At 43.1% G+C, this 250,136-nt stretch overlaps 1 protein-coding gene across 2 annotated transcripts; it reads right to left on the bottom strand.

The window, feature by feature from the left end:
• Positions 1 to 20,979: 20,979 nt before the first annotated feature.
• fbxo38 (F-box protein 38) lies at positions 20,980 to 237,060 on the bottom strand. Of its 2 annotated transcripts, XM_034181007.1 has the most exons (21): positions 236,930 to 237,060; positions 228,068 to 228,269; positions 205,240 to 205,373; positions 193,788 to 193,951; positions 193,492 to 193,657; positions 186,765 to 187,040; positions 179,383 to 179,476; positions 175,817 to 175,947; positions 171,548 to 171,718; positions 159,132 to 159,274; positions 136,491 to 136,674; positions 130,495 to 130,674; positions 124,248 to 124,403; positions 117,641 to 118,375; positions 91,129 to 91,229; positions 83,192 to 83,294; positions 79,160 to 79,326; positions 68,093 to 68,238; positions 60,073 to 60,176; positions 48,646 to 48,759; positions 20,980 to 21,617 (listed from the first exon to the last, which is right to left on the bottom strand). In XM_034181007.1, exons 2-21 carry the CDS (start codon positions 228,256 to 228,258, stop codon positions 21,439 to 21,441), a joined length of 3,639 nt encoding a protein of 1,212 aa, XP_034036898.1. In that variant the 5' UTR covers positions 228,259 to 228,269; positions 236,930 to 237,060; the 3' UTR covers positions 20,980 to 21,438. The 2 variants fall into 2 exon arrangements, with proteins under 2 accessions (XP_034036898.1, XP_034036899.1); XM_034181008.1 differs by lacking the exons at positions 205,240 to 205,373; positions 228,068 to 228,269; positions 236,930 to 237,060 and having other exon boundaries at positions 21,439 to 21,617; positions 193,496 to 193,657; positions 193,788 to 193,929.
• Between the last annotated feature and the right edge of the window lie 13,076 nt (positions 237,061 to 250,136).

A 250,136-nucleotide genomic window follows, 5' to 3' on the forward strand; every position in this document is an offset into this window, starting at 1 on the left:
AGTCCACAAACACACATTGTAACTCTTTCTGTCCTTCTCTGTACTTTTCCAACAGTATTCTCAGAGCAAACATTGCATCTGTAGTGCTGCTCCTCGGCATGAAACCATATTGCTGCTCACAGATCTTCACCTGTTTTCTAAGCCTAGCTTCTACTACTCTTTCCCATAACTTCATGCTGTGGCTGATCAGCTTTATGCCTCTGTAGTTACTGCAGCTCTGCACATCACCCTTGTTCTTGAAAATAGGAACCAGCACACTTCGTCTCCACTCCTCAGGCATCCTCTCACTTTCCAAGATTTTATTAAACAATCTGGTTAGAAACTCTACTGCCATCTCTCCTAGACATTCCATGCCTCCACTGGAATGTCATCTGGACCAACTGCCTTTCCACTCTTCATCCTCTTCATAGCAGCCCTCACTTCTTCCTTGCTAATCTCTTTTACTTCCTGATTTACTCTCACCACATCATCCAGCCTTTTCTCTCACTCATTTTCTTTATTCATCAACTCTTCAAAATATTCCCTCCACCTTCTCAGCACACACTCCTCACTTGTCAGCACATTACCATGTGCATCTTTTACCACCCTAACCTGCTGCACATCCTTTCCAGCTCTGTCCCTTTGTCTGGCCAATCGGTACAAGTCCTTTTCTCCTTCCTTACTATTCAACTTCTTGTACAGCTCGCAACATGCCTTTTCCTTTGCTTTTGCCACTTCTCTTCTCGCCTTACGCCGCATCTCCTTGTACTCCTGTCTACTTTCTTCATCTCTCCGACTATCCCAAAACTTTTTCGCCAACCTCTTTCTCTTTATGCTTTCCTGGACCTCTTCATTCCACCACCAAGTCTCCTTGTCTTCCTTCCACTGTCCAGATGTCATACCCAGTACTGCCCTAGCTGTGTCCCTCACCACATCTGCAGTACTTTTCCAGTTGTCCAAAATTGCTTCCCCTCCAACTAGTGCTTCTCTCACCTGCTCGCTAAATTTCACACAACAGTCTTCCTCCTTCAGCTTCCACCATCTGATCCTTTGTCTCACTCTCTTCTTCTTCTTTACCTCTAAAGTCATCCTACAACCATCCTATGCTGTCTAGTGACACTCTCTCCTGCTACCACCTTACAGTCTCTGATTTCTTTTAGCTTGTATCTCTTATAAAGAATGTAGTCCACCTGTGTGCACCTTCCTCCACTCTTATATGTTACCCTGTGCTCCTCCCTTTTATTAAAGTAGGTATTCACCACAGCCATTTCCATCCTTTTTGCAAAATCAACTACCATCTGTCCTTCCCCATTCCTATCCTTGATACCATATCTACCCATTACTTCCTCATCACCTCTGTTCCCTTCACCAACATGCCCATTGAAGTCTGCTCCTATCACCACTCTTTCATGCTTGGGCACACTCTCCACCACCTCATCTAACAGACTCCAGAAATCTTCTTTCTCCTTCATCTCACAACCTACCTGCGGGGCATATGCACTGATGATATTCATCATCACCCCTTCAATTTCCAACTTCACACTCATCACCCTGTCAGACACTCGCTTAACCTCCAACACACTTTTAACATACTCTTCCTTTAAAATGACCCCAACACCATTTCTCTTCCTGTCCTCACCATGGTACAACAACTTGTATCCACCGCCGATGCTCCTGCTCTTACTTCCCTTCCACTTGGTCTCTTGCACACACAATATGTCTACCTTTCTCCTCTCCATCATATCAGCCAGCTCTCTCCCTTTACCAGTCATACTACCAACATTCAAAGTCCCCACTCTCATTTCCACCCTTTAGTTTTCTTCTTCTCCGCTGTTCGTGGCAACGTTTTCCTCCTCTTCTTCAGTCGTCTTCGCAAGCAGTAGCCCAATTTCCACCGGCACCCTGTTGGGCAATAGCACCGGTGGTGGACGTTGTTAACCCGGGCCGCGACACGATCGGTATGGGAATTCGATTCTGAGTCTGCATAGTTGGGTTGGCTTGTTTTACGCCGGATGCCCTTCCTGACGCAACCCTCTTCATTTATCCGGGCTTGGGACCGGCGCTCAGAATGTACTGGCTGCACACCCCATGTGGCTGAGTTATATTAAGCATGTATCCAAGCCATTGTTAGTAAGTGTCTTCTACCAAAGCTGCAGGACCGGACGGCCTGTCAGCTTTTTTACTGAAAAACTGTGCACAGGAACTTTCAGAGGCATGGTGCCCTATTTTCCAAATGTCAGCTTTGAGCTGTTCTGTTCCTCTATGCTGGAAGCGGTCGACCATTATACCCATACCAAAAATTTCAGCCCCGGCCACTAATAAAGATTACAGGCCCGTGCTTTAACCAGCATTGTTATGAAATGCTTTGAGAAGGTAATGGTCAATAGACTCAAGTTGGAAGTGTCCAAGTCTCTTGACCCGATGCAATTTGCATATAAGCAGGGACTTGGCACTACAGATGCCATTGTGTGTATGTCACACATGATTTATAAGCACTTAGAGAATGCTGATTGTTACGCACGTGTGTTATTGCTGATTTCTCGTCGGCCTTTCACACAGTTCGCCCTCATCTTTAGTCCAAAAACTGAGAGATCTTAATGTTAGCTCCTCCCTTGTTAGGTGGTTTTACTCTTTTTTAACTAATAGGTCACAGCAAGTTAGAGTAAACAACTCCTTGTTCTAAAGCACAATCCTGCAGTACAGGAGTGCCTCAAGGGGCTGTAAGCTCTCCTATTCTTTTCACCCTATACACCAATGGCTGTAGGAGCATAAATCCAAGTAATAAAATCTTGAAATTCTCGATGACACAATTATTGTGAAGCTACTTTCAGCTGGTGAATTCCGTCAGTTATTTGAATGAAATCGACTCCTTTCAGTCTTGGTGTGAGGAGCACCACTTGACTCTAAATGGGGTTAAAACCAAAGAAATGGTATTTGATCCAAAAAGACTCCTGTCCCAGGAGACAGGGTGATAGAACAGGTGGAGTCAGTGAAATATCTGGGCGTCTATGTGGATAATCTTCTGAGGTGGAATGTGCATGTGGATTTCTTATGTAAGAAATTTCCCCAAAGACTCCACTTCCTCAGAAGACTGAGATTGTTTGGTGTGAGCACCCGAATCATGGTTTGTTTTATAATGCGGTGCTGGAGAGCCTCATTAGATATTGGAATAGTGGCCTGGTTTGGCTCACTCACAGTGCAGGGTGAAACCAAAATAGGACAGCTTGTAAAAAATGCAATGAAAATCATAGGACAGAAGGAGTTTCCTCTCTCCAGACAATTTTTGAAACCTCTGTCCTGGCACAAGCCAAAGCCATAATCAGAGAACCCTCCCATCCACTGCACAGTGAATACACTCTGCTACCTTCTGGGAGGTGCTATCGAGCGATAAAGCACCGCAGTAACAGGTTTAAACTCTCTTTTGTTCCCATGTCAGTGGTTTTGTTAAATAAGACAAGACAGTAGGAATGTGTTTTTTTTTAATTGTTGAATTGTAATTATGTTATTTATTGGGCAGGTGCAATATACTGAAGTCACTTTATTTGCAAATGCACTTTACTTGGGATTGTGCAATATCATGACATGGTCATATTCCTTTTGTTGAAATTGTGCAGACCAGACTGTTGTAATGTTGTCTGTGTGTTCGGATGTTAAATGTTGTGAATGTTGTTTATGTATTAAACAACATTGTGAGCCCAAGACAAATTTCCCCTGTGGGGACAATAAAGTTTAACCTAACCTAACTCAAAGTCACATGCACAGACTGTCAGTCACACACATACTTTAACTCAGTCTCACACACACAGACTTTAACTCAGTCACAGTCACTGACTCACTTCGAGTCTCACACACGGGCTTTAACCCAGTCACAGACACAGACTCACTCAGTCACGCATGGACATAAATTCAGAGTCACAAGCACAGACTAACTCTGTCATAGTCACACAGACAGAGTCACACGCACAGACTAACTCAGTCAGTGACTCACACACGGACTTTAACCCAGTCACAGACACACACAGACTCACTCAGTCACACGCACAGACACTAACTGTCAGAGTCTCACACACATACTTTAACTCACTCAATCATGCATATACTTTAACTCAGTCAAAGTCACATGCACAGACTCAGTCACACGCACAGACTTTAACTCAGAGTCTCACAAACCCAGACTAACTCAGTCACAGTCACACACAGACTTTACCTCAGAGTCTCACAAACCCAGACTAACTCAGTCACAGTCACACACACACTTTACCTCAGTCAGTCACGGACTCACTCAGTCTCACACACGGACTTTAAATCCAGTCACAGTCACACGCATATACTTTAACTCAGTCACAGTCACACATGGATTTTAACTCAGTCTCACAAACACAGACTAACTCAGTCAGTCCACACACAGACTTTAACTCAGTCACAGACTCACTCTGTCACACATGGACTTTAACTCAGTCAGAGTCACACACACACACACACACACACACACACACACACACACACACACACACACACACACACACACAGACTTTCACCCAGAAACACAAGCAAAGACAAACTCTGTCACAGTAACACACGGACTCACTCAGAGTCAAACGCACAGACTTTAACTATGTCACAGTCACACACACAGACTTTAACTCAGTCAGAGTCACACGCACAGACTTTAACTCAGTCAGAGTCACACGCACAGAATTTAACTGTCACACGCACAGAATTTAACTGTCACACACGCACAGAATTTAACTGTCACACACGCACAGTTTAACTGTCACATACGCACAGAATTTAACTGTCACACACGCACAAAATTTAACTGTCACACACGCACAGAATTTAACTCAGTCTCACACACACACACACAGAATTTAACTCAGTCACACACACACACACACACAGAATTTAACTCAAGTCAGTCACACACATAGACCAACTCAGTCAGAGACACACACAGACTTTAACTCTGTCAGAGTCACACGCACACACTTTAATGCTGTCAGTCACAGGCACTTTAACTCAGTCACACACAGACCAACTCAGTCAGAGTGACATGCACAGACTTTAACTCTGTCACAGACGGACTTTAACTCAGTCTCACAAACAGACTAACTCAGTCACAGACGGACTTTAACTCAGTCTCACAAACAGACTAACTCAGTCACAACACACACAGACTTTAACTCACAGTCGGGGACTCACTCACAGAGTCACACACACAGACTTTAACTCTGTCAGTCACCCGCACATGATTTAACTCTGTCAGAGTCACACGCATATACTTTACCTCATTCACAGTCACACATGGACTTTAACTCAGAGTCTCACAAACACAGACTAACTCAGTCACACACACAGACTTTAACGCAGTCACAATCACACGCAGGGACTCACTCAGTCACAGTCACACACACAGACTTTAACTCAGTCACAGTCACACATACAGACAAACTCAGTCAGAGTGACGTGCACAGACTTTAACTCTGCCAGAGTCACACATATATACTTTAATTCAGTCAGTGTCAGACGTACAGACAAACTCAGTCACACGCACTGACTTTAACTCAGAGTCACATGCACAGACTAAGTCACGCACAGACTTTAACTCCGAGTCACACACAGACTTTAACCCAGTCAGAGAGACAAGCACACACAAACTCCATCACAGTAACATATGGACTCAATCAGAGTCACACGCACAGACTTTAACTCTGTCACAGTCACACACACAGAGTCTCACACACAGACTGTAACTCAGTCACACACACAGACTAACTCAGAGTCACACGCACAGACTAACTCAGTCAAAGTCACACGCACGGACTTTAACTAAGAGTCACACGCACAGACTAACTCAGTCACAGTCACACACACAGACTTTTACTCAGTCACAGTCACGGACTCAGTCACGCATGGACTTTAACTCAGTCAGAGTCTCACACAAAGACTAACTCAGAGACGCAAGCAGATAACTCTGTCACAGTCAGACCCTAAGCACACAGCCAAGATATCAAAGGAGTGGCTTCAGGACAACTCTGTGAATGTCCTTGAGTGGCCCAGCCAGAGCCCAGACCTGAATCCGACTGAACATCCCTGTAGAGACCTGAAAATCCCCATCCAACTGATGGAGCCTGAGGGGTGCTGCAAAGAGGAATGGGCCAAACCGCCCAAAGATAGGTGCACCAAGCTTGTGGCATCATATTCAAGAAGACTTGAGGCTGTAATTGTTGCCAAATGTGCATCAACAAAGTACTGAGCAAAGACTGTGAATACTTATGGACATGTGATTTATTTGTTTTTTATTTTTAATAAATTTGGGAAAGAATTCAAAAAAAACTTTTTTCATGTTGTCATTATGGGTTATTGTGTGTAGGTTTTTTTGGGGGGAAAAATAATTTCATCCATTTTGGAATACGGCTGTAACATTCAGCACACAGAATGAATGAATGAATTTTTAACAATTTGTAACATAACACAATGTGGAAAAAGTGAAGCTGTGTGAATACTTTCTGGATGTATTGTATGTTTCGTTTGTCCAATGAGTTTTGGGCTCTGAAAATGGAGAAGACGTATTCAAATGGCTGTAATTCCCAAATGGACATTTTTGTGAAACATCTAGCATTAAAGCTGAACGTTCACAAATGTGCACATCTTCAGGGTTTCATTTCAACTCTCCTGTGGTGATGTAGAAATACAAAAAAACTTGAGTGACTTATGAGCCTGATGGTGTGGACATGTTCAGGGGACATTTACTGAAATAAGAACATCAGCAGCAAACAGCTTTTTAAATTCATGTATTTGATCTGGACGTGGAGTCAATAAATGTTTTCAACATGATTCTAAAGAGCAGATCACAGACTTGACGTCACAATAAGAGACACCCCTCAACCCAGGCGGTCTGGGCACTTGTTTTTGATAACGCCGCCATCACTGTCTCATAGTGTCTGTCAGACATCAGGTGCGTGTCACTGGAACAGAAGTGAACTTTGACCTGCAGCCCTGTTGTGGAAGCACGCTGTGGCAGTGCGGTGGTCTCTGACGTTCTTCGCTGTCCAGAGGAGGCTGTGCACACTGAAGGAGCTCAGATGTAGTCGTCGTCCACAGGTTCTCCTGGTGTGTCGCAGTGATGGAGGAAGACCACCACCCTCTGGAACACTCTTTTGCTCTGCCGCCGCTCTGAGATTTCTTCCCCGATGGTCTCCATGCAGATGTCAGCAGACAGCTGTCCTTTCCGCCGCGGAGCATAAATGGTGGCTGAGACACAAAGAGAACAGAGACATTATCTCACGGACATCATCTTATTTAGTTTTACTAGTGCAGTGGCTGGAAGAAGTTTGTATTCCTGTGGAGAACTGGGAGCTGAAGTAGATATTTCCTGGCTGGTTGTATGAGGCTGTGTTTGAAGGTGGGATGTACAGAGAGGTGTATTTACTTAGTTTTAACAGACAAAGTGGACGTTTGTTAAGACGTGGCTGAGATACAAAGAGACACGTAAATACAGTTATTTTAAGAAAAAGACTGACATCCATCCAACATGGTCAGACACATATAAACACACAGAGACAAAGGAACAAACAGTTAGTGTTCATGGAGCTCAAACATGTGGATGTGAACACAGCAGTTATTATTGATAATATCACTCAGGGACATTTAGGTTTGATTGATAATTATTGTGTTTTCATGCATTTTGACTTTTTATGAAGGATCCTGTAGGGAGATGAACCCGTTCCTCTAATGTGAAAGTACCACAACCGCTGCCTTTTGCTTTTTTGGCCATTGGTGAAAAGCAAAAACAGGAATGCAACAGCATGATTTTTAAAAGTGTTCTGAAGGCTCAGCCTGACCTGAACTGTCCCTCTGATATGTTCATTCCTAATCTTGTCCATTCTTGTCACTCCCAAAGAGAATCTCAACATCTTCAGCTCTGCCTCCTGTCTTTTTGTTAGTGCCAATGTCTCTAAACCATACAACATAGCTGGTCTCACTACTGTTTTGTAAACTTTCCCCTTCACTCTTGCTGATATTCTTCGGTCACAAATCACTCCTGCCACCTTTCTCCACCCACTCCACCCTGCCTGCACTCTCTTCTTCACCTCTCTACCACACTCTCCATTACTTTGAACAGTTGACACCAAATATTTAAACTCATCTACTTTCACCACTTCTACTCCTTGTAACTGTGGTGTGGGCCGCTGAAGAGGAGGTACTGCTGGCCCACAACCACCAGAGGGCACCCTGTGGAGTGCGGGCTCCAGGCACAAGAGGGCGCCGCCGCCTCACAGGAGCAGCCGGGGTGACAGCTGTCACTTATTACCTGTGACAGCTGTCACCAATCATCTGATCTTCAATCGTATATCAGCAGGACGACATCTCCACTTCTTTGCCGAGATATCGCTATGCTTAGGAGGTAACGAGCTCAGCCAATCAAGTTGTCTTTTCAACAGAAGAATATTGTTGCTTTGTGTTTTTTGACAGCAGACTTTTCGACGAGAGGTGGAGGTGGATTTCCCACCATACGTGTTGCTGGGTATAAACACACCTACATCTAACTGTTTTTGTTCCTCGCCAGCAGTACCAGATCCGACAAGCGGAGGCAGTGGCCACCTGGGAGTTCGGGACTTGGCGGCTCCAGTATTCCCGGGGTTCGGTGGCGGAGGAAATCATGTGGTTCCGGTTCTGCTTTGGACAAACGTCTCTTATCTTCGAGCCTGCCCACATGACACGTTCTGTAAATTGACTTCATTGCATACTATTGTGACCTGCCGTGTTTGTTGTGCTCATTCACAACAGTAAAGTGTTGTTATTTGACTTCCTCCATTGTCCGTTCATTTGCGCTCCCTGTTGTGGGTCCGTGTTCCTACACTTTCACAACAGGATATCTCGGCCAACGTCATGGACCCCGAGGGGCGTCAACCGGCTGTTGAACAGCCAATGGAAGAGCAGGGCGCACAGGCGTCTGCAGGAGGCATGATCGGTGAGTTGCAGCGAATCCTCACCGCTTTTACGGCTCGGTTGGATCTAATAACCGAGCAGAACGTTCTCCTTAACCACAGGGTGGAGGCTCTCGCCGTGCAGGTGGAAGCGTGCCTCAGGGCGCTGCTGCAGCTCCCCTCCTGCCGATCCTGTGCGCAACAGTGACGTTCCACAGGTCGTTCAACGACCCCTCCCACCTTCCCCTGAAGCATACATAAGCCCTCCAGAGCCGTACGGGGGTTGTGTGGAGACGTGCGCGGACTTTCTTATGCAGTGTTCGCTCGTCTTCGCACAACGTCCCGTCATGTACGCGACTGATGCCAGTAAGATAGCTTATGTGATTGCTCTGCTTCGGGGTTAAGCACGCGCCTGGGCTACGGCGCTCTGGGAACAGAACTCACGGTTGTTATCAGCATACACTGGGTTTGTGGGGGAGTTCAGAACAGTGTTTGATCACCCTAACAGAGGAGAGACCGCTTCAACAGTGCTGCTGTCAATGAGACAGGGACGCGAGAGCGCAGCCGCTTATGCAGTCAACTTCCGCATCGCGGCTGCGAGGTCCGGCTGGAATAACGTTGCGCTCCGCGCCGCCTTCATAAACGGACTGTCGTTGGTTCTGAAGGAGCAGCTGGTAGCTAAGAGGAACCGCGGATTTAGATGGGCTTATCGATCTCGTTATACGGTTAGACAATCGCGGTTTGGAGGAACGCCGTCGGGAGTGAGGCGAAGGACGTGACCGGATACGCGCCGCCCCTCTCCCTTCCGGGTTCGAAAAGGGGCCACCCTCCCCACGCTCCACACCGCAGCGCTTTGTGGGGCAACAGCTCCCCCTGCTGCCGTTTTAGGGAAATGCACAGGGCCAAAATGGGGAGGCTGATCCGTGGAGAGTGTTTTCTCTGCAGCTCAACTGAGCACACACAGAGAAACTGCCCAAACGGCCAAAACGACAACACTTCCCTAGAGACTGGTCTAAGGGGGTGTCCAAACATTCAGTAAGACACACACAATTGCACACGACTCCCAGTCACAATCCTGAGCGGGGATTTAACCCTTCAGCCCGAGCACTGGTGGACACGGGGTCAGAAGGGATCTGCTAGACAGCAGATGGGCAAGGGAGGTAGGGCTCCCTCTGGTGCGCTTCCTTCGCCATTGCAGGTGCGGGCACTAATGGCACCCCCTCCCTTTAACTCACACACAAGACACAACCATAACTCTGGTGTGTCTGGAAACCATCGGAGGAGATTGAGTTTTTTGTAACTCCTTCTACCTCCCGCATGATTTGGGCATCCCATGGATGTTGAAGCACAATCCCCGATTGATTGGCCGTCTGGGGTGGTGGTTCAGTGGAGCGAAACCTGCCATCGGGGGTTTTTAGGATCCTCGGGTTCGCTCCCGGTTCACAGGCGAGGAGGTCAAAGTCCCTCCCAATCTGACGCAGTGCCGGTTGAGTACCACGATCTTGCTGAGTCTCTTCAGTAAGGTCTGGCACTCACCCTTCCCCGCACCGTCCGGACGATTGTGCCATTGATTTGGTTCCAGGCGCTGAGTTCCCGTCCACAGGCTGTACAACCTCTCACGACCTGAGCGCGAATCAATGGAGACCTACAATCCGGGACTCATTAGCTGCCGGGCTGATCCGAACTCCACCTCCCGAGGGGGCAGGTTCTTTTTTGTGGGGCAAGAAATGGCGGACTCCGTCCATGCATTGATTACAGGGGCTGATAGATTACGGTTCGCAACCGATACCCGTTGCCATTGTTGGATTCCGTGTTCACCCCCCTGCATGGAGCCAAAATCTTTACTAAGCTGGATCTTAGAAATGGTATCACCTGTTCGGATCCGGAAGGGAGGCGAATGGAGACGGCATTTAACACCCCGTTAGGTCACTTTGAGTACCTGGTCATGCCGTTCGGCCTCACCAACGCCCCCGCGACATTCCAATCCTTGGTAACGACGTCTTGCGGGACTTCCTGCACCGATTCGTCTTTCGTATACTGACGATATTCCTCATCTTTTCTCTGGATCCTGAGACCCATGTCCAGCATGTACGTCAGTCCTGCAGCGGTTGTTAGAGAACCGACTGTTTGTGAAGGGCGAGAAGTGCGAGTTTCACCCACGTCTTTGTCCTTCCTGGGGTTTATAATCTCCTCCAACAAAGTCCCCTGATCCGGCCAAGGTTGCGGCGGTGAGAGATTGGCCCCAACCAACAAGCCGTAGGAAGCTGCAACAGTTCCTCGGCTTCGCTAATTTCTATAGGAGGTTCATTAAGGGCTACAGTCAGGTAGTTAGCCCCCTGACAGCCCTGACCTCTCCAAAAGTCCCCTTCACCTGGTCGGATCGGTGCGAAGCCGCGTTCAAGGAGTTGAAACGAAGGTTCTCTACTGCGCCAGTTTTGGTGCAGCCCGACCCTAGCCGCCAGTTCATGGTTGAAGTGGACGCCTCTGACTCAGGGATAGGAGCCGTGCTATCCCAGAGCAGAGAGACCGATAAGGTCCTTCACCCGTGTGCCTATTTTTCCCGCAGGTTGACCCCGGCTTGAACGGAACTATGACGTCGGCAATCGAGAACTCCTTGCGGTGAAAGAGGCTCTTGAAGAGTGGAGACATCTGTTGGAGGGAACGTCCGTGCCATTCACGGTTTTCACTGACCACCGGAACCTGGAGTATATCAGGACCGCCAAGCGGCTGAACCCCAGGCAAGCACGCTGGTCGCTGTTCTTCGGCCGTTTTGACTTCCGGATCACCTACCGCCCCGGGACCAAGAACCAGAGATCGGATGCCTTGTCCCGGGGTGCATGAGACGAAGTCAAAACTGAGTTGTCGGATCCACCGGAACCTATCATCCCGGAGTCTGCTATAATGGCCATCCTCACCTGGGACGTGGAGAAAGACCGTCCGGGAGGCCCCTGGCACGGAGCCCGGACCCCGGAACCGGGCCGAAGAGAAGAACAAACTTCTACGTACCCACCAGAGGCCAGGGCTGCAGTCTTGGACTTCTGTCACGGCTCCAAGTCTCCCTGTCATCCGGGGGTGCGAAGAACCGTGGCAGTTGTCTGGCAGCGCTTCTGGTGGGCGTCCCTAGAGGCCGACGTTCGGGATTATATTCCAGGCCTGCACACCTGTGCCAGGGGCAAGGCTGACCACCGCAGGGCACCGGGACTGCTCCAGCCGCTGCCTGTGCCTCATCGCCCCTGGTCCCACATCGGCCTGGATTTTGTCACGGGCCTCCCGCGCCCCAAGGGCAACACCACCATCCTCACGATAGTGGACCGATTCTCCCAAGGCGGCCCACTTCGTGGCCCTCCCGAAGCTCCCGACTGCCCAGGAGACAGCAGACCTCCTGGTCCACCACGTCGTCCGGCTGCATGGGATTCCAAAAGACATCGGTCTCCGATTGCGGTCCCCAGTTCTCCTCGCAAGTCTGGAGGAGCTTCTGCCGGGAACTGGGGGCCACGGTGAGTCTCTCGTCCGGGTATCATCCTCAGACCAACGGGCAGGCAGAGAACGGGCCAATTAGGAGGTGGAACAGGCCCTGCGCTGCGTGACGGCCGCGCACCCGGCGGTCTGGAGTACCCATTTGGCCTGGATCGACTATGCCCATAACAGCCAGGTGTCTTCTGCCACCGGCCTCTCCCCTTTTGAGGTGTGTCTGGGGTACCAGCCCCAGTTGTTTCCGGTGGTCGAGGGACGAGGTCGGTGTGCCCTCGGTCCAGGCCCACCTGCGGAAGTGCCGTCGGGTGTGGCGCGCCGCCGTTCTGCTTTGCTGAAGGCCCGGACGAGGGCAAAAAGCCCATGCAGGACCGCCGGTCGGACCCCGGCCCTGCATATCGGCAGGGCAGGAGGTTGTGGTTGTCGACTAGACATTCCCCTCAAAGTGGACTCCCCAAAACTGCAGGATCGTTACATCGGTCCCTTCAAGATACTCAAGGTCATCAGTCCAGCCGCAGTGCGGCTTCAGCTTCCGGCCTCACTGCGGATCCATCCTGTTTTCCATGTGTCCCGGATAAAACCGCATCACACCTCACCCCTCTGTGCTCCGGGTCCGGCAACGCCTCCTGCCCGGGTCATCGATGGTGGGCCGGCTTGGTCTGTGCGCAGGCTCTTGGATGTCCGTAGGATGGGCCGGGGCTTCCAGTATTTGGTGGACTGGGAGGGGTACGGACCCGAAGAACGCTCCTGGGTGAAGAGGAGCTTCATCCTAGACCCGGCCCTCCTGGCCGATTTCTACCGCCGCCACCACGGACAAGCCTGGTCGGGCGCCAGGAGGCGCCCATTGAGGGGGGGGTCCTGTTGTGTGGGCCGCTGAAGAGGAGGTACTGCTGGCCCACAACCACCAGAGGGCACCCTGCCTGGAGTGCGGGCTCCAGGCACAAGAGGGCGCCGCCGCCTCACAGGAGCAGCCGGGGTGACAGCTGTCACTTATTACCTGTGACAGCTGTCACCAATCATCTGATCTTCAATCGTATATCAGCAGACGACATCTCCACTTCTTTGCCGAGATATCGCTATGCTTAGGAGGGTAACGAGCTTCAGCCAATCAAGTTGTCCTTTTTCCGACAGAAGAATATTGTTGCTTTGTGTTTTTGACAGCAGACTTTTCGACGAGAGGTGGAGGTGGATTTCCCACCATACGTGTTGCTGGGTAATAAAACACCTACATCTAACTGTTTTTGTTCCTCGTCAGCAGTACCAGATCCGACAGGCGAGGCAGTGGCCACCTGGGAGTTTGGGACTTGGCGGCTTCCAGTATTCCCGGGGTTCGGTGGCGGAGGAAATCGTGTGGTTCCGGTCTCTTATCTTCGAGCCTGCCCACATGACAACGTTCTGTAAATTGACTTCATTGCATACTATTGTGACCTGCCGTGTTTGTTGTGCTCATTCACAACAGTAAAGTGTTGTTATTTGACTTCCTCCATTGTCCGTTCATTTGCGCCCCCTGTTGTGGGTCCATATTCCTACACTTTCACAACAGTAACTGCACTATTCCACTGGGCTCCCTCTCATTCACACACATGTACTCAGTCTTGCTTCTACTGACTTTCATTCCCCTTCTCTCCAAGCAGATCTCCACTTCTCCAGACTAGACTCAACTTGCTCTCTACTCTCACTACAGATCACAATGTCCATCTGCAAACATCATAGTCCATGGGGACTCCTGTCTGATCTCATCTGTCAACCTGTCCCATCACCACTGCGACAAGAAAGGACTCAGAGCTGATCCTTGGTGTAATCCCACCTCCACCTTGAATGAGTCTGTCATTCCGACTGCGCATCTCACCGCTGTCACACTATTCTTGTACATGTCCTGCACTACCCTAACATACTTCTCTGCCACTCAGACTTCCTCATACAATGCCACAACTCTTCTCTTGGACACCCTATCATAAGCTTTTTCAAGTCCACAAACACACATTGTAACTCTTTCTGTCCTTCTCTGTACTTTTCCAACAGTATTCTCAGAGCAAACATTGCATCTGTAGTGCTGCTCCTCGGCATGAAACCATATTGCTGCTCACGATCTTCACCTGTTTCTAAGCCTAGCTTCTACTACTCTTTCCCATAACTTCATGCTGTGGCTGATCAGCTTTATGCCTCTGTAGTTACTGCAGCTCTGCACATCACCCTTGTTCTTGAAAATAGGAACCAGCACACTTCGTCTCCACTCCTCAGGCATCCTCTCACTTTCCAAGATTTTATTAAACAATCTGGTTAGAAACTCTACTGCCATCTCTCCTAGACATTTCATGCCTCCACTGGAATGTCATCTGGACCAACTGCCTTTCCACTCTTCATCCTCTTCATAGCAGCCCTCATTTCTTCCTTGCTAATCTCTTGTACTTCCTGATTTACTCTCACCACATCATCCAGCCTTTTCTCTCACTCATTTTCTTTATTCATCAACTCTTCAAATATTCCCTCCACCTTCTCAGCACACACTCCTCACTTGTCAGCACATTACCATGTGCATCTTTTACCACCTAACCTGCTGCACATCCTTTCCAGCTCTGTCCCTTTGTCTGGCCAATCGGTACAAGTCCTTTCTCCTTCCTTACTATTCAACTTCTTGTACAGCTCGCAACATTCCTTTTCCTTGCTTTTGCCACTTCTCTTCTCGCCTTACGCCGCATCTCCTTGTACTCCTGTCTACTTTCTTCATCTCTCCGACTATCCCAAAACTTTTTCGCCAACCTCTTCTCTTTATGCTTTCCTGGACCTCTTCATTCCACCACCAAGTCTCCTTGTCTTCCTTCCACTGTCCAGATGTCATACCAGTACATGCCCATAGCTGTGTCCCTCACCACATCTGCAGTACTTTTCCAGTTGTCCAAAATTGCTTCCCCTCCAACTAGTGCTTCTCTCACCGGCTCGCTAAATTTCACACAACAGTCTTCCTCCTTCAGCTTCCACCATCTGATCCTTTGTCTCACTCTCTTCTTCTTCTTTACCTCTAAAGTCATCCTACAACCATCCTATGCTGTCTAGTGACACTCTCCTCCTGCTACCACCTTACAGTCTCTGATGTCTTTAGCTTGTATCTCTTATAAAGAATGTAGTCCACCTGTGTGCACCTTCCTCCACTCTTATATGTTACCCTGTGCTCCTCCCTTTTATTAAAGTAGGTATTCCCACAGCCATTTCCATCCTTTTGCAAAATCAACTACCATCTGTCCTTCCCATTCCTATCCTTGAGACCATATCATAACCCATTACTTCCTCATCACCTCTGTTCCCTTCACCAACATGCCCAATGAAGTCTGCTCCTATCACCACTCTTCATGCTGGGCACACTCTCCACCACCTCATCTAACAGACTCCAGAAATCTTCTTTCTCCTTCATCTCACAACCTACCTGCGGGGCATATGCACTGATGATATTCATCATCACCCTTCAATTTCCAACTTCACACTCATCACCCTGTCAGACACTCGCTTAACCTCCAACACACTTTTAACATACTCTTCCTTTAAAATGACCCCAACACCATTTCTCTTCCTGTCCTCACCATGGTACAACAACTTGTATCCACCGCCGATGCTCCTGCTCTTACTTCCCTTCCACTTGGTCTCTTGCACACACAATATGTCTACCTTTCTCCTCTCCATCATATCAGCCAGCTCTCTCCCTTTACCAGTCATACTACCAACATTCAAAGTCCCCACTCTCATTTCCACCCTTCTAGTTTTCTTCTTCTCCCGCTGTTCGTGGCAACGTTTTCCTCCTCTTCTTCGTCGTCTTCGCCCAGCAGTAGCCCAATTTCCACCGGCACCCTGTTGGGCAATAGCACCGGTGGTGGACGTTGTTAACCCGGGCCGCGACCGATCGGTATGGGAATTCGATTCTGAGTCTGCATAGTTGGGTTGGCTTGTTTTACGCCGGATGCCCTTCCTGACGCAACCCTCTTCATTTATCCGGGCTTGGGACCGGCGCTCAGAATGTACTGGCTGCACACCCCATGTGGCTGAGTTATATTAAGCAATGTATCCAAGCCATTTTTAGTAAAGTGTCTTCTACCAAAGCTGCAGGACCGGACGGCCTGTCAGCTTTTTTACTGAAAAACTGTGCACAGGAACTTTCAGAGGCATGGTGCCCTATTTTCCAAATGTCAGCTTTGAGCTGTTCTGTTCCTCTATGCTGGAAGCGGTCGACCATTATACCCATACCAAAAATTTCAGCCCCGGCCACTAATAAAGATTACAGGCCCGTGGCTTTAACCAGCATTGTTATGAAATGCTTTGAGAAGGTAATGGTCAATAGACTCAAGTTGGAAGTGTCCAAGTCTCTTGACCCGATGCAATTTGCATATAAGCAGGGACTTGGCACTACAGATGCCATTGTGTGTATGTCACACATGATTTATAAGCACTTAGAGAATGCTGATTGTTACGCACGTGTGTTATTTGCTGATTTCTCGTCGGCCTTTCACACAGTTCGCCCTCATCTTTTAGTCCAAAAACTGAGAGATCTTAATGTTAGCTCCTCCCTTGTTAGGTGGTTTTACTCTTTTTTAACTAATAGGTCACAGCAAGTTAGAGTAAACAACTCCTTGTCTAAAGCACAATCCTGCAGTACAGGAGTGCCTCAAGGGGCTGTAAGCTCTCCTATTCTTTTCACCCTATACACCAATGGCTGTAGGAGCATAAATCCAAGTAATAAAATCTTGAAATTCTCAGATGACACAATTATTGTGAGCTTACTTTCAGCTGGTGAAATTCCGTCAGTTTATTTGAATGAAATCGACTCCTTTCAGTCTTGGTGTGAGGAGCACCACTTGACTCTAAATGGGGTTAAAACCAAAGAAATGGTATTTGATCCAAAAAGACTCCTGTCCCAGGAGACAGGGTGATAGAACAGGTGGAGTCAGTGAAATATCTGGGCATCTATGTGGATAATCTTCTGAGGTGGAATGTGCATGTGGATTTCTTATGTAAGAAATTTCCCCAAAGACTCCACTTCCTCAGAAGACTGAGATTGTTTGGTGTGAGCACCCGAATCATGGTTTGTTTTTATAATGCGGTGCTGGAGAGCCTCATTAGATATTGGAATAGTGGCCTGGTTTGGCTCACTCACAGTGCAGGGTGAAACCAAAATAGGACAGCTTGTAAAAAATGCAATGAAAATCATAGGACAGAAGGAGTTTCCTTCTCTCCAGACAATTTTTGAAACCTCTGTCCTGGCACAAGCCAAAGCCATAATCAGAGAACCCTCCCATCCACTGCACAGTGAATACACTCTGCTACCTTCTGGGAGGTGCTATCGAGCGATAAAGCACCGCAGTAACAGGTTTAAACTCTCTTTTGTTCCCATGTCAGTGGTTTTGTTAAATAAGACAAGACAGTAGGAATGTGTTTTTTTTTTAATTGTTGAATTGTAATTATGTTATTTATTGGGCAGGTGCAATATACTGAAGTCACTTTATTTGCAAATGCACTTTACTTGGGATTGTGCAATATCATGACATGGTCATATTCCTTTTGTTGAAATTGTGCAGACCAGCTGACTGTTGTAATGTTGTCTGTGTGTTCGGATGTTAAATGTTGTGAATGTTGTTTATGTATTAAACAACATTGTGAGCCCAAGACAAATTTCCCCTGTGGGGACAATAAAGTTTAACCTAACCTAACTCAAAGTCACATGCACAGACTGTCAGTCACACACATACTTTAACTCAGTCTCACACACACAGACTTTAACTCAGTCACAGTCACTGACTCACTTCGAGTCTCACACACGGGCTTTAACCCAGTCACAGACACAGACTCACTCAGTCACGCATGGACATAAATTCAGAGTCACAAGCACAGACTAACTCTGTCATAGTCACACAGACAGAGTCACACGCACAGACTAACTCAGTCAGTGACTCACACACGGACTTTAACCCAGTCACAGACACACACAGACTCACTCAGTCACACGCACAGACACTAACTGTCAGAGTCTCACACACATACTTTAACTCACTCAATCATGCATATACTTTAACTCAGTCAAAGTCACATGCACAGACTCAGTCACACGCACAGACTTTAACTCAGAGTCTCACAAACCCAGACTAACTCAGTCACAGTCACACACACAGACTTTACCTCAGAGTCTCACAAACCCAGACTAACTCAGTCACAGTCACACACACACACTTTACCTCAGTCAGTCACGGACTCACTCAGTCTCACACACGGACTTTAAATCCAGTCACAGTCACACGCATATACTTTAACTCAGTCACAGTCACACATGGATTTTAACTCAGTCTCACAAACACAGACTAACTCAGTCAGTCACACACACAGACTTTAACTCAGTCACAGACTCACTCTGTCACACATGGACTTTAACTCAGTCAGAGTCACACACACACACACACACACACACACACACACACACACACACACACACACACAGACTTTCACCCAGAAACACAAGCAAAGACAAACTCTGTCACAGTAACACACGGACTCACTCAGAGTCAAACGCACAGACTTTAACTATGTCACAGTCACACACACAGACTTTAACAGTTACAGTCACATGCACAGACTTTAACTCAGTCAGAGTCACACGCACAGACTTTAACTCAGTCAGAGTCACACGCACAGAATTTAACTGTCACACGCACAGAATTTAACTGTCACACACGCACAGAATTTAACTGTCACACACGCACAGAATTTAACTGTCACATACGCACAGAATTTAACTGTCACACACGCACAAAATTTAACTGTCACACACGCACAGAATTTAACTCAGTCTCACACACACACACACAGAATTTAACTCAGTCACACACACACACACACACAGAATTTAACTCAAGTCAGTCACACACATAGACCAACTCAGTCAGAGACACACACAGACTTTAACTCTGTCAGAGTCACACGCACACACTTTAATGCTGTCAGTCACAGGCACTTTAACTCAGTCACACACAGACCAACTCAGTCAGAGTGACATGCACAGACTTTAACTCTGTCACAGACGGACTTTAACTCAGTCTCACAAACAGACTAACTCAGTCACAGACGGACTTTAACTCAGTCTCACAAACAGACTAACTCAGTCACAGTCACACACACAGACTTTAACTCACAGTCGGGGACTCACTCACAGAGTCACACACACAGACTTTAACTCTGTCAGTCACCCGCACATGATTTAACTCTGTCAGAGTCACACGCATATACTTTACCTCATTCACAGTCACACATGGACTTTAACTCAGAGTCTCACAAACACAGACTAACTCAGTCACACACACAGACTTTAACGCAGTCACATCACACGCAGGGACTCACTCAGTCACAGTCACACACACAGACTTTAACTCAGTCACAGTCACACATACAGACAAACTCAGTCAGAGTGACGTGCACAGACTTTAACTCTGCCAGAGTCACACATATATACTTTAATTCAGTCAGTGTCAGACGTACAGACAAACTCAGTCACACGCACTGACTTTAACTCAGAGTCACATGCACAGACTAAGTCACGCACAGACTTTAACTCCGAGTCACACACAGACTTTAACCCAGTCAGAGAGACAAGCACACACAAACTCCATCACAGTAACATATGGACTCAATCAGAGTCACACGCACAGACTTTAACTCTGTCACAGTCACACACACAGAGTCTCACACACACAGACTGTAACTCAGTCACACACACAGACTAACTCAGAGTCACACGCACAGACTAACTCAGTCAAAGTCACACGCACGGACTTTAACTCAGAGTCACACGCACAGACTAACTCAGTCACAGTCACACACACAGACTTTTACTCAGTCACAGTCACGGACTCAGTCACGCATGGACTTTAACTCAGTCAGAGTCTCACACAAAGACTAACTCAGAGACGCAAGCAGATAACTCTGTCACAGTCAGACCCTAAGCACACAGCCAAGATATCAAAGGAGTGGCTTCAGGACAACTCTGTGAATGTCCTTGAGTGGCCCAGCCAGAGCCCAGACCTGAATCCGACTGAACATCCCTGTAGAGACCTGAAAATCCCCATCCAACCTGATGGAGCCTGAGGGGTGCTGCAAAGAGGAATGGGCCAAACCGCCCAAAGATAGGTGCACCAAGCTTGTGGCATCATATTCAAGAAGACTTGAGGCTGTAATTGTTGCCAAATGTGCATCAACAAAGTACTGAGCAAAGACTGTGAATACTTATGGACATGTGATTTATTTGTTTTTATTTTTAATAAATTGGGAAAGAATTCAAAAAAACTTTTTTCATGTTGTCATTATGGGTTATTGTGTGTAGGTTTTTTTGGGGGGAAAAATAATTTCATCCATTTGGAATACGGCTGTAACATTCAGCACACAGAATGAATGAATGAATTTTTAACAATTTGTAACATAACACAATGTGGAAAAAGTGAAGCTGTGTGAATACTTTCTGGATGTATTGTATGTTTCGTTTGTCCAATGAGTTTTGGGCTCTGAAAATGGAGAAAACGTATTCAAATGGCTGTAATTCCCAAATGGACATTTTTGTGAAACATCTAGCATTAAAGCTGAACGTTCACAAATGTGCACATCTTCAGGGTTTCATTTCAACTCTCCTGTGGTGATGTAGAAATACAAAAAAACTTGAGTGACTTATGAGCCTGATGGTGTGGACATGTTCAGGGGACATTTACTGAAATAAGAACATCAGCAGCAAACAGCTTTTTAAATTCATGTATTTGATCTGGACGTGGAGTCAATAAATGTTTTCAACATGATTCTAAAGAGCAGATCACAGACTTGACGTCACAATAAGAGACACACCCTCAACCCAGGCGGTCTGGGCACTTGTTTTTGATAACGCCGCCATCACTGTCTCATAGTGTCTGTCAGACATCAGGTGCGTGTCACTGGAACAGAAGTGAACTTTGACCTGCAGCCCTGTTGTGGAAGCACGCTGTGGCAGTGCGGTGGTCTCTGACGTTCTTCGCTGTCCAGAGGAGGCTGTGCACACTGAAGGAGCTCAGATGTAGTCGTCGTCCACAGGTTCTCCTGGTGTGTCGCAGTGATGGAGGAAGACCACCACCACCCTCTGGAACACTCCTCTTTTGCTCTGCCGCCGCTCTGAGATTTCTTCCCCGATGGTCTCCATGCAGATGTCAGCAGACAGCTGTCCTTTCCGCCGCGGAGCATAAATGGTGGCTGAGACACAAAGAGAACAGAGACATTATCTCACGGACATCATCTTATTTAGTTTTACTAGTGCAGTGGCTGGAAGAAGTTTGTATTCCTGTGGAGAACTGGGAGCTGAAGTAGATATTTCCTGGCTGGTTGTATGAGGCTGTGTTTGAAGGTGGGATGTACAGAGAGGTGTATTTACTTAGTTTTAACAGACAAAGTGGACGTTTGTTAAGACGTGGCTGAGATACAAAGAGACACGTAAATACAGTTATTTTAAGAAAAAGACTGACATCCATCCAACATGGTCAGACACATATAAACACACAGACAGACAAAGGAACAAACAGTTAGTGTTCATGGAGCTCAAACATGTGGATGTGAACACAGCAGTTATTATTGATAATATCACTCAGGGACATTTAGGTTTGATTGATAATTATTGTGTTTTCATGCATTTTGACTTTTTATGAAGGATCCTGTAGGGAGATGAACCCTGTTCCTCTAATGTGAAAGTACCACAACCGCTGCCTTTTGCTTTTTTGGCCATTGGTGAAAAGCAAAAACAGGAATGCAACAGCATGATTTTTAAAAGTGTTCTGAAGGCTCAGCCTGGTTAGATTTCTTTTTTAAGGTGAAGGTCAAATGTGAGGGGGAAGTGTTGGCTTTTTAAATACTTTAAAGACACTGGACTCATGGACAGGATTTAGTGCTGCTATAACAGGCTGATGCAGCAGGTGGCAGCAGTGCAACAATAAGGATGCCGGCTGCCAGTATACACTACAGAAGAAGAGAAGTGTGCTTGATTTGTTCTCAGGGGTATGTTTTGACGACAGAGCACATTTCCACATTTACAAAATGCCACAAAAAACAAACAAATCTCAACCAATATTTATTCAATATATCAATTTTTTAACGACTTAATTTACTCATGTTTGCGGTCAGTCTTGGTAAATAGTGGAACTCAGTGATTGTGCAGCTATAGCTAAGATAACGTTAGCCGATTAAACTGGTGCACTATACACCACAGGAGAAGAGAGAGTGCGCTTGATTTTATTCAGTTACGTTTCCAGAGAAAATGCGTTTCCCGAGTGGGCCAACCCTGTAATAAAAATAAAGGTTTCAAAATTAAAGTTTTGAAACTTGAAACTTTGAAATTTTCATAATAGTGAAACATCACTGTGCCACGCACAAGCCAAATCTGAAAGCTGAGGCCAATCTGACAAACAGAGATATATGCGAGACACACACGCATGCACGCTTCTTGCTTTATAGGTAGATTTTGTTCTCAGCACTGTTTGACTAAATCGTTGCAGTTCTTCATCTCCAAAGATTGAGTGGTCATTACAGATTAACAGAATGCTCCCATTATTTAAAGCCTTTAGAGTTATTAAAGACACGGTTATTAAATCTGTGTCAGCCGGTACATTCAGTTTTGATACCTTTGTCAAAAGAGTCAGGTCGACAATTCTAATTTTGCCTCTGTCGACTTTCACCTTTAATTCAAGGGTCTTAAAATATATTGTACACTTAGGTATGACAGCATTTTTACACGCTTATGAATTTTAGAGTTCATAAGTAACTGGACAAAGTAAACATCACTTTTACAGCCTATTTTCTTTGTTCCTTTATAACACCTTTGAATTAAACATCAAAGTTGACACCACAAGCACATCCAGATGGTTTAATTTCGTTGTGCTCGGGCCTCATGTCCAAAGGCTGCATACGCACAAAAACGTGGCATACGTCCGTCTCCATGCTCACGTTCAGATGCACTTCAGATGCTTTAATCACCCCCACCCCGGTCAAAATGGATAGAACACTGCCATCTACTAGATGAGAATGTGAATAGACCAACATATTTGTCAAACATAAATGCAGTTTTACACTCAGAGTGTCTCACTGATCACATGCATTGTAAAAACCAACACACAAGTTACAGTAAGTGTACAGGGGATGTCAGACATAATGACATAAGTTTACAGGGGTGTCAGACATGACATAAGTGTAAAGTCAAAGTCAAAGTTAACTTTATTATCCCAGAAGGGAAATTCAGATGGTCAAGGTGCGTATAGTACAGACAACGTCCGACGAGGTAGACAAAACTTAAAAACAGATAAATAAATAAATAAAAGACAGATAAATACACCCCCCTCTCCCATGCCCCTCTGGCTCCCCTCCACACAGCTAGACTGCTGCACACGCACACGCACACGCACACGCACACACACACACACACACAGTACTACAGTGTCAAGTCCCCTGCTGAGAACTGTGTCTTTCATTAACAATTCTGATTGCAGAGGGAACAAATGACTTGCTGAACCCGGTTGTTCTTATTTTCCTTTGTAGTAGTCACGTTGACTTAACTGAAATCTGTTATGTAAAGGGTGGGTAATGTCTGCAAGAATACTTTCAGCCTTGTGTAGTATGATGTCTTGAAACAGCTGACTAGCTGATGTTTGTCCTGAATTTATCCTGATCTTGTTTCCGCATACTACCAAAGACACAGACCAGACCAAAGGACAAGACACTCTGAAGTACAGACTTATAAAATAACTCTAAAATGTAGGTGTCAACACTAAAACTACGCAATTTTCTTAAGAAAAACATTCTTTGTTGAAGCTTCTTCACCTTAAAAGCGGCACATTTGTCAAATCTCAACTGATCATCAATTTCAACCCCTAAATATTTGTAGGTGTTAACTCTATCAATGTGTTGTTGACGACAGTGTTTGATACGTCTTCTGCACTACGTCTAAAATCGATAACCATTTCTTTTGTTTTGCTTGCGTTAACATTAAGCAAATTGTCAGAGCACCATTTTATGAAGCTCCCCACTTCCTCTTCAAAGCTGGTCATTGACAGCTCCCCTGCTTTCAAGAACCCCACCAAGGCAGTGTCATCTGCATACTTGAAGTAGGAGTAGGAGTGTGTAGTCGCAAGAGCATGACACTCGTTGGTGTAAAGTGTATAGAGTATGGGAGACAGCACACATCCTTGGGGAGCAGCCGTGTTAATGACCTTAGTGGATGAGATGGCCTGATTAAATCTAACCTGCTGAGTACGATTTAACAGGAAGTTATTAATCCATGTAATGAGTCTTGGGTTAACACCTAACTTAACCAGTTTGTCTACCAGTAGGTGGGGTTGGATGGTGTTGAATGCGCTGCTGAAATCAATGAAAACAAAGCTGTGAGGCTCCTCTAGATGTTCAAATATGCTGTTTGTCATGGTCAGCAGTGCATCCTCCACTCCCTGCCTTGGCTGGTATGCAAACTGGAAAGGATCCAAAGATGGTGCTACCTCACTAAGCAGATGTTTCAATATAATTTTCTCTAAGCATTTCATAGGCACTAAGGTTAATGCAACAGGTCTCAGATCATTCATTTCTTTGGGCCTGATTTTCTTTGGTACCAGTACAATCAGAGACTGTTTCCACTGAGCTGGGAATAATCCTGTTTCTACTGACTGCTGAAACACCATTTGAAATGGAAAAGCAAGTGAATCGGCACATGTGCGCAGCACTTTACAACTGATACCGTCTGGACCTTGAGATTTATTAATATTAACACGTAAAAACTGCTCTTTAACCTCCTCAGTGCTGATTTGTATGTCACGAACTTGCATAGTTCTGACTGCATCCATTGCCAGTTTCTGCTGAGTTGTATAATCAGTACTGTCAAACCTACAATAAAAAGTGTTCAGTTCATCTGAAAAGACATTGTCATCTGAGACAGTCAAGTTCTGCATTTTAGGTTTATATCCAGTCATAATTTATAATCCCTGCCAGGCCCTTTTAGCATCATGGTTGAATAATGACTGAATCTTATTCCTATAAGCAGTCTTGCAGTCCAGTATTTTCTTTTTAATATTTTTTCGTACAGATCTAATGTCCTCCTTTGAGCCTCCAGATTTAAACAGCCTCTTTTTACAGTTTAGTAGTTCTTTAAGTTCAGGAGTGATCCATGGTTTATTATTTGGGTAAAGTTTCACAATCTTTTTTGGAACGATAATGTCCTTGCAAAAATGAATGTATCCTGAAACTGCAAGCGCAGCGTCACTGATGTTTGATGACGAGTTTATCAGACGTTCCCAATCAGTGCAGTCTAGGCAGTCTCTTAAAGTATTAGATGCATCAGTGGTCCAACATTCCACCTCTTTTTTCTTTACTTTCTCTTGGCGCAGCAGAGGTTGGTACGTTGGTGTTAGGCGGATCATGTTGTGATCCAATTTTCCGAGTCCTGGCAGGGCCGTCGCATAGTAGGCTTTCTCCAAGTTGCCGTAACACAGGTCTAGGCACGCCCCCTCCCGCGTGGGACATGATACATATTGGTGATACGCAGGTAGAGTCTCTGCCAAAGAACAAAGATTAAAATCCCCAAGTATCAATTTTGCCGCGTCAGGTGCTTTCGCTTCAGTCATTGTCACAAGTTCATGTATAGTGTTAGCAGCTTCCGTAACGTCCACCGAAGGTGCAATGTATACAATAAAAAGGCAAATCTGGTGTATTTCACGGGGCATATAATAAGGTCTTAAACTGACCGATAGCAGTTCAATGTCTTTCGTGCAAAGTTTATGTTTCACTGTGATGTGTGCTGGGTTGCAGTACCTGTTGTTTATGAACACGCACACACCTCCACCTTTTCTCTTCCCGGAGTTGGAATCATGGTCTGCCCTTACCAGTGTGAAGCCTTCTAATTCAACCGATGAATCTGGGTCAGACTCCGTCAACCAGGTTTCCGATAGACAAATCAGGCAGGATTGCCGATAGTCAGCCAGGTGTTGCGCACAGGCACGGAGTTCATCGGTTTTATTCCGAATGCTTTGTACGTTCCCAAACATAATAGTTGGTAGAGGTGGCCTGAATGGCCTCCTTTTCAGTCGAGCTCGCACTCCCCCTTTCCTTCCACACCTTCGCTTTGGTTTATCACCTGGGAAAGGTGGTGTAGGTAATCCAATAAGTTCATCTCGGGGGAGAGAGGGAACCGCTTCCCTGATGTTCAGCAGAGCCTCTCAGCTGTAGGTGATTTTAAGTTGAAGACCCTCGGAAAGCCCTGTCGCCAGCACCGTGTAGTCCAAGAGGCAAAATATTAAAACTACAAGAAGAAACACTTCGATGTTTCATCCCATCTTGCGTTACTGCGAATATTTACACTTAATTTGTGATATTTAAGACACAAACTTTGATCAAACAAAACGAACAAACATAGCTACAGACAAGACGTGCACCTGACCGTGTCGCCGCAACGATCATGTGCACCGTTTCACAGTACAGGGGCGTCAGACATAATGACATAAGTTTACAGGGGTCGTCAGACATAATGACATACGTTTACAGGGGTCGTCAGACATAATGACATACGTTTACAGGGGTCGTCAGACATAATGACATACGTTTACAGGGGTGTCCGACATAATGACATAAGTTTACAGGGGTGTCCGACATAATGACATAAGTTTACAGGGGTGTCCGACATAATGACATACGTTTACAGGGGTGTCCGACATAACGACATATGTTTACAGGGGTGTAAGACATAATGACATACGTTTACAGGGGTGTCACACATAATAACATATGTTTACAGGGGTGTCAGACATAATGACATACGTTTACAGGGGTGTCAGACATAATGACATAAGTTTACAGGGGTGTCAGACATAATGACATAAGTTTACAGGGGTGTCAGACATAATGACATAATTTCCAGGGGGTGTCAGACATGACATAATTTACAGGGGGTGTCAGACATAATGACATAATTTACAAGAGGCGTCAGTCATAATGACATAAGTGTACAGAGGGCGTCAGTCATAACGACATAAGTGTACAGAGGGCGTCAGTCATAACGACATAATTTACAGGAGGTGTCTGACATAATGACATAATTTAAACGAGGTGCCAGACATGACGACATAATTTACAGGGGGTGCCAGACATGACGACATAAATTATAGGGGGTGCCAGACATGACGACATAATTTACAGGGGGTGCCAGACATGACGACATAAATCACAGGGGGTGCCAGACATGACGACATAATTTACAGGGGGTGCCAGACATGACGACATAATTTACAGGGGGTGCCAGACAAGATGACATAATTTACAGGGGGTGTCAGACATAATGACATACAGTGGGGGAAAAAAGTATTTGGTCAGTCCCTGATTGTGCAAGTTCTCCTACTTAGAAAGATGAGAGAGGTCTGTAATTTTCAACATAGGTACCCTTCAACCATGAGAGACAAAATGAGAAAAAAAAAAAATCCAGGAAATCACATTGTAGGATTTTTAAAGAATTTATTTGTAAATTTTGGTGGAAAATGAGTATCTGGTAAATAAAAAAAGTTCAACTCAATACTTTATAACATAATCTTTGTTGGTAATGACAGAGGTCAAATATTTCCTGTAAGTCTTCACCAGGTTTGCACACACTGTAGCTGGTATTTTGGTCCATTCCTCCATGCAGATCTCCTCTAGAGCAGTGATGTTTTGGGGCTGTCGCTGGGCAACATGGACTTTCAACTTCCTCAACAAATTTTCTATGAGGTTGACGTCTGGAGACTGGCTTGGCCATTCCAGGACCTTGAAATGCTTTTTACAGAGCCACTCCTTTGTTGCCCGAGCGGTGTGTTTGGGATCATTGTCATGCTGGAAGACCCAGCCACGTTGCATCTTCAATGCTCTCACTGAAGGAAGGTGGTTTTGTCTTAAAATCTCATGATAGATGGCCACGTTCATTTTTCCCTAAACATGGATCAGTCGTCCTGTCCCCTTTGCAGAAAAACAGCCCCAAAGCATGATGTTTCCACCCCAATGCTTCACAGTAGATATGATGTTCTTCAAACACGAGTTGAGTTTTTACTATTCATCTATTTTGGTTTCATCTGACCACATGATATTCTCCCAATCCTCTTCTGGATCATCCATATGCTCTCTGGCAAACTTCAGACAGGCCTGGACATGTACTGTCTTAAGCAGGGGGACACGCCTGGCACTGCAGGATTTGAGTCCCTCTCTGTGTAGTGTGTAGCCTTTGTTACTTTGGTCCCAACTCTCTGCAGGTCATTCATCAGGTCCCTCCGTGTAGTTCTGGGATTTTTGTTCACCGTTCTCATGATTTTTTTGACCCCACGCGATGACATCTTGCATGGAGCCCCAGACCGAGGGAGATAATCAATGGTCTTGTATGTCTTCCATTTTCTTACAATTGCTCCCACAGTTGATTTATTCAAACCAACCTGCTTGACTATTGTAGATTCACTCTTCCCAGCCTGGTGCACATCTACAGTTTTCTTCCTGGGGTCCTTCAACAGCTCTTTGGTATTGGCCATGTTTGAGTTTGGAGTCTTGACTGTTTTGAGGCTGTGGACAGGTGTCTTTTATACAGATAACGAGTTCCAACAGGTGCTATTAACACCGGTAACAGGTGGAGGACAGAAGAGCTTCTTAAAAAAGAAGTTACAGGTCTGTGAGAGCCAGAAATCTTGCTTGTTTGTGGGTGACCAAATACTTATTTTCCACCATAATTTACAAATAAATTCTTTAAAAATCCTACAATGTGATTTCAATTCAATTTATTTTCATTTATATAGCGCCAAATCACAACAGAGTTGCCTCAAAGCGCTTCACACAGGTAAGGTCTAACCTTACCAACCCCCAGAGCAACAGTGGTAAGAAAAAAACTCCCTCTGAGGAAGAAACCTCAAGCAGACAGACTCAAAGGGGTGACCCTCTGCTTGGGCCATGATACAGACATAAATTACAGAACAATTCACAGAACAATTCACGGACGAATATACAAGAAATGCTATTGGCACACAGGACAGGAGGATCGCCAACATGAATACAACTCCCATCTCTGGATGGAGCTGCACCTTAAACAGAGAAAAAACAGAATCAGGCATCAGAAAGACAAAAAATACTGCATAATTTGTCAGCATTAAACAACAAGAAAAACAGAGAAATACTAAGGTGATCGCCGGCCACTAGCCCTAAACTTCACTAAAAGACCCAGAATTTAGGTAAAGTTGAGGCCGCAGCCCGCTCCAATTGCTAATAAATGAATTAAAAGAGTAAAAAACAACTGTACCAGTATGCTAGCCATATGAAAGGTAAAATAAGTGCGTCTTAAGTCTGGACTTGAAAATCTCCACAGAATCTGACTGTTTTATTGACGCAGGGAGATCATTCTACAGAACAGGGGCATGATAAGAGAAAGCTCTGTGACCCGTAGACTCCTTATTCACCTTAGGGACACAAAGTAGTCCTGCACCCTGAGAACGTAAAGCCCGGGCCGGTACGTAAGGTTTAATTAGGTCAGCTAGGTAGGGAGTTGCCAGTCCGTGAATAATTTTATAGGTTAGTAGCAGAACCTTAAAATCTGATCTCACTGGGACAGGAAGCCAGTGAAGAGACGCCAAAATGTGTGTAATGTGGTCGAACTTTCTGCTTCGTGTCAAAAGTCTGGCTGCAGCATTTTGAACCAACTGGAGACCCCTAATGCTAGACTGCAGTAAACCAGAAAATAGAACATTGCAGTAGTCCAATCGAGAGGAGATAAATGCATGGATCAGGGTCTCAGCATCAGCCATAGACAGGATGGGACGAATCTTCGCTATATTTCGCAGGTGGAAGAAAGCAGTCCTAGTAATATTTCTAATGTGGAGGCCAAAGGATCAAAAATTACACCAAGGTTCCTCACTTTGTCAGTGTGATGTATGACACACGAGCCGAGGCTGAGCGTTAACTGGTCAAATTGATGCTGATGTCTCAGTGGACCAAGAACCATCATTTCAGTCTTATCAGAGTTTAAAAGTAGGAGGTTTCTAGACATCCAGCTTCTCACTGCTGCAAGGCAATCTTCTAAGGATTTTATGTGAACGAGATTACCAGCAGTTATCGGCATATACAACTGAGTATCATCTTCATAGCAGTGAAAGATAATCCCAAAACGCCGGAATATGTGCCCAAGGGGTGCTATATAAAGGGAGAAAAGCAGGGGGCCTAAGACATACCCCTGTGGAACCCCAAATTTCATGTCACTAAGGTTAGTGTTACTGTACAAAACACAGTGAGAACGACTGGTCAAGCATGACGTCAGCCATGCAAGGGCACTCCCGGTAATCCCAAAATGATTTTCCAGCCTATCAAGTAGAATATGATGATCCACGGTATCAAATGCAGCATTGAGAGCTAACAGCAACAGAACCGTAGTGGTGTCCGAATCCATTGTAAGCAGAAGATCATTCACCACTTTAGTGAGAGCCGTCTCTGTGGAATGATATTTTCTAAAAGCAGACTGCAGTGGCTCAAAGAGATAATTCTCAGTAAGATAGTCTACGAGCTGCCGTGACACCACTTTTTCCAGAATTTTAGAGAAAAATGATAGATTTGATAATCGGCCGATAGTTTGTCAATACACTAGGGTCAAGATTAGGTTTCTTAAGTAATGGTTTAATCACTGCAGATTTGAAACATTTAGGAACAGATCCAGAAGTTAAACAAAGATTAATAATTTCCAGCACAGTCGGCCCAAGAGTGGACCACAGGTCCTTTATATACAACCCCTGGCAATAATTATGGAATCACCGGCCTCGGAGGATGTTCATTCAGTTGTTTAATTTTGTAGAAAAAAAGCAGATCACAGACATGACACAAAACTAAAGTCATTTCAAATGGCAACTTTCTGGCTTTAAGAAACACTATAAGAAATCAGGAAAAAAAACTGTGGCAGTCAGTAAGGGTTACTTTTTTAGACCAAGCAGAGGGAAAAAAAATATGGACTCATGAAAATTATGGAATCATGAAAAACAAAAGAATGCTCCAACAGCTTGCAGTCTCTGAGGCATGGACTTAATGAGTGACAAACAGTACTCTTCATCAATCTGGCTCCAACTTTCTCTGATTGCTGTTGCCAGATCAGCTTTGCAGGTTGGAGCCTTGTCATGGACCATTTTCTTCAACTTCCACCAAAGATTTTCAATTGGATTAAAATCCGGACTATTTGCAGGCCATGACATTGACCCTATGTGTCTTTTTGCAAGGAATGTTTTCGCAGTTTTTGCTCTATGGCAAGATGCATTATCATCTTGAAAAATGATTTCATCATCCCCAAACATCCTTTCAATTGATGGGATAAGAAAAGTGTCCAAAATATCAATGTAAACTTGTGCATTTATTGATGATGTAATGACAGCCATCTCCCCAGTGCCTTTACCTGACATGCAGCCCCATATCATCAATGAATGTGGAAATTTACATGTTCTCTTCAGGCAGTCATCTTTATAAATCTCATTGGAACGGCACCAAACAAAAGTTCCAGCATCATCACCTTGCCCAATGCAGATTCGAGATTCATCACTGAATATGACTTTCATCCAGTCATCCACAGTCCACGATTGCTTTTTCTTAGCCCATTGTAACCTTGTTTTTTCTGTTTAGGTGTTAATGATGGCTTTCTTTTAGCTTTTCTGTATGTAAATCCCATTTCCTTTAGGCGGTTTCTTACAGTTCGGTCACAGACGTTGACTCCAGTTTCGTCCCATTTGTTCCTCGTTTTGTTGTGCATTTTCGATTTTTGAGACATATTGCTTTAAGGTTTCTGTCTTGACGCTTTGATGTCTTCCTTGGTCTACCAGTATGTTTGCCTTTAACAACCTTCCCATGTTGTTTGTATTTGGTCCAGAGTTTAGACACAGCTGACTGTGAACAACCAACATCTTTTGCAACATTGTATGATGATTTACCCTCTTAAGAGTTTGATAATCCTCTCCTTTGTTTCAATTGACATCTCTTGTGTTGGAGCCATGATTCATGTCAGTCCACTTGGTGCAACAGCTCTCCAAGGTGTGTTCACTCCTTTTTAGATGCAGACTAATGAGCAGATCTGATTTGATGCAGGTGTTAGTTTTGGGGATAAAAATTTACAGGGTGATTCCATAATTTATTCCTCAGAATTGAGTGATGCCATATTTTTTTTTCCCTCTGCTTGGTCTAAAAAAGTAACCGTTACTGACTGCCACAATTATTTTTCCTGATTTCTTATAGTGTTTCTTAAAGCCAGAAAGTTGCCATTTGAAATGACTTTAGTTCTGTGTCATGTCTGTGATCTGCTTTTTTTTCTACAAAATTAAACAACTGAATGAACATCCTCCGAGGCCGGTGATTCCATAATTATTGCCAGGGGTTGTAGGATCAAATAAACAGGGTGTGCTTTTTGTTGACGTTACAAGTTTCGTCATCATGCCTAGTGAGATACTATAAAATTCTGCAAATCTAGGTAATACCTCAGTAGTGGCGCCCACATCAATAGCAGGGTGTAGTGGCTGGATTAAGGCATGCCGGGATATGTTTAACCTGATGTCTTCTATTGTCTTCCCAAAGTAATTCAGGAAATCTTGCGCTGTAAAAGGAGAGCGAACTACAGGTGGTTGTCTATGCATAAGTGCTGCCACCGTGTCAAACAAGAACTTTGAGTTATGCTTGTTTTTGTTGATCAAATCAGAGTAGTAGGTTCACTTTGTAGCCAATAATGCATGCTTATAGTCTAAGATAGCATCACGCCACGCAAGGTGAAATACTTCTAATTCTGAACGATGACATTTCCGTTCTAGACCTCTTGCTTTATGCTTGAGGTCACGCAGATAATCACTGAACCAAGGTGACTGTGATTTGGGGGAGCGCGGTTTAAACACAGGTGGTGCAATCATGTCGAGTGTAGTTTTGAGCACTGAGTTTAAACTATCCACAAGTCTGTCTACTGACTGGGTATTTGTCAAATGTGAAGCTAAGACATCAGGCAGTTTAGCTTCGAGTTCAGTCTTAGTTGAGGAGTTGATGCATCGCCGTAATGATATATAAGGTTGCTGTTCCACTAAACACGGCAGTGAAACTGTAAACTTAATAAGTAAGTGATCAGACACCACTGATGTAAGAGGCATGATGTCAATATTCGTGACAGCAATACCATGTGCGAGAACCAGATCCAGGGTATTTCCACTAATGTGCATCGAATCCCGAATGCGTTGCCGAAATCCTAATGCATCCACAATTTCCATAAATGATTTGCAGAGGGGATCAGAAGGCTTATTTATATGAATGTTAAAGTCACCAATGATCACAATGTTATCTACACTAGTTGACAAGTTAGAGATGAATGCACCAAATTCATCTAAGAATTCAGAATATGGGCCACGAGGCCTACATACAGTGACAAAGTAATATGACTGATTTTTATTCTTCTGACCTTGGCAATGTGTAATATCCTGAGCAGAGTGGAGAATCAGATGCTCAACCGAGTGATATTTGTAACCCCCAACAGCTAATAAGCTAAACTTAATAAGCTAAACCTAGATTTATAAATAAGAGCAACACCCCCGCCTTGCTTTGCATCACGAGGGACGTGACCAAATGTATATGCTGGTGGGCAGGCCTCATTTAAGGGGAGGACAGCTGTAGGTTTAAGCCAGGTTTCACATAACCCAATCATATCTAAGTGATGATCAATAATTAGATCATTGATCAACAATGATTTTGAGGACAGTGATCTTATGTTAATGAGACCCAGTCTAAGGACCTCAGTGGGGTTGACAGTTGAACTGTTTGGGTTTAGGGATGGTTCCAGAGTAGCATATATAAGATGCCTAGAAGTAGGTTTAGGTTTAAGACATTCCACGCGTGTTGTAGGTAGCAGACACGAAATCTTTGCAATTGCTGGAACAACCACTGGGCCATCCTCAATTTCAACATGATCCAATATAGTAATGGGTATTAAGTTTGGAAAGCATATCCCTCTATGATTTTTATGGACACGACTACAGAAGCAGGCCACAGTCTCAACTTGTTGAAATTCCCTCCCTGGCAAATAAACTGCACTATCACCATAGTGGATTTTCTGCACTAAATTCCCCGCTAAGCTAATGGATTCCACACCCACATTTGCCATAAGCCTTGTAGGGTCTCTAATCACCTGCTCCGTGGCTAATGTTACCCTCCCTGCAGAGCTCTATCTATGTTCGCAGAAAAGATGGCGGCGCCTTCCCCAGTAGGGTGGAGGCCGTCCAGCATCAGCAAGCCATGGCGGACCCAGAACGAAGGCCAGTTATCAATAAAACTAATGCCTTGCTGTCTACAAAACTGCGCCAGCCACCTATTTAACGATGTCAGCCTGCTAAACGCCTCATCAGTACCCCGGGAGGGGAGGGGACCAGAGACTATTAATCGATGCTGACACATCTTTCTGGCAAGGTCACAAGTCCTCTCTATGTCCATTTTTGTGACCTCTGAGTGCTTCATCCTGATATCATTGGTGCCAACGTGAATAACTATGTGACTATATCTCATGTCATGTTCCTTCGTCTGTCTTCCCTTCTGCAGCGTCAGCGTCTGGCCCCAGGAATACATTTAACTTCAGCCTGCATCTGTAACCTGACTTTGCGGGTGATAGAATCCCCTATCACTAAAGTCCGGTGTTTCGGCCTGGAGACAGGAGTGGAAGTCACTTGTGGGCTCAGAGAATTCACATCTGGCAAATCCAAGGGGGAGAACCGATTCACAGTTTGCACTGGCGAGTGTGATTGGGGTGCCACAACCGGGCACCAAGCCCTATGGGGCTTCCTCCGCCTAGCCACAGTCCAAAAGCCGTCCTCCACAGCCGGTATTTCTAAGCTGATGCTAATGGGCTCACTCGCCGGCCCAACACTAACCTCATCTGGAGTGCCCGTAACATCTAACTGCACTGACCTAAGAAGCTGCTCTAACTTATGGACACAGCTCTCTAAGAGAGCCACCCTATCTTCCAACATCAGGCAGGATTTACAGAGGGTGTAAAGTAGAATTAGTAGTGTACTTTGTGCACTAAGAAATTCAAGAATGTAGCCAAGCAAACACGAGCTAACCAATAATGGATAAGCTAACCACTCCTAAGGCTCACACAGATGCAAATAAATAAATTAAAATTCACAGCAGTTACACTGAAAAACTAACAGAAGAATTAAACAGGTAAAAAAGCAGCAGCTATAAAATACACTAAACAGTTAATTAACTAACAGGAGTGTAAAAAATTAAATGAAAAAATGATGACGGGGGTCCAAAATAGATAACGCAAGCTAACCGCTAGTGAAAATGCTAGCCGCTCAAAAGATTTTAAGTAATTACTTAAAATTCACAGCAATTCGACTGAAAACAAACAGAAATATTAAACAGGTAAAAAAGAAACAGGTATAAAAAGCAACGACGGAGAGAGGAGGGGTCGCCGTAGCTAGTGAGAGCTAACCGCTTGCGAATGCTAACTGCTAGTGAATGCTAACCGCTAGCAATTCACAACAGGACTGTTGTTAAATAACGTTCAGAGCAGATACAATTAATAACCAGAAGAGTGCTAAACAGAAATAAAAGAAATGTATACAACCATGTGAAGTTCAGAATGGCGTCACAGCACCCAAAACATCACTGCTCTAGAGGAGATCTGCATGGAGGAATGGACCGAAATACCAGCTACAGTGTGTGATTTCCTGGATTTTTTTTCTCAGTTTGTCTCTCATACTTGAAGTGTGCGTATGATGAAAATTACAGACCTCTCTCATCTTTCTAAGTAGGAGAACCTGCACAATCAGGGACGGACTAAATACTTTTTGGCCCCACTGTAATTTACAGGAGGTGTCAGACATGATGACATCATTTACAGGGGCTGTCAGACATGACAACATAATTTACAGGGGGGTGTCAGACATGACAACATAATTTACAGGGGGTTTCAGACATAATGATATAATTTACAGGAGGTGTCAGACATAATGATATAATTTACAGGAGGTGTCAGACATGACGACATAATTTACAGGAGGTGTCAGACATAGTGACATCATTTACAGGGGCTGTCAGACATGACAACATAATTTACAGGGGGGTGTCAGACATGACAACATAATTTACAGGGGGTGTCAGACATAATGACATAATTTACAGGGGGTGTCAGACATAATGACATAATTTACAGGGGGTGTCAGACATGACGACATAATTTACAGGGGGTTTCAGACATAATGATATAATTTACAGGAGGTGTCACATGATGACATAATTTACAGGGGGTGTCAGACATAACAACATAATTTACAGGGGGTGTCAGACATAATGACAATTTACAGGGGGTGTCAGACATGACGACATAATTTACAGGGGGTGTCAGACAATGACAATTTACAGGGGGTGTCAGACATGACGACATAATTTACAGGGGGTGTCAGACAATGACAATTTACAGGGGGTGTCAGACATGACGACATAATTTACAGGGGGTGTCAGACATAATGACATTTACAGGAGGTGTCAGACATGACGACATAAGTTACAGGGGGTGTCAGACATGACGACATAATTTACAGGGGGTGTCAGACATAATGATATCATTTACAGGAGGTGTCAGACATAATGACAATTTACAGGGGGTGTCAGACATGACGACATAATTTACAGGAGGTGTCAGACATGACGACATAATTTGGGCTACTGCTGGGCGAAGACGACAAAGAAGAGGAGGAAAACATTGCCACGAACAGCGGGAGAAGAAGAAACTGGAAGGGTGGAAATGAGAGTGGGGACTTTGAATGTTGGTAGTATGACTGGTAAAGGGAGAGAGCTGGCTGATATGATGGAGAGGAGAAAGGTAGACATATTGTGTGTGCAAGAGACCAAGTGGAAGGGAAGTAAGACCAGGAGCATTGGCGGTGGGTACAAGTTGTTGTACCATGGTGAGGACAGGAAGAGAAATGGTGTTGGGGTCATTTTAAAGGAAGAGTATGTTAAAAGTGTGTTGGAGGTTAAGCGGGTGTCTGACAGGGTGATGAGTGTGAAGTTGGAAATTGAAGGGGTGATGATGAATATCATCAGTGCATATGCCCCACAGGTAGGTTGTGAGATGAAGGAGAAAGAAGATTTCTGGAGTCTGTTAGATGAGGTGGTGGAGAGTGTGCCCAAGCATGAAAGAGTGGTGATAGGAGCAGACTTCAATGGGCATGTTGGTGAAGGGAACAGAGGTGATGAGGAAGTAATGGGTAGATATGATATAGGATGTGGTAAGGATAGGAATGGGGAAGGACAGATGGTAGTTGATTTTGCAAAAAGGATGGAAATGGCTGTGGTGAATACCTACTTTAAGAAAAGGGAGGCGCACAGAGTAACATAAGAGTGGAGGAAGGTGCACACAGGTGGACTACATTCTTTATAGGAGATGCAAGCTAAAAGAAATCACAGACTGTAAGGTGGTAGCAGGAGAGAGTGTCACTAGACAGCATAGGATGGTTGTTTGTAGGATGACTTTAGAGGTAAAGAAGAAGAAGAGAGTGAGAGCTCAACAAAGGATGAGATGGTGGAAGCTGAAGGAGGAAGACTTGTGTGAAATTTAGCGAGCAGGTGAGAGAAGCACTAGTTGGAGGGGAAGCAATTTTGGACAACTGGAAAAGTACTGCAGATGTGGTGAGGGAGACAGCTAGGGCAGTACTGGGTATGACATCTGGACAGTGGAAGGAAGACAAGGAGACTTGGTGGTGGAATGAAGAGGTCCAGGAAAGCATAAGGAGAAAGAGGTTAGCGAAAAAGTTTTGGGATAGTCGGAGAGATGAAGAAAGTAGACAGGAGTACTTGGAGATGCGGCGTAAGGCGAGAAGAGAAGTGGCAAAAGCAAAGGAAAAGGCATATTGCGAGCTGTACAAGAAGTTGAATAGTAAGGAAGGAGAAAAGGACTTGTACCGATTGGCCAGACAAAGGGACAGAGCTGGAAAGGATGTGCAGCAGGTTAGGGTGGTAAAAGATGCACATGGTAATGTGCTGACAAGTGAGGAGTGTGTGCTGAGAAGGTGGAGGGAATATTTTGAAGAGTTGATGAATAAAGAAAATGAGCGAGAGAAAAGGCTGGATGATGTGGTGAGAGTAAATCAGGAAGTAAAAGAGATTAGCAAGGAAGAAGTGAGGGCTGCTATGAAGAGGTTGAAGAGTGTAAAGGCAGTTGGTCCAGATGACATTCCAATGGAGGCATGGAAATGTCTAGGAGAGATAGCAGTAGAGTTTCTAACCAGATTGTTTAATAAAATCTTGGAAAGTGAGAGGATGCCTGAGGAGTGGAGACGAAGTGTGCTGGTTCCTATTTTCAAGAACAAGGGTGATGTGCAGAGCTGCAGTAACTACAGAGGCATAAAGCTGATCAGCCACAGCATGAAGTTATGGGAAAGAGTAGTAGAAGCTAGGCTTAGAAAACAGGTGAAGATCTGTGAACAGCAATATGGTTTCATGCCGAGAAAGAGCACTACAGATGCAATGTTTGCTCTGAGAATACTGTTGGAAAAGTACAGAGAAGGACAGAAAGAGTTACATTGTGTGTTTGTGGACTTAGAAAAAGCTTATGATAGGGTGCCAAGAGAAGAGTTGTGGCATTGTATGAGGAAGTCTGGAGTGCCAGAGGTGGAGGTGGGATTACACCAAGGATCAGCTCTGAGTCCTTTCTTGTTTGCAGTGGTGATGGACAGGTTGACAGATGAGATCAGACAGAAGTCCCCATGGACTATGATGTTTGCAGATGACATTGTGAGCTGCAGTGAGAGTAGAGAGCAAGTTGAGTCTAGTCTGGAGAAGTGGAGATATGCTTTGGAGAGAAGGGGAATGAAAGTCAGTAGAAGCAAGACTGAGTACATGTGTGTGAATGAGAGGGAGCCCAGTGGAATAGTGCAGTTACAAGGAGTAGAAGTGGTGAAAGAAGATGAGTTTAAATATTTGGGGTCAACTGTTCAAAGTAATGGAGAGTGTAGAGAGGTGAAGAAGAGAGTGCAGGCAGGGTGGAGTGGGTGGAGAAAGGTGGCAGGAGTGATTTGTGACCAAAGAATATCAGCAAGAGTGAAGGAGAAAGTTTACAAGACCAGCTATGTTGTACAGTTTAGAGACGGTGGCACTAACAAAACGACAGGAGGCGAAGCTGGAGGTGGCAAAGCTAAAGATGTTGAGATCCTCTTTGGGAGTGACGAGAATGGACAAGATTAGGAATGAACATATCAGAGGGACAGCTCAGGTGGGACGGTTTGGAGACAAAGTCAGAGAGACGTGATTGAGATGGTTTGGACGTGCAGAGGAGGGACCCAGGGTATATAGGGAGAAGGATGCTGAGGATGGAGCCACCAGGCAGGAGGAGAAGAGGGAGGACAAAGAGGAGGTTCATGGATGTGCTGAGAGAGGACATGCAGGTGGTTGGTGTGACAGAGGAAGATACAGAGAACAGGGTGAGATGGAAACTATGATCTGCTGTGGCGACCCCTAACGGGAACAGCCGAAAGACGAAGTCAGACATGACGACATAATTTACAGGGGGTGTCAGACATGACGACATAATTTACAGGGGGTGTCAGACATAATGATATCATTTACAGGAGGTGTCAGACATAATGACATAATTTACAGGGGGTGTCAGACATGACGACAATTTACAGAGGGTGTCAGACATGATGAAATAATTTACAGGGGGTGTCATACATGACAACATAATTTACAGGGGGTGTCAGACATGACAACATAATTTACAGGAGGTGTCAGACATAACGACATCATTTACAGGAGGTGTCAGACATAATGACATCATTTACAGGGGGTGTCAGACATAATGATATCATTTACAGGAGGTGTCAGACATAATGACATAATTTACAGGGGGTGTCAGACATGACAACATAATTTACAGGAGGTGTCAGACATAATGACATCATTTACAGGAGGTGTCAGACATGACAACATAATTTACAGGAGGTGTCAGACATAATGACATCATTTACAGGAGGTGTCAGACATGACAACATAACTTGCAGGAGGTGTCAGACATAATGACATAATTTACAGGGGGTGTCAGACATAATGACATAATTTACAGGGAGTGTCAGACATGACAACATAATTTACAGGAGGTGTCAGACATAATGACATAATTTACAGGGGGCGTCAGACATAATGACATCATTTACAGGGGGTGTCAGACATGACGACAATTTACAGAGGGTGTCAGACATGATGACATTTACAGGAGGTGTCAGACATAATGACATTTACAGGAGGTGTCAGACATAATGACATCATTTACAGGAGGTGTCAGACATGATGAAATAATTTACAGGGGGTGTCAGACATGACAACATAATTTACAGGAGGTGTCAGACATGACAACATAATTTACAGGAGGTGTCAGACATAACAACATCATTTACAGGAGGTGTCAGACATAATGACATCATTTACAGGGGGTGTCAGACATAATGATATTATTTACAGGAGGTGTCAGACATAATGACATCATTTACAGGGGGTGTCAGACATAATGATATTATTTACAGGAGGTGTCAGACATGACGACATAATTTACAGGGGGTGTCAGACATGACAACATAACTTGCAGGAGGTGTCAGACATAATGACGTAATTTACAGGGGGTGTCAGACATAATGACATAATTTACAGGGAGTGTCAGACATGACAACATAATTTACAGGAGGTGTCAGACATAATGACATAATTTACAGGGGGCGTCAGACATAATGACATAATTTACAGGGGGTGTCAAACATGACAACATAACTTGCAGGAGGTGTCAGACATAATGACATAATTTACAGGGGGTGTCAGACATGACAACATAATTTACAGGAGGTGTCAGACATGACAACATAATTTACAGGAGGTGTCAGGGTGGGTGGAGAAAGGTGGCAGGAGTGATTTGTGACCAAAGAATATCAGCAAGAGTGAAGGAGAAAGTTTACAAGACCAGCTATGTTGTACAGTTTAGAGACGGTGGCACTAACAAAACGACAGGAGGCGAAGCTGGAGATGGCAAAGCTAAAGATGTTGAGATCCTCTTTGGGAGTGACGAGAATGGACAAGATTAGGAATGAACATATCAGAGGGACAGCTCAGGTGGGACGGTTTGGAGACAAAGTCAGAGAGACGTGATTGAGATGGTTTGGACGTGCAGAGGAGGGACCCAGGGTATATAGGGAGAAGGATGCTGAGGATGGAGCCACCAGGCAGGAGGAGAAGAGGGAGGACAAAGAGGAGGTTCATGGATGTGCTGAGAGAGGACATGCAGGTGGTTGGTGTGACAGAGGAAGATACAGAGAACAGGGTGAGATGGAAACTATGATCTGCTGTGGCGACCCCTAACGGGAACAGCCGAAAGACGAAGTCAGACATGACGACATAATTTACAGGGGGTGTCAGACATGACGACATAATTTACAGGGGGTGTCAGACATAATGATATCATTTACAGGAGGTGTCAGACATAATGACATAATTTACAGGAGGTGTCAGACATAATGACATAATTTACAGGAGGTGTCAGACATAATGACATCATTTACAGGAGGTGTCAGACATGATGAAATAATTTACAGGGGGTGTCAGACATGACAACATAATTTACAGGAGGTGTCAGACATGACAACATAATTTACAGGAGGTGTCAGACATAACATCATTTACAGGAGGTGTCAGACATAATGACATCATTTACAGGGGGTGTCAGACATAATGATATTATTTACAGGAGGTGTCAGACATGACGACATAATTTACAGGGGGTGTCAGACATGACAACATAACTTGCAGGAGGTGTCAGACATAATGACGTAATTTACAGGGGGTGTCAGACATAATGACATAATTTACAGGGAGTGTCAGACATGACAACATAATTTACAGGAGGTGTCAGACATAATGACATAATTTACAGGGGGCGTCAGACATAATGACATAATTTACAGGGGGTGTCAAACATGACAACATAACTTGCAGGAGGTGTCAGACATAATGACATAATTTACAGGGGGTGTCAGACATGACAACATAATTTACAGGAGGTGTCAGACATGACAACATAATTTACAGGAGGTGTCAGGGTGGGTGGAGAAAGGTGGCAGGAGTGATTTGTGACCAAAGAATATCAGCAAGAGTGAAGGAGAAAGTTTACAAGACCAGCTATGTTGTACAGTTTAGAGACGGTGGCACTAACAAAACGACAGGAGGCGAAGCTGGAGGTGGCAAAGCTAAAGATGTTGAGATCCTCTTTGGGAGTGACGAGAATGGACAAGATTAGGAATGAACATATCAGAGGGACAGCTCAGGTGGGACGGTTTGGAGACAAAGTCAGAGAGACGTGATTGAGATGGTTTGGACGTGCAGAGGAGGGACCCAGGGTATATAGGGAGAAGGATGCTGAGGATGGAGCCACCAGGCAGGAGGAGAAGAGGGAGGACAAAGAGGAGGTTCATGGATGTGCTGAGAGAGGACATGCAGGTGGTTGGTGTGACAGAGGAAGATACAGAGAACAGGGTGAGATGGAAACTATGATCTGCTGTGGCGACCCCTAACGGGAACAGCCGAAAGACGAAGTCAGACATGACGACATAATTTACAGGGGGTGTCAGACATGACGACATAATTTACAGGGGGTGTCAGACATAATGATATCATTTACAGGAGGTGTCAGACATAATGACATAATTTACAGGGGGTGTCAGACATGACGACAATTTACAGAGGGTGTCAGACATGATGAAATAATTTACAGGGGGTGTCATACATGACAACATAATTTACAGGGGGTGTCAGACATGATGAAATAATTTACAGGGGGTGTCATACATGACAACATAATTTACAGGGGGTGTCAGACATGACAACATAATTTACAGGAGGTGTCAGACATAACGACATCATTTACAGGAGGTGTCAGACATAATGACATAATTTACAGGGGGTGTCAGACATAATGATATCATTTACAGGAGGTGTCAGACATGACGACATAATTTACAGGGGGTGTCAGACATGACAACATAATTTACAGGAGGTGTCAGACATAATGACATCATTTACAGGAGGTGTCAGACATGACAACATAATTTACAGGAGGTGTCAGACATAATGACATCATTTACAGGAGGTGTCAGACATGACAACATAACTTGCAGGAGGTGTCAGACATAATGACATAATTTACAGGGGGTGTCAGACATAATGACATAATTTACAGGGAGTGTCAGACATGACAACATAATTTACAGGAGGCGTCAGACATAATGACATAATTTACAGGGGGCGTCAGACATAATGACATCATTTACAGGGGGTGTCAGACATGACGACAATTTACAGAGGGTGTCAGACATGATGACATTTACAGGAGGTGTCAGACATAATGACATTTACAGGAGGTGTCAGACATAATGACATCATTTACAGGAGGTGTCAGACATGATGAAATAATTTACAGGGGGTGTCAGACATGACAACATAATTTACAGGAGGTGTCAGACATGACAACATAATTTACAGGAGGTGTCAGACATAACATCATTTACAGGAGGTGTCAGACATAATGACATCATTTACAGGGGGTGTCAGACATAATGATATTATTTACAGGAGGTGTCAGACATGACGACATAATTTACAGGGGGTGTCAGACATGACAACATAACTTGCAGGAGGTGTCAGACATAATGACGTAATTTACAGGGGGTGTCAGACATAATGACATAATTTACAGGGAGTGTCAGACATGACAACATAATTTACAGGAGGTGTCAGACATAATGACATAATTTACAGGGGGCGTCAGACATAATGACATAATTTACAGGGGGTGTCAAACATGACAACATAACTTGCAGGAGGTGTCAGACAATGACATAATTTACAGGGGTGTCAGACATGACAACATAATTTACAGGTGGTGTCAGACATGACAACATAATTTACAGGAGGTGTCAGACATGACAACATAATTTACAGGGGGTGTCACACATGACAACATAATTTACAGGGGGTGTCAGTGAGTAGATCATTTGAATTTCCCATAATACCTTTTGGTTCGTCCATCCATCCATCCATCCATCCATCCATTTTCTTCCGCTTTATCCGGAGTCGGGTCGCGGGGGCAGCAGCTCAAGCAAAGCCGCCCAGACCTCCCGATCCACACACACATCCCCCAGCTCCTCCGGGGCAACCCCAAGGCGTTCCCAAGACAGCCGAGAGATGTAGTCCCTCCAGCATGTCCTGGGTCTTCCCCGGGGCCTCCTCCCAATGGGATGTGCCCGGAACACCTCTCCAGCGAGGCGTCCAGGGGGCATCCGGAAAAGATGCCTGAGCCACCTCAACTGACTCCTTTCGATGTGAAGGAGCAGCGGCTCGACTCCGAGCTCCTCCCGAGTGACCGAGCTCCTCACCCTATCTGTAAGGGAACGCCCAGCCACCCTGCGGAGGAAACTCATCTCGGCCGCTTGTACTCACGATCTCGTTCTTTCTGTCATGAGCTAAATCTCATGACCATAGGTGAGGATCGGAACGTAGATCGATCGGTAAATCGAGAGCTTTGCCCCCCTACTCAGCTCTCTCTTCAACATGATGGCCTGATACAGCGACCGCATCACTGCAGATGCTGCACCGATCCGTCTATCGATCTCACGCTCCATCCGTCCGTCACTCGTGAACAAGACCCCGAGATACTTAAACTCCTCCACTTGAGGCAAGGACACTCCACCGACCTGAAGAGGGCAAAGCACCTTTTCCAGTCGAGAACCATGGCCTAGGATTTGGAGGTGGTGATTTTCATCCCGGATGCTTCACACTCGGCTGCAAACCGCCCCAGTGCACGCCGAAGGTCCTGATTTGACGAAGCCAACAGAACCACATCGTCTGCAAACAGCAGAGACGAGATTCTGTGGTTCCCAAACCAGACCCCCTCTACACCCTGGCTGTGCCTAGACATTCTGTCCATAAAAATAATGAACAGAACCAGTGACAAAGGGCAGCGCTGGCGGAGGCCAATGTGCACTGGAAACAGGTTTGACTTACTACCGGCAATGCGAACCAAGCTCCTGCTGCGGTCGTACAGGGACCGGATAGCCCTTAGCAAGGGACTCCGGACCCCATACTCCCGGAGCACTCCCCACAGGGTGCCCCGAGGGACACGGTCAAACGCCTCCTCCAGATCCACAAAACACATGTGGACTGGTTGGACAAACTCCCATGAACCCTCGAACACCCGATGGAGCGTGTAGAGCTGGTCCAGTGTGCCGCGACCAGGATGAAAACCACACTGCTCCTCCTGAATCCGAGGTTCGACCATCGGTTGAATTCTCCTCTCCACTAATCTGGAATAGACCGTACCAGGGAGGCTGAGGAGTGTGATCCCCCCTATAGTTGGAACACACCCTCCGGTCCCCCTTCTTAAACAGAGGGACCACCACCCCGGTCTGCCAATCCAGAGGCACTGTCCCCGATCGCCATGCAACGTTGCAGAGGCGTGTCAGCCAAGACAGTCCCACAACATCCAGAGACTTAAGGTACTCAGGACGGATTTCATCCACCCCAGGAGCCTTGCCACTAAGGAGCTTTCTAACCACCTCGGTGACTTCGGCCTGGGTAATGGATGAGTCCACCTCTGAGTCCCCAGTCTCTGCTTCCTCTTCAGAAGACATGACGATGGGATTGAGGAGATCCTCGAAGTACTCCTTCCACGGCCCGACAACATCCCCAGTCAGGGTCAACAGCTCCCCACCCGCACCGTAAACAGTGCTGATGGAGAGCTGCTTCCGCCTCCTGAGGCGTCAGACGGTTTGCCAGAATCTCTTCGAGGCCGACCGATAGTCCTCCTCCATAGCCTCCCCAAACTCCTCCCAGACCCGAGTTTTTGCCTCTGCGACCACACGGGCTGAGGCACGCTTGGCCTGCCGGTACCTGTCAGCTGCCTCTGGGGTCCCACCTACCAACAAAGATAAGCTGGACTCCTTCTTCAGCTTGACGGCATCCCTTACCTCCGGTGTCCACCACCGGGTTTGGGGATTGCCGCCGCGACAGGCACCAGAGACCTTGCGACCACAGCTACGAGCGGCCGCATCGACAATGGAGGTGGAGAACATGGTCCACTCGGACTCCATGTCTCCAACCTCCCCCGGAATCTGGGAGAAGCTCTCCCAGAGGTGGGAGTTGAAGACCTCGCTGACAGAGGGTTCTGCCAGTCGTTCCCAGCAGACCCTCATGATACGTTTAGGCCTGCCAGGTCTGACCGGCTTCCTCCTAGCGGATCCAACTCACCACCAGGTGGTGATCGGTCGACAGCTCTGCCCCTCTCTTCACTCGAGTGTCCGAGACACGTGGCCGAAGGTCAGATGATACGACTACAAAGTCGATCATCGACCTCCGGCTCAGGGTGTCCTGGTGCCACGTGCACTTATGGACACCCTTGTGCTCGAACATGGTGTTCGTGATGGACAAACTGTAACTACCACAGAAGTCCAACAACTGAACACCACTCGGGTTCAGATCGGGGAGGCCGTGCTTCCCGATCACCCCCCTCCAGGTCTCACTGTTGCCGCCCACGTGGGCATTGAAAACCCCCAGGAGAAGAATGGAGTCCCCAGTCGGAGCGCTATCTAGTACCCCTCCCAGGGACTCCAGGAAGGTCGGGTACTCTACACTGCTGCTCGGCCTGTAGGCCGAGACAATGGTGAGAGACCTGTCCCCGACCTGAAGGCATAGGGACGCGACCCTCTCGTTCACCGGAGTGAACTCCAACACATGGCGACTGAGCTGGGGAGCAATAAGCAATGCGACCCCAGCTCTCCGCCTCTCCCCGTGCACAACACCAGAAAAATGAAGCGTCCAGCCCCTCTCCAGGAGTTAGGTACCAGAGTCCAAGCTGTGCGTGGAGGTGAGCCCGACTATCTCTAGTCGGTATCTCTCAACCTCCCACACAAGTTCAGGCTCCTTCCCCCCTAGCGACCTACCTTTTGGTTCGTATATCTGTTAATGCTAAATCCTTCAGAATTAGCGCATTACTTTAAAAGATATGTGTGCTATTTTCACTTTGTAAAAATGACAGTTGCCGCTACTATTGATAATCCATCCAGAATTAGTTGTTTTTAAGTGAAACCACGAGGGAAAAGTGCTTTGCGTTTCATGTCTCCTGCCCACTGTCTGATTCGACGCATGTTGAACGTAAATGATGCCTTTTTTTGTAGTAGCGGGCCAGGTGCGTAAAGACAGAAGCTCTGGCTCATTGTTTGTTTTTGGTTTGTTGAACACCTTTGAATTTACCAAGCAGCACGTGCGGTGCTTAAACTCGAAACTGGCTTATCAGTAGCTGACAGTGTACCAAGTCAATACTAAAAGTTAGCGGTTAGTTTTAACGTCCGCTATTTTCTTTTACCAGTATATCGGTTTAGCGTTATAAAAGCTAAGTTTTCAGTTAGTGGATTAACGGTTATCGAAGCTAACTTTTTGTTTAGCTATGCCCACCACTGCCCAATTGTCTCCCTGTGTTCAGTATTTGTCAATAAATGTGTATGTAAAGTTGTGAGTGTCACACACTGTCAACCGCGGCGCACCTCATCATTTTTTACTTCAGTGTGTGAGTGCTGCTCTGAGCCTACAGCGTTTACAGCCACACACACACACACACACACACACACACACACACACACACACACACACACACACACACACACACACACACACACACACACACACACACACACACACACACACACACACTTTTCCTGTTTTATGTTTATTTCATTTGACAGGGTACCAAATAAACTATTCTTGCGTGTCTCCACGTGATCACCTGTAGCTCACACACAGTATAATTTCTTTTCTGTGTTCATGTTGACTAATCTGAAGGAGGGGGATTCCCAGCTCCCAGGGCCTATTTACATGAATTTGCATATTTAAATAGGAGCTTGGAGAGGGAGGAGCTTGGTATGTGTGCATGTGCCCTCGGTTCCATGTTGATTGGGATGTACAAATAGAACTTGGTTGGATCCATGCGTACGCACACTTTAATACATCTGGATATTTTTGTGCGTGTGTCAGTTTTTGGGTTTTGGCATGTTTCAGTAGGAAAACCACACAGGTCTTTGTACATGAGGCACCAGGTCTACAGGTACAAAACCACAAAGACTGTCCTTGTCCAGGTACGTCTGGACCTGACTGCAGGCTTAGTGTTTTCCTCACTTACTGCTTTCGTCATCCTCAAAGTCGTAGCGGGCGTAGGTGTTCGGATCAGCTGCCCTCAGAGTCCTCAGCCACGGGAAATCTGTTGTCATGCTGTAGGGGGCACCATCCACCACTCCTAAAATACATTTTCATTATCATCATTATTAATCATTTTTAAAGAAATATTTTGTACAAAACACTTTATTAATACACGGCGGACTCTTTAGCTCATTACGCCGGAGCAGTTTGATACCTTCACTAACTTTAACCCGTTTATGCTGTTGGGAAAGTGTAGTGACACGGACCCACAACAGGGGGCGCAAATGAACGGTCAATAGATGAGCCAAAAAGTAACAATTTAATGTTGTGAATGTGCACAACGAACATACAGACAATCACAGAATATCATAACAGTCAATACACAGAGGTGACGTGTGGGCAGGCTCGAGGATAGAAGACGTCTGTCCTGAGAAGAGCCGGAACCACACGATTTCCGCCGCCCCAGAACCTGGTGAATACTGGAGCCGCCAAGTCCCGAATTCCCAGGTGATCACCGTCCCCGACTGTCGGATCTGGTACTGCTGACGAAGAACAAAGACAGTCAAGTGTGGGTGTGTGTACACCCAGTAACAACAACGGTGGGAATGCCACCTCCACCTCTCATTCAATATGTTGCAGCGGTCTCAGCTGCAAAGGAGCGCCGTCTTGCACAGCCTCCTCACAAACGACCGGTTCTCCTGCAAATTCTCACAATAACAGAGTTACAAATCTCACAAAAAGGCTGAGAGTATTACCTCCTATGAAGTATGATATCTCGGCAACGAGGTGGAGATGACACCTGGTCTTTATGGAGTGAGATGATGTTGAGTAGATGGGTGACAGCTGTCAAGAGGTAATGAGCGACAGCTGTCACCCCCGGCTGTGTCCATGGCGGCAGCGCCCTCTCGTGCCTGAAGCCCGCACTTCAGGCAGGGCGCCCTCTGGTGGTGGGCCAGCAGTACCTCCTCTTCTGGTGGCCCACACAACATATGCCCAGATTTTGTTTTGTTATAAGTGGAAAAAGTTGCATTAGTACCTTTGAGAGTTTTTATTGTGAGTAGAAAATGACAGAGATACACTCTGGCAACAATTGTTGCCAGTGGGGCATAACGGGTTAAAGACGAAGATGGTTAAAGAATTCTGATCTTTGGATTTAAGTGAACTTCAAGACTTTCACTTCATTTAAACGTGCAAAAATAATGTTCTTTCATCAAACAACTCCAATCCATGAGACACAAGTGACTTGGACGATCGGGAAGACGAGTGGCTGTAACGGTGTTGAAGTCGAGGTCTGCTCGAGGCTACGTGTGCTGAGCTAACAGCAGTGAGGCCTCCCCGCCACTAGAACATCCTGAGGAGGTGAGAGAAATCCTTTTTTCAGCAAAGTTAAACTGAGCTCGAAAGAAGATGATCAAAGCTTCATGTCAAGAATTCCAGGAACAATGTCACATCAAGCACAACATCCAGTCCAACACCCCAGAGAACAAAACACGACAGCAGCAAATAAGAACCACCACCAAAAAACAAACAGAGAGACTATCCTGGATGTGCAAACAGAGAAAATCTACTGTTTTCAAGAACGAAGGACAATATATCAGGACAAAACGTTGTGAAGGAGTCCAAATACCAGAAGACAATGCAAGGGACAGAAGACTCCGCCATCACCAATTTAAACACAACAAGGACCAAGTTATGGTACAAGTCCAGGGCAGAGTGCCGAAGGGGACAAAGTCTGGAACAAAAGACCAGTTCCCAGATGAAAACCTGGATAAATACAGGAAACAATCCAATCCACTTTATTTATATAGCACATTTAACAACAAAAACGTTCCAAAGTGCTGCACATAGAATCACAACAGATAACAGTTTTTTCTTAAATCCTCCAAACCGTGAATATCCAGGGTTGGGACCAGGAAGCAGAGTTGTAGTCTTACACACCTCTCTGCAGCTTCTCTCCCCCTGCCATCCCCTCATTACCCCATCCCCGTAGAGACGGTGCCTGCTCCCAGACTACCAATAACCAGCAAAAATCTATTTAAGCATAAAAATTCAAAAAGAAAAAATAATATAGCACCTTCAACTGCACCACAGACTAAAACCGTTAAATGTGGTCTATTAAACATTAGGTCTCTCTCTTCTAAGTCCCTGTTAGTAAATGATATAATAATTGATCAACATATTGATTTATTCTGCCTTACAGAAACCTGGTTACAGCAGGATGAATATGTTAGTTTAAATGAGTCAACACCCCCGAGTCACACTAACTGTCAGAATGCTCGTAGCACAGGCCGAGGTGGAGGATTAGCAACAATCTTCCATTCCAGCTTATTAATTAATCAAAAACCCAGACAGAGCTTTAATTCATTTGAAAGCTTGTCTCTTAGTCTTGTCCATCCAAATTGGAAGTCCCAAAAACCAGTTTTATTTGTTATTATCTATCGTCCACCTGGTCGTTACTGTGAGTTTCTCTGTGAATTTTCAGACCTTTTGTCTGACTTAGTGCTTAGCTCAGATAAGATAATTATAGTGGGCGATTTTAACATCCACACAGATGCTGAGAATGACAGCCTCAACACTGCATTTAATCTATTATTAGACTCAATTGGCTTTGCTCAAAATGTAAATGAGTCCACCCACCACTTTAATCATATCTTAGATCTTGTTCTGACTTATGGTATGGAAATTGAAGACTTAACAGTATTCCCTGAAAACTCCCTTCTGTCTGATCATTTCTTAATAACATTTACATTTACTCTGACGGACTACCCAGCAGTGGGGAATAAGTTTCATTACACTATAAGTCTTTCACAAAGCGCTGTAACTAGGTTTAAGGATATGATTCCTTCTTTATGTTCTCTAATGCCATATACCAACACAGTGCAGAGTAGCTACCTAAACTCTGTGAGTGAGATAGAGTATCTTGTCAATAGTTTTACATCCTCATTGAAGACAACTTTGGATGCTGTAGCTCCTCTGAAAAAGAGAGCCTTAAATCAGAAGTGCCTGACTCCGTGGTATAACTCACTAATTTAGAAGATCTTCACTTAGCCTGGAAAAAGAGTATGTTGCTCTATAAAAAAGCCATCCGTAAAGCTAGGACATCTTACTACTCATCACTAATTGAAGAAAATAAGAACAACCCCAGGTTTCTTTTCAGCACTGTAGCCAGGCTGACAGAGTCAGAGCTCTATTGAGCCGAGTATTCCTTTAACTTTAACTAGTAATGACTTCATGACTTTCTTTGCTAACAAAATGTTTAACTATTAGATTAAAAATTACTCATAACCATCCCAAAGACATATCGTTATCTTTGGCTGCTTTCAGTGATGCCGGTATTTGGTTAGACTCTTTCTCTCCGATTGTTCTGTCTGAGTTACTTACTCCAAACTATCAACATCTCTATTAGACCCCATTCCTACCAGGCTGCTCAAGGAAGCCCTACCATTAATTAATGCTTCAATCTTAAATATGATCAATCTATCTTTATTAGTTGGCTATGTACGACAGGCTTTTAAGGTGGCAGTAATTAAACCATTACTTAAAAAGCCATCACTTGACCCAGCTATCTTAGCTAATTATAGGCCAATCTCCAACCTTCCTTTTCTCTCAAAAATTCTTGAAAGGGTAGTTGTAAAACAGCTAACTGATCATCTGCAGAGGAATGGTCTATTTGAAGAGTTTCAGTCAGGTTTTAGAATTCATCATAGTACAGAAACAGCATTAGTGAAGGTTACAAATGATCTTATGGCCTCAGACAGTGGACTCATCTCTGTGCTTGTTCTGTTAGACCTCATTGCTGCTTTTGATACTGTTGACCATAAAATTTTATTACAGAGATTAGAGCATGCCATAGGTATTAAAGGCACTGCGCTGCAGTGGTTTGAATCATATTTATCTAATAGATTACAATTTGTTCATGTAAATGGGGAGTCTTCTTCACAGACTAAGGTTAATTATGGAGTTCCACAAGGTTCTGTGCTAGGACCAATTTTATTCACTTTATACATGCTTCCCTTAGGCAGTATTATTAGAAAGCATTGCTTAAATTTTCATTGTTATGCAGATGATACCCAGCTTTATCTATCCATGAAGCCAGAGGACACACACCAATTAGTTAAACTGCAGGATTGTCTTACAGACATAAAGACATGGATGACCTCTAATTTCCTGCTTTTAAATTCAGATAAAACTGAAGTTATTGTACTTGGCCCCACAAATCTTAGAAACATGGTGTCTAACCAGATCCTTACTCTGGATGGCAATACCCTGACCTCTAGTAATACTGTGAGAAATCTTGGAGTCATTTTTGATCAGGATAAGTCCTTCAATGCGCGTATTAAGCAAATATGAAGGACTGCTTTTTTGCATTTGTGCAATATCTCTAAAATTAGAAAGGTCTTGTCTCAGAGTGATGCTGAAAAACTAATTCATGCATTTATTTCCTCTAGGCTGGACTATTGTAATTCATTATTATCAGGTTGTCCTAAAAGTTCCCTGAAAAGCCTTCAGTTAATTCAAAATGCTGCAGCTAGAGTATTGATGGGGACTAGAAGGAGAGAGCATATCTCACCCATATTGGCCTCTCTTCATTGGCTTCCTGTTAATTCTAGAATAGAATTTAAAATTCTTCTTCTTACTTATAAGGTTTTGAATAATCAGGTCCCATCTTATCTTAGGGACCTCATAGTACCATATCACCCCAATAGAGCGCTTCGCTCTCAGACTGCAGGCTTACTTGTAGTTCCTAGGGTTTGTAAGAGTAGAATGGGAGGCAGAGCCTTCAGCTTTCAGGCTCCTCTCCTGTGGAACCAGCTCCCAATTCGGATCAGGGAGACAGACACCCTCTCTACTTTTAAGATTAGGCTTAAAACTTTCCTTTTTGCTAAAGCTTATAGTTAGGGCTGGATCAGCTGACCCTGAACCATCCCTTAGTTATGCTGCTATAGACTTAGACTGCTGGGGGGTTCCCATGATGCACTGTTTCTTTCTCTTTTTGCTCTGTATGCACCACTCTGCATTTAATCATTAGTGATTGATCTCTGCTCCCCTCCACAGCATGTCTTTTTCCTGGTTCTCTCCCTCAGCCCCAACCAGTCCCAGCAGAAGACTGCCCCTCCCTGAGCCTGGTTCTGCTGGAGGTTTCTTCCTGTTAAAAGGGAGTTTTTCCTTCCCACTGTTGCCAAGTGCTTGCTCACAGGGGGTCGTTTTGACAGTTGGGGTTTTTCTGTAATTATTGTATGGCTTTTGCCTTACAATATAAAGCGCCTTGGGGCAACTGTTTGCTGTGATTTGGCGCTATATAAATAAAATTTGATTTGATTTGTCTGTCTCTCTGCCTGTCTGTCTCTCTGCCTGTCTGCCAGTCTCTTTGTCTGTCTCTCTGTCTGAGGAGGTGCACGGATGTGATGTCCTCAAGCATGAACAGTGGAAATATGATGTCATGCGTTTAGCAAATTTCACTCAGCTCCTAAGTATCTGTCTATAAACCACATAGATCAAGAAATGAGCTCTTGAGAACGCTGAAGGAACACAGGGGGACGCTGAAGCACATGTGAGCATCCTGACAAACTGTGAGTGATAACCGCTTCTCCACATGTACAAATGTAAAAGAACAAAATAAGTCAGATTCATAGTTTACATGCACCCAAGAAATAATAACTGGACTGCATTCATATAGCGCTTTTCCATCCGCATCAGACACTCAAGGCGCTTTTCAATGATGTCTCACATTCACACAAACACATTCACACCCCAATGCCAGGGTGCTGCCAAGCAAGATGCCCACCAGGGGATTAAGGACCTTGCCCAAGGGCCCTTAGTGATTTTCTGGTCTGGCTGGGTTTTGAACAGAGGATCCTTTGGTCTCAAGCCCAACGCTTAGGGCCCCTTCACACATAGTGCAAATACATACAACTCCGGGCAACTCACAGCGGTAGAGTTCAAATTAGCACACTATGAAACATCGCACCGATGGGCAGGCATGCACGATCCCGGTGTGATGGTTCGTGCACAAGACGGTGTCTTTCAAGCAGGAACACACCGTGTTCCATGGGACAAGGTGCACCACCATCATGCTGTTGATGTGGAGGAAAATAAAACAAAAAACAGCTGTATAATTAGTGAGTATCACTGGGGTGATATGCAGTGGCTTACAAAAGTATTCAGCCCCTTGGTATTTCACACATTTTAATTTGTTTCTGGCATTTCAAATACTAAAAGTAAACCAGGCTTCTCAATATAAAAAATTATAAAATTATCTTCCTTAGACTCAAACTGAAAACAAATCTCTATAACTTGATATGAATTAATTCAATATATAAAAGCCAAGATGATGGGTTCCATAAGTAATCGGCCCCTTTGGTATAACACCTGTAAATAATCAGTTTAATTGCCAATTTTCTCTAATTTCTCCAATCACAGCCACAGAAGCCTGTAACTTCTTCTGGGTTGTCTGGGTGTTGTAGCAGAATCAGGAAGAATATAATATGTGTTTTAGGATATTTGAAATGATCACTTGTGGATAATTTTACCTTGAAGAAGGGCACCACCTATTTGAAGCATAGGTACTTTAATTTAAACATTCCTTAATTAATTCATCTCAATTTAATTAGACTCAGTCTTTCAGTCATGCTTTTTTCAGGTCAGATCCGACACCCTCTGTAAAACCATACAAAATCACAGACAACTTCACACGTTTAAGATATTTATTTAACTCAGGCAGGAGTTAAATAACAGGACATATCACAGTAAGCAATTTGATGATGACGAAATTCAATGAGCAATGATTATTGATGTTTAGATAATTTGGTTTAGTAGTGGGAGTTTAGGACTAAAATTCGTCCTAATCAGCAGGGAATTTACTTTGGTATTTATTAACGTGAAAGAAGATAAGTACTGTTGGATAGAGTTAAATAAAGCCACTCTGTTTTTTATTTTATCTGACATCGTAGCCCGGTCTTACTTTGGAAGCGCTGTGCAGATCGGTCTCCGTTGGTCAGGTGCTGGAATCATCTCCTTTTCAGTCGATGCTCCGTCTGTCACACAGCTGCTTCAGGGACCTTGACAAAGAGACTCTGCCAGTCAACCTGCCCGGTTTCATTGGTTAACGAGGGACGCTTTCAGTTGTTACGCTGTGACTTGTGGCAGCGGTTCAAATCGCTGTTGATGTCTCAGCTGACCCGGGTGTTTTATCTCTGCAGCGCATGTAGTCTGGGCTCGTCAGAATAAAGGTTTGAGCGTCTTTATTCTCTATCAAAAAAAAAAAAAAAAAAAAATCAAAAATTCATCTTTTGTCGTTGTCTGTGAGAGCCGGGTCAAATCAAAAACTCAATACAAAAATATTGTATAAAATGTTCACGAGAGGAATTTGGAGTTTAAGAAGAAAAAGGTTTTAAATTGAAAAATCGAAAAAGGAAGTTAAATGCGCCTGCGCGTTTAAGTTTACAAAAGTTGAGCAAAAGTTATCTGTGGGAAAAAAAAAAGAAAAAAGTAATTTCTTGTTGGCGCGCACAAACAAGAAATAAGTTTAAGCCACGTGGTGGTGGACAAAGGGTCGTAAAATCTGGATGGCGAGGCAGCGTTTCAAGACCCAGGAAAAGAGAGCGTAAGAGGAAGCGCGAAGAGGAAGCAAGAGAAAGAGGGCAATTCCGCGGGGGCACAGGCTTTTTCTGGGTACTGTAGTTTTTTCTGTGTTTCTTTGGTCTTATATATAAATCACTGTACAAAGATTCCCGCTTTAAAACCAAGCAAGTCCTGTATTGCAAAACTCTAGTAAACAAGGGTTTCCGTGGAGATACCACACAACATAATTATATGAAAAACACACTTGATAAACTTCCTACAGTCTATAATCCAAGTACAAAATACCAGATATATATAAATCTCACGTGTAAGTTTAAATGGTCACATGTTGTTTCTTTTCTTTTTTTCTGTTACAACAATACAATGCACTTTTTAAAATGTGGTTACAATTTAACACTCCACAAGTTGGTCACATGCCCTTCCCCAATTCGTCCAACAGGGGTCAATCTTGTTCCATGGACTGGAAGGGACTGGGTTTTTGATTACATCACTAAATGTGAACTCGGTCAATACTGGGTCGATTTTGATCAGAAAAACTGGACTGTGAACAACAAGTTGATGGCAATTCTTCAGTGAGATGTTTTTACTTGAATTTTGTTGTAAAGATATATTTCTAGGACTTTGGGGGAGAAAGTATGTTCTTCTGGTGTCTGTGTTTTTTTTTTAGATGAGAAAGGAATTAGCCCATCTGGTTTCGGGCTGATAAGGGAATTCGCAGCTCCGTGAGGAATGCACTTTGGGGAGTCTTAAATCTTGGAAAAGGTGGGGGTTTATGACACCGAGCCATCCTGTGTTGGCTTGGAGGGTCTCCCTTTGACACCTGGAGATATACCAGGCCTTGCTGTGTTGAGTTTCACCTTTTGAAGAAATTTCATGACCTCTGCTTGATGCAAACTTAGGACGCTGAAGGTTGGCACAGCTTTCCACTACAGTGTCTTGGTGGCTTTCCTCACTCTTCTCCTTCTTGCACAGTCACTCAGTTTTTGAGAACTGTCTACTCCACACAGATTTACCACAGAGTGTCATACTGTTTGTATATCTTCATAACTGATGTAAATAAAGTCCAAGACATATTCAGTGACTTGGAAATGTTCATGTATCCATCCCCTGACTCATCTGAAGAAAATTGTCAATTAAACTGATTATTTACAGGTATTACACCAAAGGGGCTGATTACTTATGCAACCCATCATCTTGGCTTTTATAGTTTCAATAAATTTATATCAGGTTGTAGAGATTTGTTTTCAGTTTGAATTTAAGGAAGATCATTTAAAAAAAAATATATATTGAGAAGCCTGGTTTACTTTTTATATTTGAAATGCCATAAAACAAATGAAAATATGTGAAATACCAAGGGGCTGAATACTTTTGCAAGCTACTGTAAATAATACATAAAGGGGGCGCAATACAGAACCCTGCGGTTAAATAACCCTGGTTAAAATAAAAAAATGACACTCATGGGATTTTAACCCACATGCTCTGATTACCAGACGGAAACTTTACCACTGTACTACAATCACTGTCTTATAACAGGAGCGTGAAATGGCTAAAATCAACAAGCAGATAAACATATTTTCTAAAGAAAGAGAAAAGCACTGTGATAACTGACCAAACGGTGTTTGGTACAGCGTATTTCTGCTGATACGTGACTCAAAGTAGCGTATTTATCATACTGTTGGCTTGTCCTGGTCCTGGGGTGTGCTGCTCACAGCCTGACATGGGTGTCCTGTCAGATGTGACATTTGGATCGTCTGCTGCGTGTCCAAACGGACTGACGGTCCGTTTTTATGTACACTCAACAAAAATATAAACGCAACACTTTTGGTTTTGCTCCCATTTTGTATGAGATGAACTCAAAGATCTAAAACTTTTTCCACATACACAATATCACCATTTCCCTCAAATATTGTTCACAAACCAGTCGAAATCTGTGATAGTGAGCACTTCTCCTTTGCTAAGATAATCCATCCCACCTCACAGGTGTGTCATACCAAGATGCTGATTAGACACCATGATTAGTGCACAGGTGTGCCTTAGACTGCCCACAATAAAAGGCCACTCTGAAAGGTGCGGTTTTTTCACACAGCACAATGCCACAGATGTCGCAAGATTTGAGGGAGCGTGCAGTTGGCATGCTGACAGCAGCAATGTCAACCAGAGCTGTTGCTCGTGTATTGAATGTTCATTTCTCTACCATAAGCCGTCTGCAAAGGCGTTTCAGAGAATTTGGCAGTACATCCAACCAGCCTCACAACCGCAGACCACGTGTAACCACACCAGCCCAGGACCTCCACATCCAGCATGTTCACTTCCAAGATCGTCGGAGACCAGCCACTCGGACAGCTGCTGAAACAATCGGTTTGCATAACCAAAGAATTTCTGCACAGACTGTCAGAAATCGTCTCAGGAAAGCTCATCTGCATGCTCGTCGTCCTCATCGGGGTCTCGACCTGACTCCAGTTCGTCGTTGCAACTTCGCACAGCCATTGAAGAGGAGTGGACCAACATTCCACAGGCCACAATTGACAACCTGATCAACTCTATGCGAAGGAGATGTGTTGCACTGCATGAGGCAAATGGTGGTCACACCAGAAACTGACTGGTATCCCCCCCCCCAATAAAACAAAACTGCACCTTTCAGAGTGGCCTTTTATTGTGGACAGTCTAAGGCACACCTGTGCACTAATCATGGTGTCTAATCAGTATCTTGATATGGCACACCTGTGAGGTGGGATGGATTATCTCAGCAAAGGAGAAGTGCTCACTATCACAGATTTAGACTGGTTTGTGAACAATATTTGAGGGAAATGGTGATATTGTGTATGTGGAAAAAGTTTTAGATCTTTGAGTTCATCTCATACAAAATGGGAGCAAAACCAAAAGTGTTGCGTTTATATTTTTGTTGAGTATATTTCCACACAAGCACACACACGTGTGTCCATCAAAACATGGGACGTGTACTGCAGCTGTGATGTCCAGGACCAGATCGTCTCAACAGCTGTGTGGCAGCCAGCCACGCCCCCTGTCCTATCAGTGCACAGACCAAGATGTCACCCTGTGATCAGATGACAGGTACCTCGCGAAGCAGGGGAGAGCACGCAAAACACACGCACATGTGTTGTGGGGGAGCCAACATTCTGGCACGCCACATGTGCACTTGGCATCTTCACACTCGTGGGGGCACTTACACAAATTTCACATGCAGCGCAACAGTGATTGTCTGCAGACTGTTTTTGTGTTACCAGTGTGAACGTCCACACATTTTCTAAGTGCCATGTGAGCGGTGTTAGGCGTTCGTGTGTGTCAGCTGGAATTTGGCCGACAACTGCCACGAGAAGATTCGATGGGCTCTTACAGTGCACACTCCGTCTTTCAGCCGCTGGTGTGCGCAAATAGTTGTAGCAACAGGTGTACGAGGTGTTTGAGACAGCTCTGATTTTACACGTTTTGCACACGATTCCTGCTTCATACACACTTTATGCGCAAATTGACCAAATTCGCACTACATGTGAAGGGGCCCTTAACCACGAAACCATCACCTCCCCAAGAAATCAGAGTATTTGGGAGAAATCCAGGTCTGTTAATGTGATTGATCACGGCCGTTATCAGATTTGCCACTTAATAACCAGAGTGTGCATGCAGACGGGGTCATTGACTCCTCACTCCACAGCACCGTCTGCACATACAGAGAAACAAGCTTTCTGAGGAGCCGTAAACACTTGGAAAATAAACTCAACTAATAAGTATAACGCTGTGAGTCAGGTGTTGCCTGTGGCAGGAAAAAAGAAAGAAATAAAAGAAAATGTGTCTGAAGTCGACATGTACAAACCCTCCAGCGTGTAGATGTCCCGGCCCCACGGATATCTGTGATACTTCTTGACATCGCCTTCTGTCCTCGTAGCCTCGGGAAAGAACTCGTATTTGATCAACTCCCTAAAAGACAGAAAAATAAACATTCGATGACTTCAGGATGTCACAGACCTGCAATGTTTGATTTAGTAGCTCAATATTCATTACTCAATATCCACACACACACACACACACACACACACACACACACACACACACACACACACACACACACACACACACACACACTCAGCAGCCCACATGCCGATCTGATGTTTCATTAAAAAATGTATTTTAAAGAGTGTGCATGGAGTGTGTTTGCAAAGACCTAATAAAATCTTTCACCCTCATCAGAAACAGAGTCCGTCCAATCTGCTCTCATAAATGAGCTTCACTGTGGCAGATCTTGTGTCCATCTGTCCAGATCTGACTCCATGGTATAACTCTCAAACTCGTAGCTTAAAGCAGATAACCCGTAAGTTGGAGAGGAAATGGCGTCTCACTAATTTAGAAGATCTTCACTTAGCCTGGAAAAAGAGTCTGTTGCTCTATAAAAAAGCCCTCCGTAAAGCTAGGACATCTTTCTACTCATCACTAATTGAAGAAAATAAGAACAACCCCAGGTTTCTTTTCAGCACTGTAGCCAGGCTGACAAAGAGTCAGAGCTCTATTGAGCTGAGTATTCCATTAACTTTAACTAGTAATGAGTTCATGACTTTCTTTGCTAACAAAATTTTAACTATTAGAGAAAAAATTACTCATAACCATCCCAAAGACGTATCGTTATCTTTGGCTGCTTTCAGTGATGCCGGTATTTGGTTAGACTCTTTCTCTCCGATTGTTCTGTCTGAGTTATTTTCATTAGTTACTTCATCCAAACCATCAACATGTTTATTAGACCCCATTCCTACCAGGCTGCTCAAGGAAGCCCTACCATTATTTAATGCTTCGATCTTAAATATGATCAATCTATCTTTGTTAGTTGGCTATGTACCACAGGCTTTTAAGGTGGCAGTAATTAAACCATTACTTAAAAAGCCATCACTTGACCCAGTTATCTTAGCTAATTATAGGCCAATCTCCAACCTTCCTTTTCTCTCAAAAATTCTTGAAAGGGTAGTTGTAAAACAGCTAACTGATCATCTGCAGAGGAATGGTCTATTTGAAGAGTTTCAGTCAGGTTTTAGAATTCATCATAGTACAGAAACAGCATTAGTGAAGGTTACAAATGATCTTCTTATGGCCTCGGACAGTGGACTCATCTCTGTGCTTGTTCTGTTAGACCTCAGTGCTGCTTTTGATACTGTTGACCATAAAATTTTATTACAGAGATTAGAGCATGCCATAGGTATTAAAGGCACTGCGCTGCGGTGGTTTGAATCATATTTGTCTAATAGATTACAATTTGTTCATGTAAATGGGGAATCTTCTTCACAGACTAAAGTTAATTATGGAGTTCCACAAGGTTCTGTGCTAGGACCAATTTTATTCACTTTATATATGCTTCCCTTAGGCAGTATTATTAGACGGTATTGCTTAAATTTTCATTGTTACGCAGATGATACCCAGCTTTATCTATCCATGAAGCCAGACAACACACACCAATTAGCTAAACTGCAGGATTGTCTTACAGACATAAAGACATGGATGACCTCTAATTTCCTGCTTTTAAACTCAGATAAAACTGAAGTTATTGTACTTGGCCCCACAAATCTTAGAAACATGGTGTCTAACCAGATCCTTACTGTGGATGGCATTACCCTGACCTCTAGTAATACTGTGAGAAATCTTGGAGTCATTTTTGATCAGGATATGTCATTCAAAGCGCATATTAAACAAATATGTAGGACTGCTTTTTTGCATTTACGCAATATCTCTAAAATCAGAAAGGTCTTGTCTCAGAGTGATGCTGAAAAACTAATTCATGCATTTATTTCCTCTAGGCTGGACTATTGTAATTCATTATTATCAGGTTGTCCTAAAAGTTCCCTAAAAAGCCTTCAGTTAATTCAAAATGCTGCAGCTAGAGTACTGACGGGGACTAGAAGGAGAGAGCATATCTCACCCATATTGGCCTCTCTTCATTGGCTTCCTGTTAATTCTAGAATAGAATTTAAAATTCTTCTTCTTACTTATAAGGTTTTGAATAATCAGGTCCCATCTTATCTTAGGGACCTCGTAGTACCATATCACCCCAATAGAGCGCTTCGCTCTCAGACTGCAGGCTTACTTGTAGTTCCTAGGGTTTGTAAGAGTAGAATGGGAGGCAGAGCCTTCAGCTTTCAGGCTCCTCTCCTGTGGAACCAGCTCCCAATTCAGATCAGGGAGACAGACACCCTCTCTACTTTTAAGATTAGGCTTAAAACTTTCCTTTTTGCTAAAGCTTATAGTTAGGGCTGGATCAGGTGACCCTGAACCATCCCTTAGTTATGCTGCTATAGACGTAGACTGCTGGGGGGTTCCCATGATGCACTGTTTCTTTCTCTTTTTGCTCTGTATGCACCACTCTGCATTTAATCATTAGTGATCGATCTCTGCTCCCCTCCACAGCATGTCTTTTTCCTGGTTCTCTCCCTCAGCCCCAACCAGTCCCAGCAGAAGACTGCCCCTCCCTGAGCCTGGTTCTGCTGGAGGTTTCTTCCTGTTAAAAGGGAGTTTTTCCTTCCCACTGTAGCCAAGTGCTTGCTCACAGGGGGTCGTTTTGACCGTTGGGGTTTTACATAATTATTGTATGGCCTTGCCTTACAATATAAAGCGCCTTGGGGCAACTGTTTGTTGTGATTTGGCGCTATATAAAAAAAATTGATTGATTGATTGATTGATGTCAGGAAATACAAGCAGCTTCTTCCATTTTCTTGGTTGTCAGGGTGATGTAATGACCTTTTACCCCACAATTCTGTGTTACATCGTACAGTCCAGAAAGATCAAACGTGGAGTCTTACCTACGGTAAATAGAGCCGCGTCACACAGTGGTGCCTAACAGTGAGCTTTGGTGTGACGGTCTTGGGTGAGGTTTCAGCCGCCTGTTTATCTGAGTGTTCTAGGTCGTGACAGAAGCGTGTCTGCTCCAACTCCAGCTGGTGGTGGCGTCAGATGGGAGTATTTTAGTACTTTTAGTATTTTAGTAAGATAAGACTTTATTGATCTCACAGTGGAGAAATTCACGTTACGCCAGCTCTTAAAAAACACACAAGATGGGTGCGAGTGGAGGAAAATGTGCATCAAACAGCATGTGCAAGGATAAGCAATAATAATAATACTACTACTTGTAACAGTACAATGTAAGTCCCTTCAGCTGCTCTCTTGTTTGCACTCGGGGTCGCCACAGCAAATCCAAGGTGGATCTGCTTGTTGAATTGGCACAGGTTTTACACCGGATGCCCTTCCTGACGCAACTCCACATTACATGGAGAAATGTGGCAGGGGTGGGGTTTGAACCTGGAACCTTCGGCACTGAAACCAAGCGCAATAACCACTTGGCTAAAATAAGAAAATTAGGTAGAAATAGAATATGTATATACACACATACATATATATATACATACATCCACACACATACACACAAGAAGAAAAGTATCTGACCTTTTTATTTTTTTCAAAAACCATATGGATTTGAATCACGTGTGATTGCATCAGCCAAGCGTGCGCATGCGTGAGTTTTTTCATGCCTGTCGGTTGCGTCATTCCCCTGTGAGCAGGCTTTGTGTGAGCAGTGGTCCACCCCTCTCGTCGGATTTTTATTGCGAATAAATGTCTGAACGATTTGGAGCTTTGCTGCATCAAATTTTTTCCAGAAACTGTGAGAGACCTTCAGGTGGACACCATTCGTAAAATTCAGATGGCTTTCAGGGACGATTTTATGGGGATTACACAGATTAAGGAGTGATCCATCGGGTTTAAAGACCACCCACAGCGTCTGAGAGCGTGCCACGCTCTGAGCGCTGATCGACAGGCTCAAACCCCGCTGAAACAACCAGATCATTTCCAATGTGAAGGCTTTGTTGATCCGCGACGTCGTCTTACACAAAAATGGCAGGAGAGGTGGACATCAGTACTTTTTCAGCACATTCCACTGTTACAGGAGTTTTTTTCATGGAAAGAAAAGTGGAGGGATGCCCCACTGTGCCGTTCATGGCGCGGCACAAAACCACCTCCGTGTTGGTCTCACAGGATGGCTTTCAGATGGCTGTCAGTGGGTTCCAAATCCATATGGTTTTTGGAAAAAATAAAAAGGTCGGATACTTTTCTAACAGACCTCGTATGTGTGTGTGTGTGTGTCATATATATATATATATATAAAAACATGATTGGGATTGAAAAAGAGATAGAAGCATCTTATTTACAATATGTGAAATGGAGTTTAGATGTGATAAGGTGACATTAGTGCTGGGATTTGTAAACGAGTTGTTATTGCACGTGATATGTGGACATAATAATAATATTGCACGTGATATGTGGACATAATAATATTGCACATGATATAGACATATTAATAATATTGCACGTGATATGTGGACATAATAATAATATTGCACGTGATATGTGGACATAATAATATTGCACGTGATGCGTGGACATAATAATAATATTGCACGTGATGCGTGGACATAATAATAATATTGCACGTGATGCGTGGACATAATAATATTGCACGTGATTTGTGGACATAATAATATTGCACGTGATTTGTGGACATAATATTGCACGTGATTTGTGGACATAATATTGCACGTGATTTGTGGACATAATATTGCACGTGATTTGTGGACATATTAATATTGCACGTGATTTGTGGACATATTAATATTGCACGTGATTTGTGGACATAATATTGCACGTGATTTGTGGACATAACAATATTGCACGTGATTTGTGGACATAACAATATTGCACGTGATTTGTGGACATATTAATATTGCACGTGATTTGTGGACATATTAATATTGCACGTGATTTGTGGACATAATAATATTGCACGTGATTTGTGGACATATTATTGCATGTGGTTATTTCACAGTGTTATTGTACAGTCTGACAGCAGCGGTATCGTTCCTTAATGCACTGAAGGTGCCTCAGTCTGTCACTGAACGAGCTGCTCAGCTCCACTACAGTCCGGTGCAGAGGGTGAGAGGAGTTGTCCATGATGGATTTGAACTTGGTTAACACCCTCCTCTCAGCCACCTCCTCCAGAGAGTCCAGAGGACAGCCCAGGACAGAGCTGGACTTCCTGACCAGCTTGTTCAGTCTCTTTCTCTCCCGCTCTGTGCTGCCCGGGGCCCAACAAATGACATCACAGAGGAGAGCAGAGACTACAACAGAGTCATAGCAGGTCTTAAGCAGAGGCCTGCTCACTCCAAAGGACCTCAGTCTCCTCAGGAGGTGGAGGCGACTCTGGCCTTTTTTCTACAGGGTGTCAACACCCAGGTATTTGAAACTGTCCACAGTCTCTATGTTCTCCCCCTGGATGTTCACCGGTGGGTGAGGTGGTGGTTTCCTCCTGAAGTCGATCACCATCTCCTTCGTCTTACTGGTGTTAAGACACAAGTGGTTGTGCTCACACCAGTCCACGAAGTCTGTGATGACCGACCGGTACTCCAGCTCGTTCCCCTCAGACACACAACCCACAATGACGGAGTCATCAGAGAACTTCTGGAGGTGGCAGCTGTCTGTGTTGTAGGTGAAGTCCGAGGTGTAGAGGGTGAAGAGGAAAGGTGAGAGGACGGGGCCCGCTGCACCTTACCACCTCAGACTGACAGCCGCACAGCCGCACGTACTGCAGACGGTCAGTGAGGTAGTCGATGGGTCCTTTTGTACTGTTGTCTTCTGTAAAAATGAGAGCTCGTGACCTCATGTTACACTCATCCTACGTGAACACAAAGATCTGTGGACAATGAGTCTGTCTGTTGTTTCTGTCAAGCATGGAGGTGTTTAAAGACACATTTAGAAAACACACCGTCTCTCTCTGGATCACCTACTCTGAAACAGACAGAAAACTTTAAGCTACTCAAGAGAAAGTGACTGTGGAGACACAGAAAAACGATGGATAGATTTTACAAAGATAAGATTCTGAGGTTTTGTTTTTTATCGTCTGTCTTGAACAAACAGCAGAAGTAAAGCTCAGCACAGAGTGAGAACGGTCTTCAAAACACCCAAATTACATCTGGAGACAAAAACAGCCCAGACTGACTGTGTGTCCTGGAGTAGAGATTCTTCATCTGGATTCTCTTCTTTTTTGTGAGAGATAGTGCTGATTGCAGTGAGATATGACCTTTAACCTTCTACATCTTATGGTTTTTACTGCTGCCGGTGGTGTCATCTTTCTCATGCTCTTTCCTTCAGATGTCATTTCAAACGGCAACCGCCACCTTTGTTTTTAAAACCATCCCTCTATGTGGTGAGCCTGCACCCAGGGCAGCACAGGAACAAGCCCTAAGAACCAGATCCATAGAGGCAGAAGTCCACCACAGCCTACAGGACCCAAGCTGCAGGCTGTGCAGATGTGTCCCAGAGACAGTTCAGCACATAGTAGCAGGATGCAAGCTGGGACTGCGCACACTGAGAGACACATCCAAGTGTCAGGAATTATGTACAGGAACATCTGTGCTGCATATGGATTACAAGTCCCGATGGGAGACACCGCAGAAAGTGGTTGAGAACGACGGGGCTCAGGTCCTGTGGGACTTCAAATCCCAGACAGACAAGCAGCTGTTGGACAACCAACCAGACATAGTGGTGGTTGACAAGGGAAAGAAAACCGGAGTTGTGATCGATGTGTCAATTCCAGCTTGACATCAACATCAAAAAGAAGGAGCATGAGAAAATCAAGAAGAACCAAGGGCTGAAGGAGCAACTGGAACAGAAGTAGAAGGTAAAGTCCAAAGTGGTCCCAGTGGTAACAAGAGCATGAGGAGCTGTAACCCCAAACTGGAAGAGTGGCACCAGCAGGTTCCAGGAACAACATCACAGGTCTCTGTCCAGTGCAGTCCTAGGAACAGTTAAGAACCTGAGCCGAACCCTCAAACTCCCAGACCTCTGGTGGAGGAGCCGAGCCTCCCTATAGATTAGAGACACACAATATTAGATTTGGTATCTGTTCCAGAAACCGTCCTGTGCACCGGCAAAATTTCCTGTATATTTGTTTTGTATATTGTTCTGTAATTTGTGTTTGTAGCATGGCCCAAGCAGAGGGTCGCCCCTTTGAGTCTGGTCTGCTTGAGGCTTCTTCCTTAGAGGTAGTTTTTTGCTCTGGGGGTTAGTAAGGTTAGACCTTACTTGTGTGAAGCACCTTGAGGCAACTCTGTTGTGATTTGGTACTACAAGGGTAGGCTGAAAAGTTCTAAGGCTCACTATAATGCAGTTAATGCATTACTCCTTCATGGGGAGCCTTAGAACTTTTCAGCCTACCCTCGTATATCAATGAGTGAAAATGTAAATTTGGGGCTGGAACCCATCAGCTGTTTCTGGCAACAATGACGACACTCCTGACTCTGTGCTGCTCGCACAACACGGACAAAATTGTGAGAGAAAAAATAAGATGAATAAGATGCAGGTTACATTTCACAACTCCACTGTGATGTGATGATGTCTCTTGCATGGATTTTTTCAGTGGATTTTGGGTAATTTGGTTGAGGTTGAAGCTGAATCTGAAGCACCATAAACGATATGACGGCTCTTTTCTGGTGAACCTGGTGTAAAAACGATGCTTTTGAAGCTGCTTGTGTGTGATTAGTGGCATCAAACTTGAGTAAATGAGCAACTTTTGCGTCATTCATCAATATGGAACATGCACATGGCAAAAAAACATGATGTGACGGAGGAAATCTGAGCTCACAGTCACATTCCGTGGCCCAACATGAGACCAAATAAGTTCTTAAAGTCCATGCAAGAAGACATTGTTATTTTTGACCAGTGTTATGTACGGGAGGGTGTGTCACTACATTAGTAATGGCTTCACAGAGAGATAAAAGTAGAAGAGAAGCGTAACGAAGGTGAGGACTCACTGGCTGATGTTTGCGATGGTGTCCATCCAGCTGCGAATGCGAACCTTATTGCGCATATTTGGAGGGTTGCTGAACTCGTGCACCAAAGCGATGTGATACGGATAAGGACCCTGGAAAAGCTGGCGCTCCAAGGACACAGAGTCAACCTAAGGACAAAAGCACAGAGAGGACAGAGGGATGGAGAGGGACCACGTGTCCACCGTCAATAGATCGTCAACACTCAAGAGCTGACACAGAAACTTCATCACAGGCAGCTGCTGTGCACGAGTGAGTTCCCCTGGAAAGAAAAGATCTGAAAAACCAACGGAGACAAAGAGCCCCACCAGATGTCAATTGAAACAAAGGAGAGGATTATCAAACTCTTAAAAGAGGGTAAATCATCACGCAATGTTGCAAAAGATGGTGGTTGTTCACAGTCAGTTGTGTCTAAACTCTGGACCAAATACAAACAACATGGGAAGGTTGTTAAAGGCAAACATACTGGTAGACCAAGGAAGACATCAAAGCGTCAAGACAGAAAACGTAAAGCAATATGTCTCAAAAATCGAAAATGCACAACAAAACAAATGAGGAACGAATGGGAGGAAACTGGAGTCAACGTCTGTGACCGAACTGTAAGAAACCGCCTAAAAGAAATGGGATTTACATACAGAAAAGCTAAACGAAAGCCATCATTAACACCTAAACAGAAAAAAACAAGGTTACAATGGGCTAAGGAAAAGCAATCGTGGACTGCGGATGACTGGATGAAAGTCATATTCAGTGATGAATCTCGAATCTGCATTGGGCAAGGTGATGATGCTGGAACTTTTGTTTGGTGCCGTTCCAATGAGATTTATAAAGATGACTGCCTGAAGAGAACATGTAAATTTCCACAGTCATTGATGATATGGGGCTGCATGTCAGGTAAAGGCACTGGGAAGATGGCTGTCATTACATCATCAATAAATGCACAAGTTTACGTTGATATTTTGGACACTTTTCTTATCCCATCAATTGAAAGGATGTTTGGGGATGATGAAATCATTTTTCAAACAACTGAATGAACATCCTCCGAGGACGGTGATTCCATAATTTTTGCCAGGGGTTGTATACACACACACACACACACACATATATACACACACACACACACACACACACACACACACACACACACACACACACACACACACACACACACACACACACACACACACACACACATATATATACACACACACATATATATATACATATATATCAATCAATCAATCAATTTTATTTATATAGCGCCAAATCACAACAAACAGTTGCCCCAAGGCGCTTTATATTGTAAGGCAAGGCCATACAATAATTACAGAAAAACCCCAACGGTCAAAACGACCCCCTGTGAGCAAGCACTTGGCGACAGTGGGAAGGAAAAACTCCCTTTTAACAGGAAGAAGCCTCCAGCAGAACCAGGCTCAGGGAGGGGCAGTCTTCTGCTGGGACTGGTTGGGGCTGAGGGAGAGAACCAGGAAAAAGACATGCTGTGGAGGGGAGCAGAGATCGATTACTAATGATTAAATGCAGAGTGGTGCATACAGAGCAAAAAGAGAAAGAAACACTCAGTGCATCATGGGAACCCCCCAGCAGTCTACGTCTATAGCAGCATAACTAAGGGATGGTTCAGGGTCACCTGATCCAGCCCTAACTATAAGCTTTAGCAAAAAGGAAAGTTTTAAGCCTAATCTTAAAAGTAGAGAGGGTGTCTGTCTCCCTGATCTGAATTGGGAGCTGGTTCCACAGGAGAGGAGCCTGAAAGCTGAAGGCTCTGCCTCCCATTCTACTCTTACAAACCCTAGGAACTACAAGTAAGCCTGCAGTCTGAGAGCGAAGCGCTCTATTGGGGTGATATGGTACTATGAGGTCCCTAAGATAAGATGGGACCTGATTATTCAAAACCTTATAAGTAAGAAGAAGAATTTTAAATTCTATTCTAGAATTAACAGGAAGGATAACAGGACATACACACACACACACACACACACACATACATTATATATATATATATATATATATATATATATATATATATATATATATATACACGAGGGCTGTCAAAGTAATGGTCCTTTTTATTTTTATCAAAAACTATATGGATTTCATTCATATGTTTTTACGTCAGACATGCTTGAACCCTCGTGCGCATGCGTGAGTTTTTCCACGCCTGTCGGTGACGTCATTCGCCTGTGAGCACTCCTTGTGGGAGGAGTCATCCAGCCCCTCGTCGGAATTCCTTTGTCTGAGAAGTTGCTGAAAGACTGGCACTTTTGATCAAAATTTTTTCTAAACCTGTGAGACACATCGAAGTGGACACGGTTCGAAAAATTAAGCTGGTTTTCAGTGAAAATTTTAACGTCTGATGAGAGATTTTGCGGTGATTCTGTCGCTTTAAGGACTTTTCACGGTGCGAGACGTCGCTCAGCGCTCTCAGGCAGCGTCATCAGCCTGTTCAAGCTGAAAACCTCCACATTTCAGGCTCTATTGATCCAGGACGTCGTGAGAGAACAGAGAAGTTTCAGAAGAAGCCGGTTTCAGCATTTTATCCGGATATTCCACTGTTAAAGGAGATTTTTTTAATGAAAGACGTGTGGACGGATCCGCGCGTCGGGACGCAGCCGACGCGGTGCGGCGGCACAGGAAAAACACCTCCGTGTTGATAACCATTTGTAAAATCCTGGCGGCTTTTGATGGCTTTCAGTGGAGTGAGTATATAAGAAATTGTTTAACAGGCAGGACATGTTCCAACTTGTCCTTAAGGCTTTCAACAGAGGTGTTTTTCCTGTGGCGGAGCGTCGCGGCGGCTGCGAGCCGACGCGCGGACCCGTCCGCACGTCTTTCATTAAAAAAATCTCCTTTAACAGTGGAATATCCAGATAAAATGCTGAAACCGACTTCTTCTGAAACTTCTCTGTTCTCTCACGACGTCCTGGATCAATAGAGCCTAAAATGTGGAGGTTTTCAGCTTGAACAGGCTGATGACGCCGCCTGAGAGCGCTGCACGACGTCTCGCACCGTGGGAAGTCCTTAAAGCGACAGTATCACCTCAAAATCTCTCATCAGCTGTTAAAATTTTCACTGAAAACCAGCTTAATTTTTCGAACCGTGTCCACTTCGATGTGTCTCACAGGTTTAGAAAAAATTTTGATCAAACAAAGCGCCAGTCTCTCAGCAACTTCTCAGACAAAGGAATTCCGACGAGGGGCTGGACGACTCCTCCCACAAGGAGTGCTCACAGGCGAATGACGTCACCGACAGGCGTGGAAAAACTCACGCATGCGCACGAGGGTTCAAGCATGTCTGACGTAAAAACATATGAATGAAATCCATATAGTTTTTGAAAAAAATAAAAAGGACCTATACTTTATTGACAGACCTCGTATATATATATATATATATATATATATATATATATATATATATATATATACACACACACACACACACACATTTATATATTAGGGCTGGGCAACGTTAATGCGCTAACGTTGCGTTAATTATTGAGGTCGTTATCGCCGACAATTTTGTTCCTCCCCTTAACGCTGCGGTTTTCTTTTTTTTTTTAGCCTTTTATGACTGTTGCTTGTTGCCTTTTATTTTGAAAGCGTCAGTCGGGGGTGAGCTTATGCTGCTGCTTCCTGCTGATAGCTGAGTTCACACAGAAAACGACACGAGGATCGAGAACAGTACAAGCTATGCAATGCACAACAAAACAAAATGCAGAAAGACGCCGAACTTTTGAATGGACATTTTCAGTACAAAGTTCTACAGGATCAGGCCCGGATCCAGACCGGTTTCGACAGATGCAGCTGCATCGGTCAAATTTTTTTTTTACGCATCGTTCGTCATCGGTAAAAAAAAAAAAAAAAAAAATCTTGAATAATATCGAATAGCCGAACGTGTCCCCGCGGTGAACACAGCTTTTCGGTGGGTTTCATGTCAACCTATAGTCCGTAAATGATACAGATTTTTCCGAGTTTCAGAGACATACGGACGTACAAATAAAGTCGGATATTCAGGGTTTGGTCTGTAATAAACTATTTCTGCAGCGCGGCTCCACTTTGAAACCATGAACCATTGAAGCAATGCTTCGATCCAGTAGCTCGTTGGTTCTTTGATTCACTGCTCTTCAGAAACGGCAAGCCGCTTCTTAACCCCTCGCAAAGCCATTCAAATATCGTCAGGCACTTTTGTGTGGATTAAAGTCACTAACTGGGACTCTTGTCTTGTTGCTGTAAAGAAACGAGAATCGTCCTTCATTCCGTTCACACAGCTCGAAACGCTGCACGGCTGAGACAGTGTCCGGTCGGAATTAATAACTTCAAAATGAATCGCCGCTTTAAATAAAATGACACCTCTTTCCAAATGTAATACAGACAAGAAACTACAATCGACTAAAACGTTTTTTTTTCATCCCAAAATGAAACGTGCTGTGTTTTCTTTTCAAATTCCATCCTGAAGTGAAGCACAGCAGCTGTAAGCTCAGCTCAGATATATGGAAACACATTCATGCCAATAATGTCTGAAAGGAAATGCTTTTGACAAAAACTACAGATTTTGTTTATTCCTATTTATGTCCAGAGATCAAGGATTCACCATGTAGAGTTCATTATGTAGAAAGTTTAAGGATCCAGTGACCAAATTCATATTTATTTACTTTAAGACTCAATAAAATGTTCAATTTCAATTCAATTTAATCGGCTTATAAAGTGCCAAATCACAACAAAATGTAAATATACTAAAACAAATACATCACAATTGTACACATATCAAATTGTGGTATGTGTACAATTGTGACGTATTTCTTTTAGTACATTTAGTCATGGACATGAATATTGTTATTTTGATATGAAACAGGATAACAAATGACCTACAAGTGATTTTATATTTGATTTCATTAGTGTGTTTCAGCTGAAATTTACATTTTCAAATTTATGCAATGTTCATTTACATTTTCAAATAAAACTGTGCTTTTAAGCGGCTTTTGAATTCATTTTTGGGTTTCACATATACCATGCGATTAATCATGATTAATCACAGAAAGTCATTGAGTTAATGCGATTAAGATTTTTTATGTTTGCCCACCCCTAAATATATATATATATATATATATACATATATATATATATATATATATATGTATATGTGTGTGTGTTTATATATATATAAAAAACAAGTGAACGCCTGAATATCGTAGTCAGAGCACAAATGAAGCTGTTTGCTTCAGCAGCGGAGGGGAAGTTAATATCCACAAAAAAAAAAAAAAAGAAAAAAAAGAACGGGTTCACCTCCTCTGCTCACTTCAGAGCTCTGCAGTGGAGCTGAGCAGCGGCTCTCCTCCGAGCTGACCAACTTGCTAACAGATGCTCCGTTCATTAGCTGGTTAGCTTTCAATCTGTGTGTTTTTTCAGATGCTGTTCAGATATTTATGGAGTACATTCATCTGGCCTCCCCCCAGGGCAGGCCAGTGCAAAGTTAGAATTTTATTTATTCATTTGTTTTTAACAGTTTTTGAGAGACTCTGTCAAATGTGTGATAACATTGTGATCTGTAGCATTCTGGGGGTGGGGGGGGGGGGGGGGGGGGTCTGGCGTGATTCAAGGCCTATGACATTTTTTCGTGTGTGTATCTAAACAGGTTTTAAGAAATATTCATCACAGTGAAGAAACAGCAGTTTGTCAGTATGCAGGCAGCCTTTTAATAAATCTTACACTAGAGAAAAAAAAAATTTCCACCCGTTCTTCTGCAATAAACTGATGAGAAATGCTAATTTGATGTTTTGGGGGGCCGGGGCCAGTGATGGGGTGGCAGTGTTTAGAATTATTCAATTGCAATGTCATTCCTTGCATTTATCTAACATCTTCATATTGATTCAAATACAGAATATTTTATCAGACAGATGTTTTGAAGTAAATTGGATGGTGTGAAAATGGCCCGCCTCTACTGCGGTATTGTATCACTTCCTGTTCCAGAGCACAGCGGTGTTTTTCTGTATCTGTTAGCTGTTTAATCTGCGCAGTTAGATTGATCTAGTTATCTAGATTACGATTTGTTTCCCAGTGTAATCTTTACGTGCCTTAACTAAAGCACTCCCTCTGCTGAATCACCTCTAAATTATTTACACATTATTCACTTTGTGTGTTTTTAGGAATCCGCTAGCTTAGCGCAGCTACTAGCTCTTAGCCGGTTTAGCATGGCGGCTTCTCCTGTCTCTCCCGCACTTTTCTGCTCTGGGTGTGAAATGTTTAGTTATTCCTCGGCCTCCTTTAGCAGTAATGGTACTTGTAATAAGTGTAGCTTATTCGTAGCTTTGGAGGCCAGGCTGGGCGAATTGGAGACTCGGCTCCGCACCGTGGAAAATTCTACAGCTAGCCAGGCCCCTGTAGTCGGTGCGGACCAAGGTAGCTTAGCCGCCGTTAGTTCACCTCCGGCAGATCCCGAGCTGCCGGGAAAGCAGGCCGACTGGGTGACTGAGAGGAGGAAGTGTAGTCCTAAACAGAAGCCCCCTGTACACCACCAACCCATTCACATCTCTAACCGTTCCCCACTCGGCGACACACCCGCCGAGGATCAAACTCTGGTTATTGGCGACTCTGTTTTGAGAAATGTGAAGTTAGCGACACCAGCAACCATAGTCAATTGTCTTCCGGGGGCCAGAGCAGGCGACATTGAAGGAAATTTGAAACTGCTGGCTAAGGCTAAGCGTAAATTTGGTAAGATTGTAATTCACGTCGGCAGTAATGACACCCGGTTACGCCAATCGGAGGTCACTAAAATTAACATTGAATCGGTGTATAACTTTGCAAAAACAATGTCGGACTCTGTAGTTTTCTCTGGGCCCCTCCCCAATCGGACCGGGAGTGACATGTTTAGCCGCATGTTCTCCTTGAATTGCTGGCTGTCTGAGTGGTGTCCAAAAAATGAGGTGGGCTTCATAGATAATTGGCAAAGCTTCTGCGGAAAACCTGGTCTTGTTAGGAGAGACGGCATCCATCCCACTTTGGATGGAGCAGCTCTCATTTCTAGAAATCTGGCCAATTTTCTTAAATCCTCCAAACCGTGACTATCCAGGGTTGGGACCAGGAAGCAGAGTTGTAGTCTTACACACCTCTCTGCAGCTTCTCTCCCCCTGCCATCCCCTCATTACCCCATACCCGTAGAGACGGTGCCTGCTCCCAGACCACCAATAACCAGTAAAAATCTATTTAAGCATAAAAATTCAAAAAGAAAAAATAATATAGCACCTTCAACTGCACCACAGACTAAAACAGTTAAATGTGGTCTATTAAACATTAGGTCTCTCTCTTCTAAGTCCCTGTTAGTAAATGAGATAATAATTGATCAACATATTGATTTATTCTGCCTTACAGAAACCTGGTTACAGCAGGATGAATATGTTAGTTTAAATGAGTCAACACCCCCGAGTCACACTAACTGCCAGAATGCTCATAGCACGGGCCGAGGCGGAGGATTAGCAGCAATCTTCCACTCCAGCTTATTAATTAATCAAAAACCCAGACAGAGCTTTAATTCATTTGAAAGCTTGACTCTTAGTCTTGTCCATCCAAATTGGAAGTCCCAAAAACCAGTTTTATTTGTTGTTATCTATCGTCCACCTGGTTGTTACTGTGAGTTTCTCTGTGAATTTTCAGACCTTTTGTCTGACTTAGTGCTTAGCTCAGATAAGATAATTATAGTGGGCGATTTTAACATCCACACAGATGCTGAGAATGACAGCCTCAACACTGCATTTAATCTATTATTAGACTCAGTTGGCTTCGCTCAAAATGTAAATGAGTCCACCCACCACTTTAATCATATCTTAGATCTTGTTCTGACTTATGGTATGGAAATTGAAGACTTAACAGTATTCCCTGAAAACTCCCTTCTGTCTGATCATTTCTTAATAACATTTACATTTACTCTGATGGACTACGCAGCAGTGGGGAATAAGTTTCATTACACTAGAAGTCTTTCAGAAAGCGCTGTAACTAGGTTTAAGGATATGATTCCTTCTTTATGTTCTCTAATGCCATATACCAACACAGTGCAGAGTAGCTACCTAAACTCTGTGAGTGAGATAGAGTATCTCGTCAATAGTTTTATATCCTCATTGAAGACAACTTTGGATGCTGTAGCTCCTCTGAAAAAGAGAGCTTTAAATCAGAAGTGCCTGACTCCGTGGTATAACTCACAAACTCGCAGCTTAAAGCAGATAACCCGTATGTTGGAGAGGAAATGGCGTCTCACTAATTTAGAAGATCTTCACTTAGCCTGGAAAAAGAGTCTGTTGCTCTATAAAAAAGCCCTCCGTAAAGCTACGACATCTTACTACTCATCACTAATTGAAGAAAATAAGAACAACCCCAGGTTTCTTTTCAGCACTGTAGCCAGGCTGACAAAGAGTCAGAGCTCTATTGAGCCGAGTATTCCTTTAACTAGTGATGACTTCATGACTTTCTTTGCTAATAAAATTTTAACTATTTGAGAAAATATTACTCATAACCATCCCAAAGACATATCGTTCTCTTTGGCTGGTTTCAGTAATGCTGGTATTTGGTTAGACTCTTTCTCTCCGATTGTTCTGTCTGAGTTATTTTCATTAGTCACTTCCTCCAAACCATCAACATGTCTATTAGATCCCATTCCTACCAGGCTGCTCAAGGAAGCCGTACCATTAATTAATGCTTCGATCTTAAATATGATCAATCTATCTTTATTAGTTGGCTATGTACCACAGGCCTTTAAGGTGGCAGTAATTAAACCATTACTTAAAAAGCCATCACTTGACCCAGCTATCTTAGCTAATTATAGGCCAATCTCCAACCTTCCTTTTCTCTCAAAAATTCTTGAAAGGATAGTTGTAAAACAGCTAACTGATCATCTGCAGAGGAATGGTCTATTTGAAGAGTTTCAGTCAGGTTTTAGAATTCATAATAGTACAGAAACAGCATTAGTGAAGGTTACAAATGATCTTCTTATGGCCTCAGACAGTGGACTCATCTCTGTGCTTGTTCTGTTAGACCTCAGTGCTGCTTTTGATACTGTTGACCATAAAATTTTATTACAGAGATTAGAGCATGCCATAGGTATTAAAGGCACTGCGCTGCGGTGGTTTGAATCATATTTATCTAATAGATTACAATTTGTTCATGTAAATGGGGAATCTTCTTCACAGACTAAGGTTAATTATGGAGTTCCACAAGGTTCTGTGCTAGGACCAATTTTATTCACTTTATACATGCTTCCCTTAGGCAGTATTATTAGACTGCATTGCTTAAATTTTCATTGTTACGCAGATGATACCCAGCTTTATCTATCCATGAAACCAGAGGACACACACCAATTAGTTAAACTGCAGGATTGTCTTACAGACATAAAGACATGGATGACCTCTAATTTCCTGCTTTTAAACTCAGAATAAACTGAAGTTATTGTACTTGGCCCCACAAATCTTAGAAACATGGTGTCTAACCAGGTCCTTACTCTAGATGGCATTACCCTGACCTCTAGTAATACTGTGAGAAATCTTGGAGTCATTTTTGACCAGGATATGTCATTCAATGCGCATATTAAGCAAATATGTAGGACTGCTTTTTTGCATTTGCGCAATATCTCTAAAATTAGAAAGGTCTTGTCTCAGAGTGATGCTGAAAAACTAATTCATGCATTTATTTCCTCTAGGCTGGACTATTGTAATTCATTATTATCAGGTTGTCCTAAAAGTTCCCTGAAAAGCCTTCAGTTAATTCAAAATGCTGCAGCTAGAGTACTGACGGGGACTAGAAGGAGAGAGCATATCTCACCCATATTGGCCTCTCTTCAATGGCTTCCTGTTAATTCTAGAATAGAATTTAAAATTCTTCTTCTTACTTATAAGGTTTTGAATAATCAGGTCCCATCTTATCTTAGGGACCTCATAGTACCATATCACCCCAATAGAGCGCTTCGCTCTGACTGCAGGCTTACTTGTAGTTCCTAGGGTTTGTAAGAGTAGAATGGGAGGCAGAGCCTTCAGCTTTCAGGCTCCTCTCCTGTGGAACCAGCTCCCAATTCAGATCAGGGAGACAGACACCCTCTCTACTTTTAAGATTAGGCTTAAAACTTTCCTTTTTGCTAAAGCTTATAGTTAGGGCTGGATCAGGTGACCCTGAACCATCCCTTAGTTATGCTGCTATAGACTTAGACTGCTGGGGGGTTCCCATGATGCACTGTTTCTTTCTCTTTTTGCTCTGTATGTACCACTCTGCATTTAATCATTAGTGATCGATCTCTGCTCCCCTCCACAGCATGTCTTTTTCCTGGTTCTCTCCCTCAGCCCCAACCAGTCCCAGCAGAAGACTGCCCCTCCCTGAGCCTGGTTCTGCTGGAGGTTTCTTCCTGTTAAAAGGGAGTTTTTCCTTCCCACTGTCGCCAAGTGCTTGCTCACAGGGGGTCGTTTTGACCGTTGGGGTTTTTCTGTAATTATTGTATGGCCTTGTCTTACAATATAAAGCGCCTTGGGGCAACTGTTTGTTGTGATTTGGCGCTATATAAATAAAATTGATTGATTGAAAATACCATTTCTGAGATGGGGGGCTCAGGATGACTGCAGGGACAGGAGATTATTTTTCTACATGTCATGTCAAGAGTTGATCAGGGCAGCCTGGAGGGCCCTCAGGATGATCCAAGGGCAGTGAGACGTGTGTCAAAGACTTTCAGTCAGAGGTGGATTAGAGAAAAATGATCAGACTGTTTTTACAAGCAATAAATGTCCACTTTGGTCCTTCTGGGGGGGCCGAGGGGGATTCAACTCACTTCTATGACCAGACAGACCCCCAAGGAATGTCTTTGAGAAACCTCAGAAAAATTCACAAACAGTTTTGTAGAAAATGTCTGGACAGTGCGGCATGTCAGTGAGGAGGAGAGCTGTGCAGTCACGCATGCACAATGTGACCCTGCTGGACACCACGCACATTACCGCGGTGTGCAGACGGCGTCCGGGCTCACGCACAGTCTGCCCTACATACTGCCCTGTGTGAGGAAACAGAGGAGAGGACTCGCCTGGTGCATAGGACGCATGTAGATGATGCGGTTCCTCTCAGCTGGAATTCGCAAAATCTGATCCAGGACCTGATGCATGTCCAACTTCTTACACTGGGCGTAGTCGAACCTGTTGACGATGGGGGCACTTTCTATCTGGAGCTGCTTCAGCACTCGGCATCGAGTGGCTGCAGACAGAGAGAGAGGGAGAGAAATGAAGAGGAACAACCACACACACACACACACACACACACACACACACACACACACACACACACACACACACACACACACACACACACACACTCTAAAGCATGACATGTGTTTCTAAAACACAAAGACACAACATTGTTACGTCCACTCGTTTACTGACTGGACGGTGATGACTGCTGGGGGCAGGGTTTGGACCTGACTGACATCAGACTGTTTTCAGTCACCCGCCTTTAACCGCTGCCTCCGATGAAAGCAGACAGCGTTTTCAGTTACCCGTTAGAGTAAAACATGCTCAGCACGTGACCTTAAACACCCCACCATGACAAAAAGAGTTGGTTTATATCTTCTGTGAGGTAAAAGTGCACAATGGTCCAGACTTTGATGTGGACACCACAAAACTGTTAGTCTGAACCAGACAGAGAACACCAAAGACCGCCAGGAGCCCAGAGTGCCAGAGACTAATGGAACCAGAAGGTCAGACCAGCCAGCATCTAACATACTTTTGTTTGACTATGGAATTTTTTTTAATGCTACTGTGACAACGTCCCTAAAATCAGCCTGGTACAGGACACACTCCAGGACACAGAGGTCCTTCAGCTGGGGCATTGTGAGTGGGTAATGGTGATTTGTTCCTTAAATTAACCTGTTAAATTTACACCAAAGGTCTTATGCCTTTAGATTTTTCTCTAAAGGGTTTAGAGCACCCAAGACCAAACCCGTGTTAGTCTCAGGACTCGTCAGCCCACCTAGTCACCGGTCCACAGATGACAAAATCAGATACACCTTTACTGTGATGGATTTGGACACCCTGTGATACTCTGATTGTATAAGAGAGACCTAAGGGAGGGCAGCACACCGGCGTCATACGGGTGACAATACCATCAACACCGTGACAAACAGGCCAACAATCCACCAGGCCAGACATATTTACTTCATTTAACTGACAAAATCCTGACCTGAGATTTGTATTTTCCTGCCAACAGTCTAAATCAAAGACATTTGGTCTTTTTTCTGGTAAACTGCATTTGTTAATATTCATTTGTTCTTGGATGTCAGGACCACGACACATTCCAAAACAAAGTGGGAGCTCTGAAGCATTCATCACTTTGTGATGCTGCCATTCCTTCTGTCCACACTGAAGACCTTTTGGCACTGAAGCCATGACGTGTTTCAGGTGGTATTTTGTCCTATTTGTCCTGTAAACACGTCTGAAGGTAAGCAAATTAGTTGTTACTAATTTGTTGCTGTTCTACTCAATAATAATCTGAAAGGATCCCCAAAGCCATCACATACTGTAAATAATAACACATTTTACTGACAGTGCCCTCTTCATCAGTGATCTCAAAGGGCTACAGCTTAAAAAGATCAAATAAGAGCACAAAACAAGACAAGCAGTCATATTTTAAATGGAACATCTAAAAGTAGGGACCATAGGTTTTGTTAAAAAGAAATGTCTTTAGACTCCTTTTATTGATTGATTGTGGTGCCCTCGGCGTGTCAGGGAGGGCGTTCCACAGGCGCGGGGCAGCAGCACACAAGGCCCCATCAAAATGAGCAAATATTTGCACAAAAACAAAGTTTATCAGTTTGAACATTAAATATCTTGTCTTTGTGGTGTATTCAATTGAATATAGGTTGAAGAGGATTTGAAAATCATTGTATTCTGTTTTTATTTACAGTTCACACAACGTCCCAACTTCAATGGAATTGGGGTTGTAGTTTTTGTTTCTTCTTGTGCAGCGCTGCAGGTGTGCGCTCTGAATTCTGTTAAAGTTTATCATTCTTCCTGTGACTGTGGAGCTGTAGCTGGTGTCCATGAGATGGACGTGGACTGGAGGCACGCTGCAGTAACTGTGACCTTTGACCACAAACCTGTCTGGAGTGCGTATAGCCGGCACACATGTAGAGCAGGTTTGTGACACGTCAGAGTTTCTGAGAGAAAACTCTTTTTCCAGAGAATATTCCAGACATCCTCATCCCCACAGGACTAAGAGAACTGAACCGTCTGGATAATTTTAGAGATGGCAAAAAAAAAGAAACAAAAAAATACCGGCCTCTTTACAGACAAGTGAACCCATGTTGAGAAAAAAGGACTGATGTGGTGCATTCAGACGGCACAAAAATCACTGAAGAGCTCCATGATAATGACAGGCCTTAAAGAGTTCAGGTGATCGCAGCACTCTGCAGAACAGCACCGGACGTGGCGCACTCTGCTCTGACCAAACAACCTAAAGGCCTGGTCACACCGTGAACATTAGCCAGCGTACGCGACGGCCCCGTTTCCACCCAGTGGTTCGGTCGGCATTGCACGGTGTGGTGTGGGTCAGAAACAGAGTAATTTAACATTATTTTATTTTGTCTTGGTGGATCATTTTCCTTGCGAGCGGAGTGCTGATAAGTCGACTGATGGCTGTGGTAAACGCCGCTGTGAATGAATCAATCAGAGCGCGACAGCAGCATCCTCTGAGAAACGCACCTGGTGCAGAAAAAACACAGAGGGACTTGCTTTAAAATGCTACGTTTCAGACACAATAAGGAACTAAAGTATTTTCAGACGTCATTTTCCAAAATCAGGAGCTTTATGTGGATACGTGTTCATCAGAGTGTGATGGTGAATCAGACTGAAATGAACAGGTCAGACTTTATATTTACTCCGTGTGTGAATGAAACAGTCCGTCCTCATGAGGACACAGCTTTCAGCCAATCAGTGGACAGCATGGACGGACGTATTTACAGTTATGAGTAAATTACAAGAAACGTGTGTCAGCAATCACATAACTTACCTAAAACTTATGTCCAGCATATGCGGGACGTACGGGTCACACACTGGCAACTGTTGAATATTTTCAGTATGTCCAAAATTTTTCAAGGAGCTCAGTGTATCAGGACAAACATCAGCGAGCTTCAACGTGCTCTTAACTTATACAAAACTTACCCATAAGTTGTTAGATGTTTTTAATACGGTGTGCATACCAAAGGCCAAGGTGTGACCGGGCCTTCAGGCTAACAGGCTAACCTTGTTGGGGACTTTGATGGAAGCATATTATTGTTTTTATGACAGGAGGCTTCAGTGAGAGTATTAAAACTTCTGGCTCAGTAGCTGTGGAGTAACAGTGGAAGTAACGTCACCACAGATGCAGATACCTGCTAACGTACAAATTAAAGAACCCAAAAACGCCACTGGACAGAAACATTGGACGGACAGACGTCTGAGGCGGTCACTCAGGATAATTAATTCCTTAACCCCACAGAAAGCCACACTATCGCAGGTATTTGTAAGAAAATGCTGATAAAGGACAGACGTGGGTGTCCCTCAAGAGCTTGCGGCCTCTGCCAGCGGCGCACCGGGCACCGCTCACAGGCCACCGATGCCTGCTGTGGGGACAGAATACGGTGCTGTGATTGGCTGAACTCCTCCCTCACTGGCACAGATGGAGCTGGTTCATAATTTGAGCTTCTTTTTTTTTTTTTTTAACATACTAGCAGCGTACTTTGATGTCAAAATGTGTGCGTGGTACAAACAACATGTTCAAGCTAGCAGGTCTGCTCAGAAAGCGTAAGGGGAGTCTAAACGGGTTTGGGTCAATACGCTGCTCCTGACACACACACTGGAGTGACTTAATTCCACACACAGAGTGTGGAACTGCTTTGGGAACGAGCGTTTGCCAGTCAACTGGCGCAGAGAATTCCAGTCAGTCTGTTGTGGAATGTTGAGGTCCCAACAGAGTAACCTCAGATGTTGCACTGAACTCTAAATTAGTCATTTGCTGAGAGGCTAAAGATCATCACAGGAAGCAGAAAACATCACCACTGAGCACAGAAGACACGTTAGTGCGTTACCGTGAATAAACATCATCTTGGGGCAGTCTCTGAGCACCAGGTCAGTGATCCCACAGTTGGTCAAAGTGATCCCCACCAAGTTCTTACTCTTCAGAGACAGAACCTGCGCACACACACACACACACACACACACACACACACACACACACACACACACACACACACACACACACACACACACACACACACACACACACATCAATAAAACCAACAAACGATTAACACAAGCAACTACAGGATTTTCTGGAGTACAAGTCGCATTTTCTTTACTAGCTCGGGAGGTCCTGAAACTTACAAATCAGAGGCGACTTATACTAATAAAATCATGCCATTTGTTATTTCTAATGATAATTACAGTACATATTTATACAGGGCTTCCACATGAACCAAGGACTACATGAAATAATAAAAGCCAAGAAGAAGAACTGGGCCTGTGTCCGTGAAGCCTCTCAAAGAGCTCCTAACAGAGCCTAAAAATTCCTGACAAGGAATCTCAGCCTGAGAGTGATCCAGTAGGTGTCTGAGAGCAAGTCTGAGCAAGGAGGGGACAGAAACTCCTGTCTCTGTGAGGAGGCGGGGTTTACCCCGTTGCTAGTTATGACACAGTCCTCTAAGAGCTGTGATTGGTTGTCATGGAAAGGTGAGGAGAAATAAAAAACAAACGCGCTCCGCCCTCCTCGTCGTGAATGGACAGTGAAATAAACCAATTATATAACCTGAACTGCATTACAACGAGTAATCGTGAGGATAACTTTGTTATGATGATGGAACCCAGTAAAATTAAATGAATTAATACACAGCTTGAAAATGTTTGAACAAACCTCATTCACATGCAGATTATCTACATATTTAAAGAATTTATTTAGTAAGTTCTTGGCAGTACATAATATAATTGTAACTATGTTAAAAAATACATGCATGACACAAGAAAGTGAAAACACTTATTTCCAATGTGGTCCATTTAAAAATCAAATGACAAAATAAGAGTAAAAATAAAAGAAAATAACTATTAACAATACCACTAATAATAATGTTAAAAATAATGATAATATTAATAGTGTGTCTATGATAACAAGAACCTAAACTATTTTTAAATATATTAATAAATTACATAATTACATAAATAAATTAAGTTAAAATAATTTCGTAGATGAAGTGGGTAGTGTGTTACTGACTCTCTGTCATCCTACATACAGAGAATGTCTCTGCTTCCTCTCTGTCTTTTCTGAGACAGGCTTCTTAAAAGTCCTCCTCCCTCCTCTTACCAGTTTGGCACCTGAGGAGCTCTCTTAAGGTCTAAGGTACTTTGTGGACAACTTTCATCTTACCAAGGGAAAAGAATTTGAGGAATTCTAAGATTTTTCTTAGAATAATGTCACTAGGAGCTATTTTTGCCCATAGGCTGCTTCATGGATACAGGCCCAGGTACACAACAAAAAGCCTAAATTAATGAGTAAATACAGAAAAAAAGGTGCAACTTTTCAGGACTGCACAGACTGCCCCAAATTAAGCTCACAAAAAAAAAAAACAAAGAAAGAAAGAATGTCAGAGAGAGCTTAGGAGGGAAACAGTTCCTCCTCCGGAGAAGATGACCTGTGCCAATCCCAAGCACACTGACATGCTGCTTATACATAATTCCACATGTGACTTCCACTGTCAATAAGAGAAAAATCACATTCCACGAGTCACTTCTGTAAGGTTAATGCTTTCTCTCGACAGCAGTTGAGCATAAAAGGCCCCTATGCTGTGGTGTGGGCCCCCTATGCCGTGATGTGGACCCCCTATGCCGTGATGTGCATCCCTATGCCGTGATGTGCATCCCTATGCTGTGATGTGGGCTCCTATGTTGCGATTTGGGCCTCTACTTGGGACTTTTATGTTGGTCCCCCCCCTTTTCCCAGTTCACTCGCCTGGCATAAATGTTTTATTATCACTATTAAAAGCTCACCCTGCATCCCACAATCAAGTAGTATGTCTCTTTTTTCAGGACAACCTGTACTTTCAGAATATATATGCTATAGTGATGTTTTATAAGTACAATAAAGGTTTTACAATCAGAAATAAGAAAGGAAAAAATAAAGCACAAAATAATTTTCACACACATGTATTCAAAACACACACCAAACTATAATAACTATTTTGACACTTTATAAAGGTAGTTTGGGATCTTGTACAAAAGAATGTACAAATAAATGTTCCAACAATAAACACAAATGCACATTTTGAACTATATATACAAAATGGTCTATGCATTTTATTTGTCTTCATGCCACACCTCAAAGCAATTTCTGTCTGCTATTACACAAAGGCCCACATTACAAACTTTGCACTTCCATGGAGCTGACTGTTCTTTTTGGAATGCGTTCCTGCACTGAACATAACCTCTTCTCACACTTTGAGGGACCCCCCCCCTTCCATTCATATGCGTAAATGTGCTTTACGTGTCAACTGCTGGAGCGAGAGACCTTGCCATAGGCTTATTCAATAAAGCTTGGGTCCCACCGAATAATAAGCCATGAATAATGAGCCACGCATGGGTGTGTCAGTGATTATTCGAAGAATGACCCACGTTTTCATCTATCACGTATTTGCTATGAAGGTGCCTCTATGTGCCTCTCTGTACCCTGCATGTGTCACGTAGCAGCCTCTAATGAACCACGACCGACCGGTCATTAGAGCCTCGAATGGCTCGCATCAGCCACACTAAGCCATGTAGTGCCATGATAATGCAATGTTGGCGCACGTTTAGGCATGATAGGTTTGGTCCAAACCTCCAGCCCTCCCACACCTGGTCCCTTTAAAGTGTGAGTTTTCAATTCACAGATTCACAGCAGCATTTAAAGATGTCACATTTTTTAAATGCAGTCCAAAACTAGATGCTCCAGTACAGACCCACAGTTGTGCACTGTGCACCAGGGTGTTGTCCACCTGTAATGCACCAGACCAGCTAGAACCGAACCACGGGTTCCTGGACAGTCGCCTCTGTGCTCGCTGGCTCCGCGGCTTGCTGGCTTTATTTTTTCCCTGGCTTTAAACACACACCGTGATCTCACTTTTAACTTTATGTTTGTCCATTTATTTCTGCAAAATCACTCTGTTGCGTGCGTGCTGCTGTTCTCCATTCCTGGAAAGCCTCTGTGCTCCTTCTCACTGGCTTCCTTTCCATCCGTGGCTTGTTGGCTTTATTTTTTTCCCTGGTTTTAAACACAGTCATTTTCACATCGTGATCCCACTTTTAACTTTGTGTTCGTCCATTTATTTCTGCAAAAGCACTCTTTTGCGCGCAGTGCCGTTCTGCATACACAATGAGGTGGCTGCTTTAATTACATACTATATATATATATATTTCTTCCGCATCTTACAAGTCAGCGTGATAGAACTTGAACTTTGTGTTATGGCTTCAAAATCGGTCTTTTGCGTGCTCTCCTGTGTTGCTACACAGCTCTGCGCTGCTTTTAGCGGCTTCACTGGAGTTATTTCTTCCACTGCTTTAAACACACATCCACTTTCACGCAGTCATCCAAATTTTAACTTTGCGTTCATTCATTACTGACGGAAAAATCACTCTTTTGTGAGCTGGCATTCTGCCTAAATGCTCTGTTGAAGTGTGATGATGAGTCTGGTCTCCTAACAAACCTGGTCTTGTTAGGAGAGACGGCATCCATCCCACTTTGGATGGAGCAGCTCTCATTTCTAGAAATCTGGACAATTTTCTTAAATCCTCCAAACCGTGACTATCCAGGGTTGGGACCAGGAAGCAGAGTTGTAGTCTTACACACCTCTCTGCAGCTTCTCTCCCCCTGCCATCGCCTCATTACCCCATCCCCGTAGAGACGGTGCCTGCTCCCAGACCACCACCAACCAGTAAAAATCTATTTAAGCATAAAAATTCAAAAAGAAAAATAATATAGCACCTTCAACTGCACCACAGACTAAAACAGTTAAATGTGGTCTATCAAACATTAGGTCTCTCTCTTCTAAGTCCCTGTTAGTAAATGATATAATAACTGATCAACATATTGATTTATTCTGCCTTACAGAAACCTGGTTACAGCAGGATGAATATGTTAGTTTAAATGAGTCAACACCCCCGAGTCACACTAACTGCCAGAATGCTCGTAGCACGGGCCGAGGCAGAGGATTAGCAGCAATCTTCCACTCCAGCTTATTAATTATTCAAAAACCCAGACAGAGCTTTAATTCATTTGAAAGCTTGTCTCTTAGTCTTGTCCATCCAAATTGGAAGTCCCAAAAACCAGTTTTATTTGTTGTTATCTATCGTCCTCCTGGTCGTTACTGTGAGTTTCTCTGTGAATTTTCGGACCTTTTGTCTGACTTAGTGCTTAGCTCAGATAAGATAATTATAGTGGGCGATTTTAACATCCATACAGATGCTGAGAATAACAGCCTCAACACTGCATTTAATCTATTGTTAGACTCGATTGGCTTTGCTCAAAATGTAAATGAGTCCACCCACCACTTTAATCATACCTTAGATCTTGTTCTGACTTATGGTATGGAAATTGAAGACTTAACAGTATTCCTTGAAAACCCCCTTCTGTCTGATCATTTCTTAATAACATTTACATTTACTCTGATGGACTACCCAGTAGTGGGGAATAAGTTTCATTACAGTAGAAGTCTTTCAGAAAGCGCTGTAACTAGGTTTAAGGATATGATTCCTTCTTTATGTTCTCCAATGCCATATACCAACACAGGGCAGAGTAGCTACCTAAACTCTGTGAGTGAGATAGATTATCTCGTCAATAGTTTTATATCCTCATTGAGGACAACTTTGGATGCTGTAGCTCCTCTGAAAAAGAGAGCCTTAAATCATAAGTGCCTGACTCCGTGGTATAACTCACAATCTCGCAGCTTAAAGCAGATAACCCGTATGTTGGAGAGGAAATGGCATCTCACTAATTTAGAAGATCTTCACTTAGCCTGGAAAAAGAGTCTGTTGCTCTATAAAAAAGCCCTCTGTAAAGCTAGGACATCTTACTACTCATCACTAATTGAAAAAAATAAGAACAACCCCAGGTTTTTTTTCAGCACTGTAGCCAGGCTGACAAAGAGTCAGAGCTCTATTGAGCCGAGTATTCCTTTAACTTTAACTAGTAATGACTTCATGACTTTCATTGCTAATAAAATTTTAACTATTAGAGAAAAAATTACTCATAACCATCCCAAAGACATATCGTTCTCTTTGGCTGCTTTCAGTGATGCCGGTATTTGGTTAGACTCTTTCTCTCCGATTGTTCTGTCTGAGTTATTTTCATTAGTTACTTCCTCCAAACCATCAACATGTCTATTAGACCCCATTCCTACCAGGCTGCTCAAGGAAGCCCTACCATTAATTAATGCTTCGATCTTAAATATGATCAATCTGTCTTTATTAGTTTGAAAGTCCATGGAGTGTACTTTTCAGCAAAAAAGTAGGTTTCTATCTGATATCATTAAAACGCTGTGTATCATTAAATAAAACTTGTATTCCGCCATCGTATACAACAGGGTTGACCCTAGAGGGTTAAAGGACATGTCACACATTATTTAATGTCCCAATTAGCAACAAAAAGTGGCCCTCAAAATGCAGGAAATGGTGCATTTTTCTGGGGGGGGGGGGGGGGGGGTGTTGGTGGTGGTGAGGAGAATGCCCCTGGATCCTCCTACAATACTCATGCCTGCAACACTCGTTGCGTAGCTATGACCCGCTAAGTTCCCCCTTATGCTGTGAAAAATATCCTGGTGAGAATCCTGATACACCAATTTATTTTATTTATACAGCACCAGATCACCACATGGCTGTGTCAAGGCGCTTCACAGGAGTGAGGTCTACAGGTCTAACCTCACCAAGCCCCGGAACAGGAACACAGGAGACTGCGGGGAGGACGAACAACGTCTAAAAACAGTCTGATATAACAGGTGACGGCATGTTCAACAACCAGAAGAAGGCTTAGAATTTAGTAAGAATCCTTTATTACTTGTCTCAACAGAAACACCTCCAATAGCCCAGCCCACGGGCCGCCATCTGGTGGTGAGAAAATCAAGCCCATCCTCTTCACAGGGGCACTTTCAAATAGCACACGTCAGTCACGTCCTGACAGAAAATGTCTGAGCTTCGGTCTGTGACGCTGGAATAAGAATACACAATCCTGTGCAAGAGTCGGACAGTTTATTTATCAGCAGACGTCCTCCTGGTTCAACTGTCACGGTGAACAACAGTGAGCAGTTAACCTCCGACATGTCTCGAGGACACTTCAGATGGACTATCCAGGACGACCAATAAACATCCCGTGAGGAGGACGTGTTTCAGATGACTTACTGTCAGCAGACGGGTTCATGCTCAAACTCTCTCTCTCCCTCCATTAATGTCAGCGGTTCCTCAGGCAGACCCGGTTGAACAGAACTAACACAGTCACATGGCACATGTTCCTGAGCACAGGCACCTTGGCATTTAAGCCCGTCATGACTGGACACGGTTAAAGAGGTCCTCACATGGAACAGGTTTTAGGAGCTCAGGATACACAGCCATCTGTCTGAGTGGCTAACCATCTGGACCACAAGCACATCATCTGAAGCCCACACTTACTTTAATCATAGGTTTTTATCTTCCTGGTAGAAAAGCACATTGATGCCACTGAGAAGCACATCATCCCAGGACCTCATTTCAGCACTTTCTTAAAAATAAACACAGTCCTCGTGGGATCTGATTGCATGGCAATCAACAGCTAGTGATTACTTTATAATGTATGGTGATAAAAAGCACTCACCCTCAGTAGGAACACAATGTCAGTCCAATCTGCTGTCACAGATAAGGATTTTTGTCTCTATTGTGTGGCATATCAGCTGACGATAGACAGAAGCAAAAGCTCCATCTGATTGGTTGTCTGAAAAGGCGTTGCAGTGATGTCACAGCTCTTTTCTGAAATGTTCTGAGATTTTCAACTTTAAGTGCTAAGAGCGGCCACACAAAAAGGTTGCGCTCTGATAAAAGATGCTGGGTGCAGTGCTTTGTGTCTGGGAGGCCACATACGAGGTCTGTCAATAAAGTATCGTACCTTTTTATTTTTTTCAAAAACTATGTGGATTTCATGCATATGTTTTTACGTCAGACAAGCTTGAACCCTCGTGCGCATGCGTGAGTTTTTCCACACCTGTCGGTGACGTCATTCGCCTGTGAGCACACCTTGTGGAAGGACTGGTCCCGCCTCCTTGTCGGATTTTCATTGTCTGGAAATAGCGGAATGATTTGGACTTTTTTTCCATCAGAAGTTTTTCAGAAGTTGTTAGAGACTGGCAGCTGGAAACCATTAGAAAAATTTATCTGGCTTTCGGTGAAAATTTTATGGGCTTCCCAGAGAATAAGGACTGTTACTACTAAATTTTCACCGAAAAACAACCGAATCTTCGAAATGGTTTCCAGCTGGTTGTCTGGCAGAGCTCCTGAAAAAAATTTCATGGAACAAAGCGGTAGTAGCTCAGCTGTTTGCTGAGAATGAAAATCCGACGAGGGGGCGGGACCACTCCTTCCACAAGGTGTGCTCACAGGCGAATGACGTCACCGACAGGCGTGGAAAAACTCACACATGTGCACGAGGGTTCAAGCTTGTCTGAAGTAAAAACATAAGAATCAAATCCATATAGTTAAAAAAAATAAAATAAAAAGGACCGTTACTTTATTGACAGACCTCGTACACTCCATTCTCATTCAATGCAACTGAAGAAAAATAAAGAAACAAAAAAGAGACACTCACATTCAAAGGAAAAAGTGATATGGCCCCTGGGGCCTTATAAGTGATCACGTGTCATCAAACCAGGGTGGATAACACACTGGACTGACTCATTGTGACCGAGCACGATGATGTACAAAGCTCTCTGAGCAGGAGCTAAGGAGATGTTCTTCAGTCGGGTGCTGCTGTGTGTGTTTGTGTGCCCACCTGTACGTGGTCGTCCTCTGTGACGGGGTCTGACGTGCTGGTTGATTTGTCAGCTGTTCGTTTCCTCTTGACTGCCGGTCGAGGCCTGGTTCTGGAAAGGTCTTCATAAAATAGCAGCAGTGTCTTATTAATTTTACACACCAGGTAAATTAGCACATACACTTACGACAAAATAATAAATAATCATTCAAATAAATGCAGACTGCATCGTGCAAAAATATTACCACATCATTAATCTAAATAACACCTACAGAGTCAGCACAATTACAATGTTTTCCACTTCTTATTGATTGAACTGAACTCTGTGGGATGTAGCCACTGACATGAAATCACAGCTGTGAGATTTGTATAAAGTACTCTGAATTTTTAAATTTTGATGTTCTTTTGGAGAGTCTAGAAAAGTGCTGAGCTTCAGGATGTCGGCGTTCCTTTGTGACGACACCCTGACAGCTGCCACAGTAGTGACAAGAGGAGGTGACCTCTGCTGGCACTGACAGCAGTTCTAACACAGAGCACGTGGGACGCTCCAGACTACTGTGAGCAGAGGTCGAGCCTCCTGACAGGATGTCTGATATCTCTAGTACCAGGAACCTCAGTGAGATTTCAGAGGTGGTGAAAGCAATGAGGGTAGGGCAAGCTGAAGGGACTTGTGGTATCAGGACAGAACTCCTTCAGGAGGGTGCACATGCTGGAATCTTTGCTTCCACTTAAGAAATGGGGAACTGCTGTTCCTCTCTAGTAAGGAAAGGGTAACTGTCTGGACTGAAACAACTGCAGGAGTGTTACACTGCTCTCTGTGCCAGGGGAGGCACCTGCAAGCATCACTTTCAACAAGACTCAGTCCCCAGAATTCAACCATCACCCTCATCCTAGATGCGAATATCGACAGTGTTTCTTTGTGTTCTAGTTGTAGGCAGAGAGCTTAATCATAAAACTGCTCCACAAGAAAGTTATTCTGTTCAGGGTCAGATACTTTCATAAGCTACCAATACTTCAAGACAGCCAAGCTTAGTTCCATCTGTAGCAGCTACTTTGAGCAAATCTACCATGGCCGCTGGTATTTAAGACCATAAAATGCATCTTCTTGGAAAAACATCAGAAGGATGCATGAGCACTGGATGGAGATAAAGCAAAGACAGACTAAGATTAACTTGAGAGAGCCCCATGCATCCTCTGTCGCCACCATACAAGTTTGGTCGAAGACGGGGTCCCTCTTGGAACAGTCAGGCACCTTCTCTGTGCCGAGCCTGAAGGCGTCCTCAGTCCGGTATCACAGACCGACCACACCGCACAATCTGTCACAGCTTCCTCACACACATACAGTTCTATGTAAAAGTTTGGGCACCCCTGATAATTTTCATGATTTTCCTTTATAAATTATTGGAACACAAAATTGCTTTGGTAAGCTCACTGACCCTTGACCTCCTTACACAGGTGAATCCAATCAGGAGAAAGGGTATTTAAGGTGGCCATTTGCAAATGTTTCTCTTCTTTGCATCTTGCATCTCCAAAGACCTACAACATGATCTTGCTGCAGATAGTGTGTCTGTGCATCGTTCAACTATACAGCGCATTTTGCACAAAGAGATGCTGTATGATGCCTTAATGCAGAGGAAGCCTTTTCTGCGTACACGCCACAAACAGAGTCACTTGAGGTATGCTAAAGCACATTTGGACAAGCCAGCTTCATTTTGGAATAAGGTGCTGTGGACTGATAAAACTAAAATTGAGTTATTTGGACATAACAAGGGGCGGTATGCATGGCTGAAAAAGAACACAGCATACCAAGAAAAACACTTGCTACCTACAGTAAAATTTGGAGGTGGTTCCATCATGCTGTGGGGCTGTGTGGCCAGTGCAGGTACTGGGAATCTTGTTAAAGTTGAGGGTCACATGGATTCCAGTCAATATCAGCAGATTCTTGAGAACAATGTTCATGATTCATTGAAAAAAGTTGAAGTTGCGTCGGGGCTGGATCTTTCAACAAGACAGCGACCCTAAAAATCAAAATCTACCAAGGCATTCATGCAGAGGAACAAGTACAACGTTCTGGAATGGCCATCTCAGTCCCCAGACCCGAATATTATTGAAAATCTGTGGTGTGATTTTAAGTGGGCAGAAGAAGTCCCACCCCTATTGTGCATAATTTTAAAACATTCACAACACTAGAATCTTGAAATTCATATTTTAGTAATTACTCTGTCCTGATTCCAACATTAAAATCAATCACCTAGTCAATGAGTGTGTAATTAAATGCTGAAATGACTCAATTAAAGACACTTTGACAGAACGAGGTAGAGGACATGTGACCCGGCCCGGAGGAAGCCCAGGGCCCTTATCTGGAGCCAGGCCTGGATGTAGTTAAGCACAAAGCTTATTGATGTCGGTGGATCGAATCATTTCTTAACAATACCCGAAAAGAACCGGTTCTCGATACCCATCCCTATACATTACACTGACAAAGTGAGGAACCCTGGGGTAATTTATGATCCTGTGTTGTCCTTTGACCTCCACAGAGACATTACTAGGACTGCTTTCTTCCACCTGCAAAATACAGCGAAGATTCGTCCAATCCTGTCTATGGCTGATGCTGAGATGCTGAGCCATGTGTTTATCTCTTCTAGACTGGACTACTGCAATGTTCTATTTTCTGGTTTACTGCAATCCAGCATTAGGGCTCTCCAATTGGTTCAAAATGTTGCTGCCAGAGTTTTGACACAAAGCAGAAAGACTGACCACATTACACCTCCTTACCTAGCTGACGTAATTAACCCCTTAAGCCCTAGAGCCTATTTCACCAAAATCACATATCCATACATTATGATCTCAGCTTGTACAAGGTCAAAAATACAAAAGACTGGCTCAGCTAAAAGACTGGTCCTAGGGGATGTTGTGGATGCAAAAAAACTGAAAGTAAATAATACTTAGTAGGAGTACATGAGGTTTTTTTTCCCCAAAAAATGAATTCCGTTTGTCTATTTGCTTGGCGTTTCAGCTGTGGTTAGTTGATATGTGATTGAAGTAGATACTTAGCTTGACATTTTAATGTATAATAAGTGTATGTTGGTGTCAGCATTGGTTAGTTATGAGTGTTCAAATGTTCCAAAACAGGGCAAGTCCCCAAATTTGGGGACTCTAGGGTTTAAGAGGTTAAACCTTACGTACGGCTTTGTGTTATCAGGGTACAGGACTACTTTGTGTCCCTAGGGTGAATTATTAAAATAAATTGAAATTGAAATTCCGGGATATGTTATCTCAGAGGACTCCAGAGGCAGTTGCAAGGTACCGACAGGCCCGAAAGACAGCAGCCTCTGCTCTGAGGGAGGAAAAGCAGCGGGTGTGGGAGGAGTTCGGAGCAACCATGGAAAAGGACTTTCAGTTGACACCAAGGTGCTTCTGGCAGACTGTGAGGCAACTCAGGAGGGGAAAATGGAGAACCATCCAAGCTGTCTTCAGTAAGGATGGGACTCTGTTGACCTCAACTGAGGATGTAATCAGGCGTTGGAAGGAACACTTTGAGGAACTCCTGCATCAGACCAGCACGCCCTCTATAGTAGGGGCAGAGCTGGATGCTGATGGAGGATTTTCCTCAATTTCTCTGGTGGAAGCCACTGAGGTAGTTAAACAACTCTACAGTGGTAAGGGTTAATGAGATCAGTCCAGAAATGCTGAAGGCTTTGGGTGTGGAGGGACTGTCTGGGATGAGATGTCTCTTCAACACTGTGTTGAGGTCTGCAACAGTGCCTAAGGAATGGCAAACTGGGGTGGTGGTCCCCATATTTATAAAGGGGGACCAGAGAGTGTGTGCCAACTACAGGGGCCTCACAGTACTCAACCTCCCTGGTAAAGTCTACTCCAGGGTGCTGGAAAGAGGGTTCGGCTGATAGTCGAACCTCTGATTGAAGAGGAACAATGCGGGTTCCGTCCTGGTCGTGGGACAACCGACCAGTTCTTTACTCTCACAAGGATCCTGGAGGGTGCCTGGGAGTATGCCCATCCAGTCTACATGTGTTTTGTGGACTTGAAGAAGGCATATGATCAGGTACCACGGGAGATACTGTGGGAGGTGCTGTGGGAGTATGGAGTGAGGGGGTCCTTTCTCAGGGCCATCCAATCTCTGTACTCGCAAAGCGAAAGCTGTGTTCGGGTGCTCAACAGTAAGTTGGACTTGTTTCCGGTGGAGGATGGCCTCCGCCAGGGGTGCGCCTTGTCACCAATCCTGTTTGTGATATTCATGGACAGGATATCGAGGCGTCGTCGGGGGGAGGAGGGTTTCCGGTTTGGTGGGCTCAGGGTCTCATCGCTTTCTGCAGATGACGGGGTTCTGTTGGCTTCATTGGCCAGTGACCTCCAACACTCACTGGATTGGTGCCAACTGAGATAGTAAGAATGCTTCCTGGGCGCCTCCCTAGGGAGGTGTTCCAGGCATGTCCATCTCGGAGGAGACCCCGGGGAAGACCCAGGACTAAGTGGAGAGATTACATCTCCACATTGGCCTGGGAACGCCTTGGGATCCCCCAGTCAGATGTGGTCAATGTGGCACGGGAAAGGGAAGTCTGGGGTCTCCTGCTGGAGCTGATGCCCCGTGACCCGAACCCGGAAAAGCAGTTGAATATGAATGATTGAATGACTCAATTAAATAATGATTTCATCATGAGGTTTATGTCACATTGAGAAATGCTAATGAACAGACACACTGCAGTCATTGTTACATCAACTCCTGTTGTGTTTACAATAAATATTTATATTTATTTCTGGTGTCTTTTTCCTGGTTGAAATGCAGATATGAATGAATGAACCTACCATACTTAAAAATGTACACATTACTTTTTATGCTATGTTGTCTAAAAGTAAATGCCCAAGGTTCATTATGTTAATCAAGAAATCATCTAATCTGAAACAACAGATATGTTGTGGTTTTAATTTACAGACACAAATACTTCTAAAGAATCTTTTTACATATACTTAAAACTATTTTAATTACAAGCTATTTAATGTAAGAAACATTTTTTACTTCAAAATGTACAGTAATTAGAAATTAATCTGAAAGTAAAAAGAAAAAAAGATTTTCTTGAATAAACTGCTGTGTATAACTTAGCAGTTCTGATGTTCGTGACATGTCTACAATGTTTTGTGTTTTGGCCTGATGCATCGTTTCTTTTGGGTTTAAAGTAAGGCTGTAACAAAAAAAAAAAAAAAAAAAAAAAAAAAAACTATGGCTTTACGTCACAAAATTTGGTGCTCAAAATGCAGGCAATGGTGTTTCACAGGGTTAAAATTTTAAAAGGCTTCCGGGGTAAGCTGGCCCCGGCCCCGTTACCTGCAGCGCTCGGCTCGCTGCAAGGAGAACTTTAGCGGCTGTAAGAGAACTTTTTTTCCACACCAGAGAACCACTGGGTGCTGTCCCATGGAAAAGACACGTTTATTTTTCCCAACATTATCTTTATATTTTAACAACAGCAGCAAAACCACATATACTATACAACTGCACAATTAAAGATCTGGTACTGGTATACACACAGCAGCTTTAACACTCTCTCATCAGAATCCGAACCAGAAGCTTTAACATTCACTTATGAGAACCAGAACCAGAAGCAGATTTATCACTCACTCATCAGAATCAGAACCAGAAGCTTTAACATTCACTTATGAGAATCAGAATCAGAACCAGATTTATCACTCACTCATCAGAATCAGAACCAGAAGCAGATTTAACACTCACTCATCAGAATCAGAACCAGAAGCAGATTTATCACCACTCATCAGAACCAGAATCAGAACCAGAAGCTTTAACTTTCACTTATGAGAATCAGAACCAGAAGCAGATTTAACACTCACTCATCAGAACCAGAATCAGAAGCAGATTTAACACTCACTCATCAGAATCAGAAGCAGAACCAGATTTAACACTCACTCATCAGAATCAGATTCATCACTCACTCATCAGAACCAGAACCAGATTTAACACTCACTCATCAGAATCAGATTCATCACTCGCTCATCAGAATCAGAACCAGAAGCAGATTTAACACTCACTCATCAGAATCAGAACCAGAAGCAGATTTATCACTCACTCATCAGAATCAGAAGCAGATTCATCACTTACTCATCAGAACCAGAATCAGAACCAGATTTAACACTCACTCATCAGAATCAGATTCATCACTCACTCACTCATCAGAATCAGAACCAGAACCAGATTTAACACTCACTCATCAGAATCAGATTCATCACTCACTCATCAGAATCAGAACCAGATTTAACACTCACTCATCAGAATCAGATTCATCACTCACTCATCAGAACCAGAACCAGATTTAACACTCACTCATCAGAACCAGAACCAGATTTAACACTCACTCATCAGAACCAGAACCAGAAGCAGATTTAACACTCACTCATCAGAACCAGAAGCAGATTTAACACTCACTCATCAGAACCAGAACCAGAAGCAGATTTATCACTCACTCATCAGAACCAGAACCAGAAGCAGATTTAACACTCACTTATCAGAATCAGAACCAGCAAAACACATATACTATACAACTGCACAATTAAAGATCTGGTACTGGTATACACACAGCAGATTTAACACTCACTCATCAGAATCCGAACCAGAAGCTTTAACATTCACTTATGAGAAACAGAATCAGAACCAGAAGCAGATTTATCACTCACTCATTAGAATCAGAACGAGAAGCAGATTTAACACTCGCTCATCAGAATCAGAATGAGAACCAGAAGCACATTTAACACTCACTCATCAAAATCAGAATGAGAACCAGAAGCAGATTTAACACTCACTCATCAGAATCAGAATCAGAACCAGAAGCACATTTATCAGTCACTCATCAGAATCAGAACCAGAAGCACATTTATCAGTCACTCATCAGAATCAGAACCAGAAGCAGATTTAACACTCACTCATCAGAATCAGAACCAGAAGCACATTTATCACTCACTCATCAGAATCAGAACCAGAAGCAGATTTATCACTCACTCATCAGAATCAGAACCAGATTTATCACTCACTCATCAGAATCAGAACCAGAAGCAGATTTATCACTCACTCATCAGAATCAGAACCAGAAGCAGATTTAACACTCACTCATCAGAATCAGAATCAGAACCAGAAGCACATTTATCACTCACTCATCAGAATCAGAAGCAGATTTAACACTCACTCATCAGAATGAGAACCAGAAGCAGATTTAACACTCACTTATCAGAATCAGAACCAGCAAAACACATATACTATACAACTGCACAATTAAAGATCTGGTACTGGTATACACACAGCAGATTTAACACTCACTCATCAAAATCCGAACCAGAAGCTTTAACACTCACTCATCAGAATCAGAACCAGAAGCACATTTATCAGTCACTCATCAGAATCAGAACCAGAAGCACATTTAACACTCACTCATCAGAAGCAGATTTAACACTCACTCATCAGAATCAGAAACAGAAGCAGATTTATCACTCACTCATCAGAATCAGAACCAGATTTAACACTCACTCATCAGAATCAGAACAAGAAGCTTTAACATTCACTTATGAGAATCAGAACCAGAACCACAAGCAGATTTAACACTCACTCATCAGAATCAGAACCAGAAGCTTTAACACTCAGTCATCAAAATCAGAACCAGAAGCAGATTTATCACTCACTCATCAGAATCAGAACCAGAAGCAGATTTATCACTCACTCATCAGAATCAGAACCAGAAGCAGATTTAACACTCACTCATCAGAACCAGAAGCAGATTTAACACTCACTCATCAGAACCAGAACCAGAAGCAGATTTAACACTCACTCATCAGAACCAGAATCAGAAGCAGATTTAACACTCACTCATCAGAACCAGAACCAGAAGCAGATTTAACACTCACTCATCAGAACCAGAAGCAGATTTATCACTCACTCATCAGAACCAGAAGCAGATTTAACACTCACTCATCAGAACCAGAACCAGAAGCAGATTTAACACTCACTCATCAGAACCAGAACCAGAAGCAGATTTAACACTCACTCATCAGAATCAGAAGCAGATTTATCACTCACTCATCAGAACCAGAACCAGAACCAGAAGCAGATTTAACACTCACTTATCAGAATCAGAAACAGCAAAACACATATACTATACAACTGCACAATTAAAGATCTGGTACTGGTATACACACAGCAGATTTAACACTCACTCATCAGAATCCGAACCAGAAGCTTTAACATTCACTTATCAATCAATCAATCAATCAATTATTTTATATAGCGCCAAATCACAACAAACAGTTGCCCCAAGGCGCTTTATATTGTAAGGCAAGGCCATACAATAATTATGTAAAACCCCAACGGTCAAAACGACCCCCTGTGAGCAAGCACTTGGCTACAGTGGGAAGGAAAAACTCCCTTTTAACAGGAAGAAACCTCCAGCAGAACCAGGCTCAGGGAGGGGCAGTCTTCTGCTGGGACTGGTTGGGGCTGGGACTGGTTGGGGCTGAGAACCAGGAAAAAGACATGCTGTGGAGGGGAGCAGAGATCGATCACTAATGATTAAATGCAGAGTGGTGCATACAGAGCAAAAAGAGAAAGAAACACTCAGTGCATCATGGGAACCCCCCAGCAGTCTACGTCTATAGCAGCATAACTAAGGGATGGTTCAGGGTCACCTGATCCAGCCCTAACTATAAGCTTTAGCAAAAAGGAAAGTTTTAAGCCTAATCTTAAAAGTAGAGAGGGTGTCTGTCTCCCTGATCTGAATTGGGAGCTGGTTCCACAGGAGAGGAGCCTGAAAGCTGAAGGCTCTGCCTCCCATTCTACTCTTACAAACCCTAGGAACTACAAGTAAGCCTGCAGTCTGAGAGCGAAGCGCTCTATTGGGGTGATATGGTACTACGAGGTCCCTAAGATAAGATGGGACCTGATTATTCAAAACCTTATAAGTAAGAAGAAGAATTTTAAATTCTATTCTAGAATTAACAGGAAGCCAATGAAGAGAGGCCAATATGGGTGAGATATGCTCTCTCCTTCTAGTCCCCGTCAGTACTCTAACTGCAGCATTTTGAATTAACTGAAGGCTTTTTAGGGAACTTTTAGGACAACCTGATAATAATGAATTACAATAGTCCAGTCTAGAGGAAATAAATGCATGAATTAGTTTTTCAGCATCACTCTGAGACAAGACCTTTCTGATTTTAGAGATATTGCGTAAATGCAAAAAAGCAGTCCTACATATTTGTTTAATATGCGCTTTGAATGACATATCCTGATCAAAAATGACTCCAAGATTTCTCACAGTATTACTAGAGGTCAGGGTAATGCCATCCAGAGTAAGGATCTGGTTAGACACCATGTTTCTAAGAATTGTGGGACCAAGTACAATAACTTCAGTTTTATCTGAGTTTAAAAGCAGGAAATTAGAGGTCATCCATGTCTTTATGTCTGTAAGACAATCCTGCAGTTTAGCTAATTGGTGTGTGTCCTCTGGCTTCATGGATAGATAAAGCTGGGTATCATCTGCGTAACAATGAAAATTTAAGCAATACCGTCTAATAATACTGCCTAAGGGAAGCATGTATAAAGTGAATAAAATTGGTCCTAGTACAGAACCTTGTGGAACTCCATAATTAACTTTAGTCTGTGAAGAAGATTCCCCATTTACATGAACAAATTGTAATCTATTAGACAAATATGATTCAAACCACCGCAGCGCAGTGCCTTTAATACCTATGGCATGCTCTAATCTCTGTAATAAAATTTTATGGTCAACAGTATCAAAAGCAGCACTGAGGTCTAACAGAACAAGCACAGAGATGAGTCCACTGTCCGAGGCCATAAGAAGATCATTTGTAACCTTCACTAATGCTGTTTCTGTACTATGATGAATTCTAAAACCTGACTGAAACTCTTCAAATAGACCATTCCTCTGCAGATGATCAGTTAGCTGTTTTACAACTACCCTTTCAAGAATTTTTGAGAGAAAAGGAAGGTTGGAGATTGGCCTATAATTAGCTAAGATAGCTGGGTCAAGTGATGGCTTTTTAAGTAATGGTTTAATTACTGCCACCTTAAAAGCCTGTGGTACATGGCCAACTAACAAAGATAGATTGATCATATTTAAGATCGAAGCATTAAATAATGGTAGGGCTTCCTTGAGCAGCCTGGTAGGAATGGGGTCTAATAAACATGTTGATGGTTTGGATGAAGTAACTAATGAAAATAACTCAGACAGAACAATCGGAGAGAAAGAGTCTAACCAAATACCGGCATCACTGAAAGCAGCCAAAGATAACGATACGTCTTTGGGATGGTTATGAGTAATTTTTTCTCTAATAGTTAAAATTTTGTTAGCAAAGAAAGTCATGAAGTCATTACTAGTTAAAGTTAATGGAATACTCAGCTCAATAGAGCTCTGACTCTTTGTCAGCCTGGCTACAGTGCTGAAAAGAAACCTGGGGTTGTTCTTATTTTCTTCAATTAGTGATGAGTAGAAAGATGTCCTAGCTTTACGGAGGGCTTCTTTATAGAGCAACAGACTCTTTTTCCAGGCTAAGTGAAGATCTTCTAAATTAGTGAGACGCCATTTCCTCTCCAACTTACGGGTTATCTGCTTTAAGCTACGAGTTTGTGAGTTATACCACGGAGTCAGGCACTTCTGATTTAAAGCTCTCTTTTTTAGAGGAGCTACGGCATCCAAAGTTGTCTTCAATGAGGATGTAAAACTATTGACGAGATACTCTATCTCCCTTACAGAGTTTAGGTAGCTACTCTGTACTGTGTTGGTATATGGCATTAGAGAACATAAAGAAGGAATCATATCCTTAAACCTAGTTACAGCGCTTTCTGAAAGACTTCTAGTGTAATGAAACTTATTCCCCACTGCTGGGTAGTCCATCAGAGTAAATGTAAATGTTATTAAGAAATGATCAGACAGAAGGGAGTTTTCAGGGAATACTGTTAAGTCTTCTATTTCCATACCATAAGTCAGAACAAGATCTAAGATATGATTAAAGTGGTGGGTGGACTCATTTACTTTTTGAGCAAAGCCAATAGAGTCTAATAATAGATTAAATGCAGTGTTGAGGCTGTCATTCTCAGCATCTGTGTGGATGTTAAAATCGCCCACTATAATTATCTTATCTGAGCTAAGCACTAAGTCAGACAAAAGGTCTGAAAATTCACAGAGAAACTCACAGTAACGACCAGGTGGACGATAGATAACAACAAATAAAACTGGTTTTTGGGACTTCCAATTTGGAAGGACAAGACTAAGAGTCAAGCTTTCAAATTAATTAATTAATTAATTAATAAGCTGGAATGGAAGATTGCTGCTAATCCTCCGCCCCGGCCCGTGCTACGAGCATTCTGACAGTTAGTGTGACTCGGGGGTGTTGACTCATTTAAACTAACATATTCATCCTGCTGTAACCAGGTTTCTGTTAGGCAGAATAAATCAATACGTTGATCAATTATTATATCATTTACCAACAGGGACTTAGAAGAGAGAGACCTAATGTTTAATAGACCACATTTAACTGTTTTAGTCTGTGGTGCAGTTGAAGGTGCTATATTATTTTTCTTTTTGAATTTATATGCTTAAATAGATTTGAGAAACAGAATCAGAACCAGAAGCAGATTTATCACTCACTCATCAGAATCAGAACAAGAAGCAGATTTAACACTCACTCATCAGAATCAGAATCAGAACCAGAAGCACATTTATCACTCACTCATCAGAATCAGAAACAGAAGCAGATTTAACACTCACTCATCAAAATCAGAATGAGAACCAGAAGCAGATTTAACACTCACTTATCAGAATCAGAACCAGCAAAACACATATACTATACAACTGCACAATTAAAGATCTGGTACTGGTATACACACAGCAGATTTAACACTCACTCATCAGAATCAGAACCAGAAGCACATTTATCAGTCACTCATCAGAATCCGAACCAGAAGCTTTAACATTCACTTATGAGAATCAAAATCAGAACCAGATTTATCACTCACTCATCAGAATCAGAACCAGAAGCAGATTTAACACTCACTCATCAGAATCAGAACCAGAAGCACATTTATCACTCACTCATCAGAATCAGAACGAGAAGCAGATTTAACACTCACTCATCAGAATCAGAATCAGAACCAGAAGCACATTTATCAGTCAGTCATCAGAATCAGAAACAGAAGCAGATTTAACACTCACTCATCAAAATCAGAATGAGAACCAGAAGCAGATTTAACACTCACTTATCAGAATCAGAACCAGCAAAACACATATACTATACAACTGCACAATTAAATATCTGGTACTGGTATACACACAGCAGATTTAACACTCACTCATCAGAATCAGAATCAGAACCAGAAGCACATTTATCAGTCAGTCATCAGAATCCGAACCAGAAGCTTTAACATTCACTTATGAGAATCAGAATCAGAACCAGATTTATCACTCACTCATCAGAATCAGAACCAGAAGCAGATTTAACACTCACTCATCAGAATCAGAACCAGAAGCACATTTATCACTCACTCATCAGAATCAGAACCAGAAGCAGATTTAACACTCACTCATCAGAATCAGAACCAGAAGCAGATTTATCACTCACTCATCAGAACCAGAAGCAGATTTAACACTCACTCATCAGAACCAGAAGCAGATTTAACACTCACTCATCAGAATCAGAACCAGATTTAACACTCACTCATCAGAACCAGAACCACAAGCAGATTTAACACTCACTCATCAGAAGCAGATTTATCACTCACTCATCTGAACCAGAACCAGAAGCAGATTTAACACTCACTTATCAAAATCAGAACCAGAAGCAGATTTAACACTCACTCATCAGAATCAGAACCAGCAAAACACATATACTATACAACTGCACAATTAAAGATCTGGTACTGGTATACACACAGCAGATTTAACACTCACTCATCAGAATCAGAATCAGAACCAGCAAAACACATACACTATACAACTGCACAATTAAAGATCTGGTACTGGTATACACACAGCAGATTTAACACTCACTCATCAGAATCAGAACCAGAAGCAGATTTAACACTCACTCATCAGAACCAGAACCAGAAGCAGATTTAACACTCACTTATCAGAATCAGAACCAGAAGCTTTAACATTCACTTATGAGAATCAGAACCAGAACCAGAAGCAGATTTAACACTCACTCATCAGAATCAGAACCAGAACCAGAAGCTTTAGCAGCAGCTTTAACACTGACTCATAGAACAGCCTCCCACCACCACATTAACTTGGTTGAGGTTTATACTTATTATATTCCAGTCTTTACATATTCCTGATGTTCAAGAATTATACGAGTGAAGCTCACTCTTATGGTTGACGAAGGCACAAACCGGAAACGGCACAAAAAATCTCCCCAGTGGAGAAAAAGCCACAAACCGGACAACATTGTCATAAAAAGCCAAATAAAAAGCCACAAACCGATGGTAAACAAAGCCACAAACCGGAAACGACACAAAATGATTCGATCCACCGGCATTAATAGCCTTTTTGCTTAACGATTCCCTTATCGGTCCTTCAGAGCGACCGTTGTTTTTGAGGGTGTTTTATCAGGAAAATGATCATTTCCTTACATTGATTACAGACCCTGCAGCGGGTCTGTAATCAACCGTCCTGCAGTGGCTGTTCTTGAAGCTTGAACCAACAAATTAGTGCTCCAATCCACTGCTTCACTGGTTCATTGCTTCGCTGTTTTTCAGAAGCAGCAAGTCTGCTTCTTAACCCCTCTCAAAGCCATTTAAAAATGTCAATCGTGAGTCACTTTTGTCCTGATTAAAGTCACTAACTGGGACTCTTGTCTTGTTGCAGGCAAGAAACGAGAATCGTCCTCTGTTTCACGTTAGAGTCCGGACGGAATTAATAACTTCAAAGTGAATCACTGTTTAAATCAAATGACACCTCTTTCCAAATGCAGTAACACAGACAACAAAATGCAACAAAACAAAAGTTTTTTTTCCCACCTAAAATTAGATGTCCTGCGTTCTTTCTATCAAAGCAAATTCCTAGTCTGTGAATCCTGTTCATTGGCAATGGCAATAAACTTCTTCTGATTCTGATTCTGAATGACACTGATGTTGACGTGCAGCAGCCAGCTGAGCTCAGCTCAGAGGTACGGAGTGACATTCATGTCATTAATGTCTGAAAGGAAATGCTTTTGACAAAAACTACAGATTTTGTTTATTTTTATTTATGTCCAGAGATCAAGGATCCAGTGACCAATTTTATTTTTATTTACTTTAACACTCAATAAAATATTGTTGACATAGAAAACCTGTAAAGCCGACTTTAAGTACACAGAAAATTCACAAGATGTATCGATAAGGGAATCGGATTGATAAGTGGAATTGATAATGGCACCGATATCAATAAAATTTTATCAATACCCATTCCTTAGACCTAAATCACATGGTGAGATGCTGAAGAGCTTCACTCATTCATGTCCGCGACATATTAAATGGAAGGAGGGAGAGAGAGAGACCTTGACAATTTGTGGCACTGCAGAGGGCCACTGATGGATCCCCAGATGCTTCCAGCAAAATAATTGATCTGTCCTTTCTAGATAACGTAAAAAGTGACCCCAGACATCCTCAAAGAGGGATTGTTTACCCCTGAGAGAAGAAGTCTTTTTTTTTTTTTTAAGGGCAGACTTATTGCTTATTCTGAAATCCATTTACCTACACTCGGCCCAGTCACATTTTTCCACAACAATGCAATCACGCTTTTAGCTAGGAAGAAGCCTAGAACTAAAAACAAAAAGTGTCGTCCGCTTGTGATCTTACAGGTGATTGGCTCTAATCCCAGTGTGCAGAATGTTGGCTCTAAAGGAAGTTGAATGTGTTTTATATCCTGAATACACTTTCTCACTGCTTCCCAGAACTTCCTTTTTTCAGAACTCTACCATGTACAGTGAAAACGTCTGTGCCACATTTAATACATGTATCGGGTTTGGCGCTGCTGTATTTATGGAGTTTTTCTGGAGTGATATACGTACATATAAGACAGTTATATTCTAGTAGTTTAAGACGCATGTTGATTGTTAATGTCCTCTTGTAAATCTCCACCTCCCTTACAGACGACTCGGAGGACTCAGCAGGTCATATAAATGAGATATTAACTCCCCAAATCACTGCAGTCATCACTCTTTCTACTGCAGGCACGGGTTGTGTTCTAATGAAATTTCTCAGTTGTAAATACCTGTAGAAATGGTTATGTGGTATACAAGGTCTATTAAATAATAAACCGACCCTTTTATTTATTTTTTTTAACTATATGGATTTGAATGACGTGCGATTACACCAATCATGCTTGAACCCTCGTGTGCATGCGTGAGTTTCTGAGCCATTCCTAAACAATGAAAAAACGACGAGGGGGTGGGCGACTCCTCACTCAAAGACTGCCCACAGGCGAATGACGTAACCGACAGGCGTGAAAAAACTCTTGCATGCCCACGAGGGTTCAAGCATGTCTGATGTAATCACACGTGATTCAAATCCATATGGATTTTGAAAAAAATAATAAGGTCGGATACTTTTCTAAGAGACCTCGTATTATCTTCAAATGATATCAAGTGTTGACTGTCAAAATGATACAAGTCCCCAGTTTTCTGCAATCTTTTTGCAACACACATTTTAAACCCTCTGTCAAGTTTCCCAGGGAGAAACAAGTCATTTCCTCATGTCGGGATGAAAACGGAGAGCGCTGTTTTGTCCTTCAGCTATTTTTTTAACTTGATGCCACACATTTATCATATTTCTAACAATAGGATTTTTTTGTATTCTTTTTAAGTTTTTTTTAATTGTAGTTGAGTACAGGTAACCGGGAAGAGGTAGATTTAATAGGTTATCTTCCATTTCCCTCCATAAGGGGACGATCTTCTTTGTGAAATAGAACATCATCAACATTTGAACCGAGGATCTCTGGTCTCAAGCACAACGCTTTAACCACTAGACAATCACCTACCCGAAACTTTCCTCCATTCCAAAATGGAGGAAATTCATTTTCCCCTCAAAATTCTACTCACAATACCCCATAATGACAACATGAAAAAAGTATTTTTTAATTTTTTTAAAACTGATTAGAAAAATTTTAAAAACTAAGAAAATGCATGTCCATTAGTATTCACATTCTTTGCTCAATACTTTTTTTATCCACCTTTGGCAGTAATTACAGCCTCAAATCTTATTGAATATGATGCCACAAGCTCGGTGCACCTATCTTTGGGCAGTTTGGTCCATTCCTCTTTGCAGCACCTCTCAAGCTCCATCAGGTTGGATGGGGAGTGTCGGTGCACAGACAGTCGGATTCAGGTCTGGGCTCTGGCTGGACCACTCAAGCACATTCACAGAGTTGTCCTGAAGCCACTCCTTTGATATCTTGGCTGTGTGCTTAGAGTCATTGCCCTGCTGAAAGATGAACCGTCGCCCCAGTGTGAGGTCAAGAGCGCTCTGGAGCAGGTTTTCATCCAGGATGTTTCAGTACATTGCTGCATTCATCTTTCCCTCAATCCTGACTAGTCTCCCAGTTCCTACTGCTGAAAAATGTCCCCACAGCATGATGCTGCCACCACCATGCTTCATTGTAGGGATGGTGCCTGGTTTCCTCCAAACATGATGCCAAAGAGTTCAATCTTTGTCTCATCAGACCAGTGAATTTTGTTTCTCCTGGTCTGAGAGTCCTTCAGGTGCCTTTTGTCAAACTCCAGGTGGGCTGCCATGTGTCTTTTACTAAGGAGTGGCTTGCGTATGGCCACTCTACCATACAGGCCTGATTGGTAGATTGCTGCAGAGATGGTTGTCCTTCTGAAAGGCTCTCCTCTTTCCACAGAGGAATGCTGGTGCTCTGAAAGAGTGACCATGGGGTTCTTGGTCATCTCCCTGACCAAGGCCCTTCTCCCCGATCATTCTGTTTAGACGGGCGGCCAGCTCTAGGAAGAGTCCTGGTGGATCTGAACATCAATGCCCAATGATTTAGCATATCTGAGATGTTGTCAACCTGTAGTTGGTTACAACAACATTTTCAAGACTTGGTACATTTTTAATTCCCAAATAAGTAAAGCAATCAGCAACTTTCAACTGTGCAACTTCCTTGGGTGAGTTTTTCCTTTCATTGTGGTTTAAACACATAATAGCAGTTTTGAGTTATTTACCTTATAACCTGAGATATTTCCAAAGGTCTTTATTTGATCCAACAGAGCTGGGATAGACGTTTTAATATCTTTAAGAAAGATGATGACATTATCCGCATACATAGCCAAACGGTGTTCTTGATGATTCTTTATTGCAAGTGCTAGAGGTTCAAATGGCATAATAAATAGCAACGGAGACAGAGGGTCACCTCGTCTACAACCTTGTTTAATCTGGACAGTTTTTGAAGTATTACTGTTAGTCATTATTTCAGCATAAGGTTCTGTATAGAGCAGTCTTATCCATTTACAAAAATGTTCCACTAAGCCAAAGCGTGTAAGGATTCGAAATACAGTGAGGAAAATAAGTATTTGAACACCCTGCAATTTTGCAAGTTCTCCCACTTAGAAATCATGGAGGGGTCTGAAATTTTCATCTTAGGTGCATGTCCACTGTGAGAGACATAATCTAAAAAAAAAAAAATCTGGAAATCACAATGTATGATTTTTTAATAATTTATTTGTATGTTACTGCTGCAAATAAGTATTTGAACACCTGTGAAAATCAATGTTAATATTTGGTACAGTAGCCTTCGTTTGCAATTACAGAGGTCAAACGTTTCCTGTAGTTTTTCACCAGGTTTGCACACACTGCAGCAAGGATTTTGGTCCACTCCTCCATACAGATCTCCTTTAGATCTTTCAGGTTTGGAGTTTCAGGTCCCTCCAAAGATTTTCTATTGAGTTCAGGTCTGGAGACTGGCCAGGCCACTCCAGGACCTTGAAATGCTTCTTACGGAGCCCCTCCTTCGTTCCCCTGGCTGTGTGTTTGGGGTCATTGTCATGCTGGAAGACCCAGCCATGACCCATCTTCAATGCTCTTACTGAGGGAAGGAGGTTGTTTGCCAAAATCTCGCAATATATGATCCCATCCATCCTCCCTTCAATACAGTGCAGTCGTCCTGTCCCCTTTGCAGAGTTGATTCCAAAAAGCTCTATTCTGGTCTCATCTGACCACATGACCTTCTCCCATGCCTCCTCTGGATCATCCAGATGGTCACTGATGAACTTCACACGGGCCTGGACATGTGCTGGCTTGAGCAGGGGGACCTTGCTGCCCTGCAGGATTTTAAACCATGACAGCATCATGTGTTACTAATGTAATCTTTGTGACTGTGGTCCCAGCTCTCTTCAGGTCATTGACCAGGTCCTCCTGTGTAGTTCTGAGCTTTCTCAGAACCATCCTTACCCCACAAAGTGAGATCTTGCATGGAATCCCAGACCGAGGGAGATTGACAGTCATCTTGTGTTTCTTCCACTGTCTAATAAATAATCATAACAGTTGCTGTCTTCTACCAAGTTGCTTGCCTGTTGTCCTGTAGTCCATCCCAGCCTTGTGCAGGTCTACAGTTTTGTCCCTGGTGTCCTTAGACAGCTCTTTGGTCTTGGCTATGGTGGACAGGTTGGAGTGTGATTGATTGTGTGAACAGGTGTCTTTTATACAGGTAACAAGTTCAAACAGGTGCAATTAATACAGGTAAAGAGTGCAGAATAAGAGGGCTTCTTAAAGAAGAACTAACAGGTTTATGAGAGCCAGAATTCTTACTGGTTTGTAGGGGCTCAAATACTTATTTGCAGCAGCAACATACAAATAAATTATTAAACAAAATCATACATTTTGATTTCCGGATTCTTTTTTTTTATTATTATTATTATGTCTCTCACAGTGGACATGCACCTAAGATGAAAATTTCAGACCCCTCCATGATTTCTAAGTGGGAGAACTTGCAAAACTGCAGGGTGTAAAAATACTTATTTTCCTCACTGGAGGTAGGGCAATTCCACTCTATCGAAAGCCTTTTCAGCATTCAATGACTTAACATTTGTATTGGGAGCCCCCTTTTGATTGTGGAGTATATTTAAAAGGCTCCTAACATTGTGGAAACCCTGCCTGCCCCTAATTAAGCTGTTCTGTTCCCTTCCAATTATCTCTGGTATAATTCCTTCAAACCTTCTTGCACAACACATTTAAATATGCATTTAGCAGACTAACTGCTCTCAGGTTTTCACATTCAGTATTTGGTTTACCAGCATTAGGGAGCAGGGTGATCAATGCTCCTCTCAAAGAGAGCAGCGATGTACCATGGTCAAAGGATTCCCTAGACATTTCCAAAAGTGGTGTCAGTAAGCTACCTTTACATTTATATTGGTAAACCCTCTGGGCCGGATGTTTTTCCTGCTTTCAGACTATCAATAGCTGCAGATATTTCCTTTAAAGTTATGACTTTGTTTGGGTCAGTTCTAAACTCTCCTGGGACTACGGGTATATGAATTCCATCTAAATAAAACATCTACTTCTGCTGCATCACTATTTATCTCGAACTGTAAAGCATTTCATAGAAATCTTTAAATGTTTCATTTATTTGAGTTGACTCTGTAACGGTCTCTCCTTGGTTATTCTTTAGTGAAGTGATCAGTGATCAGCCCCTCTCTCTCTGTAACTGCTTAATGTGCCGCGCCACCACCTTCCCTGGAACAAACAAAAACGCTGTATAGCTTTATTTGGTAAAAATAAAAATAGCCTGAACCATTTACAAATTAAAGCATTCACTCAGCTCAACTGTGCTAAAAGGCTAAGCAAACATTAGCTGAGCATTAAACCTTCAGCAATGCAGCAACGTCATGTTTTATTGTTAAATTATTCTTACCTCACACTAAGCTGCAGAACTAAGCTCTGTTGGTCAAACTGGGTGTTTGTATATATCCAAAGGTGAGGAGTTTTGGATTGAGTCCCGGCTGCGTGTCTTCCTCCGGAATGAAGCCTGACCTGCAGCTCCTCCATGCGGCTTTGCACACTGTCACGGTTTGATCGATCCCACCAAGTCATCAGTTCTCCCTCAGCTCCAAAAAGCAGCTGAAAATAAGAGCTTCTCCCAGTAGGATGATGGGAGACGCATTCTACTGCTCTTTCTTTACACTTTTTTTGTGGTTCTACAGATGCAAATCCAAGATGGCAATTGCTCAGCTATTTTGGGGTTTGGAAAAATTGAGTGTGTAACGTAGAAACTGCCACCCCCACTGCCACATCCAACGTGACATAACTGACCTGTTGGGGGGTGTTGTCTGCGGCGTCTGATGCATTCACTCTGAAAGGCCAATTGCACTTGCATAAACCTTACTTTTGTTTTACTGTTTAATGGACTGTGCAATTGTTGTCATATGGGAGATTTATTTCTCTCACCCTGCCTTGCAAAGAAAGATGTTGGAGACCAGGGAATATTCATGAATTGGATTTCAATGGTCAGAGGAGCCACAAATGGAATTTCTGTATCTCTCTGCCTAACCCAAAACATGGCAGCCTTATCAGCTACCAAAGGTCAAAACACTTCGCTTGTTTTCCTCCAGAAGGATTTCAATGGCCTTGGTGAAGCATTCGGCTCCCTCCTTATTTGCTCTCCCTTACAGCCTGCTGTTGTCAAGGAAACTCCAGATTTTATGCACACACAGACAGCACACATCCATGATTTCTAAAAACAATTAGAAATGTGGACTAATCAGACCACAGCACATTTTTCCACTTTGCATCTGTCCATTTCAAATGAGCTCGGGCCCAGAGAAGGCGGCAGTGTTTCTGGATGTTGATGTTTGGCTTTCACTTTGCATGGTAGAGTTTTAACTTGCACTTGTAGATGTAGTGACAAACTGTTTTAACTGACAATGGTTTTCTGAAGTGTTCCTGACCCACGCGGTAAGATCCTTTACACATTGATGTCAGTTTTAATGCAGTGCCACTTGAGGGATCGAAGGTTATGGACATTCAACGCTGGTTTTCGGCCTTGCTGCTTACATGTAGAAAGTTCTCCAGATTCTCTGAATCTTCTGACTATATTATGGACTGTAGATGATGGAATCCCTAAATTCCTTGCAACTGAACATTGAGAAACATTGTTCTTAAACTGTTGGACTATTTTTTCACGCAGTTGTTCACAAAGTGGTGATCCTCACCCCATCTTTGCTTGTGAACGGCTGAGCCTTTTGGGGATGCTCCTTTTATACCCAATCATGACACTCACCTGTTTCCAATTAACCTGTTCACCTGTGGAATGTTCCAAACAGGTGTTCTTTGAGCATTCATCAACTTTCCCAGTCTTTTGTTGCCACTGTCCCAGCTTTTTTGAAACATGTTGCAGGCATCCATTTCAAAATGAGCAAATATTTGCACAAAAACAATAAAGTTTATCAGTTTGAACATTAAATATCTCGTCTTTGTGGTGTATTCAACTGAATATCGGTTGAAGAGGATTTGCAAATCATTGTATTCTGTATTTTACACAACGTCCCAACTTCAATGGAATTGGGGTTGTACAATGTAGACTGACAGGACATAGTTTTGACTGTAGTGAATGTTTGGTGTTCAAAGTAAAGGTGACACAATGTCGACGTCCACTCGATTCTATGACATATCCTACCTTTAATGCCATAACCAAGTTAGAAATGTAACCTCTCTCCCATTCTTCAAATCCAAACTCAAACCCTTCTGTTTCAGACGGCTTTATCTGACAAACTGCACTGCCTGATTTGAATCAGTTTCTTATATCTTATCGGTGGTAATTTGTTTTTATTGTTGTTTTATTTGTTGTTAATCATGTGTGAGTGCTGAGAAAGGTGCCAATAAATAAAATGTATTATGTGGAAAGTGATACCTGATTGGCAGGTAAAAGGGTGATTTTTTTTTTCTCAAGACATCCTTAGAAATACAACTGTATGTACTGTTATATGCAAAAAAGTAGCCGCTGTGGGCTCCACACCAGCACAACCAGATGACGTGCACTGACTTTGACAGAAAACAAAGTGTAAAGATGTTAACTTCGCTGCTGATGTGCTGCTGATGTTCACTCAGACACAGCGAGATGACGACACAAACTGTTTGTTCAACTCTGAGCTGCTGCACAAACAGCAGACTACAAGGCTCGCCTCATCCAGCGCCGATACATCAACAACACGGGGACGGACTACGGCTCGCCGCTTCCAGCGCCGATACATCGACAACACAGGGACGGACTACTGGCTCGCCATGTCCAGTGGTAATACACCAACAACATCAATCAATCAATCAATTTCATTTATATAGCGCCAAATCACAACAAACAGTTGCCCCAAGGCGCTTTATATTGTAAGGCAAGGCCATACAATAATTATGTAAAAACCCCAATGGTCAAAATGACCCCCTGTGAGCAAGCACTTGCGACAGTGGGAAGGAAAAACTCCCTTTAAACAGGAAGAAACCTCCAGCAGAACCAGGCTCAGGGAGGGGCAGTCTTCTGCTAGGACTGGTTGGGGCTGAGAGAGAGAACAAGGAAAAAGACATGCTGTGGAGGGGAGCAGAGATCAATCACTAATGATTAAATGCAGAGTGGTGCATACAGAGCAAAAAGAGAAAGAAACAGTGTATCATGGGAACCCCCCAGCAGTCTAAGTCTATAGCAGCATAACTAAGGGATGGTTCAGGGTCACCTGATCCAGCCCTAACTATAAGCTTTAGCAAAAAGGAAAGTTTTAAGCCTAATTTTAAAAGTAGAGAGGGTGTCTGTCTCCCTGATCTGAATTGGGAGCTGGTTCCACAGGAGAGGAGCCTGAAAGCTGAAGGCTCTGCTTCCCATTCTACTCTTATAAACCCTAGGAACTACAAGTAAGCCTGCAGTCTGAGAGCGAAGCGCTCTATTGGGGTGGTATGGTACTATGAGGTCCCTAAGATAAGATGGGACCTGATTATTCAAAACCTTATAAGTAAGAAGAAGAATTTTAAATTCTATTCTAGAATTAACAGGAAGCCAATGAAGAGAGGCCAATATGGGTAAGATATGCTCTCTCCTAGTCCCCGTTAGTACTCTAGATGTAGCATTTTGAATTAACTCAAGGCTTTTCAGGGAACTTTTAGGACAACCTGATAATAATGAATTACAATAGTCCAGCCTAGAGGAAATAAATGCATGAATTAGTTTTTCAGTATCACTCTGAGACAAGACCTTTCTAATTTTAGAGATATTGCGTAAATGGAAAAAAGCAGTCGTACATATTTGTTTAATATGTGCATTGAATGACATATCCTGATCAAAAATGACTCCAAGATTTCTCACAGTATTACTAGAGGTCAGGGTAATGCCATCCAGAGTAAGGATCTGGTTAGACACCATGTTTCTAAGATTTGTGGGGCCAAGTACAATAACTTCAGTTTTATCTGAGTTTAAAAGCAGGAAATTAGAGGTCATCCATGTCTTTATGTCTGTAAGACAATCCTGCAGTTTAGCTAATTGTGTGTCCTCTGGCTTCATGGATAGATAAAGCTGGGTATCATCTGCGTAACAATGAAAATGTAAGCAATGCCGTCTAATAATACTGCCTAAGGGAAGCATGTATAAAGTGAATAAAATTGGTCCTAGCACAGAACCTTGTGGAACTCCATAATTAACCTTAGTCTGTGAAGAAGATTCCCCATTTACATGAACAAATTGTAATCTATTAGATAAATATGATTCAAACCACCGCAGTGCAGTGCCTTTAATACCTATGGCATGCTCTAATCTCTGTAATAAACTTTTATGGTCAACAGTATCAAAAGCAGCACTGAGGTCTAACAGAACAAGCACAGAGATGAGTCCACTGTCTGAGGCCATAAGAAGATCATTTGTAACCTTCACTAATGCTGTTTCTGTACTATGATGAATTCTAAAACCTGACTGAAACTCTTCAAATAGACCATTCCTCTGCAGATGATCAGATAGCTGTTTTACAACTACCCTTTCAAGAATTTTTGAGAGAAAAGGAAGGTTGGAGATTGGCCTATAATTAGCTAAGATAGCTGGGTCAAGTGATGGCTTTTTAAGTAATGGTTTAATTACTGCCACCTTAAAAGCCTGTGGTACATAGCCAACTAACAAAGATAGATTGATCATATTTAAGATCGAAGCATTAAATAATGGTAGGGCTTCCTTGAGCAGCCTGGTAGGAATGGGGTCTAATAGACATGTTGATGGTTTGGATGAAGTAACTAATGAAAATAACTCAGACAGAACAATCGGAGAGAAAGAGTCTAACCAAATACCGGCATCACTGAAAGCAGCAAAGGATAACGATACGTCTTTGGGATGGTTATGAGTAATATTTTCTCTAATAGTTAAAATTTTATTAGCAAAGAGAGCTCAATAGAGCTCTGACTCTGTCAGCCTGGCTACAGTGCTGAAAAGAAACCTGGGGTTGTTCTTATTTTCTTTAATTAGTGATGAGTAGAAAGATGTCCTAGCTTTACGGAGGGCTTCTTTATAGAGCAACAGACTCTTTTTCCAGGCTAAGTGAAGATCTTCTAAATTAGTGAGATGCCATTTCCTCTCCAACTTACGGGTTATCTGCTTTAAGCTGCGAGTTTGTGAGTTATACCACAGAGTCAGGCACTTCTGATTTAAAGCTCTCTTTTTCAGAGGAGCTACAGCATCCAAAGTTGTCTTCAATGAGGATGTAAAACTTTTGACGAGATACTCTATCTCACTTACAGAGTTTAGGTAGCTACTCTGCACTGTGTTGGTATATGGCATTAGAGAACATAAAGAAGGAATCATATCCTTAAACCTAGTTACAGTGCTTTCTGAAAGACTTCTAGTGTAATGAAACTTATTCCCCACTGCTGGGTAGTCCATCAGAGTAAATGTAAATGTTATTAAGAAATGATCAGACAGAAGGGAGTTTTCAGGGAATACTGTTAAGTCTTCAATTTCCATACCATAAGTCAGAACAAGATCTAAGATATGATTAAAGTGGTGGGTGGACTCATTTACATTTTGAGCAAAGCCAATTGAGTCTAATAATAGATTAAATGCAGTGTTGAGGCTGTCATTCTCAGCATCTGTGTGGATGTTAAAATCGCCCACTATAATGATCTTATCTGAGCTAAGCACTAAGTCAGACAAAAGGTCTGAAAATTCACAGAGAAACTCACAGTAACGACCAGGAGGACGATAGATAATAAATAAAACTGTTTTTTGGGACTTCCAATTTGGATGGACAAGACTAAGAGTCAAGCTTTCAAATGAATTAAAGCTCTGTCTGGGTTTTTGATTAATTAATAAGCTGAAATGGAAGATTGCTGCTAATCCTCCGCCTCGGCCCGTGCTATGAGCGTTCTGACAGTTAGTGTGACTTGGGGGTGTTGACTCATTTAAACTAACATATTCATCCTGCTGTAACCAGGTTTCTGTAAGGCAGAATAAATCAATATGTTGATCAATTATTATATCATTTACTAACAGGGACTTCGAAGAGAGAGACCTAATGTTTAATAGACCACATTTAACTGTTTTAGTCTGTGGTGCAGTTGAAGGTGCTATATTATTTTTTCTTTTTGAATTTTTATGCTTAAATAGATTTTTGCTGGTTATTGGTAGTCTGGGAGCAGGCACCGTCTCTACGGGGATGGGGTAATGAGGGGATGTCAGGGGGAGAGAAGCTGCAGAGAGGTGTGTAAGACTACAACTCTGCTTCCTGGTCCCAACCCTGGATAGTCACGGTTTGGAGGATTTAAGAAAATTGGCCAGATTTCTAGAAATGAGAGCTGCTCCATCCAAAGTGGGATGGATGCCGTATCTCCTAACAAGACCAGGTTTCCCCCAGAAGCTTTGCCAATTATCTATGAAGCCCACCCAAGCCCAACATGGGGATGGATGACCGGCTCCTGGCTTCCCAGGGCCTCCTCCCAGTTGGATGTGCCTGAAAGACCTCCCTACATAGACCACCAGGTGGCCTCCTCACCAGACGCCTGGACCAAATGAGCTGGATCCTTTGGATGAGAAGCAGCAACATCTCTGCTCCCCAAGCTTCTCACCCTGTCTGAGTGTAAGTCCAGATACTTGATGGAGGAATGTCATGTCCGCTGCGATAGCGGCAGAAATGACATTGATGACATGAGCTTCAAGCAGCTTGATGACATCAGTTTGACACTCTTCAAGAAATACAGTAAACTGGTCCATGACCTGCAGAAGCTGCATCAGGATGTTTCCAGGAACACTGGACACGATAAAAATATCTACTGTATGATTATCAGAGCTTGTCGTTACGTGAAAATATAACTGCCAGTTTTTTTAGCTTTTGTTGTCCAACCCTTCCCTTTTGACTAAATTAAATTTGATTTGTTGCCTTCATTATGAACCTGTAACTTACTGGGGGCCAGCTCACTAATGTAAGTATATCAGATTTGGGTAAGTTCAGCCGTTTTTAAGACTTGATTGGTTCATATAATGAGTAAGAGTGAATCTCACCCGGAAATCAGTCATTCACACAGTCTTACCTGTCTCAGGTAACAGGGACACTGAGGAGATACGGGTGCAAGATCGGGTTAAAGGTCGCCTGGGAACAAAGTCATCCTCCCTGCCCCGGCAGAGCTGTAAACTGGAGCCCACAGCCCCGTGGTGAGATCCAGGTGGGGGACGCCGTTTCCCCAACTGTCCACCCAGCAGCTCTGTTCTTGTAGAAGGCTGGGTTTCAGCAGCTCCTCTGAGCTCCACACGTTCCACTCCACTACCAACACTTTGACTCACGCCAACTCCACTCGTACAATTTCCTCCGTTGCTGACTCCAGAAAGGCCCTCTGTGTCTTCACTGGGACCAGCTCTGGCTGCCCTCTCAGTGGTTGTGCTTGGTATCTGGGCTGTTCCTGGAAACACCCTCCCACATCCATCCACTTGCTGTGATGTGGCCTGTCCCGCACCAATTTGACCCAGACTTCCAGGTCCTTGCACTGTTCTGGTCTGTGCAGCAGTTCCAGCAGTCCCAGTTCCACAGGTTAGTCCCCGGTCAGCCCCCTGCCTTGCTGCATGTTCCCCGCTCTCAGTAGAAGTTCCTTTATTTGTAGTCCTCCGGCTGTACTCGGACGCGGTCTTCATGTCTGCCTTGATCTGTTCACTGCTGACCTGACAGCTTTTCTCACAACTACTTTCGGGCATCCAGGTCTCTGAGTTGTCCAACGGTACCGTCACTTCAGCAGCCATATTGTTAGCCCGCCGCAATGGCGTCTTTCCTTTACCTGCAGACATACCGACAGTAATGTCAACATATACTTCAACACTGAAAAGAAGTTGGTTGGTTATACATTACTACCTACCACGTCATGCTGAAGTAGAAAGCAAACTAGAGATCTGTAATGCAGTGTGTGATGGTTAGCAGGGTTCTGCCCAGACAATGGAATAATGGCGTTGTGCCATTATACAGCCATCCAGCACTGCTATACGGTGGTGTCATCTCATGATGTTTTAGCGTGAGACTTGGTGGGAATCTGACGGTGCATAAACCCATTTTTGTGGGGAAATTTTCTATGGGCTGTCCGTTATCTACCAACTGACTAAAGTGTGCTCGCTCCATACTCCTCCTCCAGAGACATTGTTCGTGTCTGCACTACTTCAGCAATACCCACCAAAAGCAAGTGTGTTTCTGCTACACATTAACCCTCCACTGTTTGGCAGAACATATTCTACTGAAACGTCAATAAAAAGCACAACCTGTTTATTTGATCCTACAACCCCTGGCAAAAATTATGGAATCACCGGCCTCGGAGGATGTTCATTTAGTTGTTTAATTTTGTAGAAAGAAAGCAGATCACAGACATGACACAAAACTAAAGTCATTTCAAATGGCAACTTTCTGGCTTTAAGAAACACTGTAAGAAATCAGGAAAAATAATTGTGGCAGTCAGTAACGGTTACTTTTTTAGACCAAGCAGAGGGAAAAAACTATGGACTCACTCAATTCTGAGGAAAAAATTATGGAATCATGAAAAACAAAAGAACGCTCCAACACATCACTAGTATTTTGTTGCACCACCTCTGGCTTTTATAACAGCTTGCAGTCTCTGAGGCATGGACTTAATGAGTGACAAACAGTACTCTTCATCAATCTGGCTCCAACTTTCTCCGATTGCTGTTGCCAGATCAGCTTTGCAGGTTGGAGCCTTGTCATGGACCATTTTCTTCAACTTCCACCAAAGATTTTCAATTGGATTAAGATCCGGACTATTTGCAGGCCATGACATTGACCCTATGTGTCTTTTTGCAAGGAATGTTTTTGCAGTTTTTGCTCTATGGCAAGATGCATTATCATCTTGAAAAATGATTTCATCATCCCCAAACATCATTTCAATTGATGGGATAAGAAAAGTGTCCAAAATATCAACGTAAACTTGTGCATTTATTGATGATGTAATGACAGCCATCTCCCCAGTGCCTTTACCTGACATGCAGCCCCATATCATCAATGACTGTGGAAATTTACATGTTCTCTTCAGGCAGTCATCTTTATAAATCTCATTGGAACAGCACCAAACAAAAGTTCCAGCATCATCACCTTGCCCAATGCAGATTTGAGATTCATCACTGAATATGACTTTCATCCAGTCATCCACAGTCCACGATTGCTTTTCCTTAGCCCATTGTAACCTTGTTTTTTTCTGTTTAGGTGTTAATGATGGCTTTCGTTTAGCTTTTCTGTATGTAAATCCCATTTCCTTTAGGCGGTTTCTTACAGTTCGGTCACAGACGTTGACTCCAGTTTCCTCCCATTCGTTCCTCATTTGTTTTGTTGTGCATTTTCGATTTTTGGGACATATTGCTTTAAGTTTTCTGTCTTGACGCTTTGATGTCTTCCTTGGTCTACCAGTATGTTTGCCTTTAACAACCTTCCCATGTTGTTTGTATATGGTCCAGAGTTTAGACACAGCTGACTGTCAACAACCAACATCTTCTGCAACATTGCATGATGATTTACCCTCTTTCAAGAGTTTGATAATCCTCTCCTTTGTTTTAATTGACATCTCTCGTGTTGGAGCCATGATTCATGTCAGTCCACTTGGTGCAACAGCTCTCCAAGGTGTGTTCACTCCTTTTTAGATGCAGACTAACGAGCAGATCTGATTTGATGCAGGTGTTAGTTTTGGGGATGAAAATGTACAGGGTGATTCCATAATTTATTCCTCAGAATTGAGTGAGTCCATATTTTTTTCCCCTCTGCTTGGTCTAAAAAAGTAACCATTACTGACTGCCACAAATTTTTTTCCTGATTTCTTATAGTGTTTCTTAAAGCCAGAAAGCTGCCATTTGAAATTACTATTTTGTGTCATGTCTGTGATCTGCTTTTTTTCTACAAAATTAAACAACTGAATGAACATCCTCTGAGGTCGGTGATTCCATAATTATTGCCAGGGGTTGTATACAAACAAAACTGTTTAAGGACCTGTGGCCCACTCTTGGGCCGACTGTGCTGGAAATTATTAATCTTTCTTTAACTTCTGGATCTGTTCCTAAATGTTTCAAATCTGCAGTGATTAATCCACTACTTAAGAAACCTAATCTTAACCCTAGTGTACTGAAAAACTATCAGCCAATATCAAATCTATCATGTTGCTCTAAAATTCTGGAAAAAGTGGTTTCACGGCAGCTCGTGGACTATCTTACTGAGAATAATCTTTTTGAGCCACTGCAGTCTGCTTTAAAAAAATATCATTCCACAGAGACGGCTCTCACGAAAGTGGTGAATGATCTTCTGCTTGCAATGGATTCGGACACCACTACGGTTCTGGTGCTGTTTGATCTCAGTGCTGCATTTGATACAGTGGATCATCATATTCTACTTGATAGGCTGGAAAATCATTTTGGGATTACTGGGAGTGCCCTTGCATGGCTGACGTCATACTTGACCAGTCGTTCTCACTGTGTTTTGCACAATAACACTACCTCTAACCTTAGTGACATGAAATTTTGGGTTCCACAGGGGTCTGTCTTAGGCCCCCTGCTTTTCTCCCTTTATATAGCACCCCTTGGGCACATACTGTGGCGTTTTGGGATTACCTTTAACTGCTATGCTGATGATACTCAGTTATACAGTAGTGTTCAGAATAATAGTAGTGCTATGTGACTAAAAAGATTAATCCAGGTTTTGAGTATATTTCTTATTGTTACATGGGAAACAAGGTACCAGTAGATTCAGTAGATTCTCACAAATCCAACAAGACCAAGCATTCATGATATGCCCACTCTTAAGGCTATGAAATTGGGCTATTAGTAAAAAAAAAAGTAGAAAAGGGGGTGTTCACAATAATAGTAGTGTGGCATTCAGTCAGTGAGTTCGTCAATTTTGTGGAACAAACAGGTGTGAATCAGGTGTTCCCTATTTAAGGATGAAGCCAGCACCTGTTGAACATGCTTTTCTCTTTGAAAGCCTGAGGAAAATGGGACGTTCAAGACATTGTTCAGAAGAACAGCATAGTTTGATTAAAAAGTTGATTGGAGAGGGGGAAAACTTATACGCAGGTGCAAAAAATTATAGGCTGTTCATCTACAATGATCTCCAATGCTTTAAAATGGACAAAAAAAAACAGAGACGCGTGAAAGAAAATGGAAAACAACCATCAAAATGGATAGAAGAATAACCAGAATGGCAAAGGCTCACCCATTGATCAGCTCCAGGATGATCAAAGACAGTCTGGAGTTACCTGTAAGTGCTGTGACAGTTAGAAGACGCTTGTGTGAAGCTAATTTATTTGCAAGAATCCCCCGCAAAGTCCCTCTGTTAAATAAAAGACATGTGCAGAAGAGGTTACAATTTGCCAAAGAACACATCAACTGGCCTAAAGAGAAATGGAGGAATATTTTGTGGACTGATGAGAGTAAAATTGTTCTTTTTGGGTCCAAGGGCAGCAGACAGTTTGTGAGACGACCCCCAAAGTCTGAATTCAAGCCACAGTTCACAGTGAAGACAGTAAAGCATGGTGGTGCAAGCATCATGATATGGGCATGTTTCTCCTACTATGGTGTTGGGACTATATATCGCATACCAGGTATCATGGATCAGTTTGGATATGTCAAAATACTTGAAGAGGTCATGTTGCCTTATGCTGAAGAGGACATGCCCTTGAAATGGGTGTTTCAACAAGACAATGACCCCAAGCACACTAGTAAACCAGCAAAATCTTGGTTCCAAACCAACAAAATTAATGCCTCGCAGATGTGAAGAAATCATGAAAAACTGTGGTTATACAACTAAATACTAGTTTAGTGATTCACAGGATTGATAAAAAAGCAGTTTGAACATAATAGTTTTGAGTTTGTAGCGTCAACAGCAGACAGCCAACTATTATTGTGAACACCCCCTTTTCTACTTTTTGTTTTTTACTAATAGCCCAATTTCATAGCCTTAAGAGTGTGCATATCATGAATGCTGGGTCTTGTTGGATTTGTGAGAATCTACTGAATCTACTGGTACCTTGTTTCCCATGTAACAATAAGAAATATACTCAAAACCTGGATTAATCTTTTTAGTCACATAGCACTACTATTATTCTGAACACTATTGTACATGCTGATAACTGCTGGTAATCTCGTTCACATAAAATCCTTAGAAGATTGCCTTGCATCAGTGAAAAGTCCAGTGAGACATCGGCATCAATTTGACCAGTTAATGCTCAGCCTAGGCTCGTGTGTCATACATCACACTGACAAAGTGAGGAACCTTGGGGTAATTTTTGATCCTGCATTGTGCTTTGATCTCCACATTAGAAATATTACTAGGACTGCTTTCTTCCACCTGCGAAATATAGTGAAGATTCGTCCCATCCTGTCTATGGCTGATGCTGAGACCTTGATCCATGTGTTCATCTCTTCGAGATTGGACGACTGCAATGTTCTGTTTTCTGGTTTACCGCAGCCTAGCATTAGGGCTTTTGACACAAAGCAGAAAGTTTAACCACATTACACCCATTTTGGCATCCCTTCACTGGCTTCCTGTCCCAGTGAGATCAGATTTTAAGGTTCTGCTACTAACCTATAAAATTATTCATGGACTGACACCTCCCTACCTAGCTGACCTAATTAAACCTTACGTACCAGCCCGGGCTTTATGTTCTCAGGGTGCAGGACTACTTTGTGTCCCTAGGGTGAATAAGAAGTCTGCAGGTCACAGAGCTTTCTCTTATCGTGCCCCTGTTCTGTGGAATGATCTCTCTGCGTCAATAAAACAATCAGATTTTGTGGAGACTTTCAAGTCCAGACTTAAGACACACTTATTTTCCCTTTCATATGGCTAGCATACTGGTACAGTTTTGTTTTACACTTTTTACTCAATTCATTTCATTAGTAAACGGAGCGTGTCGCGGCCTCAACTTAATCTAAACCCTTAACCTAAATTCTGGGTCTTTTAGTGAAGTTTAGGGCTAGCGGCCGGCGATCACCTTAGTATTTCTGTTTTTCTTGTTGTTTAATGCTGACAAATTATACAGTATTTTTTGTCTTTCTGATGCCTGATTCTGTTTCTTCTCTCTGTTTAAGGTGCAGCTCCATCCAGAGATGGGAGTTGTGTTCGTGTTGGCGATCCTCCTGTCCTGTGCGCCAATAGCATTTCTTGTATATTCATCCTTGAATTGTTCTGTGAATTATGTCTGTATCATGGCCCAAGCAGAGGGTCACCCCTTTGAGTCTGGTCTGCTTGAGGTTTCTTCCTCAGAAGGAGTTTTTCCTTACCACTGTTGCTCTGGGGGTTGGTAAGGTTAGACTTTACCTGTGTGAAGCGCCTTGAGGCAACTCTGTTGTGATTTGGCGCTATATAAATTGAAATTGGCTTTGACACCAACAGACAACTTTGACAGATGTGACGTGTTGCCTCAACTCTACTGGAGGGAAAAGCAAATTAATATGAGCAAATGTTCTTCTTTATATTGAAGACTGGTATTATTTCCAACACAGTTGACAGTGTAGGAGTGAAAGTATTTCATACATGTGGTTGGCAAAGTAAATGTACACATTAATATAATCAAAGTGAAGTTGTAATCTTAACGACTGGCTGTGAACACTTTGCAATGTGTAGAAACGACTACCTTTTGAGGACATTAAGAACTGAAGGGTTTAAGCTGATACCTTCAATACAGGAGGTTGTTTGCTGGGAATGTGAAGCTGGCACGTGCCGCGGAACCATGCCCTCCTCTTCGTCACTCTCAGAGTCTGACATCACCACCAGAGGCTTGGGGACGGCCACGTCGGCTGGCCGGCACTGCTGCACCAAACCACTGGGACCTGGACAACAGCAAGGATGTGAAGGACAACATGAGCGGACGATTCCAGCATTTTTACTAATAAATACACATTTTAAACTAGAGCGCTTGCAGAGCGCAAACCTCCGACAACACTAGTTTCCATTTCCGTAAAAAAAGTTTACTTTGGAAAAAATTTAGAAGTCTTTTCATAAACTTAATTAGACGTGATCACATGTCAGGAGGACGTATTTAGTTCATGTATTTGAATCAAAGTGGGCTGTTTTTGTGGTGTTGTCAGTTTTTGTTTTTTTTTCTTTTCAGTTTCTGAATTGTTTTTCAGGTCATTTTCATAGAACAATGGTTCTCTCTGCTATGGACAATCTGCCGTTGCTTTTTGGCACTTTCTGACTGATACCTGGAAGACAAACAGGCATAAAAGTGGAACCTCCATCCCTTTTTGGTGGTGTAGGTAAATCCATAACAGGAAAATGAGAGTGACTGAGGCACTTTTGATTGCGATATCATGCAAAATGTGCTTTTCAATATTAAATTCAAATGTCCACAAAATCCACAATCCGGATCAGATCCGGACCAACTTTGTCAGGTGAGCGTGAGTGCCAGTCTGTACCTCACTTTCAAATATGAGCGTGTTTGCGGCACGTTTGATTAAGATATAAGGTAAAATATACACTAATGGGGTTTTCAGTGCTACATTTAAATGGCTACAAAATCTATAACATGGATCAAACTTTGTCAGTCGGCAGAGGACACCATCCTACATAAAACTCTTTTTTTATTTGTTCAATATTAAAGATAAGGATTTTTCCAATTTTACAACATTTTTCCTGACTTTCACCTTTGACCTTGAAAATTGAACCAGTTCTTGCCTATCAGGATATAAATCTTCAGTAAAAATTTCCTAATGATATTTGAAAAATTGTGGGCTCCAGACTGTTCACAAAGACGAACAAACAGGGGCGATAACATAACCTCTGTTTTTGCCCATGTGACAGACAGCAGAAGTGCAGCACTGATTGCATGTGGACTCAATTATTCAATTGCCAACCATCACAGTGGGCACAGATCTGCACCGCTACAATACTTTACCCATGATATCGATGTTACAGTCAGGCACCGACAGGTTAGGAGAAAATTATCAGTGCCCCTATGAAATTTAACATTTACCCAGCTGCTTTTTGAGCAGAGCAAGGAATTTTCACCACAGCATTTGTAAAGATTGTAGTTGTATTTGGGCTGTTCACAAAGACCAAAAACTACCCGGCTCTAAGTTATTAGGCGCTTAAGAGGTGATGTTGTTGTTGAAGCACAGCACAAACCACTACTGGGCAATTCTACGGTAATGGAATTACAATCTGAGCTAATCTGTCATGGTTAGATGCCATATGTCCAGATTTTGCTGCTGTTGTAATTCCGTTACCACAGAATTGCCCGCCTGTGTAATGATGAGCTCTAACTATCAAGTCCAAAGTGACCACACCTTCCAGTGTGAACACAGAAGAAAAAGCTCAGTCAAGGTTTGAGCCGTCACTGGGAAAGAATCCTGACAAAAACGACAGAAGTCAGAGAGTGAAAAAGTGAGGAGTGTTTTGTTTAGCTTTTCCTAGTTTGGGAGGTCCGGTGTGACTTAGACATACACAAAATAATTTTCTACATCTTGTTCCTGAACATCTCCAAGACCAAGGTGTAGCGCATGGCCTTGATTGGCCCTAATTAAATAAATACATTAATGCTGTCTCAACAAAAACCTGAGTTCTGAACTGCAGACAAAGACTGTGTTTTCCCTCTCAGTTGAGAAATTTCTAAGTCATCTGGAGATCTTAAGATAAGCTTGGAGACATCCCCCATGGGCCAACACTGGGATTCACAGCAAAACAAAACTAATTCAAAGTTCTTCAAAGGGAAGCTCTTGCCTTTTTATCAGTGAATTTTTGGTCATTATGAATTACATGACATTATAATGGGTTCACATCAGGATCCGAGTTTCTCCAGGCCGGGAGAACCCAAATTTTATGACCTCACGCCAAGGCCAGACCCTCCCAAGACTGTGAGACGATATCCCTTCCACAACACAGGCCCATAAAACTTTGTCTTGATAACAGCTATTATTTTTAGGTCTAAGCAAAGAAAGACATTCTTTTAAAATAAAAAAATTGCATCAGTACTCTTTGATTCACATATATGAAGACTTCTAATGGTGTTTGTATTGATTAATCAAACAAAATGCTTTGCATATAATTATTCCATTTTATTGACATGTGTTCCTGTAACTGATGTGTGTTTTTATCTTTCTGCTTTATCAATATGTTGATGGTGAAGTATTCTGTTTATCCCCCTTAAAAAGTAAGAACAGAGTGCTGTTCCGCGCTCTCTCGCCCCTTCTTCGCTCCTCTCGTTTGTCTCTCTTCTTTTCTTAAATGCTTAATTATTTCTGGGTCAACAAGGCCCCATGCTAAGCTAACCTAGCTGAAGCTACCACGTGGCATTCATTATTGTTTTATTCTTGTCTCAATTTTTGAGAATTTTAACATGACACTCTAAGGTGCATCAAGTCTTTCAAAGTTTTAAGAGAACTTCCGAGCTGAACTCTTTAAAATAGTGAATTTACAGAAAAGTGACTTTTCCTTTTTTGTAATTTTCCAACGCTCTTAAAGTTTTACTTTTTCTAAATTCACAAAGACTTTTAATCTGGCTCCAACAAACTTTTTAGAAGCTACCAGAAAGCATTTTCAACAAACGCCTTCCACCTCTGGGGTCCAGCAGTTGATGACGGAGCTGATTTCAAACCTGACTGCAAGCAGCCATCCTGTCGGTAAAGCAGGCCAACACAAGCCTTTGGGATTACTCGGGGAGACCACTGAGTTAACCCCTGACCCAAGTGAGCTCACGCTGCAGAGCCTACATTAACGACGGCCATCCGAACCACCTTTTCAGTGGACCAGCTAAGTGACCCAGTTAAAGGTTCCAGAAAAAGGGTTTGTTGTTAATGGATAAAGTGGCTCCTTCTCATTATTATTCTTATTTTTAAACGTATTCATATGTTTGTTTAATAATTTTCTTAAAAATAACTGGCTTACAATTTCATCACTAAATTCTAATCAGATTTATTCACTTAAAGTCTTTAAGCTTCATCTCTCTCTTTCACGTCTCATGAGTGAGTAAGAATTGTGTAAATAAATGAACTTATTTAATCACTGTCCACAAAAATGCCAGTAAACTGTTCATTCCTTGTATACTTGTAAATAAATTGTAAATATTTCTGCTGTAGCTCATTTTGTGTTCAGAAGGAAACCTTTGGACAATCATATTGTGAATTCAGACTTTCAGATTAGAGACTGATTAATTAAATTGAGACTGATTAATTAAATTAAGACTGATAATGAATGTCTAAATTAAAGTACCTATGCTATAAATAGGTGGTGCCCCAAGTAATAATTAAATTGTTGTTGTCCATTCAGCTGCTCCCTTTTTGTTCAGGGTCGCCACAGTGGATAGAGCCAGATCCGCACTGGTATTTGACAAAGGTTTTATGCCGGATGCCCTTCCTGATGCAACTCCAGTTTTACCTGGAGAAACACACAACCGCTGGTGTTCCAGAGAGGTCTCCCATCCAAGAACTAACCAGATGCTGCACTGCTTAGCTTCTGAGATCTGATGGGATCAGGCTTAGACAGAGCAGACGGCTGCTCCAAGTAATAATTAAATAATAAGTATTAACACTGGGAGGTCCAAGCTTTTCTCTTCTACCTGTAAAGCCCACGGAGAGTCAAATGACCCCAAGATACAGGACATGTTCACATCCTCAAACTCCAGACATCTCCACGTCACTACATATTCAGTCCCTGATTGGTCATCGCGGCGCGATGAGAACTGCGGCACTACAGGAAGCGGCAGGATGAAACGGCGATTATAAAGTATCACACGCCGTTGTTCGTCATCATGGAAGGTCTCCAGAAGCGCTCCTGGAATTATTCGACATGTTGATTAATTCCGGGAGCAATTCCTGGTAAAGCCGGAACTAAACCACGCCCCCTAGTGCCGGCGTTAACAACAGCGTGTGATTCTTAAGATGGCCAAAAACTCTTCCGGGACACTTCCGGGAGCTCTTACCGTCTGTGTGTAAACGGGGCTTTAGAGGTACATTGGTCATTTGACCAGTCCTTGGCCTTGTGTGTGTTAAACCCTAAATTGTTAATTATTTTGGTGACTCATCAGATGGGGCCTAGTCCAATCTAATTAAATTTGGGAGTGTAATTACTTATTCACTACATTCTTATGGTGCTCCGGTGTGAGCTGATGTAGAATTGACCAATGTTGTAGATGATAAGTTACTTTAGTGGACATGTCCCCACTGACCCTCAGCGGGGCCTGTGTGGAGATGGGGGGGGGCTGACTCCTGCCTCCTGTGTAGAGACGGGGGGGGGCTGACTCCTGCCTCCTGCGTGGAGAAGGGGGGGCTGACTCCTGCCTCCTGCGTGGTGACGGGAGGGGCTGACTCCTGCCTCCTGCGTGGTGACGGGAGGGGCTGACTCCTGCCTCCTGCGTGGAGACGGGAGGGGCTGCCTCCTGCGTGGAGACGGGAGGGGCTGCCTCCTGCCTCCTGCGTGGAGACGGGAGGGGCTGACTCCTGCCTCCTGCGTGGAGACGGGAGGGGCTGCCTCCTGCGTGGAGACGGGAGGGGCTGCCTCCTGCGTGGAGACGGGAGGGGCTGCCTCCTGCGTGGAGACGGGAGGGGCTGCCTCCTGCCTCCTTTGTAGAGACGGGAGGCTGACTCCTGCCTCCTTTGTAGAGACGGGAGGCTGACTCCTGCCTCCTTTGTAGAGACGGGGGGCTGACTCCTGCCTCCTTTGTAGAGACGGGAGGCTGACTCCTGCCTCCTTTGTAGAGACGGGAGGCTGACTCCTGCCTCCTTTGTAGAGACGGGGGGCTGACTCCTGCCTCCTTTGTAGAGACGGGAGGCTGACTCCTGCCTCCTTTGTAGAGACGGGAGGCTGACTCCTGCCTCCTTTGTAGAGACGGGGGGCTGACTCCTGCCTCCTTTGTAGAGACGGGAGGCTGACTCCTGCATCCTGTGTGGAGACGGGGGGCTGACTTCACCCCGTCACGGTCTGTGTGAACTGTCAGCGTCAGGCAGACGCTGCAAACCCGTTAAAGCAAAGACCAGCAGACCTGAGACGAGCTGGAATCCCTCAGCAGCTAATGTCCACACGGGACGGTGCAGTCGGTATGGACGTACATGTGCACGTGGGTTTGTGCTCATATCAAATGGATTTTATTTTTCCATTTTATTGTTTGCTTGTTTATTTATACTTTTATGCACTGACCAGATGGCTTTTCCAGTTTCATTCTACTTGTGACAATGACAATAAGGGATATAAAATCCACACCTGTTTGTTATTAAGACTCACTACTTATACTGGGTTTTTTGCACAAATCAATTTGTAAAAGTACACAACAACAACACACAAACATCCTGATTTACAGAGGCAAAGAGTGAAAAACCTTGACTCACATTTCTTTGTCACAAGCTTTTCATATCAAAACGTTAGGAATCATTGACTTTTATTTATTTTAAACATCAGCAGACATATCGGTACTGTAAATTTTTTACATTGCGATCACCCCCAAATAAATCTATGTTGGTTGGGCTGAATACAGAACCTTCTTCAATCACGTCGCTGCAGGCACAATATAAGACATGTTGCAAGAAGACTTGAATAAACATGGACACGCACAGTACGTCAGAGCAGACCGAGGCGCCCGCAGAAAGCACTTTACAGATGGCAGCAGCCCATCCGACACGCAGCGCGCCAGGAGCGGCACAGCCTGCTAACATCAGGAGAGTTTTTTTTTTTTTACTAACGCAGAGCAGCGTGGTGCCCAAGAACTCAGCGGACAGGGTTCAGAAACAGAAGCCTGACAGTTCCACACCACCCTGGGTGCCCATTCTCTGTGTACCTCCACACTGCACAGAGAATGGGCACCCAGGGGTCAAACGACCTCCAAATCAACACGCAGCGCCATATCAGACCTCCTGCAGTGAAACAGAGAGGAAAAAAGAACAACTCGTTTCCTTCATCCCACCAGGCTGCCTCTGACACGGCGACTCGAACCTGCTTGTTCTTCATCAGGCTGTTGTGGTGTTTCAGGAGGATGGCTTGGCCCCACAGCCACATCACGCTCTTCCACTTTAACATCCTGCTCTTCTTCCGGCTCCAGCTGGGGCTCAGCGTCCATGTGGTCCAACATCACCTCCTCCTCCTCCTCGTCCTCCTCCATCCCATTTACTTCCACTGGCACAGTCAAAGAAAAACACAAAACACAATGTTTTCTCACCTTTCAGCTCAACAGTATCACAATATTCTTCTCCTGCACCCATCAAATGAGCATATTTGTGAGCGCAGTATGTATATGTGTGTATTCCTGAAAGTGTCGCGCTCCTCCATGATGGCAGACTTTGAGCTCAGAAATGTGAATGTTTAAGTAAACAAACTCTAAAATAAAATAAAAATAAAACTAAATAAATCACATTAGCCAGGCGTGGCTGAGTGAAAATCGCCGTTGTTCTAATGCCACAGGAAGTGTTTGTGCCTGTAAAAAATACAGCAGATGTCAACAAGGCAATGCGTTCTGGGTGAATTTTTCCTACATGTGGTAGGGAGATTTGAATGGAGAATCAACTACAAGAAACCCAGTGCCAGAAATGTCTAACATTCCAGCAGGAGATCAGCCTGAAACAAGAGCTTAAAGCAAAAGGGCCGATGTCAGAGGACAGCAGAGGCTTCCGTCAGGACTGAACCATCTTCCACTGTGACTGCAGGGGGACGAGGTGCAGGTCTGGAGGAACACAGATATTAGCGAGGTGCCTGAAGTAATGTGCCATTTTCTCCATACGATGGGCCCTTCTCACACATCAGTCGGTCGACATGAAGAGAAACAAGATTAAATAAACACTTTAAGACTTGCAGTCTTTTTAAATCTATGTGCATGGGTGTCACATGTGGTTGTTAAATGGGGCAGTTTTAACAATTGGAGGCAAAATTGAAGAATTTTGGGGATATTTTTTGTCACATATGTCACAGGGGTCTTAACCAAGCTGTCTCGAGGTTAGATGGTGTTTATTACAGCAGGTGAATTTCTGTGAAAACAGAACTGCTGGACTCTGGATAAGATTAAACCTCAAACACATGGATGGGCAAAAGGAAGATTAAAAATTGGTTTGTTCTGCACCACTCAAATGTTCAAATCTGCTCCTTGCAACTTTAAATCAGAAGAAAATCCAAAAGAATCAATCATTCTTTCTTTTGTTTTCTTTTTTTTACAGGTTTAGGTACATGTTTTCACATAAACATGAGTGTTTAATGAACCCTGTGGTTCAAACAGAATCACAATTTAGATTTTATTTAAATCACACTTAACTCTAGGGCTGAGAGGGGGCAGGTTTTCTTCACAGCCACTGACTCCAGCAGGTGGTTTCACTGATTAACATCACTTTGAACAGGTGGGATGAGTTCACCAGTGAAACCACTTGCTGGAGTCAGTGGCTGTGAAGAAAGCCTGCCCCCTCTTGGTCCTTTCTGGAATAGTTTGGACACCACTGGACTAGATGATCCTCCCGTCACCTGACAGATATGCAGTAGTAATGACACACTTACTGCTTTCTAATAAATTATTCATACCCCTTGGCAGTGGTGGGCACATTTCCGATAACAGATAATTATCGAAGATAACGTTTTCATCATCGGATTATCTTTTCAGATAAATTTTAAAACCATTATCGGACCAATTATCTTCCGATACATTAAGTTCCGATAACGTTCAGTCCAATAACTTTTTTTGGTGGTGAAGTGAGTAAGGTTTAACAGTCAAAAAGGTTTGTAAACAGCTAAAATCGTTCCTGGCTCCTCCAGACTGTGTGCAACAGTCAGGCTGCTGTCGGAGCTCAGAAGGGGGAGGGCACGCTCACTGTGCCTTCACTGCACGTGGGTCTTTTCAGTTCTTCAGCAACAAGGTTATTGCCTCGTTTCTGCTTAAAACTGCGCTCCAGTCATCATCTATCTCAGCGACAGTTATCTGAAGCTTTTCTACAACAATCACTTCCCCATAAATTCATAATAACAGACGTGAGCACTCTCAGAGGCTGAGAGTTATAAATTTTACCATTCACATTGAATGCAACATGGGTGACGTTATACAGAGATAAACTGTGACTCCTGTGATTTACTGTTTTTTTATAGAAATGGTCTTTAAGTTACATATATATTATATCGATAGATTAAAAACAAAATTACAAAATAAAAACTTCACTGCGCTCTGCGCATGCTCTGACTGGCTGTTGCTGGCTGATGATGTCGACAGCCTCGTGTTTAGTAGTTAGTCTTCGTGCGTTTCGAACGTGACTAGCAGCGAGTGAGCGAGCCAGCATTATTATTTTTTTTCTGAGCTTATGGTGGTTTTTTTGGGGGGCAAAATGAGTGAGGAAAACATTGTGTTCCACGGCCTGAGGATGACGTCCAAGAGGAGCCTGGATCGAGTGGGGAGGTGTCTGGAGCAGCTCAGGCTGAGGCCCAGGCCTGACACGAGGTCCAGAACCCGTGGCCTCACCTGGAGGATTTCTTTGTTTTCCAGTCGGTGGACAAGAAGAACGCTAGCATCCTTTTTTTCCAGTGTGTCCTGTGTCACCCAAAGGAGACAACAATTAAAGGGCACACAACCAGCCTTTGTAATTTAAAGTCCCATGAGAAGAGGAACCACCCAGGCCATGCAATCCAATTTGAAGAAAGGATCAAGGCCGGTTCTTCACGTGGGAAACACAGGCGTTCGTCAGCTAGCAGCAGCAGTCTTCATTTGGTGGGCAGCCACCCGCAAAAAAAAGTCAGCTATCCCAGCCTACTATTCGGGGGGCCTTTGCACAGTCGGCTGCTGGCACTGGCGTCTGTGGTGGACTCGAAGATCGTGGACCTCTTCGTATGCAACATGCTGCCGCTGCATGTTGTGGAGTCCCCCACATTCATCAGTTTGGTCAAGACCTTGAACCCCAGCAAAACGTCGATGTCCCGCCGCACCCTGGGGAGGAAGATCTTGACCAGCCACAAACAGCTGGAGGAGTCTTATAAGGTATTTTTTGCAAAACAAAGTGCATTGTATTTTGAAATTCAAGTAGAAGCTTGCTTAACAGTACAGGATGATGAAATTTAAATTGTAAAAGATACCAAATTTCTTGGGAGTTATTGATGTTAAATTAATTTTGAAAACACACAAATTATGTTAAATCTAAAATGTAAAAGTCCATTGCAATTGTGTACAAAGCGAGATGTGCACTACTTATTGTTGTTAAGATGAGACATTTAAGTTTATTAATATCTTCAAATGTTTTTGTTTTGCTTGTTCTGCTCTCTTTTTGCTTCTGTTGTGAGGGGTAAAATGCAAAATGGGGACTGAAAAGTGAAAATCACAAAATGGGATAAAATGTAATGAAACTGAGCAGACTGAGTCCAAATAAGCACTTTTATTCAATTGTTTGGTCTTTGTTTTGTGCCCACTATAAATTGGGCCAGATACTGGTCTCTCTCTCTGTGTGTGTCTCTCTCCCTCTCTCCCCCCTAGCCTGTGATTGGTTGGTGGTTGAGACGCTGACGTCAGCGTTAGTGGGCCTCACTTTGGGCAAGTATGTGGCCCGTTGTCAGTCTAATGTATTCGAGGTATTCTGGTGTTCAACAGATAAAACTTCAGCCACTGGGTCAGTCTGCTCCATTTCGTGATGAGCCCCCGTTTTGCTCCATTGGATACTATTATTTTAGTGTAGCTGGTAAAATTTACTGAGGTAAAATGGGTAGTATAAGTGTGTATAAGCTTTTGCTGCCCATTCGGTTAATTAGGTCAACTGAGAAACCAGTTTTGTGTATTAATTTATTATTTATTTTTTAATATTATCATGTTTTCCTAATCTTCCTTTTTATCCAGATTTTCCGCATTTAGAAATGCAATTTCATTACACTTAGGTTGATTTGCACACTTTATTTGCATAGTAAAGGTACTACAATAATAATCCCAAAATAATTTTGTATGATTGTTTTATTATTGCTATTCACCTTATTGATGTTTCAAATCCTGCAAAACCTCGGAGCGGTCGCCGCACTGTGAGATCTCAGTAACATTGAGAACTGCATTGAGACGCTCTGATCACGCTGCACTGTAACTGCTGCACACAGACAACACCATTAACATCGCAATATAAAACTATTTTTATATTGTGTCTAAAACTCTCATGAATAGATTCTTTGCGTTTATAGACGTTGTTATTGTTTGCTTTATGTAAACATGTGAGAATCACAGTCTGTCTCTCTGTTATTTTCAATGGGAGCTGCTGTGAGCTACAATCGCTTCCTGATCATGTCGTTCTGGGGGAAAGTGAAGTTTGCTCTTTGTCTTGATTATTGTTCTTTACAACACTGTTTGTCCTCTTTGTTCCAGACTAATATATATAATATGTCTGAAATTCAGTTTGCGTTTATTAAATTCCGCGCAGATTAAACGTAACAGACACCGATTATTTGTTATAATTGTTTTAGCAAGTTTTCAGGGTAGCATGCAGCAGTCTCTTATTGACGTGATGAAAACAAAAGCATAAAAAAAATAAATTTTTGTAGTATAATATTATTTACAACTGTCATCGTGTTGATTCTCTATATTTGACTGCAGCGACTCTCTGGCACGCAAGGGATTATGGGATATGTCAATAGGGCAAATTCATTGTAATGTTGTCTAATGCTAAATTTCTTGTTTCAATTATTAAAAATAATTGATACAGATAGTCATTATTACATTTTAAATTTTACAATTTGTTTATTTATGATTTATAATTTTTAATTACAGATTGTTTGAGGATGTCCCCTGGGTGGCGACCACTACGGACTGTTGGTCAGCCCACAACAGGTCCTACATGGGGATGACTGCACACTGGCTGGACCCCAAGACCCGCACCAGACAGCACGCGGTCCTGGCCTGCTCTCGGCTCAAAGGGCACCACACCTTTGATGTTCTCGCCGAGGCCATGGTGGACACCCACTATAAATTCCACCTGCAGGAAAAGGTGACCAGGACCATGACCGACAATGGCAGCAACTTTGTCAAGGCATTTGTTCAGTTTGGCACAGTTTGAAGGGGATCCTGAGGCTAGTTACATACATACTAGTTACATACAAGTAATTTGATCTGGTGTCATTGGTGCATAATAAAAAAATACTTCTGTAAGAAGTAAATCTGATCTTTTAAAGATGAAACCCTGGATGAAAAACTTTCTGAATCAGTTTTTCACACTTTCCTGTTTCTCTCTCTCCCTCAGAGAGAGAGAGGAGGAGTCTCTGCGGGTGAACAAGAGACTTGTCACTAAGTCTCACACCGTCTTTATGGCTTATTTGAGCAAACTTTGGAAACAAGAGCCATGAGCTACGCAGGCAGAAGGAGCTGTTTTTATTGGAAGACTTTGATGGAGTTTGGTTCTTTCACTGAGAGATGTTGTGCTCTGCTCGGCTTGGGGCAAACAGAGCAGCACAAACAGCTTGGCTGGATTAAAAAAATATCTGAGAGCAGGGCACAGTATAACGGCGCTGCGCTAACAGTAAATGGTGCTACACTGTCGTTCCATTGTCTGGGGAGAACTCTGGATGTTTGCTGGGATACCAAACCAAAAGGGGCAGTGGGTGGTTGTCTTTAGGACAGTGGGTGGTTGTCTTTAGGACAGCGAGTGGGTGTCTTTAGGACAGTGTGTGGTTGTCTATAGGACAGTGAGTGGTTGTCTTTAGGACAGTGTGCGGATGTCTATAGGACAGTGTGTGGTTGTCTTTAGGACAGTGAGTGGTTGTCTTTAGGACAGTGAGTGGTTGTCTATAGGACAGTGTGTGGGTGTCTTTAGGACAGTGAGTGGGTGTCTTTAGGACAGTGAGTGGGTGTCTTTAGGACAGTGTGTGGTTGTCTGTAGGACAGTGGGTGGATATCTTTAGGACAGTGAGTGGGTGTGTGAGTGGAACACGTCCTGTTGAAGTTGTTAAAAATGACCATGAGGAGGACACGAGGAGCCCACTGAGAGTGTTTCTGTGCTGCTACTTGCCGTTTTCCTGCGGCTGCTGCTGCGGTTGCCTCTGGTTGATATTGACAGCCGGAGGAGGCAGGTTGCCATCGTCATTGTTGGGATGATGGTTGTGTTCATTGTCATTGTTGGGGTTCTGGTTGCTGACCAGAGCCGAGGACACGCCAATCCCAGTTCCTGCACTGAGGCCCACTCTGGCACAGCCCTGACACAGTCAGAAAGACACCCAGGTTAACACGGTGATTCACCTCCAACAGTCAGGCTGCAGCTCCGTTGCCGTTCATCTGCCCATCAGTTAACCGATTCCTCAACAAGATACAGATTTTGCTGACATTCTGAGAAGTGCAACTGCAGAAATAAGCACCGGCACACCTCAGCTGAAACATTCCAACTCACAGTTTACCCTGCTGGCATGGAGACCTACAACAGAGTAGAAGAAGAGTGAGGAGTGGGGGCTCACAGCTGAAGAAGAATTCATGGCTCAGGGGCTCCACCCAGCACCTGGACAGAGGCGCTCAACACTCCCCACCTTAGAAAAGACTTTGGGATGTCACGTACTTTACACTACTTTCGCATGTCAGAAATGCCTTTGAAGTAGTGAAAAACATTTTTAAAAAAAGCAGAAAATGATACAAGTTACACTGGAGTGTAAGTTGTAGTTTCATTGTTTGTATGTGGAACTCACTTCCCACATGGCATTTCTCTGAGAGGGAATTGAACAACACGCGCTCATTGGTGCACCTGCGTGCTCATCTCAATAATATAGTTTGTTTTGATGCTATTCTGGTTTTCCTATTTTCTGTTTCTTCAGCTCTGTAAAACTTTGTAAAAACCCTGTAACTGTTAGAATGGTCTAAGCAGCGGGTCACCCCTCTGAGTCTGGTCTGCTTGAGGTTTCTTCCTCATTATTATTATTCTCATCCATCATCCAGTCTGTCCTGTGCATCTCCATGTCTGTTTGGTTTCCCTCTGCCTCCAAACAGGACAGGCACAGAAAAATAATGATAATAATAAAAATAATCATCAGAGCCAGCCTGCCCTCCACCCAGGACTCATACTGGTCCAGGACCAGGAAGCCAGCTGGTACCATCTCTGCAGACCCCTCCCACCCTGGACACACCCTGTTTAAACTCCTCCCCTCTGGTCAACGTTACAGAGCTCTGTACGTCAGAACAACCAGACACAGGAACAGTTTCTGTCCACAGGCTGTCACACTGATGAACAACTTAACCTGACAAAAAAACTCACTCATTCATGTACAACTTAACTTCAATCTGTTGTCTGTTTCAGACATCCTTTTCTTTTTTATTTTCTCTTATTGCACATTTTATTTTCTTTCACATTTCATTTCATTTTATTACCGTGAATTATTCCGTGTTTAGTGTACAGATTCTACATGCTGTACAGAGAGTGCAGCTCAAACAGAAGTCACATTCCTTGTTTCCTTTGAAGATATTTGGTGAATAAAAGCCATTCTGATTCTGATTATCATCAAATAGTACAGAAACAAACCAACACATCCAACTGCTTATAGACCAATTTCTGAAACAACAACAACAACAAAAAAAACGTGAACAGTGAAGGTGGAAACAAGGCAGCAGAAAACCTCAATAATATATTTGACCTTTCAGCATCCCGAGCAAACCTAAAAGTCCCAAAGAAAAAGGCCAAAAACAACCACAACCAGGACAAATGGTTTGACGAGAAATGTAAAAATCTCAGAAAGAAATTAAGAAACATATGAAACCTAAAACACAGAGATCCAGATGACCAGAACACACACCTTCACAAAAGGAAAACATAAAAAACAGGATAAAAAAAACACAAGAGCAACATGGTAGAAACCAGCTACACACTATGGAAGAGTCCATAAAAACAAAGAGATTCTAGAAAAATTAGAACAGTGTAAATAACCAAAAACATGAAGAAACTGGAGCTGTGTGGGTAAACCACTTCACCAAGACATTTGGTCCAACAGAGGAAAACAAAGAGAACAAATGACAAAGCTGAGAGTCAGACATCAAAGATGACCAGGACCCACGAGATAACCCCATGAGCCTAAAAGAATTGTAGAACAAAATCAATTCCACCAAGAAGGTCTGTGGTGTCGACAACAACCTAAATGAAACAATCAAATCCACAGATCCCAAATTCCAGCTGGCCACATTAAAGCTCTTTAATATTGTCCTGAGCTGTGGGGTCTTCCCCAGTATTTGGACCCAAGGACTGATAACAAACTTGAGCCTAATTACTTCAGTGAAGTCTGTGTCAACAGCAACCTCAGGAACATCTTCTGTCTGAACATCAACCACAGACTCCAACACGTCCTGACTGAAAACACACCCTGATCCACAGAGACTGTAGAGAGACGCCCCCTCAGCCAGCTGGTTCTGGGACTCTCTACACAAACACAAGCAGACACAGCAAACACAAACCCTGTTAGACTAAACCAAATAAGAAAACCAAAAGATGTGACACACTGGGAAAAAAATCCACCAAAAACCAGAGTAAACTGGAATGCTGTTTGTCCTTAAACAGACAGAACTCGGTGGCAGAATACCTGAGCACTGTGACCAACCCAAAGCTCAGGAAGTCCTTGACCACATACAGACTCAGTGAGCACAGCCTGGCCGTGGAGAAAGGCCGCCACAGACAGACCTGGCTCCCCAGAGAAGACAGACTGCTCACAACACCAGGTGGACAGCGAGCTGCACTTTCTGACCACCTGCCCGCTGCACCAAAGAGACACGAACAGAGACACAGATCACAAACACCCAAACAGACTCTGAGAGCAACATCGACAAACTTCACTATCTGCTGGCTGAAGGACAACAAACACAGCAGCAAGGTTTGAGACACGAAAAGAAGCAACAACAGACACAAACCACCGTAAACCCAAAACAGGACATTAAACTGCTACGTCACTTTATCTACGTATAACACATTTTATAGGAGAGTATAGTTTTACACTGAATTTTTACTGTTATTTGAATCCAACATCTCCTGTTGACTTATTTATTTACTGTAGAATACTGTTAAGTGTATGTACATCTTTATTTTTATTTGTTTCTCTGTGTAGCACTTGGTTTGACAATGCAAACGTATGTTTCTCCTGTCAATAAAACTCCGCTGAAATTGATACTGACAGAGTGAGAGACAGAATGGCTGAAATGATTCCTTCAGAGCAGGTGGACAAAATGGTTTTATGTTGTGATTAGATGGTGTGATGGTTCTTGGTCCAGTGAGACTTCGGCATCAATTTTACCAGTTAACGCTCAACATAGGCTCGTGTGTTATACATCACACTGACAAAAGTGATGCTGAGACCCTGATTCATGCGTTTGTCTCTTCTAGATTGAACTACTGCAATGTTTTTGTTACTTAGATTTTATTTCCTTTTTGAACAAAAGCATGAATTTCAAGACAGTCCAATAACAATGCCGCTGAACATCTCAGGTCAAAGTAGAAAATATATTATCTTAGCAATTGGAACAGAGTTGTTTTTTTTTGTTTGTTTTTTTTTTATACAATCCCAGAGAAAAGGTAGAATGGGGAGGCGAACTCATCAGTCACATCACATCCCTTATTCCTTCCAGAACAGGACTGAAACGATTACTCAAATAATTTGAATAATTCGATTACAAAAAATGATTGAGGCAAATTCTGTGCCTCGAAGCTTCGTTTAACGTCGTAGTACATATGCCAGTCCTGTGTGTGGTGCTGTAACATCCCCAGAAAAACAACAGAAGACGACTAGAGCATGCGCTCAGGCTGTGTACCAGCTAATAATTTAGCCTTTAAAGCTACTGCTTTCCAATGCAACACAGAGTAAAATAAAGCCTTTTAAGAGAAAGAGGCTCCACACGGATCATCTGAAATATACTGACTGCACATTTAAAGTGAAGCAGTGTGTTTGTCTCTTTTTAAAAAACACACGGTCTGCTCCCCGTGGTGAGTGACGGCCGGGTACCCACAGTCGAAGCCAGTGTTCTGTCGAGATAAGGTGAGTCGTCAAGATGAGGATCCTCACGTAACTGCACATATGTGCACTGAAAAAATTACTTGACAAAGTTCGCTTATTTTGATGGGCAAGTAAATGTATAAATTGTTTATCCGAACATAGTAATGTATAAAATCTACTCACTATAAAACGATAAGTATTTTTAACCTGGAGTTAGCTTATTTCGACAGGCAAAATATACATATACATACATTTATGCTTCTAACGTAAAATACAGAAAATGTTTTACTTACTAGGCTATAAATACACTGAATACAATTAATAATAATAAAAAAAAATGATGTAAAAAAACAACAAAAAAATGTGCATGCGCAGTTGCATGTTGAGCGAGTTACATCATCTCCACATGTGTAGTTGCGCGAGGCACCTCATCTCGACGGGTGATGTCTTCAAGTCCGGGGTAGAGCGATGTGCGCATGCACAGTAGCACGATGCACCTCATCTTGACGGGACACCAGCTGCTGTCTGTTTTGTTCAGACCCACGCTGACTGTTTTGTTTTTTAATTTTCACTTTTTTTGGGCAACACACAATGCTTGGTTTCAGTGCAGAAGGTTCCTGGTTCAAATCCCACCCCTGCCACATTTCTCCATGTAATGTGGAGTTGCGTCAGGAAGGGCATCCGGCGTAAAACCTGTGCCAATTCAACATGCAGATCCACCTTGGATTTGCTGTGGTGACCCCGAGTGCAAACAAGAGAGCAGCTGAAGGGACTTACTTACACAACGCTTCACAAACACAGTAACTAAAAAACAAAACAAACAAAAAAAAACCAAAACAGTAAATGTGAGGCTGCATGTTCAACCTCCAGCTGAAATGCATCTGCTGAATCGCAGAGAAACAGGGATTAAAAAAAAAAAAAAAAATCACGTAGGGACCCAGTCCACCAACCTTTAAAAATAATAATAATAAAAAAAAAAACTTAAAATGGTTAAATTTTACAAGTTGGGGAAAAAAAAACAAAACAGAAAGCCACATCCCATCACCATTTCAGCACAATGTCAAGACTTTGGCACAGGGACATTGTGCCATTGCTCAGGAAGAGCCCTGGACTATTGATGTTTAAAAACGCAGAGGTACTTTTTATCTGATTACTCGATTAATCGCCAGAATAATCAATAGAACACTCGATTACTAAAATAATCGTTTGCTGCAGCCCTATTCCAGAATGAATTCCATTTTGCCCATTTGGCAATATATACATCTTTTTTCAGTCTCAGGTGGAAGGTCAGTCTGTCTAACTCATGAATCTCTGACTATTTTTAGCCAATTTTCGACTGTAGGTGGGTTGATTTCTAACCACTTGTGAGTGATTGCTTTTTTATTGCTCCAGTCAATATTTTAAGAAGATATCTATCATTTCCTTTTATTTCTTCTGGTAGGTCCCCCAAATATAGAGGGTTTTCAATCAGGTGACCGACCTGCTACAGGACAGGTGCCGTCTCCATTCTGGATTACAAGGAGGCTGGTGTGTGATAGAAAAATGGAGAGAATGTACGGTTATTACGATGCTCTAAACCAGGGGTGTCCAAACTACGGCCCGCGGGCCTGGCCCACAGCAAATTCTGAAAATATAATTAAATATGGCCCGCACAAGAAGCTTGAGGTCAACTTTGTTGCACTTCTCAGTTTCAACACTAGATGGAGCCAGCGGCTGGCTCCATCTAGCCAGCCACAGAAACGAAATTAAGCGAAGAAAACTTTTACAGCACTGAAGAAGAAGAAATGGCAGCACCGAAGAAACGCAAAATATTAAGTGAATGTAGAAGATTTCAAACACGGTGGGAAAATGAGTATTTTTTCAAAGAAATCAACGGAAAGTGTGTCTGTTTGATTTGTAATGAAGATGTTGCTGTGATGAAAGAGTATAATGTCCGTCGGCACTATGAGACCAAACATCAGGTTTTTTTTTCGTGCTAACAAAATACAGGAAAACGCCACAACAGCAAGTTATGAAGTCGCTAAACTTATTGCCCAGCACGGCAAACCGTTTTCAGACGGTGATTTCATAAAGCAGTGCCTCATCAAAGTCACAGAAATAATGTGCCCAGAAAAAGTGCCGGATTTCAACAATGTGAGCTTATCCAGAAATACAGTGGTGCGGAGAATCGAGGACTTGTCCGCTAACTTGAAACTTCAGCTGAGAGATAAAGCTTGTGCTTTTGATTTTTACTCGATAGCATGCGATGAGAGCACAGATGCCACAGACACCGCGCAACTGTTAATTTTTTTGCGGGGAGTAGATGATCATTTTTGCTTTACGGAGGAGCTGCTTGATATGATGAGCCTAAAAGGCACAACGACAGGAAAAGATATTTTTGAAGCTGTGTCAGAGGCAGTTGAAAAGATGGGGCTTAAATGGGACAAGCTCTGTGGAGTAACAACTGATGGAGCTCCGGCCATGGCGGGTGAGCGCAAAGGAATGGCATCGTTAGTGTGCGCCAAGGTAAAAGAGAGCGGAGGTGAGGCTGTTAGGATGCACTGTATAATCCACCAAGAAGCACTGTGTGCCAAGACTGTCCAGCTGGGTGATGTGATGAACACTGTTGTAAAAACTGTCAACATAATTCAAGCTAGAGGACTGTACCACAGAGAATTTCAGGCTTTCCTATCTGATGTGGATGCTGAATACGGGGATGTACTCTAACACTCTGATGTGCGCTGGCTCAGCCGCGGCTCTGTGCTGCACCGGTTTTATTCGCTGAGATCAGAAATCGACCAGTTTTTAAAAGAGAAGGGCCAACCTCTTCATGAACTAAGTGACCCTCTGTGGCTGGCAGACCTGGCATTTTTAGTTGATCTTACACATCATCTGAATTCACTGAACAAGAACCTACAAGGCAGAGAACAGCTGGTGCCACACCTGTATGCGCACATGAAAGCCTTCTGCGTAAAGCTCCGCCTGTTTGCGACACAACTACGAGGCTTTAATGCTGCACACTTCCCTGTGCTGTCTGAAATCAAGTCTGCTTTTCCAAAGGCCGACCTTTCTGCTAAAAAGGAGAAATATGTGTCTGTGATTGCATCTCTCATGACAGAATTCAACCAGCGTTTCCAAGATTTTTCTGTCATTGAAAAACAAATCAAGCTGTTCTCGACCCCCTTCCTGGTGGAAGCAGAAGTGGAAGAGAGTCTGCAGTTAGAACTGATTGAAATGCAATGTGATGATTCTCTGAAGAGTCAACATCAGCTTCTCTCCCTCCCTGAATTCTATCAGAGTTTGGATAATGCCAAGTTTCCTCTGATGAGACGCCATGCAAAAAGAATGATGAGCCTGTTCGGCTCAACATACATATGTGAACAAACATTTTCTCTGTTAAATCAGAACAAAAGCAGACTGAGAACCAGAATGACTGATAGCCATCTCTGTGAAGTCCTTCGTGTCTCAACCACCAAACTTTCTCCTGACATGTCAGCCATCCTTCAATCCAAAGGACAGCATCACTGCTCCCACTGAGTGCAATGTTCTTCACGTTATAGGTGAGTTAGAAATACACACAGTATTCATGTGTCAATATGTCACCTAGTGTGTGGCCCGGCCCTTTGTTTATTTTTCTGTATTTGGCCCTCACTAAAAAAAAGTTTGGACACCCCTGCTCTAAACCCTCGAGATAAAACTGTTTATTGTTTTATCATTTTGAAATATGAGAAAGTCCATTCTTGAATACACCCCATGTGGGGCAGAGTAAAAAGTGCAACACTTATTCTGAGGATGAAAATCTCTCCACACATCCAGCAAGCCCATCTCATCCAAACCCCTTCTCAATAATTTAGTAAGGGGAGACATAACTCTGTTATTATTAGATGTGTCCCATTTGTTATTTGAAGTCTCCAGTGCACATCAATGTGCCTTGTGATTCTGAGGTAATCAGATCAAGAAACTTTTTCATAACACTTTCCTTACTTTGGGGAGGTAGATACACGTTAAAAAGAGTGGTCAACTTATTTTCTATTTTACCTTGCACCAGGATATATCTGCCCTCATTATCCCTGATCTGCCTGACTAATTCAAAATTAACCGAATTGTGTCATAATATTGCAACTCCTCTTTTGTGACCAGATTTAAATGTACTATGAAAAATGTTCCTATATCCAAATCTTTTTAATTTTTCATGTTCAGATTAAGAAAGGTGAGTTTCCTGTAAAAATATATATGTGTGTTTTTTCATCTTTGCCTTCATGCTTCTCCTTTTAACAGGGTTATTCAAGCCATTCACATTTCAAGAGGTCACTTTAAAATGATTGTATCCATAACAGCAGTTCAACATATATGTAAGAGCAGCTCTAACTAATGGACTGTAATAAGAATAAAACCATTAACAACAAAATTAACAAAGACGTCCACACTCAGGGTCTGACGCTGCCCCGCTATCCTCACTAAACCATCCCTCTGCTGGTGGAGAGGCGTCCCTACGTAATGTGGGGACTCCGTCTTTGCAGAACCATTCAGACCTTTGTCCTCTTCCCAGTCACATGTTTTATGTTTATCCATTAGGAGATTCAGAGGTGAACAAGACCAGGAAGGAGATAATATGTGGGCAGAGTGTAATATCAGTCTGCCAATATTTCAAGACTCTTCAGGGGGACTTAAGGCGGGGGGTAAAGTGTATGTTTAAACCTGCTTGTTAGAAATAGCAGCTTGAAGCTTCAAGTCCATCGTTATTATTAATCTGGGGAACTCTCCTCATAGAATGTTCATACTTCTTGTCTCTGGAAGTTCCTGAGCCTCTCTAGGACACGTTCAGTGTGTTCTCCCTCTTTCCTGCTCCAATGTGTGCCTTGAGTGAGGCTCCGTTCCCCGTCGATGTCGGTGGTTTGTGTGAAGCCCCTCCTTTTCATGTCCTCGTGCACCTGTCTTGTAAAGGTGAGGGCCGTTTTCCCGGTGAATCCTCAGCTGAGCAGGGTAGGGTGTCTGGAAGCATATCCGTTTCTCCTTGAGAATTTTCTTCATGTCTTTATATTCTCTGAGTTTATTATTCACTTAGGTAGGTAGACCATGTGAAAATGTGACCACTTTCCCCTCAAAGCTGATCTTCTTCGCCCAGGCTGCTTTCAGTATCTCTGAAAGTTGATCCGTAGGGATCTTGAGACAGTTTCATCGTGCAGCTTTGGACCAACTGATTGATTGGTGGTGCTGCTGTCGAGTGATAGCTCCGCCTTCAAAAGGTTGTGAATAAAAGTTAGCATTGAGCTTCCCTCTGAACCCTCGTTAACGCGTATATACGCGGACATTATGACAATGCAACGTTCCCTCTAGGTCAGATACTTTGGCTTGCAGGGCTCTCTGTTGTTTGTGAGAATAAAGCAGAGCGTCTCTCAGCGCGGTGGTCGCTGTCTCTCCCACTTGCTGCTCTGCTTCGGTTAGCCCGGCGCCATGATTACACACGTCCCCGGAGATACTTTGTAACTTTTGATTTCCGTCCTGAAGCTGGTGAGTTCTCGTTTCACGTTGTTCCTCAAGTCATTTTTAAAGTCCTGTTCAAGCTCCATTCTCATGTTTTGTATGTCTCGAGCTGTCCCCCCTCCTCGTTGCCTTTGTTGGTAGTCGCTGAATTCTTTTCCTTTACCTTGTCGTTGCTCTTGCCTCTTCCCAAAACTTTCCTGTTTTTAATCCCACTCATTTTGAGTTATTTTAAATTTCTTTTAAGAACGGTTTCTGAGTTTTGGTGGGATTTAACAACAAACTGACTGGGAGCGCCACTTTGCCAGGCTCACTGGAAGTCCTGTTTTCCCAGTCTTATCGTTAGCATGCGCATGTGTTTGTTTTAATTCTTTTTACTCTTATGTTTTTACTCTTATTGCAATTTAAATCTTTTAATTCATTTTGTTCTGTTACTGAATTGTGTTGTGTGAAGCGCCTTGAGGCGACGTTTTTGTGAGTTAGTGCAATACAAATTAATAAATTTGATGGTGTGATTTGATATGATGGAAACCTGGACAACGTGGTATGTTTTGAAGAACTGAGGAATATCTCTTATCATATTAGCAAAAAGCTAGTGATGCCATCATGTGTTTTCCTCGCACTCACGTGGCCTGACAGACCATGTTCTAATTCCAAAACCACAGCCTCAAATTTTGTGGCACCACAACTTGACATGCAGGCGCAGCAGCACCAATGTCCCCGTGATGAAGGCACACAGCAGAATCCCTGTCAGCCAACATGAAGACACCAAGCCTTTAGAAAGGACTCACAGGAGACCCAGAGTGGAACATCTGCTGTTGACAACAACGACATTCGACACAAACCCACACGGCACCAAAACAGAGGACCAGCTCCTCACGCTCCTTGTCGGGACCTGCTGACAGTGGCACATGACCAGCACCCGTCAAAGGGTGACTGCCTGGAGTGCAAGAACTTTAGGGTGTCACGCTGCTCTTGCAAAGGGCTTTCTGAGCAACATTCAGTGCCGCTACTTAGTGTTCAGTCTAAACTCTGAGCACGAGTGTCAACATCAGCAGGACACGTCTGTTTTTGAAAAGTAATTCTGTTGACTGGACAACTTTGTCCGATGCGTGATGACTTGTCGAAGGTCGATGCCAGACACTGAGTGCTATGTGACGCGGGGGCACAACCTCTGACCTCTTTCTGGTGTATTCTGGTATCTGTCAGGCACAGAGGTTCCTGGGTGTGTGGAGCACAGCTTTAATGCACCGTTTTCATGAAATGACGCACTGAACTCCAGCACTGTGCTGCTGCCTGACACGACGCTACTTTAGAGCATTATGAACGTAAAATTAAGATTTAATCTGAAGGTATAAAGCCACAAATGCAGACTCCCACCCTGAGCTTGTGAGCAGTAGATGTGCAAACTGTGCAAATTTAACAAGGTGGTGCAAGTGGAGGAAATGGGAAATGTTTATCAGTACATTATTCTTGAATTTGTTCCCCTTTTTTTGGCACATACCTGCCCCTCCCCCAGAACCTTTGGTTGGCCTTCTAATGGAATCACCTTCTGCTCCCATTTGCCAGAATTCTGAATGCCTTAAAGGACATGTCACATGTTATGTAACGTCTCAGTTAGCAACACATCAACAAAGTATTCATGACTGTAAGTCTCTCTGCACACATGCAGTAGTACTGGTGGTCGCGGATGTATTTTATTGCTAATTATTTCTCTCACTCAGAGTTAACAGGTGCATTTCCAGAAAACATCTTACTCAGCATTTCTTGGCGTGTGATGCACATTTTAGGAAAAGCAGAAGCATCCCAATGGCCAACAGACAGAGTGAAGCAAACGCTGCTATGTCCGATAACAAAACTTCTGAGCTTTCATTCGAAAGTGATGGTTCAGATTTACAGAGGCTATTCAAACAGGAGATGACACACTTCAACCTGAAACTCTTAACTTCTTCAAAGCCTGTCAGATTTTGGATCCCAACGTGTGGTGACGCTGCTGTCTGTCACAGGATGCCCTTTTACTGCAGCTGTGTACATGGACGCAGAATGTTTCCACAACGCTGTTTTTACAGGCTGCCTGGACACGCACAAGTATTTCTGACATTGGAAAAAGTCAGAAGATGTTATTTTCAGGACATAATGGACTTTCTATCCAATGTGCCAGAATAAGCGAAGTGCACATCTTGGGCCGTGCAGTGCATTATGGGTACGCTAAATTTTTCGGCTACCAATCCACATGCTATGACGGAGAAAAGCAGTGAGAGTGCTATGATGTGGATCATTTCAACCGCTGGAAAGTTGACGATTTAAAGCATTTTTGTAAGCTCTGCAGATTGCCTGTTACAACCAGGACTACATACGGCAGTGGACAGAAACAGAAAGAAGAGCTTGCTGTGCTTGCGTGTGCTGCATCATTACAGAAACTACCGTTGGTGCCAACGAAGGAGGAAGAGAGAGCTGCTGTCGAAAATGACCAGTCCTTGTTGATAGTTGGAGACAAACAAATTTCTGACCCCTTGAAGGCAACTGACAGATGGTTAGACGAAGTCCAGAGTCTGAAACTGTGGATACCGCAGAACATCTGCTAAGCAGGGATGAGAAATCGCTACTCTGCCGGCTTCAGAATGAGTACAATGAAAGTGGGTCTCACATATAACCTCTTTGGTCTCACGTTTGTTTTGATAAGTTGACAGACATACAGTGATATGTGCATGCATGCAGGTCGTTTATAGAACATGTCAATATTACAATATTACGCACCACGTCATTCATGGCGCGACATTACATTCATAAGCTGATGCACGAAAACGGCGTCATCAGCCACATTATAATTCGGCACAGTTTCAGGATATTGACAAAATAAATATGTGCAAGAAACTTACAATTTTAGTCCGTCTGGATCTTTCTTTTCTGTGGGGAAATTGTGTAGAATGAACGGAGGTTTACAACCACATTTCTTCTTCTTTCCGTCTTTGGGTGGACTCAGAGGAGCTTTGCAATCATGTGTTTTCAGCCAACTTTCAAGCCTATGAATTCCGTTCCAGCATTTGAAAACAGCACAATGCGCACCTGTCATTATTGTATGTGTCGCTTAAGGCTTTAAGCCTTTGAAACAATCCTTGTAAGCCTTAAATTTCACAGTCCGCTAATGCTACTGTATACGAAATTCAATGGGAGTGGTGTGAGTTTGGTAGCTGGAATTTTTGCCCCCGTTTGACCCACGCATGCGCAGATGCGTTGTGCACTTCGCTAATTGTGAGAGAACTTGAGGACCTGACAGCAGAGCTGCAGTCATACATTATTCACCAGCTGGCATTATTCACTGTGCAGTGTGGACTTGTAGCAGACCTGGACATTGTTTTCTGGCTGGCGATTGTGCATGATCTGTGCATGGGGACTTATTTAATGGTGTGGACTTTACATATTTAATCTGGGAAATTATTCTGCAAGTGGGTGAGTGCTGTGTTCAGTTTTCTCCCTTTTGTATTTTGGTCTCCTCAGTGGAGCTGGTAGCCTTAATTTTATTATGCTTTCAGAGAGTCTGTCGGATTTTGGATTTTGATGTGTGCAGAGCAGCACGTCATTTTAACGACCATGTGCACCTCTCCACTGTTTTCAGGCTGTCTGATCACATGGATGTATTTCTTAGATTCTTCAGGGTTGTATCAATGACAACACTTACAAGCGTGCACAAAGCCGAGCCTCTACCAGAGACTTATTATCAGGCTGCGTTCATGACAAATGGACATGCATGTGGACTAACTCTTCTCACAGTGGAGAGCAGCTCCTGCTTTTACTGTGACTGCATCAAAATGAACAGTTATCACTTAAAAATGAGCAGCCAGAACATGACATCACACTTATGGAAACTTTGGAATTAATCTGTGGCTCTGTTCTTAATGTTAAGAGCTACATTCTATTCAAGCACGCGCTGGGACATTTCCTCAAAGGTGCTTAAAAACTTGGAAGACGAGTACTCACAAGCACTGTTTTGGGAGTCTCCATAGCCGTTTGTTGTGAATGGCGCACACTTCAAGCCCAGTCACGGGAGTGTAAAAAGTAAGCACAGTATATCATCGGCTGGTCACTAACAGCTTAAATCTAAGTTGTTATGATTTTGGTGAGATATGTCCTTTAAGGCAGGCTCCACAGCCCCACTCCTGGAGGGCAATAGTCCTGCATATTTTCCATGCCTTTCTGCTCTAGTCACACCTGGGGCCTCATGTACAAAGGTTGCATATGCACAAAAACATGGCATATGTCCTTCTCCATGCTAATGTTTAGATATATCTAAAGGTGAAATGACCATGGATATGTGCTGTATGCCACGCCAAGTTCATGTCTGGCATCTACAGATTTCTACAGCTGTTGGTCCACTGGTGACACACAGAGGTGATGCTGGGAAACTGTTAATAATAGAAAAACAAGAAGTCATCATAGTGACGTGCACATCAGAGAAACACTGATTAACAATTAACACACCCACGTCTTTGCAATTGTGTCGGGGGATATAAAAGCATGCATAAAGTGATGAGGAAAATGGCGCTAACAATGGCTGCGCTAGTTAGAGGTCTTTGCAAATGGTGCAATCTGATGTGAGCCTGTATTCAGGCAATCAATCAATCAATCAATTTTTTTATATAGCGCCAAATCACAACAAACAGTTGCCCCAAGGCGCTTTATATTGTAAGGCAAGGCCATACAATAATTATGTAAAACCCCAACGGTCAAAACGACCCCCTGTGAGCAAGCACTTGGCTACAGTGGGAAGGAAAAACTCCCTTTTAACAGGAAGAAACCTCCAGCAGAACCAGGCTCAGGGAGGGGCAGTCTTCTGCTGGGACTGGTTGGGGCTGAGGGAGAGAACCAGGAAAAAGACATGCTGTGGAGGGGAGCAGAGATCTATCACTAATGATTAAATGCAGAGTGGTGCATACAGAGTAAAAAGAGAAAGAAACACTCAGTGCATCATGGGAACCCCCCAGCAGTCTACGTCTATAGCAGCATAACTAAGGGATGGTTCAGGGTCACCTGATCCAGCCCTAACTATAAGCTTTAGCAAAAAGGAAAGTTTTAAGCCTAATCTTAAAAGTAGAGAGGGTGTCTGTCTCCCTGATCTGAATTGGGAGCTGGTTCCACAGGAGAGGAGCCTGAAAGCTGAAGGCTCTGCCTCCCATTCTACTCTTACAAACCATAGGAACTACAAGTAAGCCTGCAGTCTGAGAGCGAAGCGCTCTATTGGGGTGATATGGTACTACGAGGTCCCTAAGATAAGATGGGACCTGATTATTCAAAACCTTATAAGTAAGAAGAAGAATTTTAAATTCTATTCTAGAATTAACAGGAAGCCAATGAAGAGAGGCCAATATGGGTGAGATATGCTCTCTCCTTCTAGTCCCCGTCAGTACTCTAGCTGCAGCATTTTGAATTAACTGAAGGCTTTTTAGGGAACTTTTAGGACAACCTGATAATAATGAATTACAATAGTCCAGCCTAGAGGAAATAAATGCATGAATTAGTTTTTCAGCATCACTCTGAGACAAGACCTTTCTGATTTTAGAGATATTGCGTAAATGCAAAAAAGCAGTCCTACATATTGTTTAATATGCGCTTTGAATGACATATCCTGATCAAAATGACTCCAAGATTTCTCACAGTATTACTAGAGCTCAGGGTAATGCCATCCAGAGTAAGGATCTGGTTAGACACCATGTTTCTAAGATTTGTGGGGCCAAGTACAATAACTTCAGTTTTATCTGAGTTTAAAAGCAGGAAATTAGAGGTCATCCATGTCTTTATGTCTGTAAGACAATCCTGCAGTTTAGCTAATTGGTGTGTGTCCTCTGGCTTCATGGATAGATAAAGCTGGGTATCATCTGCGTAACAATGAAAATTTAAGCAATACCGTCTAATAATACTGCCTAAGGGAAGCATGTATAAAGTGAATAAAATTGGTCCTAGCACAGAACCCTGTGGAACTCCATAATTAACTTTAGTCTGTGAAGAAGATTCCCCATTTACATGAACAAATTGTAATCTATTAGACAAATATGATTCAAACCACCGCAGCGCAGTGCCTTTAATACCTATGGCATGCTCTAATCTCTGTAATAAAATTTTATGGTCAACAGTATCAAAAGCAGCACTGAGGTCTAACAGAACAAGCACAGAGATGAGTCCACTGTCCGAGGCCATAAGATCATTTGTAACCTTCACTAATGCTGTTTCTGTACTATGATGAATTCTAAAACCTGACTGAAACTCTTCAAATAGACCATTCCTCTGCAGATGATCAGTTAGCTGTTTTACAACTACCCTTTCAAGAATTTTTGAGAGAAAAGGAAGGTTGGAGATTGGCCTATAATTAGCTAAGATAGCTGGGTCAAGTGATGGCTTTTTAAGTAATGGTTTAATTACTGCCACCTTAAAAGCCTGTGGTACATAGCCAACTAACAAAGATAGATTGATCATATTTAAGATCGAAGCATTAAATAATGGTAGGGCTTCCTTGAGCAGCCTGGTAGGAATGGGGTCTAATAAACATGTTGATGGTTTGGATGAAGTAACTAATGAAAATAACTCAGACAGAACAATCGGAGAGAAAGAGTCTAACCAAATACCGGCATCACTGAAAGCAGCCAAAGATAACGATACGTCTTTGGGATGGTTATGAGTAATTTTTTCTCTAATAGTTAAAATTTTGTTAGCAAAGAAAGTCATGAAGTCATTACTAGTTAAAGTTAATGGAATACTCAGCTCAATAGAGCTCTGACTCTTTGTCAGCCTGGCTACAGTGCTGAAAAGAAACCTGGGGTTGTTCTTATTTATATTATATTCAATTTATATATTCAATTAGTGATGAGTAGAAAGATGTCCTAGCTTTATGGAGGGCTTTTTTATAGAGCAACAGACTCTTTTTCCAGGCTAAGTGAAGATCTTCTAAATTAGTGAGACGCCATTTCCTCTCCAACTTACGGGTTATCTGCTTTAAGCTACGAGTTTGTGAGTTATACCACAGAGTCAGACACTTCTGATTTAAAGCTCTCTTTTTCAGAGGAGCTACAGCATCCAAAGTTGTCTTCAATGAGGATGTAAAACTATTGACGAGATACTCTATCTCCCTTACAGAGTTTAGGTAGCTACTCTGCACTGTGTTGGTATATGGCATTAGAGAACATAAGAAGGAATCATATTCTTAAACCTAGTTACAGCGCTTTCTGAAAGACTTCTAGTGTAATGAAACTTATTCCCCACTGCTGGGTAGTCCATCAGAGTAAATGTAAATGTTATTAAGAAATGATCAGACAGAAGGGAGTTTTCAGGGAATACTGTTAAGTCTTCTATTTCCATACCATAAGTCAGAACAAGATCTAAGATATGATTAAAGTGGTGGGTGGACTCATTTACTTTTTGAGCAAAGCCAATAGAGTCTAATAATAGATTAAATGCAGTGTTGAGGCTGTCATTCTCAGCATTTGTGTGGATGTTAAAATCGCCCACTATAATTATCTTATCTGAGCTAAGCACTAAGTCAGACAAAAGGTCTGAAAATTCACAGAGAAACTCACAGTAACGACCAGGTGGACGATAGATAATAACAAATAAAACTGGTTTTTGGGACTTCCAATTTGGATGGACAAGACTAAGAGACAAGCTTTCAAATGAATTAAAGCTCTGTCTGGGTTTTTGATTAATTAATAAGCTGGGATGGAAGATTGCTGCTAATCCTCCGCCCCGGCCCGTGCTACGAGCATTCTGACAGTTAGTGTGACTCGGGGGTGTTGACTCATTTAAACTAACATATTCATCCTGCTGTAACCAGGTTTCTGTTAGGCAGAATAAATCAATATGTTGATCAATTATTATATAATTTACCAACAGGGACTTAGAAGAGAGAGACCTAATGTTTAATAGACCACATTTAACTGTTTTAGTCTGTGGTGCAGTTGAAGGTGCTATATTATTTTTTCTTTTTGAATTTTTATGCTTAAATAGATTTTTGCTGGTTATTGGTGGTCTGGGAGCAGGCACCGTCTCTACAGGGATGGGGTAATGAGGCGATGGCAGGGGGAGAGAAGCTGCAGAGAGGTGTGTAAGACTACAACTCTGCTTCCTGGTCCCAACCCTGGATAGTCACGGTTTGGAGGATTTAAGAAAATTGGCCAGATTTCTAGAAATGAGAGCTGCTCCATCCGAAGTGGTATGGATGCCGTCTCTCCTAACAAGACCAGGTTTTCCCCAGAAGCTTTGCCAATTATCTATGAAGCCCACCTCATTTTTTGGACACCACTCAGACAGCCAGCAATTCAAGGAGAACATGCGGCTAAACATGTCACTCCCGGTCTGATTGGGGAGGGGCCCAGAGAAAACTACAGAGTCCGACATTGTTTTTGCAAAGTTACACACCGATTTAATGTTAATTTTAGTGACCTCCGATTGGCGAAACCGGGTGTCATTCCTGCCGACGTGAATTACAATCTTACCAAATTTACGCTTAGCCTTAGCCAGCAGTTTCAAATTTCCTTCAATGTCGCCTGCTCTGGCCCCCGGAAGACAATTGACTATGGTTGCTGGTGTCGCTAACTTCACATTTCTCAAAACAGAGTCGCCAATAACCAGAGTTGATCCTCGGCGGGTGTGTCGTCGAGTGGGGGAAAAACGGTTAGAGATGTGAACGGGTTGGCGGTGTACACGGGGCTTCTGTTTAGGGCTACGCTTCCTCCTCACAGTCACCCAGTCGGCCTGCTTTCCCGGCTGCTCGGGATCTGCCAGGGGGTAACTAACGGCGGCTAAGCTACCTTGGTCCGCACCGACTACAGGGGCCTGGCTAGCTGTAGAATTTTCCACGGTGCGGAGCCGAGTCTCCAATTCGCCCAGCCTGGCCTCCAAAGCTACGAATAAGCTACACTTATTACAAGTACCATTACTGCTAAAGGAGGCCGAGGAATAACTAAACATTTCACACCCAGAGCAGAAAAGTGCGGGAGAGACAGGAGAAGCCGCCATGCTAAATCGGCTAAGAGCTAGTAGCTACGCTAAGCTAGCAGATTTCTAAAAACACGCAAAGTGAATAATGTGTAAATAATTTAGAGGTGATTCAGCAGAAGGAGTGCTTTAGTTAAGGCACGTAAAGATTACACTGGGAAACAAATCGTAATCTAGATAACTAGATCAATCTAACTGCGCAGATTAAACAGCTAACAGATACAGAAAAACACAGCTGTGCTCCGGAACAGGAAGTGATACAATACCGCAGTGAGAGCCAACCACCAGTAGAGGCCCCAGCCACCAGGCTGGTTAAGCTTTATTTCTTTCTTCCAACGTCTCATGAGTGAGTAAGAAAAGTGTTTCCATGAATGAACTTATTTTAATCACTGTCCATAAATTCCAGTAAAATGTTCATTTCTTGTATAAATTGTAAATATTCCTGCTGTGGTTTATTTTGTGTACAGAAGGAAACTCTTGGTCAAACCTATCGTGAGAATTCAGACTTCAGATCAGAGACTGATTAAATTAAATCGAGACGGATTAATTCATTTGAGACTGATAAATTAATGTTTAAATTATAGTACCTATGCTATAAAAAAGAATAATAGGTGGTGCCCTGAGTAATAATTAAATAATATGTATTAAACCCTAAATTATTTTGGTGACCTGTTATATTGGGCCTAGTCCAAACTAATTCAATTTGGGAGTTTAACTACTCATTCACTATAAATTGCTACATATTAATGGTTCCCCGTGTGTGAGCGATTCAGTAATAAAATATTTTATTAAATAAATGTTACATCTTATGGTGCGCCTGTGTGGAGGCATAAAGATTATTACATAAATAAATGTTACATCTAATGGTTCCCCGTTGCGAGGCCTGAATATCTGTAAAGCCAAGTGTCTCCAATAAATAAATAAATACATTACATAATCATGATGATAATGTGAGAGATGCATACAGAGTCACACCCCTCCACCAACTAGGGAAGTCTGACCACAACCTGGTCCACCTACAGCCACAGTACACCCTCCTGATCCAAAGGCAGCTGATAACCATGGGCTCAGTCAGGAGGTGGTCCCCTGAAATACAAAGTGCCCTGAGAGACTGCTACAACACCACGGTTTTGGATTAGCTCATCAACCCGCACGGTCCAGATACAGAGGGGCTGACACACTGTCTGATGGATCATCTTAACTTCTGGGCAGTCGTGGTCTGCCCAACCAAGACTGTCCCCTGTTACTCCAATAGCAAACCATGGGTAACGTGGGAAGTGAAAACTGTCCTCAACAGGAAGAAGCCTTTAGAAGCAGAGACATGGAGGCGATGAAGGCAGCACAGTGGGAGGTGAAACTCTGCATGAGGGAAGCAAAGCACAGCTACAGAAGAAAGATGGAGAACAAACTGAAATAACATCAGGGAGGTCTGGGAAAGTGTGACAACCATCACAGGCCATAAAACAAAGACCAGAGACACAAGGGGGACAACGGAGAGGGCGAACAAATTTAACAACTTCTTCAACTAGTTCAACCAGTCCATGCCCCCACCCCCCCACTGCAGACATTTCTCCTCCTTCCCTCAGCACACCTCCCCCCAGACATCACTGTAGGCCAGGTCAGAGGACAGCTGAGGAAGTTTCATCACAGGAAAGCTGCAGGCTCGACTACTGAAGATTGAACTGGAAGAACCACTACAACGCATCTTCAACCTTAGCCTGCAGCTGGGGAGAGTGGCCACCCTCTGGAATACTTCATGCATCGTTCCAGTTCCTAAGAAGAACCGGCCCAGTGAGCTGAATGACCTCTGACCAGTGGCACTCACTTCACACCTGATGAAGATGTTGGAGTGGTTCTTGCAACACACCCACGACTGTCTGCAGTTTGCATATTGGACAGGTGTTGGTATGAAGGATGCTATCCTCTACCTGCTACACAGAGTCCACTCACACCTGGATAAGGGAAATGGCACAGTGAGGATTCTCTTCCTGGACTTCTTGAGTGCCTTCAACACCATCCGGCCCCTTGTGCTTCTGGACAAACTGAACAGGATGCGAGTGGACCCTGCCTGGTCACCTGGCTCTCCAGCTACCTCACCGACAGGCCACAGTATGTCAGGCTGAGGGATACTACATCTGACACTGTATCAGCAGCACCGGAGCACCCCAGGACATGGTGCTGGCCCCTCTTCTCTTCACCCAGTACACCTCTGACTTCTGCTACAACTCTGAGCTGTGTCACATCCAGACATTCACAGATGACACAGCCATTGTTGGATGCATCAGGGATGACAGAGACAGGAGCCTAGTGAGGGACTTTGAACCACCTCAGCTGGCTCCTTTCAATGCAAAGGAGCAGCAGCTCTACTCTGAACTCCCCCGGATGACCACACTTCTCACCCTATATAAAAGGGAGACACCAGCCATCCTCCTGAGGAAGCCCATTTCGGCCGCTTGTACCTGTGATCTAGTTCTTTCAGTCATGACTCAACCCTCATGACCATCCGTGAGAGTAGGAATGAAGACTGACCAGTAGATCAAGAGCTTTGCCTTTTGACTCAGCTCCTTTTTCATCACAACAGTACCATAGCATGAATGTAACACCAACCCTGCTGCACCAATTCTCTGGCTAATCTCACGCTCCATTGTCCCCTCACTCGTGAACAAGACCCTGAGGTACCTGAACTCCTTCACTTGGGGCAAGACCTCATTCCCTACCCGGAGCAGGCAATCCATCAGTTTCCTGCTTAGAACCATGGCCTCACATTTAGAGGTGCTGATCCTCATCCCAGCTGCTTCACACTCGGCTGCGAACTGATCCAGTGAATGTGGGGGGCCACAGGCTGATGAAGCCAACAGGACCACATCATCTGCAAAAAGCAGTAATGAGACCCTGAGCCAACCCAACTGGAAGCCCTCCTCCCCCGACTACCCCTCGATATCCTGTCCATGAATATCATAAACAGGATTGGTGACAAGGCACAGCCCTGGCGGAGGCCAACCCCCACTGGAAATGACAGACTTACTGCCGAGCACCTGAACACAGGTGATGCTTTGTGGGTACAGAGATTGGATGGCCCTGAGAAGGGACCCTCTCACTCCATACTCCCTCAGCACCTCCCACAGTATCTCCCAGGGTACCCGATCATAAGCCTTCTCCAAATCCACAAAACACATGCAGACTTGATGAGGATACTCCCAGGCACCTTCCAGGATCCTTGTGAGAGTGAAGAGCTGGTCGGTTGTTCCACGACCAGGATGGAACCCACATTGTTCCTCTTTAGTTAGAGGTTCAACAATCAGCTGTACCCTCCTTTCCAGCACCCTGGAGTAGACTTTACCAAGCAGGCTGAGTAGTGTGAAGCCCTTGTTGTTGGCACACACTCTCTGACCCCCTTTTTTAAATATGGGGACCAACCACCCCAGTTTGCCACTGCTTAGGCATTGTCCCAGACCTCAATGTAATGTTGAAGAGATGTCTCATCGAAGACAGTCCCTCCACACCCCGAGCCTTCAAACCCCTATCAAGGAGAGTGGTTCCAGACCTGAGGCTGTGCGTGGAGGTGAAGACCACCAGATCTAACTGGTACTGCTCCACCTTGAGCACAAGCGCCGGCTCCGTCCCCCACAGTGAGGTGACGTTCCACACCCCCAGAGCTAGCCCCTGCAACCCAGGTCTGGTCCGCTGAGGCCCTCGACTTTCACTGCCACCCATGGGACAGCGCACCCGACACCAGCAGTTTACCCTGTGGGTGGTGAGCTCACAGGGTGGAGAGGGAAGGTCCATGTTGCCTTTTTGGACTGTGCCCGAATGGGCTCAGTGGCAAGCCCAGCCACCAGGCGCTTGCTGACGGGCCCTACATCCAGGCCTGGCTCTAGATGGGGGCACCTGGCTTCCTCCGAGCCGGGTCACATTTCCTCTACCTCGTTCTGTCATGGTGTCTTATGAACAATTCTTAGTCTGGCATCTCGTCTGAGACCAATTTGCCATGGGAGACCCTATCAGGAGTACAAAGGCTCCAGACAACACAGCTCTCAGGTTCATAGCGACGCACAAACCTCTCCACCACGATAAGGTGATGGTTCCTGGAGAGGACAAATACATATTTATTTGTAAATTTGCAACTTGTGCGTTGGTTTTTAAAATTAAATAAATCAACCAACCAGTAATTGAGAGGAGATTAATTTCCCATAATGCCCACCACTGTCTGTCTGTGTGCGTGTGTGTATATAAACATATCACAAATAAACTACAGTTACCTTGGGTGGTTCTCTAAACATCTGATCCAGACAAATGAACTCCAGACTCGGCAGTAACTCTATGAACTGTGAGAATGAATCCAGTTTGACAGCATGACAGCGAACCAGAGTGAGATCCACCAGACGGCTCCACCTGGACTGATCTGACAACACAAAAGAAACAACCACAACAACATACGTCTTATTCATCAGTGTCTTGAGAAAAACACTATGAAGTACACACACACACAGTGTCAAAATAATGCATTCATTTAGATTAATTAGTTACAGCAGCTATAACACGTCACTTTTTAAAATCTAAACAGGATCTGTTCTGACGTCATTGAGTTGGTCAGTAAATAAAGAGAGTTTGTCGGCGTGCAGACACTTCCTGCTTTTCTTCATTTCCTCTCCAGCACAGAGCCTTTATGTGGTGTCCCCACCGTGAGACACAGACATGAGGCAGCCCTGAAACACCACTAGGTGGAGCTCACTGCTGACCGCTCAAACAATGTGCACAAAAGATGGAAAAACACGGGCACTATTTGTGAAAGAAGAGCCAAGCACCATTATTACAATGGAGGGAACAGGAAAGAGATGAATCAAACATCACAAAGCAGTGTCGAGATGAAGAAGCTGAAGCATCTGAAACACAACAGTAAGAGACAACCGGAGCACTAAACTGACAACAGTTTGGCACATACACATTCACAGACAGGGAACAGAAGAGACACCGCTTCTGGCTCGGATGGGGAACTGTGCTGTCATTTTTTACCAAAGGCAGGTGAAGTGCTTAGACCAAACATATTATGACGACGTGCAAACCCCAGAAGATGATTATGTTGTGTATTAGTGATAACATTTAACAGATGTTGCAACACATGTGGCTTGCATGTGTTGCACGCCCCCATCCCCTAAGACATGTGGTAGGGGTGCACACTTGCATCAAATGCTGATATGTATGTACAGATGGGGAGCAGCCAGCCATGTCTGAGCGCACACAGCAGGGCAAGTTGCCACTCAGCTGATGGGCAGCCAGAGACTCAGTGAAGCAGGAAATGACAGCACACGACGTGTCACGTTAAAAACACAGAGACCACAGCCAGGACAGGTATATAAATTAGTACTACAATAACCTCATCCACAGTTACATAACAAACAACTAAAATGACTGATCCCAGAACACAGAAACACAGAGTGACACTTTGGTCCGTGCACCGAACGGACAGGGGGGCGTGTCTGGCTGCCAACAGCAGCAGCTGTTGAGATCTCTGGTGCTGGATGTCACAGCTGGAGAACACGTTCTGTGTCTTGAAGGACATGACCTTACAACTGTCCACTGTGACGTGTGTGTCTGCTTGCTGTCCTCATGTGAAAATACATAAAAACACATATTGCTGTTGCAAACAGGCTGCAGCAAGTGAGCGCACAGTGCGCACACTGATAGTCTGTCCCAGGTGAAACAGACCATCAGACCGTGTGAACACGCAGCGGACAATCTGAACGTCAAGTCACCCACGTGAGCTCTGTTCCACATGATGCGGTGTGTGTCTTGCGGCGCGCCGTCCACAGGACACACAAGTCTGGCTAGATACAGGGACCAGCAGATGAGGACATGATAAGAGCGCACTGTTTCTTTCATGTCAAAGCTGTACGTCTGTGACCATGGGTCATCTACAGAGGAAGAGACAGATCATACTTGTATTGTTCGCTCGATAAGCGCTCCATGAACATTAACTGTGTTTGTTCCTTCCTCTGTCTCTCTGTGTGTATATATGTGTCTGACCATGTTGGATGGATGTCAATCTTTTTCTTCAAATAACTGCATTTGCGTGTCTCAGCCACATCTTAACAAACATCCACTTTGTTAAAACTAAGTAAGTACACCTCTCTGTACGTCCCACCTTCAAACACAGCCATGGAAAATCTACTTCAGCTCCCAGTTGGTGACCCCTGCTTTGTGACTTCATCCTCAATCACAAATCCTGACCATTATGAGCTGTTGTTCAAATCTGTATCTCAAGGGTCACCAACCCTGTTCCTGGAGAGCCCCCGCACTGCATGTGTCTTCCAGCTGTTGATTGGCTGAGCACACCTGAGAGTTAATTCCCTGAGAGTGGATCAGGAAGAGTTAGAAAACATGCAGGGCAGGTGTCCTCCAGGAACAGGGTTGGTAACCTCTGTTCTACAGGAATACAAACTTCCTATGGGCACTGCATGTGTGTATGCAAAAACATACGTTGCGTGAAAAATGTATGCTGTTTTATAAAAATGCCAAGGGACAATAAATCGAAATTAAGGGTTAAAATTTAAGTAAAGAACTTAATTTTTTTTTAAAAGGAAAATTGGAGAGGTGATGGTCTAGTGGTTAAGGCGTTGGGCTTGAGACCAGAAGATTATTATTCTGAATCATTATTATTATTAATCATTATTCAAGTTTTACTGGGTCTAGCAACAAAACTTAAAATACGGAATATAGGTTGAAGTCTGCACTTCTGACAAACATTCAAACTGAAACTGAAAGTGTGGGCAATTTGGTGGGAGGGTAAATGGACTGCATTTATATAGCGCTTTCCATCTGTGTCAGACGCTCAAAGCGCTTTACAATTATGCCTCACATTCACCCCGATGTGAGGGTGCTGCCATACAAGGCGCTCACTACAGACCGGGAGCAATAGGGGATTAAAGACCTTTTCCAAGGACCCTTAGTGATTTTCCAGTCAGGCTGGTATTTGAACCGAGGATCTTCTGGAGGGCTGCTTAATATGGTCATGTGACTGACATGTATCTGTGTTGAACAACTCCAGAGGGTTAAGAAGACCTTTTTGAATAACTTTGCACAGCTAAAACACTGAAGCCACCTTGACACTTGCACAAATTTGATACCCGCAATGGCACACAATCTTGCCAATGACTGAACTTGTGGTAAACTGTGCGTGAACTGTTTGTGGCTGTGTGCCAGTGTGCAAAGAAAATTTTGAAATGTTCAAAATTCTAGTCTAGTTGTGAACATTGTACTACCTATTCGAAAACACTGTCACTGCGTGCATCTGAACCTGAAATTTAATTATGACGAGATGTTACATCTATAATAAACATAACTTTACAGATACATTATCTAACTCATGAGAAGGAATGAAAATGCACCTATTTTACCATCAATTACAATATATTATAAATAATTACCTTTGAGACAAAATTCCAAATGCATTATCCATTGCACGACGCACACGAGACAAGCTGCAGCTGTAGATAATTTCTCTGTGATTCTGGGAGCGATGCGAGACGGTTTCATCAGCCAAGTTCTGAGAGTAAATGTGCCTATGAAATAACTATTTTCTATAGTGTGCCATCAGCGGGACAAAGGATGATGCATTGGCATGACGAATTGCGTGGCAGTGCGGGGATCAAATTCATGTGTCAAGGTGCCTTTAGACTCTCGTCTGGTGTCAAGGCCTCTGTCCGAAGTCTCTATAACAGAACGTTGCAGTTGATAAATCCAGAGACAGATAAACAATTAATTAAACACAGATGTTTAAGTTCTTATGATCCTGTACCCATGCGGGAAGACCCACCCAAAAAGAAAAGGAAGCATAAATTACTCCTGCATTTGCCTTAGGAACAGCATGATACCCTTGGATTCAGGCTAGGCAAGATAGGGCCATAAGTCCTTGCTCTGTATCTTCAGACTGAATGGCAATGCACAATATTATATCAGTATTTTATAAGAAATCTTAAATATTCAGTTTTAACTCAATGCCACATGGATGATGCTACAAGCACTGAAAGATGAATCAAACAGTCAACCTTATAGTGTTTCCTTTATTGCTCAATGAAGCACAGCTGTGCAAATACAACAAGAGGGGGGCTATTTTTTGACAGCTTTTTAAAGTCTTGTTCCACTGTTGTAACACAGACCACATCATTAGTGACGTGGAAGGCCACAGTGTGTGCTGCAGCCAGTCTCATTGTTTTAAAGTGTAGGTGACACCAAAAAATATGCACAAATAATCACTAAAAATGATGAAATGTTGATATTTTAAAAAAATCCTGAACAATAAAAGTCAATGATGTGTGCAGGTGAAGGATAAACTCCAGCTGTCTGAAGCCTGCGCACTATTTCAGCCCTCAGCCGCAGCAACTGTTGCTACGTCACCTGATGACCGGACCTGCTGATTCAAATCCAAATCAACTGGAAACACAGCGGAGCTTGAGCTGTTTTTGGACAATTTTTTTTTTCTAGTGTGGAAGTTTTTGTCTGAAGGTGATTCTGAAGAAGCTGTGGAGGACACAGACTGACGGTTTAGAGCCTAATTTAGACCACAATGAGGGAGACGAAACCTTGGAGGAAAACCTTCAGTCTGACAACGGTGACAATACTGGAAGAGTTCAGAATACAGAATGGCGATTATAAAATAAAAAAATTAATAAATAATGCAGGCGATTTCAGTATGCAGGTGGAGATGATGAACCCCCCCCCGGCTCTGAGGTCATAATCGACTGATTAAAAAAAAATTTGACAGGTCCGTTGATTTTGGTGTCTGCGGGCGCTGGGTCGAGTCTCTGCTGTATCAATCCCGTGACAGGTCCGTTGATTTTGGTGTCTGCGGGCGCTGGGTCGAGTCTCTGCTGTATCAATCCCGTGACAGGTCCGTTGATTTTGGTGTCTGCGGGCGCTGGGTCGAGTCTCTGCTGTATCAATCCCGTGACAGGTCCGTTGATTTTGGTGTCTGCGGGCGCTGGGTCGAGTCTCTGCTGTATCAATCCCGTGACAGGTCCGTTGATTTTGGTGTCTGCGGGCGCTGGGTCGAGTCTCTGCTGTATCAATCCCGTGACAGGTCCGTTGATTTTGGTGTCTGCGGGCGCTGGGTCGAGTCTCTGCTGTATCAATCCCGTGACAGGTCTGTTGATTTTGGTGTCTGCGGGCACTGGGTCGAGTCTCTGTTGCTGTGAGCGGAGACTGGTCTTCCTCCATCGGGCTGCTTTGCACCACAAGTTGAAAGACAACAGCGCCTCATTCATTAGCATCAGTGGAATTCTGTCAGCATGTGACTAAATTATCCCATGATCCCCAAACAAAAAAAATACTGTGAAAATACTCAGTTTTGCCTCAGTGTGGAGTGGAGAAGCTGCACGACAGCGTGCCACCCAGAATTAACCGTTCTGACACGTGTAACACCGTGCAGCACTGACCTGAACACTCGGTGGAAACGGGGCTGTCAGTAGTCTGTAACAACCCAGAAATGAATGGGACTATTAAGATAACAGTTCTCGTGCTGATGTCACTTCCTCCTCCTTGTCCAATGTCAGAAGTCGCTGGGAAGTTCCTGGTTTTTAGTGGTGCGCAATTCAAAATATGAATATTTATCTCTTCAGTAACTGTGCACCAGGAAATCATAAATTTCAAACTGCGGTTTAATTTTCACTTAGAGAAACATTACATGTCGTGTCACCTCCATGACCCACTCAGCCAGATCCTCGTCCACTCCTGGTGATTGCAGGAGCGGACGAGGATCTGGCTGAGTGGGTCCTGGACTACCTCACAAACGGGCCCCAGTTTGTGAGGATCAAGAACTGCGTGTCTGACCTCCTGACCTGCAGTGTGGGGGCCCCCCAGGGAACGGTCCTCGCACCCTTCCTCTTCACTCTTTACACTGCAGACTTCACACACAACACGGACAGCTGTGTCCTGCAAAAATTCTCCGATGACTCCGCCCTCATTGGACTCATTATGGCCGATGATGACGCGGGGTACAGAGGACTAACACAGGACTTTGTGGACTGGTGTCAGAGGAACCACCTCCTCATCAACGCGGGGAAGACCAAGGAGATGGTGGTGGACTTCAGACGCTGCCCCACTACACTCCCCCCAGTGAACATCCAGGGAAGGGACATTGAGAGAGTGGACTCATAAGTACCTGGGTGTTCATCTGAACAACAAACTGGACTGGACTCACAACACGGACGCACTTTACAGGAAGGGTCAGAGCTGCCTCTACCTCCTGAGGAGGCTGAGGTCTTTTGGAGTGAGGGGGCCACTCCTGAGGACCTTCTATGACTCTGTGGTGGCTTCAGCCATCCTGTACGGTGTGGTCTGCTGGAGCAGCAGCATCACAGACAGGGACAGGAAAAGACAGGATAAGATCATCAGGAAATCCTGCTCTGTCCTGGGCTGTCCTCTGGACTCTGTGCAGGAGGTGGGGGACAGGAGGGTCCTGGCTAAACTTACATCTATGCTGGACCACGAGTGTCACCCCCTGCTGGACGTTCTGTCTACTCTGGAGAGCAGTTTCAGCGACAGACTCATCCACCCTCGCTGTGTGAGGGAGAGATTCCGCAGATCGTTTCTACCGGCTGCTGTCAGACTGTACAATGATCAATGCTAGTACTGTGGTAACCATAGCAACCAGGACAATAATCATGTTATTACCTGCTGTATTTATTAGGTGCAATAATTTAACTTATGGTGCAAACTGAAGTCACTTTACATATATTACATTACATATTACGTATTACATATGTATTACTTATATTTTAACCTGTCCATATTGTAGATATCAGAGTAACTTGTTGTACATTTCATGCTGAAGTCATTTTATCTGATCACTCTCACATCATGACAGCGTACATCATCCTGGCAGTGCAGCACTGAACTGAACAATGGTAGCCTCAGCTTTACCCGGCACTCAGTGCTTTTTTTAGTTCTTGTTTTTTTAAGAGATGCTTGTTTGTTTTATCGCATGCCCTTCTATTCCTACTGTTCTATGCTGCGATGTGACACTGAAATTTCCCCATTGAGGGATGAATAAAGGCTTTTCTTATCTTACCTCCACTGTAACAATGGTACATCTTCTGTTTTTTCACTGTGAGCCAGGGGGCTTTCCACTGCAGTGGAGTCACAGAGGGCTGAGAAGAACAACCAAGGGTTCTGGCCTGTAGGCTAAATTCCAGAAAACAGACTTGAAGCTTACTACAACCACCTCTGGTACATTCCTTCAGCAGATCCTCCTGCCTTCCATCCACAAGCAGTCACAGGTGACTTTGGTGTATTTTAGTCACTCGACTGCACTGTTGCCACAGACCACAAACCACAGTTTGCAGGTGAGCTGTCTGGTTGAAGGGGCAGTCCACAGGTTTGCAGAGAACATTAATCTTCGATTATAATAACTTTACTGGGGAGGTGATGGTCTGGTGGTTAAGCGTTGGGCTTCAGAACCAGGGGGCCCTCAGTTCAAACCCCAGCCAGTCCAGACGATCACTAAGGTAAAGTGTTAATCCATGAGTTGCTCCTGCTGTGTAGTGAGCACTTTGCATGGCAGCACCCTGACATCAGGGTGTTTGTCTGAGGCATCATTGTAAAGTGCTCTGAGCTTCTGATTCAGATGGAAAAGTGCTATATAAATGCAGTCCATTTACCATTAATTGAAGGTAGCAATGCTATAATATTTCTTGGTTTGTAATTTTACTGCATAGCTGCCCTAAAATCAACAGGACTAATAAGGTGGACCTGAAGCGCCTGCTGTGGACGGACCAAGACTATGCTAGTCTGTGGTGCCCAATTTGCTCTCTAGAGGGCCGTGTTGGTGGTCTGATGTCTCATGTAACGTCTCAACTGTCTCACTTGTGTAGTGTAAATTTCATTTACCTGTTGCGGGACTAAGAAAAGAGTATTTTGGTTTATTGTATTTCAAATGAATGATATTAAGTTCACAACAAATTAAGTATGAGAGACTGGACAGGAAGGGGACAGGAGGGGGAGTGGCTTCACTCACAGCCACATGAAAACAGAACATTGGAACATTGATAAACTGTACAAGCTGTGTGATGTTTACAGACAATCACATGATAATTTGTAAACAGCAGACTTTAGCACAAAACGCTCATTAAAGTAGCTACCAATCTTAAATGATCATCTTCCGCACACAGCATCAGAGTGTAAGAGGAATGTGTGAAAAACTGATTCAGAAAGTTTTTCATCAAGGTTTTATCCTTAAAAGTGCAGGTTTTGGCACAATGGAAAGATATTGAGTGCAGTCTAATACCTGATTTACATATACAGGCCATACTACCGGATAAAAATCTACAACAGCACACAGACTCGAGAATCCATGAGTGAAATCCTCTCACGATTTGGAGATCACCAATTAGAAAATATAAACTGGACGTGGAGGTTAGAATTCTAAGTTGGTGTGCTTATGATTCAGATTTTATACCACACAAATTTGATGATAGATTCAAAGCTTGGATCGAAAAAGGCATCACATCAATGTGCAGCATTATACAAAAGGATACTCTTATGAGCTTTCAAAGTCTAAAGGATAATTTTTCATGACAAAGACAAGATTTCTACAGATACCTCCAGCTACGACATTATTATAATCAGAAAATAAAAACAGGTACAGTAGAGAAGCCAGTAAACCCTTTGGTCAATTATTTATTGATGCATACAAATCAAACATTGAGAGAGGGATTATCTCCCGACTGTATAAGAGTCTGCAGAATTAAGAAAGTAATTCACCAAAATATATACAAGTTAAATGGAAAAGGGAAGGAAACATGACAATAACAGATAAAGAATGGGAAGACATCTGCATATTTCAATGGAAAATTACAAAATCTCATGCATGGAAGGAATTTTGCTGGAAAAATGTAGCCTGAAATTCCATCACTCCACTTATGACGGTGCACCAAAACAATGGTAACGCTCACTGCTGGCAAGGCTGTGGGTGTCAGACTGCAAATCATTATCATGTCTTTTGGAATTGTCCAAAAATGCAAAATTATTGGAAAGACATGCATAACATAATACAGGAAGTTCTCAATACACGTATATCATTTGACTTCAAAATCATGTACTTAGGACTCATCCCACCAAAACTGATGGCTAAAGATAAGTAAAGAAAAAGCCTTAACTAAGAGATGGATGTTGCAAACCGGACCTACAATTAAAAAGTGGATAGATGTGACAATGGAAATATAACCCCAATTCCAGTGAAATTGGGACGTTGTGTAAAATGTAAATAAAAACAGAATACAATGATTTACAAATCCTCTTCAACCTATATTCAATTGAATACACCACAAAGACAAGATATTTAATGTTCAAACTTATAAACTTTATTGTTTTTGTGCAAATATTTGCTCATTTTGAAATGGATGTCTGCAACATGTTTCAAAAAAGCTGGGACAGTGGTATGTTTCCCACTGTGTTACATCACCTTTCCTTCTAACACTCAATAAGCATTTGGGAACTGAGGACACTAATTGTTGAAGCTTTGTAGGTGGAATTCTTTCCCATTCTTGCTTGATGTATGACTTCAGTTGTTCAACAGTCCGGGGTCTCCGTTGTCGTATTTTGTGCTTCACACATTTTCAATGGGTGACAGGTCTGGCCTGCAGGCAGGCCAGTCTAGTACCCGCACTCTTTTACTACGAAGCCACGCTGTTGTAACAGGTGCAGAATGTGGCTTGGCATTGTCTTGCTGAAATAAGCAGGAACGTCCCTGAAAAAGTCGTTTCTTGGATGGCAGCATGTGTTGCTCCAAAACCTGGATGAACCTTTCAGCATTGATGGTGCCATCACAGATGTATAAGTTGTCCATGCCATGGGCACTAACACACCCCCATACCATCACAGATGCTGGCTTTTGAACTTTGCGCTGGTAACAATCTGGATGGTCTTTTTCCTCTTTTGTCCAGAGGACACAATGTCCATGATTTCCAAAAACAATTTGAAATGTGGACTCATCAGACAACAGCACACTTTTCCACTTTGCGTCTGTCCATTTCAAATGAGCTCGGGCCCAGAGAAGGCGGCGGCGTTTCTGGATGTTGTTGATGTTTGGCTTTCACTTTGCATGGTAGAGTTTTAACTTGCACTTGTAGATGTAGCGACGAACTGTGTTAACTGACAATGGTTTTCTGAAGTGTTCCTGAGCCCACGCAGTAAGATCCTTTACACAGTGCCGCCTGAGGGATCGAAGGTCACAGGCATTCAATGTTGGTTTTTGGCCTTGCTGCTTATATGTAGAAAGTTCTCCAGATTCTCTGAATTTTATGATTATATTATGCGCTGTAGATGATGGAATCCCTAAATTCTTTGCCACTGAACATTGAGAAACATTGTTCTTAAACTGTTGGACTATTTTTTCACGCAGTTGTTCACAAAGTGGTGATCCTCATCCCATCTTTGCTTCTGAACAGCTGAGCCCTTTGGGGATGCTCCTTTTATACCCAATCATGAGACTCAACTGTTTCCAATTAACCTGTTCACCTGTGGAATGTTCCAAACAGGTGTTCTTTGAGCATTCATCAACTTTCCCAGTCTTTTGTTGCCACTGTCCCAGCTTTTTTTCATGCAGTTGTTCACAAAGTGGTGATCCTCACCCCATCTTTGCTTGTGAACGGCTGAGCCTTTTGGGGATGCTCCTTTTATACCCAATCATGACACTCACCTGTTTCCAATTAGGTGTTCTTTGAGCATTCATCAACTTTCCCAGTCCTTTGTTATCCCGTCCCAGCTTTTTTCTTCAACATACAGTATATTCAATTGAATATAGGTTGAAGAGGATTTGCAAATCATTGTATTCTGTTTTTATTTACATTTTACACAACGTCCCAACTTCATTGGAATTGGGGTTGTATACACTTTGGACATATTTATGAAACTCTGGAAAAGATGGGTCCAGTTTATTAGACCTCAAAGACCAGATTTTGTCAAGATAATAAATTAAAGGGAACAGCTACCACTCATCTCCTGCACAGGATCTCAATGATTAACACAACTGAATTAAACTAGACTGCTGCAGATACTCTTTAAAAAGTATTTTGTGTTTTTGACTGTTGTTTCCTAACCCCTCTGGATGTAAAAAGTTCAACTGCATATGTTCTGTTTTTGTTTTCTTTTTCCTGCCTTCTTTCTTTCTCTCACCCTCTTGTACCAGCCGTGTGGGCCACTACAAAAGCTTTGGAACAAGAAATTCCATTGCAACTACAAGAAACTCGGATCTGTATAACATAATAGTTAAAAAGTGTGGTTGTAGTTGTACTTGGGTGTAAAGTAACATGTATTTCCAAATAACAAGATAATTTTAAAAAACAAGTGCAGGTTTCATCATGAAATTAGTCCAGGTTTCAGCTCTCGTTCAAATAAGATAATTATTAAAGGGGTTAGACTGCTTAAAAAAAAAAAAAAAAAAAAAAGAAAAAGTAATGCAATCCCACTCAAAATTGTAGAAAGAAAAAAGGCAGTCAAGATGACAGAAAACACTACCTGACACAACTGGATTAAAGCTACTGAGTGTAAATTTACAGTCTGACACAGCAGCTTTTATCCAGTGAGGCAGAGACCTCCATCAGACAATTTTACACCGTGAGACAGTTTTGATGAAGGGAACAAATTTTATATCTATCAAATAATGTTTTTAACATTTTAACCGTTACTTATGACCTACACATAACATACAATGACATGAAACAACAGAAACATTAAATTTGCATCATTTATGTTAAACTGCCTCAACTTGTGGCTCTTGCAGTAAATTACAAAACATTTTCCATCTTACTTTGTTATTCTGCTCCACATAGACCAATGGATGTCTGAGTACCAAACATATGGAGCAAAAGGCCCCTTACATCAGGCACTGAGGGGCAGTTAGCCCATACCACTCTTTAATATATCAATCTCTGGTGTCTGGTTTGTAACAACACTACTGGATTTGTTAGAAAAGTTCAGCCTGTCGGTGATGCAGGCTGCTGTCCCCCAGACTGACACAGAAGAAGATGTATCAGCTATGTTTATTTATTTGTTCAACTTCATAATAATATTATTTATAGGTCCTTGCACTTTTTTATGAAGGTCATGTTGAAAGGTTCTGTGAATCAAACATATGCTGCAAAAAACATGTAAAGAAAGATTTGTATTAAGAGTGCGTTATACTAAAGTCTGACACCTTTTCAACACTTTTTACTGCAAGTAAATATCAGCCCCAAACATGTGTTATCAGCCTCCAAACCTTGCCAATAATCGGTTGACCTGTCCTCCATATTGCTGTGGGCAAACAATCTGCCTCCATCAAACAATGCATTTCATCCAAACGGTGTCAAACAACATCTAATATGTTATCCAACATACATTTATTTGTCCACCTTGCGACTTTTGAGAATTTAAGTCTATGTTAAGTCATGCACAGGCTGTGGTGTGCACATGTGCTACACTGACTTTCTCTCCATTGTTAAGCTCACCTTCAGGTGTTACAAAGCAAGTTCAACATACAGGAAAACAGTGTGACTTCTATTCCACAAAACACAGCAAACCACTGGTCTGCAACTCAAATGGCACAAATCTGCTTCAAACAAGGTTTCCACCACTGCCCAGTGTCAAACAGATGCACATCACACAGATACGAGCACGAGGAGAACATTAAAACTGGGTTTACCTGTGATCCAGTGATGAGGGTTATGGAGATGAGGACAGTTGTAGATCAGCAGATGTTTAATGTGCGTGAAGACTTCATTCACCACCTTCACACCAATATCTGTAATAATGCCTGGGTTCTCCATCACATCTGCCAGGCCGTACTTCACCAGCTCAGAATGACTCATCTTACCTGCGCACACACACACACACACACACACACACCTGTTAATCGACTCCCAATTGACTAACTTAATGCACGCACCATCAATTCAATTTATTTCATTTATATAGCGCCAAATCACAACAAGGCCGCCACAAGTAAGGTCTAACCTTACCAACCCTTAGAGCAAGAACACAGGTGACAGTGGAAAGGAAAAACTCCCTCTGATGAGTTGAGAAAGAAACCTCAAGCAGACCAGACTCAAAGGGGTGACCCTCTGCTTGGGCCATGATACACAATTTACAAAACAAATATACAGGAAATTCTGGGAGTCCATGCTGGTGGTCCAGGACGGAAGGCCTGCAGAAGACACCCAATCACATCTCTGGATAGAGCTGCACCTCAGAGAGAAAAACAGAATCAGGCATCAGAAAGCTCTGATGTGCTAAACTCTGATGAGACTGAAATGATGGTTCTTGGTCCAGCGAGACATCAGCATCAATCTGATCAGCTGGCGCTCAGCCTGGGTTCGTGTGTCATACATCATACGGACAAAGTGAGGAACCTTGGGGTGATTTTTGTTCCCACGCTGTCCTTTGACCTCCACATCAGGGATGTTACTAGGACTGCTTTTTTCCATCTGTGAAATATAGCGAGGATCCGCCCCATCCTGTCCCTGGCTGATGCTGAGACTCTGATTCACACTTTTGTTTCTTCTAGACTAGATTATTGTAATGTTCTATTTTCAGGGTTACCTCAAACGAACATTAAGGGTCTTCAGCTGGTTCCGAACGCTCCTGCTAGACGTTTGACACAAAGCAGGTTTGAACATATCACACCCATTTTGGCATTGTTACACTGGCTTCCTGTCTCTGTGAGAGCAGATTTTAAGGTTTTATTATTGACTTATAAGGTTGTTCATGGACTGGCGCTGTCTTATCTGGCCATTCTGGTGGAACCCTACGTGCCGGCTCAGGCTTTGCGGTCGCAGGACTTCTTTGCATTCCCAGAGTGAAGAAGTCAAAGAGTTTTTTGTTTTTTTTAATCGTGCACCGGCTCTGTAGAACGGTCTTCCTGTGACTGTGAGGCAGTCAGAGTCCGTGGACATTTTTAAGTCGACTTAAAACCTATTTTTATTCTCTTTCTTATGAGTAGTTTTTATTTTTTATCTGTTTTATTCTTTTACTTGTTTTTAATTAGGTACTTGATTTTGTAATTTTTTTTTATCTATTAATTTAAATTTTTATGTTGAACTGTTCTGTGTGAGGTGCCTTGTTATGATTTGGCGCTTTATAAGGTGATTAAATTGAATTGTATAGAAAGACAACAAATACAGTATAATTTGTCAGCATTAAGCAACAAGAAAAACAGAAGATATATAAGAAGGATTTTATGTGAACGAGATTACCAGCAGTTATCAGCATATATAATTGAGTATCATCAGCATAGCAGTGAAAGGTAATCCCAAAATGCCGTAATGTGTCCAAGGGGTGCTATATAAAGAGAGAAAAGCTGGGGGCCTAAGACACCATAATTTTCCACTGTTAATGTTCTGTTTGTTTATGACTTCATTTTTCACCATAGTCTGCAACCAGCTTCCTGGAATTCTAAGGAAGAAGTTCTATTCAGACAGTGTCTGTTCCAACAAGCTCGCCCAACTCACTGTACTGGATCTGCAGTTCAGTTCAAACACTTTCTTTATGGGCCTTCTGATAGTACTCTACATACCCTTTGCACAACACCTGTAATACAAGCAAAACACCCTCGAGCGTTCACATTCAGAGTAGACAGTCCTCAAAACCTGGGTGAAGCCACCAACACACCTACGACAACTCCGAAGGAGATAGAGGCTTCTGTGCTGTTACTGGAGAAACTGGGATTGGTGCAACATTCACCTGTTGCATCACCTGTCACAGTTTTCTAATGTTGGAGAGAAGACTCTTAAGATGAAACACTAAATCTGAGGGAAATTATATAGCTGCATGGACAGGTAATTTCACTTTACAAAAGGTCTTGAATTAAGATTGTTAAATCTAGAAATAAGCATGTCGAGGACTTAAAATAAGAAATTAAAACAGTGTATCGAGATTTAAAAAAAAAAAAAACACCTTTGCCATTAAATGCCATAGAAGAGAGGGGTACGCTTGACTTACTGCACAGGGACACATTTTGAGGAGCATGTTTCATGTCAAAATAAAGCCATAAAATGTGTGTGTGTACATACACACACACACACATATATATATATATATATATATATATATATATATATATATATATATACATACACACACACACACATACATACATACAGTAGTGTTCAGAATAATAGTAGTACTATGTGACTAAAAAGATTAATCCAGGTTTTGAGTATATTTCTTATTGTTACATGGGAAACAAGGTAGCAGTAGATTCAGTAGATTCTCACAAATCCAACAAGACCAAGCATTCATGATATGCACACTCTTAAGGCTATGAAATTGGGCTATTAGTAAAAAAAAAAAAAGTAGAAAAGGGTGTTCACAATAATAGTAGTGTGGCATTCAGTCAGTGAGTTTGTCAGTTTTGTGGAACAAACAGGTGTGAATCAGGTGTCCCCTATTTAAGGATGAAGCCAGCACCTGTTGAACATGCTTTTCTCTTTGAAAGCCTGAGGAAAATGGGACGTTCAAGACATTGTTCAGAAGAACAGCGTAGTTTGATTAAAAGTTGATTGGAGAGGGGAAAACTTATACGCAGGTGCAAAAAATTAGGCTGTTCATCTACAATGATCTCCAATGCTTTAAAATGGACAAAAAAACCAGAGACGCGTGGAAGAAAACGGAAAACACCCATCAAAATGGATAGAAGAATAACCAGAATGGCAAAGGCTCACCCATTGATCAGCTCCAGGATGATCAAAGACAGTCTGGAGTTACCTGTAAGTGCTGTGACAGTTAGAAGACGCCTGTGTTAAGTTAATTTATTTGCAAGAATCCCCCGCAAAGTCCCTCTGTTAAATAAAAGACGTGCAGAAGAGGTTCCAATTTGCCAAAGAACACATCAACTGGCCTAAAGAGAAATGAAGGAATATTTTGTGGATTGATGAGAGTAAAATTGTTCTTTTTGGGTCCAAGGGCCACAGATAGTTTGTGAGACGACCCCCAAACTCTGAATTCAAGCCACAGTTCACAGTGAAGACAGTGAAGCATGGTGGTGCAAGCATCATGATATGGGCATGTTTCTCCTACTATGGTGTTGGGCCTATATATCACATACCAGGTATCATGGATCAGTTTGGATATGTCAAAATACTTGAAGAGGTCATGTTGCCTTATGCTGAAGAGGACATGCCCTTGAAATGGGTGTTTCAACAAGACAATGACCCCAAGCACACTAGTAAACCAGCCAAATCTTGGTTCCAAACCAACAAAATGAATGCCTCACAGATGTGAAGAAATCATGAAAAACTGTGGTTATACAACTAAATACTAGTTTAGTGATTCACAGGATTGAAAAAAAAAAAAAGCAGTTTTAACATAATAGTTTTGAGTTTGTAGCATTAACAGCAGATGCTACTATTATTGTGAACACCCCCTTTTCTACTTTTTTTTTTTTACTAATAGCCCAATTTCATAGCCTTAAGAGTGTGCATATCATGAATGCTTGGTCTTGTTGGATTTGTGAGAATCTACTGAATCTACTGGTACCTTGTTTCTCATGTAACAATAAGAAATATACTCAAAACCTGGATTAATCTTTTTAGTCACATAGCACTACTATTATTCTCAACACTACTGTAGATTATATATATATATATATATATATATATACATATATATTATATATATATATACACATATATATACACACACACATACACATACATACACACACATATATATGTTTGCAGTTTTATATGACGATATAAATAGAACATGGAAACAAATGAACAGAATTCTGTATACAAACGGATGTTTTGCACCCATGTCTTTGCACTTCTTAATGAGTAGTGGAAAAGAAGCCTCAGACATTCACTGACTTGGAAATGTTTATATATCCATCCTCTGACTTGTCTGTCAACATTTAAATACATATGGAGCTGACTGTATTGGAACACGTGAATAAACACTGACACCAGCAACTAACATTGAAGCAGGAACTCGTCCACATATCCCAGATGAAGTGTCTCAAACTGTGGGAACTCAAGTTCGGCCATCTTGAGGGCTGAGAAGACACCATCTTTAGTCAATGAAGGCTGAATTCGCAGCTCATGAAGCCTGTTATGAAGACAACAACAACAAAAAAATGCTGTTAATTTTGGCAACATTTGTCACTTTGGATATTTACCACAGGATATTTTCCCCCTTTTTCCAAACTCTGTCTGTATATGTGTGTCCAGCATGAATATGAACTTTATGAGTATGAACTTTACTTATGTCTGTGAGGACTAAAAGCCTTTTTTGAAAACGTGAGGGCAGAGGCTTCTCTGTGTTATCAGCTGTGAGCCCGTTTCTGTTTTTAGCTACACTGTGTGACACTGAGATAACGGTCTTTAACAGTCTATTTTGATGCTTTTGATACTGTTGACCATAAAATTTTATTACAGAGATTAGAGCATGCCATAGGAATTAAAGGCACTGCGCTGCAGTGGTTTGAATCATATTTATCTAATAGATTACAATTTGTTCATGTAAATGGGGAGTCTTCTTCACAGACTAAGGTTAATTATGGAGTTCCACAAGGTTCTGTGCTAGGACCAATTTTATTCACTTTATACATGCTTCCCTTAGGCAGTATTATTAGAAAGCATTGCTTAAATTTTCATTGTTACGCAGATGATACCCAGCTTTATCTATCCATGAAGCCAGAGGACACACACCAATTAGTTAAACTGCAGGAATGTCTTACAGACATAAAGACATGGATGACCTCTAATTTCCTGCTTTTAAATTCAGATAAAACTGAAGTTAGGAGGCAAAACGGAGTCATTTTATCATTGTTTTATTTTATTTTTTTTTGTGGATCATGGGATAATTTCCTCACGTTCAGACAGAATGGCCTGAAGCCTGTGGTAACTGAGACATGAACGAGTGACACTTTCAACTACTGCACTTTGCGTTGCAGCCTGTGGAAAGGACAGGAGGTTCCACAAATAGATTACACCTGAAGGGGACCGAGCAGGTCTCCCATCAGCCTGGACACCCACACCAAGGGCTGAAACTCACCAACCTGATGGACGACATCAGCCACTGAAACCCTAATCTGAGTTCTGACGGAGGAACTGCAGTGTAAAGTGTCGAACTTGTGGAGGAACTTTTTTCAGCAACATGAAGCATTAAAGTATTTTCAGATGTTTTCCAAACTCAGGAGGCTTTATGTGGATAATTTTTCTTCAGGATCATGTGATGATGAATTTGGTGCATTCTGAGAGCATTTTGGTCAGTTTTTCTTGGTTTAGAACACAGTGGAATTTGGCTCTTATACTGGAACAAAATATGGCTCAAGTCTTGACTTCATTACAATGCATTTTCTATCTTGTATGTTTTGTCCGTTATAAGTTCCACAAATGGACCGACTGTCTGCATGAAATTACTTTAATTCTGCTTTCATTGTTTTCATTCTACATTTATCACATTCTAAGTGTGTCTGATAAAACAAATCCATTTAATTTAACCAGGTTAATCCCACTGAGATCAAGATCTCTTTTGCAAGGGAAGCCTGGAGAATTATAATGTTTCCAATTCATCTAACCTTAGATAACTGCACCCTTTCTGCATTTAGTAAAATAATACACTTAAACACATGATAACAATTGTCAATGAAAAGTCTTGTCACTTGTAAGTCATTTAAAACTGATGCAATTGTTAAAAAAAAACTTAATTAAAAAACACCATCACCAGATCAGTACCACATATTCATGCCAAATACCACCACTAGACCAACTGAATTCTAAATAAAGTGTGAAATCACCAGAATGTAGCACTTTAAAATTCCAGCCGCTGTAACAAAAATAATAAAAATTCTAACCAATGAATATACAGTATTTAGCACAGTGCTTTAATTTTACCTCGAAATATTTTATTTTACAAAATATATCTCGTCATTGTTTAATACTTTATCGAAGAGTAAAAACTGAAGGAATTCAACTGTAAGGCTTGAAAGAAGTTTGTGTAGGACGTATTTTAGCCATAAGGTCCAGTGAGAGGGGAAGTGTTGGCTTTTTAAATACTTAATAAATTGACACTGGACTCATGGAGAGGATTTAGTGCTGCTATAACGGACTGATGCAGCAGGTGGCAGCAATGCAACAATAAGGAGGCTGGCTGCCATTAAACACCACAGAAGAAGAGAGGGGTGCATTTGATTTCATCCACAGGGTCAGGACATTATACACTCACCGGCCACTTTATTAGGTACATCTGTTTAATTACAAATAGCTAATTAGCCAGTCACATGGCAGCAACTCCACACATTTAGGCATCCAGACGTGGTGAAGACGACTTGCTAAAGTTCAAACTGAGCATCAGAATGAGGACGAAAGGGTATTTAAGTGACATGGCATGGCTGTTGGTGCTAGACTAGTATTTCATAAACTGCTGATCGACTGGGATTTTCAGGAGCAACCATCTCCAGGGACCATTTACAGAGAATGGTCCAAAAAACAGAAGCTATCCAGTGAGATACACCTGTACGGGCAGGCCGGCTGTACGGGTAACTGATCATGTGATCATCATGTCAATATGGCTGCTGGCTGATGCGTTCACTGCGCGTCAGTCATTTCAAAGCATCACAGAGTTTTGCCTCATTTCTGCTTCAAAATGACTTTAGAATGATTTAAGAGGTTTTACTTTATCATCTGATGCTTAATAATCACATTAATCCATTTGATCGCTTTGGGTGAAGAGACTGTCTCAGACGAGCTCCTGTGGTCCCAAATGATGCATGTGCAGTGGAGGCAGGCAGACCCACTTTTAGGGGGGGGGCGGTCAGTCTGCAGCACCAGTACTAACAAGGTGTACCTAATAAAATTAGTCTATATATTATTATTGAATTTTACTTCATCTCCATTTGATTTGACTGCGTGTCGTCTTTCCCTTCCATGTATTCAATGGCTGTAATATGTCAGGATGGAAATTTAGAATAAAATTTTTGAATCGACACTGTTGCGTTATCAGAATAATGGGACAACTACCCAGGTGGCACACAAACGCTACTGTTCTTAAATTTGCATTAAATTATGGTGAGTATTCCCGTATGTGCTGTATCACAATATGGTGACGGGGGGGGGGGAGGCTTGCTAATACCAACCAACGGGTGTCTGTACGGCCTCACACTCTGTCCAGGTGTCAGTGGACTGGCACTTTGGGCTGTCATCAAAATTAAAAATGCAAAGGTGTGTAAAATGTTTGTAGGTGCTATACATTTCAGACCAAAGCTCTTCACTCACACACACACACACACACACACACACACACACACACACACACACACACACACACACACACACACACACACACACACACACACACACACACACACACACACACACACTCTCTGATGCAGTGGGGTTCACTGGAACACGGCCACGTGTGTTTCTGCAGGATGTGAGTGTGATTAAACAGTGTGACCTTCTAGTGCCCACAAAGAGCCCATTTTATCTTTTGTCTGTACTTTAACAATCCCACTGTGTGGTGCTGAAGCAGGCCACGGACCTGCGAGCTGCGGTGATGATGAGGTAGCCCAGATCAACTTCCAGAGCGTTCTTGCAGGCTCCAAACACAATAGTGTGGAGATTCCGAAACCCTCCTGGAAATAAAGAGACCATTACAGTGTGACGTCTGAACACAGGAGTAAAGGGGTGGGCCCGGTGCATCTGCCACGAGGGGCACCGGACTGCCGCCCCTTACAAACACACACACACACATACACACACACACCTGAACCCAGCAGGACGACTGGGTCTGCATTTTGGGAGGAGAAAAAGTACAAGGCAGGGAAGGTGTGAAGTCTGACTATTGGAGTCCCACAGGTCCACCGTCAGGAAAAAGGGAGGAAGCAAAAAAACAAAACAAAACACACACAAAAAAAAAAAGATCCTGGCAAATGTTCATAAGCTTGTAACACTACACATTCAATGTATTACTGCATAACATGAGATACACTCTAAATAATGTGTCCAAAGAACATTACTGTCTGATGTTTCCAGGTCTTTCAGTGTGGTATCCTGTGTCCACGTGAAGGTCATACTGGACCCTCTGAAGGCTGACAGCCACCTGCAGAGGTCCAGTGTTTGTGCGCACACATCCTCAGCCAGTGGTGAGCTGAACTGCTGGCACGAGAGGGAACATTAGCCACAGCACTCTGTCAAAGTGGCGTGTTGCTGTGCGCACGTTTCAACAAGCAGGCGCCTCAGTGCCATCAGCAACTGGGAAAGGCACACGGAGGATGCCAACGTGCCACCTGGTGGCACCAAACACATGCCACTTTCAGGAGATAAGGACCAGCAGTCTGCCTTGTGGTTCCAAGAACAAGGGTGGTTCCTCAGTGTCGTAGATGCAGTCATGTGTGGCACAAACGCAAGCTGCCCATCCTGACGTCAAGACTTCATATATGTTATAAAACAATCATCTTTCTCACCATTGCGCCCCCCCACCCCGGGGTGCAGATGGTGGCTGGACTCTTTCAAGCGGAAGCGGATTTTAAGGGTCCAGTGCAGTGTCTTACCTGTTTGTAGGACCGCACTCTTCTGGAAAGAGACCTCAGATGTTCCAAGTGGAATCTGCTGGAGTCATTTGGGGAGCCCTGAGAGCTCGTATTAGCACTGAGGCCTTTACCTTCTCCATCTTTTCACGTTCTTCCTTCAGCCTCTGGTACTGTGCTTTCTTTCTTATGTTACTATCACTTGAAATTGCCACAACTATGATCTTCTGCACCATGTCTGATTGTTTGGACAGCACCTGTTGGACTCTGGAGGATACCTACAAGAGAATGTTCATTTGAAGGCTGTACTGCATTTTTAAACATGGAGCATGTTTTGGACTGTCAGATGTACTATAACACTACCTCACCGTGTGTAAGATGGGACTCTGCTCTTTGCCAATTGGATGCTTTGAGAACGATCATGTTGTTGTGACCACTGAGGTAGCTTTTCCTTCCTTACTAAGGTTAGACTCAACTCTTGTGGCAGCACATGTTATGATCTGGTGTTGTACAAATATACAGCAGTGTTGAGAATAATAGTAGTGCTATGTGACTAAAAAGATTAATCCAGGTTTTGAGTATATTTCTTATTGTTACATGTGAAACAAGGTACCAGTAGATTCAGTAGATTCTCACAAATCCAACAAGACCAAGCATTCATGATATGCACACATTTAAGACTATGAAATTGGGCTATTAGTAAAAAAACATAGAAAAGGGGGTGTTCACAATAATAGTAGCATCTGCTGTTGACGCTACAAACTCAAAACTATTATGTTCAAACTGCTTTTTTAGCAATCCTGTGAATCACTAAACTAGTATTTAGTTGTATAACCACAGTTTTTCATGATTTCTTCACATCTGCGAGGCATGGAGTCAACCAACTTGTGGCACCTTTCAGCTGCTATTCCACTCCAGGATTCTTTAACAACATTCCACAATTCATTCACATTTCTTGGTTTTGCTTCAGAAACAGCTTTTTTGATGTCACCCCACAAGTTCTCAATTGGATTTAGGCCCGGGGATTGGGCAGGCCACTCCAAAACATTAATTCTGGTGTGCTTGGGGTCACTGTCTTGTTGAAACACCCATTTCAAGGGCATGACCTCTTCAAGTATTTTGACATATCCAAACTGATCCATGATACCTGGTATGTGATATATAGGCCCAACACCATAGTAGGAGAAACATGCCCATATCATGATGCTTGCACCACCATGCTTCACTGTCTTCACTGTGAACTGTGGCTTGAATTCGGGTCGTCTCACAAACTGTCTGCGGCCCTTGGACCCAAAAAGAACAATTTTACTCTCATCAGTCCACAAAATATTCCTCCATTTCTCTTTAGGCCAGTTGATGTGTTCTTTGGCAAATTGTAACCTCTTCTGCACGTCTTTTATTTAACAGAGGGACTTTGGGGGGGATTCTTGCAGATAAATTAGCTTCACACAGGCGTCTTCTAACTGTCACAGCACTTACAGGTAACTCCAGACTGTCTTTGATCATCCTGGAGCTGATCAATGGGTGAGCCTTTGCCATTCTGGTTATTCTTCTATCCATTTTGATGGTTGTTTTCCGTTTTCTTCCACGCGTCTCTGTTTTTTTTTGTCCATTTTAAAGCATTGGAGATCACTGTAGATGAACAGCCTATAATTTTTTGCACCTGCGTATAAGTTTTCCCCTGTCCAATCAACTTTTAATCAAACTACTCTGTTCTTCTGAACAGTGTCTTGAACGTCCCAATTTCCTCAGGCTTTCAAAGAGAAAAGCATGTTCAACAGGTGCTGGCTTCATCCTTAAATAGGGGACACCTGATTCACACCTGTTTGTTCCACAAAATTGACAAACTCACTGACTGAATGCCACACTACTATTATTGTGAACACCACCTTTTCTAATTTTTTTTTTACTAATAGCCCAATTTCATAGCCTTAAGAGTGTGCATATCATGAATGCTTGGTCTTGTTGGATTTGTGAGAATCTACTGAAACTACTGGTACCCTTGTTTCCCATGTAACAATAAGAATATACTCAAAACCTGGATTAATCTTTATAGTCACAAAGCACTACTATTATTCTGAACACTACTGTATTGAACTGAACTGCATGTTTGGAACTTTAAGTCCCACTTGGGCTTTGTACTTCCAGCCTGTATTCGGCACAGATGTTCCTGTACACTGCCCCACCTGCTTGGTGTGCTTCTCGGTGGCCGCTGTCCCAGCTTGCATCCTGCCACTACTTGCACTGGACTGTCTCTTTGGGTCATGTCTTCTACAGTTGAGCCCTGTCTCTGTGGACCCGGTGTTCAGGGCCTGTTCTTGTGCTGCCTTTATTAGAGCCTCTGTGCTTTTCTGGGCCATTGGTGGGACTTCTGTGGAACCAGCTCCCAATTCAGATCAGGGAGACAGACACCCTCTCTACTTTTAAGATTAGGCTTAAAACTTTCCTTTTTGCTAAAGCTTATAGTTAGGGCTGGATCAGGTGACCCTGAACCGTCCCTTAGTTATGCTGCTATAGACGTAGACTGCTGGGGGGTTCCCATGATGCATTGTTTCTTTCTCTTTTTGCTCTGTATGCACCACTCTGCATTTAATCATTAGTGATCGATCTCTGCTCCCCTCCACAGCTTGTCTTTTTCCTGGTTCTCTCCCTCAGCCCCAACCAGTCCCAGCAGAAGACTGCCCCTCCCTGAGCCTGGTTCTGCTGGAGGTTTCTTCCTGTTAAAAGGGAGTTTTTCCTTCCCACTGTAGCCAAGTGCTTGCTCACAGGGGGTCGTTTTGACCGTTGGGGTTTTACATAATTATTGTATGGCCTTGCCTTACAATATAAAGCGCCTTGGGGCAACTGTTTGTTGTGATTTGGCGCTATATAAAAAAATTGATTGATTGACTTCTTTATGTGAGCCACACCTTCCACCTGCTGGTAGTACGTTCCATGGGAGGTCTGGTATTCCATGGTTTCCTTTATCCTCCTCACCACAGTTTGTCTTCTGCTGTCAGAGGTTACTCACACTTATCAGCACCTGGCCCTTTCTTTTTTTCTGGCCATGCAGTCTCAGGGTGCTGGACGTTTAATGGAACCCTCTGTGCACTGTGAAGAACATCTCACACTGTGAGATGTTCCTCTGGCTGGCTGCTCAGGTCTTCATGCTTCAGACACGTTGCTGGATCTTTGTCATGGTGATGCAGACTGGTTCCTGTCTGTGACGCTTATTCTGGTCTGTTTTGAGGCCTACTAGCCACTGCTTTCCTGTGTCATGGGATGCCTTCTTCTCCTGAGTTTATATATCTGGAGTATCATTTGGCCTCATTACTGGGTGGTTCTGTTGTTGGGTCATTGTTTCCTTTCAGCTGCAAGTACCCACTGGATGGTTCCCAGGAGAAAAGGCTATTTGTCTTCCTGGCAGCAGCTTGCCTGATATATATCATGCTGCCAGAACTGAGAGTCTTTCACTGGTAGTTTGCAGAGCCTCACCAGTGGGCAACTTGTTGTACTTAGATTTTAGCCTGTTCTTCTTTTTGCACTTCTGTTAGCCGGTGAATGACTTTCCAGGTAGCCTCCAGCTTCACTGTGGTTTATGTTCTTGATCTTGTATCCCGGCTCCTAGAGGACTGCTGCTGCACTGGTTAGTGGGGATAGTAAGCAGAGCTTACTGATGCTCATCTGATGTCTGTGAGCCTTGGGAGCCTGGTCTGGGGGTTTAAGATGTCTACTCTGGACATGATTCTCATCTATAGGTGAGTCACTTCAGATGTCCTAGGCATCAAGCCGACTGGCTGTCGACACTAACACACTGCAAAGACTGCTCTACGTGCAATGAATAAGAAAAAATTTTTTTAATGTTTGACCTGAAAGTGATCATACTGAATGTTTTTACAGTGGGAATTGAGAAGAAGATCAACAGTCTGTTTATTCTGGTCAAACTGTGGCTTGTTGAGGGATGGGTATCGAAAACCGGTTCGTGTTAAGAATCGATAAGAAATGATTCGATCCACTGACATCAATAGTCTTTTGCTTAACGATTCCCTTGTCGATTCTTCAGTTCACATTGCGCCGGAACTAGCTGGTGGCCGGAGATAGCGCCTACCACTCATCATGACGAAAATATGTTTGTTTTGTCTCGTGCACACGCCGCTGAGGATACCAGATTAGCTGCACATTCAATGGATCCAAGTCAGATGATTTACCCAGACTGACAACAAATGACTAAATTCAGTACGTTTATGCATTTTTTTGTAGTTTCTTGAGGCATTTTGCATATGTGAAAATGCGCTCCAACCTCCAAACACACTCCTGTGATATAAATCGTACGCGCCCTCTCTTGCTCTGTTGTTTTTAAGGACAGCCAGCATCTTTATTGTTGCACTGCTGCCACCTTCTGAATCAGTCCGTTATAGCAGCACTAAATCCCCTCAATGAGTCCAGTGTCTTTCAAGTATTTAAAAAGCCAACACTTCCCCCTCCCACTTTAATTTAATCTTTATTTAACCAAGTTTGTCCCACTGAGATCAAGATCTCTTTTACAAGGGAGATCTGGACAATTATAAAGTTTCCAATTCACTTAACCTGCTGATTTTATGTCTAAAATACCTCCAACAGAAACTTCTTTCAGGCCTGTTCTTCTAAATGCTGAGAGCAGCTCTTGACTTTCTCTGGAGTATTTATCAAAAGATTTTAGCAAAAATTACCAAAACAATGTCTTAAATAAGGTCATACTGACTCCTGTTTGAACCTGTACCACAGATAAAGGATCCAGTGACCAATTTCATATTTATTTACTTTTAAGACTCAATAAAAATGTTATTGACATAGAAAACCTGTAAAGCCTACTTTTAGTACACAGAAAATTCAAAGGAGGTATTGATAAGGGAATCGATAAGGAATTGTATCGATAAGCGGAATCAAAATTGCTACAATCTTATCAATACCCATCCCTCGGTATGTCAGAGGAAATGGAGGTGCCAGTAATTATGTTGAGTGATTTTAGAAGGTGGACTGTGATTGCTGGTACCATTAAGTTTTTTTTTGTTGTTTGTTTTTTAAAATTGGAGACTAATGCTGGTGGCAAGGATGAGGATCTTATTGTCCAAACTTTCTCGGGAAAGCAACCAAACGCCACAGAGGGAGTGACCACAATTTCGTAGATTAAAGCCCTGGTCCCACTGAATAATGAAGGATGAATAATGAGCCACACAGCATGTTTTTTTTTTTGGTAGGAGTCAGAGGTAGAGGCAGAATATTCAGCCAATGAGGCTCATCTCTGAGCGTGGCATTAATTTCAAGAAGTTCAAAATTTAGCAACAACAGCGTGGCGCAGTTTGTGTACAAGGACAAACGAGGATTATCGAGGCATGTGTGTGGTGAGGACAAGGCTGTTAAAAGCCCATTATCCGAGAGCCTGGCAGCTACGAGGACCACACAGACCATTTTGGACAGGCTATTTTGGCTCTGCCCTCTCGTGCACTACAATCCCACCACCTGCTTATGCTGTATATAAAATAATGATTTTGTAGCAGATTAATCATTTTCTGTCAGAATGTGGATGCTGAAAACACCTCTAATAATTGGTTCTGGAATCACAGAGGACATTTGGCGCTTTTTTCCTCTCTGTGTCTCGTGCGCTGAGGTAGAGATCATATTTGGAACAGCCTAAAAGGTAATTATATCTAATGTTTATATTGTAATAGCTTGGTAAAACAGCTGCATGTTCAATCCTTCTTCATAAGCAGCTGTAAAAGTACGTTTATGATTTAACATCTTGTTATAATGGATCAGACGAGGCACGCGCTCGCTGTGTGCACTGACAAAATGACTCGCACTCAAGACGAGCAATTGTGCAGAACGCCTGCTCGCAAAAGAGTGATTTTCGCAGACAATAACAGACAAACACAAAGTTAAAAGGTGGATCACTGGTGTCAAAATGACTGTAAAGCCACAGAAGAAATAAAGCCGCCGAGAAGAAGCGCAGAGGCGACTGTCCAGGAACCTGTGGTTCGGTTCTAGCTGGTCTGGCTATGGATGAGTTTTGTGTGTGTGGTTTTTTTTTTGGGGGGGGGGGGGGGGGGGGGGGAGTGATCCACAGCGGCCACCTCCTTGTGGTCTTTTTTTTTTTTTTGGTCACAGAGAGCTGGGTGAACACACAGAACTGGTGCATTTCACCCAGATGGTGTTACATGGATCGCATGTGGCTTGACGTGGATCATATGCAGTGACACAAGCCACTCAAGGCTGGACGGGGCTCAAATGACAGGTTGGTTGTGGCTCACTGGAGGCTGATACGTGGCACATGTGAGGTCCAGAGAGGCACATAGACGCGCCTTAGTAGCAGATACGTGACGGCTTAAAACATGGATCATACTTCTGTGGTTTGATACAAATGGCCTCAAAATCTCACCTGATCTCCAGCTGTCTTCAACCACATGCTGGATCAGACCTCCCAAGAAGGGGACCCTCACCAGCTCCAGCTGTTCCAGGTTCCGGGCCGATGCTAAACCAGTTACCAGGGGAACATATTTAAGAGAGTTCGTTGGCCCTGCACAATTTCGCATGACAAAGGTTCTGAGGCTCACACACAGAAAGTCTTTAAATGGTTGGGGTTTGGTGAGACGAACCCATTTCAGATAAAGGTGGCGCAGCATGGAAACACAGGGAATCTCAGGAACATTGACCCCTAGAAGAAACAGACAATTTCAACAAAAATCATTCGACCTAAGGAGTTCAAATATAAACTGGCATGGAAGTTATGCCAGTTTGCTCCAAGTGATATTAATAGGAAAGGACAATACATCAAACACAACTACAGCAAGTCTCATCATTAACAATCAGTCCAGAGATTCTCTACCCTGGTCCTCAAGGACCACATAACCCAGACATTTTCCATCTCTCCAGGCTCTGCCACAAGCTGATTAGCTCATTCAGGTGCATGTTTGTTGTTGATCAGCTGCACACCTGAACGAGCAAATCAGTTTGTGGAAGAGCCTGAAGAGATGGAAAATGTGTGGATTTGGTGGTAACTGAGAACCGCAGATTCAGAATAACTAATGCCATGATTCCACACACTCGAGGTGGCAGTATGCACCTCGAAAACTGATTTGCAATCCACCAAAAGTACAAAGTAGTTTGTTTTTTTTTTATGTTAAGTTTATTTTAAAACTCTTCTGACGGCCAGACGAGGGCTTGAAGGTGAGTGTCTTAAAAACAGTGATTCATGATACAGTTGTATGTAAACTTTTGCCCCCCCGATGATTTCCATGATTTTCCTTTATAAATCATTGGTTGTTTGGATCAGCAATTTCAGTTAAATACATTATATAGTAGACAAAAACAGTGATATTTGAGAAGTGAAATGAAGACTATAGGATTTACAGAAAGTGTGCAATAATTCTTTAAACAAAATTAGGCAGGTGCATAAATTTGGGCACCCCAACAGAAAAAATACATCAATATTTAGTAGATCCTCCTTTTGCAGAAATAACAGCCTCTAAACGCTTCCTATAGCTTCCAATGAGAGTCTGTATTCTGGTTGAAGGTATTTTGTACCATTCTTCTTTACAAAACATCTCAGGTTTGTTGGTTTCTGAACATGGACAGCCCGCTTAAAATCACACCACAGATTTTCAATAATATTCAGGTCTGGGGACTAAGATGGCCATTCCAGAACGTTGTACTTGTTCCTCTGCATGAATGCCTTTGTAGATTTTGAGCAGTGTTTAGGGTCGTTCTCTTGTTGAAAGATCCAGCCCCGGCGCAACTTCAACTTTGTCACTGATTCATGAACATTGTTCTCAAGAATCTGCTGATGTTGACTGGAATCCATGTGACCCTCAACTTTAACAAGATTCCCAGTATCTGCACTGGCCACACAGCCCCACAGCATGATGGAACCACCTCCACATTCTACTGTAGGTAGCAAGTGTTTTTCTTGGAATGCTGTCTTCTTTTTCAGCCATGCATACCGCCCCTTGTTATGTCCAAATAACTCAATTTTAGTTTCATCAGTCCACAGCACCTTATTCCAAAATGAAGCTGGCTTGTCCAAATGTGCTCAAGTGACGCTGTTTGTGGCGTGTACATTCTCACTGTGTTTTGTACAGTAACACTACCTCTAACCTTAGTCACATGAAATTTGGGGTTCCACAGGGTCTTAGGCCCCCTGCTTTTCTCCCTTTATATAGCACCCCTTGGACACATATTGCGGCATTTTGGGATTACCTTTCACTGCTATGCAGATGATACTCAGTTATACATGCCGATAACTGTTGGTAATCTTGTTCACATAAAATCCTTAGAAGATTGCCTTGCAGCAGTGAGAAGTTGGATGTCTAGAAACTTCCAACTTTTAAACTCTGATAAGACTGAAATGATGGTTCTTGGTCCAGTGAGACATTTGCATCAATTTGACCAGTTAACGCTCAGCCTGGGCTCGTGTGTCATACATCACACTGACAAAGTGAGGAACCCTGGGGTAATTTTTGGTCCTTTGGCCTCCACATTAGAAATATTACTAGGACTGCTTTCTTCCACCTGCGAAATATAGTGAAGATTCGTCCCATCCTGTCTATGGCTGATGCTGAGACCCTGATCCATGCATTTATCTCTTCTAGATTGGACTACTGCAATGTTCTATTTTCTGGTTTACCGCAGTCTAGCATTAGGGGTCTCCAATTGGTTCAAAATGCTGCAGCCAGACTTTTGAGACGAAGCAGAAAGTTCGACCACATTACACCCATTTTGGCATCCCTTCACTGGCTTCCTGTCCCAGTGAGATCAGATTTTAAGGTTCTGCTACTAACCTATAAAATTATTCATGGACTGGCACCTCCCTACCTAGCTGACCTAATTAAACCTTACGTACCGGCCCGGGCTTTACGTTCTCAGGGTGCAGGACTACTTTGTGCCCCTAAGGTGAATAAGAAGTCTGCGGGTCATAGAGCTTTCTCTTATCGTGCCCCTGTTATGTGGAATGATCTCCCTGTGTCAATAAAACAGTCAGATTCTGTGGAGACTTTCAAGTCCAGACTTAAGACGCACTTATTTTCTCTTTCATATGGCTAGCATACTGGTACAGTTTTGTTTTACGCTTTTTACTCTTTTAATTCATGTTATTAGTAATTGGAGCATGCTGCAGCCTCAACTTTACCTAAATTCTGGGTCTTTTATTGAAGTTTAGGGCTAGTGGCCGGTGATCACCTTAGTATTTCTCTGTTTTTCTTGTTGTTTAATGCTGGCAAATTATACAGTATTTTTTTGTCTTTCTGATGCTTGATTCTGTTTTTCTCTCTGTTTAAGGTGCAGCTCCATCCAGAGATGGGAGTTGTATTCGTGTAAGTGACCCTCCTGTCAAGTGCGCCAATAGCATTTCTTGTATATTCGTCTGTGAATTGTTCTGTGAATTGTTCTGTAATTTATGTTTGTAGCATGGCCCAAGCAGACAGTCACCCCTTTTAGTCTGGTCTGCTTGAGGTTTCTTCCACAGAGGGAGTTTTTCCTTACCACTGTTGCTCTGGGGGTTGGTAAGGTTAGACCTTACCTGTGTGAAGCGCTTTGAGGCAACTCTGTTGTGATATGGCGCTATATAAATGAAAATAAATTGAAATTGAATTGACATCATACAGCATCTCTTTGTACAAAGTGCGCTGTATAGTTGAACAATGCACAGAGACACTATCTGCAGCAAGATCATGTTGTAGATCTTTGGAGCAGGTCTGTGGGTTGACTATGACTGTTCTCACCATCCTTCACTTCAGCTTATCTGAGATTTTTCTTGGCCTGCCACTTCGGGCCTTAACTAGCACTGTGCCTGTGGTCTTCCATTTCCTCACTATGTTCCTCACAGTGGAAACTGACAGCTGAAATATCTGAGACAGATTTTTGTATCCTTCCCCTAAACCATGATGTTGAACAATCTTTGTTTTCAGGTCATTTGAGAGTTGTTTAGAGGCTCCCACGTTGCCACTCATTAGAAGAGATGACAAGAGGGGAAACACTTGCAAATGGCCACATTAAGTATAAGCAGTAAATATCTACCAAGCTTAACTGGGAAATCCATCAACTGTGGTTTGATACAAATGGTCTCAACATCTCACCTGATCTCCAGCTGTCCTCAACCCTTTCTCATGATTGGATTGACCTGTGTAAGGAGGTCAAGGGTCAGTGAGCTTACCAAACCAATTTTGTGTTCCAATCATTAGTGCTAAATGTATTATAATCAATAAAATGACAATGGTGCCCAAATTTATGCACCTGTCTAATTTTGTTTAAATAATTACTACACACTTTCTGTAAATCCTATAAACTTCATTTCACTTCTCAAATATCAGTGTGTTTGTCTGCTATATGATATATTTAACTGAAATTTCTGGTCCAGACAACCAATGATTTACAAAGGAAAATCATGAAAATTATCAGGGGTGCCCAAACTTCTACATACAACTGTAGAGTTCATCATTCAGGTCAGGTGTCTTGAAAACAGCATCATCTTTTAGGAGTCACTAGCGTCACATAATGTGATATTAATGAGAACGTCCAGGAGGAGCTCAGAACCTCCTTTCTGAACATTTCATTACAAATATCTGTAATAATAGGGCTTGTTGTGCGGTTAACGATCTTATGCCTCGCTCACAACCCGCCGTACATGCTACTATGGGCAGTCTACAGGAAAAAGTTGGCAAAGCCATGCTTAAGACTTGCACAACACTGCAGAAGGTTGCAGACTGCCTGTGGAGACTTTTGGTCCTGCACATGCAAATCCTACAGGTTATCAGGCTGGATGGTCAGGAATTGCTAGACACAAATGCACGGCTTGAACAAACAGCTGTGGTTTTTAAAAGGCTATACTGTTGTGGAAAGCAGAGGTCAGTTCACGAGTGGGCAGTCAAAGAAAAGCAGCTGTACAAAAATCATCAGGCTAAGAGGCTGGAGGTCAGGAACACACAATGTGGCAGGCAGGACTAAGGAACGCAGGTATAGAGCTGGAATGAAGGCACACAACATGACAAACTGGCGATGAGCAAACACACCCAGTGAGCTGATATAACCCCAAGTGATAATTAGCAAGTCAGAAACAGGTGTGCATGGAAACCACCAGAACAAGGGCGTGGCCAGAGAGAGAGAGAAACACCCATCACCAAGAACCAAGAAAAAGACAAGAGAAACAGAGACAGACAGACCCAAGCAGAAAAACCAAGCAAGAGAATAAACAAACCAAAACTAATAAAATGTAAAAATAAACAGATCAAAAGAAATAAATAAAAAGAGATAACCAAACAAAACTCAAACCCTGACACAGGTCTTGAGGAAAATCAAGGATATATACAGCACATACAGGACCTGTACTTGTTTTTTTTATGCATGACCCAAGTCAGGAGCATGATGGTCCTGGCTCAGCGACGATAGTCACACAAATGAGTGACAAACAGCCACTGTACGGGTGACGTACTTCAGAAGTACTGCACAAGTACTTTACACGTTATTGGTCCAGTGTGCAAGACAGAAGTACATCTGACGTTCTGCCCCTGTGTGTGCACAGAGTGCATCACCGATGATATATGCAGTGAAGGAACTGGAATGAAGTGTATTTATGATAAATAAATAAACCACGATATTTGCCTGAAGCAAGTAAATAAATGTTGAGGAAAAATATTTATTTAGTAATTAGTAATAAATGGTACTGAATACTTCTGGTGATATTTGACAGATGCTGGACACTTGTCCTGTTGTTGGAACTTGGTTTAATCAAGAAAGGTCCATTTTACATTTTTAAATGTGAAGCTGCTTAGGATCAGTTATTTCCAGTTTACCCAGTGCCTGTCCACAGGCTGTGGTCTTCATATATCACGAAAGCAGCCACGACTGAGATGTTTTAATTCGTGCTATCTCCTTGGAGGACTTTATGAAGGGTGTTGGTGTTACTACCCAGAAAATCAAGAAATGTCCACCGTGGATTTCATACATTATTCTGGGATATCTCAGACAATCAGGGTCTAAGGATGCCATTTCTGGAACAGCAACTGGTTTCATGGTAAACAATGACAAAAATCCCCGACAGTTAGTTTTGCTATTTCAATTTTTTAATTACCATTAAAAGTTAAGCTGGTAAATGCAATGAGAGAAAAGATCACGTTTTATAGCGGCGGCATCACATGGATGACCAGACGTGACATTCAGCCAGTTGAATGGGATGGTAATGGTACATGTGAGTAGAATACAAGACTCCACATTTTTCATTATTAGCCCTCTGGAGTCGTCTGATGTGGATACGCGACAGTCATAAATGGTATATACCACTTTTCCATCTGCATCAGATGCTCAAGACGCTTTACAATAATGCCACACATTCACCCTGATGTCAGGGTGCTGCCATACAAGGTGCCCACTACACACCGGGAGCAACTAGGGGATTAAGGACGTTGCCCAAGGGCCCTTAGTGATTTTCCAATCAGGCTGGGATTTGAACCGAGGATCCTCTGGTCTGAAGCCCAACACCTTAACCACGAGACCATCACCTCCCCTAAGTAAGTCTGTTTTCTGTTTATAAACCAATAAAATATCAAATAACAAGGATCCATTTTAGAAGTTATATAAAAAACAAACAACAAATGTTTTTTACATTCTTTCAATGGAATGAATATTTCGCCTCGATGAATGGTACGTTCCAGCTTTCATCTCATGAAATACTCCATCATTCATTGTTTGTATATAGTTGCACGTCTTCTGCCCATGATTTGATGGAAGCTTTCACTTCAGTGTGTAGAACAACATTTGTAGGATGTGCAGGGCAAATAAGCTTTTCTTACTTTGTCGTCTTAATGGTTAGTGCGATCATACCTCAGCTGTGCAATTTCAACTTCATCTTGGTTGTCTAACACAGGAGGAGTCTAACATCACAAAACTTGTGTCTCTGTCCAAATACTTAACAGACTATAGCGAAGCCTGAAATTGTAACCAAAGTAGACGGTAATCCAGGAGTGGTTCATATTTTATCCATGATCTAAATAAGGGATGGAGCCGTGCTGCCGTGTCAACATCTCCAACAGATACTTGGAAAAGTGAACTAACTGTTCTGAGGAGACAGCAGCAGAAATGTTTAGACTGTCCTGCCTGTGCTGACGTCTTCTACTCACCCACTAGATGTAAGGTCTGTATCTTTGCAGTGATGGGGATGGTCAGTTTGTTCTCCGTAGGAATGGGAAACGCCCCATTCCGATTGCGGAACTTTCCCAGGATGTGAACCTGTGGCATGTAGTTCCATATGGCTTCTACTAGTTCAAGATGGGATGTCTCCACACCCTGAGGTGACAGAAAGAAAGGTTAGTGTCCAGCAGCAGGTCGGGCATGTGGCACTGTATTACAGGGAAGCTCCCATTCCAGGCTCTATGCTCTCTGGAACACTCTCACTTTTCCAAACCACACTACTGACCAGTAGATTTGGACAGGCTTGCAGTGCCTCCAGGATTCCGGGTATGCTGAAAGCTTCATAGCCTCTGACTCGTCTCTTCTCCAGGAAGCGAGGGTGGAGGCCATACAGCTGCTCCAGATCTGGTATCTTCTTCAAAAGGATGAGAAAGCTGCTGTCTGTGAAACCTGAAGAAGAAAGACAGAACTCATCTACTGTGAGTAAAGACGGCCGGATCAACGCACACTACATGTTTCTCACACCGTTCAAATATCAATCGTTTCCAGCACAATGATCTGGGCCTTCTCAGACATGACACAGCTGAGACAAATATCTTATCCTCCAGGAAGACAGCAGTGACATTTACTCATTTACTGAACACCCCAGCCGTCCATTTTTTTTTTTAACGGTGTGCTGGTCAAAAAGTGGGAACTACTGCACTGACAAACAGTTGAGGCCCGAGGTGTAAAAAGACATTCCAGAAAGTGCACCCTGCAGGTTTTCTTTGCAACCTCTGACCACGGAGAGAAGCTTGTAGGAGTCAGGAGCTTGCTGCACAGAAGAGTGTGGCCATGCAGAGACCTTTTCAGGAGCATGAAGGTCAAAGTCTCTCTCACGGTGTGACTGTGAGTCTGGGATGCAAACCTCTGACCTCCAGTGATGACTTGATGTGTTTGGGGCTCAGTCTCCATCTCTGTAGGAGGATAGTTGGGTACTGTTGGAATGACTTTGTGTCCCGGGGACATTTACTTAAGCGTCATTTCCACCGAGGGGTCCGGTGTCGTTCTGGGTTGGTACAGAACGCTGCTTTGTTTGTGTAATTTTTTTGTTAAAGAAAGAGGTGTTAATGGAAAACGTATCATAATAGTATGACATGGGTTAAAGCCATAGATTTTCATCTGACTGAAATTTTTTCCTGGCAAAAATCAAGGCCAGCAATTCCCTAAAATGTGGCGTAGTGGGGGCACACACTCTTTTCTCATCAATAAATACAATAAACACATTATACAGTATACAAATCTATTCTAAATAGCCTCTAAGGAGAGACAGACAAAGCATAAAAAGAATGCAAAACCTGAACATAAAGGTACATAAAAGGGTGGTGGGGGGCGGGGTGTAGTCTTGATTCTGGGGGGTCTGGGGATGCCCCCCCAGAACATTTTTAAAAGAGCAAGTCAAATGTTGTATATTCTGGTGAATTTTTATGAGTATGAAGCCCTCTGAAACAAATAAAAGTCACTTCAAACTGTTAAGTAAAATACAGTATTCTGAAGCACTTCCCAGAAGGAAGAAGCACCATGTTCACTGTTCAGAACGTGGGCCGAGTCTGTAAAGATTTTATCCGCAAGTCCTAAGACTCGTTTCCTGCACAGCTCTGTGAATTTGTTCTCCACTGAGTAGCCCACAGTTTTGGAGCAAATGTTGAGGAGCCTCAGTATCCTGTTCTTCAGCTGCACTAAGAGGCCACAGAACCACACAGAGCTGCCACACAGCAACACACTCTGAATGGTAGCTGTGTAGAACTGGTCCAGAATGACTGGACTGGCTCCAAAGGTTCGTAGTCTCCTTAGAAAGAATGTTCTCCACTGCAGCTTGTTGCACAGATAGTCTACGTGAACACTCCAGGAGAGGGCGCTGTCCACATACACTCCTAAATATTTGAAAGAGTCAGACTGTTTGATTATCTCAGGAGCAGTGGTGAGTTGAGGTTGGCCAAAGCTGACTTCCTCAGTCTTGGCCGAGTTTATAATGAGTGCGTTCTGGTCACACCACTCAATCAGGCTTTTAACACAGTCATGGCACAGACCTGGTTGTTCTTTTCCTGAGAGTAGTGCCACCAGTGCTGCGTCATCTGAAAATGTAATTAGATGATGGTTAAACTCTTTTATGACACAGTCACTGGTGTAGATGGTAAACAGTACAGGGGAACTGACACAGCCCTGAGGAACCCTGCAGTTTGTACTGATCAGGGGAGAGTGTGTGTTGTTTATTGTAACAAAGTTATGATGTCATATTGTCTTCAAAAACACACCTGGAGTAGTGTTTTGTTTTATTTTGCACATACATACGTCACCGACACATCACAAAGGGATTTCCATCAGGTTTCACCCGATTATGAGCATTTTTAGATGCCGACAGCAACTATCTCAACCACTGACAACATATTACAGCAAGAGTAAAAGTATTTTAAAGGCCTGACTAAAGTGTAATATGAGGTCTTTAATAAGATATTTTCATGAAAAAAGACAAATGTGCAGTTTACTGCATTTTATTTTTTTTCTTGTTTAAAAACACAGCTTAGACATGGTTTGACCGAAACAAATTGTCATTAAACTTAAATAAAACAGGAATGAAGTGGAGGTGTAAGAGTCACTAGCTGTTCACAGGAAACATTTATTTCTATATTTATTTATTTATGTTCATTGTTAGTTGGTTTTATCTTTTCTGTTATTTCTTTTTGTCTGTTTCTCTAAAATTGTATTGTAGCATTAATAGTTATTATTACTATGATTGTTGTTGTTGCTATTACTAATATATATATAAATAAATAAAATATTACAATTTGTAATACATTTACTCTTTTACAGCTTAATGCTAAAGCAAAGCACGTTCAAAGCAAAGCCACGCCCTGTTCTACTTGGGGAGTGTCTGCCAATGTTCCCACAAAGACAGGGAGGAGAAGGACCATGGCTCATGGCAAGCAATAAACAGAGTGGAGAGGAAGGAAAATTCACACAGTCCCTTCCTCCGCAGTCCACGCTGACATTGCTGCTGCTTTGATTAGCGCAGAATAGGATGTTGCTTTGACAGTGAGACTATCATATTTCGGCTGCAAAACACACGACACCACGTGCGCGCATGTACGTGTAGTTAAATTTTCCAAATGACGGAAATCCGTTGTGGTGACGGAGAACTTTAACCCATAGGACGTCACACAGTGAAAAATGCAGAGAATTGCAGAGTGAAACATTTTCTGGAAATGCACCTGCTAACGCTCAGAGTGAGAGGAATAAAATACATCAGAGATCACTAACTATTAGCACGTGTGTGCAGAGACACTTACAACCATGAGTACTTTCATGGTGTTTTACTAACTGGGACATTAAAAAATGTGAGGCATGTCCTTTAGGTGGGCTGCTGTGCGGCGCATAAATCAGGGCTGTGGTCATCCTTTTCCTCCTCCAGGGAATCTTTCATGGCTACGGTTTGATCCGGGACTCTGAACATCCACACATTTCAGCACTGACCTTCTGTGGCTGACCCTCCTTGTGGAAGGTGTCAGTGAGTGTCTTCTGGACAACTGTCAAATCAGGAGACTTCTCCATAATTGTGGTTATATGCAGGCCCGGATGCAGGACCAATGCAGTTGCATCAGTCAATTTTTTTTAAGCAACGTTCGTCATCGAAAAAAAAAATCTTGAATAATCCCGAATAGTGCCGAACGTGTCCCCGTGGTGACTCTGGTTTTCATGTCAACCTATATACGGATTTTTCCGAGTTTCAGAGTCATACGGACATACAAATAAAGTCGGATATTCAGGGTTTGGTCTGCAGCGGCTCTGTAATCAACCATTTCTGCAGCGCGACTCCACTTTGAAGCCATGAACCATTGAAGCAATGCTTCAATTCAATGGCTCATGGCTCTTTGATGCAATGCTTCGATTCAATGGCTCGTGGCTCTTTGATTCGCTGCTCTTCAGAAGCGGTAAGTCCACTTCTTAACTCCTCTCAAAGCCATTAAAATATCATGAGTCACTTTTGTGTGGATTAAAGTCACTAACTGGGACTCTTGTCTTGTTGCAGTCAAGAAACAAGAATCGTCCTCTGTTCCATTCACACACCTCGAAATACTGCACGGCTCTCAGCCGAGACAGAGTCCGGTCGGAATTAATAACTTCAAAATGAATTGCCGCTTTAAAGAAAATTACACCTCTTTCCAAATGTTGCATTACAGACAAACTACAATCGACTAAAATGTTTTTTTCCTCCCAAAATGAAACGTGCTGTATTTCTTTACAAATTACATCCTGATGTGCAGCACAGCAGCTGTAAGAGCTCAGCTCAGATATATGGAAAGACATTCATGCCAATAATGTCTGAAAGGAAATGCTTTTGACAAAAACTACAGATTTTGTTTATGCCTATTTATGTCCAGAGATCAAGGATCCACCATGTAGAGTTTATTATGTCCAAAGTTTAAGAATCCAGTGAACAATTTCATATTTATTTACTTTAAGATTCAATAAAATGTTCAAGTGCCAAATCACAACAAAATTTAAATATGCTAAAACAAATACATCACAATTGTACACATATCACAGTTGTGACATGTGTACAATTGTGATGTATTTGTTTTAGTATATTTAGTCATGGACATGATGAATATTGTTACCTGCTGGACTGTTTCTAATTTTGATTGGTATCAATGGAAAATGTCTAATGTCTAATAAGTAATGCAGACTCTGTGCTATGAAATGGGTTAAAACCTGACTGGAAATGCTTCCAAAATCCCATTTTAATTCAAAAAAATTGCTTAATTGACAATAAACAATTGTTTTCTAAAACAGAAAAGGCAGTTTAGAAATGGGCCCAAAACCGTGTGATCGAGACTTGTTTTTTAAGCAAAGGCTGGATGTTTAAATTTTGCCGGAACCACCCCAGATGACAAAGTACGATTCATAATTGCAAGCACTGGCTGCCTGATACACAAGATTTCTTAAAAAAAAAAAAAAAAACTCATGGAGAGACCGGACCATAAAACGAACCAGATTTGATGTGCCGTACTACATCCTCTAAAAATGAAAAGGTCACAGATTCAAACTGAGTAAAAGTGACAGGACAAGAAACCAAAGCGGACGGGTCAGAAACAGGAAGTAAAATAGAAGCCCTAATATTATCAACTTTCTCCATAAAAAAATGTGTACAATTATTGCAGATATCTGGGGAGACGTCCAAACATACATCCTGTGAAATATCTAACACAGAGTCAAAGATCTTAACACACGTGGGTTGTAACTATGAGAGGAAATAATATTTGCAAAATATTCCCTTCTTGCCTCCTGTCCTGTGGTCTGATAACAGTGCCAACAGTTTTTAAGGTTTGAAAAGAGTCCTGTAGTTTGTCCTTTCTCCACTTGTGCTCGGCGACATTTCACCTGACATCATGAGTTCTGTCATTTAACCACGGCTCAGAATTAGCCATGGTTCACGGAGTCTTGAATGGAGCCACAGAATCCAAAATGGTTTGACATGACAAATACAACCAGGAAACAAGCTCTTCTGTATCGCGGACAGAAACTTCGGAAGAGGAGCATAACTGCTGAAAGGAAGCAGACGACTGAGCAGCAGTAGAGGGGTTCATAACCCGACAACGCTGAGGGCACTGCAGCCTGTACCAAATCAATAAAAAATGAAACAGGAAAGTGATCCGAGAAACCAAAATCACAAATTTCCAGATCAGCTACTGACAGACCACAGGAAAGGACCAGATCCAGTGTGTGGCCACAATCATGTGGGACCAACTACAGACTGAACCAAATTAAGGGCCCCTTCACACGTAACATGATTGAAGCCAACTAGTGCACGAAGGAGGAATTGCATGCTATTCATGAGAAAAAAAAAAACGAAGCCACCTCAAATGCCTCATACACCTGTCCCCACAACATTTGCACACACAAGTGGCTGAAAGACAGCGAGTGCCCTGCGTGTGCTCATTCGATCCCCTGCTTGGCAGGCGTCAGCCAATTTCCAGGTGTCACACACAAACATCTAACCCCACTCGCTGCACACGTAGAACAGGTGGGGCCATTCGTGCATCTGGTATGATAGTAGAGAGCAGGCGGTCACATTTGAGCTGTTTGTGAAAAGTGTCTAAGTGCCAAACGTAAGTGGCGTAACCTAGCAAGCTGTGTAAACTGTGCCAATCCCCCCACCCCAACACACACACACACACACACACACACACACACACACACACACACACACACACACACACACACACACACACACACACACACACACACACACACACACACGGCGTGTGGTGTCGTCCCCCAACACAAATGGCTTGTGGAGTGCCCCACCGCCACCACTGGAGTCCAGTGCTGGACCAGCTGATCGCTGTGACCTAAACCTCAGCTGGAGAACATGCAGTGCACGTGTGGGGGCGCTCATGCTCTGATGAGGACCGGTCAGCATCTGAGCGTGCAGCACGGTGTGAAGCCGTGATGTCACTTCCAACATGTAAATTGCAGTTTACGTGGCAGACAGAAAGAGTGGAAATTAAATCAAACACATAAGGGTAAAGGCGTGAACTCCATGTGTGATCGCTTTGCTGTGGACACACAGTGCATGTCAGCTGACCGCCAACTGACCGACAGCTGGATGTGACCGTGCACACAAAGTGTTACATTACAACACGGACATCAGACAGATGCAGGACAAACACACAATACATACATGACATTAAAATCACAGAACAAAGCAACAGAGAGCGAGCCTTTTTTTCTGTGAGGTCTGCTGACAGAGGTGGACGTGTCCCCCTGTGACCTGCAGCTGGTTGGATATCTGTGCTCGCAACTCACAGCTTGGGATCACCTGCTCTGGCTTGTGGAATATGAAGTCGCATAACTACAGCATGAAGCGCGGATGTCGGCATGCTGTCCTCGCGTGGGAATCAATTAAAATATATTGTTTCAGCTGATGGCTGCGTCAACGCACCACTCCTTGGTTATGCTGCTTTAGACGTAGACTGTGGGGGGGTTCCCATGATGCACTGTTTCTTTCTCTTTTTGCTCTGTATGCATCACTCCGCATTTAATCATTAGTGATCGATCTCTGCCCCCTTCCACAGCATGTCTTTTTCCTGGTTCTTTCCCTCAGCCCCAACCAGTCTCAGCAGAAGACTGCCCCTCCCTGAGCCTGGTTCTGCTGGAGGTTTCTTCCTGTTAAAAGGGAGTTTTTCCTTCCCACTGTAGCCTAGTGCTTGCTCACAGGGGGTCGTTTTGACCGTTGGGGTTTTTCATAATTATTGTATGGCCTTGCCTTACAATATAAAGCGCCTTGGGGCAACTGTTTGTTGTGATTTGGCGCTATATAAAAAAAAGTTGATTGATTGATTGACTACGCTGGGGAATATCATGCCATGCAGGAAATCAACCCACGGCACGCCCCCACCAGGTAAGTGTCACTGTGGGATTTCCCCACATTGTAATAATTAAACTTTTGCATGTTTTTTTCACACTGACCACTGCTTCACTAACTGGACATTTGCAGGCACCTCTGTATTAAAATCCATAGAGCAGCTGTATAACAGATCAGTTAAGATATATGATGGACAATCTAACTCTTATCATCACTGTAAGGTTCTGGAAACGGCTTTGAAAATCTGAAGGTATTCAAATGTGCCTGTTTCATATATAAATGTTTACATGGACCAGCACCAACTCCTGTTAAAGAATTCATCCACATAAAAAGATTAACAGGGTGCAAGATCTGACACAAGAGGTGACTGTGAGATGACCCCGATAGAAGGACCACCTTTGGTCAGAACGTGTTCTCCATTAAAGGTGGACAAGCTTGGGACAACCTCCCAGTCACAATCAGGCAGAGCAACACTTTCAGAACCTTCAAAGGACAACTGAAAACTTGGTTACTGATAAATCAGACATGCAACCATCTGGAGCCTAAAACACAATTCAACTGTGGAGGCACCACTCGAGTTTCTTTTTCAGTTACATGTACACAATGCCCATGTGTACTTTATTTTATTAAACGGGTTAGCAGTCTTTACACAGTAAACTTGTGTATGACACCCTGTGCAATATTTATACTTGTGCCCGTGCAAATGAGTGTATTGGGCAACGTGCAATACAATCTAGTACTGTAACGTGTAATTACAACCAGGCAATGAAGCACTTTGCATGTAGCACTTGTCACTTTAATACAGTACTTTTGCACCTCAACACCCATCATGAAACTCTTTTGGTTCCTCCACCTGTCGGCTGCTTATTAACGATCAATTATTGTCACTTTGAATTGTAAATGTCTGTATGTGTATTCTGTTTTCTGTCATGATTAATTTACTTTGGTATGTTGTGTGGTCTCTAAAATTAGAAAGGTCTTGTCTCAGAGTGATGCTGAAAAACTAATTCATGCATTTATTTCCTCTAGGCTGGACTATTGTAATTCATTATTATCAGGTTGTCCTAAAAGTTCCCTGAAAAGCCTTCAGTTAATTCAAAATGCTGCAGCTAGAGTACTGACGGGGACTAGAAGGAGAGAGCATATCTCACCAATATTGGCCTCTCTTCATTGGCTTCCTGTTAATTCTAGAATAGAATTTAAAATTCTTCTTCTTACTTATAAGGTTTTGAATAATCAGGTCCCATCTTATCTTAGGGACCTCGTAGTACCATATCACCCCAATAGAGCGCTTCGCTCTCAGACTGCAGGCTTACTTGTAGTTCCTAGGGTTTGTAAGAGTAGAATGGGAGGCAGAGCCTTCAGCTTTCAGGCTCCTCTCCTGTGGAACCAGCTCCCAATTCAGATCAGGGAGACAGACACCCTCTCTACTTTTAAGATTAGGCTTAAAACTTTCCTTTTTGCTAAAGCTTATAGTTAGGGCTGGATCAGGTGACCCTGAACCATCCCTTAGTTATGCTGCTATAGACTTAGACTGCTGGGGGGTTCCCATAATGCACTGAGTGTTTCTTTCTCTTTTTGCTCTGTATGCACCACTCTGCATTTAATCATTAGTGATCGATCTCTGCTCCCCTCCACAGCATGTCTTTTTCCTGGTTCTCTCCCTCAGCCCCAACCAGTCCCAGCAGAAGACTGCCCCTCCCTGAGCTTGGTTCTGCTGGAGGTTTCTTCCTGTTAAAAGCGAGTTTTTCCTTCCCACTGTCACCAAGTGCTTGCTCACAGGGGGTCGTTTTGACCTTTGGGGTTTTTACATAATTATTGTATGGCCTTGCCTTACAATATAAAGCGCCTTGGGGCAACTGTGATTTGGCGCTATATAAATAAAATTGAATTGAATTAGTCTGTTTCTATGTTACTGGGACTACGGATGGAAATTAGCATCCTGCTATAATCCGGCATAGTTACATGTAACTATGTCCATTAATATGCACTGTCCCATTTCAAATAAATAAACAGATAAAACACATATCACATTTGCAGCAGATCACTGCTCGCTGGGCACGCCATGTCGGATGCATGTGTTCACGACATGAGAGGCGACTCTTCATGAGACGGGAGCCGGCCAGCTCAAGCACATCAGGTAATTCATGTAAGAAACAAACGAGACAACAGTAATCCACATCATTTCTCTACGGTGTACGTCTAGGCGGAGTCTAAAGCCGCTCTTTATAACAGGAATTAAGTATTATTAATCGTGGGGTTTTTTTTTTCCTCTACCGCTGTGTGCGTGACTTTCCACGTGCTTGCACTGTGTTCGTACGCACGAACACGAGTGTGCACAAAACAGTCGCCGCAGTATTGTGCATTCCTGTCCAAACATGTGTTCCTCACGACAGCAGGTGGAATGTTTCATGGGTCCCCATTTCATTTTTGGTGTGTGTCTTTGGTGTTATGTGTGAAGGGGCCTTAAAAGACTCAACACGACTTAAAAAGTCTCTTACCTGTGGCTGATCAAGGCAACACACATTAATATTAAAATCTCCAATAATTAAAACACGATCATAATTAGGCATGACCTCAGGTCAAAAAAAAAAAAAAAAGAAAAAGTCATCAATAAATTCTTATTATACTTTGGAGGGCGACAGACAACAGCAGAGAACAGGATTAGTCCGACCCATCTCGAATGAGGTACATTCAAAGATAGAAAAGGAAGCCTGTGACAAACACTCTTTGCATTTCTAATCCTTTGTGTACACAGCCACTGTGCCTCCACGTCTCCCAGAAACACGGGGAGAATTCAAATAGCAACAACCTGCCAGTAAAAGCTCAACGAGAGCACCGGAATCCCCAGCCCTTAGCCATGTTTATCTAAGGGCTGAGCGGATCCTTGTCATTTGATTGGTGCTTTCTATGTCATATGACATGGATTAATTCATCCCATTTGTGTTGCACTGCATTTAGAGTGCAAATTTGGTTCCATACTTTTGGTACCATTGCAATCTGCACGCGCGCATGTCATCGTGCACACACACACACACACACACAAAATCCACTCTGCTGTAATCCGTCTGGATGCATGAAGACCTGTTCAGATGAAACACTGACGTGATTTTTGGCTGGACTGAGGAACAACACAAGGTACTGAGGAACTATGCAAGTCCAAAGTCAGTGCACAGCATCACTGGACTACACGTCACAGTGGAACACCAACATGTAAGTCCCTTTTCTGTTGTTTATAAATTAATAAAATATCAAATGACAAGGATCTATTTTAGTTGTTATATACAACAAATAATGAATGTTTTTATATTCTTTCAATGGAACGAATATTTCATGAGGTGAAAGCTGGAACATAAAATGGTTTGTTCCAACTTTCACCTCGTGAAATATTCGTACCATTGAACTCAAACATTCATTATTTGTATACTATGTTACACATAACAAATCCAGATCACGGGAACTAAAAAAAGTCGAGAAGAAAAAAAGTTTTGTTAGCCAGTGATGTGGCATTTACGCGGCCCACCCTGGCTGAAGCTGGGACTGGAACTGGACCATAGACTTCAACCAGTTGAGGAACCTGTTGAAGCAGACACAGGTTCCAAGAGCGCCGCTGGCGTAAATCAATCCGAGGAGGACGTGGACGGCCGGGCCGACAGTCCTCGCAGCCAGCCACAGGCACCACACAGGCTTCGACTGGATCCACAGCAACACAGATCCCACCAGAATTCTGCACAGAGATAATCCAGACGCCAAACAACACTTCAGCTTCACCAGCCGGCCACTTCATCTCCCGCGGCGGCCACTGCGCTTTCAACCAAAAGGCAGCGCAGGAACCCGGCACAGAAAACCCAGAATGGGGGCACAAACTTCTGTCCACCCGCCGACAACAGCACTGCACCCTAGACCGAGGGTTGGCGATCATAAACCAACAGAGACTCAGTGTCATAAATAACATAAGTTAAAAACAATAAAATAAACTGGAGAGTGACAGACGAGCAGCCACACACACACAACGGCGCCATCTTGACACTCACCACATACTCAAACTTGAAATGAAATATTCTAATATTCTGAATTTTTTTGTATAGCTGTAAGCAGTAATTATCGAAATTTTAATAAAGAAAACACTTGAAAGATTTTAGTTTATATGTAATGAATCAGAAGTCAAATTCATAACTTCTGGAATAAATGACAAGAAAGAAAAAAAAAAATCAAACTTTATCATAATATTCTAATTTTTTGATATGCACCTGCATCATTTGTAGTTTCTGTAGGAAATGGGGACAGTATTACTACAAGTAGTAGCAGCTGTGGTGGTACTTGTGTGGCTCACCTGCAGGCATATACTCCCACCAGCGTCCAGCACAGAGGTCGATGACTTTGGCCACTCGTAGGTACAAAGTCACCGCCTCTCGAAGCTTCCTGGACAGACACTCCATGCACATGATGTCCTTCATGGGAAGATACCTACAAAAAACACACACACACAGACAACACTCAAAGATATTTAGTAACTACAGTATTCAACAACTAAAGTATTCTACAGAAGGGCCGGTGTGTCAATCTCAGAGTGAGACTGACACACCGCCTTAGTGTGTCCAAATTCTTAGTGTCAGTAGAGAACACACAAGCACGCACGCGCACACAGACACACGTACGTACGCACACACACACACACACCACAGCTTCACCGAAGCACAGGGGAACAGAGGTTTCATCTTTCTCAAAACGGTAAGACTAAAAGACCCACGGGCACAAGAGAACAGGGTGCTGCACACACTCATCTGGAAAACAGATCCCAACATGAAGCTTGTAAATATTCTATCTGAGGAGTTGACTTATATTATTTCATTTTATTCATCTGCAATTCTTTCATCTGCTCCATCCAATCTTAGCTTCAGGTCTCCGATGCCTGCTCTTTTTTATTTCCTCATTCAAAGTGCCAAGCTTTCTGTCACTTTCCACTTCTCCAAAAGTGTCCCAAGATGCCTTTCACAATGTCATCATCAGGAGGACCGTTTGCACAAGGTTCTGCAGGTTTCTACCTTTTTTGACATTTCCCTTGTTTCTGCAAAGGAGATGCACTTTATTTTCCAGAGTATAAGTCACATCTGTTAAAAAATTGAAGAAGAAAACCTAAGAGTCAGATATTTTTCTGTATTATTAGCCTGTTAATTTGGGATTTTAATACACAGTTGAATATATATAGTTGTAGACAGTATAGTTTTATTATTATACAAATAATGAATGTTTTTGAGTTCACTGGTACAAATATTTCATGGAGTTGAAAGCTGGAACATTCCAGCTTTCACCAAATTAAATATTCATTCTGTTGAAAGAATGGAAAAAAAAACATTCATTATTTGTTTATTTGGCTAAAATAGATTCTTGTAATTTGATATTTTATTAATTTATAAACAACAGAAACAGAACTTACATTTTGGTGTTCATCACTGGTGCTTAATAGTCCAACACAAATTTTAAATAGAAGTCCAAAACTGTTGTCAGCTGTCTGTGACACCGCCCACAGACTTTGTGTACAGACGGCCATTTGCTTTCTTCACCCAAACGAAAAATCGTGTCAGAAATTTGCCCATCGTTTCATCCTAACAGCTCTTCATGACTCCAGATGGCTTACGGTGCGGTGGATTTGTGTGTGTGTGTGTGTGTGTGTTAGAAGAATTAGCAGTGTCAATTAGCTCCTTCAAATCGTCGTTGGCCAGGAAAACACACAAACACACACACTATGTTTATGCTGCGTTTACACATAACCAAGACGCGTTACGAATGTCATTTTTCTGTCATTCCTCACATTCTTAATGTGACTTAACACATCTGAACAGGTTTCTTAATAGTACGTGTTGATATTCGTGGAGCATGTTTTTGTCTGTCAAAAAATCACACCACCCTCATTTCGTCTCACGTTGTGGAGGTCGTAACTGAGCGTATTGATCCGTCTTGATGAGTATTGATCCTTAATAGAACGTGACAATGTTCGTAGTGGTTCCTGTGATGGTTCTTGGAGCCCAAACTGTCACGCGTTATTACGAAGTGACACGGAAACTGTCAAGTTTTGACACGACGGCAACGCGGCGTCACATTTCACTGCGCGTCACGACGAATCAGTTTTCTGTCACATGCGCACAATTAAACTCGGCTCCAAATGTCGTTCCACAGTTCCTGCTGAAGCTCCTCAGGACGCTCCTGCAGGTGTTCCACCTGCTGCATGTGCCTGATGTTTGGGAAAATGCACCAGACGAGAGCCGCATGAAGCCACACATCTGGCTCTGTCCTCCTCCTCCTCTCTGCACCACTCCATGGCACAGAGCCCAACTACACATGCAGTCACAGAGTTCTTCTGAAAAAAGGGAGCGATCTGAATTCGGATGGATGAATATGGGTGTGTGTGTGGAGACAATTCACCTTGTTCACAACGTGACAGAACTTAATGCGCTGTTACGCGCAATAACGCGGAACACTATTCTTGACCGTGCGTAATGGTTCCTGATAATTCTCCAGGAACACGTGCCATTAATCGTAACGTGTGGTAACAGGTTGCAGCAGTTCCTGAGGACACCTGACGCCTCTGCCCCGAATCATCACATTCGTGATCAGCGGCCAAGAATGTGTACTTCGTGGCATTCGTGACTTGTCGTTATGTGTAAATGCAGCATTAGCTAAATGCCACCCCCGGTAGCGTGAGCATGCATGGTGGTCGGGGCGTGCAATAGCACATTTCATATAGCACCAGAATTACATGCTAAAAAGAACTATTGCAGAGTCAATGAAACACAACAGCAAATGGTACAAATAACCCATGTCACGTGACATAAAAGCCACCAATCAAATGACAAGGATCCACTGAGCTGTTATATAACACCACTTATTGCTTCATTATTAGAGTTTATACAACAGCTGAGTGGATACCTGTAATTTGATTGGTGCTTTGTATATCACGTGACATGGATTATTCGTACCATTAGTGTTGCATTGCATTTAGTGTGCAATTTGGTTCCATATATTTTGTACCAATGCACGCTGTGAACTCCGCGCGCACACACACACACGTGGGGGCGGCATTTAGCTAAACATGAGGGAGTTTGCTTTGCTGATGAGGATGATTTGAAGGAGCTAATTGACAGTGCTAATTGACAGTGCTAATTCTTCTTCTAACGCGCACACACACACACACACACACACACACACACACACACACACACACACACACACACACACACACACACACACAGCCGGACGTGTCCCACGTGATGGTGATTATTAGGGCAACGTGCCACATAAAATGCAACAGTCTCATCACCAGAGACAATAAATTATCCAGCATCTGTAGTTATTAAACAGAAACATAGCATTCTTGATGCACTTTGTTTGAAATGACGCTGATTAAGAAAGGATTGTGTGGGAGGAGTCAAACTGCTGAGATAGAATAACCTGCAGTCAATTTCCTAATTTCTTTTAGGATTTCTGAAACACCAGTTGCAACAAAAACAGCCTGTCAACTTGAAAGCTTCATTTATTTCTATTTGCTTTGCAGATTCAGACATAAACACTGTTGTCACGTGAAGGCAGGGTGGACCCATTTTAAGGGGAGTACCATTTGTTCTGCGACAACAGTACCAAAGGGACTCGGAGCCCATATTGGACTTAGTATTTTTTTCTGGACTGCAAGTCATGGGTTCTTTTTTGTTTTTTTAACTAGTTTGGGAGGTCCTGCAACGTCTCGTAGTATCTTGGGGTCTTGTTCACGAGAGAAGGATGGATGGAGCGTGAGATCGACAGACAGATCGGTGCAGCATTGTTGTATCAGACTGTTGTGGTGAAGACAGAGCCGAGCAGGGGGCAAAGCTCTGGATTTACTAATCGATCTACATTCTGACCCTCACCTATGGTCATGAGATTTGGCTCATGACTGAAAGAACGAGATCGCGAGTACAAGCGGCCGAGATGAGTTTCCTCCGCACTGTAAGCTGTGTGGAGGCAAGAAAGAGCTGTGAGGATGAAAAGCTGGACTAATTTCTGATGTGATTTTTAACTGGACTGAAGTCTGGTCCAGTGTGTCGCGACCAGGACAAAAGCCTCACTGCTCCTCCTGAATCCGAACATTGGTTGAATTCTCTTCTCCAGTACTCTGGAATAGACCTTACCGGGGAGGCTGAGAAGTGTGATCCCCCAATAGTTGGAACACACCCTCCGGTCTCCCTTCTTAAACAGAGGGACCACCACCCTGGTCTGCCAATCCAGAGGCACTGTCTCCGATCGCCACGCAATGTTGCAGTGGCGTGTCAGCCAAGACAGTCCCACAACATCCAGAGACTTAAGGTACTCAGGACGGATTTCATCCACCCCAGGAGCCTTGCCACCAAGGAGCTTTCTAACCACCTCGGTGACAAAGCTGCAACAATTAGTGTCCTCAGTTCCCAAAGGCTTATTGAGTGTTGTTAGAAGGAAAGGTGATGTAACACAGTGGTAAACATACCACTGTCCCAGCTTTTTTGAAACGTGTTGCAGGCATCCATTTCAAAATGAGCAAATATTGCACAAAAACAATAAAGTTTGTAAGTTTGAACATTAAATATCTTGTCTTTGTGGTGTATTCAATTGAATATAGGTTGAAGAGGATTTGCAAATCATTGTATTCTGTTTTTATTTACATTTTACACGATGTCCCAACTTCACTGGAATTGGGATTGTATAACTTTTATCAATTATACACAGTTGTGTGCAAAGGTTTGGGCACCCCTGATAATTTTCATGATTTTCCTGTATAAATCATTGGTTGTCTGGATCAGAATTTTCAGTTAAATATCTCATAACAGACAAACACAGTATTTGAGAAGTGAAATAAAGTTTGTAGTATTTACAGAAAGTGTGCAATAATTCTTTAAGCAAAATTAGGCAGGTGCATAAACTTGGGCACCCTTGTCATTCTATTGATATGAATACATTTAGCACTAATTATTGGAACACAAAATTGGTTTGGTAAGCTCACTGACCCTTGACCTCCTTACACAGGTGAATCCAATCATGACAAAGGGTATTTAAGGTGGCCATTTGCAAATGTTTCTCCTCTTTGCATCTCTTCTAATGAGTGGCAACGTGGGAGCCTCTAAACAACTCTCAAATGACCTGAAAACAAAGATTGTTCAACATCATGGTTTAGGGGAAGGACACAAAAAGCTATCTCAGAGATTTCAGCTGTCAGTTTCCACTGTGAGGAACATAGTGAGGAAATGGAAGGGCACAGGCACAGTACTAGTTAAGGCCCGAAGTGGCAGACCAAGAAAAATTTCAGATAAGCTGAAGTGAAGGATGGTGAGAACAGTCAGTCAACCCACAGACCTGCTCCAAAGACCTACAACATGATCTTGCTGCAGATAGTGTGTCTGTGCATCGTTCAACTATACAGCGCACTTTGTACAAAGAGATGCTGTATGATGCTATAATGCAGAGAAAGCCCAACACGCCACAAACAGAGTCACTTGAGGTATGCTAAAGCACATTTGGACAAGCCAGCTTCATTTTGGAATAAGGTGCTGTGGACTGATGAAACTAAACTTGAGGTATTTGGACATAATAAGGGGTGGTATGCATGGCTGAAAAAGAACACAGCATTCCAAGAAAAACACTTGCTACCTACAGCAAAATGTGGAGGTGGTTCCATCATGCTGTGGGGCTGTGTGACCAGTGCAGGTACTGGGAATCTTGTTAAAGTTGAGGGTCACATGGATTCTAGTCAATATCAGCAGATTCTTGAGAACAATGTTGAAGTTGTGCCGGGGCTGGATCCTTCAACAAGACAACAACCCTAAACACTGCTCAAAAATCTGCTAAGGCATTCATGCAGAGGAACAAGTACAATGTTCTGGAATGGCCATTTCAGTCACCAGACCTGTAAAAATATTATTGAAAATTAAATATTAATATTAAATATTATTGAAAATCTGTGGTGTGATTTTAAGTGGGCTGTCCATGCTCGGAAACCAACAAACCTGAGATGTTTAGTAAAGAAGAATCGTCCAAAATACCTTCAACCAGAATCTCACTGGAAGCGTTTAGAGGTAGTTATTTCTGCAAAAGGAGGATCTACTCGATACATTTCACTTCTCAAATATCACTGTGTTCGTCTGCTATATGATATATTTAACTGAAATTTCTGATCCAAACCAATGATTTATAAAGGAAAATCATGGAACGGCACAAACTTTTACATACAACAGTGTATGAATGACAACGATACTCTGTATATAATTTTCTCTGATATATAACTTTTTTCTCTCGCTCTCTCTCATATATATATATATATATATATATATATATATATATATATATATACACACATACACACACACACACACACACACTCAACAAAAATATAAATGCAACACTTTTGGTTTTGCTCCCATTTTGTATGAGATGAACTCAAAGATCTAAAACTTTTTCCACATACACAATATCACCATTTCCCTCAAATATTGTTCACAAACCAGTCTAAATCTGTGATAGTGAGCACTTCTCCTTTGCTGAGATAATCCATCCCACCTCACAGGTGTGCCATATCAAGATGCTGATTAGCACAGGTGTGCCTTAGACTGCCCACAATAAAAGGCCACTCTGAAAGGTGCAGTTTTATCACACAGCACAATGCCACAGATGTCGCACGATTTCAGGGAGCGTGCAATTGGCATGCTGACAGCAGGAATGTCAACCAGAGCTGTTGCTCGTGTATTGAATGTTCATTTCTCTACCATAAGCCGTCTCCAAAGGCATTTCAGAGAATTTGGCAGTACATCCAACCAGCCTCACAACCGCAGACCACGTGTAACCACAACAGCCCAGGACCTCCACATCCAGCATGTTCACCTCCAAGATCATCTGAGACCAGCCACTCGGACAGCTGCTGAAACAATCGGTTTGCATAACCAAAGAATTTCTGCACAAACTGTCAGAAACCATCTCAGGGAAGCTCATCTGCATGCTCGTCGTCCTCATCGGGGTCTCGACCTGACTCCAGTTCGTCATCGTAACCGACTTGAGTGGGCAAATGCTCACATTCGCTGGCGTTTGGCACGTTGGAGAGGTGTTGTCTTCACGGATGAATCCCGGTTCACACTGTCCAGGGCAGATGGCAGACAGCGTGTGTGGCGTCGTGTGGGTGAGCGGTTTTCTGATGTCAATGTTGTGGATCGAGTGGCCCATGGTGGCGGTGGAGTTATGGTATGGGCAGGCGTCTGTTATGGACGAAGAACACAGGTGTATTTTATTGATGGCATTTTGAATGCACAGAGATACCGTGACGAGATCCTGAGGCCCATTGTTGTGCCATACATCCAAGAACATCACCTCATGTTGCAGCAGGATAATGCATGGCCCCATGTTGCAAGGATCTGTACACAATTCTTGGAAGCTGAAAATGTCCCAGTTCTTGCATGGCCGGCATACTCACCGGACATGTCACCCATTGAGCATGTTTGGGATGCTCTGGACCGGCGTATACCAGTTCCTGCCAATATCCAGCAACTTCGCACAGCCATTGAAGAGGAGTGGACCAACATTCCACAGGCCACAATTGACAACCTGATCAACTCTATGCGAAGGAGATGTGTTGCATTGCATGAGGCAAATGGTGGTCACACCAGATACTGACTGGTATCCCCCCCAATAAAACAAAACTGCACCTTTCAGAGTGGCCTTTTATTGTGGGCAGTCTAAGGCACACCTGTGCACTAATCATGGTGTCTAATCAGCATCTTGATATGGCACACCTGTGAGGTGGGATGGATTATCTCAGCAAAGGAGAAGTGCTCACTATCACAGATTTAGACTGGTGTGTGAACAATATTTGAGGGAAATGGTGATAGTGTATGTGGAAAATGTTTTAGACAGTCCACAGTGGTGATGGGGCTGTTGGTGAGGGTGAGGGAGGGTGGGGGGCTGTGGCTTTCCTGAAGTCCACGATCATCGCCACTGTTTTCTGGGCGTTGAGCTCCAAGTTGTTGCTGCTGCACCAGGTCACCAGCCGGTCCACCTCCCTCCTGTAGGCAGACTCATCCCCATCCGAAATTAGTCCGATGAGGATGGTGTCGTCCACAAACTTGATAAGCTTTAAGGAGTCGTGGCTGGAGGTGCAGCAGTTAGTGCACAGGGAGAAGAGCAGAGGGGAAAGGACACAGCCCTGTGGAGATCCTGTGCTGAGAGCCCGAGTGTTCAAGACATTCTTTCCCAGCCTCACACGCTGACTCTGGTCCGTCAGGAAGTCTGTGATCCACCTGCAGGTGGAGTTGGGCACATGGAGCAGAGAAAGCTTGACCAGAAGCAAAGCCGGAAGGATGGTGTTGAATGCAGAGCTGAAGTCCACAAACAGGATCCTAGCGTAGGTTCCTGGGGAGTCCAGGTGCTGCAGGATGGAGTGCAGGGCCAGGTTTATGGCATCATCTACAGACCTGTTGGCTCTGTAGGCACACTGCAGGGGGTCCAGGAGGGGGTCGGTGATGGACTTCAGGTGGGATAAAACCAGGCGTTCGAAGGTCTTCATGACTACAGACCTGAGAGCCACAGGCCTGTAGTCATTAAGTCCAGTGACGCGTGGTTTCTTGAGAGGGGGGAGGTCCATGGTGTTTGAATATCCAGTTGTGTAGGGGGTGGGGAGGTGTGAGTCCATGTCTTCAAAACGTGAACAGAAGGCGTTCAGGTCATTGGCCAGCTTCAGGTCGTCAATAGAACAAGGTGCTTTGGGCTTGTAGTTGGTAATCTCTTTCAACCCCCTCCACACAGAGGCCGAGTCGTTGGCAGAGAACCTTTGCTGCAGATGTGAACTGTACATGGATTTAGCCTTTGCCACCTCCTTGCTAAATCTGTACTTTGCACCTCTATAGCTGTCTCCTTCTCTGAAAACCACCTCTTTCTGCTGACGGAGCTGCCGGAGTTTAGGTGTGAACCAGGGCTTGTCATTGTTATATCAAGCCCTGGTGCGCTGTGAGATGATGCTGTCTTCACAGAAATGAATATATGATGTCACTTTGTCCGTGTAGTCATCTAGACTGTCTGTTGAAGCCTCAAACATATCCCAATCTGTAGCGCCCAAGCACGCACGTAGCTCCTCTACAGCTTCATTGTGCCACACTTTAGATGTCCTCACAACAGGTTTAGAGAGTTTTATTCTCTGTCTGTACGTGAGGATCAAGTGGACCATCATGTGATCTGAGAGTCCCAAAGCTGCACGGGCCACCACGCGGTAGGCACCACTCACTGTTGTGTAACAATGATCTAATGTGCTCCCTTCTCTGGTCAGGCATTTAACAAACTGTTTGTATTTTGGTAATTCCTGACTGAGATTCCCTTTGTTAAAATCGCCGAGAATTATAACAAGGGAGTCCGGAAAGTCTCTCTCCACGCTCATAATCTGATCCGCGAGCGCACGCTCGGCCTTGTGCACGTCCGTGCTCGGTGGGATATACACGGAGCAAAGTATGAAGGAGTTAAACTCACGTGGAGAGTAGAACGGTCTGCAGTTTATGAGGACATATTCCAGAGAGGGAGAGCAGTGTTGGGAGATCACAGTCACATCAGAGCACCAGGCATTGTTGATATAGAAGCAGAGTCCTCCACCTCTTGTTTTTCCACCGGAGAGTGCTCGGTCTCTGTCTGCGCGGAGGAGTTGGAATCCCTCTAGTTGGAGCGCGCAGTCCGGTGTCTGTGCATTTAACCACGTCTCCGTGAAGCACAGTACACAAGATGAGGAGAAATCTCTATTCTTCTTCATCAGCAGTGCCAGCTCATCCATCTTGTTGCAGAGTGAGCGGACGTTGGAGAGAAATATCCCAGGTAGGGGCGTGCGCGTGCCCCTTTGTCTGAGGCGCACGAGAGCTCCAGCTCGTTTTCCTCTCCGCCAGCATCTCACTCTTTTGGCCAAAAAGTGAACCAGTTCAGCTGCAGGCACTAAAAGAACTGGCGTAATGTCTGTGGGTGTTGATGATCTGATGTTTACAAGCTCCTCGCGGGTGTAGGAGCACGATGACACACGATTTACGCACAAAAACAGACAAAACAGGGAGCACCAGAATACCAGGGCGCCTTCACGTGGTGCCATCTTGGAAGGGAATCAATAAAATTTTAAATAAATTAAATTAAGTAAAGTAAATAAAATTTTTAATAATTTATTTGTATGTTACTGCTGCAAATAGGTATTTGAACACCTACCAACCAGCAAGAATTCTGTCTCTCACAGACCTGTTAATTTTTCTTTAAGAAGCCCTCTTATTCTGCACTCTTTACCTGTATTAATTGCACCTGTTTGAACTTGTTACCTGTATAAAAGACACCTGTTCACACACTCAATCAATCACACTCCAACCTGTCCACCATAGGCAAGACCAAAGAGCTGTCTAAGGACACCAGGGACAAAACTGTAGACCTGCACAAGGCTGGGATGGACTACAGGACAACAGGCAAGCAACTTGGTAGAAGACAACAACTGTTATGATTATTTATTAGAAAGTGGAAGAAACACAAGATGACTGTCAATCTCCCTCGGTCTGGGATTCCATGCAAGATCTCACTTAGTGGGGTAAAGATGATTCTGAGAAAGCTCAGAACTACACAGGAGGACCTGGTCAATGACCTGAAGAGAGCTGGGACCACAGTCATGAAGATTACATTAGTAACACATGATGCTGTCATGGTTTAAAATCCTGCAGGGCAGCAAGGTCCCCATGCTCAAGCCAGCACGACTGCACCGTATTGAAGGGAGGATGGATGGGGTCATGGATTGAGAGATTTTGGCAAACAAACTCCTTCCCTCAGTAAGAGCATTGAAGATGGGTCATGGCTGGGTCTTCCAGCATGACAATGACCCCAAACACACAGCCAGGGCAACTAAGGAGGGGCTCTGTAAGAAGCATTTCAAGGTCCTGGAGTGGCCTGGCCAGTCTCCAGACCTGAACTCAATAGAAAATCTTTGGAGGGAGCTGAATCTCCAAACCTGAAAGATCTAGAGAAGATCTGTATGGAGGAGTGGACCAAAATCCCTGCTGCAGTGTGTGAAAACCTGGTGAAAAACTACAGGAAACATTTGACCTCTGTAATTGCAAACAAACTGTACCAAATATTAACACTGATTTTCACAGGTGATCAAATACTTATTTACAGCAGTAACATACAAATAAATTATTAAAAAAAAAAAAAAAAATCATACATTGTTATTTCTGGATTTTTCTTTTTAGATTATGTCTCTCACAGTGGACATGCACCTAAGATGAAAATTTCAGACCCCTCCATGATTTCTAAGTGGGAGAACTTGCAAAATCGCAGGATGTTCAAATACTTATTTTCCTCACTGTATATATGAGGGAAGAGGCAACGCCAGACCATGGGACTCCATTTCAGTCCAATGTGGAGGCTCATTTGCTGTAAAATAAAACATAACAGACCTCAGCTGCACAGCCCAGTAATACCACATCAGGTTTGGACACTAAGTAGTGATGGGACGATGATACCTCAAGGAGTGTATTGACACACTTCACAAACTGTGTGGGCACTGTATTGACACTGTGTTGGTCGCTCAATGGTGACCCCTGCAGTAGTTATAAAATCATTGCAGGTAAATAAAATGAAAACAAGATGGAAAAGCTAGAGTGCTGCAAACCCAACATCAGCCTGTGAAATAGTTAATCGCCCGTCCTCTATTTAAAATATGATCTCAACATTGCATAATTTCATGTGCTCAGTTTGTGTGTTAAGCTGTTCATGATAAGAGTTTAAAATTTGCTTAAAACCCTGTTTGTTTAAATGCTAAACTGAGTTGGTTTGTAAAATGTAGCAAATTTGTCTGTAATAAAATTCAGAGTTAAAATTTGTAACTTATGTATGGAAATTTGTTCACTTAAGTATTAAAGCATACAAAATAAAAGACAAAAAATAGATTCATTTATGCATTTTTATTGAGGAACAAAGGTTTCTGAAGTGTCTTTGCTCCAAGGTGATTTCTCCTCTTACACACCAGTTCCCCTGCCTTAGAAGAAACTCTTTCACAGGGTACAGATGAAGATGGTGAGCATAAACATTTCAGTGCGAGTTGATAAAGGTGTGGATATGTTTTCTGATTATTCTTCCAGTATTGTAAAGGAGTAAAAACATATCTAATTGGAAAAATAACACTAAACAATGCCCGAAGGAGAAAAAGATTTACCTTATTTGACGTCAAAAGATGAAAATTATTCCAGACTGGGGAAATGTCTGAACGATCCATGAAGTCAGTGGAACAAGGTGAGGGCAAGCAAAAATCCAACAAATCTGCAACATGTCGATACAATTTGTTTCCTTATAAACACAATTTGGCGCGGCGCAAACGACACAGTTCCCGTATTGGTCACATGATTTTTTTCTTAAAGCGATACACGCACCAATACAGGGTTTCACTCTTGTGTACTCGGCACAGTGTTGACGCACCAGTGTTGTTCATCCCATCACTAACTTTAAGCCCCCCCCCCCGTCGTATGGCAGATATAACAAAGACAAACGAAGTCTTACCCTCCTATTCTTCCATATAAATCTCACAAACATATTTTTAATTTTTGAGAAAAAGTCTGAAGGAGGTGGCAGAGGAATATTTTGAAATAAACAGAGTAGCTTCGGCGGTACATTCATTTTTAAAATATGAATTCTCCCAATTATAGATACTGGTAATAACATCCATCTATCGACTGATTCATTAATTTCCATCATTAAGGGTTCATAATTAGCATCAACAATATTTTCCAATCTTGGTAAAATCTGTACCCCCAAATATTTAAAATGATCTACAACATTAAATTGAATTACACTTGGAATTGGATTCTTTCTTTCATTTGAGCTGAGTAATAATATAGAAGATTTTGTGTTATTCACCTTATATCCCCCAATTTTTTTATTAGTTGTAACATAGCCGGTATTGATTTATTTAATTTTGATAAAAATAAAACAACATCATCAGCATATAAGGATATTCTATGTTCTGTCAGCCCCACTGCTATACCACAAAATTGCTGATGTGAACGCACTCCGATTGCAAGAGGTTCAATTGTTAGTATGAACAACAAAGGAGACAATGAGCAACCTTGCCAGCACCCTTTACTGATTGTTATTGGTTTTGAAATATTCCTATTTGTCAAAATTTCTGCAGTAGAATTCTTATATAACACCCTAACCCATTTTATGAAATTACTTCCAATTCCAAACCTTTCTAAAACATTGAGAAGATAAGGCCATTCAACCCTATCGAAGGCCTTTTCTGCATCCAATGATAAGAGTGCTGCATCTAACATTTCTTTGTTTGTACGAATAATGTTCAATACTCTTCTTACATTATGAAAACCCTGCCTTCCTGTTATAAATCCATTCTGATGTCTATTAATAATAGTTGGCATTAACTTTTGTAAGTTTATTGCCAACAATTTACATAGAATCTTAAGGTCAGAGTTTAACAAACTTATTGGTCTCATGTTTTCGCACTTGTTAGAAGGTTTACCTAATTTTGGCAGTGAAGTAATTAAAGAATTATTCAGAGAGGGTGGAAAGATGCCTTTCTGAAATGCCTCCAGAAACATTTCCCAAAGTGGAGTTAGCAACTTATTTTGAATTTTTTTATATAGATTAACTGGGAGACCATCTAGTCCTGCCCTTTTTCCTGACTTCATATTATCAATGGCATGCCCTATTTCCTTTTCAGTAATTTCCATCTCCAGAGCTTCCTTATCGTTGTTGGACAACTTAGATATAGATAATTCATCTAAAAAACTATTCAGATCTTGCACATAATCTCATTTTTAGTATTATATAATTCTTCATAGCAGTCTCTAAAGGCACTGTTCATTTCTGAAGGGTCCACTATATCTTTCCCATTAGATATAATGGTTGTAATTGATGTTTTGGTTTCCAGTTGTCAAATCTGCTGTGCTAATAATTTACTCGATTTGTCACCATGTTCAAAGAACGATTGCTTTAGTCTCAGAAGAACAGAGGCAGCTCTAGAAGCAGACAGCTTATCATATTCAGCCCTCAGAGTCAGTAACTTACTTTCCATTTGTGGATCACTTTTCTCATAAACGTTTTCCTGAAGAATCTTTATCCTATATTCCAATTGTATAACTGATATGTCCTCTTAGAAAAGCTTTATATGCTTCCCACTTTATACTAGCTGAAGTTTGTGATTCAAAGGATTCAAGGATTCAAAGGAATTTTATTGTCATATGCACAGAAGAACATGTTCCCTGCACAATGAAATGTGTCTACTGCATTTAACCCATCCTAATTGCCAGTAGGAGCAGAAGTCGCCATTAGGCGCCTGGGGACCAGCTCCAGATGTACATCCCTGCCTTGGTCAACAGCAGGGCTGAGCAAACCAACACCGACCCATAACAAACAACACACAACACATAGGCCGGCCCGGTACATAAACGTATATATGAAAAGCAAAACACGAGGGAAAAGGAGAAAAAAAAAAACCCTCATAGCCGCTGCATTACACAGCAGCAATGAGGAAAAAAAATCCCCATCAGCACAGAAAAACAATAATCACACAGACAAAAACAAGGACACAGGACGACAACTGAGATTTGAAAAGGTACAGTTTATCAGAAGACTCCGGAGGCAGCCTGTTTGGCACCGTCAACGGCCTTGTCCGACAATGCTGGAGGGGGAGGGGCAGCCCTGAGCAGTCCACTGTCACAGTCAACGTCAGAGCTGGAGAAGTTGAGGGGAGGGGGGAAGACCAGGGAGCGAGGCTTAAGTGTTGATCTTCTGAGGAGGTTTTATCACAGCGACCTTGAAGTGCAGCTGTGTTTGGGGAAGCCAAATGAATAGCCAGATTAGCAGACACCTGAAAGATTCCACAGTTCTGAGAACAGAGTGGCTCTCAATGCATCTGAATGTAGAATGTGGTCTTCACAGACGGTCAGAGCAGGTTTCCAGGGCTGCGATTCTATTTGAGATGTTTTCCAACGTGTGGTTAACCCCCGCCGACTGCGCAGCCACTGCCTTCCCAATCGAATCAATCATGTAGGGCAGCCTGGAAGGACCAATCAAAGCTGCTTCCACTTTCTTGATTTTCCGGTAGACCAGCACAGTGCCCACTCCACACAGCAGAAAGCCGGTCACCACCAAGCCGAATATGTACACATCTTCGACGTCCTCCACAGAAAGCATGTAAAGGCACATGACCTGCCATCTCCTCCACAAGTCCATCACGTAACCCATCACATGCGTCCCGGCAGGACAGGTCGGGTCCTCCTCCCCCGAATGTCTTGTAGAAAAAATAGTGTCAATTGCGTTCAGAGACCACTTTAACAGATCCATTTTTGTCGTTTTCCAGAAGAGCAAAGCTGCAGCCTCACAGACAACACGCCACAGAAGCAGGAAAGATAAGGAGGGAGGGAGAAGAGAAAAGTGCGTCCGTCTCGGCCGAGTGCAAGGTGTGTGGTGTTATGTTCAAAAAACTCTATTTGTTTTCCTATATATTTTACAAATTCTTCATCTTGCAACCATTTGTGATGAAAGTGCCATCTAACTGGGTCCTTTGTCAATTTTTTATCCACATATACTAGACAGCATGGGGCGTGATCAGAGATCACGATATTATCATAGAAGCTGTCATGAATTTTGGATCGCAGTTGTGAAGAGATTAAAAAATAATCAATACGTGAATATGACTTAAATGCATTTGAGTAACAAGAGTAGGTTTTGGCATATGGTCTCAATTCTCTCCATATATCTAACAGGTTGAGTTCGTTAATAAAACGATGAATAACTGCTCTACACCTATTGTGAGATTGATCTACTCCTGTAGATCTGTCCATACAAGGATTCAAAGTGCAGTTAAAACCCCCTGCTATTATATAGCAAATGTTGAGAGTGTAAGAAACAGATTTACTAAATAATTCGGCTCGTCTGCATTAGGGCCATATACGAGGTCTATTAGAAAAGTATCCAACCTTATTATTTTTTTCAAAAACCATATGGATTTGAATCATGTGTGATTACATCAGACATGCTTGAACCCTCGTGGGCATGCGAGAGGTTTTTCACGCCTGTCGGTTACGTCATTCGCCTGTGGGCAGTCTTTGAGTGAGGAGTCGCCCACCCTCTCGTCGATTTTTTCAATGTTTAGGAATGGCTCAGAGACTGCTGCTTTGTTTGATCAAATTTTTTTCAAAACTGTAAGGCACAACTGAGTGGACACCATTCGATAAATTCAGCTGGTTTTCGGTAAAAATTTTAACGGCTGATGAGAGATTTTGGTCTGGTAGTGTCGCCGTAAGGACGGCCCACGGCGCCTGACGGCGATCTGGGCTTCGAGGCGGCAGCGTCGAAAGAGAAAAGTAAAATAAGAATCTCTGCCACAATATTATAATAGTCATTAACATTCGTCTGCATCGTATGTAGTGTGTTTGTTTTTGTCTGTAACCAACGGCAGATTTTATTCATCAAATATGCCCCAAAAAATCAAATGCTCCTAAGTGTAATGTATGTGTGCAAAAGCCCTACGTATTTTAGTGTGTGGGTCTTTCTCTCCCTCTCCTGTGACTGCCTCTGAATCCATGTATACACTTGATTCCAGGGCTCACATTAAAGCCTCATCATAAAGTGGAGACTTATGCTCTATGAATATATAATTAACTGAATTTACCTTCAGAATACTGGCACACTTTCAGAAGACAAATTAAGCCGAATTTGCGGTAGTGACTTTCAGTGCTGTAATACAGATATATTACCATATTCAAATGATCAACCATTTGATTTTAAGCCTCGCTGGTGTCCTCCTGGATCTTCCTGACAAACTCTCAGGCTTCTGCTGGCATTTGGAAGGCACAGCTCCCGGCAAATCAGGTCAAAGTTCTCCCTCAGCTGGTGTATCCCCGTAGCCAAGTCAGCGTAAAACCATACTTGCTCTTCCTTGTAGCGGATGTCCCTTTTAGCCCTTGCAGCTAACTTCATTATAAGTGTTCTCGGTGGCGCCTTTGGGTCCCTCGCTGGTCTGATTCGGTGTGCCCGTTCAATATCAACTACAGCATTCAGCACCTCCGTCATCCACTTCTCCGAAAAGGCGCATGGGTCCCGTCCCCCGGCTCCCTCTGGCAGACCCACTAGTGTCACGTTATTTAAGCGGGATCTGATTTCCAAGTCCAAAAGCTTGTCCTCCAAAGTTTTATTTTTTTTTACTCCAGTGTGTGGACTTTCAACAAAATCAAATCAAATCAACATTTATTTATAAAGCGCTTTACAGCACCGACTGGTGTCCAAAGTGCTTAACATTAAAAACACAAATTTACAAAAATAAAACACATAATAAAATTTTAAAACAACACATAAAAAAAAAAAGAACATAAAAATATCAGAACATGTCACCTCCCCACTAAGTGTCTTTAACTTAGATTTAAAAAGTGCTCGGTCAGGAATAGTACGTAACTCAAGAGGTAGCTCATTCCACAATCTGGTTTCAGCTACCGCGAAAGCATGATCACCCCAGTGTTTATATCTTGACCTTGGAACATCTAAGTAAAGCTGGCCAGACGCCCTTAATGTCCTACTGCAGGTGCGCAAAGTTAAAATTTCAGACAAGTAGGGAGGTGCAAGGCCATAAATAGCTTTAAAAACAAACATTAAAATTTTAAAATCAATTCTAAAACGAACTGGAAGCCAGTGGAGTGAGTACAGGACGGGTGTAATATGCTCACGTCTAAAAGTGTTTGTTAAAAGACGAGCAGCAGCATTCTGCACCAATTGGAGACGTGCAAGAGACGACTGATTAATGCCCAAATAAAGTGCAATACAATAACCAAGTCTGGAGCTGATGAAAGCATGAATGGCCATCTCAGGATCACTGAGAAAGTGCTTTATTTTAGCCAAAAGACGAAGTTGGAAAAAACTAGTTTTGACAACAGAGTTTATCTGTTGATTGAACCTCAAACAGCTGTCAAATATCACTCCCAAATTCTTGACAGCTGGTTTTACATAGTTAGCCAAAGCACCAAAATTTGGTGTTACCACATTTGGTATGCCAGAGCGCTCAAACACCATGATCTCAGTTTTACCATCATTCAGGTAAAGGAAGTTTTGGGAGAGCCACTGCTTTACATCACAAATACAATTAAATAATGATGACAAAGCATCACTCCCATTAGTCCTCACAGGCAGATAGATTTGCAGATCATCTGCATAACAATTAAAGGACAGATTGTGCTGGGTTATAATTGACCCCAATGGCAGAATGTACAACGAAAATAGAATAGGCCCAAGGACAGAACCCTGCGGCACTCCACAAGACAGAGGAGCAGTTGATGAGGAGAGGTCCCCAATCATGACAGAAAAGCTCCTTTCAGCCAAATATGATCTAAACCACTTAAGTGCAGTACCCTGAATGCCAATAAAATGTTCTAACCGGGAAACAAGTACTGTGTGATCCACAGTATCAAAGGCTGCTGTGAGGTCCAACAGAACCAGCACAGCAGGATTCCCTGCATCCACTGACAGAGTAATATCATTATGAACTTTTAAAAGTGCTGACTCAGTGCTGTGTCGTGATCTAAACCCAGATTGGAATTTTTCAAGGATGAGATTGTCTTCTAAAAATGACTAACTGTAAAAAGACAACCTTTTCTAAAATCTTAGACAGAAATGGCAGATGAGACAGGTCTAAAATTAGATAAAACTGACGAGTCCAGGTGAGGTTTTTTAAGAAGACGTCGAACCACAGCATGTTTAAAAGCAGCTGGAACAGACCCTGATCTAAGACAAGCATTGATAAAAGTTAGGAGACCCGCCCCAACAGTATTAAAAACCCTCCTTCAGCACCTTAGCTGGAACAACATCTGAAGGACAACTTGTAGATTTTATGTGTTTTACAACATCAGCAAGAGATGCAAAAGAAATGGGCTCAAACTGTTCGAGCACAGCAGAATGTGCACGAGGAGCAGACAACTCAACATTACAGCTCTGATCAGCATTCTGTCTGATTGATGAAACCTTATCAATAAAAAACTAAAGAAACTCCTCACAGGTTGTGGTTGTAGCGTCCATCAAAACAGAGGTGTGTGGATTTACAACTGAGTTTATAGTCTGAAATAACACACTGGGATGATGACAACTGCTCGAAATAATATGAGACAGATATTGTGCTTTTGCCTCCTTCACAGCCTTCTGATAGTCAGACTGTCCCTCAGAAAACCCAGAGACACCTGTAGTTTGTCCTTTTTCCATTTTCTCTCCGCTCGTCTGCAGCGTTGCCTGAGGGCACGGGTTGTGGCATTTAACCAGGGGTCGGATTTTGATTTCCTGGATTTGCAGCGCATCGATGCAACAGAGTCCAAAATGACTGTGCATGTGGAGTGGAAAGAAGAGAGGATGTTATCTGGGAGTAATGGAGAAACCAGTCCATTCATGGCATAAAACTGAGAGTCCATGAAGGCAGCAGCAAAGTCCCCCGCTGTCGAGGAGGTGACCAAACGGCGGTGAGAGACAGGAACAAGTGGCTTACTAGCAGATGGAGGAGCAGTAAATAAAAAAATAACAGGAAAGTGATCTGAAATAGCAGCGTCTGATATGTCCTTAAGGGAAACTGAGAGCCCAAAAGAAATAATCATGTCCAAGGTGTGTCCAAGATTATGTGTTGGTCCATCCACAACTTGTGTTAGACCAAAAGAGTTCAGGAAGCTTTTAAAATCATCAGCCAGCTGATTAGAAGGACAACAGATATGAATATTAAAATCACCACAGACCAAAAATTTGTCATATTTTGGGATAAAATCTGCCAGAAACTCAGAAAACTCCTGAATAAAATCCTTATTAAATTTTGGTGGACGATAAACAACAGCACAGAGCACAGGACAGTCGAACAACTGAAGTTCAAAAGTGGAGTAGGCATTAGAAGATAAAAATCGGCATTTAAAGCTGTCTTTAAAAATCGTGCCCACACCCCCGCCTCGACCTGATGCTCGCGAGGAGCTGAAAAACGAGCAGTGGGGGGGGGGAGCTCAGAGAAGGCGCTATTTTCACCTGGTTTCAGCCAGGTCTCCGTTAACAGGAGAAAGTCCAGAGCACGACTGGAGAAAAAGTCATTCAAAATTAAAGTCTTACTTGTGAGTGACCTTGTGTTGATGAGCACCACATGGACTGAGCGCACGTCAGTCTGCTGGGAGACACGACTGAGTGGGTGCAGGTTCTCCTGCACTCAGCCACGACTGCAGCTCCTCACAGGACAGTGACGCAGAAGTGGAGACCCGGCACCCCGGACAACCGGCCGCAGCCACCGATAGCAAAAAGTCAGAGAACGCTGCACGTCATAGCCGTCATATGGTGAGAAGAATCCGGCCATGAATTGTCGTGGAGCATCTTTGCAGGAAGCAGCCAGGCACACTCTGAGCCGAACACGGACTCCTCCTCTCTTCCCGCGTCCTCTGCGGCACAGACGCCGAGGCAACACGCCAAGCGGCCGCCGTAGAAAGTCTGGTACGGATGCTAAGACAGGCGGTGGGGGCAGCCGCGTCCCTGGCCGTCCGCCCAAGCCAGAAACAGCGAGATTCTCCAGCGAAGCCCGAACGCTGATAAGAGTCTGGCGATCATACACAAGGAGCAGTGACACATTCCATGCAACAAAATGCAAAAACAATAAAAACGACAACAAAAGAAGCAAGTGCCGACGGCAGGCCATATACAACGGCGCCATCTTGCAATCCTATCCTCTAATGGGGAACAAGGTACCAGTAGATTCATACAAATCCAACAAGACCAAGTATTCCCATGTAACAATAAGAAATATACTCAAAACCTGGATTAATCTTTTGAGTCACAAAGCACTACTATTATTCTGAACACTACTGTATATACAGTGAGGAAAATAAGTATTTGAACATCCAAGTTCTCCCTCTTAGAAATCATGGAGGGGTCTGAAATTTTCATCTTAGGTGCATGTCCACTATAAGAGACAATCTTAAAAAAAAAAAAATCTGGAAATCACAATGTATGATTTTTTTAAATAATTAATTAGCATTTTATTGCATAAAATAAGTTTCTGAACACCTGCCAACCAGCAAGAATTCTGTCTCTCACAGACCTGTTAATTTTTCTTTAAGAAGCCCTCTTATTCTGCACTCTTTACCTGTATTAATTGCACCTGTTTGAACTTGTTACCTGTATAAAAGACACCTGTTCACACACTCAATCAATCACACTCCAACCTGTCCACCATAGCCAAGACCAAAGAGCTGTCTAAGGATACCAAGGACAAAACTGTAGATCTGCACAAGGCTGGGATGGACTACAGGACAACAGGCAAGCAGCTTGGTAGAAGACAACAACTGTTATGATTATTTATTAGAAAGTGGAAGAAACACAAGATGACTGTCAATCTCCCTCGGTTTGGGATTCCATGCAAGATCTCACTTTGTGGGGTAAGGATGATTCTGAGAAAGCTCAGAACTACACAGGAGGACCTGGTCAATGACCTGAAGACAGCTGGGACCACAGTCACAAAGATTACATTAGTAACACATGATGCTGTCATTGTTTAAAATCCTGCAGGGCAGCAAGGTCCCGCTGCTCAAGCCAGCACATGTCCAGACCCGTCTGAAGTTCACCAGTGACCATCTGGATGATCCAGAGGAGGCATGGGAGAAGGCCATGTGGTCAGATGAGACCAGAATAGAGCTTTTTGGAATCAACTCCACTTACCATGTTTAGAGGATGAGAACAACCCCAAGAAAACCACCCCAACCGTGAAGCATGGGGGTGGAAACATCATACTCTGGGGGTGCTCTTCTGCAATTCCGTATTGAAGGGAGGATGAATGGGGTCATGTATTGGGAGATTTTGGCAAACAACCTCCTTCCCTCAGTAAGAGCATTGAAGATGGGTCATGGCTGGGTCTTCCAGCATGACAATGACCCCAAACACACAGCCAGGGCAACTAAGGAGGGGCTCCGTAAGAAGCATTTCAAGGTCCTGGAGTGGCCTGGCCAGTCTCCAGACCTGAACTCAATAGAAACTCTTTGGAGGGAGCTGAAACTCCAAACCTGAAAGATCTGGAGAAGATCTGTATGGAGGAGTGGACCAAAATCCCTGCTGTAGTGTGTGAAAACCTGGTGAAAAACTACAGGAAACATTTGACCTCTGTAATTGCAAACAAAGGCTACTGTACCAAATATTAACATTGACTTTCACAGGTGTTCAAATACTTATTTACCGCAGTAACATACAAATATTAAAAAAAAAAAAATCATACATTGTGATTTCCGGATTTTTTATTTTTTTTTAAGATTATGTCTCTCATAATCTAAATGCATGCATGCATACATATATAGGGTGTCCCCAAAAATATACAACATTTAAAACACTCGGCTTGACCCTTAAGTGCTACAAACTTAATCACTTATGTTTCTTTACTTGCAAAGACCCTGAAGTTTATGTTGGTGCCAAGCATCGATGCATTGAAGGAAAACATCTGCCGAGAAATCCGAAACATTCCTCAAGACACTTTGCCCAAAGTGATGCGGAATATGGCTGGGCGTTTGCAGGTCTACATTGAACATGTTGTCTAAGAGACTGACAAAATGCAGGGCCAATATTGACATTGGTATGAAAAACTTCAACCTTTCAGCTTTCTATTCAGCCATAAATTTATTTCCTAGACATATGCTTTGACCATTTTCTTTGCTGATAAAATATTGCATTTTTTGGGACACCCTAATGTGTGTTTTTACAGTGTTTACAAAATATCTTTCTACAGTCTAGGCTATATCAGAATATTCTATTACTGTTAATCCCACTATGAATACTACAATACGACGAACCATTTGAATTATATCATAGCTACATGTGTGACACTTGCAGAAAAGAAAACTGCTTGAAAATCAGTTTTGTATTCAGAGAGTTGTGATGGATTAAATGCGCTGACACTTCATTGCGCTGCCAAACAGCACTGAGTGAAGCGAGTCGTGACCGGTCCAAGATGGCCGTCCCACAGCTCGTCTGCGCCAATAGGCAGTCGTGGTCGATGCGGCGTCTGCTCTTTATAATGTGTAGGTAATAAAGACTTGACAACTCTTACACTGAAAACAGAAGCCACCCTTATATGTAGAGTACAGCGGTGGAAGACAGACAAACAGGGAATGATAAAGTACCTGAATATATGACAGAGGACTTCATGGGAAAGCTCGTTGATGTAGTCTTTGGCCTCGATGTGTCTCAGGACCACTTCGGCTCCACTGCTGCCACCTCCAGACTGGAGCTTAGTGGCTTTCTTCCTCTGACCCATCACATTCGCTGGGACACACACACGTCCTTCCTCTTCTAAGCACAGCTTCACAACCATTGACCTCAGTTCTGGAAAGTGGGAAAAATGTGTCGACATTCATTTTAAAAAGTACATCTGAAATCTTCGCGCAGCCAATCTGCTCTGTGTCGGTCTGATCCTGTCAGATCTCAGAAGCTAAGCAGAGCAGGATCTGATTAGTACTTGGATGAGAGACCTCTTCAGAACACCAGCGGCTGTGTGCGTTTCTCCAGGTCAAACTGGAGTTGCGTCAGGAAGGGCATCCAGCGTAAAACTTGTGCCAACTACCAATGCGGATCTGGCGGTATCCGCTGTGGCGACCCCAAACACAAAACAGGAGCAGCCGAATGGACAACAACAACATCTGAAATCTTGGCACCAAGGCCCTGTGCTTGGCTGGGCCTGGGCTGTCCAAATCTGATCACAAAGATCAGTGTTGACGCTGATCAATTCAATTTTTGACTGATCAGCAACAGATTCACACAGCACTTCTCTCAGCGATCAGTCGGCATGCTGTCATCGGTCCATTTGACAGGTGCCACATCAGTGGAGCTGCAGTCTGTTCAGCGCTTCCTGTTAGCTCACCGGCAGCATCACAGCACATGTTTGAAAAGGATCTAGTTCACCTCAAATACACAGAGTGGACTTCTGACAGATGCAGCATGTGGTAGACCTTGGACCGGCCAATGAGGGAGCGCCAACATGAACACATGAGCGTTTCCTCGTCATCCCCTCTCATCTGTGTTTTCCTCCTGCCAGCCCACAGCTGGGTGGACTCGTCCTTCTTGGATGAAGGTCCACATTTGAAGCCACATTTCTCAGACACTTTGGTATGTAATAATAACGAATCTATCTTTAAGAACAAAACCACCGACACCAGTCTGACTCTTGTTGTTCAAACTAGAGTTAGATTGATACGTCACAACACCCGATATGAGACATTCACAAACAGATTAGTAGCTGTTATTTTTGCAGATATGAAAACTACAACCCCAATTCCAGTTAAGTTGGGACGTTGTGTAAAATGTAAATAAAAACAGAACACAATGATTTGCAAATCCTGTTCAACCTATATTCAATTGAATACACCACAAAGACAAGATATTTAATGTTCAAACTGATAAACTTTATTGTTTTTGTGCAAATATTACCTCATTTTGAAATGGATGCCTGCAACACGTTTCAAAAAAGTTGGGATGGGGCAACAAAAGACTGGGAAAGTTAATGAATGCTCAAAGAACACCTGTTTGGAAACAGGTGAATGTCATGATTGGGTATAAAAGGAGCAACCCCAAAAGTCTCAGCCGTTCACAAACAAAGACAGGGTGAGGATCACCACTTTGGGAACAACTGAGGGTGATTCTTAGACTACGGGCGCTTATTATGTCCTTTGATCATATTGTATGAAAAACAGGAAAAAGGGGAAATTTCACCCTTTTATAGTTATCTTTACAATGAAAGTGTGTTAAGAAATTTGTTCTAGTAGTATATGATGACTTTCACCTTTTTTCAGCATCATTATATGCAAATATTGCCGTTTTGTGCTTGTCCCACACCCAGACTTTTGATCTTCAATGATAAAAATGAATGGTAAAGAAACGTTTTTTTCTAATGTTTTAAAATCTCTCTGAATAAAATATCAGCAAAATAATCAAAACATAATTGGGGTATTCAATGTCATACAACTGTTGTGATTTTTTTGAAACAAAATTTAGTTGTCCCACACTATTGCCGTAATTTCCACCACAATACTGTAATGTCCCATTAAACAGTTTGTATGAAAGATTGTTTGGGTAGTTTCTATGGAGATAAACAGTGACATGAGAGCACATGTATATAGCGCCAAATCACAACAAACAGTTGCCCCAAGGCGCTTTATATTGTAAGGCAATGGTGTGGTGGAAATTACATTTACAAGGCCAATAGTGCCCGTAGTTAAAGAATCACCCCTGAATGAAAAATAGTTCAACAGTTTGAGAAATGTTAGGATCCCATTGGGTTGTTTTTGGGGTCTTGTATTTTGTCTCCGTCCTTGTCCATCTGTCCTGTCTTCTGAATGGTCAGTGTCCAAGTTTTCTGTTGTATTTGTTCTCTGTGTCTGTTCATGTCTCCTGTCTGTGTGAGTCTGTGGGTGTGTTGCTTGGATGAAGGAGCTGGAGTCGTGTGTGTGTCTGTGTGTGAGAAGGTGCATGTGCACAGCTGCATGTACGTACTCTGGCACGCCCCCCTCCTGGTCCACGTTGACGTGCTGGCTGGCCCTTGTCCGTGTGGATGTGTACGTCAGTGTGTGAATGCAGTTATGTGTGATTTCCTCTGGCATTCATTCCACACTTGTCTTAGTCTCCTCTTCCGTCATGCTGTGTATGTGTGTTTGGATTATCCCTCCTTCCTCTGTTCTGGTATGGTGTGTGTTCGTGTGCGCAACTCCTGCCGGTTCTTCCGTCATGTTCTGTGTTCATGTGATATTGTCAGCTCCTGTTTTCTCCCCCAAGTCTCCGTTTGCAACTGTCTCCTCAGTCCAGAGGTTCTGGTCCCCGTATATGTCTCTGTTGTTCCTGGTGCACGTGCGCACTCTGTGTCTGGGTATTTCTCGCTGTGAGCACGCAGTGCTGTTGGCCCTAGTTAGACCCCACCCTTTGTTCACGTCATGTTTCCTGTCTGGTCTCTCACCTTTCTCTCCAACCAAGTTTATGTCCTACACTCCTGTGGTTGTTTGTGTTTTGGTCTTTCCACTGTGTGTTCATCATTGTTCATTTCTATGTCATTAGGGTTATTAGTATGTTGGGTCACTTCATGTTTGCGCTCTTCATTCATGTATGTTCTGTTCTCTGCCGCCATCTAGTGTCTTAATTTAGTCTTCACACCCCTTCTCTTAGTTTCCAGGTAGAATTAATTCACTCATCAGACTCAGTATTTAACCTCACCTGTGTTGATGTCCCTTGATGATCCACTGTTGCTGTTTTCCCCACTGTCACTGGTTCCTGTGTAGCTATTTGTCTTTGTCCATGCAGTACTGCTTGTTAAAGTGACTGCTCACCTTTTCTGATGTTCTCCATTGCTCCATTTTTTCCTAAGTACTCAGTCTCCCTGGAAGATTGTCTGCCTAAGTTTATCCTTGCCTCCTCACACCCTGGACCTACCCACACCCTAAGTGGGTGAACACTGTATTTTTGCTGTTCCTGCTCCTCCACTGTTTTTGTATCGTTGCCACTAGTCTTGTATTAAACCTTGTACTCTTTGAAATTCAGCCATTTGTCTTGACTGCCCTGCATTTGGGAGATATCAGACTCTGTTCAGATCCTGGCCTCAAATCATAACAAAGAACAATGTTTCTCAACGTTTAATTGCAAGGAATTTAGAAATTCCACCATCTACAGTCCATAAAATAATCAGAAGATTCAGAGAATCTGGAGAACTTTCTACATGTAAGCGGGAAGGCCGAAAACCAACACTGAATGCCCGTGACCTTTGATCCCTCAGGCGGCACTACATTAAAAACCAACATCATTGTGTAAAGGATCTTACCGCGTGGGCTCAGGAACACTTCAGAAAACAATTGTCAGTTAACACATTTCGTCGCTACATCTACAAGTGCAAGTTAAAACTCTACCATGCAAAGTGAAAGCCAAACATCAACAACATCCAGAAAAGCCGCCACCTTCTCTGGGCCCGAGCTCATTTGAAATGGACAGATGCAAAGTGGAAAAGTGTGCTGTGGTCTGATGAGTCCACATTTTAAATTGTTTTTGGAAATCATGGACATTGTGTCCTCTGGACAAAAGAGGAAAAAGACCATCCAGATTGTTACCAGTGCAAAGTTCAAAAGCCAGCATCTGTGATGGTATGGGGGTGTGTTAGTGCCCATGGCATGGACAACTTACACATCTGTGATGGGACCATCAATGCTGAAAGGTACATCCAGGTTTTGGAGCAACACATGCTGCCATCCATCCAAGCAACGTCTTTTTCAGGGACATCCCTGCTTATTTCAGCAAGACAATGCCAAGCCACATTCTGCACGTGTTACAACAGTGTGGCTTCTTAGTAAAAGAGTGCGGGAACTAGACTGGCCTGCCTGCAGTGCAGACCTGTGGCACATTATGAAGCGCAAAATATGACAACGGAGACCCTGGACTGTTGAACAACTGAAGTCGTACATCAAGCAAGAATGGGAAAGAATTCCACCTACAAAGCTTCAACAATTAGTGTCCACAGTTCCCAAACGCTTATTGAGTGTTGTTAGAAGGAAAGGTGATGTAACACAGTGGGAAACATACCACTGTCCCAGCTTTTTTTAAACGTGTTGCAGGCATCCATTTCAAAATGAGCAAATATTTGCACAAAAACAATAAAATTTACCAGTTTGAACATTAAATATCTTGTCTTTGTGGTGTATTCAACTGAATATAGGTTGAAGAGGATTTGAAAATCATTGTATTCGGTTTGTATTTACATTTTACACGTCCCAACTTCATTGGTATTGGGGTTGTATAAATGATGCAGAAAAACTTTTTTCTGTTGGAAACACTGTCATTACTTAGTTTGTCCAGCAGAGAGTGCGCTGACAGCATTACATGCAGTGCTGTCAAACATGGCTTGGACTCCCATCAGCCCCTGGTCACATTAGCTACAAGAGAGGCAAAGGTAACATGAGGCCAATAAGCTTCAACAGGTTTGACAACATGGTCTCTGCTCCCCCCCCCCCCCCCCCCCCGCTCCTCTCAGTGCCCCCCTCCTCTATGCACTCACTTCACAGCCCAATTAGTACCACCCCCCCTCCTCCCACCAACTGCTCCCACTCCCCTCCCTCATCCTCCCAGATGCCACCCATCAACATCTCCACTGAGGATGTGAGTAGAGAATTTAGTTGCCTGTGTCCAGGAAAGGCTGCGGGTCCTGATGGCCTTGGCCCCAGAGTGCTGAAGGGATGTACTGTCTAGCTGTGAGGGATTTTCCAGCACATCTTGAGCCTGAGCCAAATGGTTGACCCTGAGCAGTGGAAAACCTCATGTCTGATGCCTGTGCCCAAGAAGAAAACCCCAACACACTTAATGACTACAGACCTGTGGCCCAAACATCACATGTTCTGAAGTCACCTTAGAGGCTCACCCTTAGGCACCTCCACACAGTTAATGAATGATCACTGGACCCCCTGTAGTTTGTGTACCAGCCCAACAGGGGAGAGGACAGAGCTTACTCTCACCTGGAGGAGGCAGGCAGCACTGTGAGAGTCACATTCTTCGACTTCTCCAGTGCGCTCAACACCATCCAGCCTGACCTGCTCATCAATAAGCTCCGTGGAATAAGGGTGGAGGCTCCACTGGTGGCCTGGATCACCAACTACCTCATGGTCCACCCACAGTACGTGAGGCTCGAGACATTACATCCAACATCATCAGGGGCACCACAGGGTACGGTCCTGTCTCCCTTCCTGTTCACACTCTTCACCTCAGACTTCAGGTAACAGTCCTGCCACCAGTTTTCAGTCGACTCTGCCATTGTGGACTGCATTGGCAGTGACAAGGAGGCTGAGCACAGGCATGTGGTGGACAGGTTTGTGGAGTGGTGTGGACTCAACCACCTGCAGCTCAACATATCTAAGGCCGGGTTCACACAGCAGGCTAATCAGGCCAATATCAGACCCGAACTTCCCCTTCCAACAATCTTATGGACGCCCCAACAATCGTGATGATGCTAAAGATAATCTTATCAGATATTCTTCCCGTGTGTGGTGTGTTCAGAGCGCTCTGATCTGCTCTGATGGACGTCAGGCGCGCTCTGATCGCAAATCAGGGATATTCAACATGTTGGATTTTTTTGGCCTGATATCGCAGCGTGTGTTGTGTCCTCTGACCAAAATGAGCACGCAGCCTGCTGAATGTGACGTGCAGCCAATCAGAAAGCGAGGTGATGGACGTACGGAGCGGAAAATAAAATCAAAATAGCTGTTCTGACTTACCAGAAAGTCCGGTGGTCGCGCTGTCTCCACTCCTTTAAAGAACGACTTTTCTTTTTCTTTTTGGATCATTTTTTTCCCTCTGTTTTAAACAGTCCACACACTATCTCCGTTTGTTTACTCTGAAGTCACGTTTAATCTCGAGAGATTTGGCGAGATTTCCTGTCTGACCTGGGAATGTTGGTGTGTGGTGTTGTTGTCCTCACTGTGTGGCTGAACACCACACACTGTACGACCAAACCGGTTAGATCTATGATTTTTTTATCTTCACGTGTGTGGTCTCTCAGGTTTTGGAAACCTACAGATAATTTTAAATTTCTGTCGTGTGAACCAGATTTAAGACAAGGAGCTGGAGGTGGACTTCAAAAGACATAAGACCTGTCCGAACCCAGTTACCCTCACTGGAACTGTGGTGGACATTGTGGACTACTAAATCAAATCAAATCAATTTTATTTATATAGTGCCAAATCACAACAACAGTTGCCCCAAGGCGCTTTATATTGCAAGGCAAAAGCCATACAATAACCACAGAAAAATCCCAACGGTCAAAACGACCCCCTATGAGCAAGCACTTGGCGACAGTGGGAAGGAAAAACTCCCTTTTAACAGGAAGAAACCTCCAGCAGAACCAGGCTCAGGGAGGGGCAGTCTTCTGCTGGGACTGGTTGGGGCTGAGGGAGAGAATCAGGAAAAAGACATGCTGTGGAAGAGAGCAGAGATCAATCACTAATGATTAAATGCAGAGTGGTGGACACCCAGGTACTACAAGTACCTGGGTGTCCACATATACAACAAACTGGACTGGACTGTAAACACAGATGCTGTGTACAAGCAAGGTCAGAGCCGACTGCACTTCCTCAGGAGGCACAGATCTTTCAATGTCTGCAGAAATGTGTCGCAGATGTTTTATCACTCGGTGGTCTCCAGTGTCAGCATCTATGCTGTAGTGTGCTGGGGCAGCAGGCTGAAGGCAGCTGGCATGAACACACTCAACAAGCTCATCAGGAGAGCTGGCTCTGTCCTGGGGCTAGAGTCTGTGGTGGAGGTCTCAGAGAGGAGGATGCTGAGGAAACTGCTCACCATCCTGAACACCTCCCACCTCCTGCATGCCACACTGATGTCCTGTCAGAGAACCTTCAGCCAAAGACTGAGACCACTGAGGTGCTCCACAGAAGGTCCTTCCTACCTGTGTCAATCAGACTGTATAACTCCTCCCCCTTCTGCAGGATGAATACGTAATTGAACAGTTCCTCAATTTATTCTCGAACATGTGCAAATAAATTTGTTGTACTTATTGTAAAACCCAGTGTTCACTGTTTAAGTACAGTCACTTGCCCAGTTCTGGATCACTGCCAGTTCCAGATCACTGCTGTAGTTTTTGCGCCGCCATTTCTCGTAATCAGCATGAATAAGCTAATACTTGGTACCAATGGAAAGAGTAATGTTTTGTCTACAAACGACCACAAGCTCAACTGGATCCAGCCGTCCTTGTGATCAGCACAGGAATCAAAACATCCGGTGTCTGCGGTGTGCGAGTGTTTTCTGACTCACTCATTCTTGTTTAAAACTTTCTTCTAGTTTTAAAGTAACGATCTCTAAGACGTAGCAAAGGTGAGTTAGCCATTCAGTGTTTTTGGTTCTAGAGTGGGAAAATACTTACTTACTTGGGTAGAAAATGTCAGTGTGTTATGTCTTGCTGTTTAATTGCTGCATACATTTATCTCTGACGCGAAAATTTGTCGGTTGTTGATCACTGAAACAGCAGCCTCGTGTCTGTACTTGTGATCCATGGGGACTTTGGGGCTCATCTCAACATCACGAATGGGCATGAATGTGGGGCTTTTACTTTTTAATTTGGGAGAAATCTCACCTCCACACTTCATTTTTTGCTCGTAAAAACGTATAACGTTGCCTTTCAAAACTAAGTAAATTCTCATTTAATAAGTATAATTTCTATCACTTTGTGTTCAAAACACATTGTCGGGCAAAGTGTGTATCATTCTGCATTAGAAGGGCTCCAGCCAGATGCCAGGAATGAACCCAAAGTGACACAGAGTGTCGTGATCCAGAACCGGGCAAAATGATCCATTTCTGGCAAATATTTGGACCGCACATAATGTGGCTTCACACTTTAAGTAGAAGGGCTACTCCACCCAGACTTTTTCAGCTAAATAACACCCAAATACACAATAAAGAACATTCAGCTGCATTATGGCTCCGTATAGCGGGGCTTTAAAAAAGGTGATCCGGAACGGGGAAACCGTCTGTATTATAGCAAAATTTCCTTCGGGATTAATGAAGCTGATTTTATCTTAATATTTAATGAAGTGCCACAAAACGTAATTTGGCCTTCTGTTCATGTCTAAAGGTGTAAACCTAAACCCTTCCTGGGTATTACTCAGCTGTGTATAAATATGTATGTAAAAAAATGTACTCAGCTGAACATAAATATTAAGTCTGAGTAACGCTGCACTTTGAGTCACTTTAAACTTTTGCTCGTTTTTTCGGTATTTGAGCAATAAAACTGAATCTAATCTCAAACAGCGCAGAAACAGCAGCGCATCTGTGTTCAAACTAACAATAAGAGAGGAAAGACAAACGTTAAACTCAGATCAACTGGCTGACAGGTAACAATAGTGCAGAGAAAAACACCGCTTTTAAACTCAACTTGGTGTTTGTCGGAACTAGTTAGCTTAGCAGCCGCTACACAATCACAAACAAGGACAATACGACCTGCTTCATTAACAACCCACCTGTCTGTGTCCGCCCCAGTCCTGACGGCACGTTTTACTCAAACAGAAACGAACAGCTACACAAAACATCTTTAAACATCTTGAAACATCATCGACTGGAGCTCAGCGAGATTATTTTTTTGTTGTTGTTGTTCTTCTTCTTCGTTAGAATATATTGGCGATTGCCAAACCTTGTGGCGCTTTACCGCCACCTACCGGAGGCGGTAAAGCGGATACCGCGGGCGTATCCGCTGTACCGCTTTTTAAACACCAGAGGGGACACCCAGTCAAACTGTCAGTCATTATTAGGGCTCGAGTAGGCAACGTCCTACGAGGACCCTGTTGTAATTATTATTATTATTATTATTTGGATTTTATTGGCGGTTTTCAAACCAACACGGTGCATTACCGCCGGAGTGGAGCATTGCTGGATTCTGATGTATGTGAGGAATTGTGGAGATGAGGGAGGGGAGGAAAAAAAAACGGTGGATGAAGTTACTCCATACTAAAGTTACTCCATACTAAATTCTCTTGAATAATCCTGTTCCCTGTAGATATGATGTCAGTACTTGCCTCCAAGCAGGCGGTGTAATTGTAGAAAAAGAAAGTAATACTTGAAGCATTAAACTTGTGTTCTGACATTGTGTCAAATTCTTCACTGTCTGTTGTCTGTTTGTCTCCATCAACACTTTGCTCCACTGTCTCCATCCTGCTGCACCTTAAACAGTGAGCGGTTTCATGTTTTCCACTGATGTTGAGAGTGTGATTTAAACCTGAGTGACCTGGACATAGTTTCTTCTTCCCTGTGACTCCACTTGCCTCCTTGACCCAACCTGCCCCTGAATTTATATATAAAAACTGACCCTTAGATTCCCCGTCCCACTGCTTGTGTCGTGTTTTGTTCATTTCCGTCTTGACTGTTATGTGGGCCGCTGAAGAGGAGGTACTGCTGGCCCACCACCACCAGAGGGCGCCCTGCTTGGAGTGCGGGCTCCAAGCACGAGACGGTGCCAGACCCAGAAGAAGTGACAGCTGTCACTCATTGCACCAGCTGTCACTCATCTACACCACTACATAAGCTGGACTGCAACTCCACCTCCCCACCGAGAAATCAACTACCGAAGAGGTAATTTCTCTGCTGACTCGAAACGTTGAGTAATAATCTGAACTTCTTTTGCAGCCGTTATCCTGTGGTGTTGGCCTTATCTGTGGGATTGGCGTTTGGTGTGATCAGCGACGGCTTCGCCTCACACCCCAAACCAGATAAGCGGTTAAACAGGAGCTGCACGAGTGTGTGATTGGAGGTGGAGATGCTCCCTCCTACCTGAGTGCAGACTGTGGATTACTGAGTGTGCGAATTCACACTCATCCATCCTGTCTTTGTTTTCTGCCAGCAGTACCAGGGTCGACAGCCGAAGACAGAGGCCACCTGGGGACTCGGGACTTGGCGGCTCCGGTGTTCTTCAGGCCGTTGGTGGTGGAAGCCGTGTGGGACGCGGCTCATCTCTCATTGGGGGTCTTCTATCTTCGAGCCTGCCCACACGTCACCTGGTGTTAATTGACTATACATATCTTGTGTGTTTAGTTGTGTGTTGTCACAACATTAAATTGTTACTTATTGGCTTATTCATTGTCCGTTCCTTTGCACCCCCTGTTGTGGGTCCGTGCTACGACACCTTCCCAACATTGACGATTGCTCTGACTTCAGATTTACTCAGTGGAACATTGAGCTGCGGTTCTGATTTCAGAGCTGCGGCTCCCTTACCCTCAGTTCCAGAATGAGATGGAACCCATACTGACACACAGAAACATTCTGCTGTTGTAGTTTAAATAAGCTCTGAAGAAGCTCAGTGATCAAACAGATGCAGAGTCGTGCTGCCACTGAATGTGAACAGACCTCAGACCTGGTGCCTGAACTTCACCTCCTCCACCCACTACAGTGACACAGTAACACAGTAACACAGTAACAGTGAGACAGTGACACAGTAACACAGTAACAGTGACACAGTAACAGTGACACAGTAACACGGTGACACAGTAACACAGTGACAGGAACACAGTAACACAGTAACAGTGACACAGTAACACAGTGACACAGGAACACAGTAACAGTGACACAGGAACACAGTAACAGTGACACAGTAACAGTGACACAGGAACACAGTAACAGTGACACAGTAACAGTGACACAGTAACAGTGACACAGTGACACAGTAACACAGTGACACAGGAACACAGAAACAGTGCCACAGTAACACAGTGACACAGGAACACAGTAACAGTGACACAGTGACACAGGAACACAGTAACAGTGACACAGTGACACAACAACACAGTAACACAGTGACACAGTAACAGTGACACAGGAACACAGTAACACAGTGACACAGGAACAGTAACAGTGACACAGAGACACAATGACACAGTAACACAGTGACACAGTAACACAGTGACACAGGAACACAGTAACAGTGACACAGTGACACAACAACACAGTAACACAGTGACACAGGAACACAGTAACACAGTGACACAGGAACAGTAACAGTGACACAGAGACACAATGACACAGTAACACAGTGACACAGTAACACAGTGACACAGGAACACAGTAACAGTGACACAACAACACAGTAACACAGTGACACAGTAACAGTGACACAGTAACAGTGACACAGGAACACAGTAACACAGTGACACAGGAACAGTAACAGTGACACAGAGACACAATGACACAGTAACACAGTGACACAGTAACACAGTGACACAGTAACAGTGACACAGTAACAGTGACACAGGAACACAGTAACACAGTGACACAGTAACACAGTAACAGTGAGACAGTGACACAGGAACACAGTGACACAAGAACACAGTGACACAGGAACACAGTAACAGTGACACAGTAACAGTGACATAGTAACACAGTGACACAGGAACACAGTGGCACAGTAACACAGTGACACAGTAACACAGTAACAGTGACAGAGGAACACAGTAACAGTGACACAGTAACACAGTAACATAGTGACACAGTAACAATGACACAGTGACAGTCACACAGGAACACAGTGGCACAGTGACACAGGAACACAGTGACACAGGAACACAGTGACAAAGGAACACAGTAACAGTGACACAGTAACACAGTGACACAGTAACACAGTGACACAGTAACAGTGACACGGTGACACAGAAACACATTAACACAGTGACACAGTAACACAGGAACGCAGTAACAGTGACACAGGAACACAGTGACACAGTCACAGTGACACAGGAACACAGTAACAGTGACACAGTAACACAGTAACAGTGACACAGTAACACAGTAACACAGGAACAGTGACACAGTGACACAGGAACACAGTAACAGTGACACAGTAACAGTGACACAGGAACACAGTAACAGTGACACAGTAACAGTGACACAGGAACACAGTAACAGTGACACAGTGACACAGTAACACAGTGACACAGGAACACAGTAACAGTGACACAGCAACACAGGAACACAGAAACAGTGCCACAGTAACACAGTGACACAGGAACACAGTAACAGTGACACAGTAACACAGTGACACAGGAACAGTGACACAGTGACACAGGAACACAGTAACAGTGACACAGTGACACAACAACACAGTAACACAGTGACACAGTAACAGTGACACAGTAACAGTGACACAGGAACACAGTAACACAGTGACACAGGAACAGTAACAGTGACACAGAGACACAATGACACAGTGACACAGTAACACAGTGACACAGGAACACAGTAACAGTGACACAGTGACACAACAACACAGTGACACAGGAACACAGTAACACAGTGACACAGGAACACAGTGACACAGGAACAGTAACAGTGACACAGAGACACAATGACACAGTAACACAGTGACACAGTAACACAGTGACACAGGAACACAGTAACAGTGACACAACAACACAGTAACACAGTGACACAGTAACAGTGACACAGTAACAGTGACACAGGAACACAGTAACACAGTGACACAGGAACAGTAACAGTGACACAGAGACACAATGACACAGTAACACAGTGACACAGTAACACAGTGACACAGTAACAGTGACACAGTAACAGTGACACAGGAACACAGTAACACAGTGACACAGTAACACAGGAACACAGTAACAGTGAGACAGTGACACAGGAACACAGTGACACAAGAACACAGTGACACAGGAACACAGTAACAGTGACACAGTAACAGTGACACAGTAACACAGTGACACAGGAACACAGTGGCACAGTAACACAGTGACACAGTAACACAGTAACAGTGACAGAGGAACACAGTAACAGTGACACAGTAACACAGTAACATAGTGACACAGTAACAATGACACAGTGACAGTCACACAGGAACACAGTGGCACAGTAACACAGTGACACAGGAACACAGTGACACAGGAACACAGTGACAAAGGAACACAGTAACAGTGACACAGTAACACAGTGACACAGTAACACAGTGATACAGTAACAGTGACACGGTGACACAGAAACACATTAACACAGTGACACAGTAACACAGGAACGCAGTAACAGTGACACAGGAACACAGTGACACAGTCACAGTGACACAGGAACACAGTAACAGTGACACAGTAACACAGGAACACAGTGACACAGGAACACAGTAACAGTGACACAGTAACAGTGACACAGTGACACAGTAACAGTGACACAGGAACACAGTAACACAGTGACACAGTAACACAGTAACACAGTGACACAGGAACACAGTAACACAGTGACACAGTAGGACAGTGACACAGGAACACAGTAACAGTGACACAGTAACAGTGACACAGGAACACAGGAACAGTGACACAGTCACACAGGAACAGAGTAACACATTGACACAGTAACACAGTGACACAGTAACAGTGTCACAGTGACACAGGAACACAGTGACACAGTAACACAGTGACACAGTGGCACAGTAACACAGTGACACAGGAACACAGTGACACAGTAACACAGTGACACAGTAACAGTGACGCAGTGACTCAGGAACACAGTGGCACAGTAACACAGGAACACAGTAACACAGTGACACAGTAACAGTGACACAGTAACACAGTGACACAGGAGCAGTGACACAGTCACACAGGAACAGAGTAACACAGTGACACAGTAACACAGTAACACAGTGATACAGTAACACAGGAACACAGTGTTGGGTATTTTCTCCTCCAAACATTCTTAAAACCTTTAACAAGACAAACAGAGTCAAGAAACACCAGTGAGACAGAAAGTCAAATATTACGCGCGGAGTGCGGCCAGGCTGTACACCAAGGCTACACTAAAGTCTGGCCTGCTTTTCCGCTCTTTTTATTAAGAGACGCCCTCATCACATAAACAAGAAACTTGTCCTAAGGGTGGGGGTAATGACGCAAGACAAGTTTCTTCCCATAACATAAACGCATACGTCAATAAGTGCAGCTGTAAGGAAGAACACTTCAGGTCAGCACATCTCGTTCGTCTGTTGCAGGTATCAGCTGTTCTGCATCTGCCTGAAGTGTCCTGTCTTCCACACTCCTTCACACTAAACACCACATCACAAACGTCAAAACAAAATTGAATTCTCAGGATTGCATTAAGACAGGTGCAAAACAGCACATCTCCGTTCTCATGAGAAAGAAGACAAAGCTAAACAAGGTTGAATAACACGTACGTTCTCAGGGTGAAGTGCAAAACAGCACAACACCGTTCTCATGAGAAAGAAGACAAAGCTAAACAAGGTTGAATAACACGTACGTTCTCAGGGTGAAGTGCAAAACAGCACAACACCGTTCTCATGAGAAAGAAGGCAAATGTACAAACGTTTAACAGTGATAACATATATACAAAATCTTTAACATTCCCCTCCTGTTTATCGCCTGTTAAAACATACAGTAGGCATCACTCAGCTTAGCACTTCTTTTTGAGATTTTCACTAAGAGGTTCATCATGGTATGTTTTCTCTAGGCTTACACCCCAGAGGTGATGTCATCATTGTCACCATCATCGGTGTCTGGGTCATCATACTTCCATTGGTCTGGGTACAGGTCAGGAGAGCCATCGTCCTCCTTGTCGTCATCTGTCCCCAGAAGTGGATATGATGCCGGACCCCCTCCTGGTCCTGGACTTATTGCTGTGGTTATCATTCTATTTACAAGGCCTCGGAGACATGGAATACAACAACATCCACACAATGTTAGAATTGCAGCAAATACTGCTATAGACACTAATAGTGAAGAAATCAAAGACCTCCATTTTCCCATCCCTTCCAGCCACCAATCCCAGCCTTCGGTGTTTACTCCACTGTGCTCTTTCATCTTCCTGTTCAACGTCCTCAGCCCATCAATGGCTTGAGTGAGACTGCCGTCTGCAGCTGTGTTGTTGGGAATGAATGTGCAGCATTGTTCTCCGAACATGGCACAAACACCTCCTTTCTCTGCCAACAACATATCCAGAGCAATGCGATTCTGGAAGGCCATAAGGGCTTCTAACTGTGAATGGACAGCCTTAAATCCTTCCTCAGTCCAATTTCCTAATTTCTGTACATTGTAGTGGATGTAGTTTATTCTGTCCACGTTTTTATTAATTGAGCACCACCAACAGATGGAAGATTCAAATCCAGCTGCTATTTGATTAACCAGTTTATACTCGTCAGGCACTCCCCTGGGGACTCCTATTGCGTCAATATATGTTGGATTTCCCACTCCTTTCCAATCTCTTTTCACTCTATGTCTGGCTACGCCTTTCTGCCAATCTTCAGGAATAAGAGAGGCTGCATATGTCGTAACGTCTTCAGGGGTCATGGGTATGGCTTCAACTGGTAACAATAATGATATTAATGCACAATAACCTGACACATTTCGTGGCAGTCTGTCAAAGATTCTGTTATCCCCACACCACCACCATACGTCACTCCTCCCGACAGGTTTGAATGTGGGAGTACTATGGACCACATTCTTACACCAGGCGGTGTGGTTTAAGCTACCCAAAGTCTTACTTGTCCCTGTCAAGTGTACACATGTATGGTTAGCATGCCCAACTTTGCTTGAGAATAAAGGTTTGATCTTAGTTAATTTGGTCACTGGATAGATCTTGTCCCACTTAGAACAATTGTTGTTTACCGCAATGTATGTCTGTGTCATAGCAGTCAGTAGACAGTCTTTGGGTAATGCTGCCGGTATTACCTGTAATACAGGTCTGGGTCCCATACACACAACACAGTCCTTCTTTGCTGCTAGTCCTGCTTGTTCTGCCATTAAAAGCCAATTGTTATTTTGTCCACTAATTCCTGTAGTTACTAGGAACCAGTCATCTGCCTTCATGTCTTTTGTGCCTTGTACAGACACCCCCTTTGCTTGTATGGACACCCCCTTTGACGTACTTAATTCGGTCAATATTGGTTGCTGTACTCTATCTGTCTCACAGAGGAAGAAATGGAAATACGGGTCTTTTCCTTGTTTGTATACCCAAAGGAGGAACAACCAACAGTCTCCCTCTATATCAGGTGGGAATATGGTTCCTTTTTCTGTGGTATTCACCACTATAGACAGCTTATCATCTGTTTGATACATTTTGAGACTTTGACTCTGGTACTTAGCCCACTCGGTTTGTGCCCATCTTGGTGTCCATCTACTCCATTCATCGGCTACCAACGTTTCCCATCTCCTATCTTGTTGATCGTTGGTCATATACCATGAGAAACTATTTCCGTAATTAGCCCCTCTGTCACCATCCGGCATTCCATGGGTAAGACCACTATATGGTACAGAGATGATCACAGAAGTATTTCTAGGAATGCAGGCCTGTACACCAAATCGGTATGCATTATTCCCATTACAGCTATGTACTGTGGCATTGATTATCGGACTGGGGTCTTCGTTACTTCTTTTTGGTCTCTGCAATCTGCGGATGTGATCCTTATTATCATGTCCCGTGCTCATGGCTTTTAATAATACTCCCAATTCAAAAAAGAAAAGTAGCATAACAAGGACTGTCCGTGGGGTCCAGAAACCCCCGTTCTTTTTATTTTTTCTTTCGCCATTTCTGCACACTACAGCACACCTGTGTTCAGAACAGTGGCTTCTTAATGTCTTCTGCTAGCTTTCGTGTCTAACCTGGATCTTAACACCAAGCTCACACACTATTACTAGTCTTGTCCTACTGTTCTTACTGTTTGTCTGTGTCTGCAGAAATGACTTTCTTACAGTGAGTTAAATGAATCCATGTACTTCTTTCCCCAATTTTCAAAGCTGTGGGTGTTGTGAGTAGTACTTGATAGGGCCCTTCCCATTTAGGTGAATGCCAGTGTTTTCTCTTGATGCTTCTTATCAACACCCAGTCTCCAGGTACCACTTTAGGGTCCTCCTGTGGAGAAATGGGATCATCAGTGTTTGGAACTCTCCCTCGTTGTCCTTCTAACATTTTTCTCATGTAATCCGCCAAATTGGCTTCCTCAGGTACATCCCAAATTTGTCCATAATATGGCAGTCGATATTTTCTGCCAAACAATGTTTCATACGGTGTCAACCCCATGGTACTAGTTATGTTTATATACATTTTTACCAAATCTACACAATGCGTCCATGGTCTGCCTGTTTCCTCCATTGTCTTTCTAAGTCTGTTTTTTACTGTTCCATTCATCCTTTCCACTAATCCGGCGCTTTGTGGATGATAAGCACAATGATTTTTGAGATTAACCTGTAGTGCTTCTCCTACGTATTGCACTATTGCATTAACAAAATGCGCTCCGTTATCTGAATAGACTGTTTCTGGTATTCCAAATCGTGGGATGATGTCTTTGCATAATGCTTTAGCCACTGTAAGTGAATCTGCATGTTTTGTGGGGAACAATTCTACCCATTTTGAGAAGGCATCAATTATGACTAAACAAAATTCCTTCCCTTCATGTTTACTCAGCTGTATATAATCCATATGAATCACTTGAAAGGGATATTGTGGTGTTGGAAATTTACCTCTTTGGGGTCTCAAATTGCCTTGTGAGTTGTGTTTTGCACATGTCATGCATGCTCTACAATGCTGTTTTGCATATGCATCAAACCCATAAAGACAAAAAATAGATTGCAATTGCGATATCATACCCCCTGATGAGACATGCGTCACGCCATGGCTCATGATAGCTGCCCATTTAAACATATTCTTTGGCAATATGGGTTTCTTTTGTGGTCATACGTACAAATCATTTGCATACGTAGCGCCTTTAGCTATCCACATTTGTTTCTCTCTGTCAGTTGCCTGCTGTTGCATGTCAGCAAGCAGTGTATGACCTAAATGCAAATCTGGAGTAGTTTCCTGTACAACACAAATAGAAGAAGCTGCTGCTGCCTCTTTTGCTGCTCTGTCAGCAAAATCATTTCCTTTTGAAACACTGTCAGAGCCATTGGTGTGAGCCGCACATTTGCATATAGCAATTTGTTGAGGCAACTTCACAGCTTGCAGTAGGGCAGTTAGGAGAGTGGCATGAGTCACCGGCTTTCCAGATGATGTCACCATTCCACGCTCCTCCCACAGTTTTGCAAACACATGCACTGTGCTGAAAGCGTACTGGCTGTCTGTATAAATTGTTACAGCCGTACCTTTAAACAGATAGCAAGCTGCAGTTAAAGCAACTAATTCAGCTGCTTGTGCTGAAAATGACGATGGCAATGAAGCAGAATCTAATACTTCTGAATTTGTGACGACAGCATATCCAGATTGTGTTTGTCCATAAGCATTTTTAGTGGAAGAACCATCCACATACACAATTGTACTGTTTGGGATGGGTGTGTCCCGGAGGTCTGGGCGTGCTTTTGTACAGACCGTAGCTACATCAAGACAATTGTGCGGCTCACCATCCTCAGGTAAAGGTATCAATGTGGATGGATTCAATGTTGTACAGCGCTCTACCGTAAGATGTGGTTGTGATAATAGCAAGGACATGCACGAAAGATGTCTTGCTGGGGACAAAAGGCTCATGTTTGTCTGCAACAGAAGTGCAGAGACTGCATGTGGAACTTTCAGTGTCAGCTGATGGAATAGAACAACATTACTGCTACTTTGAACAGCCATAGAGGCTGCAATAACAGCTTGTACGCATGGTGGTAGAGCACTTGCTACTGCATCCAATTTAGATGAGTAGTAGGCAACTGGCCTCAATTTTGAGCCATACACTTGAACCAAAACACTAGTCATGAACTTATTCTTACAATCAACTGTTTGAATGAATGGTTTACTATAATCTGGTAGTGCCAAAACTGTGGATGACACTAATGTTTGTTTGACTTTTACAAAAGCTTCCTCAGCATCTTTGTTCCATTTCAGCACAGTTGACATTGAAATATCATCTTTGTACATCAAATCAGAAAGTGGACTAGTCAATTCTGCATAGCAGGGAATCCATGCCCTGCAGTAATTTGTCAGTCCAAGAAATGACATCATCTGCTTTTTGGTGCGTGCAAAATTGCTTCCTTCCTGTCAGACAGGATCGTGCGCCCTGTGGCTGATAATTCATGTCCTAAATATTTTACTTTATCCCTACACAACTGAACTTTGTTTTTACTCACTTTGTGGCCATTATCAAATAAGAACATAATAATGCTACTGTGTCAGTTATGCAGTTTTCCTCGTGTGTCAGAGGCAATCAGAATGTCAGCAACATACACTAATAGTTGGCTATCTGCCGGTGGAACGAAATTGGCTAAACATGCTGACATGACTTGAGAATAAATAGTTGGACTCTCTGCGTAACCCTGTGGTAATCTGGTGAATGTATATCGTTGTCCTTTAAAGGTAAAAGCAAACCAGAATTGACTATCTGGATGTACTGGCACAGAGAAAAATGCATTACTTATGTCAATTACTGAGAAACTATTAGAATTTGGTCTCAGCGAATTTAACAAGGTGTGTGGATCTGGGACACATGGTGCTCTTTTAATCACAGCAGCATTTACTGCCTGCAGATCTTGAATCATTCTCCACCCCACTGAGGGCGGAGCCTTTTTCACAGGAAATATGGGTGTGTTACATGGTGAATCTGGACATGGCACTATTACTCCTGCTGTTAATAAATCCTCTATTACTGGCCTGATTCCGTCAATTGCATCAGGTTTCAATGGATACTGTCTTACACATGGTCTGTATTCTGTTTTTGGTCTTATAACTACAGGTTGTGCATTTTTAATCAGTCCTACGTCTGAAGGACCTGTTGTCCACAATCCTGATGGTACTGAAGAGAGAAGAGCATCCTCTTCAGGACTCAACTGAAACACTCAGGATTGTGAAGTGGACACATCAATGTGTGTTCCAGCTGTCAGCACCAATGAGACATTAACTGGCACTTTATACAACTTGGTTGATGGACTGAACTCCGTTCGTGGTCCAACTCTGCTCCAATCAGAGGCTGACAAAGCTGTTATGACTGTCAGTCCCAATTCTTGCCATTCTGTCAAATATGGTTTACAAAGTGACACATGTAATGGCATACCTGTGAATCTCAATTTTGATACATCTTCAGTGGCACCTGTTACTGTTATGACAGCTGTTGAGTTGCCATCATGAATCAAATCGGTCATTGTCAGTTTCACAGGTGAAACATTTTTCAATTTGTTTTCATAGTCACCATCCGGACCTGGAGGATCTTTATGCCACATTGTGACATGCAGGTCAGGTGGTGACATCTGCTGTTCAGGATTTTTTAGTAGGGCTGTCGCTTGCAAGACGACATCTTTACCCCATCCTGCAGCATCTTCTTCTGAGATGTCAAATGTATAGTAATAGTGGAATGTGGGGTCATCGCTTTCTTCTCTTACCATGTTAACGCCTCCTGTGCGTTCAACAACTAATTTCCCTTGTTCCACAATTATGGACAAGCCCAATGCAGTCAATCCGTCTCGTCCTAGGAGGTTAACTGGACATTGTGGCATGTTCAACACTGACATAGTACACGTCAGGCCAAATGGATCTGTCAACGTTATGGGTTTGGTGATAGGGACGTCTGATGTTTGTCCATTTGCAGAGCGAACCCTAAAGATTTCGTTGCTTAATTGATGGACAGGTATGTTGTCATTACATGTGGTTCTACATGCTCCTGTATCACAAAGGAATGTCACTGGTCGTCCATTTACCAACAAAGTCACTTCTGGTTTTGGTACCGGATTTCCCAGCAAGGCACACAGATCCATACATACAGATTCAGACTGCCTATCTGATATGGAATCATGGATTATGGATTCTAGTCATTGTGGATACTGTGGCTGCGGAGGATTATTCCGTTGTGGAATTCTCCCTGCTGCTCCCTCAGTAGGTGGATTTGGACAATTTCTATACATATGTCCCTCTCTTCCACAGTTCCAACAAATCAGGGGACCACGTGGTGGCCCTCCCTGTCTGGGCTGCTGTTGTGGTTGCCATGGTCCTTGACGTTGTGGCTGTCCACCTTGTCTATTTTGCCATGGCTTTTTGGGGCGTTTGCACTGCTTCTGCTGTCTTAAGTTGCCCTGCTGGTAATATATTTCATCATCTCCATGTGCTACATACACTCCTTTGTCGCTGTTTCTTGTCTTTTTCTGTTTTAAGACTTCTTCTGCATGACAGCAGTGTGTATGTGTGTCTTCCAATGTGCCTGTAGGCAATCCAATCCAATGTTTCTGTATCCAAGCTTTTATATCCTTATTGGAATGTTGGATCAGAGCGTTTTTCAATTGTTGTTCATACACAGGTGTTCCTGGCAATATGCCACTATGGACCCTAAACACATTCTCAAATCTGCACCTAAACTCTGTCCATGGCTCTCCTTCTTTCTGAGTTGTCCTGGTAATTTCAGTATAATTTATCTTTGGTCCTAACACTCCTTTTGCACGTGTAATCATAGCTTCCACTCTTGTTTTCAAGACTAGATCATCATGTGTCAGTGGTACACCTTGTTGATCTGCAGGATTCCAGTCTCCGCGTACCTGACTCCATTTAGGGCCACATGCTTTCATCCACACCTGTTGGACTTCAGGTCCATTAAGGTGGTAAGATGTTCTAATGTTTTCTATATCCTGCATAAATCCCTCAATATCGACATGTGGCGATGGTATCATGTCGACTGCTGCTTTGATATCATCAGCATTCCATGTCCGATAAACGAGCATGGTTGATCGATGTCCTGCTGTTCCTGCACGAGGATTTGGTACTTCTATCATAGGATAG

The sequence above is a fragment of the Thalassophryne amazonica genome, chromosome 11 (assembly GCF_902500255.1).
Source record: "Thalassophryne amazonica chromosome 11, fThaAma1.1, whole genome shotgun sequence".
Taxonomy (NCBI): domain Eukaryota; kingdom Metazoa; phylum Chordata; class Actinopteri; order Batrachoidiformes; family Batrachoididae; genus Thalassophryne; species Thalassophryne amazonica.

Bases quoted from the DNA above. Each gene is read 5' to 3' on its own strand.
- fbxo38 (XM_034181007.1), bottom strand. From the start codon at position 228,258: ATGGTTGTGAAGCTGTGCTTAGAAGAGGAAGGACGTGTGTGTGTCCCA. The intron at 187,041-193,491 runs GTGAGTAGAAGA...TGTTTCTTCTAG, and splicing joins ACAGACCTTACATCTAGTGG to GGGTCAATGTTCCTGAGATT. The intron at 91,230-117,640 runs GTAAGACTGTGT...TATTTTATGAAG, and splicing joins GTCCCTGTTACCTGAGACAG to ACCTTTCCAGAACCAGGCCT.